Source organism: Aythya marila (genome assembly GCF_965140915.1).
Source record: "Aythya marila genome assembly, chromosome: 13".
NCBI classification, from domain to species: Eukaryota; Metazoa; Chordata; class Aves; order Anseriformes; family Anatidae; genus Aythya; species Aythya marila.
Window position 1 is genome coordinate 17,588,132 of NC_139054.1, and position 288,358 is coordinate 17,876,489.

Sequence of the window (288,358 nt, forward strand, 5' to 3'; positions counted from 1 at the left end):
TAAAGCACATTCTATTCTTTACCTGTCCAAACTGCCAACATTTGCTTGCTCACCTGCTCCTCATTTGTAGCTCTGATTTTAGAACCTGCATACTAACTAGTACTGTTTTTATTGTTACAGGGCAGGAAGGGAAATGACTTATTATTTTGATACTTAATATGCCAGCAGAAGCTTGGACAAGTTTAGGAATGATTGCATGAGATGCTAAGTAAGGTTAGTGCAAGAGTGATTGTTCAGATATTGAAATACTGGGATTTGTTAAATGATTAATCAAAAAAATAAAAATAAAAATAAAAACAAAACAAAACAGTTTCTGGAGCTGAAGAGCTTTCACATATGGTCCAAAGACACTATTAGCTGGTAACAAATTTTTATAATTACCCTATGGTATCTCTCTATCTCTGTTTATAACAGTAATGCCTTTTGAACAGCCAACACTGAAAACACTGTGAAAATTTGTTTTCAGGTCTGACATCCTATAGGTCGCTTTTTATAGCAAAAAAAATCAATACACTTTTTATAAAGGAAAACCTTGTATCTGTGTTTTGGGAGTAAGGATTCAAGCTCCTTCTTTTTTATAAAAGCTGGTAATTTTGTTTTGTTTAAAAAAACATTCAGAAAAATGTACAAAAAAAACCAACCAACAACTGCAGAACAGTAATAACAACAAATCAGTTTAGAAAACTTGTCATCACTGCCAAAACAGACACTTGTAGGGGAAAAAAAAGTTAATTCAAAATATTGAATGTTTTGATAGTTTTTGTAATGTTTAAGACTACGTATTTGGTTTTTTACACTTCAGTATTCATAACTATGGCCAGATTCTCTACTTATATAACAAATAGAACTTTGTGGTGTTCAAAAACACGTATTTTAAAAAACTCTTCTATCTGATAAAAGCAAACTTATTGTATTTAGAGAAACCTTTCGCTTTTAGTAATCAGTAATGACTCCTACAGAATGCAAAGTTCATCTATTCACGCAGGGCTGGTGGTTTTTACTACGCCGAAGCTTTGTCATAGGCTAGCTGGCATTGCCTCTCTTTCTCATGGAATAAGCTTTCGATAAAACTGATTATTACAGAACTTTACTTAAATGAAGTCCGTGCAATCAAATCTTTCTTTGTTCCTCTATTTGCCTTTGTTTCAATGTATACACCTACTCCTTATTCTCTTGCAACCCCTTGTGATTAGAATGAATTATAATGTTGTGATGTTTGATGCTATATGAATGCTGGGTTGTTCCCAAAGCCACTCCACATTTTGTTTGCTTGCACTGCTGGTATGAAACAATCTGTGCAGGCTGTGTCTTTATATGTGATGATACATATAAGGCAACTTAAAAAAGATGCATCTGAGAGAGGACAGAATCGGGAATTACCACGGGGTAAGAGTTATGCACCAAATTTGCACCCTGTAGTTTTAGTGCATGATCATTTACACACAGAGTTTTGCACAAGAAATCGTTGGTGCCCACAAATAACTTCATTGAATTGAGTAATTTGCTGACTATGCGACTGCTAAATGAACATTTCACCTGTTGTATATAGCATTCTGGTTTCAGTTCAAAAGGCTAGAGGCTCATGTTGAAGCTCTGGAGTGTGTGGGGGAAAGGATGGTATTGTGGACCAAGCATAGGTGCAGTAGTCAGGACGCCTTCATTCGAGCTTTGGCATTCCTAGATTTAGTGTCTGGACAGGGGCAGGTCTCTTAGTAACTCTGTGCCTCAATAGGTCTATCCGTCCCTACGGGGATAATACTGCTCTACCTCACTGGGGGTTGTGAGTCCAAATGTTGGTTAACATTTGTCAAGTGCTTTCAGATCCTCTAACAGAAGGTGCTCAACTGTTCTGGGTGCAGATTTGGTTATGGGTGCTAATTTTTGGCTGTTTAATCTGCTAGGTGCTACTGTAGACACCAGTCTTGAGAAATTTGGCTTTTAAAGTACCAGGATATCAAAGGCCAAGGTTATGCCAACAATATTATTCATTAGAGCTTTTGTCTTAACAAAAGCTTTAGTGAGACAAATAATTTAACAAGCTTTTACCCTCGCCTCTGTTCTGCTGATGGAAATCTGAGTCTCTCCCCAGTTTCTGCCCTTCCAGGGACCCTGACTAGTAGTCATGACTCTGCCTGTTAAGAGATGATGGACTTGGACTCCAGTCGGAGGTGTCACTTAGTGACACAGGCTGTTCCCTTCACAGCCAGGGACAGCATGTCCTGCCACCTTCCTGTGAGTCCTCCCTAACCCAGGAGACCAGCCATGAAATTAGATTTAGGTTCTCTTACTACTCAGTATAGGACACTCACCACAGGTCCACCAAGAAAACCTAAATCTTTGATATCCAAAAGCAGACTGAAGTGCTAGAGCTGATGGTGGTATGAAAAGAGTCCAAAATGTGCTTTCATCCAAAATCCATGAGTTCAGTTTGTATACATGTAAGATAAAGCAGGATGCCAAAGGGCGAATGAACCTTTGGATGGAAAGATGGTTGTTGAGAGGTGGTTCCTTTTCTTCCTGCCACAAGTAGCGTTTGGTTATTTAAAGATGCTCTTCCTTGTAGAGCATGCTGAAGAATGTTAGGTCTTCCTGAGCTGTACCTAGTGACATATCTAAAACCTGATCCTGCGAGTGCTGCCTTGGGAGTAGAGTTTTGTTTGCACAAGTATCATCCTGGGGCGGGGCTGAGCCCAGTAATTCCTTCAGGGGACTAGCATGGGAACTTGAAAAGGCCTAAAAGAAGAAGAAGAAAAAAGAATCTTCAGTGGGAGAAATAGCCATTCAAAACAGCAAAAGCCACAAAGAAAACAGGGTATGAGGTCAAACTCCCCAGTTTTAAAAAGCAATTTTCTAGGTAGAAATGCCTGGGCAGTAGAAGTCAGTGAGGATTTCAGCTGTAACATAGAGTTAAGTCTGTATTAATGCCAATATTGCATGAGTTCTTGTACAGAAATGCATGTGGAATGTAGAGTACATTCACCACTAGGTATCTTTGGCTTTGTAGGATCCCTATGATAGATTTGAATACAAAGAGAAACAATGCACAGGCATCATACCTTAGTCATTTAAATATAGGTACAGCCCTGATTCAGGAAAGAAGTTAAAGACATGCTTAAATTTTAGTACATGCTTTACTCCTGTTGATTTTTCACGAGATGTAAGCTTGGGTTTGGTCAGAAGGCTTTCCTGAACTGGAATAAATTAGGAATTAGTTTCAATATATTATAATAATTCCAGACCTTATGAGAGATCCTGGAGCACATGATAGTAATTCCACCGTATACTCCAGAGTTTACTTTTTATATTTTTTTCTACTTTTACAAGCACATAAAACACCACAGGATATGAGGATTTGCCATATTAATTCTGCTATAAAAACCCTGTCTAATTTCCCTCATGAGGCTGCCTTTAGTGTTTTCAGAGATTAATTGAATCACTAAGACTATATTGTTTTAAAACAATACAGTATTTAAAAACAAACTGGAGAGACTCTTAAAGTGGTACGGAGCTTTGTTTCTTTGAAATTTGCCTTTATTTATTCAATATCCAGTATATTCTAACAGATTTGCATACAAAACAGTAAAAATACCTATTTCAGACACATAATGATTAAGAGGGAATTAAAGCAATCCTCCAAGCACTGAGAGACTGATGTATTTCACATTCATACCTTCAGTGATGGTCTTGACTGGAGAACATGAGGACAATGCAGCAAAATTCTTGAACGTTAGGATTTTTGTCACTTGTAAAACATTTATATTTTGAAATTTCTGAGTTGAAGTCCCCTCTGAGTTAATTCAGTTCTACCAGCTAGATAGCCAACCCAGTCTCCATTCCTTGACGTAATTTTGAAAGAGTTTGGTAATGGAATTCTACCTTGGTCCGCTCTGCAGAGGGAGGTGGAAATAGCTTTTGCTTACCATTGTCTGTGTTTCCAGTATCTGCACACAATTTACAGTCTTGTCAGAATGTGGAAACACTTAACTCTGTTATTTTCATAGGCAACAGAAAAATAATTCTACTTAGAAAAGAACTTCCACATCTCCCTTTCTCATTTAGCTAACACAAATATGCATGCGAAGAATCACACACAGTCTAGATGTTATTTCTCTCATTTCCTTGAACAGTGCTTTTGAAAGGAAAAAAGGGAATTAGGACCAAAACTTGTGGCTTGCAGCAAAACAGTGTTACACCCAGGCATTTCTAATAGGAAATACTGGTATAAAAGCATTCATTTCCTGTTATTGAAATGGATACTGATGACATTTTATAGGATGCCTTGTGTTTGCTTTTTCACGTCTTTGAGGTCAGTGCTGGTCTTATTGCAAGTTAAATAAAACCTGGTGAAATTGCTCTGTAACACCATGCAGAGTCCCTAAAGAGACATGGTTCCAGTGACAGCCATCCCTGGAATTGCACCCTCTCTACAGGGGCATGGTATGGACCCTACACCATGAGCCTTCTTCACTGTAGTAAGAGCACGGGTGTATTTTGCCATTGACCTCAGTGGCACCCCACGTCCATTCAGGGCAATTGGAGAGTTGTCTTTGACTATAGTAGAGGCAGAATTGTTTTTAGAGAAAGGAAGAAAAGATAGCCAAGTAAATTAGGTATAAAGTTAGTCCAGAAAGTGTCTCCTCAAGCTAAGACAATCCACAACCAGAGAAAAGCTACAGAGAAGTGCGTTTACCACACACAAGGTGCTGATCATGACCAGGACAGAACGAAATGGTTTCTTTAGTGGTAGTTTCAGCTTGAAGTTATTTTTCTGGTTGCTGATGGAAGAAAGTCAAAATAGTATTTGGGACTGGTAATGTTGTTTGTAGAAATAAATGAATGGCACAGGATGAAGATCTTTTTCTGTTTATATAGACAGTGTGATGTCAGTCCAGGCAACAGGATTAGTGCTTTATACAAGATACCTTAGAAGAGGTCCAGCTGAAAGACCACCTTGGTGTACTGAGACCAAGGAGGTTAAGTCTTTTAAGTGCCTTCCAACATGCTTTGGGCATCAGAAGCAGGACTACACGTGTGCCCAGCAAGGCCTAGGTAAAATGGCCTTGTCAAAAGCGGACAGGACAGACTGCTTGATTCCTGAGCTTCATGAGATGGTTAGCCCATCTCACATTTATGTAACTAGCTCTTGAAGGTGACTGTCTCCAGGATCATGGATTTCTTCTGGCTGATGCCTCTGTCCCATCCATATGAACCTGAGCAGGCCTCTCCATGCTATCTCAGGAAATGTTAAAGCTGAGCCCTGTGTCTCTCTACATCGATGGGGCTGAGCTTGGGTTCTGCTGCATCAGCCATCAATACTGTTATTCAGGTATTCTTCACCAGCCCTCTTTGCAAAAGACTGAGGACAGCATGCCCATAGACCCCTTCGGATTTTGTTGTTTTGTTTTTTCCCCTCTGGACAGAAACAAAAAGAGTAATTTCATGTTTTCAGGTCTGGGCCAAGCTGACAAAAAAAAGAAAAAAAAAAGTAGTGTGTACAGGGAGATGCTCAGAGACTGTAAGTGGATGGATGGAAAGGCTTTTTTCAGCAATGTCATTGCACAGCTGTTCTGACAGAACCCTAGTTGCAGGGTGGGGTAGGGGTTCTCCTTCTGCAGGTGAAGATGCAGAACTCTGGGGTCACAGACCATGATCCATCTGTCAGGACATTCTGTTTAGAGAAGGTTAGAAACACCGACACCAATTTTCATCCACTAGATGAACTTCAGAGCAAATGAGAATCAAACCTAATGACTGCAGCACAGGGATTTCAGAGCCATTGGTCTTTGGCATAACCGTGGGCAGATCAGTTCTCCTTGTGCCATGGTGTCCCAGTGGATAAAGAGCTAACCACAGTCCTTAACCTCTGTCTGTAAGGTGCTGTGAGATCAGCTCGTACAAAGAGCTACAGAAGAGCTAGCACAAGAGTGAAGTCTGAAAATTGTATTAAAGTACATTATGGGGCATTGTCCTTCACAAGTGTCTAGGTCTCTCGAAGCTGTGGTGTAAAAATGCTTCATTATTTTACTCACGGTGAAAGACAGATGCACGTTTCTAGTTCCCCCCAAAGCCATGGAGGAGCCAGCAATGCTCCTGAGAGCAAGGCTACATCCAACAACCAAATTCCCTCACCTGGAGCTGCCACCTCTGGCCTGAATAAAGTCCCCTGATGCTCCTTTTTTTGTTGCATGTACATGTACATAGCAAGGGGCAATGCACGTTACCATCCCAAATGAGGGCCGTGGCTTTGTAAACGATGAACGAGTCTAATGATTTCAGGGCCTTCTACCAAGAAAACAGTGGGCCTGTTGTTGAAAGTTTTCTTATTTAGAAAGTGTTCATCGCCAGATAGCTTCATGGGAAAGAGGTGCCTTTCAGTCTCCATTGCTTGATGCACTTAGTTCAGCTAAGCAGTTCTGGCTCTTGCTCTATAACTCACTGAACTGTAACTCATGGCTCTGAAGCCAGTTTACAGCTTGCCTAGGTCTGACAGTTTGCCACTCTGACAATTGAAGCAGGAGGATTCCCAAAGGGAATTAACAAATCTTTGCAGCAATTAGAGTCTGTCAGCTGAAAAAGGAAAGCTGGCACCACTCGAGAAAGATGCCATGATGGCCAGTGTCATGGTAAACAAAGAAAAAAAAAAGACTTGTTTCCAAGAGGAGTGGTAGGGGGCATTTGTTGGGAGATATTTACTGAGCGATGAAATGAGCTTTAACTTCACAGAAAATCAAATGGAAGGGAGAGCATGAGGCAGAGCACTGGAAACATCAACACCACTGATGAATGGGAATAAAAAAAGATGAGAGCCAAGAAACTTCAGGGAGAAACAAAAAGGGAGGCTGGGGCGAGCTGAGGATCTACAGCTTGGGCCTGGATGGAAAAGCAGCAGGGGTTCCTGGCTGCATGGTGAGGGAATTATTGTCCGTGCAGGTATCTAAGCCAGGATGCAGGCTGTCTGCCACAACACTGGGTGTCCCACTCCCACGGCAGAAATAAGGCCACACTTGGCTGCAGGCAGGAGATCTTGGTTTGAAGTTCCTCCCCTGTCCCTGTTTTTCTCCCCTGCTGGCTTGTGGATGTCTGTGTCATCCCTAAAAGGGTACAGGGGAAAATCCAGCCCTTTGATGAATGACAGCATCATCTGGTGGTTTGGTTTTATTTTTATTCCTCCTTATTAGATCAGAAATAGATATTAATCAGCATGCCCTGGCTCAGAGGAGGACAGGCCTGGCACACTAAGGAATTTTAAGACATGTATGAGAGAATAATGAGGGCATATCTGAACCTCCCGGCCCTTCCCATGGAGCCCAGCAAATTCTGGAAGAAGTGGCAACCCTCTTGCCATCAGGGTGATAAGCCAAGACAGGCTCATGGAGCAGGTTAACGTGAACTGCTGTGCAGGCAGAAGGTCTGATGATGATCTTGTCCATGAAATCCCTAACCACAGATGTGAGAGCTGTTGCGTTCAATAAATCAATAGGAAGGCCGTGCTGAACAAGCAGATTTGTGTTTAACACTGGTTTTCTCATGAGATCTTTCTCCTAAATTCAGCGGAGTTACAGTGCTTGTGAATTTAATCCTAAAAGGCAAAACAGATGATTTCTTTGAATGCATTTTTTGCTGTTTACTCTCAGACTTTTTATTCTTTTTTTTTTTTTTTTTTTTTTTTTTTTCATAATGATTGCAGCTCTTTGCTTCTGTAGATTCTCTGACATTCTCTATACACAAGTGAAACCCAATACACCTAATTCTCTGTTGCTTAAAACTGGCAGAAGCTCCTCTGTAATTAAGGGAGCTGAACCCATTTGGTCCAAGGTTGGTCTCCTATTTCAAAGATTGATTACTGTCAATAATTCTCATGTGATTGATTAGTTAAGTGCAGATTCAGTTTCCTGGCTGCAGACTTCACGAGAAAATCACATTGAACCCAGCTAGAAGATGATCTCTTGCATGAGTCTTTAATAAGAAGTTATATACGGAAGAGATTTTGTATAGTTTTAATGTTAAAGCTGAAATACTTTCATTTGTTGAAATACCATAAAACTTTTAAGATTGGAAATTAAACAAGGAAAGTAGCAAATTATGGTTTCCCCTGCGTTTTCTAGTCCTAAAAAGCATTGTCTTTATCTTGCTTTCTCTTGCTTCAGTCTACTAATAGACACGCCCCAAGCCCAGCAGATTTATGGAACTAGAAATAGCATTTCTATTTCTTCCAGTATTTTTCCACCCTAATCCTAACTAGTGCCAAGCAGAATAGAGATTTATGGTTGGCTTGGTTTTTAGAGAAAAATATCACCAAAAGTCTCTGAACATAAAAAGGAAGGTTCAGTTCCTTTTAAGTGACTTATCTAAACTCAAGGCTGCTTTTGATTCTATCCAGGCTGGTTCTTCCATCTCTGTTTGCAACTAACACATGCCTCAGTTATATATACGAAATCAAGATTAACTTGAGTTGCATTTGAACAGTGGGGGTTGCTGCAGAACACAATGACTCCCCTGGCATGTGCAGTCAGGCTGAAACATGTTGGTGGCTCTTGGTCAGGGTGGACCCAAACTAAGTCCTGGTTCCAAACCCCAATTTTCTGAGAAACGCACGTGCAGAGTCAAACTTAGGAAATGTCTGTAAATGAGCCAAATGGATCCCCAGCTGGGGTCCAGGCCCACTTCTAGAACTGACGATTTTTACCTTTGGAGAATCCCTGTGAAACATTCAGTGTTTCTGTGTTTTCGTTTTTGCTTTGGGAAATTCCAGCGTGGCTGCTTTTCTCCATCTGCTTCCAACCATTGCACAGCAGGTATGGATGGGTCCTTAATTCACTTCCCTTTGCTGGTGGCAGTTGAAATGTGGTGATGCTCCGTCTCCCTGTCATGATGACCACACAGTCACCAATAGGTTGTAGAACAACACACGGCTTTATTTTTATTTTTCTCTCTTTTTTTTATTCCTCTTTACAATGGAAGAGCTTTTTCCAGATTTAGTGTGATGTCTAACAATGTGTCTCCTTAAAAAGAATGTCTAGGGAACTAATTGCACTGTTAATTGGTGTTATAGATAAGGTGAAGCAGAAGTATTGAATGTAAGAACAAGAAAGCCTGTGAGTTATAATTACATGCTGAATTCTGACATAAAATGTTGTTAGTTTGCTTCTTATTTAAATGATGTGTGATCCAAGCAGCTTTACCACCGTGGCAGTACTAGTACAGCTGTGATTATTGATTTAAACACACCCAGGGTCTTTTAGAAAGAGGAAACCTGTGTAGCCAGATCTGTTCTCTGAACTGATAGCAAATTCCCCTCCTTGATAATCTGTATTTCATGACGCTGTCTAAGCTAGAAGCACAGGAAAGGAGTATCAGCTTGCTGACCTTGCTGTTACTAGCCTTTGCCTATTTTCTTAATCACAAATATAATCACAAGCTAGGGTAAGTGGGTCTCATCGCATAAGCCCGAGTTCTTCACGCCACACTTCTCCCAAGAGCATGCCCTGCCTTCACGCACGGCCCCGCGCTCTGCAGCTCTGGGGGAGCCGCCAACCTGCCCAGAAGTTGTGTGGAGGGAGGGAGATAAGCAGCTGAACTGGAACCTGATCGTGGATTACTGTCTTAGGTCATTCATTGAGTTTGTATGAGTTCATCATTAATAACGAAGCTGCAATATAATATAACTGAGAGACCACAATGTATTTTCTATTGTCATTCAGTGGGTGGGGGTTGGAGGGGCAGCTGGGTTTAAAGTTTAGCTGGTATACTTTAAACTCCGTGTACATAACCTTGGAGGACACATGGGTGGTATGGGTTGAGTTGTTATTTTGTTGGATTGGTAAATTTCCTTTTGGTTTTGTTTAAATAGTAAGGTATTTAATTAATGACATTGTACAAAGAGCTATTAATTTAAATGATGCTTTTGTTCTCCTAAAACGGATCTATCTACACTTTCTTTTTGGCAAGCCTGCAGCAGTGCTATACATAGCATTACGTTGACTTTTGTACTTTGGGGGAGTGTGTGGAAGGGGAGGGGAAATGCTTTTCTCTTCAGACAAATAGTGTTGCCCATAGTTAACTTTCTGCTTGGATATATACCTTGATTTCCCTTTACTCTGAAGTTTTATGTGAAATTGACTTAAAGGGACAGAACAAGCAGAGGTTATGCCAAAAGATCTCAACTGTATCATCTTGTAATATATTGCAGCTTTATGCCAATGATTCCTTGCTTACCTGTACACAGTCCATGCATGTTTTGAACTAATTTTGCATTCTCCATTTGTGGTGAGTTACTTAGCATTTTAACCACCTTTTGTGCCATTCAACTTGTACAGAAAACATTTTTATTGACGTTTTAAAGGGAGGGGGAAGAAAATAAAAAACCCTTCTGCTCCCTAGTTGTAGGTAGAACTCGATTACTTAGCAAACAGATGTAGATGAGTGGTTGTAGTGTTAGAAATGTTAGCTTGCTCGTGAACAAGCTTTTGAGAGTAAATGCATGGTCCTGTACCTCTCTTCTCTTAATTAGCTTTTCCTTTCCTCCTGGAAAGATTGTCTCCCCCTCTCTCTCTATTATTCTGTCTTTGTCTCTCTCGTGGTTGTAAAGTACAGATTTGGGCATAAATGAAATTGTATACAATGAGGTTTGAAAAGCAGTTCTCAACAGGTTCTCTTGGGGAACTTATTTCTCACAGCACCCTGCCTTGGCACTTTGATTAGACTCTAACTTTCAAGGTAAAACAGACGGAGAACAGTCACCTGTTGCCTCTGCTTTAACTGGGAAACAAGTTAAATCCTTGGAAGTTTGCGTCACTGGTAAATGATGAGATCTTGCTGATCCATTGCAGCTGAGGCACGTGGCACGTGGTGTATTGGCCGTGGCTTTTGCTCCTGGTTGTTTTAGATGGGACTAGTCCCACGGCCCCTGATTTGCGGAGTTTGCACACACTTTTTGATTTTCCTGGTTACACAGCAGAAGGGGGTGGGGGAAGATATATAGGAATTATCTTGTTATGGGTTCTGCAGGCAGCTCCTTCTTCTACACTCCCAAGCCCTGGGTTGAGTATGCAGGGCTTGTTATTTAATAGCTGTGGTTCTGTTGGCAACGGAGGACAGAAAACAGTCAAAGGCTTGGTAAAGACGTGGTCACTCACAATGATGTAAGAAATGGACTTCAAAAATCCCTCAAAACCCCGCCACAAAACCACAAAATCTACCTAGATCCACACATCTATTCCCCATGCCTCTTCTCCTTTAGCAGAATTTCCTTTTGTTAGAAGATTTGACTTTCTAGAGAAAAAAATCCATTTTTGTGAGGTGTTGTGAACTGTTTTTACTACTTGTAATAACCATCCCAGGTCTGAGTATTCTTGTAACGCAATGCCATGCAGCAGAGAACCTGTCCACTTTATAGCTTTGCTCTCAATATTTGTTACTCATTGTTTTCTCATCTAAATGTACATTTGCAAGATGTGTGTAATGTCATTTTCAAAAAATAAAATTTGGTTTCAATATTTAGGCCGATAAAACCTTTCTGATGCTTTTATTTGGCAAGTGTGTGTTAACTGTGGCTTATGAATTATAGCAGTACTTGTTCATTTTGATATGTCAACTTCCCTAAATCTGTCCCAGTTGTGTTTGCCCAAAAGCAGAAAAAAGACTGGGGAGGAAATTTGACTGTCCTGAATTAACCAAGACCCACATCTGCCTGTCTGGAAAAGCCTGACCTGTAGAGGGCCCATCATTCTGACTAAAGGGACCCACTGCAGGAGATCTGGAGCAGCCAAGGGCAGTCCCTTCCTTGCGTGCAGCACTTCAGTTAAAAAAGGTGAATTCAAACCAGCAAGACAGGGCCCTTAATCTGACCTCTTCCATCGTATCAAGGTCTCAACAGCAAGGCCTGTTCAGCCTCACACTAGCTTCGGGAGGTTTGGTGAGATTTGAGAGAGATGTTGTGTTTGTCCACACAGGCCTGAAAAAGGTCCAAGTTCTTTCACATCTGTCCTGTCAGAACCACAGTGAAGACAATAACATTCTTCCTTGTTAGCCTGAAAAATGATAATAAGACTCAAGCCTCCTCATTTAATTATATGGTACAAGCCACTTTGCTATCTGTTTCTGCTTTGCATCTGCAGAATTTGAAGTGAGTGTGCTGAGCCAGCTCTCACCATCCCTGCTGTAGATCAGGCTGCCATGAAAGAGCTCAAGTTCTTCCAACGTTTCATGCTTAGATGGAGACCTTTATACATTTTTTATTTATTTTTTTTTCCCCTGTGGTCATTGCATTTCAGCCCAAAGAGGGCTGTGCTCTTTGCCCTCTACATCCAGAGGAGACCCTATGCCAACTGGCAAAACAGCATCAGGGCAACCAATACATCGCCCCACTTGGCCAGTTACTGGCACCCCTTTGTCATTATTGTGCCATGCTTGGACGGGCCAGAAGCAGCACACACAGTACACTACTGTTTGCAATGAAAGACCACATTAAAAAAATTGCAGTTCCCAGAATAAAACTGGTAGAAAAAAAAAAAAAAACAAAAAACACCACCCCGAGAGCAGACTTTTTCTGAGTGCGCACAAACTGAAACTGAAGCAAATGTTAACAGAAAGGCAGAAAAAGTACTTGAGAAAATAAATGCTCTGCTTGTGTCTTTATGCACCCCAAGAGCAAACAAAACACGCTGCTGTCTTTTCTTGTGGCTACGTGTTAGATGAGGTCAAGAAAAAACGTAAGAGTTAGTGCTCCTGCCTATGGAATATGTGCTGAAAATGGCAGGTTTAAAACCGTCCTATAGTTGTATGCATCCATTGCAGCTATTCCGGGGTTCTAGATAGTATTAGGCAGAAGTCTGGATGGGCATAGTGTTGTACCAACAACCAGCACTGTCAACCAGTGGAAATGCTGCTGCTGTCTTAGCACAAATCCCACTGACACGTATGGAATTACTCCAGGTTTACAGACATGTAAACAAGAGCAAAATTAAGTCTCCAGTGTCCAGCCTTCCTGCTACAACAGCCCAGATCTATACAGAACTGTTTGTCAGGTATCCATGAGTATAATGTTTCTCCAGAGCAGCAAACCAGTGTTTGCTTCCAAAAGCTCTAGGTTGAAGCACGCTGGCCCCATGCGGTGTCAGTTGTTAGGACAGAAATAGATGCTTTGGCCTGGTTGGGAAACCTTTGGCTGGTCTCTTGACCTAATCTCCATTACTCGATGCTCAGCCATGGCTTGCTATACAATATGGTTCTAATCAAAGGAAACACACTTTTTGCCTGTCAGACTTGCCAGCTGCACATGATCCAAGTTTTCTGTGGTCGCTGGCCTTAAATTCCAGCCCAAAGTATGGCAGCCAGACCAAGGGGAATAGAACATTGGCTGGGCTCTGTCAGCTTAGCTCTGTGAAATGCTGAACACAGCTGTAGCATCAGCTCTATGGCTTTGGGCTTACGTGGTGATGTTTAATCTTCTCTCTTCTGTAAATAAAACACCTTTAAGAGTCAACAAATCGAGATCTTTTACACAGTTTCTCTGGCTGCTTGAGCTCTGTCCTTTGTCTTCCACAGCAGCCATCTGCTCTGCTGCCCCGGCCTTTCTCTCAAGTGCACCTAAACTTCAGAAGTACATTTTTTGTGCAAGTTTCACCTTTATCATAATGCAGGTCCTGCACACCTACAAACAGGTGGAAGAAAGAGTCCACTGGAAAAAAGAGTCCACTGGAAAAAGTGCCTTTTTTTTCCTTTTTTTTTTTTTCTTTTTTTCTTTTCTCTAAAGGCACCAGATCTGTAATATTTAATCTTACAGCCCCCAAAATAAATAAGAGAAGTCCAATGATTTGAAATTCTTAGGCTTTCAGCCCTGTATTTACAATATTGCTAACATAAGTAATACTCTGTGTAAGTAAGACTCACTTACTCAATAAGTAAGTCTCTGAGTGGCGTGTTGAATTACAGATGGTCTCCTTGTGTTAGGTCTTAGAAGATTATCAGCTGTTTATGTGTGAGGGAGCAGGAGTGATGTTTTATGCAGTATGCTTTCAATTACCACATACACATCTTTGACACAAAATAACAACAATCACTCATTATTGATTTGTATTTTTTTTATTCACAAGCAGGTCTACCGAGTTTCAAAATTCCCATCAAAGTTTTACATTAATCTGTTCTCCCTGAGATCCCAGGAACATCCCACTTCCCAGCAACTGTGACTGCTCCTCCCAAACCTGCGCGTAGCACATGTTAAATGATGCAAACACTTTGGTTCAGTTTACGTTGCTCATTGGGGTTATACTGTAGAATAATAAGGCACCAAGTACCTCAAATCCCATTGATCCACCCGAGGGTAAGAAGCATGAAAGATTTTGCAAGACGTGTTTTACCTTTGGATGGAGCAAGCAGCAATGGGGAACAGCTCCAGTGAACCGCTCACAGCCTGAATACAGCAGGACAACTGGAGCCTGCAAAGCCCCCAGGGGAGCACCTCTCACTGTAGGCAACACGGTGCTGGCCCGGTGGGACCATCCCCTCCCGCTGGCCTCCCTCATCCCCACCCCTGCCCAAACTGCAGTTTCTAGGCCACCAGCTACAGCCGGGTTCTGCCAGAGTGGTTTGTCATTGTGGAGAAGCACCTTCTCCCAAGGACATTCTCCTGGTATGTTCGAGCCCAGCTGGGACGCTGATGTGGTGCAAAGCAGCGGTATACACAAGAGACAGCAAAGGATGCTAAATAAGTCAAAATAAATCACTTGTGCTGGAAGCCCATTTATTTTAAGCATAGGTCTTCCCAGTCAGTGTGCCCAAATGAGTGTTGGCAGTTGAACAGCTGTTTGGAAAAGATTTGAGTTGTTTTCTTCTGACAACCGTGCTCCAGCCACGATGCGTATGTCATCTTCTAATTCAAGTGTTCAGAGCGTGCTTTTAGCACCCAAATGCAGTCATGGGAAGTGCCATTAAGGTGGTTAAACTTCTGTTCTTCTAGCCACCGTGACAGAGTGACAGCCAGGAACGCAACTGGAGCTGAAGAGGAAAAGGTTATTTCCGAAGGTCCCTGGCAGCATGTCCATTCAGTGCCACAAGCTGCCACTCACACAGCACTGAGGTTTCACAGCAGTTTCACTGCTTCTAACGCTGTGTGGAGACTGACAGTCAATCAGAGAAGGACTTTAGATCACTGGAAGTGATGCTCAGCATCTGTGTTCAGATCTTGGTCTTCCTGAGCCCAGAACAACAAACTGTGAGTTTGGTCTCTTTTCACTGTATGCCATAAAATTTTGTGATTTTGAAAGTTTCTCTCAGAGGTGGTAACTGCAGGCTGGCTGCTTGCTGATCTTCAGGCAACACATCAGTCATCAGTCAGTGTCTTGTCGACCTTCAAAACCAGAGACATCCAAATGATATGAGCACTCGGTCCTCCTGGGAGCTGCAAAAACACATTAGTGGTCTGAATGCCCTGGCGGCAGCACTTTAATTATATCAGTGCTTTATCAGTCCCATTCAGCTGACCTGCATCTTTAGTTATCTTAAAAGCTTAAGAAAATATGGATGTAGGAGACGTGATTAAGAGCCTGTGTACATCAGACAGTGGGATACAGCGCAGAGAGCTGAGCTGCACAGCCCTGCAGCTCTAGCTTGGGTCCCGAAGGCAGAACGGGTGCATTGCATGGCTGGCTGCTGCAGCACCGCACTGATGTGGCCACGGTGCTCTTGGCATACAAGGATCACTGTAGAACTGCTGAGCCTTTTGTCAGGGAGCACCAGAGCAATCAAAAGACCTTCTTCCCACAGGCAGGGGAACACAGGGGAACACAGTTGCCCTCCCCTGGGAACAGGAGGAGAGACAAAGATGCCCTTCTCTGACATATACGGCCCCAATTCTGCTGCAAAACAAGGCAGCAAAGCCAAGCTGAGCTTGTATTAACACAGTACAGCAGCCTGACTGTAGTAAGTAGAAAAATTCTCAGTGAAGATAGGAATACAGTAACAGTTCACGGCCAAATCTGTAATCAGTCTGTAAGTTATGATTCTTGCAATACTGCTTAGAAAGCTGACCCAACAGGATGCACTAATAGGGTCTTGATTAATAGCTTACCAGCCTGGTCTTTGGAGAACAATGCATTTGTGCACTCAGGAAAGAAAATCTTTGGAAGACGCTGTTCTGCCACAAATTGTTCATGCTTTAATTAAGAAGTCCTCATCAGGGAAGAAGATAACTATGCGATATGTGAAGGGAGCAACACAGCGGATCTGTAATGAAATCAACTCTCAAATGAGGTCGCCCACCCATGTACTACTGTGCGCATACAGCAGGAAGATGAGCCAAATGCGGTGAGATGAGGCCAAGCTTTTGTAGCTCTACAAATGAATAGGTTGTCCTCTGGGTGGGAAGGGGAACTGAAAGAGGAGGCAGTGCAGTTACATGCTGGAGAACTTGACAATGAGGCCCAGTGTGTCCTCCTGTGCCCTTCTCAGAGCTCCTTTTAAAGGACACTTTTCTTATGCTAGCATCTCATACTAAGCACTCCAGGACAGGCTCCCAGGCACACATGGGCAAGCACAGCATCCCCCTCATTGCTTATTCCATTAAAGTATACACTAGAGAACACCCTTCTGTCCCCTTGACACAGATTCAGATAGAGAAAAAACAAGCCTGCCCTTAATATCTTTGATCTTGAAATCTTAATGACTCAAGACACCTGCTGCTGGTCAGAAAATTAGATCCGCTGTGATAAAAAATGCCAGGTCATAGAACAAGGAAAAGAGTAATTAGAGTACCAGGCTGCAACTTGAGAGAACTGGTTTCAACTCCTGACACAGCCACAGGTTTCTGTGGGACATGGGGAGTCACCCATAGCCAGAAGCAACACTTTTGGCAGCTGCCCAAAGTGGGCTTAGAATTTCTTTGGGTTTCAGCTGCTGGTGGGAAGGATAACCACCATCTGAGACTCTGTATAATGAGTTTTACATGTGAAACTAAAGGAGCTGCTGAGAGCTATAAGTACTGGAGATCACGAGCACTATCTGTTGAGGAGCTGGGATCTGAAACTGCATGAAGACAGGCTTGGACCTATTTCCAGTGGACAACTTGGACCGATTTCCGACCTACTTCACTTTAACATAACACCTTGGTAAATAATTTGCATATCATAGTGGCTGACGTGATGTAGGTTGAAACGTATATAAATTTATCCAACAAACGTAAGAGAGCTCCCAAACACAGAAGCTTGGGATCCTTTCAACCCTGGGTTGAACAGTAACGAGAAAGGAAAGATTAGGCACTGTGTTTTACCTCTGTTAAATAAAATAAAGGCATTATATGGTCAAGTCTTCAAGGTAAAACCCTCATGGGCTCCAAAGCAGATGTAAAATGCTATGAGCACTGCTAGCTCAAGTGTCCTAACTGGGGAAACTGCAGCGCCCTGGGCCTCTCTGATCCCTGCACACAACGTGTGGGAGCGCAGAGCTGCGCCATGTGCTCAGGGTGGCTCGGGGAATGTTTCTGCAGCATCATCCTACAGTGAGCGGTGGAGGAAATGTGACGGCAGCCCCTTCCAGCTCCTCCTCATGTTAAATTATTTTGTGATTTAAGCCCATTTTAGAAGGGCTTTGTTCCTAGAGGTCTCAGGTGCTCAGAGAAGGGAAAACAGCTCAGCCCGAGAGCTTTTCTCATGACCCTGAATCAGTAACGGCTTTATCCAAATCCCACTGAGAAACAAGAGTGCTACGGGCAATGTTTTAAATATTTAATGTTTACACAACACTCAGAATACAAATGGCAATTCAAAGAGAAGGAAACTCCCATCTTCTCCAAGCTCCTCAGGGACATTTTTCTCCATGTGTTTTTCAGCGTGACTGACACCTGCCTACCCAGCCCTCACCGGCTGTGTGTCGCGTTTCTCATGTTCCTGTGCTAACACCTGTGTCGCTGCCTTTCCTGCGAGCTGCAGGGCGCTCACTGCCGGCGTGCGAGCCCCACACGCACACAAACACCTTCCTCACCACCCAGGGGTAAAAAACCTGCCTGAGCAGCGGGGCCACAAGAAGGCAAAAAGGCTTCCCCGAAGCCGTGGCAGGAGTGCCAGCCTGAGGCTTCCTCGCCATTCCCCTGCCACCTTCCTCTCCCAGCACAGCTGCTGAGGGCCGACACCGGGTCCCAGCTCCCCCCAGCACCCCGGGCTCCCCTCAGCCACGAAGATGGCGGCGGGAGGCGCCGGAGGCGGGACGAAGCCGCCTCGCCCGCCGGGGAACCGCCGCGACCGCTGGGCGAGGCCGCCACCTAGCGGGCACAGGCGGCCCCGGCCCCGCTCTGCGCTTCGTGCCGAGCCCGGGAGGCTCCCTCCGGGCCGCGGAGCTCTGCCCCAGCCCCCGTTTGGAGCCCCCTCGGCGGAACAGCCGCCATGGCAGGGCTGGGGTCGGGGCTGAGGGGGAGATCCTCAGGCGGCCCCTGTGCCGGGCACAGCCCGGGAGGAGGCAAGGTGGTGAAGCCGCAGCGGTGTGCCTGGCTGATGCACAGCTGCTCGGGGGTTCCAGATTTCCCCGTTTTCCTGGGAAGGTTTCCCCAGCACTGAGCAGGAGGGAGCTGAAGGGGAGCTCCCTCAGCTCCCCCTCCCCAGCCCCGTTTCCAGTCAGGGTGCTCCGCGTGTGCCCTCACGGCGCGGTGGTGGTGTCACAGAGATGGCTCCTGCACCACGTTTCTCGCTCCGTGAGGTGTGTGCCATGGGCTGCGGCTCTCTGCAGGGCCTCAACAAGGGCTGGGGATGTGGCCATGGCTGCAAAGTTGGTTTCCTCACAGTGCCCAGCAGCTGTTTTGTTGTTTGGGCCTCTGATGGGCTCACAGGTAAATCAGGATTATGTCCATTCGGTGAAGCCCTTGCAGCTTTCCCTCAGGCTCTGCCTACTCTGGAGCCATGCTCCTCTGCTCTTCTTCATGAACCTACCCCAAAAAATAGCTGCAAATGCCCACCTCAGATCTGGATCCCCCAGGGAATTTGGGGGATGACAATGTTAACTTGTTTTATCCCTACTTCTCTTAAAATCATCAGCGTTTCTGAATCAAGCCTTATGTTTCTAAAGGTTTAGAAATTCTGTAGTTTATGCAGTTGGGGGATAAATCCTGCCCTATACACCTGCACTGCGGCCCCTCAGTGGGCAAAGGGCTTCTCTGAAAGCTGTACGGGGGGGAAGGCGCAGCCCCTTCTCTGCCCCCTTCACAGGGCCTGTGCTCCCTCTACCCAGCGCTGTGCAGTGAACCATCAGTGTGGGGCTGACCCCTTACCCCGCTGTCATTTATGCTGTGGAGGAAAGTGTGAAGGGACCTGTTATGAAAACCCCACGACGCAAGGGATGAGTGATGCAGATGCAAAGTGCTGGTGTTGAGCAGAATCAGCCCTCAGCTGGATATGCAACTTTGAGAGCTTTTTTTGTGTGTATTGGTTAGTTTTCAAATTCTGCCTCTTGGGTTTCTCTCTGTACAAAACTGCCTAAATTAGAGAGAGTAGAATAAACATGTAGGATTTAAGTAGAATCTCTGCTGGAAACCACCTAATGTTTTATTAACAAATTGCCCCATGCAATTAAGTGAATAATAGATGAACATAGCTCTGGTGGGACAAGAGAACCTTGCAGTGGAGTGTCTGCAAGGTGACGGACAGGCTGCAGGCATCTGTGATAAATGTTCATGAGTGGGGCAAAGCCACTTTGACACCTTGCAGCCGTAGTAGCCCTTCTGACAGGCATTAGGGCAGCTATTAGTGCACAGCAGTCTGGAACTGGAGTGAACTGTGAAGCCAAGAAGGCCTTTGGCATAAAGACAACCTTGCTATCACCTCCTTCTTTGCGAAGAGAGTCCCCAGGAGGAACTACCTCTCCTGGATCAGGGCTGGGTGGGGAAGAGAGAATCGAGCTTGGTTCTCGGTAGCAGTCCCTTGTGGTTATCGGCAGGCATGTCACAGACTGCCCAGATGGAGCAGAGATCTCTGTCCTCCTGCAGCTGTGAGGGGCTCTGGGTCAGGCACAGCTGGCCAGCAAGGCACTGATCCAGCCAGGTGCTGCAGGGGGTGAGGGATGATCACTGCGGCTGGGCTGAAGGTCTGTGGGGTGCTGGAGTTGCTCGTGGGTGTGGAGTAATGCAGGCAGCAAGGTGCGGTAGGGGAGGGCAGGCATTTATGGCAGCATGACTGGATGTTGAGCATGTGCTGAATGTAGGAACGTGTGAGAACCACTGCCTCGTGATGGAGCAAGTTCTCTTGCTTACTTGTGCTGTGCTGTGTCTTTACACAGCCCAGTTCTGCGCCTGCTGAGGGTGCAGGAGTGAGTCAGGTCTGGCAAGCAGCAAGTCTAGAGCAGGGAGAGTGCAGGCACTGCTCTGCAGGGTGGTAGCAGGCTGTGGCAAGCAAGAGACAAGGAATCTGGGGATGCCTAGAGATGCAGCGCGGTTACTGATGTGAACCAGCCCAGAGGAGCGTGTGGTGATTGTGCTCAGCACACCTCTGACCAGGAGGCTAAAGACTGCCGGCAACAACAGCCAAGGATTCCAGGGACTGTGCTGAATGCCAGTTTGAGAGACCTCTTTCCAGACCGTGGCAGTGCCTCTGTGAGTGCTGTGCACAGCCCCACTGAATTACAAGCATTTTCTGCGTGGTTCTGCAGTGAGAGTAGAGCTGTCTGCTTGCCCTTGGTTGCCTGCCTGTGTGGCTCATCTTGCTTCCTTTCTAAAGCAATTTTTGTTTCTAATGAGACTTCCAGGAGAAGCTCCTCCTCAGCCCAGACAAATTACATATAATTCTTGGATTATGGCACCAGATTTAATACACAGAAAAGTTCTCATCATTTTGTTCCACAGTGGATCAAAGGCAGCTACTGTGAGAACACGTCTATATAAGCTGTGAAAATTATCAGCTCACAAAAAAGGAGAATTTCGTTGTACTCAAGTGTGATTTTTCATGTTCTTCCCTCAACTGTGCAAATGAATCACAGCATGCGTGGTATATATAGGAGGACGTCAGTTTTTTATTATGATTTAGACTCTAGTCTGCTTGCTCAATCACAAATTGAAAACACATGGCTTTATTATGTAGAGCTTTTTTTTTGCACATTAAATGCTAGAACTGTAGTGGCAGCTTCCAGGGACTTTCTGTCCAAAATTGAGCATGCCTTCAAAAGGAAGTTGGGTAAGTGTTTTATAAGAAAGCAAACAGTCCTGCAGCGAACCTTACAGGACAGAGATTTATGGTACTACTTAACGCTTTGTCTTCAGAGTGTTTTCTGGATGTAACTCTTCCCCTGAGACCCAAACTCCTTTAGGCAAGTAGAAGATTTTTTTAATAGCAGGGATTGGGAGGAGTAGACCTATTCAAAAACTTAGATTGGCAATGCTAAAATGGGAAGGATTAAATGGAGGAAGCAAATTGGGGAGAATATTTACAACTGATATGAAATTTTGCAATGCATTTTTAAATGGCACTTGTTTAAAAATTGGCCTACATTTACAAAAATATAAATAGAAGCTCCATAAAGGTAAAAGTAAGGATTTTACAGTCATAAATGAGAAAACGTTCATGTCAAGTTAATCTAAATGAACCCAAAATTAAATTAGGGATAAGTGGATTATGCAGAGAAGTTTGTTTCACCAAAACCGCTTTTTAATGGGAATTTATTTTTGACCTTTCTTTTTCATTCTGCCTCAGCACAGGAAAATGTATTATTTTTCCCAAGTTCTAAACGTGAACTGATGTATTTTCCTTTATTAGCAGGCTACAAGGAGCAAGACTGGACAAGTGCTTGAGTGATCATGGGCAGGTTTGTGACGTCTCAGGCATCAGAGAGCACGGCGCAGGAGCAGCTCAGCCTCCCGGATGGCTCAGGACCTCTGGAGTCCATTCTGTGGCTCTCTCAGACCAGACTTTTTCCGCATTCAGGTTGTTTTCTCCTCTGCAAGGGAAATGAGGATAGCAAAATCAGGTGCATTCTTGACTCTGAACAGTCAAGCTGGGATGAAGTACTCGGCAGTGTGCAAGAGCCACTCCTGAAGCTGCTCCGGGCTTGCCACAGTGCTGAGTGGAGGGCACAGAGCCACCTGTTGGGTTTTGCTGCATCTCTTGACCTGCAAACCCCCATCCAACTGCAAGTCCCTCAGAAGCCCTGTGTGATGCTTCCCCGTGGTCTGGACGGGCCGTTACCAGAAGGGACGCACTGAGGCAAAGGCATTGATGCTGGCTTTATGCAAGTGGAATACAGCGTGCAGCCTAATAAGGAATATCATGTTTTTCACAATACGCATTAATCTGCCCTGTTTTCCATAGAAAAAATGCCTGCAACTCTTGCCAAGCGGCCTTGTCTCGTCTCCTCCTTTAAAAATTCATTCCCGGCTACAGCCACAACTGCAGCTAATAGTTTACTGGGAATAAACAAGGCTCTGCATTTTGGGTCAGCTCAGATGGTTTTCCGGTGTCCCTCGTGACTCATCTCTGGAAGGGTCATCCTGAAATACACCCCTCTACTGATGTGATCTTGGTACAGCCCAAAGAGTTTCAGGTTAAGAAGCTGAGGGGCTCTTTTTTTGCAGGAGTGATTCTGGAGTTTGGTGTGCCTCAGAGCAGGACCGACCTCAGCCAGGTAAGTGCCAGAGGTATCGTGTAAACTTGTAGCTACTTGATGTGCACCAGGATGAGCACTTTTGGATTAGTAATTAGCACAGTGAGAAAATGCTTTCGTCTCCTGCAGTAATGTATATTTCTTTCAGAACGTGGCATCTTGATTGTGTGCTAACACCGAGCCAAGCACTCACTGTGATTTATTGCAAACCCGTGGTTGCTCTCATTTCTTCTGGGATAGCCAGTCTAATGCTAACACAAGTATTTTCTCTACAGGCATCATTAGCAGTTATACCAAATAAAGGGGTCAGACTGATAAAGCGTGCTTTAATTTCAGTGCTCATATAATTCCATTTTCCAGACTGTTTCTGATCTTCTGAAAAAAAGTCAGTGCTCACTGCAGACTCTTTCACTGTGAAATTCAAGTGGGTATTTTAGTCATTTGATTTTATTTTTGTGAAGGAGAGACTTTTATATCGTGTCTAAAATAGTAGATAAATGAGGACATAAAATAACGAAGGGGGCTGATAGGGAGTTACCCATTAATTTGCAATCCCAGACCTCTTCTGAACAACCAACTTCTATGACAAGGCAGAATGGAGAGAAATTGGAATGCTAAAGAAAGTTGTTTCCCATGGTTTCAGCACAAAGGCATGGCTGGAACAAATCAGCTGACACTGTTGCGAGCATTTTCTTTACAGCTTGTTATAGATCTCTTGACTTGTATTAATGTAACAATCAGCACCTATCATGTAATTTGGAATTCAGAACTGCAATTGTACCTCTCTGTAGTTAGCTGCAAAGCTGGCTGGTTTTAGGGCTACAGTGGATGCCACTGAAGGTTCTCTGTTTTAAAAGTATGCAGGCACCTGTGCAGTTTGGAAAATCCTGTCTGCCTGCATATTCTTAAAAAATGAGGCCCATAGCCACTTTGCATTGTTGCTTGAAAATCAGTAAAAAGAGATGTGTTTTATTAGCCTAGCTGAAGAATCCAGGCAAAGGTCAGAGCCTGTGCAGTGTGCGCAGGCCCAGCCAGATCTCCTTTCAGGAGGGAAACAAAGTGGCACCAAGATTAAGCAGGTGGCAATTTCTGTCCTGAATCAGAAATGATCACCCTGCGTTTGCTTCAGAGTGCTGTTAAAAAGTAGCACACACTGACAGCGGTAGGGCAGGGCTGTCCAGAAAAGCCTTTCTCCTTGTTATCTGCAAAGCTCTGCCTTCGTTCTCCTGCTGTCACCCCGGCTGCTCTGAGTCAGAGTCCCGTAGAGCCCAGATGTGTGGGGTGTTTTGAATGCTGGCTGAGCTCTAACAAGGGGCTTGGACATCTGCATCGGGACATAGGCAGAACGCCGGTGCCTCGAGGCTGAGATGTGGTCAAAAAACCTTAACTCATGCTGAGCAGGACAGAGCTGCTTGCTGCCTTGAGGATTTCTAGTTGTGGCTGCCAACCAAGGCCCCTTGAGTAGGGGCAAGTGTGCAAGAGACCTTCCAGGAATTTGCTCGTTACTTGTGGGCAGGTCTGGGAGTCACACAAAACTCAGTGGCAAAAAACTCCTGTGTTTTTCTACTTTGGTTGGAGGCAGCGGGGCAGTTACACCCCTTCTGCTTGTGCCAGATGGACTCTTTCCCTCACGGGTGCAGCCACCTGTAACGCAGCCTTCCTTAGCGGTTCTTTGCTCCACCTGTGCAGCCCCAGCACCTCCAGCTCACACCCTCAGCCCCCGTTGCAGCTGTGCTTCTCGCCGGGGGAGGAGTGACTGCAGCTTGCAATCAGCCCGCTCCAGAGGAGCACCGAGTGTTCACGTTGCCTGAGCTGTGACTCCAGCGCTGCCTTCCTGAATGGTAAGAGCGGGGTTTGCCTTTGTCTGACCATGAGCTGACTATGAGAGAGGTAGGAGAGAGGGCAGGGTGATGTTTCAGGAGTGCATTTGTAATTCCTCATTTATTGCTCCTGCAGCTGAGCGATTACCACCAACCTGTGGCTCAGCACCTCCCACGAGTCACTGCTGCCATGTGCCAGCACTCGGTGACTTGGAGCTGAGCTCTGTCCCCTCGCCACCACCACACAGGCATGGTAGCAGTTGGACAGGCAGCTCCATGCAGGGCTCATGTTAGAAGGACGGGGATCGGTGTGCGGATTGCAAACAGGGAAAATAAATGGCAGGATTCCTGGTGGAGCTCCTGTTCAGCTCCTGAGCCTGTTGGAAAGACAGGCTTGGTCTTGAACCTTCACTTACCCTCCTGAGCCGTCCTGCTGGGTGTAGGCTTTGCAGTACGAGCTGCATCGTGGCTCCCAGCTGAAGTGCTGTCTGAGGTCTCCCTGTCCTGCTGAGTCCTGTAGAAAAGCCTAGCTGAGCACTATCGAGCTGCAGTAGAAGAGAAGGAACAAAGCTTTGGTTTGTAGCCAGGTGATTCTGGTGCTCCTTGATGCCATCTGTGAAAGCAAACAAGTTGTTGCCAGCCCTGTTCCTGATGCCTGGTTACTCTCCCCTGAATTTCTTCTTAGAAGTGATGGGGTGTGCACAGATGTTGTCAGCTGAAAACATGTGATGTTTTCTCTCTCGATTCTAATACTAAGTATGGCAAAACAGGGAGCAGAACAATGCTGGCACCTTTCTGTGTACATGAGAAGCAAAATACTCGTGTCTCGTTCCCGCAGTGAATTCCTGAGCTGAGCTGGACAGAGAGACTTTTATACATCTGTTAAAGTACCGAGTTACAGAGAACATAAAATAGTCAAATTAACCTTATTTTTCTTGAAAAATCCAAAAGCTGAATGAGAGAAGGGGGCAGATGTGACGCCATCACCATCCTGCTATCCCAAAGCACCCTACAAAACTTGGTGCTTCATCCAAGCAGGCAGAGTGCTGCTGTGAAACAACTGAGAAGCCCCTGGACCATGGTTGTTAATGGCAGACCTGGGAGCTGTTAAATGTCCTGTGCAGCAAATTTGATGTGAACTGGACGTGCTTTTACTTCTGCAGTTGCATATCAACCCAGTACTGCTTTAACATTGACGGTAAGCTTTTATATAGGCTTATGCAGAAGAACAGAGGATAGACACCCAATCTACAAACCTAAAGCCTGCCAGTGCAGCGTGTGTGTTGGAGTGCTCAAGGAGCACGTTTCTCCAGTAGCTCTGTTTGATGTTATGGGCAGTGATGCTTCTGATGCAGCAGTAGGAAAGCGATGGCCAAGATCACGAAACCGCAGTGTACACAAAGTGGAAGTTTTGCAACTGCTTTAAATTCCCCTGCACTCTTACTACAAATCTGCAAAGTCACTGCTTTGCGAAGTGACTGTTTTGTGCAGAATGAGAAGGAAATAACCTTTTCCAGCTGGAGTCCTGGAAGCGCTTTCAGCTTTATAGAAAACCAGTTCAAAGTCATTTAAAACTTTTGGCTGCAGGGCTGCTTTTTTGGAGACAGTCCCTGATTTGATTGCTCTGAAGCAACCTAGGAGTTTGGAGGAGGAGATGTTTGCAGGAACACTAAACAACTGTGTTTGCAAACAGTTAAGCCCTTGAGTGCCTGTGTTGCTCTCAGCCCAAACAGTGGCTCTGAGGCTGCATGACAAAGCGGGATGGAAAGAAGAGAGTTTGGAGCTGGGAGCTTTTGCACAGTGTCAGGGCAGGCTTACAACCCCAATCTCAAACGGGGAAGCCACGAGCCAGCTGTCGGTTGGTACTGGTAATGGTAATACCACTGTTGGCAGGAACCAAAAGCAAGCTCAGTACCTGCAAAGGAATAAAAATCCTAAAATTATGGCTGTACCCCAGTGTGGTACAGTGTGTGTATCCATGGGGACACCCCTTCGTGGCCACCCCCAGCTCCTGAAGCAGCAGGGATGTGACCCCAAGGCTGGGTTGTGCCCAAGCTCGGGCACTTCCATCTCAGGGGCTGCTTGCTGGAAGGAGCAGCATCTTGTGCTGCTGTGGAGTAGTTACATGGCAGTGAGAAACTTACTTTGCCCTTTTAGCCCTCGCGCTGTGATTCTTTGAATCCTGCAGTCAGAGCAAACAAGCGGCTGCGTGGTGATGCGGAGAGCCGAGCCCCTTGCTAGACGAGGAGCTCCCTGTGGAGCAGAGGGCTCTCTGCAGCTGCTTGGCACCGCTCGCCCTTGGAACCGAAAGCTGAGCTTCTTGTGAAGGCGAAGCCAGCCCCGTGCAGCCCTGCGCCCCTCCTGCAGGGATGGCAGTGGGAGGGATGCTTTCTCCTGCCGGCGAGCCACTGAGGGGTGTGCTTGGCTTAACAGCTTCTCTGCCGCTTCGTACCCTGCTGGGTTGTTGGTTACAGGGGGTAGCAGAAGTGGAGGAGGTGACTTCTTCTGTTGGCTTTCGCGTGCTTGTTGCACGAACATGAGGGCAGCCAGGGTGTAATTTTTGCTCGCCTGCCCGGACAGTTAGCCAGCCCGGTTTGTTGTGGATCTGCTGCGAAGCAGCTGGGGAAGAGACCGCTCAGGACGGGAAAACGTGAGTGTAAAGAGCCCTGTTTGGTAGGGCTCTCCGGGCTGGGAGCAATGCTTGGAGCTCGTCCTCGTACCTCGTGAAGAACTGCGTTTCAAGTGAGTGCCCCTTCCATTTAGGGCTGCTCAGACTGCCAGGAGCTGGTGCTTGCGACCATGTCACACGTGATTTAGCCACAGCTTGCTCGCTCCAACAGGGGAAGCATCTCTGAGTGTCAGCTGGGGGTGAAAAGGCAGTGTTGGGGTGAGGAGGGGAGGCAGGTGGAGCCTTTCTGAAATGGGGACCTGCAGGGACTTCACTTTGCTGTTGTGCTGAAGGCCTTTCTCTGAATTGCACTGGAAAAGGGGGGTAGAGAAAGTCCTCAAAGCTCAGTGGTTGGAAGCCGAGAGATTGGGGACCTCCCGTACTGCTGCTGGGACTGAGGGGCTCCAGAGGGATTTTGGGATCAGCTGTGGGGGCTCAGCTCAGAGACTGAAAAGGATGAAAGAGCAAACCTGGTATTTGTGTGGTCAGGGAAAGAAACAAGCACCAAAAACCTAAGAGTGTCTGACCTGTAGAGCTGTTTCTTTTTTCTTTCTTCTTTGTCTCTTTCCCCTCCCCTCGAGCAGTCCCTTCCTCGTGCCAGAGCTGCAGAGGGTCTTCAAGGCGTGGTGCAGTATTTTAGGACCACGCTTCTCAGCCCTCGTTACTGTGTGCACAGCTCCGTGTCACATGGCAGCGCAGGGAGCCCTGGAAAGAGCGGCTGCCAAGCCCTGCCTCATGTTTTCCTCAAGCACAGCTGCACATTGTGAACGTCAGCACAACTGAAGGTAAAGCTTTGGAGGAGAAGGGCAGGGGGAGGCTCCCGCTGGGACCTTGAGACTGGAGGAGGGAGCGCTGCTGGGAGCTGTGATGGTAACCGAGGGGCAGCACCTGGGGCCAGCTTCAAAGCTGGGCCTCGCAGCAGGAGCCAGGTGCTTGCTGCTCGTCTCAGCGTGGCTGGGTCCTGCTGGGGGAAACCCCAAGGAGAGGAAGGGCTCGGCTTCATCCTCCGCACTTGGACCGCCAGGCTGTTGTAGAAACTGCCTTCGTCTCCTGCACTGTGCGCTTCCCAAGAAGAACAGGGGGAAAAAAAATAAAAAAGAGAGACTTCTATCATGTTTCAAAAGGTTATTTTGGGGTTCCTGCTGCACTGCAGTGGGTTTCTGCTAGCTCAGCAGATAGTGGTGGGATTTGCGTGCAGCTCCGGGTGTCGTGGGTGGGTGGAAAGCAGTTACGGGTCCGGCTGAGCCCCTCATGGCTCAGACATTTGCCTGGGATGGCCCAGGGAGCCCAGAGGCTCGCTTGGCAGCCTCCTCCTCCCATGTTAGCGTTCCCTTGCCAAGTGCTGCCTGGAGCCCAGGGTGAGCAGGCAGCAGCTTGATTTCGTGTGCTGAATTTGGGACCGCAATCAGCGCGCTGTTGCGGGACTGGGCGTGTGGGTGTGAATCCTGGAAGGATTGTGTTGCAGTCAGCAGATAGAGGGGAGACGGGGGGGTGAGCTCACTGACAGCACATCTCGCTGCGTTAGGCAAGGACAGCTGAGAGCCTTATCACCCCTGGGCCATTTTAAAAACAAGCGTATCTCGCAGATAGGCTGGGCTTAGAATCTTAGGTAGCTCCTGGGGGATTTTTAATAAGCAAGAACGCCGGTGATAGGAGATAGTCCAGCTAATTTGGGTAGGATACAGACTAATTTTTGCTTTTGTCCCTGAACTATCTGTGTGTAATTGACAAGTTGACTTCGAAGAACTGGTTGGAGGTCTTTTTTGTGTCTTCCTGGGAGGCTGTCTGCTATGCAAGGTGCCTTGTGATGTTTTGAGGGGTTAAGTAACAAGAAAATCAACTTTAAGGAAATCATTACAAGTGGGATAGTGTCACTGAGCTGTTTTGGTTTTGAGCAGTTCCTTTGCGTACAGTTTTATTTTACTGAAGCTGTGTAACGGTTTCTAAGGGACTCTGTGGCCCAGTTCCAAAAGGGGAAGCCCTGTCCAGGCTGAAGCTACAAGGAGTTGTTCTGTCCATTGCAGCAGTATTGGGATTTGACTCAAAGTCATCTCAGTCTTGATGTGTGCAAACTTTATTTCTGAAACTCCTAATAGAGGACGGAGATTTTACCAGACTGGCATTTGAAGAATATCAGGCACAGGCTGGTTCTTTGTCCTGTCACTTTGCTGTGTAAGTTCTGCTGGTAGGATTCAGGTGGTACTGACCGGCAGATTACTCTGTGTGTGGCTTGGAGGCTTTGGGATGGCTGCAAGAATGGCAACGAGGTGGAAGAGCACTCCTGAATTCTCTCCTTCCTGTGAGTGAAGGCACTGGAGCAGCATTTCTCATCCTTGAAGGGCTAATTAATTCTGGGGCAGGGGAAGGAGTGAGTGGAGGCAGGGCAGGTTTTACAGCTGTCCCTACGTTATTTTGGTCACAGCAACTTTCAATCACGTTAAATTTGACATTTCCAAACATTTCTCAATCTCTGCATTTCCTCTGCTGTACTCAAATGCCTGCTGGGAAAGGCTTGTGCCTAGCTTGGTTCAGTTCCCTGCAAGCTTGTGGAATCTCATCCAATTTGGATTGCGAGTGGCTCGTGGAGCACGGGCTGGGATCCCTGCAGCAGGACACAGTGAGTAGGCTGCTAGGGCAATGTAATACCGTGCTCCACTGCTTGCATGTTGTTTAGTCCTTGTGATCTGCCAGGAGGATAACCTACACTTGTCTTTATTGCTGTAGATACCTGAAGGAAGGGGAATACATCTCTAACCCGTAGCAGGAAGGGACTACAAAAGTAAGTTCAGATATTCTCTCTGCTCTCTTCAAATAGTACCTCAGAAAAACAGAAGCATCCCTCACATTCCCCAGACTTCACACCATTCAAAATGATTTCTGTAGTTGATTTTTGATTTGTAGAATGATCTTAAGCAACTTGTTTGAGCTCTGTGGCTGAGACTGTGAACTTACAGGACTAGATAGGATTCTTGGAAGCAAGGCTTGAAAGCAAATTGTTTTTTCTTTCTTTCCTTGTGGTTATTTTTTAAGATTATTATTGTTATGGACACTAATTGCAAATATTTGCAGCTTCTGGGAATTCGATTCCCTGAAATGTAACATAAAGATCCAAGACAATAATTCCAGGCAAAGTATTGCCACTTAAATTAAGATGGATAACTGCAGATATCTGTTTTCAGTTTTCTGTAGGCATAAGAGTTGGAGTAGATAATTAAAGCTTTAGAGGCTAGTAGGAGAATGTAGCAAGAAAGATGGTCCTGCTCTTCACACACAATATAAACTGAGGAACAAGACCCACTCTTACCTTTACAATCCATTAGACAAAGCAAAATGCTCATTGTCCCTCATCTGGATTCTTCAGTGCCTTTCCTGATGAGTTCTCTTTAGCCAGAAGTGTCATCCTTTTATTTATATGATATTTATTGTTTTGTTTCGTTTAGTCTGCTACATAGCATAATCTAATTTATAATCTGTTTTAAAATCAGAAATCCAGAACTAATTTTGTTTAGAACAAGTTATGTGCTCTGTTGTCAAAGCCTATGGGTGCATTGCTATGTGTTATGCTATGGACTTCAGAGAGACTCGGTGATTTACACAAGCCTATATTCATCTTACCTAGACAGAAAGAGATGTCTTCATCAGTTCAGCTCTTCAGAGATCAGAAGTACCACGAGCTGAAAGGGCAGTGTATCCAGCAGGGACGGCTCTTTGAAGACCCCGAGTTCCCAGCCTCAGATGAGTCCCTTTTCTACCAGAGAGCTCCGCCAAAGAAAGTTGAATGGAAGCGCCCAAAGGTAAAGGGCACCCCCCTTGTGATGAGGTGCTGTTTGTGCTGTATCACTCCCACTGTCTTCTCTGCGCTAAACCAGTTATCTTAGTCTATTCTCCCTCTCTCTTTCCTTTCATTTCTTGTCAATGTGTAGTTCAGACATCAACCTCTCTGTCCCATTGCTGTCCAAAACGGAAGTCGTGCCTTACTGTATAAGGTGAGAAGGAAGCATTCTGCACAGCCTAATTGTGTTTTTTACTGCTGATGGCTCTCTAATAACAAGCAACAATGGGTGGTGACTCCAGCTTCAGCGGCTTTTAATTCATCCCTCTGTTTAATTAAGAATATCTATCAGTAATAGATCAATAAATACAGAAATATATTCTTTCAGAATATTCTTCATTTTTGGGGTCAGTCTATTTACCACTGTAGTTTGATGTGTTGACAGAAGCATTTCAGAAATACATTCATCTCTTAATTGAAGTTTCTCTTTATTACCTGTCCCTCTGAGGGCCTGGTGTGCAGGCACAGTAATGGCAGTACAAAATCTGAGCTTTAGCTGCTAAACTTAGTGCTCCCACCATGTTGTCATTTTTTTTCTCCTTCTTAGGGAAGATATAACCCTTGCAAAAAACATTATAGAAAATGAGATGTTATGAACTGAATACATCCTTCTGCCTGGGATGCCGGAAGGAAATTAGTCATGCAACTCAATCATTTGTTCATCATAATAGCTTTCCACATGTTATCAGAGTAACTTGTATCTTACTAAAATGTATGGGGAAAGGAATCCTCACAGTAGCAAGGGGGAGTTGCTCCAATTCCAGGTAGCTGAATTATTGTTTAGATGTATGAATATATTATTTGTAATTTTTCTTGGAGGAGAGAGTAGGAAAAAGAAGATCTGCAGTCTGCCCAGCAAGGGAGGCTAGCTAATGCAACAAACAGCCAGGAGCAGTCAGTGGAGAGGTCTTCTTACACTAAAAGAAACTTGGGTATTTCCAACTGCCACTGACAGAATGAGTTGAGAGCCCATGTTATCAGCATATACCCACTTTCTGTTCAGAGCAAATGGCTTCATTTTTGTTCCATGGAGAATTAACTTGTGTTTCCAGAATCTGTTGTCTTGCTCTCTGTATAGTGCCAGAAATAAGAGGACACCATGTGTGTGTGGTTTGTTCCCAGGTTACCTTTGTATTAACTATACTGGAACCAAAAAGCTCAACTACGTACGGGTCTTGAGAGGTTTGGGTGAGTCTTGCAGTATGAGGCAGGACACTCCTGAGCTACTCCCAGGGGATACTCAACTACGCGGATGTGTAGCTGATGTAGAGAAGTGAAGACACGTTCCCAAGATGTGTACATAAACTTTCTGTACTGAACTCTACACCCTGTTCTTCTGCTGAGTTTCACAGAGGTTCTAGTGAAAACTCTTCAGCCTGGAGTGAATGCAGAGTTTTCCTTTATTGATTGATAACATCTCTGATCTCTGCATGGCTGTGTTGAACTTACTGCAAATTTTGCCCTTGACTTTTATAAAACCTGGATTACACCCCAGTGATTTCATACTCAGAATGAACAGCTCGTGTCTGCACACAGCCTGTAGTGCTGGTATCTGTTTGCCACTTCACCTAGCATCTTAACAGGAATCAAGTATCATGTCACTCTCTTCTGACTGTGGTTAATGTGCTGCACGTTTCAAGCTGTTAATATTACTTATGTTTGGGGGCTGGTAACTGGTTTGCTCTGAGGTTTCATGCTCCACATAGCTTGTTTTTATAAAGCAGTTCAGAGCCATGAGCCACGTAAAATCATTCTCAACTTTGACCCTGTGGCTTTCCATCAGAGTGTGACCTGTTCTCGTATTCTGCCAACTGTAGTGAAGAGGACACTGGAAGCCTGTAGTGAGATGCACACAGTGTTTTTGCTCTGAAGTAGCGTGTTTTTGTCCTTAATTTTACACGTCCACTGTTGGGATTAGGATTAATGTTCTGGAAGCACCAACTGGCTGGCTTTTCTAGAAGAGCTGATCTGACAATATGACCTACCCCATACACAGCTGGGTCTGTTCCTTGTCCTGTGTGATTGGGTGGCAGGGGAGGCTGACCAAGGCTGGGCTGTATTTGCTGGGATAGCATTAGGTTGTTTTTTTTCCTGCTGATGTTAATTTCTCACAGCAGCTTCAATAGTGAAATTTTAGTGAGCAAAACAAAAGTTTTCCTGCTAAGTGGCAAAACCCTGTTTTGTGTCCTCCCTCCATCTACAGAGGCAGTGGGTAGCCTGCCCAGGTGCTGGTACTCAGGTACCGACAGGAACAAGCACTCTCGTACTTCAGAAAGCTTTCTGTGACACTGTCCGAGCAGCTGGGGAGTGCAGCTTTGTGTGCACAGAGCTGTGGGCTTCCTCTGCTTTTGCTTTCACTGATGCTGGTGTCCCAACAAGAACATTTGCAGTCTGGGAATCTGTGTCTTTCTGAGGTGAAAGCTGGTATTCTAGTTTCAGCTCAGAAATATGCTCACGCTGTTCCGCCCCTGACTGGCTGGTGTTGGCCAGGCAGACCAAATGCACAGAAGGGCTATCTGTACGCTCGGGTTTTATTCTGCCCGAGTGAAGAAAGGAGTATTAGAGGGCGAGAGAAAAGAGGAGGAAGGGCAAAGGGTTTCTTCCCCTTTGTTTTTGTCTTTGGATTTGCACCTGCAACGTTACGTCTGTGCTGTTTGCTCATTCCAGTCACTCGCAGCAATAGGTCATTAACAGTCTGACATTAATTAGTTGTTTTGCACACGTCTCCTTGCAAAAGCGAACAAAGCCAGGGTAGCATTACTTCTGTGGCACCCCTGGATTAAGAACCTGGTAACACAAAGGGCACCGTGTAATTACTGCACGGCCTCCCTAGCACGGGGAGACTTTCCAAGGAGAATTTCCATGCTGGAAAGCTCGTCCAAGAAACGGGAGCGATGCGGGCTGCTCATGGGCACTGCTGGGGCTCAGGTTCCTGGCTGGGGGCGGCTGTCTTCTGCTAGGGGATAGGAGAAGCCTCCTGCCCCCTGCCATCTCTGCTGGCCCTGGGACATCGGCAGCCACCTGTGCTGGTTCACCCCTCACTGAGGGCAAACAAGGCCTCTGCGTGGTGCTCCTGCTCAGCACCGGCGGTAGCAGCAAGCAGCTCTAGTGAAGATACTGGGGAATTGCAGTCTCTCTGCTTCATGTGTCTCGTCTGCCTGATTTTTAACGAGGTTTGTCTCAATTTTGTCACTGACACGATTGACTTTGCAATGGTATTAACTCCCAAGGACATTTTGTGTTAAGCTAATAGTGGTGATCCTCCAGCCAGGGCTGAAAGAGCCGATAAGCTTGCTGCAGAGATAAGTGACGCGTTAGTTAGGCATTCAGAAGGCAACATAATAGTCTCATCTGACAGGATGAGAATATTAGTGTATGCTTTCCTGGATTCTCTGCCTGACCCTCTGGTTTATAAGCCCAGATTACGCTTTCCTTTGCATCTTTTCTTTATGAAAGAGCTACCCTCATGTCCTGGAAAGACAGAGCTAGTTCTCCTTCAGTAAGACAGCCCAGAAAGACACTAGCTGAGATGATGGCTGAGCTGCTTCCCGAGAAAACCCTCTCATGTCCCAGACCACAGAAGAGGTTGCTGTTGTGTTTCATTAAACCCCAATAACCCACTGGTGCCGTATCTGACTGGAAGTGGGGAGCTGCGTGCTCATGGCCCACTGCCTGCCCCATGCTCCTAGAAAGACTGCATGGAGACTAACTGGTGGAAGATAACCAGTTGGCTACGGAGCTAAAACATCTTGTGCTTGCAGTGCTGGAAACCTCCCCCACCTCTGTATCTGCCTTAGAAGTCTTGGCCCAGCTTTGGAAGGGAGGGGAGGCTCAGGGCATGCCTGCCTGGGTGTTTTGGCTGGGTTAGCTTTATGTGTTTTGCACTAACTTTCCTTGTCCCACATATTTTCCCAGGACAGGATTTGGGGTCACAGTAAGCAGTCCTCCTGAAGGTTTATTAGCATCCCAGTCCTCACAAATTTTGCAGAATGAGTGTCACGAAGGGCTCAGGTGGTGGTGCTCAGCACTAGGCTGTCAGGTGTAAGCACAGCTGGGCTCAATGCCCCTCGGAGATAAGGCACGGCTTGCTCATTTGCTTCCTGTCTCCTCTGTAAGCTGCATTGCTTCAGTCTAAATCTGTTTTCCAGTTTGTCCACGAACAAGACCAGAGACATCTGCTTGTTTTTGGCACTGCCTGTCAGCCTTCAGTAATTTATGCAGGAGAGGCACTGGAAAGGGAAGGAGGGTGGCATGCTGTGTCTGCGTTCGGGTGGCTGTCCTGCAGTGCGCTGCGAGCACAGAGCAGAGCCACAGCTCCTCCGTGGTGCTTGGGGGATATCAGCCAGGGTGGTGCCTGGGGTAGCCCAGAGCTGGAGGGAGAGCGGCGATTGAAGGGGGAAGCCACGAACTGCCCTGACAGAGCGGCGTGAGCTCAGAGCAGCTCAGTGTGGCTACATTGCTGCCTTCTGTGTGACAACCAACTCAGCTTGTAACCCCTGCGAACAGTGATGCTTCATTGCTTTGTCAGGTTTCCTCCCCACGCCCACAGCTCTCTTGATGTAATGATCACTTGTGGCTCTGCGTGTCTTTCCTTCTCCCTTCAGCCTCTTCTTTCTGGTTAAGAACATGGGGCAGGGCCAGCGCACTTGCTTGATGAGAGCAGAGGTTCCTCCCACTTCTCATCCTCCCCCTTTGTAGGGTCTGATGTCTGTTCTGTGAAAACAACTTGTCTGCAAAGCCTGCTGACACATCTGGAACCAGCAGAAGCCCTTTGGTTTTCTGTTTCCCTGCCTACACCCGGAGTTGTCCATGTTTCTGTACTGCTGGTGGATATCGACTCTCAAAGCACAGTCAAACACAAATTGTGAAGCCTTGTGTGCTGTGACATCTGCATTTACACCTGAAGCACATGCATGTATGGAACATGCCTGTATCTGGGAGGTGAGGAAAGGTCCTTCAAAATGTGGTTGTAAGCCTCTGCTGATGTTGAAGGGAGCTCAGGAATCCTTTGCTGTGCCTTGAACATATGAACGTTACTGGGAACACAAAGGTGGTTTCAGGTTGTAGGTCACTGTGTGAGCCACGCACCAATGCCTTGCTGCTTGCTTGTTTGTGCTTCTCTGGTACGTGTCTGTAGGAGAAAAGGACTGCGGAAGACTTGGCCTTGCATCAATGTGAAATAAAGCTGCTTTGTCCTTTTGCTTCTCTCGCATCCACAGGTCATAACACCGTGGCTGTTGTCCTTCGCAGACAAACCAAGCCTGGCGTAGCAGCTGTCACCTTCTGTGGGTGACTTTCAGACATGACACTCTGCTGCTAGGGCTCCAGGAGGATTACAGGACTTGCTGGATGAGAGCATTTAGCATCCAAACAGGCATTTTTGTCTGCTGTAATTAGCTGTGATTACACATGCAATTGCATGCAATAACAAGGAGGCTATCTGCCATTATTACCACTAGTTTTATTTGCCATTAAAAGCAGATTTAGCTTGTAGTCTTGACCTCCAGATAGGAATTTCTTGTTCCTAGCTTTTCAAATGATTGGCAGATGTTTGTCTGGTAAGCATACTTGTGTGCCTATATAAAGGGAAGGGTTGGAGTGCATCTTAATTTTTCTAGCTGAGCATAAGCCTGTATGCTGAAGGATTTCCTAGAAGAGCTCTATAAGGTCATAGGCAAAGTGGGCTCCAACCGAAGTGTAAGCCATTCATCTAAAAGAAATAGAAAAGAAACTGAGAGCTAAATTCTGGGAAGATGCCTGCCCTGGAAGGTACCTGGAGAGGTTGATGGGAAGTTGGTGTGCACACGAACTGTGCTTTTTGTTAAAATTGTGGAGACAGAGCGGACAGCATGGTCCTCTCAGAGTGATGCAACCTCCTGTTAGTATGAAGGACGTGGGCAGGGGGACGAGAGGTAACAGGAAATCATCGGAAGACAGTGACTTTTAGATGGTGCTAAATGCTTTTTTCCCTCGTCAGCTGTGCACACACCAAGGCACGTGCTCCGTATCCACCTGCGGATGACGCCCGGCGTTGCTGAGCACTCGGTTTGACAAGGTGCTGCGGTGTCCCCGGCGCCTGGCCGTGTCCCTCTGTCCTTCTGTGCAGCTGCCAGCCTGCAGGGCAGTGGCTGCTGCTGGGGAGGAAGGCGTTAAATCTGCCCCAGCTGCAGGGGCTGGGGCATTGGCGCAGCTCCCGGAGATGTGGCAGCACACAACCACAGAACCACGCTCTGCTCGCGCGTCGCCCAGGCAACTGCACAGTCAAGTGGCAGGGATTTAAATCCAATTGTCTTCAGGTTGTTGGGTTTCATTTGGAGCTGGGGGAAGGGGTGGGGTGACGGGTGGCTGTTACTGATCTGACAATGAACTGCCACATGTCTGAGATCCTGGTGTAAGCAGGACTCCACCGTGCTGTGTCTGTGATGCTGACATTGGTGCTGGCACTTGGCTTCCAAGCCTTGTTGGAGGAGAGACTAACAAATCTACCCCAAGAGCTCTAGGTGTTTAGTGAGGGGGGAAGTTTAGGGGAGTTAGCAGTCCTCCATACGCCTGAGCTGTCCTCGTCCTCACACCCCAGCAGCCTGCAGGCAGGAGCAGTAAGGTTTTTAAAGGCCCCGTGGAACTGGATTCCTAGGAGAGGGTGTCAAAAAGTTGAGGGCGAGATCTTTCAAATCCAGGTCAAACCAAGCTTCATCCGTACAGTACAGCTGCAATCCAGGATCAGTTGGATCCAGAACCTGCTGTTCTGGTGTCTGATCTGGTGAAATCAGCTGTGAGTTGTGGTCAGCAGTGATTTGTGTGTGAGAGAGGGCCACGTGAACCACCTGAGATTCAAGGCATTGTGAAGCACTTAGCAGCATCCTGGCATGGCTCCAGTATATTAGGAATGTTTCCATGCTTTAAAAGCCAAGCAACATTTAATCAAGGGGAAGAACACTTAACCAGGCATTGCTTAAAGTGGCTCATGAAACTGCTTTTATTCACAGTGAGCAAGAAGGCCCTGGCCTTGACTCCAGCTGTACTTCCGAAATGTTTTTCAAGCCAACCGAATGTTCACAAGTCTGGGCAGGGAAGGCCTCTGTGAGGTAGTGAGGGTGATGACCTTGAAAAATAGGCTCTAGAAGTGATCAGACATCGGCAGCTTCAAGTTTACCGTTGTGGTTAGAGAGCATAGAGAAGAACAATGAAGAAATTGATCTCGATATAACTTTATGTTATTATTTTAATGTATTATTTGAAGAACTTATTTAGAAAAATTACCTCAAGGATTGTATAGCTCTAGGGCAACACAGACTGATTCAAGCATGTGAAGAAGAAGTGAGTTGTTACTTTATAATTTGCTTTCTTTTCCTGTTCCTATACTAACCCAACTATATGCGTTACATACTGGTGTACAGAGATCAAAGAAGTAACTGGAATCCACTGAAACTGGAGTTCCTATTCTTGCAACCAGGGATGTAAGTTATGTAAGTTCTTATATAGAGCATTAGAACAGAAAAGCATTGTCGTTATTACTGCTACCATAAGATCATCCTGTAATCACTTAAAAATTAACAGTAGCCCTGGCTGCTTCAAATAATTGGTCATTTCAAGGAGCAAGCGCTTGTCAGAAAAAATGGTGGATTGGTGTGTTTTTGTTGGTGTGGGGAGGGTGGGGATATGTTCAGTGTTGCAACTTCCTCCCAGATACACTAAGTCAAATGAAACATTTCTTGAAATTTTCCTTGGAGGCAAGGAAACATTTTCCAGCTAGAACGGAACTTTCCCTGCTGGTCTCCTAAGGTACTTAGAACGGCATGTTCTGACAGCGGCCGGCCAACTGTTCCTTGAGAACAGTGTGGACTTTGTTATGTTCATTTTCTCCCATTATTATTTTCTCCTAAAGTTTTGATTTTTTTTTTTTCACTGAACATGTTCTGAAAAGAAAATGACTACTTCCTTTTCAAGGGAGCATGCCTTCATGTGTTCCGGCCTTCCCTGTTTGCTCTGTCTTCTCTCTTCCTCCTCATATGAGACACCTTTGCTCAAATTATTTGTAGCAATAAAAGAAGCAAGCTGTCCAGGTGAATTAACCATTAGCTGTTGTTTGCAGTGTCATGCTGATTAACTAGGCTTTCTGAGAAGAGTCATGCTGGGCTTTCAGGCTTTTTCTTCTAGACTCTGTGCTTTATCAGTGTAATGGCCTCGTGCAGATAATAGATCCAATGTGGTGAGGGTACCAAAGTGTGTGTGTGTGCATGTTTGTTTCTAGCTCTTCTGATGGTGATTTGCTTTGAATACAGGGGAAGGGGGTGTCTCTCTAAAGAGAACGGAAATAAAAGACCAAACGACTGTATTTTTTTTGTACTGAAGAGTGCTCCGACTGGATGCCAATGCATCGTTTTGGTGGGTCGTGGAATATGCTGTTGCTTCTATATCTGGGATGTGCCTTGTCCTGTTGCCTCAGAAATCAGACAGATGACAGCCAAAGCGAGTTAAGAACAGAAAGAAGGACCAGAATTAGAGTGATGCCCTTCAGCACCCTGGCAGATGAAGGTGGTGAGCTACATGCAGCTGTTTTGTACCATTGGTTGTCCTTACCCTGCCTAGTAATGGCAAAGGTAGGGTTGTCTTGGGCATGTGCTTGTGTGTTTCCTATCTGGGAAGAAGGCTTCTGTGTGTTTGTTTTCCTTTTCTGGCTCGAAAAGGAACAAACAAAAAAGAGAGGCTTTGATTCCTTCTGGAGGCTGAGGAAGGAATCCGATAAGACTGAGATCAGTTTGGGGTGGAAATGTCTTCCCTAGATTTTCAGTGTTCTGTCTTCCAAATTGGATGACAGGTTCAGTCTTGTTTAGCTTGGATTCGACCAAGATGCCTTTCTTTGGGGCAGTTTAGATTTGTAATTTTTCATGTAATGAACTATTTTACCGTTTGTATCTGTGAAGGATACTTGACAACAGGGGCTGGGCAGCCTGTAGCAGAGCTCCTATGGGGAAGGGCTCCCTCAGCAACTTGAAAATTGTTTCAGGGATTAAGAATTGCTGAATAAACAACCCAACTGCATGGAGATCAAGGTTCAAATTCCAAAGCTCCTGCAGGTATTCATCAGTCTCTCACAACTCCTCATGTGAAAGGTTTATAATCTGCCAGGCATCTGGTTTTGGATGCAGACGTTCTTGGTGCCCAGCTAGGTCTTCTCTGATGTCACTCAGAATTTATAAGGTGCAAAACTGTTGATACTCTGGCAGCTTGGGGAGGATGACAGCCAGGCTTAGAGCCACAAGAAGGTGTTTTTTTTTTTTTTTTTTTTAATGTTTTGGAGACAGTGTTCCTCCTCTATCCTGTCTGAGTAGGTACAGCCAGGCTTGCTGAAAGGGTAACAACACTGACTTCTTACTTTCCTTCTTTGGTACTTCTAAAATGGGGTTGAGGATCTGGGCAAGTTCATGGTCATCCTGATTAGATAATTTGAAAAGCTTTTTCCTTCTTCTCTTTACTCTGTCACCCTTCATGGTTTTCATTTTTTTAATGTTTGGCTACAGAACAGTGCAAACAACGACAGAAAACAGGATTTCTGTTTACCAAGGCAGGTTCAGGCCTCTGTGAGTCTCTTCCCATCTCATTCTGCCAGTAAATTTATGAAGAATTCACACGTGGAGTTGTGACAAGATATTTACAAACCCAGCGGATAAACTTTCACTTTTAGGAGGCATATCACACATAAGCCATGTAAACCGTGGCTGACAGCCCACAGCATCTGAAAGCATCCTGGGGAAAAGGGGACGCTCCAAAGGAACCACTGAAGAGCCTACAATTTAGGCTTGTAATAATGTTTAAAGTTAATTTTATCAATAGTCTGTTCTTGTTAGCTAATCTCTCAGGGAGTCAACCATGCTAGAGACACCAGCCCAGTTCCTCATACAGATGTCAAGCATTTCATGGGTGCCAGAGTCACCAGGTTTTGTGTCTGGTCCAAATAACTTAACAACTGCTAGTGCTTTGTGCTCTGAGGTCCCCACTCCGAGCAGGCAGACGCGGGTGTACGAGGATGGATATTTGACAGGGACTTGGGAAGCCAAATGGTGCTACAGGAGGATGAGTTGCATTACCACACCATGGCAAAGCTGTGGCATTTCGAAGGCAGACAGAGACCCAGAATCTGTGCTGTAGATATTGACAGATGTTAGCTAGCTTTCTCAGGGGGATTTAAAAATAGATGCCTTGCTGAGATGAGTCAGCATTCACATCTGCTAAGGATGGTGGGGAAAATAGTTGTATTCCTGATGGACGGTATAGCCATCTGCTTTTCTAGATGATGTGTCCAAAAAGCACAGAAAGCTATTGGACATAGCAGTGCTCAAATGCAAAGGGCTGCTGCAGATGTGTTGTTAAACGCTTTCTTTCACAACTGTTTTGTTCCTGTAGCAAGGAAGGGAGCAGAGCTGTGTGTGGTGCCCTGAGGACTCCTCTCACATAACCAAACAAACAAGTAGGGATCTCTTAACTCCCTTAATCCATTCTGGCAGTTATTGCTAGCAGTGGCCAGGGTTCAAGTCTTGGAGGGGCACGTATGGCTGTGTGACCCTTGTCTGAGTCCAGTTTTCCTAGAACAGGATCTGCTGTTCAAGTCAAGGCTGAAATTCGTCCCGCAAGTTGCCACGAGGGGAGGTGAACTGGAAAGTTCAGTGCGTTGTGGCTCAGCCGTGCTCTGAATAAGAAACCTTGAAAATTTCATGGTATTTCATCCAGCTGGGATCCATTTCTGTGTTTGAGAAAGTTCATCAGAAACAGGAATGGGAGCTCTGCTCCATCCTAGGCTCTCACGCTTCTCTTAGCCATTCTGCACTGGAGTGGTGCTGCCTGACCCTGGCAGCATGCTGAGCCCTAAAGAGGCCTCAGTAGAGTTCCCGGGAACACTAACGTGAAAACTCTCTGTATAGGAGAGCCTGGTTCTCCAGAGCTGGGGTGGGGGAGAGGAGCTCTCCCTTTTAATTTGAGAAGCACTATAGGAACTGAAGCAGATACAATTTTATTCTCCTGAAGATGCTATTTCAGAAAACATCCTTTTCCAAAGAACAGGAATTTAGGAACTTGGTTTGATTGACTGTCATTCCCATCAGTGATACAAGGTGGTGCAGCAGAACAAGGTACAGCTTGCCAAGCGTGTTTCTGGGGATGAAGCCGTGTCTCCCTTCAAAACCTGTTTTTTTTTTTGCTGTGGACCAGGCTGTCTTCCTGCCTGTCCCCCGGTGGGCTGAGTGTGAGAGGCATTGTGAAAACGTTGTCTGGCATGGTTCCATCTTGTTTTCTGACTGGATAAACCATTCCTCACATCATATTTTGTCTGTAATATTTTCATCTGGGGAAGTGGTGACATGTCTTTTTGGGAATTGCTGAAGTGTTCCCAGAATGGAGCTGTTGCTCAGACTTATTTTATTATTTCTGTAATTTTATTTTTATTTTCCCTGAAACATCTTGTTAAGCCAGAGCGTACCCAGAAGAAGAGATGAACAAGGAATTATAAAGCCTTCAGCTGTTAGCAAATACCCCACATCTGACCTCTGATGACTGAGTGCACCCTGCGTGACGTGAACGTGGTGGCTCAATCCTGTGTCACTGCAGAAGATTGCGTGTTCCTCATTGTGCCCTTCTGTGCTGGTGATGTCTGACAAGAAGCACAAAACACAGTGGCACCTGGCCAGCATTCCTGCCCTTGCTGTGTAGCTCTGTGTTCGGTGGATGTCCTAATACACAGCTCCATCCTTCTTCCCTCTTGTCTTGCAGGTACTGGGCCAGTGTGAGGCACGAGTTTCCTTTTTTTTGTGGCAGTATCTTTAGATATATTCACCCTTCAATGAGTGTTGCATTTATTTACATATGATGGAGAGGCACTGTTCTGGAAGTGGCATCTTTCTCAACAGTATTATTCACCCAAGTCTTCCAGGGATATAATTATGAACAAACATTTGTAAATGACATGCATGCCTGCCAAGCAGACGGCTCTCCAGATGCCAGTGTTTTGTTATCTTCTCTCCTGGCAATTTTTCCAGTTTATACTCCCCTCCTTCAGACTATATGGAGGCTTTCTTACGTTGTTGCTGTTTTTTCCTCTAAAGAAAAAATGCTGAATGACCTCAATGTCACCTCTACAACATAAACACTACGATTCTGAGGTTCAGAACGTTTCTTTAAAGTTTAAAGTGTCAAGTTTTGCTTAGTTGATTCAATTGTCATAAAATGAAAAGTGGCCTCTCAGAAAGCCAGCCTCTATTTGTCCCGAGGCAAAGTGATGACGGAAAGAATGACATGGTAAAATTTATTTTAAGCCTGTAAAACAAAAAGCCTGAGGGTCAAATCCTCGGATGGTGCAAGTCTTCTTACAGTAATTGTTAGTTCATTGATTTAGGCTTTCTAATGAATTAAATGTCTGGCTTCTCTGAAGGAAAAATTATAGCCCAACCATGCCAGTTGCAAAGGAAATGAAGGTACTGTTCTGTCAACACTTCTCTTCATGAGTGGAAAGTATTCACCTCTGAGGCAGAGCATCTTTAAGAATCAATTTGAAAGAATGCATTGTATCAGGAGTTTTATGCTTTTCTCATTTCATTTCCAAATATACCAGGGTTTTTGGATGAGTAAGGTCTTGGAATCTGAGGGTTTTTTAAACCAATTATATTTTAGATTTGCAAAATCAGTTCAAATTTTATGCTCTTACCCTGTGATTTAAATGTATGTTTCCTTCGGGATTAATTCTGTTTAAAAACTAAATAAAGCTATGTAGTTTTCTGTCTAAAAGGAAGCTTTGAAAAATCCTTCACAGCTGAAAGAACTGCCTATGTATACATAATGCATGTACATACATACATATATACATGTCCTTTGAGATGGGAAGGCAGACCCTACTGCTTATTTTCACTCCTCAAATGCAGAATACCTTCAGCCTCCTCAGAGGCTGACAAAATCCTCAAAGACTCACTCCCAAACTTCTGTGTCGATCTTTTCATCAAAGATAACGAAGCATACAGCCTTAAGCAGCTGCTTTTTTAGTTGGCTGCAATTTTTTGGGTGGAAAACTGGCTCTGGAAAAGAACAGAGCTGGCCTAAAGAACTGAACGACTGGGGATGTCTAATAGACTATCTAAAGCACACTAAGGTCTTCTCATTGCCTGGAGCCAGCATCTTCTAGCCTGATACAATGAGTAAATAATTAAGATTTTGTTTGCTTTTTATTTATTTTTTTCTCCCTTGTAACTGCCAAGCCTTTAGTCTTGTGATGGTAAGCAAAAAATTTGATCTCATTTAGCAATGATCCGGCTATGGGCTGACCTTTGGTCTTTCAGTTTAGACTTATTGTTGTTTCAGCTTTACTACAGGTACAAGCATTCGTGGGGCTGATGAAGAACCTGAATGCAGGTTTGTTCTCCCTTTAGCTCTGTAGATAATTGAGTCTTCCGCAGAGAATTTGTGCAGAGCTGATCTTGATGTAGTTTTTTGCATGATCGCTGTTGTCACTTTTCTTCTTCCTTTAGATAAAGGTCATTTAAGACATGTAATTTTCCTCCCGAACTGGAGCTGTGAATCCAGTAACTCTTCCTCTGGCCTCTCCTTTCTCGTTCCCTGACTCTGCTCTCCCCAAAGGAAAGTTAGCAGAAGTGATAATTGAGTCACATTCAGACACATGATCTAACAAGTAAACCAACCAATATCTGAACTGTAAGAAGAATATTTCAAATTTAATCCAAACATATCAAATGTAATCCAGCCATGGCATTTCTCATACTTGTTTTTAAGGGTCTTTCTCTGTTCTTAGAGGCATTGTGAATCCCTCATGAACAAAAACGAAGCAGTGTATCCATTGATGGATAGAGGTGGATTGAGGGGACTTGTACCTCTGCTGGCGTAAAGCAACATCTCTCCAATTGCTTAGCTAAAGTGAGGCTGATTTACAGCTGAGAATCTGGTCTGCTTCTCTGCATCTGAACAGGGTAAAAATTATGGACCCTAAGAGGGATGCTGTGCTTGGAAGAGATAGGTAGGGGCACCGTACTAAGTTACTTCTGCAGACATTCCAAAAACTGCAAAAATTTAAAAATAAGAATCCCCTCTAGTCAACCACAAGTACACAAATTGTAAGGCAAGGAATAAAATAATATTGGCAAAATTCACCGTTATTAAAACCAGGCCTTTTTTCTTGCCTTGCCTTTTGAGAGCTGATATGTTTCTGTAGGTTTTCTACTTAGGTTACTTTGACTTTTGGACCATGATTGAATAAAATAACTGATGTGATTGATAGTGTGAGGGTAGAGTTAAAAGGTGACTCATACTTTTCTCTTGAAAGTAGTCTATGTGCTGAACACCAGCAGAGAGATTACTGGGGACACAAATGTGCCAGAATGACTTCAGTGTCCCTGATGGGGTTCAGAGTTTCAGCTGGCTGAGATGGTTTTCCTGGCACGTCATAAGGAAATTAAACCTGGCAAGAGAGGAGCAATGCTGGGATGTTCTCCAGCATTTAGAGGTGGAGCTCTGCAATCTGAAGTCTGGATGGGTTTGATGTCTAGTCTAGTTTATGTCTGAGTTATCACCACCTCTCAAACCTCTCTTCTTGGGTGACAAGCAGGCTGCTCTCACTGTGGAAGACCTGGAGAGGTTTCTGTCTTCTCAGATGACTAGAGAGGCTTGAAGTTCTAACACTTCCTAAACGTTCATGGAGAATCTCCTTTTTTAATGGAATTCTTATGGTGCCTTGAACACATTTTAATAGGAATTGGAAGTCTGGATCCCTTCTGGTTCACCCAGAATGTAACTTAAATCCATAACGAACAGCTTGTGCTGTCTGGAAAACCATTCCTGGGAGCGACCACTGTGAGTATTCCCAGGGCTAGCTGCAGTCAGCGCTTTAAGATAAGTGGGAGCTGACTTCATATTGGAATTGCCACCATTTCTCTTGTAGTGTTTTACCTAAACTGGTAAATCAGGGGGGTAATTTCTCAGTGATGGCAGACTGTCCCTGTTGGCCATCACTGTCGATTCCTGCTAACCTGCTCATTTACTAAATAGACAGTTCCACAGAGCCTGCTTTTTCTTTTCTTATTTATGTGTGTGATCCTCTCCTTGAAGATAGGAAATCCTATGCAGCCCTAAATGAACAACAATGGGTTGTGATATGCACCCTGATCTTTATACTGACTTTATTTAGACTGATGAAGGTGCAGGTCTGTTAGCAGTCAATCTTGTGACTAAAAAAATTCTAGGTCTCCTGTTTGACATCCTGGCTTTCTCTGTTTTCTGACAGTTGAATAATGTTCTTTGTATTAGTTTGGCATTAAATAGATGTAATATTAGTGTTCAGAAAGGAATTTGTCTGAAAGTAGTAAATTCAAATCAGTGTATCACATTGGGAAAACAAAAGATAAGCATGATAAATGCCGTCAAAGTGCTACATGAAGAAACAGCACGATATAAATAAGAAAGAAAAAAAAAAAAAACAAAAACAAAACCACAACAAAACAGTTTCTTATTACATCTTTCCAAGCAAGAGGTCTCTGAAGCATCTAGACAATTTAAACAGAGATTAACCTGATTGCACTTCAAGCGGGATACAATCCCAACCAAGTAAGCATTCCAAAGACCCTGGCAGGCTGATTCCTCCCAGTGAGCCAGAGGCCTGCGGTGATATGTGTCAGACTGAAGCTGCTCTAGCCTTTGTTTTGTATTGAAACAGAAGGAAATCTTGGGCTGTGAAATACCTTGACAGTGATCGTGAGTTTGGAGTCACTTGCATTTGACATCAAAGTAAGTAGAGCCCTCCCAGAGCGAATGAGGAAGGAAGAAGGTGCATCTCCAGCTGTTACAGCTGGGTGGTGCATCTCCAGCTGTTACAGCTGAGCAGCCGGGTGGTTGTGGTCTTATTTAGGGGATGCTCTGCAACCTGCAAGACAGAAAAGTGTTGATGAACAGTGAGCAGTTAGCAATATTTGCCCTCAGTGTCTCTGTTCCTTTCATCTTTTTTTTTTTTTTTCCCCCATAGAGGAAGTACAATTAGAGTCTTCTTGTCGCCAAGGGGGTATCTGTTTCCCTCTGTCACTGGCAGTGCTTTGCTACTGACCAGGTGCAACTCAGTTTGGTAAATGGGGGTACATGTCCTGGTGAACCTAACCATGCCAAGGAGCAGAATGGGGGCAGGATACCCTGGGGAAAGTCTTATCCTTTATTAGCTGTCAGAGTGCCCACAAGAGAGGAAGATACCAGAAAGCAAGCTTTATAAACAGGTCTGTGAGATATGGAAGTGGTTTTCTTGTTGAGTCCTTCTGAAACACATTGAGTTGATAACAAAAGGTAGGGAGGAAAAAGGAAATGTGAGAACAGAATGAAGGAGGCTGAATGAGAAAGGAAGGTACCTGGCTAAAGAGTGACTTTGAGTGAATTCATGGACATAAGGGCAATACAAGCCAGCGTTTGGCAGCATCAGCTGCGGAAGTGGCAAATCAGTCTCACACTTACGCTGAAGAGGTTTACCCGTTAGCACTGAATATCATTCTTCAAATTTCCAAAACATTCTGAAGTTTTGACAGAATTAGAAAGAAAGGGACTTACCCAAAATTAATTAATTTCAGCCTTCTATCAGCAACCTATCTTAGGCAAAATAGGAGCTAACCTACAGAGAGGGAAAAGCATGTGCTCGATTGGCTGGTAGGAAAGTCACCTCTGACTTTGCTTATGTGTTCTACTCTTTTTACTTTAGAAATCACTGTTAATATGAGTTTTTTTCAGTTTCATCACTCAAGACTGAGAGACTTATGTGCTGCTGTTTATTTTCAAGATGCGTAAATAAAATCCTTTCTGGTAATTTCTGGAAACCAAGAGAGATAATATACATCATTCAGTTTCGCTGAGTCATACAAGATGGTAGTATCCAGAAGTAAAATGAATGCTGCTGTGTCATTTTTGATGCAGCATTTTTGTATCTCGGAATTTCCTCTTGCGGAAGGACTGAGACTCTTTACGATGTGAAGGTTGTACAGATTGTCAGACAAACAGGCATCGTGCATCTGGGGTTCCCTCTCTCCACTGGCCTATTTGTTTTGTTCCTTAGCAACTTTTTCTGTGTTACTCCCCTTGGCTGCAAATCAGCAGCACTGGTGACCTTTCTTACCACTCTGATGGGTGCTGGTGTTTATCCTTGCCTAGGAAAACTTTGCCGCTGTGCTATTTGCTTGCACCTGGCCAGCACCAGATGCTGGTGTCACTCTCCTGGCTGCAGCTCACACCTGGTCTGGGCAATGGATGGAAGGAGCAAGCTCTACCAGAAGGGCCAAGCAATATCCTGGTGGGAAGGCTTTTTTTTCTTGTAGATGAGTGATCTGATAAAGTTCTGGTGGCCTGACAGCACTAACAGTGGCTCTCTGCAAGGAATCAGGCATATCTCTGTATTACTAGAAGACAAATAGTCTGTTTCACGTGATCTTAGGCTGATCTTTGCCATAAAGGATGTCCAGGCTATAATTTAAGAGCCTGATCCATGTCCTGTTAGAACTGAGAGATGCCATTGGCTCTGACTTACATAGGCCCAGAAAGTAGAGTTTTGTTTACCAGTACAAAATTGCTATTTTTTTAAACATTAATTTCAAAATCTAACATTTAATATATTAAAAATAATCTTGTATTTTATGAGGCTTTTGTCTTCTGATCAGGATTTCATATATGCAAGTTGAAAGTTCCTCTTTTTATGTCACAAAGCAAGCATAGTCCAGAATGTGTATCTAGGAGGTTACAAGGGCTAATCCATGCACTGTTATCCCAGACATTACAATTTTTTTCCTTAAAACAAAGCGTAGGAGAACACCTCAAGCTGTTGTCTGGAACAGATGAGGGGTTAGGAACATTGAGACTGGGAGAAAGGGATAAAAGATTTTTATCTTGGAGAAAGTGTCTGAGATAAATGTTGCAATTAGTAGATACTGGCATCTAGGCTGAAACCAAACCCTGCTGGAAAAAGGATGGCGAAGAAGAGGAGCTTGTTGCTAAAGAGATTTATGCTTTTTAACGTGGCTTAGGCTTAAGCTTTTTAGCCTTTAGGGCTTGTGTATTGCCATTGGATGAGGAAGAAATATCTGCCTTGAAGTAGAACAAACCACCTCCGTCTTCATCTGAATTTTCACTTCAGACAGTGTTTCTTAGAGGGTTTGACTTTGTTTTTGCTACATAATGCCTATTCACTGAATAATGACATAAAATGGGTGATTTTGCTGAACTCTACTCTTTTATCAACAGAATATTCCCTGCCTTATAAAAGGCAGTGATCAAGAGTTCAGCCTGCAGCTGTGACCAGCCCCCTGAGACACAGCGTGAGCTCAGGCCGGACAAACCCAGAGAGGTCCTGGCCACTGAGCCATAATGGTGCTTATTATCAGGCACAGAACAAAAATTGTGTACAAAATTTTCCAACCTCCTTTTCTCATTGTTTTCATTTCCCTCTTAGGAAATTAGTTCACGAACTTGATTGAAAAACATGTTTTGAGGAAGCACTAAGAACCCATAGCTAAACTGTGGGTGGCCTGTTAGTCTGCTGAACCAAGACTGAACTTATTGCCCAGGTCTGACCTCAGCCACATTACTTTTGCCTGGAAGGGATGTCGGGCAGTTATTCTAAACTGACTGTCTCCAATCTTGCCCTTCCCTCTCTCACTTGCATTTAATGCAGCGGTATTCCCTAGCTCTGGTAGGTTGCCCTTTGCAGAAATAGAGTTAGGCTGGCTTATACCACCTGATTGTCAAAACTACTGTACGTTAAGTTTTTCTTGAAAATGGCCTCTTCTGCTTTCTATTTCAGTGGAAAAAAAGAAGGCAAATTGGTCTGAGATCCCTGGACTGCTGGCGGCCAATTTGGTAGCAGTTACAATGTGCTGAACAGCGCTCCCAAACAGACAGCTGACAGCACACAGGAGGCTGACTGCACCGCTAATGTGCACTGAGGCTGACCTGTCTGAGGCCCTTCCCGTATGCTGCACATCCCCGTGCTGTCATACACAGTAATCGCTGATACTGATTTGAACTCAGTTATGATCGATCTTATTAAATACAAAGGAATAGACTTGTAATGTCCTTATTTGTGCAGGTGGCCAACTCATCCTAGAAAGCTCCTTTGATGGCTGTGTTCGTAATAGGAAGTGTTGAACATCCTCCAGCCTCGAGTAATATCTACTGCCCTAAGATAACACCTCTTTTTCGTGGAGCATCACTGTCTCAAATCACAGTAGAGAAAGCATTATACAAGAAAATGTTGGCTCAGTGCCCATAAAATGGTGTTTCTGATGCAAAACAATGACATTTTCCAAGACATCAAAATATATGAAGTTTTAATCAATTAATGCGATGCTTTAATTATGTTATTTACCCCAAATTATGTCAAACTTATGTTAGCTTCAGGATGGCAGAGGCTAAAGCACCATAGAAAATGGAGCTGTGGATGAGTGAGACATGGATGAAACAAGGTATTGCAGAACAGACGGCAACATTAACCAACCAAAAATGGTCTCTTACTGACGCCTGCTCAGTGTTGAATCTCCCTGCACCAACAATAACCTTTGGGAGATTTTATCTTAAGATCCACAGTTAATACTTTAAAAAATAAAAAATAAATTCAGAGAAAATAACCTATAAAATCACCATATTCTGGGTTGTGAGCTGTACTACCTGTGTTGCATTTCCTATAACCAGCTGGGCCTGCTTCTTGATGTGTATTAATTACTGTGGCTATTTGATGAGACCCTCATCAAAGACACTAAGGGCAATGTTTTCTGTAGCAAGTGTTTAAAAGGTATGGTCTGTTCTGAACTGTTTACCTTGTTTTATATGGTCAGCAGAGAGAGAAGTCTCTCTCTAGCCTTGTCACACTATGAGGGGTGGTAAGGTAAGGTCTGTAAGCTGTATTTGAAAGACCTTGTGTTTTGGTTAGAGCAGAACCTGGCCAAGAGGACGTGACTGCTTCCTGAAGTGAATCTGGTCCTAAGAATGGCAACTCTGCTGTTCGTGAGGAAAATACAGGTTGTATTGAATTTAGAGAAGGAAATAGGTTGGGAAAACAGCAAGGAAAAAGGCCATTGCCTTGTAAGTTCAGTGAGGAAAATGTGCTATCCTCAAGGCAGCCTTTCTCTAAGAGCAAAGCTTTGTGAATGCGCTGCAGCTCTGTAGCACGTTGACATCAAGCATCACAAGCGAAGGCAGAGCAGCAGGACAGACTTTAACACACTTCCAGGAGGATGCTGGAAGACCAGACAGTCCTCAAGTTATTTCTGCAATGAGGAGCGCTCTCAGACCTTCGGTAAACACGTTGTTTGTTACTGAGGTTCAGGATAAGGTCAGCCCCACGGCAATCCGCTTGTACCCCTTCCAGCGACTGTCAGCATTCTGGATGAGAGCGGCTCCAGCGCTCCAAGGGTCAGGTGAAATCTAGTGGCAGCCAAAATACACACCGCGTTGCCCAACATTTGAGTTGTTTTTTCTTCACAAGGATTGATTCAGATCCTCCCTGAATACACGTGTCCCGTAGACAGGGCAAGGCTGAAACCCATGGCCTTTACTGAGTATTAGTCAGAACTAGCCCCAGACTGAAAATGGAAAAAAAGAATGCTATAAAAATGTTTGTAATGCATTTGGTTTTGTAACAGGATTTATTGGAGAGGGACGATTGGGAAGAAGCATTTCCCAATCCCCAAATAACTGTGTTCTCTTTTACACAAGGCTGGAGCAAACTGGTGTACTCTTGCCCTTGCCTATGTATGGGAGGGTTTCTGTTTTAAGCAGTGCTTGGCATTATCCTGTTCTTAGGGACAGATGTTGCTGGAGAGTGGTCACGAGGTTTACAGAGTAATTATGCAGCCTGGGGTCAGAGCATACAGAGAGAAACCTGAGGGCTAAATCTGCCTGTTGTAGATTGCCATGGGGTAACAGGACAGACGATACCGGCTGCCTCGTGATCTCGGTTAAGGGATGTTTCAGTCAGGGTCGTAGCTGACCCCAGCTCCCTTTTGATGGAAGTTTCTCTGAGAGCTGTCCTCTGCGAGGTTGGAGCTGTACCCCAGCTCGTGGCTGTGACTTAGGAGTTCTCCTTTTCCATTCCCAAGGCAGACTTTTCTCAGACATAATGAGGTTGCAAAAGGCTTTCTGCATACATTGAAGTATGTAGCACAGTTGGACTTGGTTATTTTTCTTTTTAGGGCTAGCTGCAATTGCCTTGGCAAGTAGCCTGATCTAGAGAGGGTTTCTATAAACATGCCAGCACAGCCGGGAGTTGTTATGGGGTAGACAATCTCTTCTACCCCTTAAGCTACACAACCTCAGAAAAAGTGAGGTCTTTGCTACCCCACTTTAGGTGGGGTTGGTTCATAGTTAGCTGTAGCTAGAGCTGAATGTTTTGCCTCCATATTCAGAAAGAATTACTGCTTGCACTGCTTTTCCCTTGCTTCCCTACACCGACTTCACTCTCTACAGGAATTGGCTCAGCATGATCCGAGGACAGGGGAAAAGAAGAAAATGGAAGGGATTCTCATCTCTGGCATAATTCAAACTGCTTTGAAAAAATGAAGGGAATGGTGTACCCAGCTCAAGTAGATCAGTCTGACAGAATCAAGGAAAGTTCCTGTCTCCATAGATCTTATGCTCTAGCAAAATTGGATTATTTTAATTTTTATTATTTTTATGATGTTAGGATTGATTTTTTTTAAAGGGCACTGAAGAAAGTAAGCTCTAAGTGCAACTGAATCCCTTGAAAATCTTAGCTGCAAACATTGCTATTACTTTCTTCTACTTTTCTTTCACCAAATGTCTGTTTTTCTATCTGAGCCAGCTGACAGACCTCAATCCACTAAAAATAATCTTTCCCTTTTCTCAGATATCAAAGATTTCTCATAATGTTTTACAGGGCAGGTTCAGTTAACATCTGTAAAAACATAGCAAATTAATTAACCCTTTGAATGTCCTTCTCCCTGTTTATAACCAATAAGGCATTTTTTTTAGCTCATGGACCTATGCTAAGGGTGACTTTTTCCTTTAGCTAAATTCCTCTAAGATTCAAAGTAGCCACAGCAAACTGAATTTAAAGCATGTAGTTAATCAGTTTTCTCCTGTACTTTCCTGCTGTGCTTCTGGTCTCAAATAAAATCCATCCCTTAATTATAATATATATATTTTTTTTCTTTTGAGGGAGTCACGACAGACAGCAACATAAGAAACATTTCCTGGCTCCAGTGAAATGATGTCTGTTGTCTCCCATGGTTGACATTGTTTTTTGAAATTTCCTAAGGAAAATCTATTGTAGGAAAAAAAAAAAAAAAAAAAAAAAAAAAAAAAGAAACTTTTTCGTCTTTCATATACTACAGTCCAAACATTTTTATAGTTCATTAAAATTCCAGACCTCAATTTATCATTCCCAAGCTGATGACTAAGCCTGTAAGTCTAATGGTATACATTGTATTATTAAAGGGTTTTGTGTGAGATACACTTAATATGTACCAGCTTGATTTCCTTGTAGTGTAGGGTGGGACAGATCTTGTGGCTAAGAAAGAAGGAGCAGATCTGATGTAGTTTAACTTTTGTAGGCCTTTGGCAATCTTTCTCCAAAGTATGACAATTCAGAGTAATTCAAACTTCTGTAATGTGGTTGTACAGTTGATGAAATAAATCACATGGAGCACTCTCAAGCTGGCATTCCAGGAGTGGAGCACGACACAGATTTCACTTAGGCTGGTACTACTCACTATTTTCATTACTGTTTGGATGAGGGAGGAGAAATCCAGGTACTGGGATGCTGTAGGACACAAGCTGGGATGGGATCACAAGTCTGTCAATGGGGCTTAGAGTTCAAACATACCTGGGTGTCTTGGTAAAGCAGTGTGGAAAAAATAGGATGGAATTTCTCATCCTTTCATGAACACAAGTATAGTGCTTTGGTGGTAAACAACTTCATGGCTAAGGTAGGGAGAAAGAATTACTGGGCAGCAATAGGATCCTAGAATAGGATCAGAGGATGGATCACAGTCTGAGTAACAGGTCAAATATGTGAAACTGTGGTGAAATCGACAGGAAAATGGCACCCCATCCTCAGTAAGCAAGAGTCTCGAGCTCTGCTCAGCTCTGTGAGGCCTTGTTTGGAGGATTATTTCTGGGCTTGGCTGCCACGTTTCACCAGTGGTGCAGGCTGTGTAATGCTAGATGTCAGATATTTTGAGCCCATATGGTGCAACAAGGATTGGAAATGACACGAGTGGACTTATGGTATGCAGGTGAAAGTCTGATGTGAAAATTAGAGCATCAGGGTTTTCAGCAGGACCTCAAGCCCCTGTGGCCTCTTACCTCCCTTTTTAGCCTCTGTACCTCCTACCTGTAGTTCTCCAGACGGTGTTTACTTCAGTATGCACATGCATAAGAGGAGAGCTGGGGAGAGCTCTGTGTCTTGGATGGTGGAATGCTCCCTGTGTGCGTAAATAATGCAGCAGCTGCATCTATTAGTGTGGTTGTGTCATAAACAGCATGGCTATTAACTGTTAATAATGTACAGTAGGATCCAGTAAGCTCTTCTAAACCTCTCCTTGGAAGTGTGAAGATGTTTGTCTGTTTTACAGCACAGATAACGTGGCTGACCCTGAGTAAAGGGATTAGGGTGAAGCTGCCGTGTTTATAAGGAAAGTACTTCTGGTGCAACTCAGAACCCAAGTGCTTAGGTTGAGAGGTAGAGCAGGCAGCAGTCTCCTGAAAATGCTTGGGGCACATGGTCATCTCCTTTCTGTGTCTTTTTCTTATAACTCCTGTCCTGTAAGTTGGTTTGTTCCTCAACTATCCTAAGTTATCACCACTGGGACCATTACTGGAAAAGTGATATATTTTTTTTTTACACGCTTGGAATGAACAAAAGTGCTTAAAGATCCTCACAAGGACATCAGTATAATATATTAGCATATTTCCAACTGTGTTGGGGGAATTGTGGCTTAGATGGCTAATTACATCTCGAAAGTACTCCTCAATGTGTGATGTTGCCTTGCTGTTGTCTAGGTGGTGCAAGCATAGTGCTGACAGTGGCTGTAACCTGCACCTGGGTATTCCTGGGCATATCACCTAGGCTGCACAGTGACATTGTCACAGAAGCTGTTCTAATGTCTGTAATTAATGCCAAGAGAAACAGAAGTAAATGTCATTTCTTTCGCTGTTCATCTCAGAAGTCAGAGTCTCCCCAGCAGTTTCATAACAGTGGATTTACCCAGCAGGATCCCGAAGCATGCAGGGGCCGCGGTGGAACTGGTGAGGTGCTGTCTCTGCACTCTGCTGCTCCGTGTTTACTCTGGACCCCAATGGTCAGCAAATGCTAATCTCATCCATATGTCTGGCATTCAGCAAATGCTGCTCTCTGTTTTTAATCTGAGGATTGTGTGAGATATGAGACACACTTCAATTAAAAAAAAAAAAAAAAAAGGTTTAATGTGGTTGTTTTTGGCAAAGACAACCAAATAAGATAAGATATTTGTAATACATGGTAGGGCTTGCTTTCTTTCAAAGCCAATGAAAGTTTTGGCTTCCTATAGTGACAGAAAAGTTTGAACAATTTTAATCCTGGAGGATCAATTTATCTCTTGTTTATTATGCAAGTAAAATAACATTTTGAAAGGAAAAACAAACTAGAAATTATTACTACCAGACATACATGGAAATGGGGTATGAAACTTGAGTTTACCAAAGCTGGGTTTGGAATTTTTGCTCCCAAGTATCCAAAATGGGATCCAAGTACAGGCTGAGTGGTACTGATCTGAACTGATACCAACCTCTGCAACAGGCAGCTGCATTGGTTTGTGTTAGCTGAAGTGCTGGTCTGAAGTTCCTGGTACTGTTCCGTGTCAGAGCACCCAAGACAGGTGAATGAATCCATCTTTTCTGCAGAAGAATGTATTGTACATGGCCAGGTTTCCTCTTGCTGACCATTTTGTTACTCAAAATTTTTGTTAAGGTTAGTTAATAAGCTTTGAAATTTTCTCTAACTGAAGCCACATGTAAGAACTATGAACAGAACAATGTCATGTAATGATCAGTCATTTGTTGCCCAACAGGCATTTAAAATTCCTACCAGTTGTTATTTCATAAGAAAAGTCTCATGCCAAATGTTGTATTCTTAAAGAAAGCAGCAGCAGATCCTTGTGTTATATATGCAGACATGCATTACGTACTGACACACACTGAGCCACCCTAGGCTGCCATCTGCTAAACCAGCCCAGGAAAACAGGCTTTCAGCTCAGAACTGAGGTTCTTTTTTCCTCTGAAAATAAGTTCAGCTGGCACTGGTTTGTAACAGGACCATCAAAGGGAAGACTGAGAGGTTTTGACATGCCTGTGGTGTTTAGCCAGGCTTGGGTTGTATTTGGGGATCGTCATCTAGAATTAGCAAAGGACTGTGAGAACCCACGAGGTGAGTAGCACAGCTCCTCATTCTGCTGCTAACGAACTGGAAAGTCTGTGGTAAATTTGGAGACTCCTGCCATGTTGACGTGAGGTGGAGCTGGTTATTCTGCATTTCCAATGCCTGGATATAAGGTCATTTCCTTCCAGCAGTGGTGAAATCTAGGGTTATTCTTATACTGTGAAACAGCAGAATTTCTTACCAATGTCTGCTCTCCCGTCCTCTTAACCAGTCAGCAAAGCAATGATTCAGATGAAGCATCATGAGCAATCCCAGTGTTGAAAGCAGTGAGCTGCACCTCAACGATGGGACTTCCAGATTGCCTTTTTCCCAAAGTATCGCTTGGCCCTCTCTGACACTGCGAGGCCACGTACATAGCAGTTCAGAAAAACCTTTCTGCCAAGGGTAACAAACACACTATTGCTGTAAAATATATCCCTGTGTGCCATGATAGCTAGAGGTGCTCCTTTTAGTGCCTTGACCTGCAGCCTGTCGTTGTACCCCTTGGGACAGACACAGCAAGGGGGCAAGCTGGGGAGGAGCAGGGAGATACCACAGCTATGCTTGGGTGAGAATCTGCCTGTACATAGGATGGAGACAGGAAAGCCATGGGAGAGGAGGAGCCAGATCAAAGAGAGGAATGAGCCCCGCAGACTGGGAGGCGTGTTTCAGACATGTGCATGTTTTCTGCCTTCTTCAGCGCTGAGTGGCAGTGGTCACTGCAGCAACTCACACTGCTTGTGGAGGAGGGTTTCCAGTCTGGCAGCCAAGGGAGTGGCAGTGACAGAAGAGCTTAGGGTTCTGGCCTCAGTAGCATCATTTCCTACTAATTTTCTACTTTTCTTGATATTTTTCCACCATCAAGGTCTTTCCCTGTAATGTTTCCTTCTTCTCCTTTTACTTACTTTCAGCTCCTCATCAGCTAATGTCAAATAAGTCTTCCAAATACTGAAGTCCTCAACGATCGCTTGCAGCTGAGAGCAGAACTAGGAACTCCAGCAAAAAATGGCTGAATTCTGATGATCAGAAAAGGCAACACAGTCTACATATAAGAATTTAAATACTTCTGTGTATTCTGACTTGTAATTATATTCAGTGCCAGAGCACTTTTGAATTTCCTGGTACAGAAACTCTGTGTTTTGACTGGGAGAACAGCAAATGTCAATATGATGTGGAACGCGTGAGGAGGGATAGCTGGCAGAAGCATGCTGTGATCTTTTGCAGTAACCTCGGATTTTCTTTGCTAGGATCTCTGCGAAGACCCCCACCTGTTTGTGAATGGAATCAGCTCCCATGACTTGCACCAAGGCAGCCTGGGGAACTGCTGGTTTGTGGCTGCATGCTCCTGCTTGGCTCTGAGGGAGTCCCTCTGGCAGCAGGTAGGTGATCAATGTGTTGGTGCATGAAATAAGGCCAGTAAACCCTGGATGTTTCCCTCACTATCAGCCAGTAATTTTCCACCTAGGGATAATGCACCTCTGGCGACTGGTGAATTTTGGTGGCTTCCAATCTTCCCTTTCTTTAGAAGTTCATTTTCCCTGTTACAAGACCACAGTCACAGTTTCCCACAAGTCCCCACCACACAGTTTCATTGAGCACCAAGGAAGCGATACAGCAAAGCCAGAGGGTGCAATGGTCATTCTCTGCAGATCTATTCAACTACTACTTCCTAGGTGTCTTTGAAATGGGGCTATATTGGACTTTGTACCAAATTCACCATTTTTTTCACCGCTTCATCTGTTTAAGGTCCACTGCTTTTGAAGCTGAATAGCACACAGTGCACACTCAAGGACACTCTGCCCTCTGAATGAAACTTAACATAGTGCATTTAATGACCTTTCCCTTTTGCATATTTTCTCAGGTGATTCCAGACTTTGAAGAACAAGAATGGGACTCTAAAAAGCCAGAGAAATACGCTGGGATTTTCCGTTTCCGTTTCTGGTGCTTTGGCAAATGGACAGAGGTGGTTGTTGATGATCTGCTGCCAACAATAGACGGGAAGTTGATCTACTGCCATTCCAATGTGAAAAATGAATTCTGGAGCGCATTATTGGAGAAAGCTTATGCAAAGTATGATTTAATTTATTGCCCTTTTAGACCTCAGTGCAGTCCCTTCTACCCATCTGCTTGTTTCATCTCTCAACCCAATCATACTTTCCAAGGGTTTTGGGTTTGCTTCTAGTAGAGAAATTTAAAAAATGAAAACTCTTTTTTTTTTTTTTTTTTTTTTATCTGCATGGAGGAGTGCAACACACTGTACTTAGCAGCCCAAAGCCTTAAGGATCTTTCCACTCCTTTCCTAGCAAGTGTTTATCTGCAATCTGCAGTTTTGCTTTGTTTTGTTTTCCCTGGTGAGCCACAAATATATTACCTACATTCAAACCAAATTAGAGTACTTCTAACAGCCACTTGGTGAATAAGAATGTTCTGTGTTACCTCTAGGCTGGCTGGATCTTATGAAGCCTTGGATGGAGGCAGCGCTGCAGATGCAATTGTGGATTTCACTGGAGCAGTGGCAGAATCTATTGACTTGGTACAGGGCAAATACAGTGAGATTATTTCCGAGCAGATGAAACTGTTTGAAGACTTGCTGAAAGTGCATAAAAGAGGCGGGCTGATCAGCTGTTTCATCACGGTAAGTATGGAGAGCTGGGTATTACAAGTTTATTTCAATGAACTTTCTTATCTGGAAAAAACAGTATTAGTAGCATAAGTATATTGAGTGCGCCCTTTATCTGTATGCTTTGGAAAAGCTTTGTATGGAGAAAACTAGCAAGTTGACAGTGTTCTCAGCCAAGTGCAACTCCAGAGCCACCAAATACAATCATAAAACCACAAAGCCACTTGTGCTTTTGGCCACACTACTGTGGATCTGGAATGCCGTTCTTTCTGAATGGTCACAGTTGTGTATTGACCCGAGGTTAATCCACCTAGAATGCCCTAATTTACAGGCCAGATGGCAGCATTCAGTTTCTTTATTTCCCAAGGAAATTCATTTACAGAAAACACTTCTCCTGGCACTAAGCTGCTGGGACTTGCTGACTCTGCTTGTGAGGATGCAGTCAGTGGAACACCAGAGCAGGGCTGAAAGGCTGAGCTAGCTTGGCCACTTAAGCACTCTATATCACAGATGGGGAATTTAAAGCAAAGATCTTATTGCTGTCATGCTTAACTATTTCCTACCTTGCAATCTGTAGTGTTATTGCTAAATCCATATTAAATTGATGGACCCCTGGCATTGGTTCATTCAGAAAGTCTTGTGAGTATTACATTCATTGTGCAGTTACCTACAACAACAGGAAATCAGCCGAGTTTGGAGGTGCCTGAGAACATCATCTGTCTAGCTAGGCCTGGCCATGCACTGCCTTGTGCCTGTACCATGGTACCAAAGAGGAACACCTGGTACTTTGTGGGAGATCAACTTGAAACAGAGAACTCTGCTGGGATAGAAGAGGAGTCCTGAACTGTTCCTCCCAGCAGAACAGGCAACAGCTCAGAAACAAATTCTTCTAGGTCTTTGGTGTTTGTACCTTTGTCATGAGGTCTGAATTTGTATTTTAAAATAATTCGTTCCATCTGGTTTGTTTGGACCAGGCCATACTTACTGGTGTGATGGTTATTAACAGTGTTTATGGGATGATAGGTTGCTCCCAAATGCTGAGGCAGTTCAGTTTCCTAACACAGGTCTGGTGAGGGATAGACAAAATCTAGGGAGTTGTAATTTAAAAAGCAATTAATTAGGTAGTTGTAATGCCTTCACTTCTTCCTGGCATTATATTTCTGCCTGTAAAATTAAACATAGTTACTTCTAAGCTTGATTACACAAGGGCTGTTCATATTGGTTTGGCTTGACTCACCTGCATTTATCACTTTTTGATAGCAGCATTATACTTTCCATCTAGCAAGCTTCATTGTATGTATTTAATACTCAAGTGGCTTCATTGTTGACTTACAAACATGTCATCATTTTCCTTGGATTGCAAAATAGCCCTGAGCTTCACCATTTGGAAATTTGAACAGACAGCGGATATTTAAATATCTCATTAAAATAAATATATAAATGGTTTCAGAATGAAGTGGGAAAGGCAACCCAGCAGTATAGGAAAAGCCTGGGGGATAATAAAGGCAGCAGGAGAGGTTACAGACTTTTGTGCTGTGAAGGACTCTTTTAGTTGTGAAAAATGTAAGCGAAAGTGTTACATTGGAGAAAGCCCAAACCCATTGGAAATGTCAGCCAGTCTTGATGTAACACATGAGCTGATTCTTTAGGAGCCGCTGTCAGTGAAAGGCAGAGAGGTCTGGGAGAGAGTCTCACACTTGCAAGGGCATGTCTTGTCTGATTTGATAGAAATTTCTCTTTTGACTTTTTTTTCTGATTTCTTATCTTTGTGGATGAAACAGTTTTGTATCAGCGCAATGCCTCCCTGAGGAGAAGGACCCTGTCTGTTTAGACCAGAGAAATTTTGAAATGGATAAAAATATTGGGGATAGTACTAGGTGCTGTTCATAATTCTAATAAGTCCTTCTCTCTGCACCAGAGCAAAGGCTTGCTTGGTCATTGGACTCTTAATTAGATTATTACAAGTTATACATGGGGATCTGCACTGAGTCGAATCTGCTGTTCTTGCTGTCCAAGAGTTCAGTGTCTTAAGGCATGCAGGTTATGGCCCCACACAGGCGAGAGAGATTCTGCAAAGCTGCCCATGCTGGCTTCAGATAGGATGTGATGAATCCAGAGACATGCCCATTGGGATTGTTTCTGCCTAGGAAGCAGCGTTATAGCACTGGCACAGCTTTAATTTTGCCACTGTCCTGCCTGGTATGTGTTGCTCAGAAACACTGCTGCACTAGCTTTGTAAAGGGCCCATCATTCTGAGCAGCTCCAGCATCTGCGTCTGATACTGCTTTTCTGGTTTTAGAGGTACTTGGGAATTTTATTTAACACATCCAGATGAAAATCTTCCAGGAAAGCCTGCAGATCTGCCTGTTGCTGCATGAGAGGTCTGAAAGATCAGGAGTGATGTGAAGGACACGTCTGATAAATGGCTACAAAGCTTTCTTGCTTGTGCCTCGTGTTTCTATCCTTGCAGATAGTGCAGTGACTTCCTGGGTATCAAATCCACCCCAACACAGAGATGGGCACTGGACTCACGGGTAAGTCCTTAGGCCCTACAAAGTGCCCAGGTGAGGGCACAAACAGGCAGTGCTACATCCAAACATAGCCATCGGTATCCAGAGGGCCATTCTGTGAAGATGACAACACTTTAGAAGGGCTGACAAAGCCTGTCCACCAGCCAGTCTTTAGCTCTCTGAGGCCAGGAAGAGACAATGTCCATAGCAGGCAGTGTTCTAGGCTCTGGGCTTGTCTCCTGGGACTTGCCTGGCACTACCACAGCTAGGAGAAGACTAGTGAGCTGCTAGTTTGAGCCCCAGGGCTGTTGGTTCCCTGCGTAATCAAAGCACTTGGCAAGAGAAAGCATAGTTGTGTGGAAAAAAAAAAAGAAATCTTCCCCATCCTACCACTTGAGTGTGTAGATGGCAGATGCCCTCAATGACCTGACTTCTCTCTCTCTTTTTTTTTTTTTTTTGATTGTAATTTTTGGTGCCGCAGGATTCCTCTGGCAGTGCCAATGAGGTGGAGACAGCGATGGGTCTCATCATCGGTCATGCCTACTCAGTGACTGCAATTCGGAAGCTGCACCTTGGAGAAAGGCTCACATTCTCTTTTAAGGCAGAGAAGCTCTTCATGATCAGGCTGAGGAATCCCTGGGGCAAGAGAGAGTGGAATGGCGCCTGGAGTGACAAGTAAGTGCTGCAAATCCAGTGTCAATGGAACAAAATTGTGGTTAGGGCCACCAGAAGTTAAATGCATGATTAAACGCTGAGACACAATGTCAGCCTGCAGTACTCAGAGATGTCTGAAATGTTTTGCTGCCTCTTCCCAAGCATAGCATTCTGTGAGCAGATGAACGCATCTGGGAGCAGCCATAGAGATTATGACTTTCTGGACCTTGGTATACATCATTCTTCTGGCCCACTGTATGATGAGTAGAAAAATAGCCTACAATTAAGGTGATGAGTCAAGAATATGAGGTTTGTTCCCAGCTTCACCACTGGGTTTGTCTGTGACTCAGTTTCTCATCTGTTTTTGGTAGCTACTAGGGAGGGTATGAGTCTTTCATTCTTAGCTAATTGAACTGACTGGTGAAAAATGCTGTAAAATGTCATATGTAAAATGCCATAATGGCATATGGCATAATGTAAAATGCCATATTTGAAACTTCTTGAATTATCTTATGTTGAGTTTTAATGTGGGCCACGAGCTTAGCAGGCAGCCCTACAGAGTTGGAAATGATTGCTGAAGGGGTTGTATTCCATTGCTGACAATTAACTCACAAAAAAACATTTAATTAGGATGTTAGAGTTCAACAGTGTGCTTACCAGCTGCTTTTAGTATTTAATAATGCAATGCTCTTAACAGCATATTATGTTCCTATCTTCCATACTTCAGCTAGCAAAAATCTATTACATTCAAAAGGATTTTGATTCAGATGAAATACTGAGCTGACAAAATGCCAAGAAGAGTTGCTGTGTTTTGTTTAACTTAAGCTCTAGCTCTTGTCTTGCACAGCTGCCACTCATTCCAGTGGAAGCACTGAGGACTCTGATGCTGGACTATGATTTTTGGCCTAACAGAATAAAATTGAGAATTTCTAAATTGTTAAAGAAAATGTCTGTTATGGCAGGCAACCTCACTTGCCTCCTGCCAAACACCTTCACCTTTATCCTCCAAGTACTTACAGAAAAGGAATGAGGACTTGTGGCTCCATTTTTCTTTCCTGTAATACATAAGATAAAAAGCTCATGTTGTATTCTAACACGTTGCCTGATCTAAGCATCAGAACACCTACATTTAGGATCCTCTGCTCCCTGCAGTCTGGGGAGAGAGGCATGTCCCTTTGGGGAACAATGTAGAGCACGTGAATACATGCTAATACAGGCAACGAAGTGTCTGTGCACTGTACTGTTACTCTGGAAACTGGACACTAGGCATGTACTGCAACAATTTCTTCTCAAAGGCTCTCTGGGGAAATCTAGGAAGCCCTCATGCCTCTTTTTCTTGAAGAGATTGAAAGACAAAGATGATAATCTGGTTTAAGTGAAGCGTTCAATACGTTCCTGAGGAGGGAATCCAGGTTTCTTTTAAGGGCCTTTAGGAAATGGAGTCAATCTCATATACCTTCCAAACCTGTTGCTTAATGGTCCTAAAGGAGAGTGTGACAAAAGAAATCAATAAAGTTCTGCTCTAGTTGTGCCCATTGCCATTCACCTCCTTTTTTAAAGTAGCTTTCAAATCAATTAATGTTTTTAAACTCCTTCTGTAAGCCACACACCTTTTTTTTTTCTTTTTTTTTTTTTTTTTCTCCTGAATATCATCTATCCTTTTAATATTCCAACATTACCTTTATAAAAAAAGAGGCCATGAGAGAATTTTACTTGAGATTATTCTTTCAGATGAGAGTATTTACTTTCATTCACTACATCTTTTTTGTTGTTGTTTGTTTTGGTTTTGCCTTCTAGCTCTGAAGAGTGGAAGAAAGTCAGCAATGCAGAACGTAAGAGCTTGGGACTCACTATTGAGAATGATGGGGAGTTCTGGTGAGTGGGAGTTATATGGAGAATTTGCAGATAATAGCTACAATGAGAAATTGTCATTACATCCATGATTTATCAGCTTCAAAAACAACTTTTCCAAATGGATAATGCATTATCCAGTCCCGGCACGAGGTCTGTTTCTTTTAAGCTCTCAAATGATGACAGAAGAACAGGAAAAAAATGGATTAAAAACCAGATGAATAAAATGAATTGTTCTTAGTAAATGTGAGTTTCAAACACCTTCAAAATCTGTTATATATATTTATGACAGTCCCTCATAATCCAAAGCAACACGTGCTGATTTACAGACAGAACGCCAAATATTATCAATTCTGTTTACTGACTGCTGTGTAGGATTTCTAGGGCAACCATGACTGAGGTATCTGTGAATACAATTGCAGCAATTGGTGTTTGTCAGTGCTTTCCAGCATGTGGAAAAGGTGTGTTCATTTTTTACAGAAATTCTAGAACTCTGTTTCCACCCTGCTTGGATCCAACAAGGCATTCCATCAATGTCTTCAGCAGACCTGCTAGTCAGGCGCAGTGTGGAAAGTCTTTAGTTTCCTTGGCTTTGTCAGAACCAGCAACCAGAAGCCACCTGTAGGGTTTAGTCCTGGGCCATTAATAAGCCAGGAAACTATAGGAGACCACAGATACCAAGCTGTTCTCTTTTACAAAGAGGGAGCAGTTTTTTTTTACTTGTAGCCTGGTCTGTTACCATGGCAGGCACAGGTTTTAGCACTGAGATGGTGCTAAATAACAACTATGTTCAGAGTACTCACATTTGAGTCATGTTCAGAGACAGGTGTAACAAGAAGGACCATAATAATGTTCTTGAGGAGTGGATAGCGCTTTGGTTGCAGATGATCTCTTCTGCCATTGCAAGTTGTAAGCTATCAAATCCGGACTGCTAGATACAACCTTTCCTTTAGGTTTAGGTCCTGCAGCTGAACAAATCCAGAGCTGACCAGACACCCTGAGGTGACAGTTTCGTTAATTCAGTTCTAAAGTAGTGTGATTGTGGCTTCACAAGTATTTCCACATGGAGAGGTTTCTAGTGAATCAGTTTGCCCACTGGAAAGCCGAGCAATGCCTACTTTTAAATTACCATAGGATTTCATGTGTTATTTTTGCTCTTGGGGTGAATAGTGTTGACTATTTAAAAAACAAACAAACAAACAAACCTAAACCAAAACAAAACATGATTTTCTTGGTGTCCTGTGGAATAGGATGACGTTTGAGGACTGGTGTAAGAATTTCACTGATGTGGACATCTGCCGAATTGTGAACACTTCCTACTTCAGTATCCACAAGACCTGGGAGAAGAAAATGATGCACGGGGCTTGGGCAAAGAGCTCAGAGCCCCTGCTAAATCGCTGCGGTGGATGCTTTGATAACAAGACCTTCCTTCAGAATCCCCAGGTGGGAGTCTCTTCAATCTCATCCTAGCTCTAACTATTAAGCTATTCAGGTTTTCTCTTCACCCATTCTTATGTAATTTCTCACTTTCCTTCCCCTCTCAGTGGGGGTATATTTTCAACTCAGTGCATGAAAATTCAGACACAAAACCCTGGCTACTGCCAGAGAGATCTGGCACCTACTTTAGTTACTGTTTTAGTTACTGCTTTAGTTACTGTTTTGAAAACTGACCTTTCCGTTCTCTCGTAACTCACTACATATCTTAGATTCATTAAAGATGTTCCTTTGTCTGCTTCTCTGCACTTATGGGAAGTTTCTGTCAGCACCCCTGAATTTTCATAGCAGGATATTGGAGAACTGCAGCCTTTGCTGTTTGGACTGGGAGCAATGTCAGACTCCAAACTCATCCTGTCATTTTTGCGTAGATGGAGAAGCAGTTATTTACTCCTCTGTCTTATGTCAGTGCCTCCTTTCCAGAAGGTGATTTTGTTCAGATATTCCCACGTATGATTCTGGACGTATTTCAAATGCTTGTCTGGGTCTCATTTGTAAGTGTTTAGCTGCCACAGAGAACAAAATATGCATGTTATGGCTGAGTACAGCACCTGATGCAATGGAAGCTTTTATTCCAGTTGTCTTCAGGATGGTTGATTAAAAGGCTCTTAATAGCAGTGCTGGAACACACTTGTGTTACCTTGGGGCCATTACAAGTAACTATGGCACGTGTAAGGCACCCTAAGGTTCAGCTTAGTGTTACAGTTAGGGTTATGCTTAGTGGTGTTTGGAGAGAAGGTGCAGAGTCCTGTTGTGTGTGGGGTTGCGTAAAGGCTCCCAGAGGGAGTTCAGGTGTACCCAAAGGCTTCCCTTGGGAGCATTTTTTGATGGTCTCACATCTATCTGCTCTACCTCTCCCTGACTGACATTGAAGCCTCCTTGAAGTTCATCTGTACCGAGAGAAACTGTGACACTTCAATTCCTATTAAAATAAGAGAATTTAAGCCAAGTATAAATGTATTCCTACAGCCACCTGTTGATTTTCAAGTTGCTACCCCTTAGGACAGCTGAAATGTCATCAGATGAAAGATAATCACAGTTGCACACCTCTCATCAGACCAAGAGAGCTCTCTTGCACTCTCACATTTCCATTTCCACACCTCCGTTTGCTCTGGGACTTCCTGGGCTGTCTGACAAGGTAACACTGCATACAGTTCAACAAGGGACAAGAATAAAAATGTGCTGCATGTTTTTATCTGAATTTTTAGATTCCCACTGCAGAGTCTCTTTACAGCCCCTAGGACTCCCTCTTACAGGGTCCTGTGCTTTCTCTGCCTCAGTGTTAATACAGCACACAGAGAAGTGTACAGGCACTGAGTTTGCACCATGTAACAGCCAGCTCACAGTAGCAGGCAGTAGGTGCGTAAGAGGCTGATCTGTACTGTACATCCTAGGAACAATTAATGAAGTCCAGAGGCTCAGGAAGGTATTGATTTTCTTTCCAAAATGGCTGTGCTTCAGCCAGCGCTGGCAGAGGTCAGTGCCTCTGTGTGTGTGTGTGTGAAACTGCCTGAGATGGTGAGGGCTAGTGGTGAGAAATGGGAAGGATGGTGCCTTATTCTGCAGAGCTCTAACCACAGAGGGATGTGAAGTCATTACAGGGGATGATTCCACAACAGTAACCAAGGCAGTCTCAGTACCTGTCTCAGAGCAGAGCGGATTTCATCATCTCTTGGAGGAGCAGGGAGTTTAACCACTGCTGAGATTTCTCTCCATGCTAGTCAGAGAATTTCAGCTTAAATCAGGGTGTGTGGTGTACGTAGTACCCAGCTGTGCACCACTGCAGTTTTATGCTTTTACTTATTTGCTTCACATTCAAAAGTATTTGAGAATGGAAATTCAGTTAGATTGACCAGCATCTGCCTATACTTAGCATAAATACCACCCTCTTCCTTTCCACTGCTTCTAACAACTTTGATTTGCCCCCTGTATGCAAGAAAAAAGTAAAATCCAAATGAGTCTCTAAGAGTGAATGAATTTACATGTTTAATTCTTAGATAGAGTAGATTCAGTGAAAAAAAAACAACTAGTATTTGGAAGACTCCTTCGTTTGCAGGTCACTTATAAAGACGATATTTGAAAGTCACTGGCCCTGGTTAGATATTCAAGTTGAAAGAAGAATCCAGAATGATCAAAGACCCTATCCGGAGTCTGTTGGTTTATTTTTTTATCTTACTTCTGATTTATGTATATCTAAATAAAAGATAGTCTTTTGCTTTCACAGCAGTTGTTCTCTTCTACTGCCTCAACAGTTATTTTGTAATTTGTCTCATGTTGTTCTGTTAGGCGACTTACCTGTGTTTTTTTTTTTCTTTTATTATTATTAATAATTTTCAGCTGTGAATTGCTGAAAATATCTGATATGCAGAACTTTCCTCCTACCCACAAATGCATTTTCAGTTTCTTCCTTTGTATGTATATATTTCCTTGGTGATGGTTTCATTTTCAGTCTCCTAAGGAATTAACAGCTTGCCTTCTCTCTGGTACTAGTACATCTTTGATGTTAAGAAGACGGAGGACAAAGTGTTGGTCTCATTACAACAGGAGGATCGGCGCAGGTACAAGAAAGAAGGGAAAGGAGAAAACATCATAATTGGCTTTGAAATATTCAAGGTAGGCAGCCATCTGCAGTACTGGTTCAGAGTTTGCTCAGCAATCTGGCTTCATTCTGGCAAATGAGGTATTTGGCAGATAGAGGCATGGTTATCACGGAAGGGTCTGGCTCTCCTCTCCACATGGGTTTTGCATGTATACTGCGTTGTCACCAGAGCTGACAGTAGACAGACTATCTGAACGATATTAAATTTAGTTCAATTCAAACTGTATTTGAACTAAAGGAACATAAATCATTATTCCCTATTGCAAAAGAATTTTAAGTGCTTTTCCTTATTCCAAGCTTTGAGGAGACAGACTGTATTTTCATAAAAAAGAATATTAACTCTTGATACATGGGGATACATTCTCCTCTCACTGGAGGCTCCTGCCTGAATTTCATCAGCAAATACAGCCAAGTGAATGAGTTTTAAAAGTCTGCAGTTTTTCTTTTCTGACCCAGAAAGGCCAAAAGAATCAAGAGTGATTTCAGAAGCTGGAGTGGTGAGTAGGAAATGAGCATATATGAAAGGGAGCCAAAGGGATCCCAAACAGTAATTTAATTGCACTCACAGTGCAAACTGTGTAAAATGAAAACACAAGAACCAAAAGAAGCAGGAAAGCAAGAGAAACTGCTATGTGTCTGCTTTTTCATTGTGGAGCGGGATTATTTTGTAACCTCTTTAACTAGTGGGGTTGCACTGAGACTATGGCCCTACATCAGAAAACAGTCAATTTTTAAGTCAGTTGGAGCTGTTGACACTCATATGTTTGACAATCACCTGTTAAGCAAATAATATTGATAAGTGATGATACAGAAAGTAGATTAATCTACCTGTGCCTTTGTCATGTCTATCCTTATATCTAATTACTAGGAAGGCTTGAAAAAGAAATTGCATCTTTGGAAAAGTGTCAGTACTCTATCTTTTATTTCTGTTCAATAATTTGCTATTTCAGAAAAGTTCTAAACCACCAGACTCATTAGCATGGCTGAGGGTCTTTGTAAGGCCGTGGCCTAAATAATCAGAAGACAAAATACTGCAAAAGAACATAGAGTGGCCATTGCTTACAGGAGAATAGGTTAATGTTTTAACTGTGCTGTGGCAAACAGTAGTTGCCTGAAGAGCATGTTAATAGAGGGTGAAAATATGGCTGTGTGCATCAGTTCAAATGCCCTAGATTAAGAGCCTGCTATGTAGGGCTGGAATGCTCTGTCTCACATGTGGAGTACTACATGCTGGAGAAAGCAGGCGGATGAATCTCATCGTCCTCTAAGACGGCAGCGTAGCTTAGCAGATGGAGTCTGGAGTGTGTGTGCATCTCTGCAAATATTCAAAACTCTGCAGTAGCATTACGTCTCTGCTAGTGGGTGCATGTCTTTGCCTGTCCCAGACTGTCACCTCAACTTAAGGATATACACGTATACACCAATACAGTGAAGTGCAGAAAAGCACTGCTTGGGAGCCTGTGTGGGCTAGCAGTTGGAGCACTCGGTTGTCCATCAGGACCATGTCCATGTCATAATTTCAGTGGTTAAATGATTTGCCTTTATGGTACGTTGTCTTTTCTACCCATAAAAGGCTGTGTGCTATGCAAGGAAAAGTCCTGCCTGCTGTCTCTTGATAATCCCTCCTTCAATCAATCCCTTTACTGCTCTGTGGCTGTAGGTAGAGGATAACAGAAGCTATCGACTACACAAGCTGACCGTGCAGGAGAGAGTGGCCACATCTCCATATATCAACACACGCACCGTGTTCTTGAAAAGGATCCTTAAGCAAGGCCGCTACGTCCTTATCCCAACTACATATCTTCCTGGCATCACCACCAAGTTTATCCTGAGACTCTTCACAGATGTGCCGTCAAAACTCAGGTACTTTGCGCTCACAGCTGTGTGAGATCTTCCTTTGCCTGTATTGGCTGCACCTCCTCAGAAATGGCTGCCTGGTTGCCCTCAAGTGTCCTTGACTCACTAGCAGGTATTGCTGCGCAACTCCAGAATTAGGCCTTTGAGATGGTCAGGGTCACCTCCAAGAATCTCCAGATGGCTCACTGGGATTTGTGTGTGCTCAGGACATTTTTGCTTAGAGACCCAAGGACAACTGAGTCTGGGACTTTTGACCTTTTAGTCGGGTTTCTGTAGTTGCCTCAAGTTTTAGATCAGAACCCTGAGCACTGGTTGTTGCTGTTACAGTTGATACAATTTGTCTTTACCCAATCTCATTTGAAACTAGGGGTTATTTGTGAAGGCAGAACTACTGCTTGCTGAAATCAGACCCACTGAATATCTGTCTTGCTTTGAAATTTTTTTCCATGTTTCAGATTTTTTTTTCCGGCTACGTTTGTGTAACTGTTAAACAAGGGATGCTATACATTTGGTTTGCTTTGATTTTATTTTTGTAAGTGTTACTTCTGTATAACAAACTCGAACAAATCTCAAGTTCTGAAAAGGCCAAAATTATGCAACTATTGATAGTTTGCTTGACATTCATTGCTTCAATTGCTTTGCTTTGATTTTTCAGAGAGCTGACAGACGATAAACCTAAAATGACATGTTGGAGTCTTCTTTGTGGCTATCCACGGAGAATCACCCAAATCAAAATTCACTCTGCAGAAGGTTTACAGAAGCAAGATAGATCAGGTGGTAAGTGTAAAGCGAGTCTAGAAGAGTGGAAAGAGCTTCATCAGTCCTCCAAAGCTGACTTAAATAGGCATGGAAGCACTTAGAAGTTATCCAAACAAACTGAAGGTTTGTGGGAATTTTTTGCAACTCATTGTAAAATCTTCTCAAAAGGAGAGCTTGGATTAATAAGATGATGTAAAACAGCAAGAGTCATGTGTCATCTATGCTGGTCAAGAGCGATAATAGTAGCGAGACTCTTGTGAGAAGCTTTTTGTAGGGGTTGGTAAGAAATTGGCCTTTCAGGGACATCTGTTTTCTAAGTTTAAAACATGCAGGAAGACAGCTGAATAGCACAGACTCTTGTGGTGTATTTCAAGACCTTCAGAGCACTTTGCTCTTCATTACCATAGGCATAATAGCACTTCAGGGAGGAAATTATGGTATTCAAATAACCCTTTCCAGTTAGGTAAACTAAGAGAGGGAGAGGTTAAATGACAAGTGCTGGACTGTCTGTCTACATGTCAAAGGAAATGTCCTGAAATAGAAACACTAAAATGTCTTTATGGCACTTGATGTTGACAGTTAATTTGGAAACTTGTCCAGTTGTTATTTGCTTCCTCATTTTCTACTCCCACTCTCCGTATGTCAGCCTTCACTTTCCATGGCCGGTGGAATAGAAAAAGTCAGACACATCCAGCAGTAAGTGATTGATAGGAGGGAAAGCAAAGGGGCAGAGATACTATAGGAATCTTGGAAGAGGAAACTGAAGAGTCTGCTGAAACATTGGCTGTGTTTGCTCCAGATAACTATTCATCTCTCTTTACTTTAAGATGTGGAACTCAGTTTCGTTAACTCCTTGTGGTAGAGAAGTCATTAGACTTAGAGTTGTAGTACAGTTCGTCTTCAGCCTCGTGAAGCAGCTGTAAAATTTCTCCTACCAGATGGCTGCGATTTGGTTGCAGTTTCCTTTTCATAGTTGTTCTTGGTACCAACCAACCAGTGAGTGAATCCACTTTTCACCGTGCAAGACCCTTTAACTCTGTTAAGAGTTAACATTCCTGTCCCTCTAAGGGGGACAAGAATGTTAGAGGGAAGAGACATAGAAATTGCTTTAGTTCATTTTTCTTGTTACTTCTCTTGAAAAACACGAGATACAAACACCTCAATTAAATAAGCACTGTAATTCCACAGTCTCAGAAAGGCAGGATGGGTGGACGAGACTGGAGGGGCTATCTGTGAAGGAAATAGCAGAGCAGTGCTTTGAAAAGAGGCAGTGTGTCCTTGTTCTTGCCCTAAGAAGGACATTTTAATTTTTAAGGATTTTTTTTTCTCTGTTTAAAATTCCTTGAAGATTTTTCTCTAACCTTCCCTGCAATCAAGCAATTAAAGCCAATTCTCCTCCCTTAGCATTTCACAATCCTTAGCACAATTACAATCTCGACAAGGTCATTAAAAACAATTGCCTACAGCTGCCAAAGAGCAAGCTTCATCCTGGAGAACATTGTTGGATTGTGTGCACTGTGACACAGAGCTCAGGAATATACAAATGAAACTTAAAAACAACATGTGAGAGATACTCTAAAGAACAGCACACCCCAAAATACCTTTAGGACTCAGTGCTACCACACATATTCAGGTTGAGCAGAAGCATCTTCAGCACCCAGTGCTGGACTTAGGATTACCCTGACAAAACTGAAGAGGTAACCTGTTGTGGGAAGAACTGTACATAGGAAATGGACTCATGGATTTTCTCTTTAAACATAAGCAAAATTTGAGCACAAAACCTAAGTGTATCTTATTGTTTGTCTTTGAGTAAATCTTCACCAACAAAGTTAAAATATTTTCCTTTTGTGTCGAGGGAAAGCTTTTAGTAAAAGCTTTTGTTTTTATTTCTTTTCTTTCTGTGGTACCAAATCCCATCTCTTCATAGGGCACTGAAGGAAAGCTGAGATGATTTACTCCAGCAGCTTCCCTATTGTCTTGAGTTCTTCTGAATGTTTCTTATCAGCATTGTTTTTTCTATAAGTATCTCCATCTCACAGGGTACATTGATAGATTGTTTTACAGAATGGCACTTCTTATAGCAGCTTTAGACAAATGGAGTTGGTAGAGTGCATAAATAAGAAAATCATGAAGCCAAATGTGCACATTTGTGCTGCACAATAAAAGCAAGCTGTGCAGTGACAAGGCTAACACCCATAACTGGCACTCTGCCTTCTAAGGGCGCCTTGCTGGGAAGCTTGGCAAAGTTCCTGATTGATACTAGTGCCCATTTTTGGTAATGTGAAAAGCTGGATATAGCACATATTTCTCTTCTTTGGTGTTTTCTGGTGTTGTTGTTTGTTTGTTTGTATTTTAGATTAAAAACATTGTATATAGAAATTCACCAGAGCACACTGTATGGCTGGGTTGTAAATACACAGTAGGAAGTGATGTGTCAATGTGTGACATTAAATATCCCATATTCTGCGATTGTGTCCTAACACTGCCACAAAATAATTCATTATCATCTCTCATCTCCTTGGCTTCTTTCTCTCTGAGCTTAGGGATATGGTTTAGTGGGGATTGTTAGCGTTAGGTAGAGGTTGGACTCGATGATCTTGAGGTCTCTTCTAACCTAGAAATTCTGTGATTCTGTGATTCTGTGACTTTTCCGAATCCACGTCTGGATGCTTTCCCATGCTTATCTCAAGGAGAAATAGCAGCCAGGTATTCAAAAAAGACTTATTTACATTGGGATCCCAAATCAGATATCTCACAAGTGAGTTTAGACCTCAGTCACGTGGATAGTTACCAAATTGCAGCTTTACCTGCCACCAGGACCATTTCCTGATGTGAACTAGACTTAAATCAGCAGCAGCCTCCCGTCTAGTAGGTACTGTGAGATGAGGGAAAAGGCCACATGGCAACTCCCATTGGGAGCGACAAGGAGAGGTTTCCCTTCAGGTTAGGCACAGTCAATGTTTATTCAAGTAGAAAATGGGGAGATTAAGTGGTAGTCTTTGCTGCTAAGAGGGCCTCACACACAGGTTTCTCATTTTCTGACTGCAAAGGTTGATAGCAACTTGTTTCCATGTGAGCTGCTGTGTCAGATTATCCCCACTGTGCTTTTCACAAGGGTTTCTTGATTTCTCGATCTACTGATCTGCAGCATCTCAGCTCTCAAGCTGCTGCTTTTCTTCTGCTCAATCTGTCATCAGTCAGCTGTATTCCCCCTTGTCCAGCTCCCTGCTTGATTTGTGTGAAGCATCGCTATCATCCCTCAGCACAACAAGAAGACAGAACTTGATGATAACGAAGGAAGGTGTATTTCTTTCTAGAGCCTGTGAGAATTCAGACATCTCATTACATTTCTGTGACAAACTGTCCTGAAAACACCAGAATATCTTTATACTCTGACACTGGTGTATGTGGCTGGGTAAAGTAAGAGGAACCCGAACACCTTTTGTTGATGTATCTTGGATAGAGGGAGCTTAGACTTAAATGAACTGTTCATCACATAAGCCCGTCGCTGTCATCTGAGAGTTGCACACAACTTTCTGAGCAACTCCTGGAGGAGAATGAAGATTGCACAGCAAGTACACACCCAGCCCGGCTCATAAACTGGTTGTCATCAGAACCCTGCTCCCTGCCAGAGAAAGGTTGTTTAATCTCTATTTTAAATGTTTATTTGAAAGCTCTTCCTTGCTGCTGTCTGTGATCCATTGTCCCGTCTGGAAAAAGTAACGGATGGTTTGCTGTTGACAAGAGTAACAGATGACTCTAGCTGCCTAGAATCAGTGCATATGGGCTGCTTCTCTTAGAAGTACCTCTCTCTGAGTTAGCTTGTGCTGAAGTTGATCCAGCTATCTGCGAGCCAAGTACGGTGGCAGGTTTGCAAGAAGATGGGGAAGTGCTGTGCACTTCTTCTCTCTCACATTCCCAAGTCTGTTTTAAAAATTGCTCTTGCTACTGTCTGTCACACTCTATTCCTAACAGTTTATCTTCCGGAACAAATCGTCTTTTGCATTAAGTTTTTCCACTGGAATTCCAGGCTGAATTCACACGTTTAATTGCATTTCGCTATTTCTTTTCTAAGCTAGGTATTGTGATCCCTGGTACATGACATTCCTGGTAAGGGGAGTATCTGGTGCCTTTAATGGCGGTTGCCCTGGGAGCAGTCTGAGAAAATAGAAGGAAGGAGAGGGCAAAAAGCAGCTGGTAAATATTCAGCAAAAGCACAAGAAAGGAAAGGGAGAGAAAATGGAGGAGGCAGGGAGGGAGGGAATTTGCCGATACCGGAAGAAATATTCCCATTTATTATCAGTACTGCAGGAGAAGCTAAAAGGCATCACCTGAAAAAAGACTCAACTGCAGAAGGCAGAACAACTTGTAATTTTCAAGGCAGCCCTCATGTCTCAGCACTGTCTGCTGTGTTTGGCCCACGTCTTTTTCTAGTGACTGGGTTTGTCATCGTGCTTGGTATACCCGTAGGAGCAGTCTGTCTGGAGAAGAGCAGGAACGTCTATGAGAACTTTTTCTCCAGAAAGCCTTTTGTGTTATGTACAGTGCTGAATGATGTGGATGTTAGAGCTTTAGTACAAATCTTCCCCTTCCCTCCCTGCCAAAAAATATGTTAGCCTTAGATAACTGTGAATAGATCTCTTTAAGTCTTAGAAATGTTAGGACAACTGTCATTACTGCTCATGTGTTTCTGGTCTTCACAGATTGCAGCTTTTTCTTGTGCTGTTCTTCCCTACAACTTCTCAATACAGCATTGTGGCCGTAGGAGCGAGATGGAACAGCTGCTTATGCAGGTGCTCTTCATGCACCTTGTGGTGCTCACGGCGCAGCTTGAATCACGTGTAACTGAGAACTGAACCGAGTCCTCCTTTCTCTGCCAGAACAGTTGCCAGAGTAGCAGCTCCAGTTGTTTCGCTGCTCAGCTTATGGTGAATGCTAGGATATTGCTTTTCCACATTAGTAGCCCTTTCTGCGCTGTCATCATCCTGTACATAAACCAGGCATGGAGCTGCAAAGAACTGGACCAACTGTGGCTGAGAACACCTCTTGTTCCATCCCACATGTGCAGCTCTCCCATTTCTGACTTCTTCTTCTGGGCTTGAAGCCAGCCCTCCTAATACAACTATACTCCTAATACAGCAATGTGATCGTGAGGGCGTGCTGTGCAGGTACCATTCGTGTCCCTCTTCTACCTCCCTCATTTTTTCCATCTCGTTCCTGAGAATGTAAATGTTTCTTTTAAACATCTTTCCTTTTCCTTTATAAGTCTTTTCATTAATAGTTTCTCAGTCCAGCAAATTTACCTGTTAACTCTTAAAGCCCAACAATTTCCCCACCACTTCTTATCCTCTGTGTCTCTTTATTACTGTTAATAACGAGATGTTGCTTTGCTCTTAGCCTGTGGCTGTCTCAGGCAAGACCCCTTTTTATTCAGATCTCTTTTCCAAATCTCTTTGCAGAGGGTGGAGCTCTTCCATCACTGATTACACAGCGTGGTGCTGCCTCGTGCCCCAGAGCTAAATCCACACGTTCAGTGACACAGAAAGTAATTGCCTACCAGAAAAGCCAATGCATCGCTACCTGCTGTAGGAAGTGTGATATGTTGTCAGGGTAACAGGCCTGCCACGTGTCTGGCCAGGTGTAATCACAGCGCAACATACGGAAAAATCTTTTTCCTTCTCATCAGTGGAAGGAGCTCCTTCTGTTTTGGATGTAGCTGTTATGTGGTTTCTTGTGTGAGTTGTTAGTATCTGTTCCTGTAAGCGAGTGCTGCATTTGAGGAAAATCATACGGAGAATAAATTGTTTAAAAATGAAAGCTGCCTTAAAATCGTGCTGCCGTATGGCTGTCATTCCAGTGGTGGCATTTTCAAGTAGATGGGGGATAGAACGTGTGTAAGAAACGATCACGAGTCTGACTTGCACTTACGCACGCTCAGTTACTTTATTTAAAATCTGTATCACAAAAGTAGAAAGGGGTGGGAAAAATAGATATGCTGTTGTTAACACTAGGAATAGATAGAAATACAAAAAAAAAAAAAAAAAAAAAAAAAAAAAAGTAGTGCCTGTGTTTAATTCGAGTTAATTATAAAGTGGAGTGGTCTGTTCCATTCCAGGGTATGGGCAAGTTTTTTTCCAGATCAGTTCTTGCTCCCCATTAGAATTGAAAGAAAACATAATTTATAATAAAATGGAAATGTTCAAGGTAAAAACAACAAAGCATTTCTAGAAAATGTTGACTTTTCTCAGTGGGTTACATATGATTAAAGTGTAATTTAAAATATTAACTGGGACCTATGATAGATACAAATATATTATAGTAATTTAAACTCTAAAATAACATAGACCCAAATGACAGAACCAAAGAAATTTTATCAGGTTCATGGGAATTAAATGAGAAACTGTGGAGGACTTGCTTTGACAGTTTCCTACAGAAAATGTTGTTGCAACCAGTGCACTCCTATGGGTTTTGACAATATTTTATTTTTTGGAAGAGCACCTGCTTCATGAAAATTACCTCCTAACATTAATGCTCATATCAGGATGCAGTAGACAGCATTTTCAAGCTAGGCACTCTAAAGCTAGGCACTGAGATGTGCACTCAGTGATCTAAAAGCAGTTCTGTGCAGTTCCTGTCCTTGTCCTCCTTAGGAATTGTGGATGATGAAAAGTTTTGACCTTCTGTTTTGACCCAGGAGCCCGAACTACAAATCAGATTACATACGTGCAGATGCATTTTGGCTCTTATGTCTTGAGCAGCATCAGGGAGTTCACTTGGAAGATTTTGTTAGATGAGCCAGGAGGATGGACAGCAAGCGGATATGGGAAGATTGCAATCCCAACCAAAGAGTGAGCTGGTTTCTTGGCAAATGGTGCTCAGTTTCCAGCTCCGAGCATCTGGTTGTTACTGACATAAATGAGGTATTTCACCTCAGCCAGTTAGGAAACCAGCCGTGTGGATGTGATGTGCTCTGCTGTCCTGTTCCCATGCTTATTAGCAGTGGTGATGCCAGGCCCAGGAGGACATTGCTCCTGCTGGGTTTCTGGGTCTCAGCTGCCATTCTGTGTCCTAATGGCCATGCTGCTGTGTTCTAGGAGCAGATCCCTACGTGCTTGTCAAGTGTGAGAACCAGAAAGTGCGCTCCCCTGTACAGCACGATACTACCAGTGCCGTCTTCAACACACAAGTGATTTTCTACAGGAAGAACATCGACAGTCCCGTCATTGTCCAGGTGAGACAAACCACATGGGGCGGGCTGCCAGAGACAGGCAGGGGAGCACAACGCTGTCACTGGTCTGAATGGCGTGATGGGTGTGGATTCCTCCTTCACATGACTGATAACCAGGATAAAAGTGTGAGAACCGCTGCCCCCCTTACTGTCCTGATGCTGTTTAGCTGCTCAACTGATTCTCTAGCCCCGGTCTTTTCCATAGAACAGCGACTGATGACACTTAAGGAGCACTCTGGCAGAGTGAACCTAGCTCTAACACAGAGGAAAAGTGCTGTAGACACCACAGAGGTGAGCACAAGCAGGCAGAGTGGCACAGACAGGCAGACTGGGTAGATTTTTTGCTGCTGATGAGTTCAAACCAGTAATTTTTACTCCTCTTCTAGGCACGCTGTGACCTAGAAAGCAATAAGCTGCATTTAGCTCCTTATTTGCATAGCATATGTAAATGAGCATGCAAATCCAGAATTTCCCACATGCTCACTAGACAATTAGCTAAATTTAGATTTACGCCCCCTCCTCACTGCTCTTCCAAGGGGTTAATGAGAGTGACCTTCCTCCAGCACAGCCATTTTGAGTAAAGTGTGAAAGAGGAGCAGTGCTTCAGCTGGGGTTATTTCTGTCCTCTTGTCTCTAGGTCTGGAACAGCAACATCTTGTGTGACCAGTTCCTTGGACAGGCGCTGCTGGCAGCTTCACCCAGTGACCCCAAAGAGCAGACTCTGCAGCTCCGAGGGAGAGGCAGCCAAGAAGCCGACGAGGTGCCAGGTCACATCACCGTCAAGGTTTTTTCCAGCGATGACCTCGTAGAGCTATGAATACCAAAGCCCTGCAGAACCAGACAGAGCTGTCACCTCGAAGCAGGGGGGCTTGTCTGTGCTTTCTGTGTGAATGACTTGGAAGCAAAGGTTGCACATAATCACAGTCGCTTTAAAAAGAAATAGTCCTCTAAAACTCTCCATTATCACAGGTAATGGGGGGAGAGGCTTTTAAAGGGAGAAAAATATATTTATGCATATACATATATATGTTCATGGTACAGCAAGCACAATAAAAGAGAGGCCAAACTAACTGTCAGCAGATGAGCTCATTAAGACATGAGCTTACGACCATCTTCCCCAGCAGCATCCTTCAGGAGCTTGTGACACATAAGCTGGAAGCACACGTGACAGTCCCCACAGGTTCCCAGCACGTCACTATCTGCTCTCAGCAGTGGGACTGCAGGCAGGATGGCTGCATCTCCGGGGCCACGTGCCAGCAGGTTGGTGAGCTCTGAGCACAAGTGCCAGCAGGTTGGTGAGCTCTGAGCACAAGGTTGACTCGCATGGCGCAGTCCTTGTTCACTGCCAGACTTTTTTTTTTTTTTGAGCTTTGATTGGAAATTTTTCCCCTTTGCAGAGATTTTTTTTGATGAATTTCACTGTTATTGCTACAGATCAGATATTTCTGTTCCTTGGCTAAAATGTCGTTACTCAAGGAGTTCTGGCATTAGGTCTTAAGACCAGGCATGCCATGGCAACATTAAAATAGAGGGGCATGTCTTGCAGTGACATGTTTGCCTGTACAGAGGCTCTCTTAATATTCCTCTATTCTCTACCCCAAGCTGGTGACTCACAAATTGATATATTTAATCAAGGGAAGGACATTTCACAATTCAGCTGTGGCTTTGCCCGGAGGCCAAATTCAGTAATGGGAGCCCCCTTGCTAAGGAGGCTGTGTTTAATCCACACAATGCTAAAATGGAATAACACTCCTTTTGCCTCATTAGATGTGATGAGTAGCACCAGATACAAAGAGGGCAAAATTAGCTCATGGCAAGGATGGGTGTGTCAAACAAAGATACCATGCTGTGGCAGGTATTAGTTTTTCTCTCTTAAAATTTTGCATAGGTTTATTCCTGATAGAGGTGGCATCTTTGATAAAACTTAACTTGCATATGGTGGAGGACAGGTATTGTTCAGATTTTCTTCAAAGCAGGGTTTGGGTACAAACTTCCTTTTAACTTTTGCACATAGCCTGGCAGTAGGGTTTCTTCAGGGCAGCCGCTTCTGTGCTGTCAGGCTGTGCAGTGATTGTGGAAGTATAAAGAGGCTCACTGTGTCAGACCTCTCAGAAATGGATTTTATATGGTTGCAAATTTTGGTCTTGAAAGTGAAGCTGACTATTCTGCCTTTTGTACAGCCAGGGAACTTGGATTTCTCTGTACCTCATAACCACTTCAGTCATTTTGTGCCATTTTTATAATTTATAAAATGCCACCCAGTAGAGTTAATGTTTTCACAAAAGGTTTTGAAGTCTCCTCAGGGCTCCAAAAGGATCATTGCTGTGGGAGGAAAATGATTTGTCTGACATGTTTGGGCTGGAATGTAAGGCTATGAATGATATAATACCACCATCAGCTTAGTTGCATGTACCAAGTACCTAATTCCAGCTCTCTTTTTAAATAGCTTGGGCTCAAGCCATTTTGCACTCAGAGCATTTGTCAGCTGGGAACTACACGTGGTTGGCAGCCCCACAGGCAAGTGTAATTCTCTGTAAACTCCTGGCTTTAGAGTTGCTTACTCTCAGATACCATTGTAAAGTGCATTTCTTTAAAAAAAAAAAAAAAAAGCATGAAGTTTCTCACACAGACCAGGCCTCGAGCAAGACACACAGGGAGCTGCAACTCAGTCTGGGCTGTCCTACCACCGCATTACGACCTGTTTACCTCATGTTTCCTCACACGCTATTTTTTTCTGTGGTAACTCTGCCTCTGGATGGCATGGTGTGAGGGGTGACTGCAGCACATCAGGCACACCTTGCCCCAGGACAGCAGAGCTGTTGCAGGCCTCACCTTGCTGTGGCGTTCAGAAGGGTTCAAGCCCCATGCAGTGAATCACAGGGCAGCAGGGTGAGCAGGGGAGCATGCTAAGGCAAAGCAGAATCGGTCACGTTGTATAGCCCCCTTTTCAGACAGACGTTTTTCCAGGGGCAGTTCCTTATGAGATGGGTGCAGTAAGGAGGGATTGGCTTGACAAGCTGATTGATTTGGGTCAGTGTTCAGCCTGAAGAAGGTTCCTGTCAGAGCCAGCACCCAGCATGGCCAGGCTGCTTACCCCTCTGTGAAACGACTCAGCCTGCACTCAGCCAGAGGCTTATGCCTCCCTGCTGCAGTACTTGTCTGAGAGAGACTGCTTGCCTGAGCTCATCGAGAGCACAAAGCCATCTCACCTCCTAGCTCAAGGGGGATCGCTTGGCTGTTTGCTGCAAGCCCCATAGCCCTGGTCTCCAGCTCCCAGCACCATCACCCTGTGCCAGCATCTGTGTGAGAGCTGTCCCCAGCATCAGTGAGACAGAGGGAGCCTGACCAGCAATTCTTTGTTGTATATGGCTGACTGACAAGGCAGGGAGTCAGGTGGAGTGAGTAGATGTGGACATTTTTAGACTTTGATAATTATGGCAGCTCAAGACACCCCTGTGTAGCACAGGGGCAGAGGACCTTAGAACACCACTGCTGCTCAGGCTGGAAAAAGAGCTCTGTTAACTTGGCTTTGCCTGAAGGTAGCCCAGACCCAGACTTGTAGCTGTGAACCACCTGAGCAATGCTGATACCAAGGAGCTTTTCTGTACTTCTACAGTTATTGATGTTTGGAAGTAGTTGGAGCAGGCAGGATTTGCCCACCAGCAGGAGCTGATTCACCTCAGGCACTGGCATTGCTGATTTCCAGAGGCATCTACTGCTCCCTCTGCCCCAGCATGTGGGAGATGGCAGCGATCCCAAGGGAGGCCAGGCCAGGAGCAGGTTGAAAGGGGACCCGCTGCTGGGCAAGGGCCAGCACCCACTGCTCAAGGGGCTCCTCCTGTTGTACGTCTTGCCACACACTGTGTCTTACATGGAGGGTGAGCCAGGTATGTGTGAGATAACAGAATTGCTTTTTCAGACAGATACAGGAATATAATATCACACATTACTGGAGCTGGGCAGTATTTTTCAGTGGGAAAACGAAGGTGTTTGCTTTTGTGCTGGCTGCATTTTTATGCACTCGGGCCACCTTCAGCAGTGGGTTTTGCCTCCCCCTCAATTAAAACAGAGGGAAATAGTTGGAAAATGTTTCATTTCAACCTTTATTTTTCAATACGAAGAGATTTAAATAAAAGGTTAACAAAACAAAAACGCATCAATGTCTGAAACGAAACATTTGCTTTCAGAGAAAAAGACCCCCCCACACATACACACACGTCGTTTATGGCATGCCGGGGAAGGGAAATGCGCACCCCTGTGGCCCCTCGGCCCGTTCCCCCGCGCCCTTCGCCTCACAGCCGGGCCCGGGAGGGGAGCGAGGTGACGGCCATGGGGCCCCGCGGCAGCCGTGCTGGGGGTGGACGAGGCGCCCCCCACACGGCCCCTCCCCTGGCTGCGGCATGGAGCGGGGAGCGCCACCTGCTCCCTGCGGCCGCCCCAGGTCGGTGCTGGAGCCTCGCCCGCTCCACGGCACCCGCGGGGCCCGGCGGGGCGAGGAGCCCCGGGCCCATCCCGGCAGCGGGGGACCGCGCTCGGCTTGGGGCTCGCGGCTGGAGCCCGCCCCGCCAGCGGCCGCAGGGGGGCGCCCGCGCCTCGCGCCTGGGCCGCCGCCATTACGCGACGGCCCCGCAGGCGGCGCTGCGGCCGCCATCTTGCGGCCCCGGAGGCGCCGCGGGCGGCTCCCCGTGAGGCGGGGCGGGGGCGGCAGGGACGGGCGGGCCCCGCGGGGCTGCCGCTGTTGGGGGGCTGTGCGGGAACAGGGGGGTGACAACGAAACGTTCCCCGCACGTCCACACAGTTCTTAAATGTCTGTTTCTACAGAGAAAGAACCCACAGGTACACACAGGTGGGGGAGGGAGGGAGAGGGAGAGAGACCCCCCTCCGGCTGCAGCTGTGCCACACTCTAGCCATTGACGGGCATAGTTTTTAGATACAATGCACAGGCCCTTATTTATATATCCGTCCCTATGCATATTACGCTTTGTGTTTGTATTAAGTATTATGCAATCAACATCTAGAGAGTTCTGTAAGGGTCACTCTGTGCATATGTGTGCATACATATATATATAATATGGCAATAGCAAGACTTACACAGCTATTTAAGGGTCTCTGTGTATGTGAATATGTGTGTGTGTACGTGTATATATACATGTATATATGTTTATATACACAGGTATACATACACACACCCTATACATACATACATAAATGGATGGAGATCCAGAGACCCTTCTGTAACTAGGTAGCATGTCCCCTTCTCTCCAGCTATTGTGTTACAAAATATACATTTGTATTTATGTGTATACACACACACATGCATTACACTAAAGATGTAAAACATAAATGTATACTATATGGATAGAAAGTTACATCGTTAGTTAAGGCTCTGTGTATCTATTAAGGTAGATAGTGTTATGTGGTTATATATCTATATAAAAGTTTTTAAATACGTGTATACATGTATATATACACACCCGTATTTGAAAAAAATAGGATGGCTTGTGAGAGTATTAGTTATAGAACACTCTTGCTGTTTTTCTGCCCCCCCCCCAATATAAAATGCTCTGCATGTCTGTATACATAGACACATATATATAAAATATACATTAGCACTCCATATAGCTGACTAGAGAGAAACAGAGTCTATATGTGCGCATGTGTATATACATATGTATGCACCCATAGATACAAATATACATATTATATCCTATAGAATGCACATGGAGTGTGTTATATATTTATAGAAGTGTCTACATATGTATACATAAAATAAGTAGTATATGATATATAGATGGCTAGAGAAAGTGCATGTGTCTAAGTGCATACATAAGGTGCATATTTATATACTAAAATACTGTATAATCTGTTATATATGTAGATAGCATGTATGTTAGATACATCTCTCTTACATATATAATACAGATGGAGAGTGAAATACAGTGTTGTCCAGTTACCTAAGGTAGGTGAGAGCGCTCTCATCCTACATATATATGTATGTCTTACATATATATAAAAAGAATACATGGATGAATTGAAAATATTATATATGTGTATATATAGATGTATGTATAGTTATGTGTATGTATATAGCTATACCCATACATATAATCTGGTGTTATGTATTTAAGGGGCTCTATCTGTGTATATCTATATATACATATTAAATATACACATGCATATTTCAACAGATAAATATATATACATATATGTAGATGGCTCAAGAGAATTATAGAAGGGTCTCTCTCTCTCTCTCTCTGTTTCTCCCCCCCCCCCCCCCCCCCCCCCCCCCCGTGTAGGTGTAAGCAGAGAGGCACTCTTGTGTGTATACAGGCACACTCATATATAAATAAATATATGATATTTAGATTATAGTATATGTTATATTCTTTAAATATGTATATATATAGACAGTGTGGTATAGGATGATAGGTACTATATTATATACAGATGGTTAGAGAGAGGGAACATTTTATGGGGTGTATGTGCATATACATGTACATACATATGGCTGGAGTTACATAAGAGTAGAAGTGTGTGCACATGTATAAAATATATAATCTATCTTCTACAAATATTGAGAGAGAGAGACAAAGAGCGTTAAACTTGTTATATAAAGGTCTAGGGTGTTTGCGTGTGTGTATGAACTATATATTATCTACCAGGCTAGTGAATGCTACAGTGTTACATGATTATAGAACGGTCTCTGTCTGTCTCATAACATTTATGTATATGACAATAAATGGTGTGTGTGTGTGTGTGTGGAGGGATGACACGGATGGACACTGTGTCCCCACCCCCTTTTTTTTTGTGTCTGGCCATACACACACTGACCCCCCCCTTCTTAATCTGTCCTGACGTGTGTGTATATACATGAGATACTATATATGATACATGTACATATATAATTCTGTAACATATTCTAATTAGCTATAAATATTATATAGTATCTTGTGTACATATAGCGATGAACATTTTATAATTTGTGTATATATATACATATGCACAAATGCTTTTTTTTTTTAATTCCTTTTTAGCAAACTATATGCATGTTCTATCTATAATATATACAGTTATGTAGTTATATGTCAGTGTATATACAAAATATGTAATATATATCGATGGGGACAGTATAACATTTATATAATGGTTTCTGTATATGTAAGTATTTTATATATAAAGTACACTGTATAATATATACACACAGCATTTATATAGCTCATGTATCGTATATTTTAGTATGTATGTAGGTACAGATCGTAATATAGGTATATATAAGCCACCTAGAGAGACTCTTCTATTAAGGAAGAATCTCTCCCTCTCTCTATATATGTGTGTGTGTTTATTTTATGTATATGTAGATAGCTAAAGCACTCTATGATTCTATATAGATATGTGAAGAGCTAGAGAGCGTTATATAGTTACATAAGGTGTGCTCTGCCTTGGTGTAACTATAAGTGTATGTATTTAATGTGTGTATATTGTCCATATGGGGCCAGAGAAAGAGTTACATATGAGTAGTGCTCTCATTCTGTGAGAGCCTCTTTTTAACTATATGCTACATAGCATGTATATTTATGTGTAGCGCTCTAAGTACATACAGTGTACCCTTCTGTGTTTCTATCAATCGCTTGCTAGCTACTTCTATTGTATATACCCATACACACTATAGAGACCCTTATATAACAATCTAAAACACTCTTGCCATCTATAGGTATATTACATAATATTAAATATGTATGTGTGCACATTTTTATATATATTTATAAAATACGTGTATACTACATAGTATATGTAACTAACTGGAGAGACAACTGTTATTTGTCGTGCTCTCTATGCGTACATGTCTTATAGAGCGAGAGCTACTGAGTGATGTGTTCCATAGCTAGCTAAGGTGTTCCTTTTTATGTATATCTACAGCCTGCATGTGTACATATATGTAAAATACATGTAAATTGCTAGAGACTCCCCCCCATAAGGGTCTGTGGGAGAGGGCTACCTATTTTTTTTTATGTACACACACACAAAATGCTAGCTCTGTTCGTGTTAGAAAGTTTTATAAGGGGCTCATGTCTGTGTGCACCCGTGCAGGCACTGGCATGCATGCTCACAGCCATGTGGTGTTACGAGACCAACACGCAGCCCTTCGCTAGCCATGCTGCATGCACTGTTGGGAGGTTCCCCGTGTGCCTGGCTGGTGAGCCGCTGGCATTCAGTGGGTGCCGCCACTGCAGTGTTTGTCCCCTATTTACCCAGGTGACCCACAGCAGCAGCAGTAGGGGAGCCGCTGGATGCACAGCATGGGAGCAGGAGGTGCTGGAGCTGCAGGACTGTGGCTGAGTGAGGCAGGCAGCCAGCACAATGCCCTGTGAGAGTGAGAGCCACAGCAGGTCTGGAGAAGGCCTTTGAGGTGGGCCTAGAGGTAGGTGCAGCCTTGGCGTCAACATCCAGGTGTGAGTTGAGCACGAAGTGGAGAGATGGGACTTAGCACAGAGGCCAGGCTGAGGTCTGACAGAGAGGGCCAGCTAACATGCCCCTACAGCGCACAGCTGGGGCCTCTGCTTCTCCCCCTTCCTCCACCATTAGCAAATACCAGGGAAGCCTTCTAAGACAGAGCAGTTACGGGATGCAGGGCAGCCATGCAGCAGTACAAGGGACTCCCAGTACACACAGGAGGGGAGCTGAGGTTGCTCATACACCTTTAAATCTGGCATTGCTTTAAATCTGACCAGGTGAGTTTGTCGCTGCTTTCTCTGAGCAGCCATACAAGAACTGAAGTGAATGGTGTTCAGTAAGCAGTTTTTAAGATTTATGAGATGCTGGTAGAGGCAGGTAAGGTGGCTAATGTGTAACTCTCCATATTCATGAGGAAGGGGTGTTATTTTTGTAAACATGGGGCAACAGAGACAGAGCACATTGAAAAGTCACAGCACTCAGTGACTTTTTGCAAATGAGAGCAGTAAAAAGACTGTCTGTCTGCTGTCATGGACAAAGGAAGCTCCAGCAGCAGAGGGTAAATACAGGCTTGTAGAAGGTAAGTCCTGTTCCATAACATCATACTCTGGTGGCACAGGTGAAAGCTAAAAGCACAAACAGCCAAACAGATGAAGTCTTTCTGACTGCAGATGATTGAGGCTGTTGTATCTTCAGCCAGCCCTGAGCCTGTTTCGTTAGGAAAAGCTGCAGTCACAGTCCACTGGTATTTATAACTTTTATTTGCAATACTTTAGGTCCAAGTTTCAAACTGCAATATTTTTACACTCAAGACACAGTCATGCACAATCCATATTTCAATTTTCTATTGCTTCAACCACAATTTAAAATAACTTAATATTGGAAACAAAACCCAAAATCTTTAAAAAAAAAAAAGAAAAGATGCTGAGGTCAGTAAGATGGATCCATGCCATCAGCACATTTACAAAGTAAATAACTTAGTTCTCTTTTTAAAAAGATCATAATTACCTCTTAATCCAAAGTTACAGAAGATTTTTCACTACACATTTGTTTTTTTTTTATCTTTTATCTTTTTCTTTTTTTTCTGTTTTTTCTTTTCTTTCTTTTTTTTTTTTTTTTTAAACAGATAACATGTCCTAAAAAAGGAATGTACAGCAAAATGAGATACATTTCTGTTAAACAATGAAAATGTAGGCTCCTTCCTCTGTTTACTTTTGTCTGGATACCCTGAAGAAAAAAAAAAATCTAGCAGACACCAGTGTAGATGTAAACTGGTTGCTTCAGACTAAACTGGAGTTTAGAGTAGGTTACATCCTGATCCAGTCAAGAGTTGCAGAATTCTTTTGCAGATCTTCCTAAAATGTACGTCTGTGTATGCACGGCATCTGCAGTGCAGATGCAGCACCAGTGCACCAGAGTAACTCCCAGAGTGAATTCGGGCTGTACCCAAGAAGGGGTTGTTCTCTTCACTGGAGGCTACACAGTGTTTGCTACTGGTTCCCACCTAGAGCAGCTCCCCTTCTACTTGTTCACCTGCTACAGAAGATAGCAGCAGCTTATGAGTGTTGCACCTGAAGAGCTGAGAGGCTTTTTTTTTTTTCTTGTTGCTGTTCTACAGACTGGTTTAGCAGCATTATTTAACACTAATATAAATAGTGTGACAAAAAGCAATTGCCTCTGTGCAGCTTCTCCTCAAAGGTCAAAAGTCGCAGCTGACATGGATGTAAGAGAATTGCATGCTTCAGATTTGCTACACTGACCCACTTCTGACATGAAAAGCTTTGCATGATGGCGAAAAAGAACGATGAGCAGCTCCCTTCTACCCACCTGCTCACTTGGCTGTGGGACACCACTGCCCCCCCGTACCGAGAGCTTTATCAGCACCTAGTTATTAAGCAACAGGTTCTGCTGTCGTGGAAGCCAACAACCAAATTGTCACCAACTTCAGTGGGAGTAGAAGCCGTGCCTGTACCTGATCTCTAAGTCTATGGCTGGGCTGGACAAATGAAATACAGAATGTTCAGCAGCAAAAGGACCTGGCTTTAAAAACAACCACTTGCTGCTATTTTTCTCATGTTTGCAATAGTGGTATGCCAGCCTGTGGCATCTGGGAGCCCTCAATACAAGCATGTACTTGAGCTGGCTTGCCACATGCTCTTGGAGGTTATGCACAAGGTGTAGGGTAACACTGCATCCCTACCAGGCTTAGAGTTAAAATGCTGCTGTAAACAGGCAGCTCAAAGGGCAGAAAAATGAGGATTTCCAGCACTCTCTCTGAGCCAGTAACACAGTCGTGGTAAGCAGTCACTGAGCACAGGAAGAACAGAGGGCACAGAAAGAGGAACAACGTACAGTCAAGCATAGAGACTAGGAAGAGCAAGACCTGTGAAAGACCTTTTCAGTTTCTCACCTTAGGAAAACTTAGCTGTTTCAAGCCCCTGAAAGGAGCCAAGGCCAAAGCAGCGGTGACACACAAATGCTCATGTTCTTAGGTCATATGCTACCTCCCTCAGAGCACTGTGGTTTGAATGCATGCGCATGTGGCTCTTCTGACCTGCATTCACAACAGCTCCCAGCTCAGACCACTGCATCCAGCTGTGGCCTTGGGGATTTGAGTCCCTCTGGCACGTTAGCTGTGCGAGGCAAAGATTAGGGAGCCTCGTGGAAACCCAGGCAGCTGTGAATGCAGTGCCACTCAATGAGAGCACGAGACACCACGCACACTCATGCCGAAGCCTATGTGCAATCTGCTGGAAACTGTCCAACGCAATGCTATTGTACTCAGAGGTTATTAAAACAATGAGCACCTTTCCATATTATCAGCTCTAACAAGTTAGACTGCTCCCTAGTTTCCTCACTCAGTGTCAGATGCTAGCAGAACATGAATACTTGCTTGGAAGAATAGTTAAGCAGTGAGAACAAAGTTTGCAGGCTCCCGCCTTCATGGCAGACCAAAAGGAACCCACAAAGAGCACGTAAGCATCCCTCATTGTCTTTCCCGTATCATTTTTTTTCTTTTGAGATGACTTGTCACCAAAGATGCATGCATCCATTTGTAGGCTCAGGAAAGTAAACGTTTATATACATGACACATACCCAGGATTATGGCAGTCAGCTCTAAATCACACGTATAAGCAAGATGCTGCAAGTTTCAGCCAGAAAAAGAAATCACCCTGTCAGCTCAAGGACAGACGCAAGCAAAGAAAAGTTTTAAAGACCCCTGAATTGCAGACTGCACCCAAGGAAACCTTGGATGGTAGTTTCCTGCCTGTTTACTGAAAACTGGGGGCTAAAAGTAGAGTTATTTACCCACTCAGTTGAAAAACAAAAGCTGAACGTTTATATTTATGAACCTTCATCAGCTTACCCCATCTTTAAGTTCTGCACAGATAGGAACAACAGTCCACCACAAAGGCCTGTGGACTGCAATCTTGATAATGCTTAGCAAGGCTAAGCTGGCGTCAGTGTGCGTGCCCTGGCTGTCAAGCAAGAACAACTGGCTCCTGCCTTTAATGGTAGGTGCTAGCAGAGCTCTCTCCGTCTCTTAATCCAGTTAGAGCAGATCCATTAAGCGAAGAAATGCACATACGTACAGCTCAGCGTGAGGGATACTCTGTGGCCAAGCCACTGAGCATATACTGGAACCACAGATCATAGGGTACGGTGACACTACACTTAGAGGACAGAGATAAGTACTTACTTTCCTTCTTGTGGTGACCGGAATGTGCTTCATTTTTGGTGGCAGGACACGGGGGGAGGCTGACTGAAAGACCTGCTGAGGTACAGCCACTGGCCTCAAAGAAATCCAACATAAACAGCTAAAAAGAATACTTCATTTGTATGTAGCGTGAGGTGGCCAAGCAGTATCCAAAGATGGCAAGGCGATGCGTACTTAGAGAAGTGCTGGACACAAGAAGTAGGAACACAACCCTGGCCTGAGTTTGTGAACAGACCCCGAGAGCACTGAGTTCCACCCCCCTGTGCAGGCTCCCAGGAGTGTGTGCAGGAGCTGTATGGAATTCTGTATGATTATCGGTTTTGGTTTTCTTTTTTTTCCCTTTTTCTTTTTTTGTTAAATAAATAATCTTTTCTGTGCTTCTCAAGCTTCCCTGACTTTACTGCTGTCATGCTTCTGTCCCAGAACTCATTAAAACCACAGCAAGCTAACAGGTCATTTTCACACACTGCAGGGATGGGAATCATAGTCAAACTCTGGATTTTTTTTTGTTTTGTTTTCACTTTCTTTAACCATTTAATGAAGTTCAAAATAAACACAAATAACCATTCTTTTAAAATCTTGGAATGAAAATGTTTGAAACGTATTTAACATTTACCTATGCATTTAAAAACAGAAACATCCTATTTCTAATACTTTCAAAAATATATGTAAACTAATTGCTTAATCTGAAGATAGCAGTCCAAAAAAAACCCAAGATAATTCCAGAGATTTTATAATATTAGCCTCTTCTTTCTGGAAGGTCAACACTATTGTCAATCCTAACTTACTACTTGCGCCTGTAAATAATGTACAAGACTTACGCATCTCAGGACAGATTTATTATTACTTTTTTTTTTTTTTTTTTTACTATTAATATGCCACATTTCCTATCAGAGTTGGGAAATGATAAAAACAGCTGCCACCCTTCAGTATCTAGTGACTCAGAATCTAGTGCCTGAGACTGTCTCAAGCACAAAGCCTGGTGCCTCCAGATGCTGGAGGTGAGCCTCCCTGTACGTAAAACATTCCCAGCTGGGCAATTACAGTTCATGTGGAAAAGAATCACTGGCAGAGATGATTTCAGTTGAATCCTTTCTGCCTCACAGAATTTTTTTAGCAGAAAAATCTCTGGATTTTCTGATGCAAAGAAAAATAAATATAGTATATAATAAAATAAAAACTAAGGCCTCTTATTAAAGCAGTTGTATTAAAAAGCCAGTGCCAACAATATTCTGTATTCTGGAGCATACAATGGTCAGAAAAATAATACTAATATCCAATTTCCTATTTTCATTTGTTATCCTTCTGAAGTTTTTTCTGGAAATTAGAGATGCCGAGAAACTTACTGTTAAAGAAAATAAATAGGAAAAAAAAAAAGCAATCACGTAGCGTAGTCTGTCAATGTAAGTATCTCGTATGTCCAGCAAACGTGTACCATAAAAAAGTGCTTTCCTTTCAAAGGACGGCTGTCTGTTCCTTTGTGGGTAGGATAAACTAAAAGCATTACTGGTAAGAAAAACTGTCACTTGTTTCTTCACTTCTGACATGGAATACAAACATGTTTCATTCAGATTAACGCTTTACAAATAGAGGGCAGCCCTTCACAAGTCCCAGTCGCTCTTTTTTTCTCAGGGAAGCTTATCTCCCAGGTAGATAGCTTGAGCTGACAGAGAAAAATGCGGCCTCACAAAAGCAGCAGCATCTTTTTGTATTTGTGTATCTGAAAATCAAACCTGTTGTACTCCCCAGGATGCCAGAAGCTAATTTGTACCTAGCTGTGGTAACCTAACGAGCATCGCCTCTCCCATCGTCTCAGCAAAGACACTGGGATGGACAGAGGAGTGAGGGTGGGTTAGGCGGCAGCATTAACGACATTTGCAACACAAAGACTGTGACTAAATAAGAAGCCAAAACCAAACAAGCTAATAGCCTAATTCAAGAGTAGCCCAAACATCCTTCATTCGTACCGGCAAAACGGGAAGGTTTTTAGTACCTTAAAGCCTGCTTAGCCCCTTGCAGGACCAGGCCTAAACATGACAGACTACAGCAGAAAGCTGTTTTACACATTTTTTTGCTCATTAGGTAAGTGTTGATTTAAATGTTGTTTTGGAGGTCTTTGATTAGTTGTACCAATAAAGTACAGCAACAAATAACCCATACAAAATGCTTTTTCTGAGTGAAGCCGCACTCCATCTTTCTTTCAGAAAAGAATAAATAAAACACAAACGGCATACTAGAACTACTCTGCTCCCTTACAGATCAGCTGACCAGGCGAGCGCAATCCTCAGTCACATCCAGGATTTGCTCTCCCTCAGCAACTCAGAACTGCATTCAGCAGCGCCTGCTGTATGCAGGAGAGCAGAGAGCAGGCGGGTTTTATGGCTCGAAATGTTTCTGCAATCTACTCTGCACTTCGTACCTTTGCTCTTGCTCAGGGCAAGGCTTCAGGTTTAAATGCACTTTCGTCCCAAGTTGTCTGGGGCACTGGCTCAGGCAGAACCGAACCCTGGAAGCCGTCACTCCTTTGCACCAGCGTCGCAGTTCCCGTGACAGCACTCGTGCGCCCAAAGGACACTCACCTGCACGGAGCCCGCAGAGCGGTCTGGCTGCCTTCGCACAGGTGCTACCGACCTTTCCCAGGAGCTACGAGAAGACGGGAGCAGGCGTCCTCACAAGTGGCAGCACCGCCCAGCTTGGTTTTTCCCTCCTTTGCTCCCGCACAAACCCAAGAGGGCTAATCCCACCGGGGGCGATCAGTCCGGTCCCGGGAGAAGGGGGGCACCCAGCACCAGGCTGCTGCTGCTCGCGCCTCCTTCCAGCCCAGGGCTGCAGACGCTGCTCCGTGCTCTGCCAAGGGATCCGCTGAGGCTCGGCGCTGAGCAAGGCTGGGCCTGCTCTCACGTCACATCTCTCTTACAGCTTTGCATCACACAAGCCCTTTCTGAGCACACCGATCTTTCTGCTTTCTCGTTTCAGTAAGACTCTCACCCATATTACAACTAGTTATACAAATCAAACTGCCAAGAACAGAAACACGATATATTCACAGTTGAAAGCCTGTATCTCAACAGGATATTTTGTCTGCTCCACTCCTGATTCATTTTTGGTTGGAAACGCAATTTCACTTTCTTCCTCATCTAGAAGTATAATGATTGGGCAAATACCAGCGAGTGGACTGTATTCAAAAGGCAGTGCAGTCTGGAGTTATGAATGAAGAAGACCCTTCTCCAATTCCAAACCATATAAAAAAAAATAACATAAAAGGGACTTTGCATCTTTAAGAAACAATTGACAATTTAAAAGTGAATGTACAGCTTATTCACAGGGAGAGAAGGAAGGGAATCTTCCAACTGCATTTGCTTTACCTTAGAAATGGCTGAAGCAGCAAAGCATTTTCTGTCATTACCTCTCTGTCTTAAGCCCTGTTTCATTTAAAAAATAAATTAAGGAGCCAGAAAGCAGGAAGAAGACACGTGATAAGTTTTTACTCATTGAGGGACTGGAGAACAGTTGTTCTCCCCTCCTACCACCATGACTGCGACTGTTGGTCTGTCCATCCATCCATCCATCCTGCAGCAGAAGCGTTGAGGTTTTATAGAGTTTTTTTTTTTTTTCTCAGTCCTGCTCTGGAGGGAGCTGGCATGGGAGAAAGCCAGCCTGAAGCACTAGCGGCTGCTGTTCTTAATTGCTTCCTTTGCTGCAATGATCAGAGGAGTCAGGCTGGAAAGAGGCTTGGCTAATTTTAAAAATGGATGCTGCCCAAAGGAAAGAAAGAAACCAACCATTACTTTCCAAACTCAGTTACAGACTCAAACATTATTCCTCTGGTACCAGGAATACACAGAAATAGGACTGACGGTACCATCTGTGTCTTCATGTCCAGTACCCTTGCTATCATGGGCAAACACAGCACATCATCTTATTAATCCATTTATCAAAGTGTCTTCAGCTTGCTGGGATTTTTGCCCTGCCAGCCCCCTGGGAATGTTTCTTGCTGCTCCAGAGCCTTGATTCTTTTAGGAAACTTCAAATACTTACTTAGATTCCTGTCTTCTAAAGTCACAGGCTGTTTTAGTTGTCAAAAAAAAAGGACTAGAGGCTTGAGCTATTCCCAAGGGAACTCCAATACCTCTAGAAATGGTTATCCCAAATGGTATTTAGGCCTGTGTGGAGCTTTGAAGGCCACTGAGGTCCAGGCTTTTAGGCTTTATTTATTTATTTTAAGGCTTTAGGACTTGAGCAGGGAGACAAGGGACAGAGCACTGATGGACCTGGCTTTGGGTTGCAGTGGGAGCTGTTTGCTCCATCCCCTACCCCTCCTTGTGCTGACTGGCACTTTCACAGCAGGGACAGCCGAGGAGCACATGCTACAAAGCTCTGTATCTACCACAGTTTACACCCACCACGAAACCTGGCAGTAAACCAGTAGCAGCTCTCATTACTCAGCTATGCCAGGCAGCAAATGGTGCTGTGACAAGTCTCATTCAGCCGTCCCTACTTCAGTGGCAGAAACCTTCAATGGGGGCAGGACAGGTAAACTGGGGCAGTCCCTCTGCTGACCCCTCTGATGCTCACAGGGAGCACCCCAAAGCCCTTCCCTTCCCACAGCCAAATCTCTGACCACTCGGCTGTGGCTGATTTCCTTGGGTTCCTGTGTGCACAAGTTAGCAACACCATTTCTGCCTCTGAAGCTGGGGCCACTCCAGTTCAGTCGTTTTGTTACTGCGCAGAACTGAATATAGATGAAAATACTACTTTTGTTTAAGAAGCATCAAGTCTGGAGACTAATATGGGGGGATTAGTCTGACGCCTTCACATTTAGCTGATGAGCACATCGTTATATATTGCAGCCATTTCACTTGCAGCCATTTCCCACCCTACCTGCAGAAGCTCCTTGGCAGACCCTCTCCTGTCCACATCCATCTCCAGGCAGCAGTTCAGAAAGTCGCGAAACACGGCAGAGAGTCGCTCAGGGTTCTGCAGCTCCGGTGTCCCATTTGTAGCTATCAGATACAGCGCCTGGAAGAAAGGGAAACACGAGACTCCACCTGTTTCTTTCAGCTCCTTAGCTGCTCACACGAACCCGATTTTTAAGGTCCCGTCTCCACCAGCAGTTTCCTCCCTGGCAGAGGATTAGAGACAATTTTGCTATCCCAACAAAAACAGCAACCCTGATGCAGACACAGCTATTCCAACATCAGTATGATTTTGCCTTGACAGCTGATTTCATTGGCTGACCTAGTTAATATGAACTACACCAGCAGAAGCATATTTTGCTTCTGTAAGTATTGACACTAGCTGTACAAGCTATTTTAAGAGTGAACTGGGTCTAACTGTATTATTTCAAAGGATTATTACATAAAACATATTTCTGCTGTGCTCACTGGTCCCTAAAGCACAGCTTCCACAAAACCAAAGTAGCCAATTTTTTAGTTCTGTTCTTGATATATATGGTAACTGGATGAAAAAAGGAACAAAAATATTTGGAACATCATTTTCAACACAGTGTAAGTTGCATGAACAGTTATATTAAGAAGAAAATGCATAACTGGGCAGACAGGAGCCACCTGCAATTACATCTCAAAACACTCTCAACGCCATTGTATCGCCAGTGTAACAACGCCAAGAGCAATTCCAGCCTTATGCAAACCTTATGCAAATTGTGATACTCAAGTAAATGGACTAATGATGACCCATTCCAGAAATTGCCAGGGAAGAAATGGGAGGTTTTGGCAGATGGGTTATTGAAATCTCATGCTTGGTGACACAGAGAAATTGGCTTCAGTTAAGAAATAAGTAAGTTCACCAAGCCCTTCAGCAAAAAAAAAAAGACGAGAAGCAGAATAGGCTATATTCATTTAAACTATAATCTTCATGTTTCAGGCAAGCATCCCATTGAGAAGAATGGAGATGGGATTTTAGAAAAGCTTTTTTTTTTTAGTAAAGAGAACATTAAATTTCTTACACTTGTTTCACGTTTCATCACCACACACAGAAGAGGTAGAAACAACTCAGAAAACAGTGTTTAACCTGAGAACTGTGAGTGTTTGTGTTAAGGTTTGAGTCCTCTGTGAGTTCTCTTCCACGTGTACAAATGCCCATCTGAATGCGCAGTCACTGCACTGGCCCCTCCAAACACTTGAAAATCCCAGGCCTTCTCCTCAGTAGCATCTAGCGTAAGCTAGGCTCAACTTTCTCAGGCAGATTAAAGGACACTTCACAGCTAACAGTATTCATGCAGCTCAGCAAGTCTTCCTGGTACTCTTTTTCCAATCTTCAGGCCAAGGAATTATAATTAATTTTGCAAAACATATGGTAAACATAATGGAATACAGTTCACTTTTAACATGCTCAGAAGATAAGAGTTGAGTTAATTCTGCTATTGGAAGATGTTACTTAGAAACATAAGATATTCTGAACTGCTCAGACTTGGACATGCAGAGTATGTCCAAAAATGTACAGCAATAATAAGAACAGGCCTAGGCCTCTCACGAACAGCTCTGCCATGCTAACAACAGCTCCACGCTGCTGGCATTCGAACAGACCGTGACCAAATTGACTTTGTTCTCCTCTTATGTACTGAGGAAAAAATTCCAGGCCTAGAAAGGCAAATGAACCATCCTAGAGTAAAAACAATATAAGTATGTTTCTTTACTTTCCCCACAACAGAAGTATCACAAAATCAGTCCTATCCTGCTTGTCTGCAGCCGACCTCAGCCACATGGCACAGTGGGGAGCTGGAGTGCCTGTCCTCACTGCGTTTAGCTGTGCTACCCAAGGGATTTAATTCTCCAGCAGTGAAGGAATACAGCACTGACGTCAAACCTGAAATTTTTGTTCCAGCTACATTCAGCTGACTGTGAAACGTGAGTGTCAGGATGAACGAAGCTCTTCTGTTTGCTCATTTCTTCACAATGTATGAGTCATGAGAAAGTCATCTTTAGCTATTATTTTACCTTTTAAATATTTCGAGTATTGCACATTTTAATTATTTCTACAAGAACAGAAAAGGTCTATGGGGATCTGCAGTACCTTCTAATTATGTACCTTTTGGTTTCCTGTGATGCAGCCAGTAAAGAAAAACAAGTACAGTCAAGGGAAATCAATGTTTGCAGTAGCTGCAAAGGAGCAGTAAGCTCATAAATTTGTTAGCTTACCAAAAAATAAGAGTCAGCACGCAATTTTAGCTGCAGTCTCTGAAAATAGTACCTCAGAGTTATCAGAAATACGCTGCAGGAACAATATACAGAGAACTTGGAAGCCTGAAACTAGAAGATCCACAGCATTTGGAACACACACTGCAGCTTTTAGGGAAAGTTAAGTACTGCAGTTAATAAATGAGAAAGCAAACAGAAATGTTTTGTTGTTGTTTTTTTTTTTTTTTCTTCCTTTTTTAATTAAAGCTGGGGAGGTCCAATGTGCATTTTGAAGGATATTTACTGCATTGTCCCTCAGGGCCTAGGAATACTCCTGATGGCAGGAAATCACAGTGAGAGAAAAGAAATACCATCACAGGAATATCCAGGACTGTCATGGCTGGAAAATGGTTCCTGCCTGTGAGTGCTGCAAAGGCTGGAAGGGACCCGAGCAATGTTTGCTCTATGTCTGGAAAACAACAAATGTGACTACACTAAAACTGCTATTAAATCTATGATTAATGATCCTTTAGTGCCCTTATAATTTATTGATGAATTTAAATTAGTGCCAGTATCTGAAGCACCTGCATGCCTTACGTTATTAAAACAATCATTCATAAAAATAAAAGAGCAGCCTTTTGCTTCCAGGCTTTTCAGAATTCCCTGAATGTGGTCACAGTGAGATTACTAACTTCAACAACTACTGTGTGTCATCCGCTAAAAACTTAGCTCTAAAAACAGGTCTTGCCTATAACCTTCCTGCTTGGATGCAACCTCTGGAGTCTTAGACTCCACATACAACAGCAGGTCAGATCCTGTCCCGTTTGGGATGGATTTACCTTAACAGAACTAGCTGGTAACTGGGGAACTGCACTCACTCCATCAATAGTTGTTCACTGCTCCTTGCTCAGGGGCAACAACCTCTGCAAAGAAGCCAGGAAAGCTGATGCAGATGGTACCAACTTCAGGTGCCCGATTTTAATCTGCCAGTTTTACTCAGACACCTGAAGATACCTTGGACCTGTAAGCATCCACACTGATCTCAACTCCTGCAAGAGATGAGGTGTGTATGGAGAAAAACACCATCTCCAATTTAGTCTGGGCAATACCAAGAATAACTGAATGTGATGGGAAATCCAGTTGCCTTTTTAACAGCTGACCTGACGTGTCCTGAGGAGCCCTAATTAACAGCTAAGTTTAAGGAAGCAAGGAGTTTTCAGTATCCAAACCAGTAACAATGCTCGTTATCTTTATATTTATATTTTTGCTGCCATATACAATGTATGGTTTTTTTTTGTTTTGTTTTGTTTTTTGCAAGGGTCCCCCCTAGATGCACGTGGAATGTGGGGCCTTCTCTTTGCAGGAAACTGAAGAAGAACTGGTGATGTGCAAAAGCCTTTCTAGGTAAAACTGGTCTGCAGTGACAGGCCTGCTGTCTACCAGCTAAGGTGCTTGTTTGACATCAGTCTGAACCCAAACCCATTTCTTACACCCTTTCACATGGTGGCACAGCACATACACGAGTGCACTGGAGCCCAAAACCCCAGGGCACCTGCAAAACCAAAACAGGTCTTCTATAAAGACACAGAAAACCTTTTCATAAAAAGTAGAAGACAAAAGATTGTGTATTTGTCATGTTCCTTTCTTAAACAGCATGGCCCGGTTGTGCTGTTTGTTCAGTCTGCAGCACACAGCCTGGGCTGCCAGAGGAATTGCAGCCTCACCACTATGAGAAAAGCTAAAGGTCATGCTGTGTTTTAGTTCTAGCCTTACCAAAAATTACATATGTATGTACACAGGTACAAAATTAAATTCCTCATAGATTCCTGCCTCCCACCAGGAATTAACTCTGTAGCATTTAACCGTTTCAGCTATCAGCCATAAGTTTTTTCCTTGGTGTAACTTCCTCCTCTATTGCACACTTGAATAAGAATTGGCTGTTTCATTTTAAGAGTTTGGATAAACGAAAACTTCAAAATAACAATGCATTAGTTTCTGTGCATTTTAGAAATTAACAATTTAGAAATCAATAATTACGGTATTACTCTGACCAATGACACCTCCTGAAAGGATCAGGTAACTGATCTACACTGATCTGAGTTTGAAAATACTTCTGCCTGCAGGTGCAGTTGAAGCTTGTTTCAGAAAAAATCATCAGCTGGAGAAACTTGCCACTGAAAAATCCCTGGCGTCAGAGGTACAGCTAAAACACATTTCAAACAATGCCTGAGAAATTTTAAGGATCACTGAAGACAAAAATGACAAACTTCTGAACTGGCTCCATCCTACTTGTCTTTTGAGGTTCTCCCATTTACGTCCCCAAAGCCAGAGTCTGTGCTGATACACTCCACTGACATTTTTAGAAGCAGCCTTTGCTGGAATTAGTCCAAGCTGACGTGACTGGGATTTTATGTCTAAACATAGGACAGCTTAAAAAGACAGTGGTGTCTGATTCTATTGGCATCTTACCCTGAGAGGATTTTCATTAAGGTAAGGCGGTTCTCCTTCCACCATTTCTATTGCCATGATCCCGAGTGACCAGATGTCTACTTTGGGACCGTATGCTTTTCGTGTCACCACTTCTGGTGCCATCCAGTAAGGAGTCCCGACCATTGTGCTCCTTTTACTCTGTTCAGGGGTGATCTGAGCACAGAAGCCAAAATCAGCTGAGGAGAAAAAAAAAAAAAAAAGTATTGTTAAAGCCATTTAAAATTATGAAACCAAGTTAAAATCCCTGGTTTATAGCTAAGAACGTGATGTTGAATCTAGCTAGGAAAGCAGCAGTGTCTGTTTGCTCTGCAGTGACTACTGTGCACTTGGGGCTTTAGACCGTAACTCTGGTCTCTGGAAGGGGCATGCACAAATAACAGGCAGTGTTTTTTCTTGCATCTTTCTTCTTCCTGTACTTCTCTGTGTGTTAGAATAAGTAATGGAAAAGCCCTTAGCGTTAAGCAGCGGTCAGAACACCATCATAGGCACCCCCTCTGGGTAACTGGCAGGCAGTCAGAAGCAGCCCCACACCCCAATCCTGGGAGAGCTGTGCCTGACGAAGAATACCTACTCAATTTGACAGATCCATCCATTCCGAGAAGAATATTGTCACTTTTGATGTCTCTGTGAATCACTTGGTTTGAATGAAGGAAATCCAGTGCTTGCAGGCACTGATAGATTAAAAAAAAAAAAAAAAAAAAAAAGAAAAAGAAAAGAACATAAGGGTAAAAATTAATGACTCGATTTCATCACACAATAACAGAAATAGTTCTAAAAGATTTAATTTCTAGATGAGTTGAGAGTAATGGCAGAACACTCTGTTTTCAAGAGGTATAGCTTGCCGCTTCAACACTACTAGAATAATAACTTTCTAAAGGAAGGCACATGAGCTTTTGAAAAAGAAATGTCAATTATTGTTACAGACTATCCCCTGAAAGCACAGACTGAATGACTGCTGTTAAAATGAATGTGCCATGTCCATCCATATGACAAACTATTATTTGCCAAAAGAAAAGTCACTTTCTTCAGTATGAAGTGGATCCCTTTTAGGTGGAAGGTTGCATGACAAAGATTTTATTGTTAGGTTCTAAAGCAGATTTGGAAATAACATGCTAGTCATTTTTCAGAAGCAAACACCACTTTGGGTGGAATGCTACCCTTTTAAGCTCAGGACAGTGATAAATGAGCCTCTATTTTTCTTTGCTATTATTTTAAAATTCTGCCACCAACATGTTTGCTTTTACAGGCAAGGAATGCAGTATGGACATGCTCCAGGCAAATGTTTAAAGAGGCAAAGTTGAGAACAGTAAAACACAAAACAAGAGAGAATACACTAACAGTGCAGTAACAGAGTCTACTAAGTGTAGTGATTCTGGCAGGCAGTTCATTTAAGATGCTCTTTCTTCTCCCATATTAAAAAAGCAATACAGAAGCAAAGATCTGGACACGAAACCACTCAGGTTCTTTGCACCTGCTTCAAAGTACCACTCTGTCCAAGTAATCAGAAGTGCAGACAGGATCCCTTACCTCCCTACACACAGCTGCTATCTGTCCTTCATCCATACACGTCTCTGTAACAACATCAGTTAAAGAGCCTCCAGCCAAGTATTCCATAACCACCCAGAGCTCGTCGCCTACTAGGTAGCTGAAACAAGAAAACAATGGCGTTGAGATAAATGTGCGTTGCTAAATTGTCTTATGAAAATTACAACAGTTGGCTTTGATTCCTGTTCATTTTTAAATGAAGACAGGATGAAATGAATGGACATTCCTTCTAGGCTATAGAGTATGTGGGAACTGTGCAGCCCGAATGAGAAATGCACCTAAGTGAAAAATCAGACGTCTTAGATGGCAAGCAAGTGAAAAATGTGATTCAGTAAAGGCAAAGATGAATGTTGAACCGGAACATATCAGATCATCTGGTTCATCATCTTAATGTATACATAAACACCTTGATTAACTCCAGGAACAAGATGACAACTTTCATAGTTGTCTGTGGCAGCGGGAGAGTGTGTGCCACAGACAGAAATTGGTCAACAGCTTAGAAAACCTTATACAAATACATTCAGAAACAGGGAAAACAGTTTAAAACCTGACAAATTATGTGTGTCTGGAAACAAGAACCTACTCTTCCAGGAATCCACAGCAATGGAAACTGGTTGGAACAGCCAAAGAGAAATAATTTATAGACTGGCATATCTGCATTTATGATAATATGCAGAAAACATGACCAACTTAAAAACAGGGTGGACGTGGAGATACAGGCAGTTTTAGTAAGATGTGGTTGATCGAGGTCTTTGAAAAGACGCTCTGAACTCCATACTCTGTCTAAACATCAGGAAGCACCTCTTTACTCTATGGATGACTGGCAGAGGTTGCCCAGAGGGGCTGTGGAGTCTCCCCCTTGGAGAACTTCAAAAGCTTCTGAGCACCCTGCTCAGGATGGCCCTGCTGGAGCAGGGGGTGGACCAGATGGGCCCAGAGGTCCCTGCCTACTGCAACCGTTCTGTGATGCTCTGATACACCAGAAAAGATTAATGCACATAAAGACCAGTCTCCTCCCATATATTTTTATGCATATATACACATAAATATATAAATACACATAATTATACGTGGATAAAGAGTTGTTTTCTGTGAGTAACCAAAGGCTTTTCTTCATCTTTCAGTTTCAATATGGAAATGAACATTCACGTGACAACACCAGAAGTTCTTACCTGTCTAAATAGTTAACAATATTGGGATTCTTATTTTCCCTCATGACCAGGATTTCATTAATAATTAGTTCCTTTTTGGGCTGCTGTTGGAGATTCATTTGCTTTATGGCCACCTAAAACGACAGTGAAAACAATGCATTAACGTGAATAGTCTGTTGCACAAGATCAGAGTGAACACAATGTGTTTTTGGAACGATCTATCAGAGTTGTGCCAAACTGTCTTGTTATTAGACATTAGAGCTCGGTTAACTTACATTACAACACCCTATTTCTTTACTTGCTTGCGTGCTAGTTACACGTGGTCATATATATCTTGCCTTATAAAATCTGTAAAAACAGTCTTTAAATGATCAACCAAAAATCTCTAATAGCACTCTCTGGACCTACATTCTTTTAAGATAGACTTATTTTATTACCACCATTATTATTTATGCATGTTTTGCAAGCAGCAAGTGATTCTGTTACTATGAAAATATATAAAAAACAGCTGGTAATTCTTATCTTTTAACAGAGTTTAGATTTGCAATAATCTGGCTTTAAAGAAAAGAATCCATTCTGTGGTATTTTATGGACACACTCAGGGTTATGAGCAGGGCTCAGGGCTTTTAGATTTTCAGTTATAAAGTGTCCTCCTGTACAGAGCATCACTGGAGGCGGGTGGAATCACTGGAATCTCACGCTGACAAGCGAAAATGATACATCAGAAATCTTAGACTGTACCCCTAAAGAGCAAAGGGCCTAAGACACCAAAATCTGCTCTAAACCATTGTACCTACCCTGCCTCTGCCTCAACCTGAAAAAGGAAACGATTGGTAAGATGCCACATAAATCAGCCCCTACTGGGACTGTGAGAATAAACAGTGCTTTTCTTCCAGATTTGTTTCTCAACCCCTTGGCTCCCACTTCCCTGCAACCAGTTCTTGCCAGGGTGAGCCTAACATTGCCTTGTAGCATCGTGGGCTGTCACCAACACCAGCTAAACATGAGCATAGCTTTTAGGAAATCTTTGCCCTGGATACGAATCTTCCCATTTTGGTGAGTGCCAGCCAGCTTCAGAACAACTAAAACACCAAACTGCATCCTGAACACGATCTCTCCTTAATTAGTTCTTGTATTATCCTTTGAAGATAAGACACGTGATGGAAAAAATGCTAAACAGTATTGCTGTCTGAATTAGTGATTAAGATAAATTGGGACTGGGTGGTGGCAGTGACCGTCAGCTGCTTGCATTCATGTCTTTGGCAATTCAGACCGAGCGCGTCCTTCTTTGAAGGATGGCACTGCCCCTCCTTCCCTTGCTTCTGGTAGTTCTTAGTAAGGACGAGGGCTGTCCAAAAGCAAGCAGTGTAACAAAGCTATTTATTCCTCACAGCAATAGGGGAAGCTGTGAACACCCCGAGGGTTCCCCAAGGCCTGTGGTTACAGATCTTTAGGTTTTACAACCGGGGCCAGGCCCCCAGACAGCTTTTATGCTGGAAACACTTGGAGTTAAATTACACTCAGACCAATATTCTCTGTAGTAGCACAACTGCATCCACACTTGGGAGCAGGGATAAGATTTTCTAAAGCAATACATTTACACTAGCAATAAAAAACACTTTTTCTTTTTTTTTTTAAATCAGTCTTGCTGGCATTTCTTTATAGATTTCTCTCCATTGAAATGCCCATTCAGGGATGACAGCCGTAACATGGTACCAGGATGGACCAACAGTACTGTGGAGAGCAAAGATGTGTTCAGAAGATGGAGTATAACAAAACACATCTCGTACAACTGGCCCTAAAAGCTAAGGGTGCAGCATCAGTCCAAGCACAGAGAGCACCGAGGCTCTTACTGATTTCAGGGGGACCAGGACCCCCCTGCCCAGGAGTTCACGGGCACCTTTTCAGGCATTAATCACCACCTCAGTGCAACAGCTGCTGGAAAATGGATGGCCCAGGAAGTGTTTAGTTACGGAGGCACAGACCCACGGTGGCCTTAAAGAACCAAGGAGCTGAAGATGGCAGGCGATGCGTTTTGCAGGCTGACACCAGTCCATGCTCAGGAGGAACAGCCTCTGCACCACCCATCTGCTGGCAAGCTGAAAACCCCATCCACAATTCCTGCCGGAGGGGAAAGCACTGGATACCTGCAGAGTCAGCTGGGGCTGCCGGCACTTACCTCTTGTCCTGTGGCGATATCTATTGCTGTGTAAACAGTTCCTGATGCCCTAGAAACAAAACAGCGGCCAACAAATGAAAAGCGTTTTAGTGCCCTCGAGTGAAAACAAGCCCAGCTAGGCCATCTCTGCTGCTGGCAGTGTTTGCAAACCGCCCGCGCTCACTCCTGGCAGCACGGCACAGCCACCTGCCGGCCCTCTGGATCCAAGATAACCTGCTCATGGCCAACGTGAAGAGAAAGGGCTGGTGTGAATCCGAAATGTACGCCCTACATTATTTTAGTTCAAAAGTTATGGACTGAGTTGTTTCTACATATTCCCCCCCCGCCCCCCCGAAAACTCTGGAAAATATTCTCCTGTTTTGCATTCTTGGTTTTGAGAATGACTCCAAACAGAAGAACCCAAAACAGCTTCTTTTTGTCAAGAGCCATTCAGCAGACACAGGTGCTAGTGTAGGGCTACCAAAACACGAGTGAGGGGTTTTGCCTGCCATCCGCCTCTCTTTAAAAGCCATTCTTCCCCTGCAAGGCTGTGAAGGGCCAAAAGGGCCATGAGCAGAGGAAATCCCTTTGGGTTTAAAAGCAACTGTGGGCTTATAAACCCTGCTGGGGTTTCCTTCTGTGCTAAGCCACAGGCTTACACTGCCATCGTTTATGAAGCCTGTGTGTGCATGGACAGTGAGCCACAGGAGAGCCAGGGTGGGGATTCTGAGATGTGGGAACGTGCATCTGGCAAACTCCCCATGGATTGAAAACACAAAATCCTTTTGCTCATTTTTGCATGATCACCCAGTTTGTTTCTGTTTACCTGCAGGCAGAAACATTTCTGAGAAATTTTATTTCAACAGGCATCAGAGATCACATACCAGTGTTGAGAACAATGTTATCATTGGGCATGCTATGTATTCTTTTAATATAAATGCAAATGTGTTTGCCTATGACTAATTGTTGAGATTAATCCAATTTGTTTTCATAAAAAGCCAACACCATTTATTCAGATTTGCTAACACTGTGCTACACCTCCTGAGTAAAGTCCTGTCAGGGTTTATTTTAAAACAGCCACTTAAATGAGGGCACATTTTGCTATGCCTCAGGCCATCTGTGAAGAGTTTAGATAAAGGTGAGTAATTTAAGTAAAGCTGTGAATTAATTGCAAGGGCTCTGTGATTCTGTATTAGGGACTTTTACTTCTAAGCAGCTATAATTTCTGATCTGTATCTAACTCTCAAACTCTTCTGTACCATCTCCGTTTTAATGCAGTTAGGCAAGTACCAGGACTAACAATTAGATCTGTGTCACTATGATGCAGTGCAACACAAGTTTAAAAAAAAAACAAGAAAGAAAAAATAGAAGCCCTGAACCCATGCTGCTCATGGCTCCACACTGCTTTGTCTTTAGCAAGAGCTAAGCACAGCTTGAGCAAACGCAGCCTCTTTGCCAAGCCCTAGTTAACGAAGTTTCCTCCAATGTCAGCAACGTTTTCAGTCCTAAACCAGAGACAAATTACAAACCACAGACTCAGCTCTGAAGCTGGCCCATGCTTCAGCACAGGTCTGCTAATTACTGTTCACTGCAAAGTGGCTGTGAAAGCATCCCACTGTTTATTAACTTACCAACTGTATGGAGCCACGAGGTGCTACTGCCTGGTCGATTCACTCCTCCTTACGTAAAAAGTTGCTACCTGCATTTCGCTGAGCAGCCCCGGCTCCTGCCCTCCACTCATTAGCTGCACTGAAAATACTCCTCACGTCTCCCCAGTGTCATACTGAGAGCCTAAGCACCTCCTTTACATACTGCAGGATGAAATAATCTGAAGTGCATTACTGAGCGCACTCACTGTTTTAGTATTTGAGAAGAATTACTCTAATTTACATGATAAAAGCTACAGCAAGTCTTCAACAAGTGGCTTTGCATGTAGCTGGAGTCCAAAAAACAGGTGTCAAAACAGTCTCACGTTCAGCTGTTCTCTGCAATAGCAATGCAGATCTGCAAGACATCCAATGCAGGGTTTAGCTATAATGACTTTTTTTCCTTAGGGTGTTTCCCCAGCTGTCTAAATCAAGCTGCAGCATTAAAGCCATGAGGTGGTTACAGCAACACACCCCTCTGTGAGAAGGGCATGCAACCTTCTGGCTGCAGGACATCTGCTTAGGTACCCTTTTAGGGCAGGTCTTAGCCACTTGTTTTCCACCAGTTGTTGCGGTACCTTTGTACAACCTCACTTCCAGCAGTGTCAAAATAAAAGAGTGAGGATGACGGTCGTTTTCTGACAGTGACAGCAAGAATCTGTTCACACATGTTTAATCTGAATCTCACGCCTTCAGCTGACACTTATCTTTTGAGAGACTGGCACAGCTCTGAGTGCCCACTGACATACAGTGACAGTGAGAACCAAAGCTGCAGGTAGAAAGCAAGCTGGAATCTCAGAAAGGGTTGCGTACAACAAATGGAGAAGAAACCCCTCCCCACCAGCGTCTTATCAAGTAAGATATATCTACTATAAAGCCTGCCGGAGAAAGAGCATGAGAGCGTCTGGTTTTCTTCAGTATTTATCAGTTCTCGGTCAGCAACGTGCTACCCTGGGTTCAAACCTCACAGAGGGTTAGGGCAGAAAACCATCTCCTGATGTCAGTACACAGCTTTCTGCCGTACGCAAGCAGCAGCACGGCCCTGGTCTTACACACATGGCATTAGCCCTCCCGGAATTACAACATAGGAAACTTGGACTGAGCAGGCAGTCTGTCTATTTAAAATGCACATCCGATACCTCATTTTGGTGTAATTTCTCTTGTTCTTGTCTCCTCACATAGGAATTATTTCAGATCACTCCTATTTAGGATAAGTGAAGTAAGGGTTTCAAAAGGGAATAGCTTGGTAGATTATTTTCAGTAAATAAAACCTGCAGGATCCCAGAGTGGTCTGTCAGCAGGCAGGTGGTGCGTTTCCTCATTAAGTGTTTTGCACATCTGCACTGCCTTTATTACCGATTTATTCCTTTATTTTGTTTTGCATGGGTTTAAGTTTCTAAACTCTTTTTTTTTTTTTTTATTCCTGATCACTGACATCTTTAGCAAAATGTTTGAAAGAAATGCTATTGAGAGCTTTTATTTATATGACAACTATCATTTGGCAAGTTGCTCTTTGAGACAGAATATTTTTTTCTTCTTTCTTTAGTGTGGCTACATTATTTTGAGACACATAAAAATGTTTTCTTCTAAGAAAATAAATGCTGCACACTAGAGGGACAGCAGATTGTCCAGGATCTGTTCCTTGCTGCAGATAAGACATTGCCAGCAGCAAGGTGTCTTTAATGATTCCCTCTGGCCACAGCTAAAATACTGATGAGAAGTGAGAGACGGGAGAATCTAAATGCAGCGTCTGAGTGTGTCTGGAGCTTGCCCAGACTCACACTTGATATTTTACCAGCAAAAACACCCAGCCCGTGTTTTTGTATAGATAACTATGATTGGACTTACCCTTGGCCAATTTTTTCAAATCGGGTGTATTTCTTCTTAGGGTCTCCCACACTCACTATGCTCCCTGAAAGAAACAGAATTAAAGATGCTCACTTCAAAATGGAGATACCACCATCTGAGAGGTCAGACATGCTGTATGGGGCTGTGAGTTGCACGCAGTCAGGTGGATAATAATAATCATCAACAACAATTCAGGCAGCTCTACAGCACAGCTGGACTCCATAAAAAACTGTTTGTTTTTTTTAAACAGTCCTTTGGAGATTGCCTGTGTCTCTGCACCTTGACAAGGAACTGGCAACATGTAAATATATTGATAGGACACGGATATCAGAAATAAACAAACATCCATGCAAGTGCTTGTCTGTTGTCTACAAACATTAATGAGAGCTGGAATAACAGAGCCTTTTTTTCCTTTATTCAGAATAAATACTCTGTATGATTCTACACAAGTTTTAATACTTTCAAAGATGAGATGCACCTTGGGTTCTCAAATCAATTTTAATGAACAGATGCCATTTCAGAACTGGAAGACCTTAGCAAAGTGTTTACAAGAAGGGATCTTCTCAATCTTCCAGTAGTTTGCCAAAGTAATGTTTTCATCCTTTTAAAGGAGAACATCTCATGTTACAATAAATAATTATGGTTTTTTAAAAACTATGACCCTCACAACTGATTACCTCACAATGATTTACAAAGGAGACGGTGCTTGTGCCATTTTAAGCACTGCCTTGCTGGCCTTCACCCTGACCTGGACCAGGAACAAGCATTTGACTCTCAGCAGGGAGATCCTCACAATTACCAACCTCATACAAAACAACAGCAGCAGCATTGCTCCAGAACCAGCACTGCTAGCGGCAAGGAGAGCTGCAGGAGGAGGTGCTGGTAGCTCCGTGATGCACGAAGCAGGCTGGACGGGCTGCTGCCACCTCCCGGCTGCTGCTGCCGGCAGCAGAGCAGGGCCAGCCCGTTTGGCCCAGGCATGGGACAGCCAGGTCCCAGGCAATTTTGGAGCACTGCCAGTGAAAGCTAGAATTAGAGCACGCACAGCTTGATGGTTTCTTGCCCACTCAGAGATGTAGGCAGTCTGAATGGGAAGGAAAGAAAGCAGCAATCAGTATACTAAGCTTATATCGAGTGAAAGAGCCAAAATCTGCTAATTAAAACAAATCCAAAGGAGTTACTCAAAAACAACATTTTTTTTTTCTGGTCCAGCAGTTGCCTACATAAAACACAAACAACAGTGTCTAAGTTGATGGTTAAATGGCAATCCAAATGACTTTGAAAAATTTAAGTGTGAATGTGCGTCACTGAAATGCTTGGAGGAGATTAGCTCAGGAGGAAAGATTGCCCACATTTTGTGGAATACTTTGACTGATCTGACAATATTCCTGCATCACCAGTACAAATACGTACTTATTCACCTCCGTGTCCAAAGCCAAACGAGGTGGCACGCCATTCACTGTAAGCAGTGAAGTAGCAAACACCTCTCCCCCGCCAGTTCTCCAGGGCAGAGGGCTTTAAAAGCTGGATGCCCAGCCAGGGATCCTGCCTGCCAGCACAGCAAGGAGACAGGGCATCGACACCATCTGCCACGCTCCTTGCTTAAACCATTTTCCTGGTCCTGGCAAGATCACTAACAGGAGCTGCAGGGGAAAGGTTTCCTTTGTGCTGCAGCACTCGCTCCCCTCTCACGGCACTCCAGGCGTGCCAGCCAGTGCCCACTGCCGGTGGCACCGCGAGCACTCGCTGCCTGAGGATGCTGACATAGCCCCAGGTAGCCTGGAGTGATCCTGCCCTGCTGTCGCTGCTGAGAGACACTGCAATTGTCTTGCCTGGAGTCAAAGCCAAGGACATGGCACTTAAGTGACCCCAGTTAACTTTTGTATTTTCCTCTGGTCGGAATGCCAAACGCTGCCCAGCTCCACGCAAAGCAGAGGACACACACACACCGTTTTCAGCTACACTTCAAAATCCATAGCTAAAATTGGATGCCCTGAGGACGGCTGTTGCTGAACTCCTGCAGTGGGATCCTGGAGCAGAACAAGGACAAGCTTCCCAGCCAAAGTGGGAACTCGCTGAAAAATGAACCTGAGATGAAGCTTATATTCTGCTTCACTAGAATGGGTCTTTGCTGTAAAACAACTCTTCAGCCAAGGGGATTATGACCAGAGGACTCCAGAACTCCCTTTTTAATGGGCTGAAAGAAGGGACCCAACCAAAAGAACACGCTCCCTCCTGCTTGTCCAGGAAGAAGCTTGCACTGCTGACCTTGACCACCCCCAGACCAGGATCCCCGTGAATCTCTGCAGTACCAAACCAAGCACTGCCGTAACCTTGTGCTGGGCTGGGTAACAGGAAAAATACTGTGTTGGTGGCATCCAGCTTGGTGCTGTTGTCAGCTAGTAAATAGAAATGCGTATCTACCGGGACAGACACCAGAAGTTCACAAACGTTCATGTTAGAAAGGAGCACAGAAAAAGAGAGACTGGAGAACAAATACTTTGAATAAAATTTTCCCAATTTGCTACTGACTCAGATTTCATAGCCCCTCCTAATATCTTGAGGAGGTGCTTTTGCAAGTTACTTGTTTATGTCTGGTATCCTGTAATTAAGCCACTGCTTTTCAAATATGATAGCACTGAAATCAACAAAGGGGCTGGTGTGCATCTCCAGCTCAGAGGAGCACTCCCTATTCTGGACCAGAGATAAACACACCAGCTATTTTGGTGTTTTTAAGCACTTTCCTTTATCAAGTCCTAAATTAAGTGGATAAGAAAGCAGAATTGGGCCACTTCTGTTTCATAATTACAGTGGAACATATTCATGATTTCATTACAGACAGAGTTTTGTTTGATCTTATCTCAGTATTACAGGCTTTACTCCCTAGTAAAACGTGTAATGAATGTGTCTCTAAAAAAACCCAAGTTATTTCAAGCAGAGAAGAGATATGAAAGCAATTTAAGATAAAAGAGGGCAAGGGACATCTTCGTAAGAGTAGAATAAAACCAACTGCAGAGACAGTAGGCAAGGTGAAGAAGTCATATGAGTTTGAAAACAAACAAACAAACAAAAAGCACCCAAACCCACATGCTTAAATCTAATTAGACCATGACTACAACAGAAGAGCATCACCCCCATTTTCAGATGGCTTCACGAAAGTACAGAAAGATTTTCATTGTTCATATCCCAATTTGCCAAGGCAGATCTTCAGACCTTGCACTGGATATCAAATTCTTAAGAAAGTAAATACATGAAAGCATGAAACATTTCAGAGGTATAACCCTCAATAACTCATGGGCTCAGTCCTAATCTAGGTTACACGAGCTTCAGTAAATGATACACATACTTAATGTTCAAGTATGCAGGGTACCTGCAGATCTCATGGCAGATGCCTGCCTCAAACATGTAGCCTCAGATGACGGAGTTATAATTTCTCCCTTTATAACCTGACCTACCTGCAGATAAACTTCCTGGAATAAACACATTATTTCATTATCTCCTCAGCTAAAGCCAGGGAATTTATCCCTTCAGTACCCCCTAACGGCACTGAGATGCAGTTCTGTATGGTCCTGTCAACCTGCCAAGGGTGCAGAAAACGATACAAACAGCAAAAAAATGCTTCAGCTTCTGCAGTCACAGCCACCATCGGTGGCAGGGACATAATGACAAAGGTTGGTTCAGCACAAGAACGAGCCACTGACAAACCACCGTGAAGAAGCCACATACGGACTGTGCTCTTTCCAAGTGGTTACCTCCATTAAAGGCACAGTATTATTGGCCTTGAGATCAAACAATGAGGCGTAGATCAATTCACTTATTGTCCTAACAGTTAACAGGAGACAGAGTGAACTGGGGTACCTTATCAACTCAAGGGTTTGTTATCTGATAACACAGCACTGAAAGCTAGAACATGCAAGAAGCTGATTATTGTGTTGTAAAACCACAAAGGGCTTAATGTGCTTGCCTAGTGTATGATCCATGCAGGGCTTTGGGGCCAACAGTCAGGATTCTGATGGCATTAACTGGTTGGGAATCAGCTATGTCAAGGTGTCATTTATCTGAGGAGCGTGCAGTGAATGTGCTGGAGGCTAGCTCCTGAGAAACGCTTGCAGTGCAGTTTTATCTGATCAGGTCACATAGCTGTGTCTCACTGATGCCTCTTTATAAGTATAAAGCTAAGAAATAAAATAAGGATTGCTATAAAAGTATTTTTTAATTTATTTTGAGGCACACTGAAAACCTGTTCTCTATCCATGGTCTCAACTCATGTCCTTTCAAAGGAGTCCTTTGTCAAAATGGAAAATTCTTATTAAAACAAGCTCTGATATACTAGTGGTAGCGGTAAGAACACTAGAAAATCCTGTTGGAGGAGACCCCCTTCATGCTGAAGGAATAGGCTTAGTTCTGTAGCTGTCTACAGGTTCAAAGAGAGAGATTTCTGTATTTGGCCTCCGATGACTGGTGAGAAGTCAGAAATCTAAAGAGAATTTAGGAAGCCAAACATTCAGCTAAATCCGGGCATCAGCACACTGGAGTTCACGAGGTCATTCACTAGGCCACAGACTTCTGCTCAAGCAGAAATAATCTCTTTTTTTTTTTGATTTTAGCACATGCAGAAACTCAGGCAAATCCTGAGCTGCCCTCAGAGGCAGAAGGAATATCCAGAGTGTTCCTTCACTCCCTCTAAGCACAGTTTGTGTGAGGAGTAATTGACCCTTTGTCACTAAACTAAGGTTGATCGTTTGGTACATAAAATCTTGAGACACGCATACAAGACACTGCTTTATCAGACACGAAATACAGAATACGTACTCAGTTTCTCTAGGATCTCCTCGTCTGTCATCTTGGACTTTTTTCGCTGCCGGTCTGTGTTTCTGTACAAAGTATTTGTGTTCGAGTTTTCAGGCTGGGGAGTTGTGGCTTCTTTAGCCGGTGCTGGTGCAGCGACGGGTTCAATTACAGAGCGAGTGTAGATCTGTGACAGTAAATTAGTGTGTGTCAAAAAGGTGGATCGCAGAGGTGCCCCGAGACTGTGACACAAACACTTAGGAAGATGCTGACTGCCACAGACAGGACTCTTAAAACGTTTTTTCACTTTCCACTTCTCAAATAAAGATAAATGAAGGCTACTTTTACACAAGTTCACGGCCAGTTTCATTTTCTATTTTATTTTCTGAAAGATGACTGAAACAATGAATTTACTGTGCTGCCAGAATAGAGAAATAGCTGTGTCCAGGGCCTTGTTCCTTGTTGCTCATCTGTTTATATGGGTAACAAAATGACTCGCAGTTGGAAATTTGCTAACAGTTCCAAAGATGGCACCAATAAAGTGCTGAAGGCAACAGTTTTGCAACAAAAATAATGAGTATTAGGACACTAGTTTTATCAGTTAAGATAGGTATCTGAATAGAAGCAGCGAGCATTTCCCTTTTCTGGTCATAACTGCTGAACTGCCTTCTCGACAGCGTTTCAAGCGTTAAGGATCGGCCATTAGGACTTGCATCACAATCTTTCAGACTCTGGACAAAGTTGTTCACTTTTGTACTAGCAGCATTAAAAGAAACAATGCTACCTCTTAGCTGATACTAAAATAAAATTAATTGTTCCAATCAGCATTGCAGGAAACTCTTAACTTAATAAATAATTAAGTTCCATCAGATTTTCCTGGTGTCAGTAGCTTGGGTGAAGCAATACCCTGTGACAGGGCTCCAGCCCTCAGACCCTTCGCCAACATGCCCCAAGTGCTGTCTGATCAGAAACATTCAATACACCACGAGCAGTGCTGACTGAAGCTGGGACCTACTGATTTTGTATGTTCAGGCCGTGGTGCAATAACAGGCGGAGGTTCATTGTCATCTTCCTCTTCCTCATCTTCTTCATCCTCTTCTTCAGAAACAGAAGGCGCTAACGGGGGTTCTGATGCTGTTTTTGTGCTCTGTGGACAGACAGTAGCATGACTGACAGTCACCATGTTGGCACTTAAGAGGTTTGATAATTACATACAACTCCGCTTAGCCATCAGAAACCCATCTATACATGCCTACAGTGAGTCCTAGACACCTCACTTACACACCCTACAATTTAAAGGTTACAAATTACAATGTTTTGTTAATTCATCTCGGTGTTTTTCATTTTTGCTTTTTAGTTTTTACAATGAACTATTACATATGCTATTGAACTGTCTCACGTGTACATTACTGGAGTAATGAATTAAACAAAAACAATGGAATAATTCCTATGTTTTGTCGAAGTCTGATTTCACGTAAGTAATGCTTGAATCTATCACTAGAAATTACATCTAGTTGCTAGTTCATTGCTTTGGCATTGCGTTTGCAGAAATGGTACCAGTTAATTAAGTTAACAGGTGTCTGCTGGCTAGGTTAATTAGCACACTTCAAAGTGCAAAGTCTCCTGCATTGTCTTGCAGGGAATTTTGCTTTGTAGAGAAAGGCTGTTTGTTTCTTTATTATTTTACCCCTGGGGTAGTCACATTACATGTTTCCACAGTGCTGAATTTCCCTGTTCAGCTCCTTTTTCACTACCATCTTCCTCTTTATCTAATCATAAAGCGACACATTGATCTCTCCACTATTTCTCTCTTATTGCGACAGTGACCCAGCGTGAATGCAGCCTCTCAGCGGCACGGTGCATCCTGCTGACCTCGTGGTGGCTGCCAGGCAGACGTCCCAACTGCTTACCCAGGCTCCCATTACAGCAGCGGAGAAAAAAGCTACTGCCAGGGTGCAGTCGACCTTCAGGCAGAAGTACAAACACAGGGCAGGCGAGGGAAGTCTGGCTGATCAGTTGAGACACAGATAAATGTCTACATGTAAACAGAAGCTTAGAGTGCAGATATTTAAAGTTAAGTGAGTTGAAACCCACTTATCTTTAAAACGGTATCAATTTAGTACAGTGCAAAGAGCAGTAACGGAAAGCCCAGAGGAAATGGGGGGAACTAATTCATCTCCACACCGGTGCTGTGCTGCATAGCTGCACGGCTGCATTCAGTCACCTGCATGTGCACACTGGCATACATGCCAGGAACACACACACGAGAATCCTATTTTCTGTGAGAGGCAGCCCCATCACCCAGCTTCCTAAGGTAAATGGCTATTAATAGGCTATTAACATGGCCAAAAGTAGGGGGAATGACACAGGAGATATCCTCAACGCTAGTTTAAGGGGCAGTGCTATCAAGGGTGACCTAATGGGAAGGTGTAGGTTACTCTGTCATGTATTAAATCAGTGTATAGCATTCTAGATACATCACTAGCATTTTGCTTACATGCGGAGAGAAGATATTAAGGCAAAAATAATGAAGGGAATAATCACATTTCTGTTCTATTAAATTCTTATAACTTTTTTTTTTTTTCCCACTGGGCTCCATGTTTGGTCTGACAGCACTAAATTGTGTAGCTAGAACATAAAGTCAGATTATTTAATGCTAGACTCCCATTAAGGAGTGAAATGAAATTTGAAAGAACTCCAATGGCTCCAACTTCAATGTTTTCTCTATAACATTCAACCAGCGTCCTATGAGCAGGTAACTTTCAAAAGCTGACATCTTGATGTCTCACTGCTGGCTGTTTACTAGAACAAAATAGCACAACATCTGCCAGTGTGTCCATACCCACCAGAAAAGCTCTCTGGAAGGCTTTACTATGCTCCCATGAAACCCGAACTTCCTTTTAAAAGTTTCATGTTTTATCAAAGATAATGAAAGTGGTATCAAATGAAAATTTATTGAAAAAGAAGTGTGAATATTTGAAGATGACTTTCATTTCATTATAAACAGTCTCTGCTGTGTAATCACAAACCGAAAACGATGTTGCTTAACGCTTGAAAATAAAGGCCAAATCCCCACTCAATCATTTGCTATTTAATGCACTAACATTAACACTAATAAATCTGGTCAATATTAATGTGAATGTCACGAGAACATCTTTGGGATTGCTACAGCAATTCAGTATTAATTAGAGTGAATCATTACTTAAAACTTTCTTTCTACGGTTCCAGTGAGTTACATATCAATTATAGCCTTATTTATATTCAGCTACATATCCAGCTGCACTAAGGATAAATCATAAAATTTAATAGAAATGGTTTCCAAGTTGTTAGAACTATATGAAAATGGGCTAATTAGACAGTACTGCATATTGTTGTGAATTATATATTCCACCATGGCTAACAACAGTACGCAATCTTCTGTCTGCAAAGCCAGACTATAAAATCTGTAGAGAAGTTCTTAAAGGGAATTAGAAAATAGCCAGTAATCCCTGTGGTGCTGCTGCAAAGACACTACCATGTACTTCCTTTCAGCCTATAAGGCTGGCACTCTATCACGGAAGTCAAAGCTCACAGTTTGCTGTGCAATCACATGCTTTGAAACCAAAAGGTTACTCTCACACTCACCGAAGGATGGGCTTCTATGTATCCATGGGCGCTTTTATCTGCAATGTGCAAGGGAAAATTAACACCGTTATAAAACAGCATCCGTTGTGGGGAATCCCACAGAACGAGTAAATCCAAATTGAAATCATTTTTCTTTCACAACGTCCCTCCAGTAACGGGAGTTATTTTACACAGAAAGAGAGAAGCAGGACAATATACCAGGGTATTGTTTTTCTACAAATACAAATTTTTCTTCAATATCCAATGCTTCCACTGCCCAAAAGAGCTAAAGCAGTTATTGTTTTTTGTTTGTTTGTTTTTAAAATAAATTGCATGCATTGATTCTCTCTAGCTTGCTGCACACGTGTCCCCATAAAAGCTTCAGAATCCCCCTTAGCTAGGTTGGTTCTGTTCTGACACAGCCCAGTAACAGCTGATTAAGATGTTAGATCCTTCTTTTAATGCTGGACAGGAATACATCCATCCTTCTAACTTTCGGTAGTACTGAGCTCAGGAGCATACACTAACTGTTTAGAATTTTGCATTTCATCACAGAAGTACTTGCTATTTTAGCAGACATTTAATGATGCTTTCCTTTAAAGAAGGAGACAAATGTTAATATTTTCTGGATATAACTGCACGGTTTTTAGAAGATCCTCTGAGAAGCTGCCCCAGACTGCATTTTGGGAGTTGTATTGGTTGAACCAGCAAACTGAGGAAATTACAGACTCCAGCACCACAGACTATCATGTGTAGGAACTGAACCACTGCAGGCTAAGTCACGAATGCTTTCCACACCCTGTTGGACAGACACCCCCTCATCAGCTGAAGCTGTTGACACAAGCTTTACCAAAACAAATACATCTTACTGGCATTTCTGTTTTAAATGCATCTCAGTTATTAAGAAATAGCAGAACACATCAATACAAAAGCCAGATGTGCTGCATCTAGAAACACCTCTGCTTTCTTGCTAGACCTGTCATGAGCCAGAGCTTGATTAGTGAAATGAGAAAAAAAATGGGCCAAAGAAAAAAAAAAAAAAAAAAAAAAGGCAAACTACAGCGCAGACTTGCTTTCTCATTTCTGCAACTCTAGACTACAATTTTGCAGACTGTACACAACCATGGGAAAAATGACACCACTGTCACGTTTGCAGGCTTTGGCATGGTAATGCCTAAATCACGAGGATCTTCCTGTAATGCCACAGAAATGGCTCTGGACATTACTGCTCTGGGACTTCTCTACAGCTCATACAGAAAATCCTTGAAAATTCTTCTCTTAATAAAATACCACAAAAAATTCTTCATAGTCCATAATCTATTGCTCCTAGGATCCAACAGTAATTCATAAGATGAACTAAACGGGTGTGCCCTGTAGCCCAGAATATTGTGAAATAACAATAAAATAGAAGTAAACATGATCTCTCGCTGCTGATGCTTTGGATTAAAAATGACAGTGACTGTCTAGCATCTTTAGTTCCGAAAACAAGACAAATAAAAGTTAGAGTTTCAATGACATTCATGGACAAAAGAGGAAATTAACTCATTTCAGGAGTAACCCAGTAAAAGTAATTTTCTAAGGTTGCTTCTTGAGCATTCTTGAGCTTCAGTTTGACTCACTTAGGGGCCTGACATCCCTTTTTTTTTGCAGTGAGATGGTAACTTACCTCCTGACGTAAAGCTCATATATTTCTGGTTGTTAACTGTTTCTTTGGAATCATAAAATTTGAGGACATCTAGAACTGCTTGTGGGTTCTTCTTCTGCTCTAGTTTTGTTATGTTGGAGGTCTGTAGTAGCCTGGCCCACTGCTCTGGAATGCCCTGTAGATGCCAAGTGGAAAGAATGTTAATTTAGAGTATTTAAGAGCTGCAGCTGTACAGATCTTTACCAAGATCCCATGCTACCTGTAAGATTACTTTCAGAAATTTTGATTGATACCTTACATTAAAATTAGAAGCTTAAACAGTAGATGCAATCATTCTCTTCTCTAACAAAATACAGAGATAAAACCAGGATCCAACTTTAAAAAGAAAAGAAAGTTATGATCGTGACAGGAAAAAAAGTGCATGAAACTCATCTTTAAATCAATTCTGCTCTTCCATGGAATAATGATTTAAGGCTTAGCTCGTTTTCCTGGTGATTCAGTGCAGACATGACAAGACTATTCTATATTTGTGGACAACACAGTGTATTTTAGGAGCTTTACACTGGATTTTTAATGCTTAATAATGCAAACACATTGCTGAAATGATCACTGCTGTCTGATTAAAAGGTAAACCCCACCCTGATAAGACAATTTTCACCATTATCAGGGAACACGGAAGGGTTAAGCATCTGTGTTTAAATTCTCAATATTGTAACACTGAGTTGTACCACAGCTACTGCTGCTAAGGACGTCTCTTTTCTGAGCTCCTGCAGCTCTGTAAGTTCTCGACTGTAAAACTGCAGAAATTCAGGACTCAGAAAACAGGCTGAGAGTGCCAATGCCTTGTATGAATTCTCAAACATCTAACGAGGAAGGGTGGCATTTGAGAATTGATCCAATCACTGAAAGCCACTGAAATCACTGCATTGGAATTGTATTAACAAACATTGCTTTAAATATCCAGTATAATTTCCTAAATTTGAGAGCCTATAATTTTCCCCATTTACTGCACAGCCAACATCTACCAGCGAATTTGTAGGGCTTACTGAATGACAAACTACACCTGAAGTGCATTTACGCTTACCCTTGGTGCCACCCCAACCTAGACACACATTTTAACATGGCTTCTTCCTAAGAAGTTCTCTGTAAAACAATGTGTGACATGGGCCTCCAGAGTTTGGGATTAATGAAAAAAAAGTGGGATAAGCCAAGCAACAAATCTACTGCACACACATCAACCTGCTGCTGCAGTGCTATGACATCTCAAAGAAGCACTTTGATGCAAGCTTCTTTTGGGCCTGTGACGCACCTCTGGGAGCTTCCCTGTGCACATCTGTGAGCCATAGAGATCTGGCTGTAATGGACGTAAATAAAGAAAGAAAAGAAAGTTAAAACAGAATGTGGGACAACTTAGAAGGTGGTAGGAGGTGAAACCAATGGGCCAAAATGGGGAAAGTCCCATCTAAAATGGGAGCTCTGAGGTAGGTACCAAATAGGTGGTGGACAGGCTACAGGAAGGCAGGCTTAGGAAAACAGAAAACTCACGACCGTTCCAAAGTTTGGAAGCATCATTCCCCCTTCTCACTTTTTTAAAGCCAGTTTTAATCTCCCTTCTAAAAACGTATTACTGAGGATTTACGGCAAGTGACTAGAAAAATTACTCATGGTTTCTTTTTTTTTTTTTTTTTAATTAAAAAATAAATATAAAAGAGAAATATCTGGGCTTTTACTGTTTGTCTAGTTTTTAAAGCCAGGTCAGCAATTTTGAATGGCTCTACACGAGATATTCCAATGGTTCCCCAGTCCCACGATCACAACTGGCCACTGCATGAGTCAACAACGTGCAATGGAGAAAGCAGCTGGTCAAACTCAGATTTCACACTGGGAGGTTGTGTGTGGTCATAATCCGAATAACCTACACGTGCCAGACTGAAAATTGGGGCAATTCAGAAGGCTTTATTGAATTAATGATGTGTGAGCTTTGGAGCTTTAGCCACACCTTTCTCCCGCTTGCAAATCCTGTAATCTTGAAACTTTAAAAGTTTGGTTGGTGACCGTGTCTTATTCTAGACTGGGGATCAGGAAACTGCTCCAAAAATGCATGCCTCACAAGATGCACTCAAAGCCCTGCAAACCACACTTCTTCCTCCATTCAGAAAATGCAACTGTTTCTTCAAAATCAATCGATATGAAGCTCTGGAAGCATGCTCCCACCCGACAGTTTGAGCCAGTTTTATTTTGGGCTTTATATCCTAATTCTTAGCAAGTGGGGTTGCTCCAAGCATGGTGAAATGGAGATATAAAATACATTCATGAGCAACAACGCAGCTTGGTACTCAAGGCTGAAAGCCAAAACTCAGGAGCCCATGCAGGTGTCCCCAACTTTGCTTTGAGATGCAACTAAGGGCAGTCAGGTGATGCAGCCAGGGGGTGACTGTTAGGTGTTAAGACGTGGTTCGATGCATCGCACATAACCGGTAGAGCAAACACTAATGGCATGACAACTGGAATAATCTGAAACTTAACAACAAACAAAAACAAACCATGAAACCATATTTGCACATGGATTGCACATTCCCATGGCACTTCCAAACTTTTGAAGGAGACAGACAGTGTTGTCACTAGACAGTGGGAATATTTGTACGGGGTATGGCTACTGGCAGCCCCTGCAGCAGGACTGCCCGGCTGATACACCAACTGGACCCAGGCTGGGACAAATCAAACATGTCAGACGTGACGCGAAATGCAATGCTTGCATCTGGAGACTCACTGGGGGCTGGCAGGTAGCTCTTCGCAGCGCGACTCCCTTGCTGACTGACATTTTGCTCCACTAAGGATGGCAGAGTTCAGCCTTGCGCTGGCAAGCTGCATGGGAGGAGTCACCTTTCCCTTTGGTTCGTTTTAAATCGGTTGGAGCCTTCCCAATGTGCAGCACTGCACTTGCACAATTTAGGAACAAGAATTGCTGTAGAAACGTTGTGAGAAGCAGTAGCCGTCTCATGTCTGCTATTTTCAAAGGGCATTAAAAAGAAGTAGTGCTACAGCATTAACAGTGAATATTTAGCCACGTTTTGTCCTGTGAAGGGCTAGGACCCGTGCTGGTAGCATCTCGTGAAAATCAACAAACTCCAAAGCTACAGACTGTTTTGACGGAGTGGATAATAGCAATAATATTCACACTGATTCAAACCCTCATCTCTGAAGTAGGTAGGGAACTTAGAACTCAAGTGCGTTAACCTCTGCTGCCCTCCTTTTTGCTGCAGCTGGCAGGGATGCACAGCTAACTGGGATCCTTGCCACCAGCCAGCCTAGGAGAGAACAGGTAGTGAGTGACCCGTTGTGTTTGCATACAGCCAGAAGGAAAAAGTCTGAAGCACAGGGCAGAAACACAGGCAGTAGGCTGAAAGGAAGAATAGAGGAAAGGAAGAATAGCTCAACATTCAGTGGGGAGAACAGCGAAACAAGGGAGGAAGGAAGAAGTAAGAAACTCCAACACAAAAATGGAGAAAACAAAAGCAGAACGTATAACGTGGTAACAAGATAGAGAATGGTGCTGAAGAGAAACCCGAGCAATAAAGCGGCTACAGAGAGGGGCAGAGAGGAAAAAGAGAAAAAGCAGGGTAGCAGGGAAAACACTATTTTAAACTTTTATGCTAAGTTTCTGAACGCAAATGGCCACATTGGCGTATTTTAAATGAGTATTTAATCAAGCACTAGGGTTCAGCACAAAAATAAATTTTGAAAGATTTTATCTTTTTTTAAACTAAAGCAAATTAACTAGTCTACACATTTTAAATGTAGCTGTGTTTCCTAGTTACTAAGAATTTTCCAGTTTCACTGCTTCTTTGAAGACACTTTTTTTTCATTATGTGCGTCCTTTTCCTTTCACTGTTGCTAGTACCATTACTGCTGCTGCTGAAGCGTACAGAAAGTTTCCAGCCTCCTGAAATGCTTTTGAGAAGCAAAAATAGCAACAAAAGTAAAAAAGTGATGAAGAAGCAACATTTAGGGCTCAAATTCCAGAAACCAAGCAGACTTTGTCCAAGCGAGTGATTTGTCCCATCCTGCGTGGTGTATGCAGCACACGCCGCAGCCTGACGTACGGTGAGAACACCGTCTGACCACTTAGCTCCCAGGGTCCTACCGATGGGACGGAGAGTTGCTGATGTCTCCTCTCACCTCCGCAGTTCAACCAAGTGTAAGCTTACTGCCACCTCAGCTTCGCTGAGTGCTGGTTTCAGCCCCTAGCCAGCAGTCTGAGAGAAAATGCTTTGAAGTCCCCTACAGACTTCAAGTAGCTTCTATCAGACTCGTTTTTCCCAATGCTTCATGTACTTTGTGATATAAGGAAAAAAAGCTGACTGCTACTTTATTAACACATAAAGGCTAGATACTCATCTAATCACCTAGCCTAATGGGCACAGTTTGAAGATTACTGAATTAAAATGAACGGGCTTCCACAGTGCCGCTGCTTTCTGAGCATCTCCAAGAGCTGTCTGCAGAGCAGCTGGACTTTGCACTTTGGGGCTGAGTGTCTACAGCAAGACAGATGCTATGCACATGTGTGGGGTTTTTCGGTGCTTTCCCAAAGACTGAACAACCAGCCTGCGGGACTGGTAAAAGCAGACACCTATGTTTTTCTTAAGTTTTCATTTTCCACAGACACTCTGCTGATAATCCTTGGAGAAAAAAAAGCAGCCTGAATCAGAAGTAAAGCACCCCAAACCCTAAGACCCAAAAATAAAGGTCTCTTTCTTCACAGCCTGGCTGTTGTCATCTGACGTTTCTGGCAACAGGCAGCTATTTTACCATCAAGAAAATGGAAGTTTTAGTAAACATGCAACATAGCAGTCACTTACTGTGAATTCTCCAGTGACGGCATCAAACCCCACATGAATCGTGTGTTCAAAGTCTGAAGGAAGAGAGATCTCCGGACGTTCTTTCTCTTTCTTCTTGTTGGCTAGGGGCAAAACGTTAACATGCACTTATTTTCTGTACAGCTTTTCATTCAAAAAAATATCACAATCATGTGCACTCAAAACAGGGTTTTAAAACTGGGTAACAGTTCAAAGGTTACTTGACAATCAATACAACACCAGCCTGAACGTCAGCCCCCGCTTTGAGAAGGTCTAGAAGGTGATATTGGATTTTGGTTTTCTTCCAATCGGTGTCACAGCTGCCAAAGCAAGGGAATTCAAGTTCACGAAGTAGTCTCCTTATGCCACCTCTACCCAGTACGACTTCTACTGTCAGTTCTTTTCTCCACCAAGTTTTCTTATCTAGCCACTGAATTCCTGTTTGACTTTGCTCTCTGGGCTCCTGCAGAAGTCTCCAGGATGTGCACGTGGGAGCCTGTCTGCACGCGTGTCTGCCCCACCATGCTCTGAACCTGACGAAGTCAGCCAGCTCAGAGGGGAGAGGTTTTAAAGATAACCAGGTTCCTAAAAGTCCTGTGAAAACAGGCAGGGTGTTTGGCAAACTCCCAAACACAGCTGAAGGTAGCATAAACCTGTGTTCAGATCCCCATTCTGCTGACGAGTACTTGAATTATTTGGCTTCCCTGGAGCACCCACACGCTCCGGGAGAGACCACCATGTGGCTGAACAACCCTGTGCACAGCATCTGTGGGATCCTCCTTAGTGCCAGGGGTGTAACAGCTGAGGGGGAAGCTGCTGTTCTACCAAACACGTTTGTCATCTCAGTGACAAAATTACATCCTAGTGATGGGAACGGAGCAAATATTACAGTGTCCACTTGTAGGATGGGAAAGTTAGAAATGCAAACTCAGGAAATAAGACACATGCAAAACTCTCATGATGCATGCATGCAAAAAATAATTAAAAAACGGCATCATCTTATGTCTATAAATTGAGCACCCTGCACCTCAGGGTCCTGCCTTTCCTCTGCCATCCTTCTATTCATCTCATGTATCCCTGTTGTAGGTATCCTCATTACAGCCCTGAGCAGCTTGTTCTGTAGGTCTGGTGAAATAGGACTTCATGCTAACAACTGAGCAACCCAGAGCTGTACAAGATGTTTATACTGTGCTTATCTCGATGGACCCTCCATCAGGATCTCTAAATGCCACTGCTTGACCATTTATTATTAACGGTAATAGGAAAATGACGACGTGTGCCACAGTTACACATCAGCAGGAGGGAAAGGAGCAATTGCTCAGTTCCCATCTTTACCTTCGATATTCCCTCCGTGCAGTGCCAGCGCCATCCCTGCTCTGCACATTGAAAGAGCTGGAGGAAGACAATGCTGCAAGCTCCATCACAAGCTTCCCCTTTACACCGCTGTCAGCCATGACAGAGCTTTGCAAAATCTATCTTCTGTCACATCAGCCTTCGCTGCTCACGGACTCGTAATCAGCCCGTGTTTTAGCATTACATCTGCCCACTCCATGAGCTCCCCCAGGCGCCTCACCCAAGGGCTGAGCTCCCAGGGCAGCAGCACCCCTCCCGTCCTGCCTCTGCCTCTGCTCCCAGACAGCACGGCTCCCCGCAGCAAGCCACTCCGAGTCGTGTTTTATCTTATAAAGGAAAGCTTCTCCTGCCTCATTTTTCTTCTTCTACCTTGCAGCCTCGTTTAGCTGGAAGATGCTCTGCTCCTCCTAATTAAAATCCAGAGTACTTGGGATATTTCTAACTCTTTCCCTGCGCTGTTGCATTCATCCTCATTAAATAATTAACTGCCACCTTTCGGCTGTACTGCAGCCCCCTACACAATGTTCACTGATGAATTATTTTCACTTGGCATTCAATAAGGATAGCAGCAATGTATCACATATGAATGCAGAGGCTTTTTGCCTTCTTTTATCTCTAAGGTGGCATTGCTTTAATTTTCAGGATAAATGTTGCCAGTTAGAAGATGCCATCTTTGTTCAGCACACCTAACTTTTTGGTGTAGATAACGCTGCCTTCTCCTTACCTCATCATTTGCAAGCAAATGCGGTGAAAACTAGATCTAAAGGGTCAACAAATTCAGTTTAAAGCAATAGTCAAATCTGTGTGTGAAACAAGGTATTAGAGAAAACGTTCCAGCAGCAGCAGCACTCGGCCTTTCCAGGCCCCTCCTGTGGGGACAAGCATCCCAGGCCCGTCCTCACCGTTTGGCTCCTCTGTTTCACAGGGCTCCCCTATGCAGATGTGGTGTAAACTACACACAGAATTAAATGTCTCCTCGCAGCCCCCCCAGCAGCCTGATCCTCTTCTTTCTCCTCCACTGATCTGAAACTCCTGGAGCTTCACTCCTTTCCGCTGTCCTTTCTCTGGACAGGAGGCACCCAGACGACTTCAGGTCAGACTCCCCTTCCACCCAGCACCTTCTCTGGGAGCGATGTTACTCCCAGTGATCCTTACACAGACGTACCTCTGGAGGTGAAAGGAGGATCTGAGCCGTGCCGGGCCTGCCCCCTCTGACTGCCTTAGGTTCAGTGCTCTGCAGGGTTCAGACTTGACATTAATTTATTGCACAGCAATCGCAGGGGGTTTGGAAGAGCAAGGCTGGATGCAAACTGCTGGGAGAGCACGAGCCATTGCCTTCTGTTCTCAGGTCTCCTGAGGCAACAGCACTTTGCTGAAAGGAAACACCGTGGTCCCACCACCATCACTACCTCCAAAGAAAACGTCCCACGTCACAGCGTCGGCACGGGACATGGGGAATGGGTTCGATTCCTTGCTCCACACACAGATCCCAGGTGACACCGGGAATGTATTTCAGTATTCCTGCCCCAGGGAACGGGGTGCCTTCCCCAGCGAGGGGGCGAGAGGAGCTGTACCAAGGGATGGGAGGAGATCAGGTGTGACTTCAGTAGCTTGCTTTGACTGGAGAAACACAGGTGGGCCCTGCACAGTCATCAGTGGCTTACCAAAGCAAGGTTTTATACGCAGAAGTGCTCAGACCCTACCTGAAAACCAAGGTATTACACTCCGGGAGCACGAACAGTGGGGGCCCCTGAGCGCAGCAGTGCCAGCACAAACCCCTGCCTGGGAAGGAGCACAGCACCACCTCCATCCTCGCATCCCTGCTGTCTGGGGAGCAACACAGCTCCTGCAGCTTTGGGCACGAACACACTGCCACGGTGTTTTCATGTTCTGTGCGCTCACACCAGCAGCAGGCTATCCCTATAAATCTGCAAGGCTGCAAAGCGTTGCACCCAGGGCGAGCAGCCGTCTTCATCACCTTCTGTGTTTATAAGCAGGACTCTCAAAAGTGTGTCTGTGAGTCTGCAAAGCTTGCATTCGCCAGCTGATGCCCTGACCCAGAAGCCGACCATGCGATGAAACCACCTCAAGGAGCTTGACCAGCCCAGTTAAATTTCCTCCATTTATTATTTCACCCAACAAAATTAAGCTATAACTCTTAGCTTTCTTTCCCTCCCAGCCACATTTAAAACCATGACTCTTCCATGCTTCCTAAGACTGCTCTGTCTGATAGTTAATTACGTCTATTTTTAATGTCACTGCCCATTTCCAGGAGGGGACGTTTCTGGATCTCCCTGTTTCTGCAAACATTTCGCACTGCACCTCCTGCTTTAGAGCCATGCCCTCAGAGAGGCACAAACCACCCTGCCAGCGGCCAGGGGAAGAAGTGACCCGAGCCGTTCTGGGAATCAAACCAGCAGGGATGGATTTTAAATCTGGCCTTTAAAAAGCATCCATTGAAAATTCATTTTGTTCCCAGAAGGAAACATTTGGGGAAGTGCTCTGCAGGGTGAACCTGACAGATCTGCCTGAGGCGTGGTCCAGCAGGTCACCGATGGCCGGGGTCTGTGAGGACACCTGGATTTACCCAGCCCCACGGCCTGCTCAGAGCTGGCCACCTGGAGCAGCTGCCCAGGACTGCGTCCAGCTGAACACCCCCGAGGATGGAGATTTCACAGCCTCTCTGGGCAACTTGTTTCAGTGTTCAACCATAACCACAGTTAAACAACAAAAACAACAAAAATGTTTAGCTTAAATTGTAAATTTCAACCCCAAATTCCCTGTATTTCAGTTTGTTCATGCTGCCTCCTGTACTGCGCTGGGCACAACAGACGAGGTCCCCGTGTCTTTTTCCTCTGAAGTGCTTTCCAGCTGGGTGACCCCAGTGCGTACTGGTGCACGGGGCTGTTCCTGCCCAGATGCAGCCCTCTGCGTCTCCCTTCCTTGACTTTCACAAGGTTCCTGTCCGTCCATTTCTCCAGACCATTGAGGTTTCTGCACCACACCATCTGCTGTGTCAATCACTCCTCCCAGTTTTCCATCACCCGCACACCGGCTGAGAAAGCTGCAGCCTGTCCCATCACCCCGCTCATCACTGAAGCGGTCAGACGCTGCTGGCCCCAGTGTTCAGCTCCTGGGCTACTCTGCGAATGACTGGCCTCCAGCGGGATTTCACGGCGCTGATCCTAACGCTTTGCGACCAGCATTTCAACCAGTTTGCAGTTCACCTCACTGTCCACTCACCTACATTGTGCTTCAGCAGATTTTCTCCGAGGACGTACCAAGGGAGGCTGTGTTAGCACCTCACTCGAGAAAATACCCACTGCTCTCCCTGCACCACCAAGCCTATCATCCCGAGGTAGAAGGCTGTCGGGATGGTTAACCATGACTTCCCCTTTGTAAATCCATGCTGACTACTTCTGGCCACAGAAGTAGTGTCCTTTATTGGTTTGGAAATGGTTTCCGGGAAGATTTGCTCCGCTAACTTCCCAGGCACCAAGGTGAGGCTGACTGGCACGTGCTTCCCTGGATCCTCCTTCTGGAGGACAGAAGGGCCCATCACTTTTTTTCCAGTTGTCAGGCAACTCATCCAATCACCATGACCTTTCAAAAATAATCGAGTGCCTTGCAATGCCATCAGTCAGCTCCCTCAGCACTCACGGGTGCTGCCCATCAGGTCCCATGACATTAAAAAAGAGGATTAAGTTTCCTTGATTCTGCAAATACATTAACTCAAGACTTACCCCATTCCGCCAATGCATTTTAAAGAATGCAACTGAAATGCTGTTTAAAAGATTCTCTCCATGACCACAACCATCAGGTTTTAAAACAAAGCCATTCTGCATCATCTATCACTGCAGAAGTGACAAGCACGAAAAGCCTTGCTCCTGTTCATGGAATGCAAGTGTATTAAAAAAAAAAAGTGTCAGGCATATTGCCTTCGCACTTCTGCAAATGTGTTTTGCAAAGCACGCAACTTCAGCTGTTTTTACTGCAAACCCAAAGCGAAACCCAAAGAAAAGGATTCCCCAACTTAACTGTAGAGGTATTTTTAAAAGGCAAGTCGCACAACGTGCGTGCATGTTTTACTGGCTTCCCAAAGACAAGAAGTAACTGACTGAACACCTCCTCCTCTTTTGAAACATGTTACTAGAGTAATTGGAACAGAAGGCTTTGGAAGGACTTTTAATTACCATGTTCTGCAACTGAAACAGAAAGAAAACAGAGGCAGAAAGTAAACACAGCAACGGACAGAAAGCAAGACAAAGGTGGAGCCACCCGTTCGCACTGCTGATACTTTACTTTTATCCCCTCCTCCTGGGAAGATGGAGCGCAGCCTGGCTTTCTTGTTCTTCTCCTCAGGGGCCATGGGGAGCGGTTTTGAACTGTGGTTTAGTGCTGAAGAATCGCGATTGTTGCTGTTCATTCTCAACGGTGGGGCTGGAGGTTTCTCTTCAATATCCAGACTATCGGACATCTTCAGCAGCCCTCACAGCCTCCTGCAAAAGCAGAACAGAAAGCATGCCTGTCAAGGGAGGATGCCAAGGCCGGTGTCCTAGGGAGGAGTGGAAAGAAAAAAGCCTTCTGCTGGAATAAGGAAGCCTGTCTGCTAGAGGGTTGCTCTGAATAAGGTTACTGTGTTTGCTATAAATACATGCAGTGACTAATTCCTAAAAATCATTGTACCACTTCAAAAATAAAGTTTTTTTTATCCTTCATAAAGTCTTTTTTTTTTTTTTTTTTTTTTTAATATTTACAACTTTTTTTTTTTTATGCAATTGCTTACAAACCAAACTTTCCTCTAGAACCAGACCTCCAAAGCCACGTTCACATGACTTACTAAAACTGTCTTGTACTAGCGGACCACTTGTCTGATATAAGAAAGAGGGTGGATGCTGAGCTGGTATAGATAGCAAGCATTAAGATCTGTTCCCTCCCCACTTTGTGTTTGCAGAGGGTTTACTCTTGAGAGTGGGGCGTTTCAAAAGGAACCATCTTGCCAAAGGAAATTTATTCAGAAGCACCGATTAAAAATATTTTTGCACATAAAAATGAGCAAAGCATTGGCTTTAAAATCAGTCAAAACCTAAGCAGGAAAATGATCACACCCTGAAAACATTCAAGTCTTCCTCTTTCTGTCCTGTTCCCACATGGGTACTGCAGGGTTGTTTGTGGCACAGCTTTGAGCACAGCACCATACAGTCCTGAGCATGGTACACCAGAAGGAAGGGATATGCACAGCCTTCTGTTGACCCCCTGAGAACAGGGTTACTGATCTAAGGAAAAAAAAAAAAAAAAAAACACCCAGAAATTGTTATACAAGATTTGCAAGGTGGGGAAACACAATGCAGGTACTGCTTTTGAAATTCCTGATCTTTCCAGTGTATCCTAAATATTAAAATTCAAGCCTGGATTAGCCAGCTGGTTTAACAAACAACCAGCGCTTGGTAAAATGAACTCCGACTGTTTTAAGACCTGAAAATAGAGTATGATTTCAAACAGATCAGATGTGATGTGGGCTCTAGTGCATATTTTTAAAGGTTACAATTCTCCAAGCACCTTGCCTTCCAACCCCTCCAAAATGAATGTAGCTCCATTTAAGGAAGGCACATGTAGGCCACTGTGCTTGTCGGATGGATCCTCCCGTGTGCTGATTCACAGATAACACGTTAGTGCAGTCAGCAGCTCCTCTCTTCAATCTGAGATGAGGCAACTCATGTTTTTAGCTGCAGAAGTCATAGCTTTCTTCAGGAGCATCAGCCAAAGACAGTGACTGTCACACAACAGGGTCCTGCATCTCGATGGGTAGCAGCACCGCTGTGCTCACATCAGTCAGGTAAAGCTGCCTCATTTTTTTTTTTTTTAATTTTTTTTTTTAATTTTTTTCCACGACTGAGGTTAAAGCTCTCTAGAATAGCATTTACTTTGATACAGCTGAAATTTTGCCAGGATTTCCGTCGGATATATTAATAGGGGATAATCAAACCCACGTTGCCTTACTTGAGAATTCCTTCCGTATAAACACTAAATGACCAACTGAAAAATGGTTTTACTCTAGCCTGTTTTTCACGATGACGTGGGCATTTTAGTCTTTGTTACCATTTTCAAATTACTGCACATAAACCAATCATTTTATTTTTTATTTTTTTTGAACTACTTTATTTATGTTTTTAATTTCATCTAGACAAGATCCCATAATGACAGATCTGGGATTAAAAGCATCTGCCTAATGATAAGAACAATACAGGAAACATGCTCCTCACATCTCCGTCTTGCACTAGTCCCTGGGTCTACAAAGCTGGGCTTCTGAACGTCTTGATCCCCAAGGGATCCCAGGCTCTGTCCCCAAGGTCACACAATTGATAACCCCACCACAAGCTGGTCCAGCCCTCTCCCCAGCACGCACAGCACAAAGCAGGGATCCCGAGGTCTCGATTCACCAACACATACCTAAAGACATCACCAACGCCCATCTGCTCACCGCCCTTGGGGGAGCAGTTTGTATGAGCACTCTTCCCAGCTGACTTCATCAACTGGTTTGTGTTCAATTAGTGATCTGAGTTAACTGGGCAGGCCTTGCCTTCAGAGAGTTCGGGAGACCTCAAAGAATTGCTCCACTGGCAGATCAACAAAGTGTTCACCAGCCAGAGGGGATGTCTACCACTGGTCTCAAGGCCGCTGTGGACTGCTAGCCCTTACCTCCAGCTGAGTTTTCACCTCCACTAGAGGTGAGGCTGAACCTCAGGCACCCACCGACCAGCTGGTGGTCCCCAGAGCCTCGCCTTCGTGCCTGGAAGCGTGGAAGAGATCACGCACCCTAAGCTAACCAAGTTGTGTGCTGGAGGCAGCTGGCAGACAGAAAGATGCTTTTGTCGCTTGGAACACATCACTGGGAAAGCACAGAAGCAACGGGCACAGAAAATCCTGGTCCACTGGCATGTGTCGGGTCCCCACAAGAGGGCTCTGCTGACACAGCCCAGCCACCCAGGTAGAGACCTACTGGGAGACTGGCTGTGATGGCAGAGGAATAGGGCTCAGCTGCCTATGGCAGCACGTATGTGGGCAACAACGTGCTTTGTACCATCAGGGAGTAGCAAGAGTTATGCCTAGGCGAGGGTTTGTGCTGATCTGGTTTTCAAGTACAGACTAGCCTACTTATCTGGAGAACTAAACGCTTCTGTAGATTTAGGTCAAACAGTTAACGCTAATGATCTTTGTGATTTTATCCTGAAATGCATGAGAGTTTCCAGTAACGAGGAAAAAAGAGCCAGCATTGAAAAGGACTGAAGGGTAGGGAGGACTGCCCAGCAGAGCCATGGTGCTCCAGAAAGCCCTTTGCCAGCAAGGCTCTGCATCTGCAGCATCTTCCAGCCTGCACCATCGCCGTGCTCTGAGCAGGCAGACATCCTGCAGCCATGCCACTGGGATGCTTTTCTTTTCTCTCCCAACACCAAGCAATCCCCACAGGCTTTTATTTGCTCTTTAACCCACCTACAGATACTTCTCCGGTGCCAAAGACAGCCTTCGCTCCCCAAGATCATCAGCGTGAGGGCAACCACAGAAGCAGCAAAGCACGCCTTCAGCTTGTTATCAAAAGCAAGACATTTATTCTGTGAAGTCTATTATCTGGCACAAAGCTTCAGCTGCCCTCAGAATGGGACAACTGTATCCGTCACTGTATCTGTTTGTAAACAATGCCAGTCTGCTGAAATAGGTCCTCCCATGGGATTTCGTTCCACAAAGAATACCATTAACGGTTTCTGGCCCAATTTGCCTATGATGTAATTATTTCCAAGATCTTGAAAGGAACACTATATTTTGTTCAGAGCTGTTTCAGGCTCAGTTTCAAGAACTGTACAAAGCTCTTTTATTCACATCTAAACCAGAAGAAAGAAGAGGGGGGAAGATAGCCTGAAAGGTTTAACGGTTGATATTAACTTCCTAAAGCTGGTCTAAAGGAAAACTAAAGCAAACCACAAAGCAATACACACTGAGAGACTTACAATTTATGGTTTTCCTGATCAGAGCCCATCTGCTCTTCCATTCATTCTAATTTTGAGAATTTCCATACACCAGTGCATCATGGCACAATAAGATACACTGTCATATTTAGTGTTTTGTACCGATTTGCTCCAACTTTGAGAAAACCTGCAAAGAATGGAGGGCCAAGGAGCACAGAAGCAGCACATAATCCACTGAAGACCTTCTCCTAAGAAGCTATTGAAAGCAAGCTTCTAGGCAAGACAAAGAAAGAAAGAGAAAACTCAACCTCCCACCTGTATCAGAATTGCAAATTCTAGGAGAACAATACTGAATTTGTAGAGTAAGGTACTCCACACCCAAAAGATTGCAAAACCCACAAGACTGACTGAAGGGAAAGGAGCCCAGGGTCTCTGAGCTAATATTCCACAACTCTTGCAAATCCAGGGAGCCATCACAGTGTTGGTTTTCACTCGTGTCACATTTTTTAGAATCCTCCTGCAGCCCTAGGGAGGAAATTTAAAATAAAAACAGCACTGAGACTGCAGAACAGTTCTGTGGAGGAGTCTGCGAGGGCCTGGCAAAACCTCCCAGCAGACCTGTGAAACACTGCACTCTGCTTCTGAGGGCTGTGACAGCACACCTCCCTGAGCACTTTGCCATCCTGTGCCAGAGCTGCAGCAGCCACCCTGGTTGTCCTCAGGGACAGCTTTTGGAAGGGCCCAGCTCATGCTTGCCACAAGGGTAGAGTGCACAATCATCAGGATTTTCTCACCTCGTTCTTCTAAGACCCCATCAGAGCAGCCAAGGTGGTGCTGGTAACCCTTTTAAAATAAACTGGTAAGACAGTAACATGCAAAGGCAGATGCCCAACACCTATGTCCAGAGAAGGCTCCTTACAACAGCCAAAGGCTTTAAGGGAGTACTTACGGAAGCAGACTATTCTACTGAAAACACAGCAACAAAAACAAATTCAAGTACGTTAGCTAGGGCTTCATGGCCAAGTGGCAAAACTGAAATTAAATTCGCAACCAGGTTGGTGACTTCAACACAACTATTACAGGGTCAGGGAACAAATTCAATGTCCCTTTCATTCCACCCCACCCCTTCCTACCGTCAGTTTTGTAAGGGTAAAGACAAACACGGACTTTAAATACAGGGCATTCAGCTTCTCCATGACTCAATTCCCCCTCTGCAAAAACCTGTCTTAGAATATTTTTTGCATCCAGTTCTTGCCAAGTTATGGAAAGGAGATGAAGATACTTAATGCACCCAAATGCCTTCAGAACACCACACACACACACACAAAATTGGTTCAATTCAGTTCAAGTTCAGAGCAAAATCTCGTGCTGGGCCTTTATCCCAGTCAGCTCTTCACCCGTGTGTATCTGGGGAATACTGTTTGCAGATAGGTCTTGAATAGCTTTCTTAGGTTAGTCACGTTATTTCCAAGTCTGCAGCATTCAGACATGACTGGTTCCAATTAAAACTCACAAAGAGCATCCTGTTTGCAGAGACACTGGGGTTCATTTTCAAAGCCTCAGAGATACTATTGCAGCTTGTGATGCAGCAAAACTGTTTCTAAGATCCCTCGACTGGAAGGAGCCATGCCAATATTCAGGCAGTAGCTTTGCAAATGTAACTTGAAGACGCAATGCTCTTTTTTTCCCCAGAGCTCTTTGTTTATAAATATACTTCCTGCAAAAAGCGATTTTATTACTTAGCTGTATGGGCCAAAGTCTGCTCCCAGCAATAGGCATCCGTTTCCCAGAAATCAATGGTGTTGTAACCGAGAAGGATTCTTTCTAGGTACTGAGTACCAAGATACTCTGTTAAATATTAGCTGAAGGTATTTACACAGTACTTTCCAGTGCAGTTGCTGGAGGCCTGTATCTGTTTTTCTCCATCCACGTGTTCATTTGCAGCCCTTTTAAAGCTCATTTGGAAGCGCAGCTGGTGAGCTGCACAGAGCAGATGCAGTCAGAGTTTCACTACTGCCATGTGAGAGGCTTGCTGCCTTCTCCCCAAAATGTGGGTAGGGTGAAGTATGGCCCTGAGGTGTTTCTGACAAGGGCCACCATGCTCGGCATCAGCCAAGGCAGGGCTGTTGGCCAGGGCCTACCACGCACAGGTGCCATGGGACAGCAGTTCCTCGCCTCTGCTAACTGCCCTGAAAAACGGCAGTGTTCACACAAACTATGGGGGGAATTACAGCCCTAGAAACCCTAAAAGAAATGCCTCACTGCCATACTGCCTTTCACAGGACTGTCTCAAAGCACAATACACACATTTGCCAACTAGGCCTCCGCGCTCCCCTCACAGGCAGGTAAACAAGCGCTGGGCTGAGAAAATTATTCAAACGCAGTGATTTCTTTGATGAATGTACTCCCTGTTTCTGTTTGCAAACACCCTGTATGCAGCTTATGATTTCCTCCAGTATATTCAGAAGTTACTCTCTGAAACTTGTGACAAGTGACTCCTGGCCTCTGAACAGGCCTGCATAAGCAGCTCGCTGTATGCAGGCGGTATTCTGAATTCGGGTTGTATCCAGGCAAAACTACCCTGGTCACAGGGACTTGTGGCTGTTTCCTTTCTGAGATGGGATAAACACAAGGCTGAGAATCAAGTTTCTGTTATGAATTGCAGCATTAAGAGTTTTACTAAGTGACTCACTAATACTGGTTTAAAAGTCCCTCTTGACAGTTCATTTGCAGGAATAATGTCAAATAAATGAACAAAAGGATGGGAATGCAGTAGCAGTCAGTTTAATGGTCTTATTTTACTAAACATTTCTTCAGATTTAAATTATTCTGTCCTTTGTCTGGACCCCAAGAGTCCCCCCAGTTAAGTTGCTAAATGCTGGGAGCAGACTGAAGCAGTGGAGTCTGTCGAAACTCATGAAAATAACCTGCAAACGCTTTGCTTTCTGCTTAATTCTCATTTCGCAGAATTTTTCAATAGACAGCCTTCCAGGATCTCTTCCCTCCAAACCCTTAGCCTACCTAACTGCACTTCTTTCAACAATTTTGTTGGCCCTTTCTTTACAAACTGCCAACGCAACAAGATGCAGCACTTGGCAAAATGCACCTTGCTTGTCTCATGATGTCCCTTCACCCGACCCGCTCCAGGCACCGCTTCCCTCGTGGCAGAAGCTTGCTGCTGCTCTGCAGACTCCTAGCACCCAGTCCCACTAAAAAAGCCGCGTGCAAAAAGCAAAGTATGGGCTTTTTTCCATCATGAAAGCCAGGGATGTTCAAAGCTCGGCATAAGTTTACGGGCTGTGCTTATGCAGCACTTGAGTGCACAAGGTAATATCAACAAGGGCACCGAGGCTTCGATGTAGCAGCGAAAAAACAGGGAGAGCAAACTCTGCAGCCTGCCGGGATGGGGCTGAGGCCCGACCTTTTTGCTTTGTGGGTGTTTTAATCACGTCAAAACAAAAGAGATCCGCTTAACCCACACTCACACTGGGGTCCTGGCTACTCACTAAACCGCATGAGCTTTGGGATGGTTCCGTGACCTGTGAGGGGAAGGAGTGAGGGCACAGAAGCCGCCTTCCACACTGAAACCGGATCTGGGCGTTCGCTAATTAAGCCTCACAGCAGCCCAGGGAGTGAGGCAGTACACTCCAGTGGGTGAAGCGAGTGCAGCAGGGCACAAGAAGATGGCCAGAAAAATGGCCGCAGGGCCACCGACAGCACAAACCCACTGTGTATGGCTTTTGAAATGTTAAGAAACGCACTTTGAGGTAACTCCCAGGATCAGAGAAGGAACTTAGCTTCCCCTGACAAAGGGAAGGGCTGCGGGTGGTGCATGCCAGCAGGCCAGGGCTCTGGGACTCCTCTGCCACCCAGCAAGAGCCAGCGGGGAGCTCCCAGCCTGCAGGCTGCCTCCTTTAAAAGTATTGGTAAACATTTCCCTGAGGCTGATGAGAAGCAAGGAATTAATACCCAGAAAAGGCATTCAGATGTGAGGAAAACCCAAAATTCTTACCGCTCCACCCCTTTTGCTTTCTATTTACACAGCTGAAGGGCTCCGCAAAGCAGAAGAGGATGTCTCCGAGCCAGTCGTGCCTATCAGATATCTCCCGCTCCACCAGCTCGCATCCCTCGTCCTTGCCTACACACGAAAGCTTCTGTGCAAAAATGAAGTGCAGATTTAAGTTGTTGTAAATGCACTGAAGTAATTGTCCGTATGGACTTCATTATTCTTACTTCAGAGCTCACGTCTCAGATTCACTTCTGCTCACTAAGAGGAGTCAAAATTAAGCCAAGAAAGGCTACTTACTGGGGACGGCTACGTCACAGCAGCAGTAAAAACCGCATCACTTGGATTAAAATAGCCACGACAACAATTTGAGTTTGCAACTTCAAGTCTGTCCTGAAGCACTGCCCAGGACCACAGCCACCAGAAGCCATCCCCTCCGTAAGCCACGCAGGGAGAGATGCTCACAAGCAGTCCGCTTGCCATGAATTCAGCACGTGAGCGTGGCAATGATCCTGCCCAGGCCCCTTCCTTCTCACATCCCCAAAGTGCTTCCAGCTCACACTTTCTTACCAACGTCTGGAAAAACTGGGAGGCTTTGGAGCAGCGTCTCTGCAGTGGCTTAACCAAAGGGCTGTGACGATGCTGGGGAAAGGCAAAGGCTCACAGCAATCCTCAGAACCCAGAGCCGGGCTTCTTCCCTGCACCAAATCAGAGCAAGCTTGCAAGCATCCTTCCCATACTCTCCTCCCTTTTATCCTCTCTTCCTCATTTCTTGTGCCTCTCTAGTGTGCATGCAACTGGGGCTTGTGTCCCACTCACAGGCACAGCACCACGTAGCACCTGTGGGGAAGGCTGACAGCACCATGAGCCACAAGCAAGGGGCCTTGAACTGGGCCACTCTCCAGCACAGCTTTGAAACCCCTGCTACACTTGGGCTAAAAGAAAAGTCATCGATCTGGGCAGAGAAGACATCACGAACCGTGTTTTGGCAAGTTTAAGCTTGCTCCCACTGCTGTTCTCTCTCTCGCCATTATAACTACACCCATGGGAGCTTCTCCTTGCTGGGACTTCCATAATAAAGTTCAATGTATATATAAAGCCCCTGACTTTGTACTTTCTGGGCACCCTAAATTCCTGCTGAACTCCAGCCAGTGCATTAGGACAGCCTTTAATAAGCCAGTTGGCATCTTGCCTGTGATGGTTTTCATTTTGTTTATATATATAAAAAAAGAAAAAGCATCAAACAAGGTTTGGAAGAAGAAAGAGAGGGGGAAAAAGGAGAAAAAAGGACCAATTTCCCCATTCCTCATATTCTCTGCGGGGCTGGTGCTTTCTCTGCCCTTCCACAGTTTTCTCTGTGCTTGCCACTCTCCCAGAAGATGTGCCACGACAAACACGAGCAGGACAGACGTGGTGTTGAAGCACTGCCCATGCCCCACTGAACACCCACAAACCAAAGCAGCAGCCACTGTGCGACCGTGGGAGAGCCGAGGGAGCAGGAATATAATGCCAGTAAGAGTAGGTGAGAGCCATTTGCCCTTTTCCAGCACCTGCCAGGCACCTTTCAGCTCATTTCGCCTCTGCAATCCCTGGTTTGTGAGCTGAGGATCGTAGTAAACAATGTTATTTAAACCCATGTGACAGAGGAGGAGAAGGATGAAGCAGACATCTAAAAGACTCACCCGAGGCCCAGGACTGCCAGCCAGAGCTGGGAGGGGAACCCCACTCGGAGAAGGAACAATACAGGACAGGGAGCGCATCGCCAGCTCCGCTCCTGGGGCTGGAGACAAAGTCCCCTAATCAGGGGAGCATGGGGCCAACTTCCAGGTGTCCGAATGCCAGAAGCGGAGACTGGCACTGCCACACAGCCTGTCCCAAGACTGCAGCGTGTCACGTTTGGAAGGACACAGCTCCTGCCTGCAGGTAAGGAGTGACTGAAGCCCGGCTGTCACAAGCCTTTCGCCCAGGAGGTGGATGCGCTCCAGATTCTGCATCATCTCTTTAGGGCACTAGGGCAGGAAGGCGTTCACATCCCCGTTCGCCTCCCCAGGGACAACGTTTTGCCTTTTATTCTTGGCCAGGCCTTTTATTTACAGCTGACTAGCTTCATATATCTAATATTCGCCTGCTACGTTAGTGATCTTATCGCGCGTAATGGCCTGACTGCCTCGGGGGCACCGCGGGGCCGAGGCAGGCGGAGGGGAGCACAGCGGCTGCTGTGCGCTCGGTTCCAGGTGCCTGCTAGACCCCGGCTTCAGAGCACAAGGCTGGGAAGACCACGAGAGGAAACTCAAATGCTGTTCTTAAATAGGTCAGGGGAGAAATGAAACCCACACGCAGAAAGCAAAACAAGAGCCCCACGCTGAAGCTGCTGTTTTCTCGGCTACAGACCAGTATTTTTATCTTGTCATAGGGCTCAGCAATTAGCGTTGCTCCAAACACAAAGCAAACCCTCTGTCCCAGAGCAGTGCCCTGTTCCCACTTCTTGTCTGACTCCGCATCACAACAGGCAGGCAGTTCTCTGTCCTCTGGCCACCTACACGGAAATAAAGGGGTTCAGGCACCACTCACACCTCCTCTGTGCTTGTCTGGAGCCTCCTGCCTACAGCCAGCACCCCGTGGCCAAGAACACGGGGCCTGCACAGGATGAAATGACCTCCCCCAAAGGTGGTGGGATCCAGGCGTGAGGGCATCCCAGCCTCAGTCACCAGATGGGAGAGCTCCTGAGCCAGCAGGGACCATTGGAGTTCTGGAAACGTGTCCGTGCTACAAACGGCAGCTGGAGCAGCCAGCAGGTATTACACACGTCTGTGTTTCATTCTTGTTCCCTGCACCTTTCCAACAGCACAAACCACGCAGCCACTCTGTGCAGGCCAAGAAGCTTCGTCTGAAGAACCTGGGAGCGCCCTTACAAGTCGCTGATGCCAAAGGACACGGGCATCTTCTGATGGGAGCAGACAAGCGCCAAGCTACGTCTGTTCACAACACATCGGCGTGCCCCTGTCTCTGCGCAGAGGGTGCAGAAGCAGCAGTACCTGCTCCTTTGGAAGGGAAGCACCTCCACTGCTCAGTACGTGATTCTCCAGCAGCCGGAGGTCCTCACGCAAAACCCTGCAGAAGTCCGAACTCCCAGAGCAGCAGCTGACACTGATGCAATCCTCCGTCGGGTCACAGAAAGCAGCATAAATAAGAAACCATCAAAAAGCATAGAAACAAGTAAACAAACAAAAAAAAGCGAGGGAAGAAGAGGAAAGAGGACAACAGGACCCAAAATAGATTCCATTTAGAACAATTTCAGGCCTTAAAAGTAAATTGGAGTAAATTAATGCAGGATTTTACACGGTATGAAATGAATATAGAATAAACGTGTGGTTTATAGCTGCTCGGAGGGCTGTAGCCAGCTCACAGGGTTCCTGGTGCCAGGCCACCAGGCTCACCCACCCCAGGTGCCGTCCCAACAGCCACACGGCAGCCACTGCTAACGTAGGTGGGAGATGGTGCCTGTGTCTCCACATCTATCAGAGACCTTCAAAGAACCTAATCAAGAGTCAGTTTCGTTTCAGAAACATGACAGCCCTCACGCTGTTGGCTGGCACATACTACATGCAACAGGGTCAACAACCTGGATGGCACGTGAGGAAGAGAAAGAGACCAAGTCCACAAAATATCACCAAGGTACAGAGAAAATAGGAAGCGCAGAGGCAAGGGGGAGCATTAAACTGCTGGAGGTGCTGGACTGATGAGGAGAAAAAGGTCAACAGAAGCACAAATGGAGCCTGTACACTGATCTGTCCTTGAGGAGGAAAAGAAAAGGAAAATGGAGGTGAAAGTGGCAGAAAACTATGAGAAACGAGCAAGACGCTGTTGCCAGGGACAGTGTCTAAAAAAAACCACTACAAACCCAAGAACAGCTGATGTATTGTTTGATCTCAGACAAAATGGACCTGTCTGAAGGCACTACTGTCTGGGCAAAATCACGAAGCAGAGAAAAGAGTCAATGCTTCGGTTACAGAGCTGTGCACCACAGGGTCCAGCTGTGACCCTAGAGGTACTCCAGGTCCCCTGGAGAAACACCCACCAGCCTCAGACCCCCAGGCCTTACCATGAGGGGCTGTGAGGCTCCAGCCCCAGGGAAATGCCTCCAAACATCACAGCCACCGAAGCAGCCGCTCAGCATGGAGGAGAGGATAGCATTTGGAGGGAGAGCGTGGTCAGAGGAACCCGGGGAGCACGGAGACAGATCGCCTGGAGATGCAGCTCCCCAGGACGTAAATATCGAGGTGACTGAGGATGCTCCTGTGCACAGCAGGGTCCCTGCAGCACGGCCTGGGCAGACAAGCAGGCTGGCGATGGGCAGGGCCCGCAGGAGGAGCTGCCAGCCGTCCGACAGCCACGTGCGCCGCGGTGCCACCACACCAAAGAGCACCCTGATTGCGGCTGGATTGCAGGGCCAGCTGCGGTGCTAGGAGGCGATCGCAGAGTAGAGAAATGCCACCACACGTTGGAAATGCAGAATTAAAATTGCTCTGAGGTCAGTGGGCAAACAGGAGCTGTTGGTTAAAAAAAAACAAACTCACGAAACCTGAGGTGTTCTCACTTCATGCTGACAGGGGCTGACACACAGAGCCACGCGCTGCTTGGCAGCAGGGCCGTGCAAATATGAAGCCATGAACGTACTTGACGACAAAATATTATCACTGCCATCAAAATTTACACCCCTTTGAGGCCGTAGAAGACAAAGGGCTTTGATTGCAAAACTGGAACAGCCAAAAGGAGACCAGGGAACACACTACCAGTGGAAGCACACTAGCTCACAGGTCGCACAGGCTGGCTGCGATCCACGAATCGCCACCGACTGAGCCTGTCCCCAGTGAGGTTACACCCTGGCCCTGTGTCCACCCCGAGGCTGGTTAAAGAAATCTGTAGAGCAAAGGAGCCGGCGAGGCCCTACAGCCTCCATGCCAGCCCTCCAAGGTACGGGAACACCCAAGGCAGTGCTGGGGGACCCAGAACTGCCACCCAAGGGTCCTCGGCAGCATGGGGTCACCCCGTGGGTCCCACCCCGCAGGAAAGGCTGCCCAGCAGCATTTTGTCAGCTCCTCCCCAACCCTCAGCCTTCAGCAGATGCCTGCTTTTCCCTGAGGTACCCAAGTCCTACAGGGAAGCCAGGAGCCACACCGAGACGTAACCCTAAGGGCAGCAGCTACCGGGAGCTGGGACCCAGCCCAGTGAGCAGCCGGTGCCTACCAGGTCACAAGGGACACTCACCTGCTCAGACAGAAGAGGAGCCACCAGCGCCGCTCCCTGCAGTGGGACATTTCCATCCCCACCTTGCCTCGGGTGGCACGGGAGGCTCCAGGCGATTTCAGAGTGCCGCAGGCTGTAATACAACTCCACGCCAGGCCAGAGGACAAGAAGGAACCACTGCCTTCCCTCTGCAAGGCTCCATGTCACGACAGCCCAGCGATGTCCTCAGAGCTTACGCTGACAGCATGCACCTCCGCCAGCCCTTCTCGTCAGTGTGCCACGGCCCCAGGCCACACAAGTCACAGCAACCAACAAGATTTGTTGACGTCCCGATCTGTGCTCGCCCAGCTCGGCAGGTCAGAGACCTGCCTCACCCCAGGGCAGCACACAGACCTGGGCTAGGAGAAATGACATGGAAAACTAGCCAAAGGTGTACTGCAGCGAGTGTTCAGCGGGTTTTTTCTCCCCCATTGTGGTGGATTTCAGAGGGAAGTCTAAGAGCAGCCTCTGTGAAAAAGCCATCCCGTTTGTTTAGTCTCCACACCTGGAAGAAAGCATCCTCCCACTTTTAAGACTTGACGGTTCTTCTGCAAAATTAATCATTCCTTGCATCTCAAACAGCTCTTGTTTGCCATCAGAAACAAAATAAGGTAATAAAACCTTGGTGTACCAGAAAAAAGCAAATATTTACCTTGCATTAAACAAAATTCTCCCAAGGTACAGGCACAACTGTAAACAGAAGGCAATCCTAGGAAGAAAAGAGATGGTAGAAGCTGTTTGCAACTACACACCTCAAAGCCAGAAGGGATGTGAAACTGGATCTCCTCTCTTCATGAGTAAAGAAAATTGTCACAAAGAACCACAAATTATTTATTAAAGGGAGTATGACACCATGGGAAAACAAAATAAAACCTAAAACAACCTAGATGCAGACACTTCTATCAGGAGAAACCAGATAACAGCACGGGGAAGACAGCTCTTTCCTCTATTATCATTTAATTCAATTCTGCTTATCAGCGTTACGGCTACAAGTGCAAGGACCTCAACACATTCAGAGCCTTACTCAATCCCCAGCGAAGTCAGGGAACAGACTCCAGCAATGCAGCATCAGGTTTCCCCGGGCCCTTCCAGCCCGAGGAGCCGGACACTCCTTTAACAACCACCTCAATCCCACTTCCCTGCCTTTGCGAGCAAAACATCCCCGCTGCCCGCCCCCTCTGACTCAGTCCGGCTCTTACAAGGAACCAAATTGTCCTCCTGCTCCACGTGAAGCCAAGCCCCAAGGCTCAGCACGCCGAGAGCGGGCTGCCTGCCACGCTGGGGCCAAACACCGAGGTGCCAGCAGTGAGAGCCTCGTGCCCAAGGATGTGTGAAGGCAAAGCCCGGGCCCCCTGCGGGCAGCAGGGACGTCCTGCCGTGCCCTCGTTAGACAAATCACGCGTTGGTCTGCAGAGCCAGGACCGTGATCCTGGGCTTTCAGCTGCCAAAAGCCGAGCCTCGGCCTCTCGGCCTAGAGGAGAGAAAGGCCAGCAGGCCGCAGAGCGCCACGCAGCCTGTGCTCTGCAACCAGGCACCGCTCGGCCGCGGCCAGGGAAGCTGAGCAGAGCTCACCTGAGCTGGCCAGAAGGCAGGCACCACTCTGCAAGGAGCTTGTAAATGAGGAAATCAGTGCACAGATTAAGTTACTAGTCCAAATCATCCTAATAAATTTATGGAGGCAATACCAAGATAAACAAACGCCTGCCACCACCTGTCCCTGACGTCCAGCCCAGGAGCCCAGCTCCTCTTGCTGTCCAGCACTCACCACCAGCAGCTGTGAGCTCCCCAGCCCAGAAACACAACCCCAGCTCCCAGGCTCTGTCCCTGTACACGCAGAGCCTGATATTGCACATCTACCATCTGGATTCCATCCACAGAGCGTCTCCTGCACTCCAGAGAGGAGCAATCGCTGCCAGCTGCAGGCAGTGCCAGCACAAGCTTTTGCCCTGGTGTTCCTGCACTCGTTAGCTGCCCACCAACCACAGCGGCCCAGGGCAGATAAAGATCTACGGAGAATGAGCGTTATCACCCCTCTTTCCCTTGTGTAAAACCACAACATCCCTGAACAATCAAGTCTGTCTGCAGCACTGCGTCCTACCTGCCAGACGTTACAAAGGTGAGCACTCTCAGCTGTGTTTACCTCAGTATTTCGGCGTTCAAGCACCCTGCCCGTCTGCACAGGCAGCTCTACCTGCACACCAAACCTGCCTTTGCTACAGGCACTGCCCCTCTGTCCTTGCAGCCTCCCCAGCAGCTGTGTTGATACTTTCACAAAACTGATCCGTCCTGCTGCTGGTGTCCCCATCGTTTCTGTTCCTCTCCAGGGGAGCTGAGGGCCTTTAAAAACGTGCCTTTCAGCATCCACATGGGATCCGAAATGAAAAGGGCTCTCCCCACCCTGCCTCCCTGCGGAGAAGTGCCAGACACCTGATGTTCCCTGCTCTGTGACCGACTCACCGCGGGGACGCTGTCCAGCCGCACAATTACGACGTGCCTCAGCTCCCTCCCTGCTCAGCCGCTGCAATGCCGCTGTAACGAAGCCTCTTCAGGGCTCTGCCTCCCTGCGGACACACGGCAATGCAGGGGACACAGGCCACGCTCCTGGGACAGCCCAGGTCTCTGGTTGGACCTGGCCATGAATTTTTCAGCGAGTTACATGTCAGCAGCTTGCACGAGAGTCTTGTCCCAGGAGCGTGCCACTGTTCAGGAAGGCTCCATCAGAAGGTGCTGCCTCTGGACGAAATGGAGGAACTGGCGTTTCCCATCCCTTAGGCAGCAGCTGGCCCCCTCCCAGGGACCCCGTGCAGGTTATTAATTAGCTAATGGCTGGGGAGGGCTCGGAAGAGGTAGAAGGTGAGCTGTGGCCGTTATTTTCCATTATTATCATGGCTCTCTGACAAATGTGCCCCAGGCAGTTTGGATCTGCCCTTCCCGTGAATCTGTGATGCTGGACCGAACACCAACCAGTGCGTCCAAGCACAGCATGCGAGCTGTAGCAAGCGAGCAACCATCCTGGCCTAGGAGCTCCTCAGAGGGCTCTGGGGAAGGAGGGCGCCGGGCCCCATGCTCTTACCGTGCACGCAGCCGCGGGATGCTCTGCAAAAGCCCTTCTGCCAAATGCAGGACCAGGGGACCCTGGCAGGAGGGAAGACGTGCCTGTCCTACACCTCCTGCATCTGGTCACTTGGCCCCAAGTGCCACTGAAGGGATCCGGGCACACGTTCGTGCAGCTTGGCCTCACGGTAGCTCCCACCAGTGAGGAGGAGACACCAGGACTGGGAGCTACTCCCCCGCCTGCCTTCCTGCCTCCTCATCCAGACTGAGGCCGCTGAAGACACTGGCCAGACTCTCCTTAGGAAACATTTTATTATGATTTAAGCTTTGATGCCAACGCATTTAAAGCAGGCCCAGCTCTTCCAGCAGCCAGCGGTACTTAATTTGACAACCCAGCTGCACAAAATGGACTGGAGCAAAGTCTGGAATTTGCTCGAGCACCCTGACACCCAGTCGTCCACACCACTGGAGCAGGTGATTTACAACTGCATCAGTTAAGCCACCGCCACTTTTCTGACAAGCCCAGAACTTCCTCCTCCCAGGCTGACAGGATGAATTGCCTTCATTTCGTTGCAACTCAAAGGACCGAAGCCTATTCTGCAGCCAAAGCTGTGCCTGCAGTTCTTAAAGACAAACCCGAGCTGGCTCCTCCGGGCAGCTGGCACGGGATGCGCCCCCCTCCCTGGCTCCCTCTCCTCCTGCTGCAGCGACAGCTCCGTCCCCAGGAGAGAGAAGTGCAGTTGTTCTGGTGCCCCGGGATTTCCACACCTCGACTCTTCACCTACCAGTGCCCGGGGAAAAAATCCCCTTTGGAAACTTATTGGCAACAGCTGCCCCCAATCCAATTTGTGGGCGTGTGAGCATTGTGTGTGTACACAGCAGAAATGCCTGTGTATTATCCAGCTATCTCCCTAATCCCCTTCCTACCAAATTCTGTGGCTATAGTGTAACGGGGTATTAAAGCGACTTGGCTGGATCATCAGCGCGGGCGGCGTGCAACACCTCCCTTTCTAGGGGTGCAATCGCCTGCCATTTCTGATAATGCACCAGGCTCTGCAGAACATCAAGGGACAGAGAGGCAATAAATTATCCTCTCCATCCTTCCTTCCAAGAGATAAATGACTTGGCAAGTTGAGTGATAAAGAACCACTATAATATGTCATTAAGCCGCAACTAATACTGGTGGAGAACGGATAAGGGCCTGCTGATTAGAAATACTATCAAGTAGGAATGCTATCAAGGAAAATCTAAGATGTGGCATTAAAGCATGCATTGAAAACGGAATTTGTGCTTCTTAGGGAAATCCCTAGCTCTATTTCCAGTCACCATCTCTTCATGTTTTACCTGGCACTTGCACTTTCTACCGTAAAAATTCCTTTCTCTGTCAAGGATTTCACGTAACAACCAACCACCACCTGACAATGGAACAGAGAGCCTCCGAGTTCTCTTTGGCAAAGCAAAGCTCATCCCAGTCTTCCTTCCGAAAGAAATGCCCACCTGACCTGAGAACACCACCACACCTCGCTCCTCACATGAGGCCCCCAGCTGAAGCCACACCATTCCTGCGTTTACACCTCCAACACCCTTCAGACAAATTCCCGGTGCTCAACATCTTACCCCGAAGCTTCTCACCGACCACGGCCGTAACTCGATTCATTTGCTTTCCAAGAATACGATGGGATTCAGTAACACAGCAGAAAATTATTGCCTGCTCCAGGAGCATACAGAAGGCAGCGCTCGGCTCCGAGAACCCAGCTTGGGTCGCACACGCCTTGACATCCGAACTCAGCTGCCCAACAGGAGTTACTCACACTTATCCAGCACACGCTCCTGCATGTTACCTTCTGGGCCTGGTCAAAGCTAACATCTGCAATACCAAGAGCCCACCTCTATGAGTGAAACAGGTGCAGGAGCTTTTACAGCCCATTCGAGTCCTGGCCTCTCCCCAGAGATGCCCACAGCGGGGGTTGAACGCTGGTTCTGGTATTTGCGATGGAAAAATCCAGTTGTTGAAGGAGCTGGGCCTGCCATCCCTGAAGCAGGAAACAGGATTCGTATCGTGCAGCACTCATCTCTGACGACTTGTGAGCTGGAGAGGGAAGTTTCTCTGCCCCTTCACCTTTTACTAGTTCCACCAGTTTCTGCAGAAGAGAAGTATGAGGAAGACGAGCAGCAGCCCAGCTCCAACCTCTCCTGTCTTCTGATCCCACGCGGTGCCTGCCTGTGTCGGTACACGACGGGCCAACCAGGCAGACACCGTGCCAGCTTTCTGGGCTCGTGCTGTTCCCAGCACAGCAAAATCTCACCCCCGTTGACAGCTGGGGCCTTTATCAGAGGAGTTTGTGTGTCACTGATGGATCTCAGCTGTGCTTACCCAGGTAGATCATTCACTCTTTTAGGATCTACATCAGCACTAACGTGCCTTTGGCTGCTACGGGCTGTAAGAGTGCCTCGATCCGATTCAGATTCGGGGCATTATATTGAAGTGCGATATAGGATCCTAGTCTGTACATTGTACATACGGAGATGAATCACTTACACATCCTAAGCCACTGCAGAAGGTTTGGTTTGCCCTCCAAGAGCCGAGTTTCCATTCTTCTAAAGGCCGCTGGGATGGCAGGACTGGGCATTCTCCTCCTGGCCTACAAGGAAACACCTCCAGGGCAGGAGCCCTTTCCCTGATGACCGGCCAACGCCCGCAGCCAGCTGCAAAATGCCTACTTCAGGAGCTCTGCATGGAAAGGAAAGATTGTGAGAGGGAGAGCAGCTCCAAAGGGAGCTACAGAAAGGACGGATGTGTGCTGGGAAGCATCAGAAGGCTCGAGACCACGTTCCTGTGGCAAATGCTATTTTGAAGGTGTCACATCGAGATGGGAATTGATGCAGGTATTAAACACAGCTATTTTATAAACCTCAATCCTGTAAATTAAATGAAAACTTGAGGCCAGAACACAGAACTGGAGGCAGGATTGGGCCAAAGGACATTCTTTTTCATAAGGACTGCCCTCTGAGAAGGCAGCTGTGTCACGAAGCCCCCCGTGAGACAGCTAACGCAGACCAAGAGCAGCAGTGACAGGTTATTTTTTGCTGGAAGTAATCTCATCACCGAGCTCTGACACGGGTTTGAAAATCCATTCAGATCCCAGAAGCTCCACTGCAAAACAATTCGACCTGCGGGAAGAAACTCATCCCCTGTATGTAGAGCTCACCTGGGACGCTGTGCAGAGCTTGCTCTGGTTTGTTGTGCTGAAAGGGTGCAGGGGGAGATGCCAAGTTTCAAGCACTGCCCAAACCGAAGCAAGGGCATCATTTCTTGCTGACTGCTTCGCAGTTAAACGGCTTTAACCGGGTGAGTCCCTCGAGTTGAGGGCTATCGACTTCCTGCAGCAACACCACAGGAGCCCAACGTGAGCATGATTCAGGCTCTCCTTTTGCCTGAGCGTGAGGCACGGACATTACAGCAGAAATGCAGCTCAGCAGGCTGCAGGATGCTGGGTACCAGAAACTCCGCTCGCTGCAGTCTCAGGCAAAGCATGGGAAGGGAGAGCGCAGAGGGACAGCCTCTAAGATGCGGTTGCAGCACCCACAGCTGGCCTAAATTTCACTCCCCACCAGCAAACAGCTCCTTTCTCACAGCTGCCTGCTGCTAGCAAGTGCTTCCACCCGCCCCAGAGCAGCAAAGGGGCATGCAATATTAATAGCATCCATGAGAAAATTATGAGCCCACATCAAAGCGCTGGAAGTTGTTTTTATGACGTTCGGTTTTAAATCTAAGTGCAAAGGGAAAGGTATTGCACTCGGCTGTGCGTGTTTAGAGGACTTCTTTTACGCTGTGATTCTGCAGTTTGCAAACACAGGCGGGTCCAGGACGACCCTTTAAGGACCGGGGAAAGCTGCTTTCAGCTGGAACTCAGCAAATCACAAGTTGCACTAAGAAACCAAAATCAGTGCTGCTCTGAAACGCAGCCTGTTAGCAACACCCAAGCTATCATAGCTGATGGCTGGGAAGTTGTGCTGGGAACGGGTTTTACCTACAGCACGGTCAGTCCTTGCAAGCCGGGCCCAACAATTCTGCCAGAATTAAGCAGAAACCAGCCAAGAATTAAGCAGGAAGCAGCACGAGCTCACTCGCTGGGGTCTTTCTAATAACAGGCAGTGACAGAAGAACGCAGTGAATTAATCTCGTTTGGAAATTTCCCCTCCTCCATTAAAACGTTCAGACTCTGGGCAAAACTCTACAGAGCCTGGCTCACCAACAGAGGCAGCGCAGCTGAAACGTGGACAAAGCTGGTGTCAGCGATGCACTCTGTGGGAAGACTCGTGGATTTTGGGACACAATAAGCTGGGGATGACTGTAAGGCACAAAATGTTACTGGAAGGATACGGCTGCTGCTACTGGTGTCTCCAGTGCCTGGAGCAGGGACTGCTCGGGCACTGCTGAGTCTCCGCGTAGGGCACGGCCCCATCCAGGCTCTTCTGCCTGCTCTACAAACCAGACACACGTTTGTTTTGATGGCCGTAAAGGCACGTGAGTGCAGAACCATGCCCACAGAAACACGCCCTGCACGGTGTCTGCCATAGTCCTGTCCTGCTGACAGCTACAGGAGCCCCCCTCCAGCTTTAGGACACATGCTCTACCACGGCAATGCTCCGAGCTGCCAAAAAGTATTGCACTGCAGCAACCACCCATCAAGGCTTCACGATTCCAGATGCGTTCCTGTGACAGCTCCCTCGCTGTAGCATCCACCCATGGTGAGGGCCTGGCATCTTTTTATGCAGTTTGCGGAGCCCCTATAACCTGATCGCTCAACTTCCTTGTTCGTCCTTATCTTCAAGAGACCTCGGAGCTGCACAGCAACTCAGGGGCTATTTCCTTGGAGCAGGTGAAAGATGTTACCAGCCACTACGACGTCTGCTCTGCCTTCTCTGCTCAGGCACCCGCTTTCCTTCTGACCCGAGCCCTGTCCTCTACCTGCTGGCCGGGCAGGCAGACGGGAGCAGGGCCAGTCCCGCCTCACGCACGCGCAGCCTCCCCGCCTTGGCTGGCGCTCAGGGCAGACAGTTTGAAATTACATCACTGGCATCTCGATGGGGTTGAGGTGGCAGCACCTCGGGTTACACGGCCCCACAGGGCTGGGACGGACCCGCCGGGTGGCCGAGCACAGCCCCTGCCGCCCAGGCAGCCGCGCCACCTCACCCTAAATGAAGCGAAGAGTTAGGAAGCAGAGCTCCTCGGGCACACCTCGGGCTGGCCACAGATGCTACCCTGTGGTGTAAACTGACCCCGGAAAAAGCACACGGACACGTCCACGACAAATTAGAAGCTGCAGGAAGCAGGGAGGCACCTCAGTCCCACGGGTCGGGCAGCAGGGCCGGGGCCTGCCGCCAGCTCCCTGCTGCCCCGTCCCAGCCCCAGCGGCACGGCTCCACCTCGCAGCTCCCTCTGGGCTGACACCGGGATAATGACACGGTCCTTCCTTTGCAGATGGCTTTTAGCTCGACAGACAAAAAGAAGGATGCAAAAACTTACTATTTTTATCCACTCAATCTCCTCGGCAGGTTTTTAAAGCCCGTTTAGAAGCCCTCCTTTGCAATTCAGCCGGCGGATAATTTGCTACCTGCATCTCTGTAAAGTTTAACCTGTCAGAGCCTGGCAGAGGTGTAATTTCATCCCCAGGCTCTTCTGACTTGAGACTCGGGAGCTTCGCTTTGTGGATAAAGTATCAAAGCAATAGCTCTGCGAGACAACAGCCCTTCGCATCTCACAACCCATGCATTATTCTCTCTAAACATAGTTTAACAGGCCAGAATCGGAACTTGTGCTCTCCCCTCATTTCTCCTCCCCCCATGCACACTTGAAGAGAGAACAAACACAGATAAGAGTAGGAGATGGAGACACAGACAGAGAGGATGGTTTATCCCACAGGCAGAGGATTACTGCATCATGATGCAATGACCTTGTTCAGGAAAGAAAAAGGTTACCTACATGTAGAAATACCGGCTCCATTCCAGAGCAGGGCCAAACAATGTCCACTTAAAGGTATGCTGAAGAAAACAGAAAACACTTGGCCAGCGAACTGGAGAGAAAAAGCCAACTTCAGCCCAGCTGGTCTGGATATAACCTCTGTCCAGCTACACGCAGAGCGCTGACCCAAACACGCAGCAGTGCTGCTGTGCAGGTGAGCAGGCAGGGGAAGGAGATGCCCTTCTGCTTTCTGCAGGTTTCCATCTCTAAACACCCAGGAGCTCCCCTCTGCTCCCTACAAAGGTGCAGGCAAAACCAGACATTTTTGTGTTTCATTTCTGGTGCAAAATGCTGCGGAGACAACCTGAGAGTTTGCCCCAGGACTTTCCATCTGCACGCTCTGGGAATGTTTTCTTCCCCCATAGACGGGCTGGGGGGAGGAAGGCCACATGCTGCCCACACGAGGCAATCTCATGGAAGAATACCTTGAGGCCAGGCTTGTTTTTCCTCTGTTTGGACAGCATTTAGCACAGCAAAGCCCCGGCCATGAATAAAACGCCAAGGCTGACTAGTCACATGTATGACTACAGGATCCCCAAAGTAACTTTTTTATAATGTATTTTCAAATGCTACATGAAAATAATACGTGTGGTCTTTACAAAGCATTGTGCAGAACACCAATGTCTCACTGCTGGGCATTTATCCCTCACTGTTGTTCTCCTGCTAAGGTGAAGCGTATGTTATTAAAGTCAATATTTACCAACAGATACCGGAGTCGTGTAAGTAATACAGTCCTTCCATGTAAAGCTATGCTTCCAACAGGAAATAAAAGGCATTTGGCAAGTCTTAGACTGCCAAGGGCAACTGCTACATGTCCTGTTTCCAGGACAAGAAAGCCCTCCAGTTACCCCAGATCTTTCCAGCGGTGAATGCTGAGCTTGTCTGGTAAGTTTTCCGAGCCCACTGGAAATCCTACAGCAGACACAGAAAGCTCTGAGCCTGAATTGGCACCAGATGCTTTAGAAAACAAGTGAATTTCGTTTTGCTACAGAAGTAGGAGAAGGCCAAAATGCTTTATTTGTCAGGACAGGAACAGTCACTCCTCTGAGAACACGAATGTTCTGCTGAAGTTATTACAAAACGAGCCTCTTCCATGGAAATCCTGTGCCGAGCGCCAGCTTAGAGTGCCCTCTATGCCTGTATGCAACAAGAAATGTATTTTCTACAGCTGATAACAGCAATGACAGCCTTAAGACTCGAGCACGAGCACAATCTGCAGCAAATCCCAGCCTTTCAGGGAGAAGCCTACAATGGCTCCCCAGTAGCTCAAAGGCTCCGTACAAAGGCCAACTCCGTATCAAGCAGCTACTGCAGTGTTTCCCCTCAATCAACCCAGGAAAAGTGCATTAGCCATAGATCAAAACTGCATTGCAGCTAAAGCTGCCAATTACTTATGGCAAAACGGGAGGCTGATTCATTTGACTGTATGTGGGCCTTGGCTGGAGTTTTCCCAAAATGCTACAAGAGAAGAGACAAACCTCAGTGAGCCTCCCCCTCATTCCCACCCCTTCCGCCCCCCCAAATCACAGCCACTGTGCTCGCACACATCGACATTTCCTGGAGGCTTCTCTCTCCAAACTACTCCTCTTCTAAATACAGACCAAACGCGCAGCGACTCAAAACACATTTGCATATGAGATGTATGCACGCAGGGACACCTCTCCCAGACACGTACAAGGGAAAGACCAAATTTCTGCTGCTCACAAGCACGAGCACCTCCCAGTCCCTTGCGTTTAACGCCGGGCAGGTGCCGAGGAGCAGTGCCGCAGGCCTCTCCTTCAGGCACAACCTCAGGGCGGCGGGCTCCGCTGGCGCTGCGAGATGGAAATGCCAGGGCTCTGCGTTGGAAAAGGCCAGGAACTCCACCCCAAGCTGTCTGCGTGCAGTGGTGTGGACCCACAGTTATTTCAGCGCCCACAGGCCTCGGTCTGCAAGCTCCGCGTCGTGCCAACGCGCTGTTCCCCTCAGTTGGGTCAGGACACAAAACCCGAGTCACCCGAGTCACTTCTGCTGCTCACCGGTACCTTTATTTGCTCTGCCAGCTCCCTGCTGACGGCTGTGGCCATCTGACTTCACCCCTGGTGTTGCAGCCACCGTGGGGAGCCGTGGACCACCAGCGGCAGGGCCTGTCCTCAGCAGCACACCTGAGGCAGCCCCGTGAGCAGCCAGCCCCTGCCGAGCACACCGGTGCTGTTATCCCAGAGCTGAATAGCCCTTCAATGGAAACCTTTAAAACATCTTTTACTAAAAACTTGCTTTGGGATCCTCTCTCTGCAAGCGCAGGGAAAGCCTGAGGCACGCACCCGCTGCGCGCTGCCCTCTGGCACCACCGCTTGGAGCACAGCGAGTGCACGGGGAGGGAGCGTGGCCAGCTCCGACCACCCCTTCTGCAGCAAAGGAACCAGCACTCGGGGCATGGGCAGCTCCACAGAGCTCCCCGTAGGGTCTCCCCAGCCCTGCAGGGCAGATCTGAGCATACGTGCAAGGAGTTTCCTGCCTGATGAACCCACCAACCGAAGCCATGAGTCTAATGCGAGCTTATATGCCAAAGGCTACCAGAATATGCAAGGACATCATTTTTCCCTCTCCTTGCCCCAAATTAAGTCTTACTGCGTGTTGACTTTGGGATTACGTTCACTAGATACTTCTGCCCAGGACACGCAGGTGGCTGTAACTCACTAAGTCCTGCCCTGGCTCACAAGGACGTTCAGAAGCGCTCCAACAGCCGCGTTCCTCACGGGGAGAGCGCCCCGCACGCTGACTGAAAACAACACCAACAGCATGAAACAACAAAAACACTCGAGGAACAGGTAACTAACCTCTAGCATCACTATGGGACTAAAGAGAGAAATACCACACCGAAACTTGGAACGGGAAACCACCTCAGCCCCCAGCTCCTACTGCTCCCCCTCACCATGGGAAGGAGCCCGGCACCGACCCCGGCCACCCGCAGCGCTCTGCGCACCGGAGGAGAGGATGGGGCACGCTGCGAGGAGCGAGCTGCTCAAAAGCTGCTGCCAGCATTATGGATCGTGGTTGCAGGAAGGAAGTGATCCCTAATGAGACGCTTTGGAGACATTTGTCATTGGTGTCACAGATGAGGGAGACCCTGCGTTCCCGTAGTGCAGGCAGGAGGGAGACTGACAGAGCACGGAAGAGCACAGGGCGGTGTGGGGCAGAAACAAAAGGAGACTCTTCCCTCAGGTTGCTACTCCAGAGACTTTCAAATTGTAGCCCACCTCATTTTTTCACACACGCTACAAAATGCAAGCCAGGTGCCTTCTTAGCAATAAGCTAAACAGGAAGCAAATTGTGGCTGCTGTAGTCTTTTTTTCTTGCTAGAAATCTCACCTCTTCCCAACTTGAGTTCCCAGACCCTCTGCAACGAAAAGGGGAGAGCAACAGCACAGCATGGCTAACAGAGACCATATCTGGAGGAAATAAATAACCGGGATGCCAACCTGAGCTGGCTAGGCTGACTAAAAAGATCAAACGAGGGTGTAAGCAGCTCTTTTCTGGAGCAGGCAGGCATCGTTTCAGTTGTTGAAATATTCATGCCCCAACAGGAGCTGTGGTATCGGTGTCTGTCCCTGATACAAACAAACCTGAGCTCAAAGCATGACAATCTGTGTTGAGCAGAGCGGAATCACAATTAAAGGCACTTTCCAAGCCTCCATTTCTGCAAGCACACATTTGACAGCTTTTCTGGTGACACTACAAGTGCATCCCAAATCCAAGTCCGTAATCTCTTGCCCGTGATGGTAGGAGACATCAAAACCAACGTTAGCAAGTGCCCAGGATTTCAGCTGTGCGACTTCCATTGCTCCCTCCCAGGCTCACCACACACCAGCAGCCCCACGTGGCATCTGGGGAGGGGCTGGGCGCACCTGATAAACACGAGCTGGCATCTGGGCACTGCAGGACGAAGCAAAATCCTCTGCAGGGAAGCGCTGGGAAATGGCTCATCTAGAGGATTTTCTCCCTCACAGGAGGGAATAGAGGAGGCGGAGGCAGAGCAAGGAAAACACGAGGCCTTTCACACCCCTCGAGAGAAGTACTTTGCAGTGCCCTTCCCAACTAAAGCGTAGGCACCAATTTCTGTGGTGTTGAAATGGTGGATTCATCACAGGGCATCCATGGCAGCACAGAAGGGATGCTGAGATGCAGTGCCTCACAGGAGGGCAAACCGCACGTGCAGCGAGCTGATCAATGCACGCCTATCACCAGCACACGCACGTGGTATCCCTTGCTGAAGTCGAGGGCTTTGCTTCCCTGTCTCTGAGAAAGCACATTTTTGCTCTTGGGATTACAAAGAAGCTCTTCAACTTCCTCCCCAAAACGTCCTGAACACAGTGGGGAAGATATCACGGGATCCAAATTGTCTTCATTTGCTTCTGCTGGCGAGGAAAACGCACACAAGACCGGGGCAGAGGAGGTGTATCCAACCTCAGCTTTGCCATTTCCCCTCATCCCAAACCTCTGGCAGGGCTACAGGGCAGTGTCCTGCACCAGCTCTGCCACGCGGAGAACTCCGGGGCAGAGCAGCACTTCGCTCTGGATCCGGCAAGAATCAGTTGTGTCTGTCAACACGTCACTAGGTAGACAACTGACGATAAAAAACATCAGGAAATGAGATAATTGAACATATAACAATGCCATCTGACCCTTGCAGGCACAGCTCTGCTAGCTGGGGACGTGAGAGCTCCCCACCGAGACCCCGGCTGGTGGGACTGACCACACGGACACTTTGCAGCCCCCCCATGGCACGGGGAACCACCTGGCACGTCCCACGCTGCCACCTTGCAGCCCGTTCCCCGCCTCAGGACAACCCCAAGGCCAGGGGTTGTGCCAGAGCGAACTTTCCCTGCCCGAGGCACCGTGCCACCTGGGGGTGCCTTTGCTGCCCCCAGCAGAGCACACCCCACTGTGCTGTCAGCTGCACGCAGCCGCAGCTGCTGACGTTCACCCTGCCATTGATCGCACCTGGAAAAGATCTCCAAAACCCAAAGCACTGAGACAAAGCACTAACGAGCCACAGACACATCCATCCTTATGTTGCTCGTATTTTTTCCAACACACAATTAGCCCCAGGAGCAGGAGGCACACCAATGACAGCGGGTCTGAGACAAGCATCTCCACCTGCCCAGGCCCGAGGATGCCCGCTGTGTAGCACAGCAAGGAGCAGAAATTAGTGCTCAAAGCAGGTAGGCACAGACCGAAAGCCTTGTTAACGTCCCAAAGTCACAGGGAGCCCACTCAGAGCAGGACTGGAAGGCAAATCTGGCAACACGTCCCCCACAGGGAGCTCTGTGCAGCTGTAGCTGAAACAAAGGAGCCGAAGGCAGCTCTGAGAGGCCTCCAGCTTCCAGGAGGAGTTTGACCCCAGCTCACCATCAGCTCCAGGAACACTTGGATCCAGGGTCACCACTGAACCACTGAAGGAAAAAGAGGAAGCTTCTAGGCAGAGGAAACAGCACCTGCAACGGGACCACCACCAAGCAGGCAGGCCAGGAACCAGCTGGGGTGGGCAGCACCCTACAGGGCCGAACCGCTCTCACCTGTGCCTCGCCAAGAAATACTGGGGGTAGAGGAAGATGACCTCACGCCAAGTTTTTTCTAGGCTGTGCAAGATGAAGTCCTCCACTACAGCCAACAGCAGAACACTCACCAGCCTCAGCGGGACCGGGATTTCACCCAGCCTCACGGGGCTTGCTGGTGCCGAGGGCACGAAGCCCGTGCCAGCCACACCACGAGGCCGTGCTGCGGCCCCGAGGGGAGCGCGGTGCCCGGGACAGCCGGAGCAGCTCGCCCCGGGCAATGCCTCCCACAGCTGCGTCCTGGGCTGTTGCTGCGAGCGGTGGCCTACGAGCCGGGAAACTTAATCCTGTAACGGGAGCTCAGGGCTCGCAGCAGCTCCTCAGACTCACTTGGAGTTATCCGGAGCCACTTGGGGAAGAGGCGCCGTGCGCACGGGTCGGGGTGCAGAGCCACAGCCGTGCAGCCAGCACCCACCGCACCTCCTCTGCCTGGTCCTGTGCCCGGGGAGGCCGCGAGCATCCCATCCCATCCCATCCCATCCCATGGCCTTGTGGCAGGCTCCGTGCACAGCCCATGTCCCGGCTCGCTGGGCTCCAGCAGCCGTAACCCCATCCCGCAGCCACCCCAAATTCCTGCTCGTGGCTCCCCACCGGGCACCCGCTGCCCAAACCCCCTGGAGGCTCCCCCACCGCCAGGCTGGGGCCGAGCTGCTGGGAGGCCTCCGCTGCCCGCTGCACTCCTTCGCGGCCCCTGAGGGGCTGCCCCCGGCCCCCTCGGCCCCGGGAGAAGGTGGGGGGTGGGCACGGGGGTGGGGGAGGAGGAGGAGGAGCAGGGGGGGCTCTGGCCCCGTCCTGCCGGGCCGCAGCCTGTCCCCGGGCCGGGCGGGGAGCCCCCAGCCCCAGCCCAGCCCCAGCCGGGGGGGGGCACAGCCGGGAGGCCTCCAGCGGAGGCAGCTGGGGGCCGCGATCGCTCCGCAGCCTCCTCCCAGGGCGAGCGCAGCGGATAAAAAAAAATAAATAAAAATCATCATCATCATAATAAAAAAGGGGAAAATAATAATAATAATAATAATAATAAATCAATGATTTCAGCACAGCCCCCGCCCCAGCACAGGTGTCACCGGCCCGGCCCGCCCCGCGGGGTGCCGCCGTTACCTGCTGCCACCGCCGTCATGCTGCTGGCGCTGCTGGCACTGCTGGTACTGGCGATACTGGTGATACTGGTGGTACTGGTGGCACTGGTGCTGGTGCCGCTGCCCCCGCTCCTCCCGGCCCGGCCCGGCCCCGCCGCCCCCTCCCCTCCCCTCCCGCCGCAGCCCATCTGCCGCGCGCCCGGCCCGGCCCCGCGCGCCGCCGCCGCCCGCCGGCCGCCAATCGCCGCCCCCCCAGCCCCTGGCGTCACCCGCCGCCCGCCGCGCCCATTGGCTGCCCCCGCGCGGCTGCGGCGGGCCCGCGGCGGCGCGGGGGGCGCGAGCTGGCGGGGCGGGGCGGGGCGGGGAGCGGCCGGGGGGGGGCACTGGGGGCGCCCCGGCCCCGGAGCGCTGCGCCCCGCGGGCACAGGGAGCGAGCGGCAGCGCTGCGGGGAGCGGGGCGAGCACCCAGCGGGGCCGCCTGCGAGTGAGAGAGCAGGGGAGGCATCGAGCAGCCGGCACCCACCGCGGGACAGCCGCACCGCGGTGCTGAGCGGGGCTCAGCGCGGGGCCCGGGGGCCTCCCGCACGCAGCAGCAGCCCCGGAGCTGGTCCTGCAGCAGGGCCGAGCCCAGCTCCCAGCTCCCAGCTCCCAGCTCCCGGCTCTGCAGCCGAGGCTCCCGAGTATCCCGCAGCGGGGCCGGGGAGGGCGGCTGGCAGCCCACCCTTAAATTTGGGGGCCTGCTGTGCCCGTGCTGGCTTCCCAGCCGCTGGCTGCGGGTGAGCAGCTGCAGGGAGCCGGGGCTGGTTCCTCGCCTGAGGTTCAGACCTCTCCCAGCGGCTCCGAAGGCGCCCGGTTGTCGTGACAACCTGGCTGGTGGCAGCTCCTGCTAACAGCTCCTGATAGCCACCTAACGAGGCTGTCACGGAAAGGAGCCCCTCCGCCGGAGGGCTGCAGGGAGCGTGAAGGCTTCCGAGGGAGCAGGAGAGGTGAGGGGACCAGAGGGGACCGTCTGGCGATGCCAGAACAGCCCCGCTTGGCAAGGAGCTGGGCGAGTCGGGAACCACCGGGCGGCACGGAGCGATGGCAGCAGGCCCGGCCGCCTCCAGCACCCAGGGGTCCCCAGCTGCTCGGCCGCGGGGCCTGGTGCCTGCCAGAGCCCGGCAGGGATGGAGCAGCGGCACCACAGCGGGCCCCGAGCAGTGAAGGTGCCTGGGGTGGCGACGCAGCCTGGGGCAGGGGGCACGGGGTCCAGCCACGCGCCATCTCCTCGCCCCAGGGAACTTGTTGTCCTCGTTAAATATCCTTCCCCTTGTCCTGCTTGTGGTTTTCACCCCATTCCCAGTGAACTCACAGGGCACCTACCACCGGCTGCAGTCGCCGTGCGCTGGGGCTGCCCGAAACCTTCGTGGATGGTGGCCGCAGCGCGGGGAAGCTCGGCTGCCAGACTGCAGACCCAGCGACCAACCCCCAGAGGCCAATGCCCGCTCTCACTTTGAGGAATCACTTGTGAAAAAGGCTTTCCTGTAAAAGGATGAAGAGGAGATGGGAAATACCTCTGTGGATAACTATTAATCGTACCGCCGTTATCTGTAGATAACTATCAGTCTTACAGCAAACAATTGACAGAATGTTTCCTTTATGTCATCTTCGTCTGTTTTAAAAATATGTACTGTAAACATTTGCTGAAGTCAGGGTAAGAGTTTATTAATAAAGCCTTCATATTAAGAGCAGCTGTGCTTTTAGTTTATATTTTTACCTCAAATCATATTTTTCCTACTCAAAATTAATGCTTCAGCTGTGGATTTCACTGAGATGCAATAAGAATATTAATATATGCCAATTAGATACCAATCAACAACTAAGGACTGCGTTTAATAGATACATTTCATAATGCCACGGCTACACCTCATTAAAACGTAGCTGAATTTCCACAACTTATAAACAATCTAGCGGGATCCAACCCACCTCCAGGAACCTAAAACTGCACGTGCTGCTCTCCTTCTGTGGGGCCGTGTGAGATAAAACTCAAAGCTACGACAGAGACAGAGCTGATCGCAGGCAACAAAAACCTCTCGGGACAACGTTAGGTGCCGGGCTCACAAATCAGGCTTCTCGGAAAGGGATGGGAATGACTGCGAGGAGATCCCGGTGCTGGGTCAGGGTTTCGCAACAGGGAAACAATAAGCGCCGATACCGCTCACGGCTGTACTCCGAAACACTGCCCGAGCTGTAATTAGCGACGCTTCTGACGAGAGGCCGGGCAGCCCAGCAGCGCTGCTCCTCCAGTTTGGGGAAGCCGAGGCAGGGAGCACTGCAGCGCTGCCTGTGCACTAACCGAGCAGTGCTGCCTCCCACAGATCCCCGCTGTCACTCCCAGCTGTTGTGCTGGTTTGTTTTTTTTTTTTTGGAAACTGCAATTTAAATCACCCTCTGACAGGCGCAGCAGGACGAACAGCCCTACCTGAAGGCGGCTTGTGGCAGGACCCGCTGCAGCTCCCTGCAGAACCAGGGGCAGGGGTCAGGGGGATAAGCTGTGGAGCCCAGCCCCGCCTGGTTTGCAGTCAAACACCCGCCACATCACAACATTCCTCTTAACACAAGCAGAGATGACCCGTGTACCCGAGTACAAAGCCCACCAGAGGCTGATTCATGATCTGTGAGTAACCATGGCATCGCAGCATCCCAGACCAACACACGTGGAGGTGACTTCCTAGAGGCAGGTGTGACACTGCTCGCATTTCTGAGAACCGGGATTTTGGCCTCGCTCCTCAGGGTATCACGGCCTTGGCACGGAGACCCCACAAAGCTTTGGGCACACAACAAGGGCCTGGTCCAAAGGCCAGCGACATCAACAAACGCCCTAATGGTTAAGGATACTGTAAATCCCCATCTCCCTACATTTTCCCAAGAATTTCAGTCAGGCACAAAAAGAAGTTGCCCACCTCCAGATGTGCAGCAGCCCGCGGGGCCCCGTCCTTCCCAGTGACGCAGCCCCACAGCATGGCGCCTGCCTGGGACACGCACCAGCACCACTGGCTCTGGTCAGCCTCATTGTGCAAAATCCCACAGAGAAAATGATCTCAGGGCAAGATCAGCAGAACCACTTTGAAACAGAGAAGCTTCCCAAGTCCCCCATGAGACCCCAGAGGCTCTTTAAGATGAGGACACCGCCACGTGGTGGTGACAGCCACCAATGCTACAGCCACCCAGAGCACCAGCTGCGGGGCCTCGGGTCTGGGGAGCATCCCCGTGAGCCCCAAATTTCCCTGGAGCCACAAGCTTGTATCCAAGCAAATATAATCCAAGCAAAAAAATTGTTCGTATATGCAAACCATTCTTGCAGCTCAGGCATCATCCCATGGTAATCCAGCCACAGTCTCCAAGCCTGTGCTGACTTACCTCTGGCTGGCCTGTAGCCAGACTAATTTGCACCCCGAAGATATCCCAGACCCTCAGCTACAGTGCCACAGCGTCTCCACGTGGGAGGGTCTGAATGATTCCTTCAAAGCAGGTGGGACCGCTGAGGCTGCTTTCATTTTGCTGGTTCCTTCTCCTGTCCCCGGAAATCAGGATCTGGTTTCTCTTCTGTGTGGTTTCTCCTGCTCATTCAGCTCTCTCTCGAAGATCCACTTTCCCCACAACTGTTGTGAATCTGAGAATTAATCTCATACGAGATCAGTTCCTGCTGAGGAACAAGATTAATCTTCCTAGGAGCACAATACAGAGTTATTGCTGGTGATGTGGTTACAGTGGTTCCATATATAGATTATTCTGCACTTATCAATCTTCCTTAGCTCCAAATAAGACATCCCTATTTGCTCAGACCTCCAGTCGAGGAGCACAGACAGGCCTGGTTCTGGGTGTATTCACCCATGTTTTGCTCTCATACCATCAGTGGAGTTATTGCTGATTAACTCTGAGGACAATCAGGGCCAAGGCCAACAACTCTGTTTCTCTTTTGATTTTTTTGTCCCGTAACTGTACCACAGAACGGGAACAGGAGTGGCACATACCTAATAATCTCAGGGAGCTCTTGTTTCACAGCTGTGACAAGCCCACTGATGTCAGTGGAGCTCCACCACGGGTGGATTTGAGCAAAGTCACTACGGATGGCGAGCACAGGGCGCTGTGTGGCAGCCTGTGAGTACTGGACATGCCAGGTTACTGACACGGTGCAGTGCAAAGGTACCACAGGCATCCAGATAGCATCAGTCCAAAAGGGCTAGAGACGAGCAAGGTCTTTATGTGGTTCCCACTCCACAAACAAAGACTGGATTGCCTGGAGAACACCCCATGACAGCTACATGTCACAGCCATGCCTGCTCAGGGCAGCGTCCTTCCAGCAGCTGGAAGACTGGAGACAAGGGCTGTCTGTGGTCTTAAAGCACTTCCACAGCAGGACGTTAGGCTGAAGCCTCAAAATGAGATTAAGCATGCTGGAGAATGTGTGTCTTGACTTCGAAAATACCTTTCCTGAGCCTGCTGGGGTTGTGACCTGCAATGTTAACAGGTGGGAACCTCTCCAACTGCTGACCAGGCCAAGTACTTGCCATTGAGCTAAAGAACCGACGGCTCCAGGCTATAGCAGACAGACAGACATCAACTCCACTATCTAAGGAGCATCTCTTATCTTTGGTGTACCTAACACTGGCTAGAGCAGCAGGACTGACACCACCTGGGTGATACAAACAATTTGTCAGGAACCAGAAAAAGGACTTTGAGCTTTATGAGATCACCACATCACGATAGTAAACACAAAACATGCCAGACACAAACCGACGTGTACAGAGAGGAATTACCAGAGCCTGAATCAGCCTTGCCTCCAACACGCCCTCAGCGTGGTTACTTTTTTAGGGGAGAGAACCCTTTCACCCTTCTCATCGCTGTCTGTGAGCCCTTCCAGCACCCTCCTTGCTTTTTTCCCCTGCAACACGGCACAGCCTGCGGCTCACCACAGGCACAGACAGTAAGATGTGAGTGCTGAGAGATCTGTTCACACCAAGAGGTACTGTGCTACAGTTTGTCCCCAAACCTAGGGTTGTGCTTGGCCATAAGGAGAACTCCATAACCCAAAGGCTGGCAGCCCAGCCAAGCACCCGTGCAGGTACAGACACCACGGAGAAGTTTATTCCATAGATTTATCTTTCAAGGCACCAAACAAGTCAAGGTCTGCTTTGATATGGCATAGCAGGACCAAGCATTGGCTTGAAGACACAAGGCCACCAGCCCAGAGGAAATTTCTTATGGTAAGTTCGAAGAGGAGCATGAGTTTTCTAGCAAAATAAAGTCGGGCTTTTCTCCTAGAAATAATGCCTTGCCAACTACAAAACATCCCAGGGTTGACAAGTCTTATCTCAAGAGTGGAAAAATTGTGAAGCCCCAGATTAACAAGCGGTACGTTCAGCGAAAGGTGTGCTCATGAGAGCCTAGAGCCAAGATAAAGCACAGGGAGGGGGTGAGACCTGCCTTGGATTTGAGAGCCTTCAGGGACCATCTTCGTTAGTCTCAAGCACACGTAACTTTAGCTTGAACCTACAGGATGAGAGAACATGTAAGTTAGGGCAAATTTAGCAGTTTTGTTCTCCACCCAGTTCAGACTGACACCAAATATAAAAAGCAATGATGTTTCCAGAATCGTGAACAAGACCTTTTGACCAGCATCACTCAGGTTCACAGAGCCCGGCAGTGCAGGAAGCCCACACCTCAGCCCCCGTCTCTGGCTGGGGAAGCGGGATGCTCAGGGAACACAGCCAGGCTTATTAATCTGCTGCTTAAAGGTGTCACCTAAGCAGAAGCTGGGATCAGGAAGAAATCCCCAGCTGACATTAAAATGTTAAACTCGATGGCATGAATCCAATTATTATTTTTATTGGAATTGCTAATAGGCAGCATGGCACTGGAGGGTCAGACTTCCAAGATAAGTGGGGGACATCGCTGCCCCTGGGGACAGGGACCGGGCGAGGCTTTCGAGCCGTGCTGTGCTGGCCCAGGGTCCCCTTTCAACCCCCAGCTGGTGACACCCCAGTGGTCGAGATGCTCCAGGAGGGTCAGGGAATGCCAGCAGGGTGACAGAGGCTGGGTGCTCTCACAGAGCTCACGGCTACAAACCTGCACGGGCTCCCTGACCTCGCATCCTCCGTGAGGTATTTCTGCCTTCTGCTGCACAAGAAACCCCGAGGGATCTGTGGTGTGTGGCGACCCCAGCACAAACGGAGAAGCCATCTTCTGTCAGCAAGTGGATTGCTCCCTGAAGAAGTCTCGCAGCAGGCATCCACCCCTGCAGGCTGTGCGTGCAGCCCCTGTACCAGGACTGCCTCCCCTGTCAGGGAAGCGCCCGAGCAGGTAGCTGAGAAGCTCCCCTGCCAGGCTCTGCACGGATATGTCATAAACCTCCCTCCCCAAAAACCCTTCACTGCATGAGAGAAAAATGACTGGGGTGTGTTGACAGCCTTCAGCTAACTGAACATCACTTTGTGAAGAGTTACAGGGACCCGATCCAGCCAAGAACAATCACCCCTAAAATAGAAATTACAATTAAATGCCTGCACTGTGTTGTTGCACGAACCAGAAAGCAGCACGCTTCACTGGAGCACCCGCTCTGCCTCTGCGCCACCTTCCCTGACAGCCTCGCCTAACTGAACAACGGGGGCCCGGCAGGATGGGGTCACCACACTCGGGACCCATCTCCCTGCTCTCAGCAGCAGGTGAGCTCCGTACCAACAAGCCTTACAGCGAGAGGCACTGTCCCGTAGCAAGGCTGCCGGCACAGAGGGACAGAGCCAGCGGCCAGTACCGGGTTTGGCAGCACCCCAGCTGCTCTCCTGATGCCGTGTCCACTCGGGACTCCAGCTGACAGCAGGCAGAGGAATGCAGTAGGTGATTCTGTGACATTCCTCCTGTTTACATTGGTGTAAAGCTCCTGCCCTCCATGCTGCCCACGTTGCTTACTGTGCACCCACCAGCCTGCATGCCAGCCCAGCCTGCCTCTGGCTTACTGCGGGACCCAGGCTCTCATGCTTCAGCGCATCCTTGCAGTCAAAACAAGATGTTTGTTCACATGTATTTTTAATCTTGTTGCTACCCTGGCTTCTTCCCATTAGCTGTCTCGCACAGCCGCCGGTTCACACCAGGGAAATGGGCCAATTACCCTGCACAGCCCCAGGGAGAGCTCCCGCTCAGGGAGGCGATGGGTGCTCGCCCCAGCAGGAACAGCTGCTGTCCCACGGCGAGGGCAGCAAATGCCTGAAGTTTAAAGTCTCAGCAAAGCAGGCAAGAAAATGCCAGATCCAGCCCTCCTCATCGGGGGAGATAAGCACCTGGCAAGCGCTGCCTGGGCCACACTGCAGGTGGCAGGTGAGGAGCCGCTGCTGGAGGGAGCTCCTGGGGCAGAGCTTGGGGCCGAGCGGTGCTGGGCAGCCCCAGGGCACTCTCACTCCTTACAGCAGGGCGTGAGGCAGCTCGCAGCTGGTAGGTGGAGACCTGCACTGCCAAGCAGGACCGTTTGGTGGGTAAGCACCCAGCACCACCGTTTCAGCTGACGTTAACTTGGGCTGAAGGTCCCGAGGGAGGACCTTCACCGAGCCCAGCCACCCTGACCTGGAGGTCACGCAGGCAGCCCCCTGCCCCGGCGCCAGGCAGGCACACCAAGCCCGGGCTGCAGCCGGAGGCACGGAAGGTGGTAAGTGATGGGTGGCATGGCTTCAAACTAAGCTAAAAGCTCTCTGCTTTTCTGCACAGGCAGACCTGGTCTCTGCTCCTCTGAACTTGTCACCATGCGGGACGTGGGCTCTACCCCCCAGAGAGAACCGATCTGCCAGCATCTGCAGCAAAGGAAGAGGGAAGAGGAGGCCAATCTCCCCCTTTGGAGGTCTGGTCCCTTCACCACCTGCCTCCTCTAAGCCCTGCACCTGCAAAATGCATTTTCACACCCAATGCCCCGCGCAGCCTCTGTGCTGTCCTTGGTGTTGTGCGGCAGCCGCGCTCCTTCCGAACAACGCGTGGCCCAGGACAGCCGGACGGCACGCACGGCGAGTTACAGCTGGGAGCAAAGTGTCTGGACAACTGCTGTGGCAAAAGGGACTGGCATCGCTTCCCGCTACGGCTGCCAGTCACCTTCTGGTAGCACAGCGAATCCCTGATCACCTGCTCTCACCAGAGCCAGGCAGGAGCTTTGCAGCCTTTGCTTTTGCCTCACCAATCATTCCTGGGCTGACAAGCCCCGCAGACTGGGAACAGATTGCTCTCGTGGCTCAGAAATAGAGCCCATACCTTGCCTTCACTGCTGCAGACGTGCCCTCAGATGGCCCGTGATGCCATTTTTGTCTCCTAGTGGAAGCTGAATGTCACTGCTCTCCCCGACTGCTGGCACAACGAGGCCCGGCCCCAGCCGCTCGCAGCACCACAGGAAAAAGCACCTCGGGGTTGAGAGCTTTAGAGCTCTTTTGGTTGGGGTTCAGAAAGGCAACCCCCAAAGCGACAGAGCCCTCGTGTAACGTAGGAATTTTCCTCCCTCTATTGCCTCCAAAGCCGTGAAACCAAGATGCACCCAGGTGGGCTGCGGCCCTGCAGGGGCACAGCTCGGGTGCCATCCACACCCAGCCTCTCCCCACACCTCCCCTGGGGGTGCTGGCCCACAGGCAGCTCCTGGCAGCTCCCCACGAGCTGCCCGAGCTTTGCACAAGTAAGGCGAGGAGAACAAACAAGGCGAGGAGATCGCTGGCCCGAAGGCCGGCTGCTTGCTGCACCTCTGGCTACCTGCTGGCAGCCACGAGCACGGATTCAGTACGCGAGTGCACTTTCTGCTGCACATGCCCAAACGAAGTGATGGAGGCCCTGCAAAACCCAGAGACAGTGCTGTGTATTCAGGAGTGCCATCTGCTGGCACCTTCTCCTTAATTAACCTTTACAAAGCCACCTGGGGGGGCACGGAGCTCTCCAGCCACCGCGCACGCAGGCACCACTGGCTCCTGCCAGAGGCCAACAGGGAAAGGAGAGCTCCGATTTTCCACGATGCTTCTGTGACCTGGATAAGCAGAGTTAAATGCATAAATATATATACATGCCTCCAGCATATACACTGGTTTCTTCCTCAGAAGTCCATCTGAGCCCCTGAAACCTCACTTTCTATAGTCTGCAGCTGCAAAGAAGATTTCAGGACTCAGATGCCCAGATAACCTTGCAGGCGGTGCTGACAGCCAGGAGGGGCTGTGCCATGACTGATCGCACACCTATCACCACGGCTGCACGATAGCCATCGGGAGGACAGCCATCGGTATTTATAATTTAGCCAGTTATCCTGGGAGAAAGAAGCAAAGGGATCCCAGATCTGCACAGCTTGCACCACAGACTATTTCCTTAAACAAGCAGAAGTCAAAAACCATTTGCAGGCCTCATTGCTTATTCTGCTCCCCTCAAATGGGGAGGAGACCAGCAGAGCCCATGAGCCTAATGAGCTCAGCCCACCGAAGGAGAGCCCTGTAGCACCTGTCCTTGTCAGGGCAATAATTGCACTCGTGGGGGCTTTGTGAAAGAAGCCTGGCAAAATGAGAGAAGCTGGCAGCAGTGGGAACATGCCAATCTCACTGACAAGGCTGACAGACGAAGGCTGCTGGGAGATGAGGAGCACAGGACTGGAGCACAGAGGATGAAACACATCCAAAAGCGCACCAAAAACATGCTCAGATGGAGAAGGTCTCCTTGACACAGGCGCTGGAAAGAGCAGAGCCACTTTATCGCTGAGCCACATGGGCTTAGGATTTGTGTTCTCTTTCCACGACTGTCCTTGACAGGGTGCCAAACTCATCCTTCTACGCTTGCAATTAACACCCTGTAGGGCAAGCTCTTCTTATTTTCTTGTACAGACACAGGCATTAACCTTCCTTGAGATCACAGCACCCGGCGCACCTCTGCTTTCCCTTCTGTCCTCTCCCCATTTGGTAGCCTCCTCCTGTTTGTTTTCTCACCTTCAGCAACCTTTTATTTGGAGCCAGAAACCGATACTCATCCTGCAGAGAGCCACCTAAAGCAGGAGGCCTAGATCCTAAACTCTCCCAGGTAGGCATCTGCACGCTCCTGATGATAAAAATGACCAAATGTCACTACCAGGCTGCAGTGCTGCTGGGGTGCTCGCTCTTGAAGAAGGGCGAGGTCCAACTGCACAGAGATAGCAAAGAGATAACAGAAGAGAATTCAAAGTCTGGATAACTCATAGTGCAGAGAGCACTCAGGAAGCCTCAGTGCCTGAGGTTTGGTACTGGGAAGGTGAAGATGCATCTCAAACACTGTATGTACCTGTGCAGCAAAAAATCCTGAAATAAGTGGGCGTTTGAGTCTTTCATTATTATTTGTTTTAAACAAAAGCAGGGGGAGCAACACAACAACGGCTGGAAAGAAGAACTACACCACTACTGCGATAACTTCCTACGGGAAGCACTGGGTTCTCTCTGGGTAACAGCCTGTGGTCTGTGTGACAAGAGAGGTCAGACTGCTGGGTTGGAACTGGCCCGTCCTTTTGGGAACAGGGCTGCCACAGGGGAGCTGGAGGCTGAGAAGTGGCAGCCAAAGCACCAGCAGGACACAGCAGGGCCAGCTTCCCATCGCCTGGGATCGCGGCACCACTGAGTGAGCGCTTTAGGAGGCAGAATATTGACATTGCCTACCCAGGGTTTCTCCAACAGCAACAAAAACTAAGAAGATATACAGTATGACTCATACAGACTGCATGCAGTAAACAGATCATGAAAATAAACCATGGCAATACACAGTTTGGGAACTCCTGTGCCATGTGTGCTGTTACTTATTCATTGTATCCCGACAGCAAGACGCTTCTGCAGCACCCTGTAGCCTAAAGCCCCACGCTTCCAAACGGTTAATTAGGGCTCCCAGTAAAGGCTGAGAAGCAAGGGAAGCATTTTCGTCTCTCTCCTACAAACTAAAGCCCTACAAGTAAAACCCAAAGGGACCTGCAGAAGGTCAGCAGCGAACCAATGGCACTGCGAGACACAGAGCACAGAACTCCCGGCTCCCACGTTCCTTCCAGAGAGAGGAAGGTCGGTAACAAATCCCCAGAGAAATGGGAATGAGCAAGAAAATCGCAGTGTGCAGCCTGGCTGTATTCACAGGTGTGTTAATTAAATTGTGGTCTAATTAAAATACAGCCTTTGCAGCCCGCTTTTCCTCCTGGATGATGTGGGCAATGGGTGTAGGTTGCCCATCAGTTTACACCATGAGCTAGGAGATGGCTTCCACCTACAGAGAGAGGGGAACAGCCCCACGATGGGGCACGAAACCCAAAATGCTCATGGAAATCACCACTGGACATGGCTGCCTGCAACAGCAGAGGGAGAGAAAGGAAGACCCAAGACTCTTCCCAGTGCTCCTTTCCACAAAACGAAGCAGCAACCACACTCCCTCTTCTGCATCACAGGGAAGCTGGGGAAAGGAAAGCATGACTTGTGTTACGGGGGGACACAAACTGGTGCAGGCCGTGAAAACGAAATGTTAACCAAAGAGTTGGTTCCACACCCAGAACCTACCAGCTGGGAAAGCTCTGCCACAATAAAACAGGTTTTTGTCTACAGATTGCTTGCAGAGGGTGATGGTCTGCTCAGGGAAAAAGCTGAGTTTAGCTTGCTTAGCCTTCAGCAAATGGTAAGTGTTTGATCAAGAACTCACCCCCCAAACCCGCTGCTGCCACTGCCCAGGCAGAGCTGCCGGGAGCAGGCACTAGGACATCACCTCTGCAGAAGGGAGGTTTCCAGCTACCAAAGGAAGAGTCCAACCCAGCTTCTTCCTGAATGCTGCAGCCCACAAGAGGAGGAACAGCTACAGAATGAAATACCACAGTCTCCCATGACACAATCAGTTCCTGAGTGACCAGAGGAGAGCTAAGGGAGAGCTAAAACTGACCCAGGGCAGAGCACAGAGGGACTGAGCCGCAGAGCCAGAGCGCCCAGGAGGTGCCCACAGCAGCTTCACCCAGGCTGCATGCCCGAGGAAATCCCTGCCAAGACAGACACCCTGCAGCCGCAGACAGTGCTGAGATACCTGGTGTTTGGCAGATGAAAAGGGGAAAAATGTCTGTAAAATCTGAAGGTAAAAGACATCACTCTCCCCCTTACCAACTCGGATGTATTTTTCCCTGCCTTTCCTGCCAACCATTTCAAACCAACGTCACGTTTCCTACCAAACTGTGATGCTCACACAAGGAAAGTCGAGTGAGCTGGGGCCTGAGAGACTGCCTACTGCTTTGAAAGTGAAGTTTCCAAAGGCATTGGGATAATGGAAAAGAAGGGATCGAAAGCAGTGAGGAACAAACGGAGAAACATGGTTTATATGTTCACCAGAGCTCTAAGCTTTGAAATCACATGAAAATCCCATCTTTCCTAGACTGAGTAGGAAACAGCCCAAAGGCTCCGAGGCAATTCATCCTCAATGTGACAACGCCGTCTGCAGCCAGAGCATCACATGCAGTCAGGCTGCACGTTACGAAATAAAGATCACAGAGCAAGAGGGAACGGCTCCAGCCAGGCACGTGCGAGTCTGCAGCTGCACTGCTCCCTGTCTCACCTCGCTGACGGCAGGGAGCCAGCTCAGGCTGCACCCACACACAGCAGCAACCCCGAGCTTGGAGCTGCCCCCTTGCCCTGCCTGCCAGACGGGGCTCCGGGCACCTGCTGAGCCCCCCTGGCCTTCAGCGGGCAGGCAGCACTGCAGGAGTGCTCCGGCACGAGGGCCAGATGAGCCCTGACCCCGGAAAGGTCTGGTGGAAACAAAGTTCACATCCTTGGGGGCTTTTAGCAGCTTCCAGTCCGATTTCTCTTGGTTTTGCTGTCACCAATCATGAGAATTGGTGCTGGCCCCTGGCACACTTGAAGGGAAAGCCCAGCCGAAGATACACCTGGAGACATATTCCTGAAAATACAATTTTCAGGAATGAAATGATGCCTACCGAGCTCACCAGGAAACACTGCAAAGGGATCAGAGACAAAGAAGGCTTGTGACTGGGACAATGCAATACAGGCACGTCAGTAGTTCATGTTAAACAGCAGGAAAAAACTGATTCACAGCCCCACCCTGCCCATGGCACTGAGAACAGCAGCACCGTGACACCCAGCTGTGGCACAGCCTCCTTACAACACCCAGCCAGGGGCCCCACCAAGTTGCCTGCTCGTGATCCATCACTGCATCACCTTCCACAGTCATTTTGGTCCCGATCACCTCCTCTTCCCAACCATCAGCTCCCCGGTTCTCCGCAGCCACGAGCTGCTCGTGTATTCCCATGCCTTGAGAAGTTTGGATGAGGACAAAGAAAAATAAATCCGTGCTGGATGCTTTTTAGGTCATCAGAAATACCGGGTAGCACTGTAGCACGGACACAGGGCTTTCTGCCACTGTGCGAGCATTTCAGGAGGATTCCTGGTTTTCTTCTCTCTCCCTGCTGCTTCCTTACAAACCTGCCCCTCTCCCGGCTCCTCCCGTGATGTCTCGCTGCAGCTGCCGGGGCAGGCAGCCCATCTCCCCTGCGTGGCTGCCTCTGCATTTCAGGCTTATTTGTATGAGACGCTGCCACCCCGCAGGATTTGCATACGTACCAAAATGCGAGACCTGCACAAAACGAAGCAGGAAAAGCATTCGTCTCTCCCCTCGGAGAAGGTTAATGACGTGGCTACTTTGCAAATGTTTACTATGAAGTGTTTCCTAAGCCTCTGAGCTATAGAATTTGTACATAAAAGGAGGTTCGCCCTCTTCCCCTTGTCCCACAATCCTATTTGCTTCAGATTAACACGAGTGACCTCCACTTCACTTGAGCTTCATTCATCTCCCACGGAGCAGGGCCTGCTTTCGCTGAATTATTTCCCTGCCATCCTGAGATGCTATTCAGCTGCATCGGAGGGGACAAGGCTGCAGACGCAGGTGTTCGCTTTCTGTTCCATTAACCATTCAACACCCAGACGAGACTCTGATTTCAACCTTACTCAAATTAGGAGCATTGCAGAAAACCACAGTTTAAGATACCTGGAGGTGACACACCAGAGCACAAACGTGCAGTAAGGAGAGCAGGGGGAAACCCCACACTGGTGACTGCATGCAGTCACACAGATTGGGGACAGCACAGCCCTGGCACAAAGCCCTGCATCCCAACACCCTCCCTCTCTGCCCCAACTGTGTCCCTCTCTGTCCCCAGCTGTGTCGGTCACCCCCCAGTCACTGTCTTCAGAGTGCATCAGAGGTCTGGGCTGGGTGCTCTTTGAAATGGGTTAATTGAAGTTGACGTATGAAGTGTCACCTCCAAATTACGCCAGGCGGAAGAAAAACCCTTCAGGACCTTCCTGTCCCTTCTCTTCTCCCTTTCCCATCGTCTCCCTCAGCTTTACAAAGGGCTTACGTGTCCCTCACCTCTCTGCCCGTCCCTGGGAACAGCTCCTCCCTGAGCGCTGTCTCCAGTCGCAGAATGGGCAGGGAGTCTCTGCCCTCATGTCCCCGGTCCTCCCGGGATAACAGCCCAGACTGAAGTCCTTCCACAAGTCACATCTCCTGCGTCAGACACAAACCCAAATTATTCTGGCACGTAAACACAGATCCGTGCTGCAAGAATGGCCGTCGGGCAATTAACAGAACGAGCATTAAATCTGTCCCACTCCTTTGTTCTGCAGGCAGGCTGGAAGATTGACTGAAGCCTTTTACTCAGAAAACAAATATTGGGCCTGATCTTCTGCTGGCAGAAGGCCACGCAGGGCCATCAATTTCCCTGTTACGCTGACGAAAATTTTGTCCTGTGTTTTCCAGCTGCGGCAAGGCACTTCCTTTCTCCTCACCTTCAAACGGCGCAGCAACTTCACCCACCTTTGCTGCACATACAGCCAGGTTTTCCCAGATTTTTCCCAGCAGCATTTTTCAGTGTTCTGCTTTCTCTGCCAGCTTGCTACCCCTTCCAGGCTGGCCCTTCTGCCTCCTCACCCCGTTCTCCTGTGCTCACACGGGCTCTGAGCAGTAAGGAAGAAGCCAGGTGCCACGCGGCACCCAGGCAGTCCCAAGGCACCTTGCACCCTTTGGCTCCCCAGGGAATCACATCCCAGTCCTAGCCCTGCACAGAGCAGGAAATGCCTCTGCAGTCAGCGCGTGCTTGTTGGGTTTTGTTTAAAACCAAAGCCACGGAGGCAATAAACTCACACGTTGCTCCCAAGCCAGGCAAAGCTGTTTGAAACAGCCCAGAAACAGGGGGAAGCGAGCAGAGCATGGTGGGCGCTGTGTGGGCCCCTCCTGGCCACGCTCACTGACCTCGGAGGCCAGAGGCTGCCAGGACAACCAGGATAAGGGAGATTCCTCCGCGAGGAGACCAGTGCAGCTGGCTTTTTTTAGCTTAAGCAGAGGCTGAGAGGGGTCATCGGTGCAATCCAGAAATACCTCCAAGGCAAACACCAAGGAAGACAACAGCCAGTCAAGATCAGGGACTAGAAATAAACACAGAAGAAAAAGGCCGTAAGGAAACTTGGATCGGAAATTTTCACGTTCCTATTACTAGGAGGACGAGGCAGAAACTTCTTTCTGATCGAAATAATGGGGAAAAGCGACCATTGACCACCTCAGAGTTTACCAAGACGACCCTGGGATGCAGCACCCGCAGCCCCCAGCTTCCTCCTGAGCTGGTGTTCAGCTCAAACCCAACGAGGAGGGGGGAGAAAATGTCAGCGTTTGCCACCGCTGTCAGAAACGTCTCCTGAAAACTAGGCCACAAGCGCAGCAGGCTCTGCGAGGAGGGATGCCCAGGGGAGAAAAGTGGCAGCTCCAAGAATCCAGGCTCCCTGATCCGTCGTGCTGTGCCTCGGCACCCCACGCAGACACCTGCCCCGCTGCTCTCCGGGAGGAATTGCCGTGTGGGAACCTCCTGCAGCGAGGCATCAGGAAACCATCGGGAAAAGCACGCCTAAAGAACTCCATCGATGTGAAACAAACAGTTAAGAGGAAATTTGCTCAAGCTTTCTGGACTCCTTTGTGGTCTCTGTCAGTACAACTTGCAGGAATCAGAGAGCAGGAGGAAAGCTTCCATCCCTACTTGCAACTTTTCAAAGGAAGGGGGCTTGTTTTCATCCCCCCAACAAACACTTGCCATCAATATTTGCAATTAGTTGCCCAAGAACGCAGAAAGCAGGCAAACACGTCAAAGAAAGCAGAATGTCAGCTTCTTAAAATCCCAGCTAACATTTTACAATGTACAGAGCAGCAAAAGAGAAAGTCAGCTGGGTTGAAACAGGCGAAGCTATTTTTAAGGGTTTCCTTTCTAAGCTGATAGAGCTCTAGCACTGCATGGATTTTATTTTATTTTTGAAAGAAAAGAACTCAGTACCTCACTCAACACCTTCACCAAGGATTCAGTGTCTGGGTTTGATGTGGCAGGATTACACAGGCTGCTTTCTGCAGATGTGCTCAGTCAGGAAATGGCGATTCCCTGCTCCTCCAACTGCCTGGCAGTGCCACCGAACGATGAGTTATCATGATCAAAACATTAAGGAGCTCGTTCCTGCCTCCTTGTGTGCGTGGAGCTTGTGGTGACACCTTTAATGTGCCTCATGATGTAAGAATTTAAAAGGAAAATGAAAGGAGAGGGGGAAATCAAGTAAATGGGTAAATAATATGGGGGGAGAGAGCCAGCAGAAAGAAACAAATACCTCCTTCCTGCTTATCAAAGCACTTAAAAAGTGATAGAAGCCTTTCTGTCAGACATACAGTGAGAGAAATACTGACAAGGTTAGGTTCATGCTCCCTTCGAGTGGCATTTCTGTCTTGCACATCTCCTTGTCTTTGCTTTCACTCTGTCCGGGACAGTTTTGGAAGGCTCTACCAGATCCTCTGCTCTTTGTTGTGTGCCTAGAAGAGACCAAGGCTTATTGTAGTTATTATTTATAAGGACCAAGGTCCTACGGTTACATTTTACAGTCAGAGTGCTCTTTCCAACAGCTTTATCCATCTGAAATTCCCAAGAGCAGGGAAGCACAGCCTGTGGGGTTTTAGGATGTTCTGTATTTTGTTGGTTTTTTTTGAGGTCAGCTTCATTGCTACTTTAAAAGTGCACTGGCTGAGCCTATCTGCGAAAACACAGTTATCAGCCCTCCACAGGCTTGCAGAAGGTCAGGGAAGGCAGGAGCTAGAAAAAAAGCGAAAACCAAAATTCAAGAAAGATTCAAGAAAGACTGTGTGTTGGCTCCTCAGAGTGCCGTGGGTACTTCAGCACTTATTTAAGGTTAGGCATGTGAGCACTCCCACTGAAGTCACAGGAGCTATTTGCGGGCTCCGGGGTTGGACACGCATTAAGCACCCTCCTGACTTGTGACTTGAGCTGATAAGGTCTCCGAAGCAGAGCCTGCCTTGTCCAGCCCTTTACACAATGACCCCATCTGCTTTGGATCTAAGAGCTGCTGTGTAAACAAAGCAATTATTTCATTTAAATGACATCACTTGAGAACAGATTAGCCTTAACTTTGACTTTTCCATAAAAAAAAAACACAGAAAACTTCACTGGATGTGTATTACCTCTCCTGATGTCAGTAGGAATTTTGCTACCGATTTCACTCCAACGTTTAATGCTGAGTCTCAGTAAGTAAAAGTAGGGCTGTCCCAGATTTCCCTGCAGTTGCTAAGCAGAAGAGGGTTATCACATCAGCTCTACAGACAAAAGCAGACCTGTAAACACTGCGACTGGCAGAGGTGATAACTGGCGGAAAAGGAAAGGACGAGTATTTCTCTGCAAGACTGGATGTTCCTAGCAAATGCTAAAAATGGCAGCAGTGCTCACTGACAGCTACAGCCCATTGTTCCGAAGCAGCTTTCTCTTAATCACAACGTTCTCCCTCTTCAGCCTCTGTTTCTCCAAAGGTTTTCCAGATTTATTTATTTTTTTTTTTTATTTAGCCTTTCTTAGCCAAGCCTGCTGCCTGGCTTGGCTAATAAAGGCAAATATTTGGTGCTTCTTTTTGGTACAAACACTCCTCTTCTGTTGGAGGGAGTGAAGAAGTTCATCTGTACTCACAGACACCGGCCGGGCTGTGCAGCTATCCCCACTGCCATATCACGGGACCAGACCGCAGGCAGGGCAGGAGAGGGTCGGTAAGTCACGGGGATTTAGGCAACCTGTCCAAAGAGGAGTCTCAGGAGAACGTTCAACGTGGATAGCCTCCTCAGCCCTCCTGCAGCTCTGTTTATGATCGATTAGATGTAAGAAATGGTAATAGCTTGATTGATGTAAGCATGCAGGAGGTCATGTTTAGAGCATCATTACTTGCATTATGAAGTTTTGAAACTCACGTCACCAGAATTATAACAAAGGTTTCATCTCACATTACCTAGCACTGGGAAGAGCGTAGTGGGGGGTACTTGGGTTTAATTCCTAATCTAATTAAAACCCTACTTGGTTCCAGGAGCCAAAGCCAGCTTCCTTTTTAAAAGCACACCAGTGCCGAGCTGCAGCTGGGAATGCAGCCGATGCATTAAGTGTGCCTGCTGCACAGAAGAATCTCCTGCACCTTGGATGTCCTCATGGAAAACCAGGAATCACACAGCTCTAATGTAGGACTTGCTGATCCTTACAGCCCAGCACTGATATAAAGTAAAAGATCACAAAGGCGGAGAGCTCACAGCTTTGCAGGGCAAAGGCACAGCCGTGTTTCGTACCTCACAGAACTCCTCCTGCGCAGCACGCATCTGAGAGCAAATCTGGGGGGTGGGGTGAGGAGGGGATGCTCAAATCCCTTCACACTTGCCTAGCTCGGTTACAAAGTTATTAGCTGCATTGTGAGAGTTACAAGGCAAAATACCACGGCCTGAATAATTCAGGAAGTCAGACTGAAGGACTCCTGCAAAGCCTTCTCGCTTCAAATTCTGCATCTCCCCCCTTCCCCACGCCAATCTCCTGTGACTAACCATAAAGCAGCAGGCAATAAAAGATCCAGCCCTTACTGCAGGCGGCTGCATAAAGCCCGGCTCCCTCCCCTCGCCCCCATCCAGCCATCAGAGGTGACTCTGCATCCATCCTCCTCCTCCTTCTGCTGCCTTGTGAATGAGCAAGGGGAACCAGCAAGGGGAGCCCAAGGTGATGTGCTCCCCAAGCCCCAAGGCACAGAGCATCCCCAGGCTCCAAGGGAAGAAACCCCTGGTAGGGTGGTGCCTTCCTCTACCTGGCGAGGCTTCGCACAGCTCAGAAAATTGCAAGGTGCCCGGGATCCCAGTGACAGGGCGAGGTTGGAAGTCTGACTGGGGTTTATAAATCCCCGTTCAACACATGCGCAGCACGATTTATGGACACAGCACACTAACGGCTGGGCCCGGCGTCACTAAATCAGTCCCTCCTGTTACCAGCCTGAAGTAAAGATGGATAAATCAGAGCACTCTGTTTAGGGTGATCTTCATTGCAGATAAATCAATGGGGTGGTTTGTTAATGCGCTGCAGGATCTTCTAATCTCCTTCTGGCTTGCCATCAATCAAAACTTTTGGAAATGACATCATTAAATCCCAGACTTGAGGGGCAGGGCCGTAACGCAGGGCTCAGGGCAAAACCGAGCGGGCTCATGGTGCAGGGTGGTGGCTTGGTAACAAGGACGCTGGGTTCAGGTCCCTGCAGTGCCACAGACTCCTTACATAATGTGGAGGCCAAACTTCACCCAGATCTGCTCTCCTGCCTTGTTCCACACCTCCTCACTTCTGTGGTCCCACGTGTTACACGCAGAGCAGCACACTGGCAAGGCAGTCATGGGTCCTGGGCACCTCAGAGAGGATCCCAAGAAGCAGCTGGGATCTCCCTCCAGGTGCCAGAGCGATCACACATCATGGGGACAGGTGTATGTGGAAGAACCTGGACTCGGGCATTTCTCTGAGGAACTACAGCTGGGCTGTGCAATGATATGAGCATCATTTTCACCACGAGGAAGGTGATCTGCAGAAAAACAAACTGCCTGCCCCCAGGCCAGAGTTTCCTGACAGAGCTCCGTAACCAGCCTGCTTTATCGCCTTCCTAACAGCAAAACAGTCCTGAAGAGATGGTAGGAGAAGAGCTGCTAGTAAGAGAACTCAAGAACCATTCACCTTCTGATGTAGTGCTATGATCCTGGGGGCTGCACAGAGCCAGCAGGCCAGTACGAGCCGCAGCGACTTCTCCAACAGCCTTACTGGGCCTCTTCCATAGCCCCAAAACAGGGACAGCTCTCCTCATGTGTCTCAGTACAGAGGAGCTCTGGTCCTGGCTCCAGCCTGCTCCATCAGTTCCCCTTGTTGTTCTCAGTACTGGTTTCCTCAGCTGTGAAGGAGAAATGAGGAAAGCAGACTCATTAATAAAGCCCTCAGAGATGTGCTGATGACAAGTGCTCCAGGAGTGATTTGTTCTTCAGGCATGACTTCTGTTCTCAGCGGTTGCTCACAGGCTTTCAGCACATCCAGATAGATTAAGATGCAGAACTGAAGCACTTAGGCTGTGTCTCTGTATTACATCTCCCAGACTTCATAAAGTTCCCATTTCCTCTTCCAAGAAACCACCAAGGGTAGCGCAAAAATGGCCGGGTTACAGGAGCTGGGCTGCAGAGCCGCTAGCTCCTCCAGCACAGAGGCATCCCAAGCTGGTCAGCAGCCCAAACACAGGAGCTAGGTGCATCTGTTCCATCTACCAGAAGTCCTTTTCTCAGCTGTGTTTAGCCTCAGTGGTTACTGTTCCCCACATGCGAAGGCACCACCCTCTTTGACAAACCTTCTGCTTCAGCTTTCCCGTTGCAGCGCGGCGCTGAGCGGGCAATCCTGGAGCAGCATGCGGTTCAGCACAGCCCACGTCATTTGTGTCCCATTTCCTCAGAAGCATTCACCCCCTGAACTGGAAAAAAGAGCTTTACCTTCGATTTTCACCCCTCGCTGGTCCAGCTGTGCCAGTATGGACAGCACTGCCCTGACAAGCCGGTGCTTCCGAGGGCACAGCTCTCCTCCCCATGCTTGCTCTCCTCCCCACCCAGAACAGCCAGAGGGCAGGGCGTGTTGCTCATGCCCCAGTGGTTGAGGTCCCCACCGTAACACATCCTACAGGCGTATTTAAGCAAAAGAACTGAAGAACAAAAGCCTTGGCCTCTATAGTTTGGAACATCCCTGTTAGTCCCATCATTATTCCAACAACTTGGCTGGATTTTACCACTTGGAGAATGATTTCATGCTCCAGAGATGTTTGCTGAAGGTAAAGCAGAGCACCACGTTTTTAAATACTACCAGATGAGGTGACTGCACAGCACACAGAGGCACACGTTAGCAGCACATAGAGAAGAACGCTGCCCAGCTGTGGTGAGCCGCACGCCCCGCACAGCAGCAGTCTCCTGCCCAGCCCCGGCGTGTTTGGGCTTCTGGACACGGGGCACACAAACCCCAGCGGGAGCCCCGCCGCTGCGTTGTGTAGGCTCTCCCACGCCGCTGGGTTGAGATCTACCCTTAAAATATTTACACACACGCTTCACACGCCAGGCTAGACACCGCTGAAGCAAGGCTGTGGGCATGCATAATGCACCTTTTTCCCCTGTGATATTGTTACGAAGTGGGAGGTGAGATTATTCACATATCAGGCCTTCAGTCTCCAGGGAACTGTCTGTGGTTTCTATATTTATACTTCCAGGGTTGTCACTGAAAACACTAAGAGATGATTTAAATCTTGAAAACTGATGCAAAATAAAAAAAAATAAAATACAGCTAATCATCTGTGGTGTTCCCACCTTATCCTCAAGCTGGGGGAAATGAGCAGAGGCTCTCGGACTTTTGCTCTCCTTTTACTTAACCCCCAAAGCAGCAGGAGGACGTCACGCGAGTGGCAATCATAAAATTGATCGGGCTATCACACAGCTGTCACCAAGGAGCGGGCAGCAGATTGAGGAGCAGTCGCTATCGACCGGCCGAGCAGCCTGGCCAGCAGCAGCTCTCCTGGGATGCCGCCAGCAGCAGGACTGGCACCCCTTCCAGAGGGGACGGGGCCTTCCTCGTGCCACCGGCCAGCACAGCTCCAGGGTTTTGCTCTACGCCACGTGGGGAAGACAAAACAGGTGTTAGGTACAGCAACGAAGACGTGGTGAGAAAAGGAAGGGGTTCAGGTGGCCACTGGAAATCAGAGGATGGGACCAACGCGGCTGCCAGCAGCTTCAGACCAGGGGCAGGCAGGAAGCAGGGAAGGGACGACGAGCAGCTCGCATCTGATGGGAGAGAACAAAGGGCACTGGAGAAGAGGAAACGCAGCCATCAGTCTGCAGGAGCAACCTCTGGCAGAAGCAAAGTGAGATTTGACAGCGTGCTCGGAGAGGGATGATGCACGGAGCTGAGACAGAAGACGGAGAGGACCTGGATGGAAGAAGCTTATTTATACCTGTTTTTTAAAAAAACTAAAAAGCATCTTCTCTCCATATGCTCTCGATCCACTTGACAAAACCATCAAACTGAACAAAACACACCTGGAGATGACCCAAGCCGAGATCATAATTCAGCCTAGGCCGACATCAATGATGCAGGTAACTGCAGAGCCCCACAGTCACAGACAAAACACAGTCAGCAAAGAAAATTAAAGCCATTCGCTCTGAGGTCAATGGGATCAGAATGTGAGACGAAATTGAGCTCTGATACCTCATTTGAATCCCTTATATTTTCCTAAACAAATAAATAGTCATGCCACAAAGCACTTTATTTTTTATAACAGGGACAGACACCATCCCTAGTGCCCTTTTATCAGTGCTGTCCTCCCCCTTGACAGCTTCCTTACCAGCAGCGCGTTCCTCTAAACTGAGTGAAAGTAGGGATAAAAACATCACTACCAAAAAAGAGACAAAAAAATAATCCCCACTCTCGCAATTGTTTGCACTGCCAGCATCCCCCTGACAGTCTGTCAGAAGGAATCACTCCCCGAAGGGAAGCTGTGCTGGGATGCTGATGGATCGCCGTGTTGTGAAGTCCCGGCTGGGACCAATTTGAAAATAACATTTCACCACAGCTACAAGGCCTGCCCCAGGATAACCTTTAGCCCAAATTATCACTTGTGGTCCCAAGGGCTTTTACACACGCGGGTAATCACTTCCCCCTCTCACTACCCTTCTGCTTCTAGCTTCGCATTTCCACTGGGAAATGAATAAACTCACCCCCCACGGGTCATTTTATTTATTAGTGAGCCAAATTCTCTCAGTTCCTTCCATGCTTCTCCACATAGCTACCAGACAGTGTTCAGAGGCCCTTGTGCTTGTGTTATCAGCATACTCCTAAATTTCATTCAATTATGAGTGGAAGCCAACACGACAAACTCCACCTGATCATCTGCCACTTATCTGCGAGGTCCCTTTCTCATTTCCTTCAAGATTCCCGACTGCCTCCTGGGCTGCTTTGTTTCTCTAAGGGAAGGTAAAAGCCAAAAGCTGTAATTTGTCTTTTTAGTCATGCCAAAGATTTTTGGATGCAGGTAGAGATACTGTATCTCAATACTTCATTTATTTCCTAAGCAGTTGAACATTTGCTTTTTATAGTGTTGAATTAGCCAAGTGAATGGTTAATTTTCAGCATCGCGAAGGACATTAGTCTTGCTGAGGGCTTTTAACAGAGAAAGATGCATGCAAAAAAAAAAAAAATCACCGTGCATTGCACAAAATATAAATAACTAAAATGAACCTATATAGCTACATTGCATTTTAATGGGATTTTATAATTATATTGCATTTTAATGGGATTTGGACAATTAACTCCCTTTAGCTCTTTGCAAATCTGTGCCTTAGGCAATAACCTTGTGCCAACGGCCAGCCCAAACCAACGTGTAAAACAAACTCTGGGATGACTTACATGTACATCTCCGCTGAAGTAGTCACCTCTGCACAGAAGACTTCACCCCTTACGGCAGTTAGGGCACGAAGCCAGAGCGCTCTGCTCAGCCATACGCCACCAGGGGATCCCACCACACGAGACGTGATGCCAGGAGCCCAGGATGAGCAGCCCCAGCCCATCCTTTTTCTTCTGCTACACCGTGCAGCAAGGTTGACTGTGAGGGAAGAGCATCAGCCACTGACACCACATCTAAAATCAAGGCGGAGGGGGTTGCTGCCTTGGGAATCCCCCCACCAAGCGCTAACCTACACCAACCTGTGTGCTCTTCATGAGCTGGCGAGGCTGGACAAGTTCAGAAACAAACTCATAGGTCAGGAAACCTAAACTCTCCCTGGGAACTACATTTCTAAATAGAAACCATCCTTTTAGCGCAGTGCTATTTTTAAGGGCTGCAAGTTCATACTGCTTGTTCCCTATTTAGTTGAGCCTTTCTCTAATATTCATTATCTCACTCTTGACTTCTTGCTGTCTGCAGATCTGTTGTCACCTCTCATTTAGGAGTGACTCATTCTTAAAAGGATTTAGTCAGCTGTGAACAGCCAAACTAAGTGCTGTGCACGGCATACCCAGGGAAAGGGAAACTCTAGAAATGTCTGGACAGATCTATTTAGATAAGCCACGCTGCAGAGAGCATGCAGGCAGCCCAAATAACCCACCTTGGCTCGTTGGGGATTTTACTCCCAGAATTTAGGGTCATGTTATTGCTGCTGCCATGTCGCAGTTAGATGGGGTAAAGGCGCAGGAGCCCGCTCCTCTGCTCCACTGCCACCCCTCCAGAGCAGCAGCCATTTATTTATTTGTCTGCCTTTCCCCTCAGCACACCGGAGAAAGTAGGGCAATTCACCATCTGTCAGGCAGTAGTGTCCAAGAGCAGAAGTTTGATCTGCCACCCTATTCCTCCACATGCCATTTTATGGCACGCAGGACCTCCCCCGAGGACATCCCCATCTTTTGCCCCCTATTGGAGACACAGAGGCTCGCTCCTGGCTGAGCAGGGCTGCCTTCTAGCAGCACTCATCTGAAAACACGGCTCTGTTAGGCCTCGCCTCATCTCCTCACTCTGTGGCCTGCTCCTGAGGTGACCTGGCTGGTGAGCGGCTCACAGGCCCATCCAGGAAGGCAGAAGGCCTCTGCCACAGCTTCTGTGCTTCCTCTCTTGAGGAAGGAAAAGCAAGCCTGACAATAAATGAGAATTTACTTTAAGGTTTAAGAGCATGGCTGAGGGTCACAGTAGCATCCAAAATCATGCGCTAGCAAAATTCACCTGGCTTCCTCTTGCAGTGAGTCTAACAAACAGGGAAAACCCTGCCCGGCTGAATAAACTGCACGTTAGCGAGGTGCACGTGCGCTCCCCCGACAAGGCTGCCCCCAGGACGCAGGGACACGCAGCACAGCCACAGCACGGCGAGTCGCCACCACACCACCTCACGGTGGCACGAGCAGTGTCTCTGTTTTGTCTGCTCCCACGTTTTGCCTTTTCTGCCATCAGGATGAAAAAAATGCAGCTCCTTCCTCGCCCACAGCCCATAAGCCCACCTGGACACGCACCCAAATCAGCTCAGTGGTCACAGCACAGCTTTGTAGCCACGGACACCCCAAAGGCAGATCTCCTGGGACTGAACAACCAAGCCTGCCTTGTGGATTTCAGTCTGCAAGACAGAGCCATCCCACAAAAAGCAACCAAAGAGGGATAAAGGATGGGAAGGAACAAAAGACTCATCGTATTCTTCTACCTCTCAAACCAGAAAAGGACAGAAGAAGGAACTGGTTTTGATCAAGGCCCCATTCTAGCTGCAAGCTGAACACTTGAGGGGCTGTGAAGGCAGGCAAGTAAATGGTTCTCATTTGGCATATCCTGCTTACAGATGTACCATGTAGTAAATCATCCCGAACCAAAGCAGACACCAGCATAACTGGTATCACAAGAGCAATGCTGAACCCAGACCCTGGGTTCAGTACCTATGCCAGACAGAAACACTGCATGCAGATGTCCACCCCAAGGGGAAGGCTTCACGTGCCCTCCCCTTGCTTGCATCTCCTGCCATAAGGTATTCCCTAGGAGGGAAAAAATAATAAAATAAACGCCTGTGTAAACTAAACAGCTAGAATGTTGGCTGAAATCAGATTGTAAGAGTATTGGAAAGTTGCATCTGCAAAGATGAGCATTTCCCTGCCGAACAGGTTCCAGGAGCCGTTTGCATCCAATTCCCAAGGCGAAACCGAAACAAGCTGCTGCTAGGCCGGAGCAATTTGCTTAGCCAATCTCCTGGGATGCTGCTTCCACAGCCTTCGTTATGAGAAGCTGGCACCATGAGCTCCTTTCCCTGAAATCTGTAGGGTCAGACACGAAATAGCCTCTCAAGGATCAACACTGCACGTGACGTTAGCCAACCTACAGCCGGGCAGCCAACCTGGCCATGGAACTGAACCTGCTCTAAAAAAATCCAAGTGGGTTTTGTTGAATGCAATGCAGTTCAGATCTGGAGTCCTTGTGGATTTGTCACTAGGTATAGCTCCACCATATTTCCAAACAGAACTGAGGCAAATCCCTTGTCCTACAGAAATGGGGAAAACAAACGAGGAGGAGAATGGAGAACTTGCTTCTGAAATAAGAGCTCCCCAAGAGTTGCTCAGCTTGCTCCAGCCACTGCAGCAAATCTTGCGGATAAGAGCTGGGACAGAACCTAGATCAACATATTTCTTCTCCACCTGACTTGGGCTGATCTTACTTTTCCCAACGTAAGCAAACCCAATTAAAAAGCACAGGGCAGGTAGATCAGCAGATCTCACCTAACAAAGCAAGCCCTTGCAGGAGGCGTGCTACCAGACCACGGAAGGGCACTCGTGTCACCACAGGATCAACAAACCAAAATCTGCTGTGAAGCTGAGCATTTAGATCACCTCTTTGGCACCAAACAACCCGGTTGCATCTTGAACTCTGCCCACACCTTGCCTCAGTGAGCAAAGAGCCCTGAGCAGCAGGGACTTTCCTGCTCACAGAAACGCTTCTCCCAACTCTTATACCCCTCCACCCGGGAACGATTCAGAAAGAGTTTGAAAAATATTCCTTGTGATTAGCAATCCGGTCAAATTAGATTCACATTGTTTCTCCTTTAGCTCAACTACACCTGCAAGCCTGGCTTTAGCCCTGGCTAACCGCAGTTTGGCAGTCCGGGCCAGGATCCCAAGGAAACCCAAACGGCGCGGCCCCAGCCCGGGCACCAGCCACCTCCCAGCTGTGCCCCCAAAGCTCCCTGAGGGCAAAAAGCACACCGGGGAGCCAGGAGAGAGATGGGAGTGGGAACAAAAAAATTTATCAATTTCACAGCTTCTCTTTTCTACTCCTAAATGCAAAAATAGGAGTAAGGAGGTGACCTTTCTTCCTCTTTACTGCTCCCCTCCTATTTTCTGCCTTTTCTAACCCTCTCCAACTTTGACAAAGTTATGGAGTGACAAAATTTCATTATTTTATTTTTCTCCTTCATCTTGGTTTGGAAATTTTACAGAAACGTGTTTGTTTTTTTCTTCCCTCCTCTCCAAGACCAGGGGGAGAGCAATGTAAAAGAGCAAACCCCAGGCTTTATTCATGCAACCGCATTAGGAGCTTTAAAATGGAGGGGGGAGAGAAGGAAGTATTCAGGAAAACCCCAAATAAGAGAAGAAAACCACAGAAGGATTTATTTCTGAAATAAAACCGGAGTTTTAATTCCTCCCCGCCTCTCCATCAAAGCCTAGGAAAGTATTCTCTTCCATTTCTGTATCATTTCCTACCAAAACCCTTTGGTGGGGTTTGATCAGAAATAACTCGAGCTGCTCCTTACGAGCCCAGCCGTCTGGCAGGAGGGCACCGTGAGGGGTGCCGGGTGTGCAGCTCCTCTCCCGACAGCAGATCTGTTTTTTCTCTATCTTGTGAAAACCAAGGGGCTAATACAAAAACTCCTACTGAGGAGTTTTTGCACTGGAGGTGCAAACCCAGTTTGATCACCCGCATCAAGTGAAAATATTGCACGTGCACTGATGGTCGCCCCCCAAGGCCCTGAATTACGGCTGCTAACAGTAAGCTCTGGGCACCCCAGCACCCCAAGAAGGAACACAACCAAGACCTTTGTCCCATGAGGCATCCAACAGGGACAGATGGGAACAGCAAACACAAAGCAAGCTTCCAACGAGCATTTGATTGTAACACAGCAAGCCCAAAGCAACCCTCATTGCTCCCTGTTCATGCATCTCATCCCACCCCGTCCCTCTGCTCCCACAGGGGAGCGATGGGTGAAGCCCCCTCTGCTTTCCCTGCCCCTGCTGTGGGCAGTCGCCTTCAGGAAGGCAGCATGGGGCAAGCAGACAGGAACATGTTTTAATTTGCCCCAGCACCAGCTGCCAGCCTCTCCAGGAGCCCCACACCCCACCCAGGGTGACCCAAAGCACCAGGTGCCTCAGCCAGAGCCCCTTTGGCTCTGTCCCCAAGGAGTCTCGGGCTGAAGGTCTGATCCAAGTGATTTTGCCACAGGCAGATCCAGATCCTGGCCCAAAATACTGTGCTGGCACGGCTGCCATCGAGGTGCTGGAAGGGCAGCTCGGCCCGGAGAGGTCGGGTCTGCGAGCTTCCCGACCCAGCTCTAAGCAGAGCAGGTCTGCAGGAGGAAAACAAGGCCCTGGACAATGGGAAATGGAAACCAAATGGGAGGACAACACAGGAAGATAAGAGAGCCACAACGCACAACTGAGATTTTAGTGTCTCCACCCCAGTTTGCCAACCTCCAAAGTCCAAAATATGGCAACAAAGCATTTACGGGGCCACTCCAGAACTACCAAGAGCAGTAGGAATCAGCTCCCTGGGTTTGCTGGGACCAGGCTCCCCAAGGCAGAGCCCGTACGGGCTTCCCTAAGGCCACGGGCACATTTTTTGTCAGATCTTGGAGCAGCTGAGTCTCCTGAACAGCACAGATTGCCCCTGGGGAGGGCTGGCAGCAGACCTGGCCCCCAGGAGCCACACCACAAGGCTCTCCCAAGAACGGAAGATCCTAGGTGGGTGCCCAGGAGCACAGACCACTCTTCTGGTCATAAAAAGTGTATTTTTGACAGAGACATCCCTGGCGTTTGCCTGAAGTCCCTGCATGGCTCAGAGCAGTCACCTCTCACAGTGATGTCTATTTAATTTGTTGGAGGACACTTTGTGGTGCCGTTACAATATCTGTTCAGGGAACATGCTGTTACACAGCATGGAAACTTCATTAAACAACACATCGGATTTCTTCTGATGAGCTAGTGCTGCACAGAGGAAGACTTCAGTGCAACTTCCCAGCAGCTCTGGGGTAGATGGACAACCCCTTGCTGCCCTCTTACTCTACCTGTTTGGGTTTTTTTGGTCACACAGAAGAATTCAGCACAAGGGGAGATCCTTGAGAGAGAGTAGATGCTGCAGCCTAAAGCCTCGCAAGGGACTGCCCTCCTCGCTGGCACTGGTAAGATTTCACCACCTCTTCAAATCCTGCTGCGTGGTTTGCCTCCAAGACTCCTCTTGACAATTCCAGCCCAGTCCATTTGCTGCACTTCTCTGAGGCACTGAATGCCAATTGCCATTCTCTCCTAATTTACATTTTTCCTAACACCATTCATCCACACAAAGGGTTAATCTGAGTCGTGGTTGAATCCACTCCCAATTATATTGCTGAAATGAGCAAAAAAAGGGGGTGGGGGGATCAATGCTTTTGCTTCCATGCAACAAATGATCCCACACCTCAGTTTGCTAATTTATCATTGTTCATTTGAAAAATAAGCTTTATTGCAATACCTTTGGTTTCCCTGGAAATGCTGGGTTTGCCTCGCCTCTCTTCTCCTATGCAATAAGACAGGAAAGACAGCAAATCTACCCAAAGTGATCTGACAGCTTGGAGTGCTGCTAATAATACTTCAGTACGAGCATGTTCCTGATCCTATCACCAAAAGGAGCAACTGATAAAGGACACCAAGAGGCAATATCCCCTGCGGAGATTGGAAGTATCAGGTAGATTCCTTCATTGTGTCCTCAAGTGCCTTGGCTATCAGCAAGGCTAGAGCAGCGTTACCTTGTCAGAGAAGGACTCAGACCCGTGGGGCCAAGAGAGCAGGGAATCAGAGCTCTGCTTGGTAATTCAGCAGAAGCCTGCTTGGTTACATGGCATTAGGCACACAGAGGTCTCCCTCTCACTCCTGAAGGGCACATCTTTCAGATCTCCCACCGGCAGCCTCCTCTTCCCCTCGCAGCACAGACACAACCCCCAAGCCGTATTTTGTAGCCACGTACCTGATGAGAGGTGGGCCACGGGAAAGTTTACAAGTCCTGAAGGCCACATCTTCATCCTGCAACCACGCCAGAATCCTCCCTCAGCTTCACACGCCGCCGGGGTTCCGCTTACAACACGGGGCATCGGCTCGGCACGCACCGTGCCCACCGGGAGCCGGAGCAGCCCGCGTCCATCCAGCGCAGAGACCGGCCTCAGCCTCGTGGCATCCCTCCAGCTGCCCTCCTCCTCTCCCCCTGCGGGAGGCTGGCGGAGGCAGGAGATCTTCCCCGATCTTCCCTTAACAAGCCCCCTGTCACAAAGCCGTACTCCAAGGGCCGGGGGGAGCGCTGTAATTAAAGGAGCAAATACGCCCTGGTTTTGAATATGCAAGGGGCTGGGTGACACAGCCGGGATTGCAAACCAGCTGGCTTATTGTGGGGCAGACAGCTGCTGCATTTGTCAGGCTTCACTGCCTGCTCAGCCCAGCACCCTGCTACAAATACGCTGAGAGAGAGACTTCCAGCACCGCGTGTGAGACTCCAACTTCCCCTCCATCAAGCAGCCACATAAGCCATCCGTTAAATGGGGTCAGTGTTAATTAACCCACTTTAAACCCCTTTATACAGTAAAAAGACTGCTTTTCCCTTTCTGTGGACACACAGCTTCATCTGCCAGCGCACCATTACGCTGTACAAAACCGAGCTCTGATCTGCAGGGAGGGGACTGTGCAGCTCCACACGCAGCACATCCCCAGCAGCCAAAGGCCTCCTCTAGCAGGACCCGTGGGTGGAAACTGTGGAAAGAAAGGAGCTCATTGAGAGTACTCTGTTAGGAAGGTGCACTGCTCACAGAGGGGCTTCAGGTTTGGGTGTATATTTACTGAAAAAACAAGCGGATGGAATATATCTCATGCACCCCTGTTAAGGGCTCTCCTTTCTCTGCTGCTATTCACAACCAACTTCCTACCGTCTTCACTCAACCACATCAAATCGTCTTCTCTCCCCATCAAAAGATCTGCAAAGCCCGGAGGATCTGCTGGAGAACACTTTTTTTTTTTTTATAGGCTCTTTTAAATACAAAAGATATCTCAAAGTAAAGACTGAACGTATGACTTATGAATTCGTTGCCAGTAACACAAACACAGGTTCACACGCTTCATGCCAGACCTACCTGTAACAACAACAAGAAAACCAACCAAATATATCAAGTCCCAACATTTTACATCAGGCACTTTCTGCCATTTTATTTGTGTTACAAAATTGTAGGTTATTTTAAAACCACAAAACATTTAAAGCTTTGACTACTCCTATTATTTCTGGTGATTTACTAGCCTTGAACCTAAACTTTCAAAAACAAACCTGCCTTGCTGCAAAAGGACCGAGGAGTGCATTTACTAGGAATCTTACCCTCAGTTTGAAGCCTAGCAGAGATGCAGCACTGCAGTTCTGACCTTGAGATAACTAAATCTGCTGGGATACAGCCAGGTTCAATTACCTTGGGGTAAAAGCTGGAATATCACTGATCCCCACACCTGAAAAATCAGGAGTCAGGCCTCAAAATAAATACATACAACAACCAATCTCAGGATTGGGGACAGGGAAAGGTTCCTCCTCTAACACGCAGCTGGCTCAGACTTCCACTCATTTTTCCATGAATGGGGAACACCAGAAGTGATTTCCTTAAGGGATGCTGAGAGTCTGCCCTGAATTCAAGAGCCAAGGCCCTAAGGAAAACCTCAGAACACCCAAGTGTCTAAGAAAATAACACTAAGATAGGCTTTGTCTCCGTGAGGACTTTCCACTGACATCCTCACCCCTCCCTTCCCCGCCCTTCTTTCAAATGAAGCAAAAATCCCCAGATCACTTAGTTTCAGATATGCCTTAGAGAAAGAGCCTTTCTGGCTTACCTTTGCTATCATGTGTTTTTCCCTCTACTTCCCCCTCCCTTTAACCTAATTTGCTCTTCAGATGTAAATCTCAGCTATGTGGATTTCCTAACTAGTTCATAGCACTTCTTACATCAATATTTTACATTATAAAAGACCAACAAGACTGTATGAAGAAGCCTCTGCTGTTATTTTTTGTTACTGCCTCAGAGAAGAAAACGCTGCTAACGTAATCCATGTTCACCAGGACACGCTGCAGGTACAGCAAAGCTCCGTGTGCGCTATGGTATCTGCATTTCTTTTTTTCACCTCCCCCCCCCATACCACGTATGTCTGGCTACTGGACCCCAGGCGTGATTTTAATGGGTGATTTTTATAGGTGTGACAGCTGGAGTAAAGCACTTAGCACTTGTGAAAAATAAGGTCTCATCTCCAAAGTCAACCTGGGCATTCAAAAACCATTAGTTGGATCCTAAAAAATAATGAGATTGGCTTAGAAAACAAGATCTTTTTAGAAATTGTATGCTTTATTCACCTTATAGTGTTTCTGCCTCTTGTGGCTATGCTCAAGTCTTCCCTTTTCCCCTTCCCAGTAAGGAGAGCTAGAAATGTCCTCCAAATGAAAACAGTGAATCCTCCCCTGAAGCACCTGACTCCTGAAACTGGGGTTTCAGAAAAAAATCCCAGTTTCATTAGATTTGTGCTAATAGAAGCGGGTAAGGGTGCATATCCCCACCAGAAGCAGGTTTTGTTGTGCAGGTCTCTTGCAGGTGACAGAGGTATGGCTGCATTCCCTGCTCGTGGATGTTGCTGGACAGATTTCACGCCAGCTGCTCTCTCCCAGTAGTCAGAATGGGGACACGCACGTTCAGAAGTCAGACTTTTGCTTGGACTTTCAGATTTATACTGAACATAATTCAGAGGAAAACTCCCACAGTGTTGGAATGGTTGCATCCATTTCCCACAGCCTCAGACGCTGCAGGAGACCTCCTTCCCTCTGGCTCTAGGAGAGACATCAAGGCCCTGCCAACCCCACCAACGCCTCCCCACATTCACATAGGATAAGGGAGTAACCTGAAGCCCGGCTTTTTGGGAGGCCTTCACCCAAGCATTTCAAAGCTCTGGGGGAGGCTCAAGACAAGACTGAGCTTTGTATCTGACTCCTTTTGAGGGTGGGAGATGCGGGGAGCAAAGTACTCAATGTACCATCACAGCAGCGTGTCCAACCCAGCCTCACCCCCCAGCACCCCCACACAGCACAGCACACTGGCAGCGATCTGTCCAAGCCCTGAGCTGGTGGAAGCCAAGCAGCACATGCTAGCTGGCCTCCCGAGAAAGTCTCGCTGCCACCTCCTCCCTTACCAACTCAACAGCAACGCCTCCCTTTGAGGGGAAAGCCACGTCCTTGCGCTTTGCTGGCACACTGTGAGGCAGTGTGAGTGAGGCACCGCTCAGCAGCCTGACCCAACACAGATCTGGCACTGCAAAAGCACCCTGGAACACAAGAAAAGTCAGACACTCAAGCTACCAGCCTGAAAGCTTTCAGGAGCTGCCACAGGTGTTTCCCAGTTCTTCCAAGCCCTAAGCCCACCTCCTCTGCCCAGCAGTTTTCTTCAAAGCAGGGCACCATTGCCATAAGGGCACGGCGGGCCGCAGGGCAGGGAGCAGAACTTGGCAGCTCTCGAGTCCCATCTTCCACTGCTTCCAGAAGCAGTTTTGGCTGGAGAGGGTGTAACCAAGGACTGATGTTCCTACAGAAGTTACCAGGAGCTACCCTTCCTACCAATTCCACCTGTGACAACATCAGGGCACTGAGCCGTCAGGGCATGGAGTTATAGTGACGTGCAGAGCGGGATGTACGGACACTGAGAAAGAAAACTGAATGCAAGAGCAAAGACTTTCACAGCCTGTCCTGCTCAAGGTAATTTGAGAGGCTTATCTTTATACAACACGGTTTGGGAAGTGATATGAATACTTACTGCCTTTCTTTGCTCCCTGCAAACTCCCCATGCTGCTCTAGTAAGAGGCCGTGGTAAAACAAACTACACACACATCGCTTCTCAAAGGAGGCACCGATGCCCTAAAGTAAATAAGCTTTTAAACCCCTGTGCATTGAAGCACTTGCTGGGCCTTAGGCAGGGGGAAAACAAGACAAACTACAGCTGTGAAATATGAAATAAGACAGGAATGAAAAAACATTCCTTTCTCCTCAGGAAGCATATGCAGAGCTGCAAGCATTTTGATCCACTCGTTTAAATTAGGCCTTGCAAATCAGCTGCCACGCTCACAGAGCTGAGAAACTGCTCTCGCTGAGTGCATGCAGCAGGGGTCTGTAGGTGGAAGGTGTCCCAGCAACACCTGGAGGTGAACAGACCCAGCGGGAGGAGGGAGCAGTCCTGCTCTGCCCACCTCTTCTGCTGCTGTGGCTGTGCTCAGCTTCCTTCCCCCACCCCAACCCTGGCATCTGCTGGAGCTTTTTCTGCTTTTAGATGTAGCACGACTGTGCAAGGAAGGATGCAAAGCGCACCACGAGATGTTTTGTGAGGTTTCATCTTTTAATCTGCAGGTACAAAGTCAGCAGTCACAGGAGCTCAGGGAACAGAGCATCTGGTGACTAGGAGCGTGCACTGCAGCTCGCCTCCCAGCCAGCAGCCACCCCAGCATCCCGCTCCCATTAAGACCAGTTCTGCTGAGCCTTCTCCTGGCTGCACGTGACAGAGGGTGAGGTTCCCCCCTGCTCTCAACATGCCTTGCTCCTGGAGCCCACCCACCACACCTCGCTGTAGGGAAAGCCTAATTCCTGCTGCCTGGTCCCTGGCTAGCAATGAGCTTGGATCCCCAGCTGGGCTGGTGCACTGAGCAGCAAATGTCACCCCATGCAGGGGGAAGGTCAGAAGGGCTGTTTTCCAAAGCACTGGTGTAACACCAGGATCTCAGCATCTTCAAATACCTGCCCAGGAACCAAGCACCTGGCTCAGTTTAGACCACGTCAGAGACATGAAGATAATCAAGATGAAAGCTGAGCCACTGACAGCATCCAGCATTTCTGGGAGGCCATCCTTGTCCCCTGGCCTTCCCGTAACACTATTTTTCCTATCCAGTCTACACGGAAAAATATAAGGACCAAGAGTGACGTGCGCAGCCACCAGCTCTGAATTTGTCAATACCTGGTTCTGGCCACTTGGGACTTGCCTCGCTCATCAGGTCCCAGTTGTTGCTGTCAGTGGTCTTCCAAAGGAGCAACACATCTTATTTCAAGGGAAGGAAACCTTGTACCGGGTTGACTGAGCACTTTTGAAATACCTGGCAAGAGAAGACGTGAGGAATACCAGAACTTAGCTTGAATGTTTTCCTGCTTCACACCATGAGCGCTGTTATCACCTACGCATACAGGCAGCAGCAATGTGCAGGCAGAGCAGATTTTTTGGTCAAGCCCTGAAAAAGTCATGAATGGCAGATAAGAACAGGCATTTCTCTAAGTCCTCTCTGCCGTACACTGGTAGAAGCACCCCTGCAGGTACTCTTCAGTCCCAGCTGTGTGAGCTGAAGGTACTGCCTCCAAGGCTTGATGATCCTCAGGGGTCCCTTCCAGCCCGGGCTATTTTCCAGTTCTGTCAATCCAAGATCTGGTAAGACAACAACAATTTTACTTCAGGGCACTTTGAGGTTTCAGTGCCTTCTACAGGGAGACAAAAATCTATTTCAGCCTTTTAACATAGCAGAACCGTTCTGAAGCATCATCCACATTTAAACGTTTTTCCAATCAGGATGTGCAAACCTGGCCATTCTCAGACCCAGCTGAGACGTGATGGGTTCACCTATCAGTCCCTGATGTGAGGTGAAGCAGCCCTGACAGATGAGTGACCTTCAACCTGTAATAACTGGTTCATTGCCTGCGTTTTCTCTGCAGATGCACCTGTATGACCACATTCACCAGCAGGTGCACCCACACACCGAGCAACTCCAGCTCAGCTGCTGGCAGCAACCCCTGCGAGCCGGCTGACAACACAGCCCCAGTCAGGAGGTGCCCTGCTTTACAACAAGCTGAGCCTTCTCGGTCACTGAGAAACTTGTGTAACATAAGCTTGTACCGGGATTTGGATATAGAAGACAAGTTCAACACCTCAGTTTAGAAGAGCCAAAGAAAACCTTGCCTGCAACCAGGTGATCAGGTCCAGTCAGCATGGGTTTATGAAAGGCAGGTCCTGCTTGACCTGATCTTCTTCTGTGACAAAGTGACGCGCTGGGTGGATGAGGGAAAGGCTGTGGACGTGGTCTACCTTGACTTCAGCAAGGCTTTTGACACCGTCTCCCACAGCATTCTCCTCAAGAAACTGGCTGCTCTTGGCTTGGACTGGCGCACGCTTCGTTGGGTTAGAAACTGGCTGGGTAGCTGGGCCCAAAGAGTTGTGGTGAATGGAGCCAAGTCCAGTTGGAGGCCAGTCACTAGTGGCGTCCCCCAGGGCTCGGTGCTGGGGCCGGTCCTCTTTAATATCTTCATCGATGATCTGGACGAGGGCATTGAGTGCACCCTCAGTAAGTTTGCAGATGACACCAAGCTAGGTGCGTGTGTCGATCTGCTCGAGGGTAGGAAGGCTCTGCAGGAGGATCTGGATAGGCTGCACCGATGGGCTGAGGTCAACTGCATGAAGTTCAACAAGGCCAAGTGCCGGGTCCTGCACCTGGGGCACAACAACCCCAAGCAGAGCTACAGGAGCTTATGAGAAGCAGCTGAGGGAGCTGGGCTTGTTCAGCCTGGAGAAGAGGAGGCTCAGGGGTGACCTTATCGCTCTCTGCAGGTACCTTAAAGGAGGCTGTAGCGAGGTGGGGGTTGGCCTGTTCTCCCACGTGCCTGGTGACAGGACGAGGGGGAATGGGCTAAAGTTGCGCCAGGGGAGTTTTAGGTTAGATGTTAGGAAGAACTTCTTTACCGAAAGGGTTGTGAGGCACTGGAACAGGCTGCCCAGAGAAGTGGTGGAGTCACCATCCCTGGAGGTCTTTAGAAGACGTTTAGATGTAGAGCTCAGTGATATGGTTTAGTGGAGGACTGGTTAGTGTTAGGTCAGAGGTTGGACTCAATGATCTTACAGGTCTCTTCCAACCTAGACGATTCTGTGCTTCCCCCTCCTTAGTTTGTCTTCCCCCGACTTACACTAGCACTGCACTGACAGGGGGCTGCTTGAACAAGGACTCTTTCCCACATGTAAGTAACACCAACAGGTAAGGAAGAGGAATCAAAGGGCAAGTATTACCTACAGTCATCTCTAAAACAACCTTTCATATCCTGCTGTTCAGCTTAGGCCTCCAGATACAAGTATTTTCTCCCCTATGCATGTCTCAGGGACTTCCTTCTGATTTGTACAGCACAGAGACCAAACCACAACCAGCTATTTTTTAGATATATTTTTTAAGTACAGATTCATCCAGAACTTTGATGAGAGCATACATATTTTTCTCTTTGCCAAAACGTACATGTAATGTTAGCTCCAACTCCATGGGATGTTACCTGGCATTGGCACAACCTGCCTGAACGCTGGGCCCGGAGAGGAGAAGCCTCTCTCCTCTTTGCCTGCACTGAAGGAGAAGAGGGCTGGCTCCATACCTCCAGTGCTCCAAGAATAAGCACAGGGCACTACCAAATGCCTGCACTAACTCTGCTGTACTCTGAAGTATTTGAGACAGGGATGGGAAAGAACAACAGCATTGTGCAACAAGCCCCTTCCACAGCGCGATTAACTCTCATTTCCCTTGGCCCTGGAGTCCTCGGCTCCTTCACTCGGCACTGAAAGAAGAAACTGAAAACTCTGGGGGCAAGGGAGGGGATAAAGGCAGCTACTGGAAGTTGTTCTCCCTGACGGCTGTACATTGCTTATTTAGGCAGGAATAGGAGATGGTTGGTTTGTTGGTCATTTTTTCCATCAGAGGTCACCATAAATAAACTCCACACACACATCATGTCGAAATGGAGAGGTCAGGAGACTCAGGCTCACAAACCCCAAACTATGCTCCCACCGGGTCACCCAACAGCCTCCAGCAATCTGCTCCTTTCCCATTCTGCCATAAGACGCTCTTTCAGCGGGACCCCATGAAATGCTCATCATCAGCGCCTGTCACACTGCAGTGCCACTGCCCTGCTGTCTCCTCACGCCCCTACAGTGCCTTCCTTCCCCTCTCACTCCCCCCATGAGCAGTTTGGGGCCGGGCTGAGCACAGCCCTGCTGCCTTCAGGCCCAGGGATCCCAGCACGGGGCCAGCCTCACCTCACTTCACCACCTGTGAGCTGGGAGCCAGGAGGAGACTTTCTGCTGGAGCCTGGCCGTCAGCTCAGGACCCGTCCCACAGCACTGACAAGGGTGAAGCAGGCTCACGCAGCTTCCCGTGCCCTGCTGCTCCTGTGGCACGCCCAAGGCAGCAGGTCGGGCAGATCTAGCTCACTGGCTGCCCATCAAACCATCCTGGCTGCTCTCTCACAGGTACTTATAATGAGCAATCTACGTACTCAGGTGCTGGAACAGAAGGAATTGCTTTCTAATTAGAGCCACAGACACCAGGAGAACTATATAGCTAATAAGCACAAACAGAATCATCATTAGAGGAGACTTTATTAAGATGCAATTGAGACTGCAGACATTTGTTCTGCCAATAAGCTTAGGTAAAACTGATGCTTTGTATCCTTTAAACCTCAACTGGTTTAATCAGACTAGCTGAGGATATTTGATACCTCATCCCCTTGGCTTTTCTAAAAATGATCGCATCGTATGTCCTATTTATTAATTGTGATTTATATCAAGATATTCCTCTATTTCTCTAGGGGGTATTTACAGAAGTTAAAATGCAGAGCCAGCCAATAAATCCATCCTGCATGTAACAAAATGACCTTCCTAGGAAGCAAAACCCATCTCCCTGAAAAGCCGGAGAGGCCTTTGTTGGGTTTGCCGAAGCTAACTGCAGCTTGAAAGATGGCATCTTTGTCTAAGAGGCTGGAAAAATTGGTAGCTATCACGTTTGAGTGTATTATTAAAAGTGACAATTATCTCTGTATGCTTACAATTGCAACTTCTGATTTCATAGACCCTAACAAATGCACCGCGGCTGTTCTGGATGGCCTAGCATTAATAAAGCAAACCAATTTTGAATGCCCAAGGCCGGGACTTCAGGGACAGCAGATGGTGCCCAGGATACCCATTCTCACATTAGCATGAGAATAGCATGGAGTGGGTCACAGATTGCCTTTAAGCAAGCTTTCAGTTGTCCACACAATCTCTGCTTCCTACCAAATGAGACAACAGCATTGCTTCGGTTTGTAATGTAGGTAATCAGTGCCTCGTTATATAAAATGCATTTCACGAGCAAGTCAGGCAATAAAGAAGTGCACCTTCTTTGTAACAAGCTGTGCTCTGTAAGCACCTGATTCAAACTTTGGACACAACAAAAGGAAGCGAGCAGTACTTGATCCAATGCATGAAAACACTTCTGGACAAATGACTTAGAGTTCTTGAAATTAGATTTTTTTTTTCTTTCCTTAAATTGCCTCTAATTTTATGTGCAATCAATTGCAGCTGTAATTGCTTGCAAGCACAAATGGCAGCATTTGGAGATCCAAGGTGACTAAAATTGAGGATGAGAACACACTCCAAATACAAATTTGGAAGCTCTGCCTCAGATTCTTTAAAAAGCACATTAAATCTGTGTGCTTACCTGGATTAAAAACAAACAAACAAACAACAACAACAAAAACGGAGACTCTCCTTATCACACAAGAGGCTTCACCCCAGTCGTAATTTATGCCTCAGAGTTAAGTTAAAAGCAGCAAAGGCTTGGACTTTCCAGACAGAATCTCAAACTGATATTTAGGATATCATATGCACCCTCCCGTGAGATATTTCGCCTTTCGAGTAAACATAGTTAGGTTCCACTCTGAACAACATGCACCACTGACTGTGTGCTTGGTATCTCCCTATTAATAATGAAAAGAGCGTTGTGTGTTTAGATGTCTTCTTGGCTGAGTTCATTCAGATTTCTGAATGAATTAATTAATAATTGATTTCTGATTTCTGAAGATACGATTCTGCAGTCCTTTGCAGTTTGCACTTGTCCCTTGGACAGGGATGCTACACGAGTTTCCTTTCCTGGCTGGTTATTAACCATCAAGAGGATGTTTCAGCTCCACTCGTCACACACATCAGACAAATCTAATCCAGAAAAAAACACAAGAAGAAGTAAGTTTATCAAAAAAGGGAAGTGCATTAATTGAGAGATTGCCTACTACCTCATGAGCGCTCTACAAGAAAAGGCACAGAAGGGCAGAGCTCGCTTCTTCTTTCTCCGTCCAAGAAACGAGAAGAAAAAAAGGGGAAGGGTGCTATTTCCACTCAGAAAACCAAGGGATTAAGAAGAGGAGCTGAACCAATCCATACTGGAGGCCAGGTTGCCCAGGGCCTCGTCCATCCTGGCCTTGAGCACCTCCAGGGCTGGGGCCCCCCCAGCTGTGCTCACCACTGCACTGACTCAAAAACTGCAGCCTTGGCTTCCCTTGCTTGGGTCACCCTTGAGAACCCCTCAGTGGGAAGTTCAGAAGTGAAGACTGGGATAAAAACTACGTTGGGTTTCAAAGAGATGGTTGATTTCATTCCTAGTTAAAAGAGCAAAAATCTAGGATCACAGTGCCGTGGAGTCACTAGAATGGATGCCGGCAGGCTCAACAAGCCCTTCATTTCCCAGGCTGTTCTCTGAAACAAGCCTGTCCCTGACAAGGAGCTAGCAAAGACAAGTCACTCCACACCACAGGCACACCCCGGATTCCAGACATGGGTGATGGTGAGGCAGCTGAGAATTACAGATTTACACACAACACAAACTGGCAGCAGGAACAGACGAAAATCCTTTGTTGATGTTGCTGTTCTTGTTTCTCATGTAACACAGTTTTCATTCCCTAAAGCCAATGCACTAATTGCCAACTGAAAATAAGTCATCTCATCATCTTACTTGAATAAATACCAATAGTTCTTGAGCGTGACTGGAAAATTCATGAAGCCCTATCTGGGCAGTGAAAACACATAACTATTTCTGTATCTTGCTCAGCAGAATACTTGCTAAATGAACTGCTTGAAAATAATAGTTCTCTAGTAACATTTTGGGCTTGGGTAAAGCATCTGCATAAACTGGGGGTTGCTTTGGGTCACGAGATCACTGGACTCCACTGAATTCTGAGTGTCCTTCCTTGGAAGAGGACTGACAAAAGCTGGGGACTTCGTGGTTGACAGATGAAATATGAAAAAACACTGGGGACAGGGACTGAAACCTGGATCCCTATGTAATCTCAAGCAAATCTGCATAGGGCTTACTTTTCAGGATTGTTGAGCTTCAAGGATTTCAGTTTTCACTCAAATTCTTTCTAGTTGGATATTTATGGAGATGACAGTTCTAAAAAACAATATCAAATGAGAGCTTGCAACCCTGCCAGTGGCACATAACCTGCTGGAAAGAAGTCAATATTCAGCATTGCTTAATGGAGAGAAAACTTGAATCTAGCAGCATTTCTTGACACTACCTTTGGGGAAAGAGCTCCCCACCACTGCAGGTGTCTCCTCATGAGCGGTTCCCAAAGGCGAGCAGATGCAGGGGCAGTAACACCTCCTGGAGGGGCAGCTTCAACCCCTCCTGGCACTGCTAAGACCCCACACTCACTGCGGAGTGAGACTGAGAGAAAGGAAGAAGACAAGCCCAAATATTCCAGTAGAACACTGTATTTAAAGATGTTATGCTGCATTTGTGCTGGATATTTATAGCTGCAGAGCTGGGATGATGTCCATAGAAGAATTATTTTTATATGATCTCTAATATCTCATTTACTCCTCTCAGATTCTGCTAAGTAGCCAAGCTGGGGTGGTCTAACGAAAAAAAAGATAATACTCTGTAGCTAAAGCACTGCAGGCAAGTGTTGAATGTTCTGTAAAAACATAAACAGCTTCTTGCCTGCAAATCTCCTCTCCCTCAGATTTCTCATCTTTCACCCCTCAGTTCCCAAGATACTAGAATTTCCTCCATTCTGTGGTTACCTGGAGTTTTCTCATGGAAACAAGCACCAAACAGATTATGAAGAAAACAAACAATAGGCAAAAATCCCCTAAAAACAGCCCTTCGGCTTATTCCTCCCTATTCTTCCTGTGCAGGCTCAGAGCCAAAGATCCTCCAGTGACAGCTGAGGAGATCGGTGGTAAATGCAGTTAGCTGTTAGCAGAGGAAAAATCTTAAACAGCTTTTGATAAAATTTAAAGGTAAAAATTAAAAAAGGGCATAAACAAGTGACTTCTTTATTAGTTAACAATACAAACAATGTCCTGACAATTAAGATGGGCAGTTTCTCTGACCCCATGGGAAAACCCTAGAATACAAAGCTTCTGTCCCATGGCTGCCGTGACTTGGGGGTGGGATGGCAGGAAGGAAACCCCACACCGTGACGAAACCTCAAGTCATCTGTCACGGGCACATGCTCTCCCCTTGCCTGGAAGCACCTGGCCGAAGCTGAACGAGGAGGATATTCCACCTCGGTCCAGCTGTGAGGAAGGGCTTCCAGTGAGTGGCAGCTACACACCTGCCAGGCCCAAACGGGCTGCACTTACCGAGCTTTTATGTCATTTGCCTCTGGCCATCCTTGCGAAGAGCGAGGATGAGTTTGCATGGTTTTCACAAAGACCTCCAAGAGATAAATACAAACAAGTTTCTAGCTGGAAGAGGCAAAGAGCAGCGAGGCTAATTGAGCAATCCAGCCTCTCACCGCAAGGTCACGGGAGAGGCAGGGACAGCAGCAGCTGGTTGCAGTCCCGTGGTCTCATAACGAAAGGTATCTACCAGTGATCTCCTGGACAGGTTTGCCTTGCCCAGGGGCATTCAACGAGGGACCAAACTCTTCTACGTGCCCCTGCTACAGGAGCTGCATGGATGTGCACAGAAGGTTGTTTCGGTGACAGCCTTCGGGGCTGCTTGCAGAGCTCCTCTGTCTTACCGCCTTGTTTGGTTTTAGGCTCTTCCCAACTTTTAGTTTAAGCTGAAGGCTCCGGATCATTGTTTCTCAGCAATAAACTGGTTGCCTTAAGAAGACTAATCAAAGTTTGATGAGGCCCTTGTGCAATGGAAAGACTGATGAGATATATTAAAGGGTAGGTGTGGGGCAAAAGTGAAGATAAGAGCAAAAACTCCCACCGAGTTCAATGGAACTATGATTGTTGTTTTTAGGCATATCTTTTCCCAGGGCTCTAGCTCACATTTTAGTGTATTTGTGTAACTACCTCAGTATCCTGGCAGACATTCATGGTAACCTCTCCTATGCTTTGTTTAACTTCTCTGTGTTTGCCAATAACACCACGAAACGTTTTTCTGGCTGCAGCATGCCCTCATATCCGTGCTCCACCAGGCTATGAAACCATAGCTTCCACTAAGAAATGGGCAGATTGAAGTAAATAAGACATTTTCTTTGTACACCACAGATAACTAAAACCTAGAACTCATCAGCCAGGCAGTCATCCAGACCAAGAACTTAACAAGATCAAGGAAAAGGGTTAGAAATGCCGATAAATACAGCCTCCAAAGGAGCCTAGAGAGCTGTTGCCCAGGACATCCCCATGCTCACTGTCCTGCACCAGTGCTGCTCAGCTCAATTTAACCCCACAGAAGGGTGCTGTGCCCAGCCTCAGCTCTGCCAGCCCAGCCCCGCATCGTACGTCCATCCACACGTGGGATGAAAGCGATGGTTTTGGTGGCAAGAGCTGGGAGAAGGGCAGGGGAGAGTGGCAGGCAGGCAGGAGTCACCATGTGAGAACAGAAAGCTCTCCGTGATATCCTGCTTTCTTACTCTTGAAATTCTTCAGCAGTGGAGATGCCGCAGCCCCCCGAGGCAGCCAGTTCTAGGATTCAATGTCAGCGCTGCTGGGAAGCTTTCTTCACTTTCTAATGGTAAACTTTTGGCAAACATATTACATGTCATGCTGGTCTCTGAAGGCAAAAACGAGCCGTAACGTGAGGAAGTGGACTGACCCACACATTCCTGCAGCAGGGTTTTTGTGCTGTCCCCTGGGCCACCCAGGACCGCTGCTATCAGGCTCAACAGCCCAGCAGGTGACCTTCAGACCCGCTCTAACAGGGCAGTTCGTAGGCTGCCACTAAAATAAAGCAGTTTGCACCAGTTGCCAGACAGCGGGGCAGCTTTTCCAGCTGATCCTCTGCCTTATTACGTAAGATTTACTGTTTGCTTATTGCCCTCTGCTACCCTCTGCATGAATTAGCCATTACGGACTAGAACAGAAATTATTACTGAAAATTCAATCAGAGCTAACTGGTTTTTAATCCATCATCATGTTCAGGTCAAAGTGCGTTAACCTGCTTGGGCTGTTGGAAGGGATTTCATTGACAAACTCTGTGCAACCCACCAGCATCACGGACAGGGAGCAGCGGCCAGAAGGTGAGAGGCATGGGGAAAACTGAGTCTGGACATCTCCATTTCAGGTTTCACAAATGCTACAGTTAGGAGAAGACATTAAGCATTGCTTCACCTACAAAGGAGGGTTTATATCCTACATGGCTTCATCTCTGTTCTGCTTTGGCTGACACAAGTCCCAGAGCTGTGGGTGCTGGTGATGTGAGGGCAGAGGTGACCCACACCATTCCCCTCCTGCAGAAACCTGTCACCTCTGGCACGCTTGATGCTCCTGGGCACAAGCCAGCCTGCAAGAAACGCCGCCAGCAGACAGTGCCCGAGGTTCGAAGCCTGTGAGCAGTGCTTGGGGCACTTTCGGGCAGAGTGGTGTCGGTGAAGGAACTGCCTTATGGCATACAAATACTAAGGGATGGACACACTGCAAAAACGAGTTCTTTACAGCAAGACCTGCCAACAAATGGGTTTCAAGCACTTGAAACTGCAAGAGCCTCCCAAAAAAACCAAACAACAACAACAAAAAACAACAGGTGGAAGGAGACACATTCAATCAGCACTTATTCCAGTCCTGTCGCACAGTCCGCAGTCTGCCCCACACTGATGGGTCTGAAGGCAGAGCTTAGGAGGCTCTGTGACACCACCAGACAGGTTCGCCACAAGGCTAGAGCTGTGCCCATCCCAAATTCCCATCAACACTGGGAAACATCCCAAAACACTGGGACCCAACATCCCAAACACTGGGACCTCACTGCACCACACACACTCTTGTGCTGCAAATGCTGCCTCCAAAATCCAGTCTCAACAAGCAGAAGAAAAAAAAAAAAAACAAGTTGGAATACATAAATCTGTAAGGCTGCCTGCAACCAGCAGCTGCTATAAAAAGATCCCTTTCACATCTCTTCTAGCCTCGCTCTATCAATCTGTATATACCTGGATCTAACAGGAAGGTATTAGAAAAGTGGGACTCTTGGCAAAGGTGCACAGGCAAAGGTAATAGCCAACAGACATGCTGAAACATGGGAAATTCTGATTAAATACTGGATTTTTCATGAGGATGGTCAAAAACGGGATCAAAGAGGTTATGAGATCTCCGTTCTTGGAAATATTCTTAATTCAACTGAACAAAGTCCTGAGTAACCTGCCACAAACTGGCCCTGTTTGGAGCAGGAGGCTGGACTAGCTGACCTCCAGAGGTCCCTTCCATCCTAAAATACCCTACAGTTTTTCCTAGGTATATTTGGGGCCACACCAAAGGACCTTAGTAAATATTAATACACATTTATAATGCTCAGATGTGCCCTGATGAAGAATGGAAGCAGAATGCTGGTGCTTGGCTAGGATAAACGACAGCGCTCCCCACCAAACACCCACCAAGGTCAGCACCTGCACCCGAGAGCTTTACGCTCAGAAACCTTCCCCAGGGCACTCTGTGAACACTTCGGGCCCCATGGCCCCAGCACGCTCAGGGGAGTGCCGCACACCCCCTGCTCTGCTCCGTGTCTGGGCTGCGTGGCTGGGCACAGCCGGGTCCTTGAATCCCCATCACAGTGACATCTTCTGGAGCAGGATGTGCTGGAAGAAAGACTACTGGGGAGAACAACTGGAAGTAAAAATCCTACAGGTGCTCAAAATGCAGTTCATTCTGCCTGAAGGGCTGAGGGCAATTTTTAGGGCACTTTCCTAACCTTAGAGAGCACTGTGAGAGACCGCAGTACTTACGTGTACTAGAATAGCTATGATTTGATGATTTAAAGTGATACCTATTGATGCCCAAAGGTATTTTCAGGCTCCTGCTTTCTTTGCTGAGTGTCTGTTTTCATGGGGTTGTTTTGCCAACTGCTGACAATCTGTTGAGAAATATCAGGGAACGTGAAATCTGGAGGTGTATCAGTGTGCGAGCGTCCACCTCCGTGAAAATAACCCTCAGGAATGGCAATCAGCCAGAGATGCAGTTTGAAGCCAGCTAAGATACAAATAAATATTCATGTCAGTGGAGGATTTGAGATTTAATGCCATTCTGCTAATGCAGATAAATATTCCGATTCCCTTGGCTTCTGTAGATTAAGCCCAGTTTAAAAGAAAAATCTATACAATGCCATTCAAATCGCACCGCTGCTGCTGGGGGCTTGGGGAGCTGGGGCAGGGTTGTGATCCTAACCCCTAGAGAGCCAGATGAGATCCCCGTGATTCCAGCATCCCCAGTGGGAGGCAGATTCGGCCACACTTCCCGATGGACTCCGGACCACTGGAGTCCCTCCGCGACACCTGGTTCACAGAGGAGCTGCAGGTAGTGAGCTAGAGCTAACCTGCTGCCACCGCTGCCACCAGGTGAGAGCAGCAGCCCCACATCACCACCTACCTGGCTCCAAGCTGGCATTCCTCTCCACCGACCGAGAAGCAACAGTCGCGCCTTGCCTCCACCACAAACTGTAGGGGCATCACGAGCAGAAGGGACCTCAGAAGTTATGCAAAGGGAAGCCGAGTGAAAGAAACTGATTCCCCTTTCTCTGCAGATCCACCAGCAAAAGGATAACCGTACCCTACGGGCTGCTCCCAAAACTTGTAGCCAAGCACAGCGTCAGAGCACACAGCGGCCGGGCGCTAGCAGGTAAGTCACTGAGCTCGCCCCCGTTGCGAGTCAGCAGCCCGATTCACGTGCTCCACAACAGGAGCTTTAAACTGTTCGCAACACACCGGCAGGCTTCATGGAAGGAAATGAGCAAGACAGCAGATGGACTAATTGTTTTGTTTTTCTTTTTTTTTTTTTTTTTTTTTTTTTTTTTTTAATTCTCAGCCTGCTTTACCTCCCTGCTTCTTATTTCTTCCATCCCGCTGTCAGAACAGAGCATGCTGTGCCGTATTTTCATTTCTGTACGTTTCTGCAGACTCGACAGCTTGCACTTTCTCTTCCCTCTTGTGGCTGGTTCTGAAAAGGCCCTTAAGAAAGGAAGGTGAGTGGTCCTGAAACTGCCCCTGCTCTGACTTCTGGGGCTGGCTGGACAGGGCCAAAGAGAAGGGCACGGGAAGAGCTCGTGCAGCCCCATGGCCGTGACAGCCCAGGGTCTTTTCCACAACCTTGCAGTACACTTAGCAAATCCCTTCCCTTGCACATTAAATCTAAGGAATAGTGAATTGAGCAGGCTTCTGGCAAGACTTCCAAAGTAGAAGGCTCGGCTACCAGGATATAGATTTGAGGCATCAAAGTGCTCTGTAATTCAAGGTGCTCGGCACTCTTAGACATCAAACAAATTTTAAAACGTAAATGAAGACAAATATAAACAGAGCCAGCACACTTAGGATTCCCAGTTAATAAGCTAAAACTTACAGGAATGGCCACACCTGTTCAGCTCGTCGGCCTCTCTATGCTGTAAAACATACACTGGAGCTCACGGCTGTCAATGCATTTACTCCTGTGGTTAAAGACACAGTTATCCTAAGCTGAGCTTTCGAAAAATCCTGACAATTCCCACTCAAATGAGAATCCCTTAAAGACATGCAGACCACAAGTTTAGTCTTTGTGAGGAAAACTATTCACAAGTGAGAGTACAACGGTTTGTTAGTGCAGGTACTTCTTAAAAAAGGGGGGAAAAGATGGCACATGCTCCAGCAGCCAGTGAGCCATCCCTCCTGTGAGCTCGGGAAGTTACTGACTGCTGCAGCAAAGTTTTTGCATGGTCTCAGTGCTCCTCTCTCTGCTGGACAGCCTGCCCAGCAGCTGGCAGGAGAGAAAGCCCAAATGCTGCACCAAAGTGGCAGCAGCAAGGATAAAGAGAAGCTCTGCCCCTATCCCAAGGGGTCTCATTTAACTCTAGCAGAAATGTGCAGTGCCCATCTCAGTTTGGGGTATTCTGCTCACCCTTACCAATCTCAAATCACTCGGCCAGTGTGGGGTGTTCCCTCAGGCTAGGGCACGGTTATCAGACCCAACCCAAGAGGGGTGGACGTGCAGATGGACTATGGCAGGGCAACACGGGGAGCTTCAGGTTGTGACTGGCTTTGAAGGCTGCCCCATCCCACTTCTTCTCCTCCCGTGAGTCTGGAGGTGGCTCACGCTCAGACAGACAAGACCATCCGGGCAAGCCTTCAGCTTGCAGGAGAGCCAGAAGCTGGAAAATGCTTGATCTGTGGAAGGCAACTCCTCTGCAAGCCTCGGCCGGGGAAGCTGCTGCAGGCACCTCTGGCAGGGGGCCCCCAGGAGCCTGCAGCCCCCTCAGCCCCGCTCCCCGCTGCTCCCCACTCCCCGCACCTGCCGGGCACACCCGTGGGGCATTTTCCAGGCCCACGACGCTCCCAGGAGCTTCATGCTGAGCCCCACGGCAAGGGAGGCTCGGGCGCTTGGAAGGCAGGGGTTTGGCAGCTCGCTGGGAGGCCTGAGGAGCGGCTTGGGGGCTCTGCCCCATCCCTCCCGGCCTGCAGCCCCGTGCCGGTGCCCTGCCTGGCCTTAGTGGCTGCGGGGGGTAACAAAGCAAAGGACAGACCTTCTCGCCGGCCTCTTCCACGCTGGGGAGGCCGCGCTCGTCCTCCCGGCTGCGGCTGCCGGCGGGATGCTCGCAGCGCCTCAGCGGCTCCGCATCGCGCCGCTCGCCCGCGGCCCCTTTCGGTTCCTCTCCCCCTCCTCCCTCAGCTCAGGGGGGGCCAGAAAGGGGCTGGGGAGGGGGAGACCTTTCTGTTGGTATTATTCTAATATATTCTGGGGGCTTGTGGTTCCTGCAAGCAGGCGGAAGTGAAACCCGTCCTCGCCCCCCTCCTCCTTCCGCGATGCTCCGGGGCTGGACGCGGCCCGGCGGCGGCGTGGGGATGCCTGGATGCGGCCCCCCAGGGCTGCCCCTGCCCCTGCTCCTGGGGATGTGGAACCGGGGAATTGGGGCTCAGTCACGGGCTGCCCCCACCGCCCCGAGGCCCTAACCCCGCAGCCCCCCGCGGAGCTGGGAGCAGAGAGGCACCGAAAACGCAACCGGCTGCCTGAGGGCAGCGGTAACCTCCCAGCTGGGAGCCTCTCCTCGGGTGGAAGCGGCCTTGCAGGACGCTTCATCCAGACGAGCTGAGCAGATCCCAGCTTGCAGGGGTGCCACGAGTGGTGAGGATCTGGTGGCCTCAACCTCAAAGTGTCTCCACAGCCCCAGGAGGCTTGGTGGACCCGTGCCGCCGTGTTTGATGCCACTCAGATCAGAAAATGAAGGCGAGCCTGGGCAGCCCTGTGCATGCAGCAACTGACCCCTTGTTTAGGGCCGTACGGGTGCGTGGGTAGGTGGCACAGGCGCTGCTGGACTGCACGGCAGGAGTGACTCCCAACAGACGATGCAGACTTACACAGGAGATGACTGGGGCTCCCTTCTCTGAGGTCTCTGGTGTCTCTGCAGCAGCCTCCTGCTGACAGCACGGTGCTGGAACTCATCCCCTGTACAATTCTGGCCTTCCCCCTGCTTCCACATGGGGAAAATGAAGCGCTCAGTGATGCTGACATCTACTTTGCCAGCTGCACGTTGAGGACCTGCTCTTCCGAATTTTACAGCTTCAGCACCGTGTTGAGCTTTGTGCAGCGTGTTTCCTTCACATCCCACCAGCAGCGGGCTGCATCTGTCCCCAAGCCCCAGGGGGTCTGCAGCCTCCCCACCACATCTGGATGCCCACCCAGCCATCGGCAGCAATGCCCTCTCACAGGTGGGACTGGCCAGGAGATTGCAGGAGAGAAGGAGTGCAGCCTGGACACACTGATGCATCCATTTGTGTCTTCCAGCTTAATTACTGCAACTCCCTATGCTTTGAAATAAACCACAGCTGCTGTAAAACACAGCAGATGTCTGCTTAGCAATGGAGATCAGCCTGGTGCTTTGCTCACCCTGCTTTCTTACTAAGTACGGGCTTGGTTTTCTGTTCGGATGTTCAAAGCCTTTCATAATCTTCTTCCATAGCTGGCTCCCGCTGGAACATGGCAGCCCCTGACAAAGGGGGTAAGACAAGACGGAGTTTAATCTTTCCCAGGCAGTATTCCTGAACTAGTTTTGCCTCACGGAGGTAGAAATAACCCAGATCCCATGGCATTCAGAAGTAAAGGCAAAATTTCCCTCCTCAGCTTCATTTCTTCGCACAGAAACATGCAGAGAATGCCAGTACACAGTCCAGCAAATCCAAGCCCTATAAACTAATCAAGCTATTCCTCTTACAGGCTAGATCGAAAGCAAGTCAGAGAAGAAAACAGCTTTTTTCTATTTTAAAATACTTGGGAGGCACACAAGTCCCACAGAGATGGGAGCCATCTAAATATATATAAAGACATAGCTAGATAAATGAATCCATCTGTTGTAATCTAGCAGTTTCATAAAACCAATGAAAAAAATCGACAGTTTCATGAAACCACTAAAGTGCTATTGATACTTTCAAGTGTTTAAAATTCTTCTCAAATGTAGGAAATCAACCAGCCCCTATAGGATTCCTGAAATGAATGGAAAAGGAACAAGACCGTGCATGAAGCTGGTGCAAACAAACACACGGCGTAATTAAAGCAAATTGCCATTAACAATCTAACAAAGACTATTACAAATCCCTCCTCGCTCCCCAAAATACATTTCTGACTCCCATGATGTGGCAGCACACACACACACACACCGCCACCCTTCTTCTGTCCCCGGGATCCCAAAGCACCTCGCAGATGGTGCTTGAGTGGTGCCGCCCCACACCTCCACGCTACTTCTCCGCGGGGAAACCGAGAGGCGAAGCGATTTGCTTGTCGCATGACAGAAGCATTAAAACGGCCGGAAGGATGTAGGTGTCCTGTCTGCACATATGCCGTGCTCTCACTGCCATATAGCACTTCCAGGATGAGTCTGCTTGCAATTAGAGAAAGTTGTTCTTTTACAGACTGCGCTGAGCAATCCACTGACAGCTTTACAGGCAGAGAAGGGCAAAGAAATAGTGTTTTGCTTCAACCCAACGAGCGATGCTTTTTCTCAGCTCTGTGCCTGAAGAGCGGCGTGGCAGCTAGCTCTGGAGCAGTGCTCAGTAAGACCCCATGAACTCACACCAGCTTCCATTTGTTTCAGGCGTTCCTGTTTTGGTGCAGCCAGGCGACAGGTATGGAAAGCCATCGAGCTGGACGAGGCCAGTGGAAAACCCTCGCAAGTGTTTCCCAGGAAATGTACCTGCAGGCTCTGCTTCTACACACCTCACTCCTTTCCCCTCGCCTCCTCGGGGCATTCACGCTCCCCATCTCAGCCATTTGTGGGCCAGTCCTGCTCCGAAGGGAACCAGAGGGCAAGAGACTGAGGGACGGGTGGTGAAGGAGATTTGACAGGCTACATCCTGAAACACTTCCTCGATGAAAGCACAGAGGTACCCCCAGGCCTCGGGGAGCTACCCAAATACACACGTCCAACACTGGTGTTCATTAAAAAGGCGCCAGCTGTCCCACTCCCTGTGCGGAGTTACTCTCGTCTGCAGGGAGACGTGAAACTATACAGCAGTCAGTCCTCGGGTCCATAACACAGCCCAGACCAGGTGTTACTGCACACGCAGAGCATTGCAGACCGAGTCCAGGGCTACCTTGTGGCTCCAGGCATCAACATTGCAACAACAGCTGGAGCTGCAATGGTAGGTCACTTCTGGAGGTTGTGTCTTGGTTACCATTTTAAGTACTCTTCTATTTCCTTTTTTTCTTCTTCTTCCAGAAGTTGGTAAGTGATGTCTCACTTTTATTATCGGTATTTTATTAGTAAAATACTGTCAGTATGGATAAAAATTACAGATTTCCCCCCATAAATGTTGCAATACGAAAAAACAATCTGCTGTTAATAAAACAGAGACAAATTCCCAAAGGAAATGAATGCTCTTAAAAACCACAAACTCGAAGTAAAAAGCCACTCCGCTATATTTGAGGCAATTACAAAAGAAAAATGAAGAAGACTGTTTCTCCTCAAAACTTGGCAATTTTTATATCACGCTACTGATATTCTTAATGAAAAATGGTGCTTTTATTCACTGCCACTTCTTTTACTTTGGCCAGTGCTGTAGCCAAACATCTGCTTGTTGAGTTAGCGGAGTAAATTGATGGTTAGCAATGCACGAGTTTCCATAGGAGATCTCCACAGACGTTGCCAAAGAAAGTCCTGATCTAAAGCTTTGTAAGGATGCACCAAGGCAGGGAGGAGACTACAAAGAAAGAGAAAGGTCCAGACAAAGTGTCCGTGTAAATGTTCAGACAGGTTGAACTCTTCTCCTGAAAAGCCTCCATGGAGGATTTGGGATGGGTTTTCAGCTGAAGGCCTCCCAGGGCTCTTAGTGCAAGATTTACACTGACCACAAACAGACCCACTGTGACTGCAGAAAGGTGCGAGCACAGAAGTGAGGCTGAAAGTAATGGTGAGATGGCAGACAGCGTGCTGCTGGAAGGGTCTGCTCCTTTCTCTTCTCTCCTCTGACAGTGGTAGAGCAAAATTAATCATGATTATTACAGTTACACCTTCTAAGCCTCTTCTGCTAATATGACATGCGTGCTGGCCCTTCTCTACAGCAGAAAAAATCTTAGGAGGCAACACATCTACACCAAATATGTCCCGTTACACTGAATATCCAGGAGTTAAGACACAAACCCCCAGAGGCCTGCTGTCCAAGCAGACACAATCCAGACAACCAGTAGCAAGTCTTCCAGGCTTACACTATCTGTACAGGATGGGCCAGGATAATTCAGAAGTGTCAGACTTCAGGACCTTCCAGACGCAGGTACAGAGAAGGTATCAGTGCGTAGCCAGACCTGAGCAGCATTCCCACCAAAATCCCTTCCCTTGCTATTTGAAGGCAATCAATTGTCACACACCAGGGCTGAGACAGAAAATACAACCATTGACAGAAAATAGCGTATTGGCAGAATAATGATTTCAAGGAGATCTACAAGAAGCCACACAAATCCATGTGAAAATAGTCTGAGCATCCTCTAACGCAGGGCAGTTAGATCCAGCAGAAAACAACTCCTCATTTTTTAAGTGATAAAGAGTTTCTTGCAGGCAAACTGTGCAGCCCTGAAGCCTGAATCTTCAGACTATCCACAGCCCAGGGCAGCACAGAGAAAAAGAAGCAAGCTTCTCCAAAGTGGAGCCTGAGACCCAGAAGGGCCTCCTGCCAAAGCAGCGAGGAAGCTTGGCTCCCAGGATGTTAGGAAGAACAGAGCGTTTTGTCTGCTCGTGCATACCTGCAGGAACACACCCCAGCCAGTTTTCAGCTCCAAAGGAAACTGAAGGTTAATTATTTTCTGCCAGTATGGGGGACAGACTGGGAGTGTAACAGCACCGACACAGAAGCACGGAATGCAGCGGGGTACAAAAGATGTCAGCAGCAAGTTCAGTACCTCTTGGCATGTCCTGAAAATAAACCACCTCTGACTGCTGCTGGCTCGGCTTCTCAAACTCCTTTGGTTGGTGTTCAACAACAGGACATAACTCTGGGCCTTGCACACTCTGTGCTATTAATTGCTAGCAAAAAAGATCCATCACAATGCACACAACACGAATGAATAATTGTGCAACCATTTCCTGAGCAGTACTTCCTTCCTACCACTGAGGGACAGTGTTTCCTACCTATAGACTGCTAAGAACAGCATATCTGCAAGTTCAGTTCTAATTAGCAATGGTTAATGCCTCCCTTTACTGCCTGAAGAGTTTCTTTTTCCATGTTATGTGTGTTTAACAAGTTACTGTTTCAGCACAGTGAATTACAGCTCTGTCCTCATCTGTGCAGGTAATTCACACAGCGGTGACCCGGCACGCTGATGCTCCTTGGTAGGTACTGACTCTGTCTCCGTTTATACCAGGGACACTTCTGTCATCAGCCTCACTCAGAGTGAAGATTATGTCTGCTCTTTTCAGAGACAAATCTTTGCTATTGGTCCTGCTTCTTCAGGGATATCTTGTGTTCTGGAAAATAATTTAATCAACCTGATAGACTCCACTATGTAACCTTCTCTGAATTTGGGTTTCGGAAAATACCCACCCTCACCAGAAGGCAACGCTAACTAACCCTTCCTAACAGGCTGTGGCTTACTTACAGAAAGTGAAAGTTTTATAGGAGGGTAGAGCAGAGATGCCTGGTTTTCCTTACTTTCACACTCATGCGACTGAGAAATGTCCCTGAAGTAGTTGTGACAGTGACAATCGGCTAGAAGATCTGTAGCTGTACATCAAGCTGGCTTTGTGGCTGCACAACCAAAACACCGCCTCCCTGGGGTCTCTTCAGTGAGAGAAAGCACAAGGCACACCATATCCAGTTAATTATGAGCAACTTGAAATAAATAAATAAATAAAAGCCACCAGTCCCATGAACAGAAGGATGTCCAGATTCAGTATTTCACTGAACAGTACACCTAGCCTTATCTACACAGCCAGTCCCGTGCAATTAGCCCCCGCTGCTGCTAGCAAGAGACATTGGTAAAGCCAAGTTCCAGATATTTTTACTACCTACCGTCTAACCCTGCCCTGTAATTAAGTGCAGAGCCCCGCAGATTTCTGCCTGATTAGCTGTTTCAACTAATGAGCGGCTCCAGCCTCAGCCAACACCAAGGGTGAATTACCTGCCACTCTCTGGCTCTCTTTGTGGCCGCACGCAGCACACCACAGGTGCAGAGCCGCGCTGCAGGGAGAGCACAAAGAGGAGAAGGGGCCCGCGGACAGACCACGCACGGCTCCCCGCACTTCAGCCCCACACACCGAATGGTTTGGATGGCTACACACATGGGAGCAAAACCGGATAGTTCCTGTATGGCCATTACCCGAGATATAAAATGTTTGACTTTTTAATTAAGATCTGCAATATCGATGTCACAAAATGAGTCTGAAATTACAAGAGCGGGATCTGATCTGATTGTAAAAAGCTCAGCTATTCAATTGAAGGCCAAGGCTCGGTCATAACCAGAGAAAAGTTAAGGTCAGGAGTCCAAGTTCAGGAGTGGAGAAAATAAGAAGCTGAAGGAAACCTTATATCCTCCAATAATCCTTGCAGGAGATATGATTTCAGCATGAAAGGATGCAGCCCTGCTTTAAAGTTTCCAAGCAAAAATCGTTCTACTATAACTCCACTCCGAGATAAAAGCAGACGTGAGCCAGTAATACTGGCCTCTTTGCCTGGTGTTTTTATTGGTGCTGCCCTCCGTATTAAAGAAAACAAACACTCTGCTTCTAATATTAAAGATAACTCCAACAGGTCTCCCTTAGAGAACCTTGCTGCTAATCCATGCCTTGTAACACAGTTACCCTTGTGTACATTTGGAAGGTGGCCTGTAGAAGGAAAAGCAAACAGAGGATTGGCTCTTTTAAAACTTTTTCCCAGTTTGGGGAGGGGGGAGTGTTGTTTTCTTGTTGTTGTGTGTTTTTTAATATCAGCTCCTGCTCCCTTCTCTTTTAAGGGCTCGTGGTAGAAGAATAAGTAACACTGTGACCTCACGTGTGTGACCTCACCATTTTGTACCTGAGGGAGATCTGTATCCTCCTGGGACCTGAAATACCTGAAGGAATGCCTAAGTACAAGAAAGAGCATATTTACTGAGCAGAAATATCCCTCGGTAGCACACCACGCTGAACTCAGGAGACAGGAGCTGCTGTAACTCTCCTCTCAGCCCGACGGTAACTGCTCCCGCAGCATTTCCTCTTACTGTGTCTCAGTTTCTCCATTTCTAAAAAAAAGATAACATGAAATGTCCATGAGTTTTCCAGTTCCTGGAGGTAAGACAGTGCGGTGTAAGAGCGGTTATCACTGCCAGCCACAAATCCAGTGGACAAGCAAGGGGCTGATGCCCCAGTTAGCAGATGGGGCACGCACATTTTGGCAGTGCCTTCAACTTCTTCGTAATGCGGCTGGATCCAAATGGGAAGCATTTTTAAGGGTGCTGCACCAGCAAACAATCATTTTGTGTTCACTATACTGCCAGACAATAATTTTCTTACCCTTAAATCACGAATCAGATCCTTGTAAGTATTCCTTTAGCCAGTTCTGTCAGCTTGTCAAAGCGGTGGCGCTGAAGGACCAAAAAGCAATCGATTGCCAGCATTGATGAATTTGAGTCAAGAGGAGTGAAAAATTTCCTACTCATTTACCCTAGCCACAGAGCTGGAGTGCAAAACCTCTTGTGACAAAGAGGAATGGTATTTGTGTTTCTGAATGCACAGAAGAGGGCAGAGCTCTGTGGTGACACAGTCAGCAGGTCGCTCTTCCTCTGCAAGCCAAGACGAGCACACTGACAAACCCTGTCTGCTATCGGCACAATTCGGCTAACGGCTTCAGCTACTGGATGTCATAGAATAACAGAGAAAGAAGAAACCTGGAGAACTGGTGCCAGGGTCAACAAAAAGCAAGGTGCATGTGCTGGACCAGAAGCTGCAAACACTCCTCTGGCTGCTGCATGTTCTGCTCGTTGCAACAGAAATCACTGCTTGTATCAGTTCCCACTGATAAATATTTGGATGAGCCGGAGTGCGAGACAAGCTGCTGTTGACCTAACCGTGCCTGTGACCAGAAAAGGTCACACATAACTTGGCACCGTCTGTAACACCAGGCCTCCAGTTTCACACAATGGATTCCTCGTATTCAGCCTGAGGACAGTTTGACGCCGTGTATCTGCCCATCCTGACAGAAATGCGGGGGAAAGACAGAAAACCAAAAAAAGAAAACGTCCAGGAAACCACCTGCTCTTTGGTTCAGAGTACCACTGCTGCTGCCCCAAACCATTTCCTCCCGCAGAAGGGAGACGTTGGCCTTGGGAATTAGCCAGACATCAAAACCTTCCCAGGGAATTCCTCCTCCTGAGAGGCACCCGCAGATCAGAGGAGGAAAGGCTGTCTAAACACACCGAGCCTCCGCTGCCTTGCTGGGTTATTTGCTTTGTCCCTAGGGGAGCTCTGGCCAGGGGAAGCTCCAGCTTTAGCAGAGGGTGGCTTGGTTTCCTCCCTGTTTTTACAGCACGAGCAAGCTACAAAGGCACCCTTTCGACAGCGTCAGCTCTTCAGAGTCAAGTTCTCTGCAGTACTGGAGCATTTTCAACTTCACTTCTGCCTTCGCTGCAGTTTGACTTGGCTCCTGTCTTTCTAGCACAGCTGGCACACCAGTACCCCAATGCAAAATGCACTGAAGGCAAATAGTGAGACATTGCATGACCCTCAGCCTGTGCTCATTGCAAGGGAGCGCTGACATCCCATACAGAATACTGCCTGAGTTCAGCAGGTCAGGGAGGCACCAGCAGTGCTCACTAGAGACCCAGACTGGGCTTTCCAGTGCCCAGAGGGACAGGGAGCCAAAGGAGTAAAGGTTTCACCTCCTGCGAGCTGGGCTCCAGACAGCTGGATGCTGAACTGTCCGCTGCAGTTCAGATGCCATGCCTGAAGGTACTTACAGGGAAATTGTGTGTATCAGCATTAAAGACATCAGAATTGGATTATACTTGGACACATGCTGGCGAAGTATTTGCAGTAGATTTAGAAGAGCTGGGAATTGGCCGCAATCACATAATTTTCCTAAAGTTGGATAAAATTTAACAGCAGTAAATTAGGAAACTTTGCCAACTTCAAAGCACTACCCCAAACTTGGGCCAAAACGATGCACTGGCACTCAAATGCTCTGGAAGGATTTTTTCCTCCTGCCAAATGCTGTTGATCAGATAAGAAGAGCTGGGCTGTGGACCACAGGAATAGGGATGCTGTTGCTGGAGGAGGCTGGGCTCTGGAAAAGAGCCTTTGTGGCGAAAACTAAGGAAGCTGCGATCAAAAACTGAAATACTTGCAGAGTCCTGTGGAAGAGGCAAAGAAGCAGGGCTGCTGCAAGGCTCAGCTGCAGAGGCTCTGGGCAGTGGATGTTGCTCAGGACCCGCTTCTGAGCTCTCCTTACCACCACGCTGTATTCCCCACTGACAAATCTGCAGAGGAGAATGGGAAACTGAGCTGTTATGTACATAAGAAATGTTCCTTACAGAGAGGTATCTGGAGCACCATGGGAGGGGAGAAGGAGGAGAGAGAAAAAATAAACAGCTGTAAAGGGAAGACACAAGCTGATGGCGCCTGTGTCTTTTGTCAGCTCTCAGCCCTAATGCCCGTTGAGCTAAGCAGTGAAATTCATTTTATCTCCCAGACCTCAGTGAGACTGCTTGTGCACGACAGTGCTCCCCCAAACAACGACACGTTGCCCTGTCTGGCCTGCTGCAAGGAGGGGAGCGACCCCACAAACCCAAAGGCTTGCAGGCAAGCAGCACGGAGCAGGAGCGCAGCCCTGCAGGAACCCTTCCCTCTGCTTCGGGATGATTCAACGCGATACTTAAAAGCTTCTCCCCATCTCCTGGACGCGAAGGGGGGGAGGATCTGTCTGATTGTATCTGTGACCCTGGCAACTCTTCACAAGCAGAGACAGCTGAGTCACTAATATTTAGAAAAATAACATAATTGACTGTATTCAGCCCTGCGGAGGACCCCTGCTGGGTATTCACAGTTGAACATTAGCAACTCGGTCATTTCTGGCAGCCTTTGTGAAGGGTTGCCAGGGCTGTAGATTCAATTAGATGACCTCCGACAAACCGATTTCCCCCGCAAATATCTTTTAAAAAATACATTAAATCCCCAATAAATACAGTGAAATTGGAGGAGACAGCCCTTCCTACCTCATTGAATGGCCCCCGTCACCCTACAGCCCCAGCTAGATGCCTTGCCTGACTGTCATGCATGCACGGGCTCTATTATCACCAGTGCCTAATGTGATTTAGCCCTGTCTGTGGATTGCACTCTTTACATCTGAGAATGTGACACTGTCGCAGTTGGATGCAGATTAGGATATAAAATGATGTTGAAAAGCTAAAAACGTTTGCATGCATCCTGCTTTTCTTTTTTTGGGTAGGAGTAACTATTTTTTTACCACTGCTTTTTTATCCTCTGACAGCTTTTTTCCATTACTAGTCCCTGAATTATTTTGATGTAGGAAGCATTAAGATGAATTGCTAGATCCGATGTTTTGTATTATCCGTTATAATACACTGCAGCAGAGCATTGCATCGAGCTGGGATATTTACTTTCTTGCCATAAAATCTATACTAAAAGTGATTAACGTACGACTGAGGCAACTAGAAATGGGATTTTAAAATTCTGCTTTGTGCATAGGGTTTTATGATAAGCCCTACAGTAAAACACCTTATGTGGACACTATTTGTTAACACTATCATAATGAAATCAGCTAACACCTTAATTACACCTTGTAACTGCTTCTTACAGCATGTAAGACATTTCTAATTCAGCTTTTAAATACCTCAGTTGTAAAAGCTCTTGTCTGTCCCCTCAGAGTGCCAGATTTCATTTCAGCCAGCATATTGTGCCCTAGTAAATTGGTTCTTAGCTGCTCAACTTCTTTGTTTGGTTCGTTTTATATCCTAAATAATTCTACCAAACCCTCACTTTTCTTGCACACATCAGTGTTAGAGGAAAAATAAAGAAGCAGAGCAGTGCTGGATTCTCCGCACGTCCCTCCGGAGAGAAGCTCAACAAAACAGTGTTTTAAAATAATACATCCTGTTGTGTGGGTTAGAATAAGATAGGAATTTAACATCAAAAAATTATAACTGGATAAGAGCTATTATGAAATGATTATCTAGAGAGCCAGGAAATAACATTTTCTCAAATGGCATTGTCATTATTCTTTGTATGCAGCGCAAAAAAAAATGTACTGAGGGTAGTTAGAGAGGGGAAACTTTTCTTTACGTATAGTGTAAATTGGGATATGGAACAGAGACGCTGCATGGAGTTTAGTCCTGATTTTTTTTTCTTGAACGTTCCCTGCTGAGCAGTGCCACAATTAATCAAGCTTTCTAGGTTTTAGTTAATTGCTGGACCCCAATAAATTGGTTTGTACTGGCATCAGTCCAGGTCTGATAATTTCACAGCCTTGGAAACTGCTGCATGTTCACACAAGAACCTTGCAAGCAGGGAGCCGGGATAAAAAGAAAAAAAGAAACTCTTGTTCTGTGAGGTTCTATTAATACTTTAAAAGCCAGCCCACTAGCAACAGTGTCTTCGCTGTTTGTTTATTTTCTCCATGTGTTTTATACTGCTTTTTTTAATGATTAAAGGAAATCCCCCTTTTCCTTCTTTTAAACTCCTTCTGTAGATAATTGTTCTCAAAGAGACATTTCCAACTTCAGCTGTATCCTCTTGGAAATTTCCACTCTACCCATCCTTTGCTGAACACTCATTGTGGCTTTTTGTGAAAGCTCGGCTATTTTTTCCCCCTTTCTGCAACTCTGTTCATATGAAAGAATCACCATCCTCCGGCGAAGACAGGTTCAAGACCAGCTTTATGCCCTGGACAAGAGAGACGAGGGCTCCCACAGCTCCCACTGGCCCAAATCCCTGCTGGTGAGTACCCCTTGTGGTCAGACGGCTGCTACAAGAGGACACCATGGCTCTTCCCAAGCGGGCAGTTAGAAGCAAGCAGACTGGTGTTGCAGTTTAGTGCAAGTCCGATGCATTAGGGGCTGTTACGAGCGAACACACAATGCTGTTATCGGCGTGGGAGACAGGTTCACAGCTATTAGTTCATTTTACAGCTGGGCTCAGTTACAGGAAGGACTTTGCATCCTCAAGTCTCACTGGTAGCGATGGGATTTGCGAGCGCTGAGCCCCTGGCAGGCTCTGGCTCCATGCTGGCACACATTTGACTTTGTTCTCCCCAGAGAAGGCTCATTTGGCAAAATCAGTTTTACTAATGGGTTTCAAAAGCACTCCCATACCAGCAAGTTTCAGAGGAAAAGAATTACATAATACCCGAGGTGTTCGGTAACCTCCTTGTTATTGTCTTTGGCTCACCAAGGCCAGATTAGCAGCACTAATCACAGTTGTATAAAAGTGTATTTGAATTGCAAATGGAGCCTCGTTCAGTCTGCCTCGACTCCCTCTGTCACGCCTTGGAAAACTGGACCGAAGAGGGCTTTTCTGGTGGATCTCAGCTGTAAAGCAATGCATCAGCAAGTAAAGTTTTATTGTGGTATGATCAGTCTGTACGATTCGTTACTGCTTCTCCTACAGACCTCATAGATCCTCAGTGAGTGCAGATCACCAGGATTCTTTGAAATGCCTGCACATTTGTACCAAGTGGGATTCTGGTCAATAATCCCAATGGCATCTGTTGTTTTATGTGAGCTGTACTGCTTTTGGCTGTTTTCAAGACTGAGGTACTGAAAAAACAATCAAGGTGAAGCTCCTCCCGGAACCTCGGAACAATCACTCCCAAGGATTGCTTTATGCTGCTTTTCACTTACTGAAACAGTTGCCGAGACACTACGGCATGCGGTTCAGCATTACACTCTGGGAGAAGCAGGAACGGTCCGCTGTGCAGGCTTCATCCCTGAAATGCTGTCCTTACAAGAGTTATAGCTGGGCGTTTGGGATGAAGAGTTGGACTTGATGTCCAAATCAAGCACAAAGGGGTGTTTCAGCAAACACCCCTTCTAGTTTGCTGAAATACGTGGGATCAGCTAGGGATTTAGAGCTCTGCTTTCAACTGCTTTATCAATGCTATGCCTTCAACATCCATTACAAGATTAAATAATGCAAAAGAAATCCATTACTGTTGTTAATACTAGAAAGTGAGAGAAAGCTGAGTCTGACACAACTACCAATTTTCTTAAATAAACAACAAATAAACAAACAAGTAAATTAGATGGATAAGCACACAAAAGAGATGAATCAGAAATCAGTGGTTTCTGTCAAGAGGTTACAATGCACCCCTGACAGAAAGATGTATCTGGTCAAGAATTTCCCAACTTGAATTGGGAAATCTCAAGACAGGACAGACACGAAGACATTCTGGGAATGTCACGAAGATCAGCACTTTCACAATTTAATTGTAGTTCATGTCGATTCCTTGGGCTCATTTGAAAGTTTGAGTAATAATTGCTTCTACATATCTTGGTGATGACACTGAAATTTTTCATTACTATTTCACTCTCAGTAAACCACTGAGTACTGATGCTTTGACGCACTGTGGTGAAGGATATTTTATATGCAGCTCATGAATCTACAAAAAACACGGATTGCAACCAGTTGTCTTGCTGGTTTTCTTTGAAAGGTAAAGGTAGAAGAGAATTACAGGATTATTGTTACAGCTGTGCACACTGCTGTGGTTATAGAAATAGAAATATAGAAATATCTAGGTTGGATTGGATTGGATTGGATTAGAAACAGCTGCAGGTGAACACTTTGAGACCAATGCAAAATTCAGGTGAGCCTCCTCACCTCTGAGCACACGTCTGTCTGTTCGGTACCCGTACAGTGCTGTTCTCAACACCACACCTAGCAAAGCATCATCTGCTCTAGGACAGGATGAAAAACTGGTGGTTCTCTTCTTCTGCATTTTCCTATTGGTTACTGGCAACTGGTGACTCTCTGTGCACCTCTGTATCTGGAAGTGAGATTTAGAAATGCGTATTTTATTTGCATTTTTTGACAGAACATTGAAAGACTTCCACCTACTCTTCAGTCTCAGAGGAACATGTCTGCATCAAGGTAAGGAGGATTGGACAGCAATTTGATGTCTTATGTAATGTTGCTGTTGTTTTTAGCAAACTGCATTCAAGGATCTCAGATTTACTAACTCCATCTGTCTCTGCTAAATAAGTAAATTAATTTCTAGTGTTAGAGGACTGAAACCCCACCACAGATGAAGTCAGTGCAACAGAATGAACAGGAGGGTGGAGAATGCTCATGACCATCCTATGCCATAATCACAAAATCATGCACATCTGAAGTCCTTTTTGTTTAACAGCGTATGTGGAGACTGCTTGATGAACATCCAGATTGTATTCCCAGTATGATAGTTGTAGGGCTGATCCAAACCACAGAAAGTAATTTAGAGATTATTATAAAATCCTGGGAATAATATTTAGCATTTTAAGATACATTTTCCAAAGGGCTCAAAAGAATTTATAGGAATGTAAAAACTAAGACATTCATTAGTTTAAGAACTTCTTTTCACACATATTCAGAATTGAAAAATTGACCGTAGATAATTATTTTTTTCTTGAAAGGAAAGAAAAAAGAGACAGGGAGGTAAATGGAAGTTGTATCACATCTACTGTCTCTCAAAACTCCATATCTAATCCAGTTAAGAGAGCTTTGCATGGTGTATAAACATGTTAGCATTGGCATGAATCTTTTATCTTGCTTTTTTCCCTCACAAGAACTGAGAACTAACAGTAGGATACCCGTGTGCTGTTAAGTCACTGCAAGGCACAGCACGAGGAAATGGACTTCTACTGTCAGGGTCACACTTCATTAGCTGTCCAAGTTCTATTACCTCTAATGAGAATTACATGGCTAAATTGATGTGCTCTTAAAAACGTAGGGCATCCTTGAATCCCTAATGCCCACTGCTGGGAGCAATTCTTCCCTCTCCAATCACGAGGACACTGAGCACATTCAAACAGTGAGCTCTGCCCGACAGCATGAAGGGTAACAGCTATGTACTTGCTGCTCCTCTGGAGCTCTCCGTGTCCCACGTGTGCAGCAGCCCTCACCTTCAGAAACTTCAGTCCCAGCCCACTGCTGAGCAAGAGCACAGGGCAAGGTGTTTCCTCAGTCGTGGCAGCGCTGTGCTCTGCAGGGAATAAGACAGGCTCCCTGACTCGGGGCTGCATTGGCTGCAACACCCAGCAAAGCAGAGTGGGCAAGACACAAAGGGTACCAAATGTAACCGTACTCACTCAGTGATACTTTGATGGAGCTGGGAAATGAGGAAGGGCGCAGGCATGGGTGCAGCTTTACCCACATCCAGTGGCATCAGCAAGCTCAGCAAGCTCAGCAAGGGTTACTCACCAAGAGGCCACCTGCGATCACTTCATTCCTGCACAACACCCAGCGTGTGTCACACTGCCCTCTGCACTGACAACCGTGGAGATGCATGGCAAGAAGCAGAGGCAGGCTCTGTACCTGCCTGGACCAGGTCAGCACTCAGCTGCCTGCAGGGACGCCCCAGGCACGCTGCCCAGCTCCCCGAGGAGCAGGACCAGGACTAGCGGTGAGCCTGGGCCGCACGGCCATGGGTGGGTTTCCACCGTCTTGCCCACCCACAGAGTCCCCAGTCCCAGGGAAAGGCTCTTTCAGCCAATTCTCTCCAATCTAGGTTTGCCAAAGAGTGGGAGGAGGTCTCCTTTTTGCATAGTTCAGTGTTCAGCAAAGGTCTTACACCTGAATTAGTATCTCCAGAAGCCACCAGATACCGTCACCTCTGAACCAGCTTCGCAGGATGCAGTGTAAAGTGCTGGCATCTGCAGTGACCTTCACAAGGCACTCTTCAGGCCAAATAAGCAATTTCTCTTCAAAGAACCTCTCTGCAAAAGAGTTCGGGTCCCAGACTATAGAAAATATTTGATTTCTCATTACTATTATGCTGACTATGCATAAAGAGTACTACAAGGACTACTGCTGTCCTTATCCATGCACACCAGACTTTGTACCAGCACGGAGGAGGCCGTGCGGGGGAGGGATGTGGTCTAGGGGAGGCTGAGAGGGGTCGGCAGTGTGGCAGGTAAGTGGGTCTGGAGGATGCCCAGGTAGCAAACCCGAGCTCTGCCAAGCACCAGGCTGTGCCTACCAGTCACACAGATGCCATAAAACCAAACTCTGGAGCCTCTGTACAAGGACCTGTGGATTCCTGCCCACAAAGATCTGCAACCTCTTTTCCTTCCTAGACAGAATTGCAAACTGTGTGTTTGGTCTTAAGTAACACTGAGGACAACAGATACTCACACCCCCCAGGAAGCTTAATGCCTTTTGAAAAGCTCACCATATGAACACTCACTTTGCCTGCTGCCAGCCATAAAGAGAATACGGCTTCTGAGCAGCAACATCGGCAACAGAGCAACAGCCCAGCACAGAGACCCCAGCCCTCACCCGCAGCAGTGGCACGGGATTTCAGAAAATCAAAACATCCTACCCGAATTGTGAGAGCCCACGCAATGCCCCTTTTCTATAAAGTAACATCATTTTAATGATGTTACCGAGGGCATTTCAGTGTCTCGTTAACTCCTCTGAAATCTGACGTCTATCAGTTTAGCTCTCTCTACCTAATGCTGGAGGGACTGGATTCTTTTTTGGTTTGGATGGAGAACTACCAGGTGTGGAGTCTCCAGCACAACTTCAGCCTCCTGTGAGGAGTGGGGTAAAAGAGCAGAGCTTCAGTTGTAAATGCTGCACTAGATCCAAGAAACAGCTCTGGCGATGCAATCTGGTCTCGATCCAGAGCTGTGAAGGGGTGTTCAGAGCCTACCACATCCTGCTGGCCCACCCCAGGAACAAACTCCTTCCCGTTCACAGCAAGAGCTTTATCTCATTTGACTTCGCTGCCCTTCGGCGTTACACCCTTCACTTTGCCACCTCTTGGTGGGGTGTGAGCCCAGTTTCTGAGACATGATCGGTCTTAAAGGGGTCCTGGATCAGGATTTACCCCGGGGGAGATTTGCTATTACCCCACACCCAGCACCTGGCAGCCAAGGGCAGCTCCTAGGCAAGTCCCCGCACCCAGGGTCAGTGCCAGCAGGAGGACTCGGGCAGGCTCTGGCTCTTTGCAGCGTGTGACGGGACTGGCGCCGTCGCAGCTCCCGGTGCACACGCTATCTGCACGCAGTGTACCTCGCCAGCTGAGCCCACGCAGCCCAGCCCGGTGCAGCAGCTCAGTAGCAGCGCTGCTGCAGCCCCACCACGCCGAAGGGGGGTGCGTACACTTCTCTCCAGGAGCGTGCTCGTACCTTGGCAGGGCCAGGACTTGCACAGCCCAGACTCTGCTTTCAAGCGCAAATTACAAGAATATTTCTGATTCACAATAACCACTTTTTTTTTTTTTTTTCCATTTGCCCATTCTTATGTCACCAGGGGCTCCTCCAAAACTATCAGCCTGTGGCAGCAGCTTAACTCCAGAATGCAGCTTCTTTTTATTTCCCTTTTTAACATTAAGAGGTATAATATTGCTTTTTGCTAACACACAGCTCTGATTGCTCGTGAAGTCACACCAGATCGCCCTTAGAAAGCCACCTCCTCTCCTCGTGCCAGCACAAGGTTTCACCACGTGCTGTACTTTCACTGTTTCATTAAAATGGAAGAAATGACAAGTTCTGCTCAGTTTTCAACCGTCTGACCTCCCAGCAGTGCTCCCCAAACACCCCACTCCCAAACTGGGGGAAACAGGTTGGCGTTTCTTTCTCCGCACGGTGTCTTTTCATCCCTCGCCCTTTTTCTCAGACCATTTGTCGAGGGTTGACCGCTCGCTTCTTATGAGTTACACGGGCTAAAACCAGAGGGAGCAGGGCCGTTTGACCGAGCACGAAACGTCACGAGCCAGGGGGTTCATTCAGCCCCTCCGGGTGACCCCGAAACCTCCCGAGGGAACACCCGACAAGGAGGGGAGGGGGGGGCTCGCCTCTGCGGGCGGCGGGGCTGCACCCGACCAGCCGGGGGGGGGCTCGCAGGTGGCGGCCGCGACCCCTCGGCCCCCCGGGCGCCCCCCGGCTCCCCCCCGGAGGAGCAAACTCCACCCCGGGCCGCGGCCCCGGGGCCGGGCGGCGGCAGAGGAGGGGGCCGGGGCGGGAGGCGGATCGCCGGGCCGCTGCCTCCCAGCGCCGCTCCTCCCGCTGCTCCCAGTGCCGCCGCGGCTGCAGCGGGCTGCCGGGGCACGGCCGAGCATCCTCGGGCCGCCGGCAGCGGCAGGAGGCGGCAGGTGGCCCGGGGCTCGGCGTGGTGCGGCCCCAGCTCCTCGTCCCCAGCTCCTGGGGGTCGGGGACCGGCTGCGGGACCCCCACGTCCTCCCTCCCCGTCCCGTCCCTTTCCCCGGCAGCCCCGAAAGGGCGGGCGGAGATGCCGGCAACGTGAGCGGGGAGCGGAGCCCCCCGGCCCCAGCCCGGCCCCAGGTGGGTGAGTTCTTGCTTTGCTTCGCTTCGCTTTGCTCTGCTTCGCTTCGCTTTGCTTTGCTTCGCTTCGCTTCTCTTCCCTCGCCGAGCCCCGGAGCCTCGGAGCCGGGGCTGACCCCGCTGCCGGCCCCATCCCCGCCGCGGATGCGCCCCGAAGCACGGCCGGGTGCCCCCAGCCCCGGGGCTCGGGCAGCGAGGTGCCCCCGGCCGGCTCCTCGCAGGGCGAGGCGTGAAAAAGAGGAGCCGGGAGCCTGGGCTCGGCGAGGAGCCGCGTCCCTGCGGGTCCCCGCGGTGCCCGCGCTGCGCGGAGAGCACGCCGATGGTGAACAGGTTAATAGAGCGGGGCTGCGCTGAGCCGGGGGGAGTTTTCGGGACGTTGCCCTTTGGGGATGTAAAGGGAGTGTGCTAATAGGGAAAAGTATGCGCTTATATTTGGAGTAACAACAAGACCGAAATTAAAGAGAATTAAGGAAGACATCAAAAGTCCCCGTCCCGTTGCTGCTGTTAACTCCTCCATTTCACTGCCGGGAAGCGCTCCTGAGCGTACGCAACCCCAATTTCCAAACGTTCCTCCTTTGGAAGACGTGACGTGTAAAATGGATGGGTTTCTAAGCTCCATCTATTCGAGCTAGCCGAGCTAGCCGACAGGTAAAGTGCTGCACAAAGGATTATTGTGCTCCGTTTATAAATATTGTTTGCTTAAGCAACCCCCAAGAAGGCCGAAGTATTTGACCGTTCGTATTTCTGCCAGTCCCGCTGATGTGCTACTGTTGTTCTCAGCGATGTCCTGAGACTAAACTGCAAGGTTTTCCTTTTAAACAAGTTGTTAGAAGTTTGTTTGGCTTGAAAGTCTCCTGTGTGATTTGAACATGTTGAAAGGAAAAAGTGACTTAAACCTTTCTTCTGAAATGGGAATATTATTTTCAGCTTCCAAAATAAATGGAAAGTTATATTTTGTTACTGCCATAGGGAGTGTGCTTTGAAAACAGCATTATGTTTTTGAATGCTTTCAGATGCAGTCTGCATTATTTTGAATGACCCCACTGAACACAGAGCTCGATGAAGACAGACGTGTTAGTTAGGGCACATATCCATTTTGTTGTGGTTGGGGAATATGTAGAGAACCTCCCGACAGTAAAGGTAATAAAAACACTCTGATAAAGGATCCCCTACTCTTTGTTAGGGTATCCTAGAGCACAATAGTTTTAATAGGAAGATTTTTTTAAGTGGCTGTTAACTTACAGTGCCTTCTCCATTCTTCTTACAACGGTTGATTTCTCTAAGCTCTCCACCACTTAATCTCGAATACACATACCTGAATTATTCTTTCTGCTTTGCTTATCTGTCAGCTGAAACACACTCATGTACAGTTCTAGTATTTACATGAAATCTGAAGAGGTCAAATTAGTTTATGAAGCTGATTGTTTATTTTTCCAATAGTGAATCTTTTTTTTTTGAACTTTTATAAAACTGTGAATCCACTTCAAGACTCTTAAAACCAAATCTTTTCTACATTGTAAATTGTGGACAAATGTATGCTGTGAAGATAATGCTTTTGCAGTGAATGTCTGATAAGCAGTAAAGCATCTTCAGATTTCCTAAATTAGAATTTTACATTAGCTATCATCAATAAGTTTTACCTTAGTTATTTACATTTCTCCCTGTTTTATTCATTATAAAATAATTCATCTTTTAAAAGCCAGAAGAAGATAGAGAATGGTGCTTGCAGCAAATACGATCCCATCTCAGCACCTCTCAGAGAATACATTAGGCTTTGCTCCACGTGCAAGACTTTGACACTGAGGATCTACAAGGTGGAAGGGGGCACGTTTCTTCCCCTATTGTACTTACAGATTTCAAGGCAATGAACGGGTTAACACTAGAAAAATTAATTATACCCAATCCCAGAACAATAGTAGTTGGGAGATGGGAGGAGGGGTGAGTTGAATAGTGGTGGGAGCCTGTTAGATTCAGTGAGGAAAACTCCCCTCGCCCAGAGCCTGGCCAGCATTTCACCCAAAGCAGGGATTTCCACGGTGCAGGGCCAATATACCAGGTAAACGCAAGGGTAATTTTACAATGAGACAAACATGTTATCACTGACACCTGTATTTCCTAAGTTACACCCAAAAGAGCTGTTCTACAAGAAAATCTCCCAACCTATTTTTCTTGTGTAAGAATTTAGATTGCTTACATGCCAGATTTCTCCCCTTTGGAATCAAACAGGACTTGATGGCCACTAGATGTCCACTTTTCAGCTTTCATGAATGAGAGTGTGGTCCCTTTTCCAAAAACGGGATGATTTGAGGCCAAAGATGTTTCCATGCAATGCAGATCTATGATATTGACAGATTTTTTGCTTCCTGCAGTTTAGGATTGCTGGGTGCTGGCCGAAGGCATGTCAGAGAATTTAAGTTATCTTTCAGGATTCTAGTTTAATTCATTTCATGTTTTCTTCCCGACAGCTGAACATTCTCTACCTTGGAGGCTTTTTCTCTCCCTTTTGTTGATAAAGATGAGAAAAAAGTGGAGATTGGAGGATTTTCATTTTATCTTTTTTGGTGTGGTCTGTCTCCTTTTCGTAGATGGAGGTAAACTAGAACAAGTAAAACGTAAGTAGACTTCTAAACAAAGCCTTCACATTCACTCAAACCTGACATTTTCCTGCTATTTGACAAATGTGGATCAGAAAAGATTTTCAAACAAGAATGTCCTAAACTGCAGGACTGCATTCAAAACCTTCTACCATTCTTCCTCCTCCTAATCCCGCGTTTAGTGGAATCAGGTCACACCCATGTTTGGGGCACATTTTCCTAAAGCTGTACAGGTTTCACTGCTTCATAAAGAACATAACACATCAGTTGGAGAATCTGTTTTATTTCAAATACCCTGAATCAAGAGAGTGCTTAATTCTATTTTAGTGACCTCTGTAAACATCTGACAGATTATCTGGATTTTGTCCCATGTGTAAGACTATTGTGCTGAGGTTTTCAGCTAGTGTAAAGCTCGTCCAAGACTGTTCCGTTCTGTTCCAAAAACAACCTCATATGAACTGGATTAGATACATCCTTTGAGAAAATTAAGAGTCTAAGCACTGTCAAAAACTTGATGAGAAGCATTGAAAAGAATACAAACAAAACACAGGGAATGCTTCTACAAAGCCTGTAGGAGTTACTGCCTGCTACAGCCGTGCCGCTCGCTATCTGGAATGCTCTCCCAACCTGTTCAGGCTGCATTTTGGCCATTTTCTTACAAAGCACATCGCTTGCCCTTAAGAAATTGTTAAAATTTTCAGCCTCACTGTCAGCAGCTTGTGCTTCTACAGATAGAGGAAAAGAGGAGAGGAAAAGAAGAAAGGAGAGGAGAGATTTCAATCCCTTCCTCTTGCTACTTTCTCGTAGCCCCGTAAATGTTAAGAATGTCCTTGCTGAGATTATCTCTTGGAAGGCAGGTATTTTGTTTGATACCCTGAAGCACCAGCTATACAGAGAGTGATGAATCAAATGGAATTCGGACATCATAAAGGTATGGCAAGGATTCCTCTCATGGCAACACAGAGAACCACATCCTTTTACTGAGGAGATTTGAGTTTTCTCTATGAAACTGGAATGTGACAGGGAGAGATGGGGCAGTGATGTCTGTAGGTAGACGGAAATCTGCAAAACTGTACCTGCAAAATTACAAGTATTTAATGAACATAAAGATCTTAATTTGGAAGCTGATGCATGTATAAATCAGCACAAATTGCTCTGAAATACTAGGACAAGCTTCTTTTTTATCAGGTTCTTACAACGTGGAGATACTCCATGTGCAGTGTAAATGCAACGCATGGATCTTCCTTCTGTAGTCCCCTTGTTCAAAATCTCTGCTGTACAGCTTGAGATTTTCCTGAGTGCAGCCAGTTGCTTTGGTTTTGTAATGAAAAGGTTTAGTATATAAACCTGTCTGAGCAATCAAGCACTTCCATTTTGTTACCTAAATGGGATCTGAGCCTACGCTTTTGAAGCTCAAAGAATAAACACACCCTGTATGAAAGGCATTTTGTCAGCTATTTTCCAAGTATGGAATGGGATTGTTCATTCATAACTCTTTCAATTCTTCTCTGGTTTACAGATTCAGATACATACTGTGTGTTTCAAGACAAGAAGTACCGTGTAGGAGAAAGATGGCATCCTTACCTAGAACCCTATGGACTTGTTTACTGCGTTAATTGTCTCTGCTCAGAGGTAGGACTATCGAGCTATTCTCCCTACGACTTCTATTTGCTTAACTGGCCAGAATCCTCTGCATTATATCTACAATTTGACAAAGCCCAAACCAGTTTTCACTGGTGGGTCCTGATCATGCTGCAGGAAATAGAGGCGATGAAGGGAAAATGTCCTTGTGAAGGGAAAACATTAACAAAGAAGGCTAACAGTGGCAAAAATGCTTGTACAGTGTAGCCAAAAAAGCTCCTCAACTAGCCAGAAGCTCGGTCAGTGCTGAGCATTACCCCTTGAATAATTAGACCCCACTACTTAAACACAATCCTTGTACTGCTGTCAGTACGGAGGATTATGTTGAACCCAAATTTCATTGTGTTCTGATGTACATACACTGCCCACGTCTTCTTAAAGGCATTTCCATAGTCAAAGCACCTGCTGCCTTAAAGTGTTGAAAAAACAGTGGATAATAACAATAAATGGATAATAACATTTGTAAGACTCTAGGAAGGAACAATGAGATGACAAAAAATGAGGAGTGGGCACAGAGGGCAGAGAGAATTGGCCAGGCTAGGAAAGGACAGGCCCTGGGCTGCCATCAGTTGATGCTTGATACCCAGACACAGCAGTCACAGACTCTCTAAGTATGTTGTACAGAGCTGGGAGGACAGGAGAATGAGAGCAGAATATGTCCCTTGGAGTACTTTATAATGACTAACACATGAGACACTCCAGATGCTGAGTTTTGTCTGCTGTATTTAATGTAGAATACATTTTTCTTGGCTATTTCCTTCCCCTGCAAGTGTAAAATACTGGGCCCCTGTGCAGCATTTGCTCTGGGGGATCTGCTACTACAGCTCTGTGCAGAGATGCACAAACAGTAGTCCTGCAAGGTTGGCTGCCTCTCCCGTCTGTGCATCTGTGAGAGCAAAAGCATTGTGCTACAAAGAAAAAAGTCCCTGTGTAAAACAAAAAGGAGTTGCTGCTCACTTCTGCTGATCTATATGCAAAGTTGTAAACTCCCTCAGAGTCAGTATGTGATAAAACACTCATTACATTGCTGGAAAGCTGTGTCTTGGGTGGGGATGAAGTTCGCTAGAAACCCTGGAGATCTGGATACAAGTCATTGCTTAATGATTTTTAGGAAGATGTGACAGTGGAGGGATGGGAAAAACAGCAACCTACTCCTGCACACTTCAGAGGAAAGTAAAAACAAGCCCAGGGGTCTACATAACCGGTGTGACCAAAATTTCTTTTGTGGCCTCAAACGTCATGATCCATACGATCTCCACACAAAACAAGTGACACCAGCCAGGCAACAGAGAGAGATTTCTACACAGACATACACTTGAATGTTGAAGACAAAGTTAAGACACATTAACCAGCTAAACAGAGGCCAAATTATTCAGCCTGAGATTAAAAAAAAAAAAAAAAAAAAAAAAAAAGCATTCCTGGTTTTGTGTATGTAGTATTGTATTTTTACGAGTTATAATTTACATACTTAAACCAGAATAAACGTAAACAGAATTCAGTGTTCTTGCCCCATTCCTCCTTTCCTGCACACACACTGCCAACCGCCCCCTCCCTGGCCAGAGTCAGATCTGCAGACTTCAGGGGTTAAACCCAACGCTGTCCCCAGGCAGCACCACGCCGCAGCTCAGGAAGAGAGCTGCCTTGTTACCCGTCGTGTCGGGCGCAGGAACGCTTTCCATGGCCCTGACTCACGGAGCTTATGTCCCACGTTAGTCAGGAGGGCTTAGATTCCCAACTATCTCTGAAAATCTAGGCGTAAGATCAGTTAAATAGGTTTGCAGAAGCACCAAAAGTACATGTTCACCCAGGAGGTTCTGCAGGACGAGTAAATAAAAAGGGAGAGAGGCCACGGGACAGGCCAAGGAAGCGGCACGGAGCCAGCCTTTCTTCGGCAGCAGTGCTTCACGGGCTCTTGGACCCTGGTCTGCTGGGCAAGGAGCTGTGCAGGCCAACAACAGTCCTCATCCTGCAAAAGCCTGCAGCCTAGGACTTTCTCCCCTTTTATACAATCAGTACATTTAATCTCAATCACCATTGGAAACAGATGGCTATCATTTTAGTGTCTCTTTCTGGAGAAGATGCATAAATGTTCGTGGGTAGTAATGGCCTTACAGCATGGCTCCAGCCTGCGGTCTACAGGTATGGAGGAGTCAGGGGATTGCTTCGAAGGCGACGGCTAGAAAATCCTATACAACGGAAATCTAAGGGAGCCGGCACCTCTGCTGGAAACATTTCAGTGCTCCAGAAGACATATGAAAATGCAGTGGGTTTATTCCCGACACCACCTGAACCGACATAGTCACAGCACAGTCACAGCATAGTATCAATGCTCATGCTGAAAGATCTTTCTTGCTATAAACATGAGCAACTCAGAGCTAAATTAGGAGGATGAATTATAGATGGGAAATGGGAATCTGAAATGGATAGTCTTTTCTGGTTACAGACACTGGAGAAGGAAAATTCCCTGTGTTTTAATTATAAATCAAACTTAGATGTGGTCAAATAGAATATTATGTTAATGACATGAGTAATGAGCACTATTCCCAAGACTTGCTCATATTTCTTAGAAAAATGGCTACTTACCAACTGGTGTTCTTTGTCTACTGGGGAACCCATAAAATGAAAACAAAAGACTCTCCACAGTTTTCAGGAAAAATTACAGACACTATTGTCTCTTGTGGTCTTGAACTAACCCTCAGTAGGGGATATCTCAGAGACCTACCATTCATTATCTGTGTCTTAGTTTTGGAAATGCAATTTCCAAGCACAATCTGCTCAAAAGAAAACACAAATGAAGATTGTTGCAATCCATTTTTAGGCAATTGCTCTGATTTTAAGATTTGCATGGGTTTCTGTTACAATCTGACCCCCAGCTTAAATTCAGAGGCAGTGAAAGTAGTCTGGGCGTACGCTGGTGTGACAGGAACCAGAATGTTGTAAAATGGCATTTGTTTTTAAAATATCCAAACATAGAATAGATAACACAGACACTTGTAAGGTAGCCCGTTTCATTACATGTAAAGTATCGTATTATTTTCTGCCTGCAGAATGGAAATGTACTGTGCAGCAGAATAAGATGCCCGAGCCTACACTGTCCTTCCCCTGTGCATGTACCACAGCTGTGCTGCCCACGATGCCCAGGTAATTTATATTAATGACATTAATTCATATTAATGGCATTTTCCTTTCTGAAACAGCTATTTGATATGCTGAGTAACAGCAAAATGCAATGTCTGTGCTGGAAAACTTCTGTGAAGTAGACATCCTTCCATATCTATTTAGGTCATGAGAAGCTTGTCCTACAGTAATTTAGAGTATTTTCTGTGGTGATTGCTTTTTAGGAAATCAAAAGTATGTATCTGGGGAGGAATCAGGTACACCACCAAGCCCAGTCCCCTGCAGTCCTGGCAGAAGGTAGCAGAAGTTTCACAGATGGGGTCCATGGGCTATCTGCTCCCCACTCCTTCCCTTATCTCTAAACTCCATCACAATAAAACCCTATCCCACAAATTTCCTAGGTTTATGCTTTTGGCCCTTTTCATAAGAGCAGGCTAAAATACACGGCTATTCGCAATGGCTCTCTGTTAATGAGCAATTACAAATTGCTGTGGCAAACGTGCATTTGTATAGTATCACTGTACAACCAGTCTGGTAAATTTTGCCTTCTACATCTCATATCCAGGCATAGCTTCATTAGTAGGGACTGTTGTAAATCATAGAAGCAGTGCTGTGGAAGTTTATGACTATATAAATCCAATTGGATACTGTATAGTAAATTCCTCCAGACTGTACATTTATTATATGCTCATTATTAAGAGCTACTGTATGAAAGAGACTGGGCAGGATCTTTCATGAGGCTGTTACAGCATTCCCGACATGGCCTAATGGCTGGTAGATTTGACTGCAGCTTTTCCCTAAATGTCTGTCTTAGTGGCACCCCTCATTTCTTATAAAAGAGTATTCATGCAGCATCACAGAAAGGGGTTTTATTTGACTTTCTCCAGAGAGAGTTTCATTGTCTGAGGAAAGCAGCTGTTCCCTGACCAAAACCTGGGAGCAGGGGGCAGTTTGCAGTGGTGGACATGAGCACGAGTCAGTTTGCTGTTCAGCAGGGACTGGAGTGTGCTGGTCACACTTACTGGAGAGTAAATGGCACCCACTGGTAAATTTTTGGTAGGATTCATCTGTCCTGACAATTATACCCATCTGTCTATCAGCTGCCTACATCAATATCTGAGCTAAGTATCTAGAATCCTTTTTTAATCAGAGGGGAGGAGGAGCCTGTGCATAGCTCATCTGATGCCATGACAGAGATCTGAAGCATTTGAGTTGTATCCTGGAACTGCTGCTGTATTTCTGTGAGCTACAGCCAGAATTACAACACTGCTTTGGATACGGACAGCTACACTGTCACCGTATACAACTGAGGGAGATGAGCTCCGTCCTTCCTGAGGTCTGTTCCTGCCTTTGTCCCAGGGTACGAGGAGTCCAGGTACTGTAAGGTACTAACAGCGGTCAGTCCACAAGGCTGGGTTTCACACACACTGCAGCAGCACAGAATCATTAAGGCTGGAAAAGACCTCCAAGGTATCTGGTCCAACCATCCCCCTGCCACCACTATCACCCACTAACCATGTCCCTAAGGACACGTGCCTTTAAATACCAGTCATCATTCAAGAGGTGCAGAAGCTTCCCAAACACGATACATTCCTGCTCATCAGTGCAGCACTGTTTTCTCCAAGACATTTCCTAGTGTTCAGTCTTTTTTATAGTTATACCCCAAGCACTGTGTCTTCCCATATACCTCTGTATAGTCAAAGAAAGCAACCTGATCCCATTTACAGAGGAAACAATTGGATGTATACCATAATTACAGTCAGCATGCCTTAATGGCTTTCTGCTCACAGGGGCAGTCTCCCAACAGTTCTCAGAACAGTTTTCTCCACAGTAGCCTTCTATTGCCATGATGTACCCCAGCAACGAGCCTGAAACCTCAAGTTTGTTTCTCCTGTCATTAGTGGTTTTATTGTTGGCAGCCAAGTCTCAGGAGCAGTCTGCAGGTCCCCAAAAGATTTGAATTAACTTAGGCTGCAGCTAGACTTCACCTTCTTGTCTAGCTCTGACTTACTGGGATACTGGTTGCACTTGGATGTGTTATGGTCAGTTTGACTGTGACTTTGGCATGCTGTCAGCCACCTCTGGCTCAGGATGTTATATTCTCACTTTCAGTTGAGATAACTATTGGACATTCTTTGGGTATTTTCACTCTTCTTGCGTTGTGGGACAAGATTCATCCCATGCATCTTTAGGTCTAGTATTTCGGCATCTAATTGATGGTAGGGTTTTAGATACGATGGTCTAATACACAGGGAGGAAAGACTGTAAGGGAGTATCTTTTATTTGACCAACTAGTACTGTTAGATAAAATAGTAAGATGCTAGGAACATGAACATCACTTCAGTTTTCAGATCAAAAGAAAGAGTGGTGTGCCCAAAAGCTCGTCTGTTTTTCCAACTAATCTAAACTCCATTTGGCAAGGGAATCATCTAGATACCCTTTACAGCTGTTGGAAACACACCGTCCCCAGAGGGTGATTCATCCTGTTATCCAGAATGAAAAGAATTTTTCCCTGGAGATGCCTGTCTCTCTCTGCACTGATTACTGAGGGAGCACAGGCAACTAGCGTATGCTAGATGCTTACTTTTTTGACAGCTAAAGTTAAATCAGAGAAATTCCACTCTCGGTATGTAATTAACAATTGGGGGCAGGACCAGTTGTTTTTTTATGCGTCTCTGTACAGTATTTAATATAGAAACACAAATGCTTCTGGATTGATTGTTTCTGCTTCAAGTGCTCTTTGGCAGCAAACTCAGTGTTTTTTGTTTGTGTTTTTTTTTTTTTTCTTTTTTTCTGTTCATGGGGATGTAAACGTGATACCAGTCAAGATTTTAAAACATTCCTCATTAACCTAGGAAGAGTAAGGAGCTCTGTAAACTCTCCAATCCTATCAAATTAAATTTTTGCCATTTGATGACACGGTCATCAGCTAGATTTTCGTACTGTGTGTTTAAACCAATAAATTCAGAAAATTATCAGAATAAGCCTTTCCTGAATTGTGATCCTTTATCTGCTCTCCACTCCTAGGATCTAAGTATAGTCTACGTGCTATGTATATGATGGGCTGTTGAGCTGCTAGCTGGTGGAAGCTCATTAAAAACAGGATTGCTACTAAGCTTCATTTTTTCCCCTAATTGAATCTGTAATTCACATAGATCTGCACCAATGTTAGGCAAAACAGCACAAGGGATTTCTTGTGATTTCAGGGGTTATTTGCTTTCTGCTTTCTGCAGTGAGTATGCGTATCATAGTCAGATGCTCTGTTGTCAGTGGTAAATGTTCATGCCTGATCTGAATAGGAATTTCAAGCATTCCTATACGTCTTATGCCAGCTTTCAATTTCTGTGTGTCCAGCAAACAATGTCTTGTGTGCAGCATCCCATGCTATGGAGGAATGTCATTTCTCTGGTTCCCCCGATAATTTTTTGATGGAAGGTGTCTGAGCTGTGGCCCTCTAGCCATTCATCTAACTGCTTTCGTAAATACTCATGAAGTTCTGTCACTTATGTTTCTCCTCCGATTTTCAAGCTACATTTCAGAAAAGAGTACTGCTAGTCACAGTGACTTTGGGCTCTTCCTCCTGGCTTTTCTACAGGCCTTGTAGAGCGTAACTGCCCAAATAACTGCCTCCTTATTTAACGAAGCAGAGGTAATGCCAGGAGTCAGCGACTTTTGTTGGAAACTGAACTTCATAACCACCTAAGTGGAGGAGCTGTTGAAGGGATTCCTTTGAGAAAAGTTGGCACTGCTCTCCCTTTGGAATTAATGTCTCCCGCATCCATAGTGACACTGGCCTTGCTGACACAAAGAGATGCAGTGTTTGTATCCTGTCTCCCTGGCACCAGCTACCAAGAATCTTAAGTAGTTGTCAGACATATGTTATGAAGCATCTTCTACTTTTCACCAGCGGTTCATCCCACCAGCTTCTGCCACAGAGTCATTGCTAGCTTTTTCGCATCTTTTCAAAACTTATCCTTCAACTATTTTGTTTTACTATCTGAATTAGATTCTTATCTTCACACACACAGCATCAAAACAAAAAGCTAGCTTCGCGTTCCTTGGGACCCTTTTTACACAGATTAGTGAGATCCAAAAGGACATCACATGCTCTGGGACTCCTTCTAGCAACCTCCGGTCAGATTGCTAAACTGGGCTAAAGAGTTATCGGCTCAGCTGGATCCATAATCATACATCTGATCACAGCAGCAGAGCTTGAATTCTTTCCTTCCACCTCAGGATGCTGCAAGCATCATCAGAGGAGAGGTGCTTTGGGGAGAGAATTTGCCACCATTCTTAGGGCAGGATCAGCTCTAGAGCAGATGAGACCTGCTACCTCCTTTCGTGAAAATAAACTTCACGTACAAGCTCTCAACATTTAGTTGCAGCTGTCTTCTGTGGCACTCCTGTGCACTACCACGGACTACTTCCTTTACAAATGGAACATTTATTCTAAGTTGTTTCATTTCTACATGGAATAATTGCGACTCATAGCATGTAGCGTCTAGTTTTAGGTCAGAAGTTTTTGAGTACACTCTGAAATACGTAAATGGAGGATGCTGATGTCAGAAGTAAAAATGCACACTGCAGGATTGAGAAAGGGTTTCCATATTCCATTTGCTGGTTCGATTTCTCAGCAGATAAGGCTGCATACTGAGGTATGAATCAGCCCATCTGGCTCCAGTATTTTTAAGCTTGCTGCCCCGACTAAACACACTGGCTTCCAGGAACGTTCATGATTAGTAACACATTTGAGTTTAAGCTCTTTTGGTACTATGACTTTTCTGTATCAAATTCAAAGCGCTTTTCTGATGTACTTCTCGTTGTTCTTTAGATATTGAAATAACAAAATGCCAGGTGGTACCTATACAAACAGTTGGACTAAATACATAGACGGACCAAATCAGGTGTCTCACAATAGTGATCTGACAACATCACCTAAAATATGTGAGGCTATGATTGCGTGGTAGGCTGCAGCATGACCTAGTAATACCCATACCTTTGAACTAGCTGCTTCAGACCCTGGAAGCAACCTAGGTAGGACAGTGCAGAACTCACTGCAGTGCAACGCTCTCTCGAGAAGCAGGAAAAATCAGCCTGCGAGGAGCTCAGCACTACCTGCACTTGGTTCCTTCCAGCAGCCGAGCCAGTCCAGGGAACACGCTGCATTTGGTAGTGCTGATGGTTGTACAGACTCAGTCTTGCACCATGCTGAGTACATACAACACCTCTAGACCTGATATAGATCATATATGTAAACAGAGAACTATGTGGATAGTACAGTGCATCTTGCACTGAATTACAACCAAAATCTTCAACCTGGGCAGCTGGAAGGCTCTGGTGGAATGGTTTTCCTCTGCAGGATGCACATACAGCAAAGCATTTGGAGAATACGTTCTGATTTCTATCCAGCTCACACACAAGGGCTCCCAGGCTCTCAGTTGCAGTTTTCCCACTCCTCTGTTCAGAAAAAAACAATCTACTTCATGAATGTTTGGGGACGGGGGGAGGAAGGCACAGAGCTTTCACATACATGTAGCTCAACTATTGCATCACACCGGCCATTAGGATTGGAGGAGTTCCAACATCAGACCGAAGTGTCACCTACAAAGTCCAATCTGCCAGTGATGGAGTAGTGCACCACAGGTACAGCTGAAAGCTGAAGTGGCTCCATACAAAACACAGTGCTAAAAAAGTGAGGAAAAAGAAAACTCAGTATGCAGAAAGAGATTTGTGTAGAATTACTGTTGGAATACAAGAGTGGGGAAACATACGGAATAATTGACATCATTGAATCAGCTGCAATACCTGAAAGTCCTGCAGGTTTTATTCTTTCCTCATACAACATTGTCCACAGGTAGGAAGCAGCTGAATTCTCTGACAGACAACAAAAAAGTTAGACTCCTGAAAATCTTGAACATTTGAAATCCACAGAATATTTATACATTCTGTAAGTGATGTCTGGTATGTGATGGATTCATAGCCACCTTAGCAGTGAGTCCTACTAGGAGTGTTTTGCTGGCACCAAGGAATAGACAACTGGCACTTCAGGAACAGTCAATTGACAGAAATATGATTTGGGCACTACAGGCACACCTCAGATTTTAGAGCTGGCCATGTTCTCAGCATCCTGTCTACTTCTAAGCATCATGTCACATGTCTGACATGAGCTTCAGTTCAGGGGAGAAACACTCCATACTCAGCTCCCCTTCAGTGTTCACCTCTGCCATCCCTTGTTACTTTGCCTCAGAATCCAAATATCTTAAGATCTTTAACCCACACTTTTACAGTGCCTGCAGGCCCTGTAGCTCCACCACTGCCTTCACTGCCACCTCTTTTACGGACGATGAAAAAGAAATCAGAAATAACCTGTGACCCAACCACTCGGTAGCCACACTGCAGAAGGCTGCAGAATCTCTATGCCAACATACACAGCAGCTGAGAGCAATAACTGGAGAAATCCATACTATTATCTAGCAATAAGAGCAATTCTCAAGTTTCTCCAGCCTGCATTTGGTTCCTGTGGAGGTACCGGGATATTGCAGAGCCATGCTCGTGGATGGTTCTTTCACATACACCAACCAGTTGGATGTTCACATCTGGAATTTGAAGGACTCACAGAATGCTGCATAGTGCTGGAGATTAGTGAGATGATCTGGTTTTTGCATGGTCCCACCAGTGGGTAACTGCCAGATAGTTCACATAAACTGCTTATTTGATTTGGAAATATAACGATATAGGCATTCTTGGGAGACGCCTAATTTCTTCCTATTGACACAGGCTCACGTAACATAGTTTGGTTTGTAGTTTCCCTTTGTTAGTAGCTTCATATGGAATGCTTGCTCTAACAGCCAGGTTGAGGTTAGCACTTGTTCCCGTTCTGTTTCTTTGAACATTAAAAATTCAAACAATCTATCTGTAAATCAGCATCAAAAATGCACTGAAAAAAATATGTGTCAGTACACACGGATGACGGGACTAGAACTTCCATTCTTTGGACTGACATGATAGCATAGAGTAGGCTGCTCAAAAGTTTTCCAAGACAACTTCCAAGAGCTTCAAAGATACTTCAGAAAGGATTCTAAGTGCAGCAAAGCTTAATTCCATTTGTTTCCTTGGCTGGGAAAGGGACAGATAGATTCAGATAAGTTCAGCCTTAAACCAGGAATTAAAATGGAGCAACTTAGAAAGTGTTTTATGACTCCTTCAGAGTTTTGCTGGGCATTTTTTTATGCCACTATAAAAGAAAACACAGGAAATTGAGCTGCAGAAAATATATTAAAATAATGTGAAGAGCTTGACTTTAGCCCTAGAAAGCTCAAAAACAACCAACAGCCTTTTGGGGGTTTCAACTCAAACTGCATCTTTGCCTTGAATCTGTACGAAAGTTCATGGTGTCTAGATAAGGTGCTACTAGTTCCTTCAAGCAACGAGTTTCATACACTTTCTCCCATCTGATCATATTAAAGACTAGCTGTTGTGATTAACTCTGAATTACCTCGGAGTTTTTAAAGCTTAACACAGTCCTTGAAGCTATTTTAATGTAAAGCATTTTGCGGCACAATATCTTTGTCACCTGCACCTCCGAGAGGCACATATGGATTTTGTTTAGAACTTGTGTTTGCAGTTTTTGGATAGTGAACAACTTTTCAATCCGAATTTATTGTCAGCCTCAGCCACTGCTTTAAAAACATCATCGCTGCTCTGTTTTTGTTGTTTTTTAGAGGGACCTTCACACATCATCTATGTCTCTTTAAATCACAGATTTATAAGAAGTTCCACTGTAACGCATGAGCGAGGGACCAGGCTAAATGCAGATGGACCGCAGGCTGATCCACAGCTCACTGCAGTCAATCAACACTTTTCCATTAGATTTGATAGTTTTTGGACTAAGCCTTCTATGAAAACAGATGCAGTTATTGACTGTGATACAGTCCCCTCTCTAGAAATGCTAAGGAGCATGCTAGAAATATGAGACAGAAGATGAAAGAGGAAACTGCCTTTACACTGCGCCACACGGAGTAGGTGTTTGGGCCAGGTTCCAAATCTCTTTAGTTCAATGCACTTCAGATCAGACCTTGAGGTGACACATTCATGGAGAGCGGAAACAAAGGTACAGGGAAGAAATTAAGCAAAGGAATTTTTGATAAGAAAGAAATCAATTTGCTCTCTTCTGCTCTGCTGTAATCCCCTAAGAACCTCTGGCCAGAAAAGATATTTTGTATAGCTAGGTGATAGATGATAGCCCTGCAGTTTTCTCTCCCTGAGGTTCCTGAATTCTCATCAGATGATGGGTCAGGATTCAGTTCTGGCGATAAAATAGCTTTACAGTGTTTGTGTTCTTTACCTCTCTTGACATGACAGTGGTACAAACATTTGCTGTGTCAGCAGCTGGTGGTTTTGACCTTGCAGTAGCAGTTTGTCCCACCGCACACTGATGGCACTTGGGGCTCAGGTTAGTTGTCCAGGCCTGAAGCTGCATGAGCAGCAGGTCAGGTAGCTGTAGTGCTGACAGGTTTTGTGCTTTCTGAGGCAAATATATGCAAGAGGCCTCCACAGATGCTGAGGGAAGTTTGGCAAATTTCTGGGGGGAAAAAAGAGCATGCATTATCCCAGGTCACCATGACACTTGTGTTCCACAGCATCCCATGCTGCCCATAATAACAGAATCAGAATCGCAGACTCATCTAGGTTGGAAGAGAGCTCCAAGATCACCGAGTCCAACCTCTGACCTAACACTGACCAGTCCTCCACTAAACCATATCCCTAAGCTCTACATCTAAACGTCTTTTAAAGACCTCCAGGGATGGGGACTCCACCACTTCCCTGGGCAGCCTGTTCCAATGCCTCACAACCCTTTCAGTAAAGAAGTTCTTCCTAACATCCAGCCTAAAACTCCCCTGGCGCAACTTAAGCCCATTCCCCCTCGTCCTGTCACCAGGCACGTGGGAGAACAGGCCAACCCCCACCTCGCTACAGCCTCCCTTGAGGTACCCATAGAGAGCGATAAGGTCGCCCCTGAGCCTCCTCTTCTCCAGGCTGAACAAGCCCAGCTCCCTCAGCCGCTCCTCGTAGGACTTGTTCTCCAGGCCCCTCACCAGCTTCGTCGCCCTTCTCTGGACTCTCTCGAGCACCTCCATGTCCTTCTTGTAGCGAGGGGCCCAAAACTGAACACAGTACTCGAGGTGCGGCCTCACCAGAGCCGAGTACAGGGGGACGATCACCTCCCTAGCCCTGCTGGTCACACTGTTCCTGATACAAGCCAGGATGCTGTTGGCCTTCTTGGCCACCTGAGCACACTGCTGGCTCATATTCAGCCGACTATCCACCATCACTCCCAGGTCCTTCTCTGCCTGGCAGCTCTCCAACCATTCCTCTCCCAGCCCGTAGCTCTGCTTGGGGTTATTGCGCCCCAGGTGCAGGACCCGGCACTTGGCCTTGTTGAACAGAGATTCCCGTCTTCTCTGGTTTCTTTCTCCACTCTGCAATTGGCTCTCTCTCACCAAGAAGCCACAGTACACGCATGCTAAGGTGGCCAGGATATGACCAGGGAATGTCTCTTGCACTAAAAGCTTTTTTGGGGAAATGAACCACACTGGCAGAATGAGGACATCCACATTTCCAGCTGTATCTTTCTTTGCACAGGCCTTCCTGGCACAAATGGCTCAGAAGATAAACATTAAGTGGATCTCTGGGTACAGAGGAAACCTACTGTACCTTAGTTTCACTGGGGCTACAGGAAAATAGACAAGTGCTCTGTGCTATATAAAAGCACTGCTATTTGTGAATGAAATGCACTGCATAAACACAGAGGAATATTATTTATGTGATCTTTTCCCCATATAAACATTAGGATCTTTTTGAAGAGAATATCTTAAAAAATACAGTTTAAAACACACAGCATCAGGGTTAGTCCTATCAACAGAGTTGTTCCAGATTTATTCAACATAACTGTGACTAAAATCTGCCTGTCATTCTAGCAAGCTCTATAATCTCTTTCTGCAGGATGCCTCCCTCACCTCTTCAAGTCTTAGGCTCTGTTCTGAATTTGTAAGGATCAGATTATCAACGCATATTCATTCCTCCAGTCCAAGCATGTGTCTCATACTGAATAGCTGTCTTAAATATAATAACCATATTCCATTGGCTTGTGTGTAGTAGAGGGAAGGGCCTAGCACAGAGGATTTCTGCCTGGAGGCAGGTTTCTTTATCTTCTACTTGGAATGTCACTAGCACTTAGCATCCTTCCAAGCCTGGCAAGAGCTTTGGCTGAACCCCTTGAAACAGACACCAAGGCAGCAGGAGTCGAAGTACTCATTACCACTTTTTCAGAGCTCTGATTCCTCAGGTGACACGATGCTGGTTCAGATACTGTGAATCAGAGCAGCTGCAGGGTTGCTGACAGCTATACATGCCTATCCAGCTGTCAGGAAGGCTGTTCAGCCATGAGAAGAGGCACGCATCATTTTAAAGCTGGAGCGAGGAGCTTAGCACAGGTCCCCTCGCAAAGCGACCTTCCAAGTGATTGGATTTTCTCGCTTTGTGTTTCTTTTCCCTACATCAGGATGGCAGAGGATTGAAACATGCAGCCATGTACGTGTCCTTGGTGCCATGGAAAGAGAAACCATGTCAGTCAGTGCACAGCAAGCATGCCCAACTACAAAGAGGGTCAAAACCCACTGCCATCCAGTCTGATCCTAATGTATCACTCACTATTGCTTCCCCGTGTATGAATGCCACAGGGCGTTACCGGTACACCGTCCAGAATGAACTGTACCACCTCACCTTTCAGAACCTTCCTCTTAGCTCAGTTTCTCCTGCACGAGGTGAAACCATTACCTGCCAAAGGGAAATGTTTTGAACCAAAGCACGGCTCATGTGCTTTGAATTAGTTTTCAATATTGCAGCCCCTAAATAGAAATTAAAACGTGACACCTTGTTTGCGTAGAGTCCCCCTCTCCAGAGTTATTCACTGAAGAGAATTCATTGGAGAGGTCACTCCTTGGCTTCACTGGGACCCGTTGGAAAGAAACGGGCTAACCCAGGCTGGGGTGGAAAAGGGGCTGTTCACCATGTGCGAGGTGGCACCTTAGGCATGTTAGCACCCTTAAAGCTTTAACACTGCACCAGAAACTCCAAAACAAGATACAAGAACTGTTTTTCCTGCTGCCAGTCCCAGCTCTGCTTTCAGATAAAAGCTGGAAGTCGGCGTGGGGGGCACACCTCCTGCTCTGCGGGTGTCTGGCCCACGACAGAGCTATAGCCACGAGGGACAGTACGCAGGCGAGCTACTTTGGGGAAGTATAAAACCAGAGGGCGAAATCCATCCTGAGACAGATGAACAGCCTCTGTGGGTGACAGCCCATGTTAAAAACACATTTCAGTGGTATAGGAAAACACTGCATTTTTTGTACTGTGCGAGGCCTCTGGCTATTGTAACCCATATTCTGGGAGCAGTGGAAGAGAGCTGGAGAGGTAACAAGGTGTGTAGCGTAAAGAAGGCTTCCAATGGCTTATCTGCAACGCTGTCCTCCTTGCACTGATGCTTGTACCTCCTAGCACGAATTGCAGTCAGTGCTAATTGGCTTCTTGTTCCATATCGCTGCCTGGATTTTTTTCAGCACACTTTGTAAGTTGCAACTTCACCTGCAGGACTTGATCCAGAAATGCACTTTTCAGCATGTGAATAATTTATCCCATTACTGTTATTCCAAGCTACTTCAGCGAGTATTTTGGGGCCTCCTAGGATTTGTCCTTCACAGTGGCACCTGGAGACCACTGTGTTAGCCCTTAAAATTGCTATAAAAACCACCAATAAAAAGACTCAATAAACAACAATCATCCTTACATCTCTCTTTCTACTGCCATTTGTGTAAGTTACCCTACAGAACGATTCTGCTTGTAGGGAAATGGCCTGGACTCCATGGAGGTGGAGAATTAACAATAAATTTTTATCAAAGAAGCCTAGGGGTACGTGCAACTCCTACACAAGCAAGCAGTGTTACAAAAACAGATCTAAGGTCATCTAAGTGCCATCCACTCTGTTGGGCAGGGTGTCCAACCTAAGCTGATTCACATTTCATGTATTTTTTAATAAGCAAAACAGGGAGAAGTGCTCTCTCATGCTAGTCCCGCTCCCCTTTGGCATTAGATATGTTTGTGCCTGGCACACTTCCAAGAATTGTTTCATTTTGACTAAGGACCTTCATAATTGTTCTTTGAGTGTTGCTTCTGAATAGTTGTCCTGCAATTATTACGCCAATTCTAAATGTCAAGGCAAGTAATATGTTGCAATTTGGGGTGACTGGTTTCTGTACAGAAGCACCACGTGAGATGACCACATAGCTGGTGTCCAAAGACAGTTTCCTGCACCAACGTCCATCCTAGAGAGCTGTGAAATACCCTTTTTATCAACTAAACTGACTCTTCCAGTTGAGTTCACTGGGAATGCAAGTGATTATGCAGGAGAGATGTCAATGCAAACAGTTGCTCCTGAATTACAACAGGATAAAATTGCTTGACTAGTGAATAGGGCTCCAGAAAAAGTCCACATTCTCTTGGTCTGTACGTACTTGTGCTCCGTGCTGATTCAGAAAGCATGTTTTATAAAATCCACTCTGGATTGAAATTCATAATCTATCATCTGCCTAGTTATAGAGGAGCGGAGAGACTATCTGCAGAACAGTTCCCAGTATGGTAAGTTTCTTAAGGCTTTAAACCTCATGATTAATTTCAGATTGTTTAGCACTTGGTTGTTTTTATAAGGGTGGTTAATAAAACAGACAAACTGCGAAAACCAAGCCAGGCTGAGCGCCTAGCATTTCTGCTTGATGTTAAAAGCCCATCTTTTTCTGTAAATGACACTAGGTGACTCTGAACGTTGCAGTTTAAAAATAGTTTCTAAGTCAGCAAGCCAAGAGCCTGTAGGATTTTTTAAAAATGATCCTTGCCAGATGTTCTGATACTAAAATAAGCAATAGTGAGAGTGTTAAGGAAAGTACTAACAAGAACAGGCAGAATATTGTACAAGAAAGAATCTCATAGAGATGCAATAAAAACCCAGAGACCCTTCCTGGGGTGCTGTGCAGGGTCCTACCGTGCAGAGGCCTTAGTTTTGCCTACACACCTTCCTTGCCTAATTTGTACATCCTCCACTCTGGGAACACACTCAGTTACCACTTTGATCTGTTACTGGTTGCAGATCAGTAAAACTCAGCACAATTTGAAGAAAGCAAAGATTCTTGGTCTCATTGTCCACAATGGCAAAGGCCATCCAAAAAGCAACTGGCTTTTCTGTCTTGAAGGTAGAAATAGCAGAAATAGTTTACTGATTATCATGCCATGACTATGCGGTGGTTTTGCCAGTTTGTTAGCTGGTTTGTTTGCCAGCACATGTACCCTTATGTACAGAAGGATCCACGTTGCACACTTCACTGACTGTAGTAAGGCCTGGATCCTGAAACCTCAAGGAAGTGACCCTACAGGAACATTGCCCAAAAGGCCAGTTTGCCCATCTCCAGTTAGTGTTTCTCACTGTCTACACAGAAATACTTTCAGCGAAGTTGCCACTGATTCAAATAGCAGGAACTCTCCGTGGAATTTGTCTAAGCTATTCAAGGGATTAGCTGCAGATAACTGATGCTCTTCTGCTTCATATCCAAGTAAGGGTAAAGCATCTCAGGAACAAGCTTTTGTAACAATCCAGGAAGAAAAACAGTTGCAAACAGAGGAAGCTAAAGGATGTTGTTTCCAAAACTGACTGTGATCCACGTGACACCGTTCTGTCGCTCCCAGGAGACTGGAGGCTCCGGCAGCCACGAAGCCCCCAGAGTTCTTGGCCAGGGTCTGTGCACGTCGTATGGCTGCCCTCAAAGCTTGTTTCCAGGAAACCCCAAGCCATGGGCAGACACTGTGAACGCACGCAGGTTTCCATGAAAAATCTGTGACGAGTAGATTCCGTAGAGTCAGAAGATTTCGGTAAAACACTTGTGGTTTATCAAATTCATATCTAGCTGTTGTGTCAGAGACTGTCAGAAAAGCATTAACACTGCACTTCATGGCAAACTTCAAGCATCCCTTCATGGAAAACTTCTTGCCATACTGTTTCTTCACGCTCCTATCAAATGGACACTAGGTTAGAGGACAAGTGAACTATAGCAACATGCAGTTCCAGTTCTGAGTGAACTTCTGTATCAGGCTGTACCATAGATCTGGACTGATAGAAAACCATGGTTTTGTAGATCCACAGTTCCTCCCAGTACAGGCTGCCATCTCCCCAAACATAACCTTAAAAAGCAGAGTTACAGCAAGCACCTAGGCTGGATCCTGAGGAAAATCTTTCTGTTAGCTTCACTGAGGCCAGAATTTACTGTGTGTGTATGGCACACCAGTGAAAAACAGCCTAGGTGGACAACACAAGCTGGAGAGAGCCCCCCGTTTGGAAAAGAGGCGTGCTGGGATATAAGAACTCAAGCATAGTCACTGCAACCTCCAATTGCTTTTTTTAAAAACTTGAATTTTTGAAGCTAATCAATTTTTGATGCAGTTGTATTGTGTTGTCTGCTTGCAAAACCTGAAACCTTCACCCAGATCCAGCCTTTAAAGATACTTACAGGGTAAATTCAAACCCACAGCAAGTCACGTGCTAAGCCTCGGTTGCACATCATAGCTCCCTGCCATTGCCTAATGCTAAAATTGTGATATGTCAGCACTACCCATGTTACTAACTCATGGTCTTATCTCGGTCCCACTAAAATCCTTGTCAGATGCAAGCAGGGCCTGTCAATTTCTGTATTGATGTCAGAGCCCTTAGCAAATAAATAGCAACCCCAGAAACAAAGATACTTCCTTTTCCATTGATGCTATAACACCTTTACCCTGCATGTTTTATATTGCTTCCACTGACACGCTATGAATGCCAGAAAGAAAAGCTCAGATCGAACCCAGTTAATTAGAAGGATTCACACAGATGGTTTGCCTGGTACTTTACAGAGGTGGCTAATTAAAGCAATGTTAGTCAGCACCATTAAAATGCCAGATAAAGCTTTAGGAACAATGCTGATTAGAAAACAAGGTTTACAAATAGGGCTTTGAGCAATGCAGGATGTTTGCAGTTAATTAATCCAGTTCTAACATATCTTTACCGAGGCACAGCGTAATGCATGCTGGTATCAACATTAATGTCAAGATTTTTCCTAGTTCAAACGTGGCAGTTATTAAAGCAATATGAAGTGACTGTAATTTCACATTCTGCAAGAGAAGATGAGGGAGTTTGAGCTCCTCTAATTAGCCGTGATTTAAAGAGCACTGGAAAAGAAACCAAGGCAAGTCCTAGTTGTAGAAAGTTACTCACATGCTGCCTCCTCTCTCCAGCAGTAGATGTAGGCATGCAATAGAAACAAAGCTTCCTTCCAGTTTCTGACAGATGCTGCATTTGGAGGGGATCAGCTGCACTCTTCAATGTGCTGTCTCCAATATATGATTGTCTGTATTTTTTTGCAGTAAGAGTCATCTGATCTTGATCTGAAAACTTCTTCCAAACTTGTTTTATGCAACCAAATAGCCCCAGTCACTGAACGTGCTAGCAGATAATCCCATACACAGGTTTGTGCAGCAGCATCAGGGACCTAAAACATGGTCTTATTCCCTGTAACTGAAACTGACTTTTCTTATAATTATTACATCAAAATAGCAATAGAATTGCATCCCACATTCCACAGACAGGCAGGCATACATGTGTTTTGGGCTGTCCAGTATGACTCAGTTGTTATAGGCCTAAGTTCCATGATCAACCTTGAAAGAAATACAGATGAACAAAACTACTTACTGCCACCACCTACTACTGTTGGCCAAGCAAGGCTATCGGTAGATCCATTTAAAAGAAAAGCTGTTCTTTACTAGCATCTGCATCACAGTTGAGAAAGGCACAGTCCCTTGATGTCTTGTTACTGGAAGATCTTCCTGGAACAAATAGTTTCATTCCCAGCTAAAGTGAACAATTGCACTGTGTCCCCCCTGGTGCCCTGCTGATCTCAGGTGGCCAGCCCGCCTCATTTTCAGGTACATTTCTAAGAGTCTCTGTTTCCTACCCCGTCTATGTCATACATGCAAGGGCCTCAGAGAGAGAATTACAGTTATTAGGTAATTAGTAATATAGTAATAGTAATTAGTAATATTAGTAATAGTAATTAGAATTACAGATATTATTACATCTACATTCTCTGTAGACCCTAATATTAAGCAAAAAATGCAGCAGCACACCTTGAGCTGCTAGCCCATGCTGGTCCAGAGCAAGCCATCTTATTGCCAGCTGTCTTCTTCCTCCTTGAATAATGCAGTGGTCTAAAGGACCTTCTTCCTAATCTGGTTAGGAGATTTCTTGTGATCATTTAACCTGGCAGTGTTGGAAACCAAGGCAGAAGTCAGAATCAGAGTGAGCGTTGGCTATATAAGAAAATTGTTTTTTTCCCTCTGCTGCTCACCTTCCTTTCCAGTTAGAACGGCAGCAATGGTTGTCTCACCCAGCATTGTGTCTCTGCAGTCACATGCCAGGGCTGATCTGCTGCTACCCTGTAATCCTATAGGAACCCTACAACAGTTCATCAGTCTCATGGATAAGGAGGTAAATTTAATTATTTAAATAAAAGTTTCCCCATTCTCCTTCCCTTATTGGAAAGCTTTTATTAAAGGCTTTTGGAGATTTCATAGTGATCTGAGCAATGTGGCATATACAAGGTAAAACCTCAGTAAAATTTGCTGTCTTTCTCCAATATGCTGAAGAGTCTGGATGAGTCATTGAAGCCTGAGCCTTTGCAAGCAACAGACCACAAGAACACTGTCTTCGGACAGCCATCCTACCTGGGCACAGCAATGCCCTGCAGAAGCTGCATGAACAGGCCCTCATATCCAGACAAGAACCATCTGCATTCTCCTTTCATTTTCTTTCCAGTTCTACTGCTCTTCCAGTTGCCCCAGGTGCAGGGGCATAACTAAGGGTTTGGTAATCCCTTTTTCTGCTTTCCAGGAGGTCACTCTTGGAAAGGCCAAGAACTGATGGTGACATAACTCGGGGCAGGTGGCACAGTGCTGAAAAGTGCCTCTTTATTTGTGCTTTCCAATATTTAGGCCTGATGGGACAGTAGCTGAATTGGTCACTTGAATCTTTTGCTGATGACTTTTCAAGGCTGTGCCTCAATTGGAACATATACGTTGCTATTCCAGAATGTGCATTACTAGCAAACCACATAGAAAGTGCAGAGTGCACTTCAAAAGAGGAAGTGCAAACACCACGTCTGTCTCATGAAAAGAAATTAAATACCAAGCATGGGACCCTAAATGGGCGCTAAAAGGCTAATTCCTGCCATTCTCTGGCAGAAGGTTCTTTGCTGACCCACTAGATTTTCAAATACTGAAGTATTTGAAACATACCATATGTGTATGTTCCACAGTCAGATTTGATATTTACAGTTCAAAAGGTCGTTAAGATTTGATGAAGCCAACATAACAAAGTACATGCTTTTATAGAAAACTCTAAATGTCACTGTTTAATGCCAGTGCATATCACCAGAAAACTGCTCTTTCACTCGAGCTACCTGCCGAGAACAACTGTGTTCTGTGGTCTCATGGTCTCATAAAAAAAATCTGATTGATAATGAAGGGGCCTACAGCAAAATCTGAATTTTTGGGTCAGGTTTCTTTTACATGAAAGCCCAAACCCACTGCTTGAAATTTCAGCTGCATTCCTAGAAATCTGCAGTGATTCTGGCTCCAGAGAACAAACACTCCACTGTTACTTCCTTAGAGCTCTTGTTCAAAATGCCTCTTCCCATGCTGGGATGCTAAACTCATGTAAACATAAATGCATTTAGTGCCAGATTTGCTGCCCAATAGGTATCGAGTGACTTAGACTTCATAGGTAAAGCATAATCCCTTTGCACAGTTTGTGTTCAGGAGTTAAACAGTCTAGGGAATATCCTAACATAAGATGTGTTTAACTGTAAGTCTAAGAAGAAAGTTTGAGTGACTTGGTGCAGAATGCCATATGATCTGGAGCGGGAACAGGAGGTTTCAGGGTTGAACTGGCACTGCCAGCTTGTACACTGCATTGTATAAACTCAGTTGTGCAAACAAAACGCACTGATTTGCATATCTGCCATTATAATGCATACAAGAGAAACATCAGCATTTGGGTGCCTTTCGAGGTCTGCCTTTGAAAAGCTTTGCCCATTCCGAATACAACAACAGCAGCAAGGTGCAAGGGCCGCTGGGCACAAACATGCACGTAGTGCCATTATTCTGGGGCTTTTTTGCTCTTGACGGAGTGCCATCAGTGGTGTCACTCCTCCCGTAGGCCAGAAGGGCTGTGCCTGTGCACGGCACGGAAGCAGCATTATGCACGTCCTGTGGTACTCTCTGTACTCTCTGCTAACCTGTAACTAAGATTTCTCTCTGCTACAACACTACAAATCAGTAATAAAACAATGCCAGTCCTAAGAAGGGAGAAATCATCCTGGAAAGGTGCTAATGCCTTCTATAGTAAAGCATGAAAAAGCCATGCAAATGTAACAAGTAGGCACATAACTGCACCTACCCATCCTAACAGCAAGTGCTATAGCACACACGGCAAGAAAAAAAGCAGCAGCACGAGGTATGGCCATCAATGTTGGCACTGATGATCAAATCAAAATCCAAAGATTAACCAGGACAGTCAGCTTGAAGTGTGAATTACAAAAGTTCAGCAAAATAGCAGCATGAGAACATCACAAATATTTTGCAGCATGACAAAGCTCGTCCTTAATAAGGAGAACTGGGAGAGAAGGGAAGCTTTTCCACCCCTGTATTTGTGATATTGCTCGTTGTCGATAACATCTGCATGAAGTGTTCCTTTCCCATTGCTTCCAGAGGACTCCCTTTTCTCAGTAAGCAGCAAAGTAACTGGGAAATCCTGCGAATACAATGGCACCACCTACCATCATGGAGAAATGTTTGTGGCAGAGGGGCTTTTCCAAAACAGGCAAGCAAACCAGTGTGCCCAGTGCAGCTGCTCAGTAAGTACCGTAATTTGTCAGAGCCTTGCTCTGTCTGTGCTTCATTTTGCCTTTCTAGCAGACGTGACACTGAAATGTATGCAACATGCAGCACACAGCAGAGGCTGGGAATTGGGAATTGATGCTGAAACTCACAAAAGCACTCTGAGCCAGCCCGTGGCACATGGGGAATGCCAGGCTACCTCTTACTCAAACACAGTGGACAAAGCTTACCCTGTCAAGCATCTGCTGTAAGTAAGCTTACAGCAGGCAGGCAGCAGGTAAAATATTGCTACTTGGCAGGTGAAAATATTTCACCTCAACCTGACTGGAAAATAGAGCACTAAATCAGGGACTGAACCTGGATTGATTTGGACTGAGCTGCTAAGAGCCTCACAGGCTGGGACTGGGCAGCAATGTAGCCTGAGCCTGGGCCACAGAGCTGTTCTAGGTGTCACCAGCTCAGATCCAGCATATTTGAGCAGTCCCCGTCTGAAGTACAACATCCCTCTTGATCCAACCAGCTCTTTAGTATCATGACCTTCTCTGATCAAATTATCATCATATTCAACATTAATTACAAATTGAACAGGCGCCAACTACTGAACAAACTTTGTGACTGCATGTTTGAGTCACTGCTCAGTTCTTCCTCCACCTCAGTGGTAAGACACAACAAAGGGAAAGCAGCAGGAAGAATTTTATGCCAGGTGGCTTTAGTAGCAAGGTCAGATAGATTTTAAGCCTACAATCATGGCAGTTCTTTCTCTCCCCACAATTGCTTTTTTTCCTCATTTTTTAAAAGAAAGAAACCTTCCTCTACGTGACAATAAATTTAAGAAATGCTATTCAGACTCTTCATTGGTCTCATATTCTGCGTTTGGCTACTACAGTGGCATTTATGTAAACACCTACACTGGATTTAAATATGACCATAAAAATGTATATACAGTACCATATGAATTGATGCCTCCTTCTAAATGCTCCTTGTTTTACCGGCAGGAAGGAAATGTGTACTGTGGGCTGAAGACTTGTCCCAAATTAACTTGCTCTTTCCCAGTCTCTGTTCCGGAGTCCTGCTGCCCAGTCTGCAGAGGTAAGTGTTACTCCGCCCACAGGACACGCGTCGGAAAGCACTCCTTCCCCTGTCCGAGCCCTGTCTGTGCACCAGCACTGGGTTCAGGACACCGCAAGTTTCCCATTTACTCACAACCCAAGGCATGTTGGGAAGCGAAACCTCACATTCCAGCAGGGCAGCACTGCTGGCTTTGTTTTCCTGAACTGAAACAGGGAGAGAATGCACTGATGATAAAGCTGCATGCTCATAATGAGGTAAATCAAGGCTTCAAGTGATGAACTGAAATAGCTGCCATTACTTTGGGTAGAAAAGCTTTGAAATAAAAGATGAGCTTCTACCTGACAAGTTACCAGACCTGCTCGAGTTATACAAGACACAAGAATTTCAACTCAGAGGGTAAGACCAATTACTCCAGCTTAAATTAGATGTCGATCTATATTCAGCTAACGTTGGTATTTTACTAGTGATTGCATTTTGGAACATGCACACAGAGAACTTGATTACAAGGAAGCATGCTGCCAGCCTTCCCAGCCTTCCCAAACGTCTAAACCGAAATGTCTGTCTAAAAGCCTGTCTAAATATCTGTGTATGTATTTCATCTCACTACTGGCATTTGAATCAGCACTTTTAGGGTATCTAAGCACCTCTGGCCAGCTCTCAGAGATGCGGACAAGCACCTAAGGGTGCCTGAAGTTTTCTGAAGGGCCACTCTATTGTTAGCAGCGATGCCAGGCTGCTTTGAAAACCTTTCCTGCTTGCATCTCTGTCCTTCTGGAATTCTCTTTGTTTGTACTCGGGACTATTGCATGGTGAAAATAAGGAGCGTTGTATTGTGAGTTGCATAGTTTTGCCTATGGTTGTTGAGAAACACAGACTAACAGTCCCCCAGTCCACACAGTCTGCAGCACAGACACTACGGTAGGCCTTGAAGGAGCAAGTTCTCAAGCAGAAGCTGTGTAGTCATGTCAGAGCAGCAAGCTGTCTAAACTAGTTAACCTACAAAGTTGCAGTGGTAATTAGCTTAAGTGTGGCACCATGCAGGAACTGACATAATCTCCCGGCAGGGCAATGCTGTGAGCTGCATAAAGACATCCTCTCAGTCAGAGCAAGGGCGAGGATTTCTGTGCAGTACTCCTTTGCCTGAAAATTATTGCTCATTCTCTGCTGCTTTGCTGCGTTACTGCGAGGCACCTTTACAAATCCTGAAATAGTTTGCTGGATAAACTGCTTATGAAGCTTTCTGACCTCAGGAAGGCAAGGTCATGGTCCTAATTTCTCAGGGTGAAATCTAGTGATATATTAGTTTACATTTATTACACTGACAGTTCAATTAAAGCAAGTCCTTGCCATTCGTATGATTCCTGGTGTCTGTTCCCTGGTAATTATTGGATCTGGATTTGAAACCAACCTCTGCCAGCTGCAAAAAAACAAACTGCCTTTCAAAGTACAAAGTATCGGACCTAGGTATGCTCCAGCCTTATGCTGCAGAATCAGTCACTGCAGCCCGAGAGTCACTATTAAGGCAAAAGCTCTTTAGAATTTCCATATAAGAGGTGAGATTAAATTGGATTATGCAGTAAAGGAGACTCAGTGTCTCCATTTATGCAGAGTTTTTTGTGTATTCCACTGCCTTTGATTCTTATTAAAATGTTAAAATTGCCATTTCTCTCATAATCAACCTTGTCCTTTGCAATATTGGCTAAGCTGTTTTATCTCCCCCCTGTGACTCTCACAAAACGCAAACCTAAACAAAATGTTTGCATCGAGATCTCAGCACAGCTCATGAGGAGGAAACCAAATCAATTTCTGTTCCCTGCCTGGCCAAAAATACTAACATAGTATATTCAAAGTTGCTGATTTTCCTGGTTGTTGCTCTCCTACTGACTAGAGAAGGCTTCAATCACTGTGGTTCAGATGCTGATTTATGTCAGGATTCAACTTCCTCCTAAGTTGAAGTTCTCAAAACGCACAGAGGATAAAATGATAACATGCAGTGCGCCAGAAGGTAGTGGGTCCGTGGTGGATCTGACCAAGTGAAACCCAGCTAAGCCCAGAACTGGAAACACACCTGCATCGGCACCGTGGCTCTCCCAAGGTGGTATCACACACTTCTCTGCTGCAGCAGCCGTCCTGGGGCAAGGACCCAAGGCTGTGTCTGTGCCTGGCCCTGCCGTGAGCCACCCGTGTAGAGCAGCAGGCTCGTGCTGTGGTGGTACTGCACTGCGCTCTGGTCTAATTGCTTGGCACATCCAGAGCTAGGCTTGGAGCCACTAGCAAAACAATTTTATCTGGACCTATATCTGAATTCCAAGGCTGGGATAAATTCCAAGGTCAGCTCCACACTAAATGATTTCTCCTGTTCTTGTACAAGTTTTCCAAGAATCAGATATCAGTTCAAGTTCCATGGCTTGTCCTACCAAGGATCACCTCTAACTATGTCTTTAACAACTTCTTAAAGCCACATTCTCCCCCTAGCCTGAACTGATGTTTCCCTGCTGCAAATTTCACTGTGGCTCACGCTCAGCTATGTATATATTTATGAAGCTTGTCTTTACCCAGAAAACAGCTGGACGCTACTCCTAAATAGAAACTGAGAGTTTCTCCTTTCCAACTTTCCTTTCCATGAATCACGTTTGGCTGTGAGGAGCCAGAGCCTGGCTTTGCGAGCCCCTCACACTGATTCGCAAAAGCATTTGTTACTTCTGCCTTAAATCTACAAATTGCAAGTGCTCTAGCAAAACCCTTTCTGTTCTAAAAGACAAGTCAGAATGCCCTTGCTTTGTTACAAGTGTCATTGGTGTTAGGAGCCTTATCCTGTACTACTTTTATTGGCCCGATTCAAAAATAACAGTGCTGAATATCTCACACTCTGCCGTAACTTATTGCAGTGTTATTCACAGGCTTCCACATGAATTAACAAATTTTATGAAGTGAAGCATAAATAAGAAGGAAAAAAAAAAAAAAAAAAGACATGGGGTATGGGGTAGAAAATTTGCAGGACAAAGTCTGGCATATATTTTCCTGATATATATAATAAAATGTTAAAATGTTAATTAATGAATACACTTTAGAGGGGACTACAAAAATGTAATTCAGGCTTCGATTCTCAGGTAAGTTACTGTCAACTGAGCAACAGTAGCTGTGCTTATGCACACAGCAGATAGAGGTCACACCATTTAGCCTTTCAGAGAGCTAAGCTATGTCTCCTTGTCTTGAGTACCCACACTGGTGGGTACTGGAAATCATCTAGCCCATAGCATCTCACTAAGCCACATAAATCTGGTAGTAAATCTTCATCCTGAGCTTGCTAGATATTTGGGAAGTCATCTTCCTTTTGCTCTCTGCAGAATCTAGTGACAAGAAGGTCAGACTACAGACTGACACTTCTACACACCAATGCAACCTCCACCTTAAACGTAGCATTAAAGCTGGGTGAGACTTTTCCCCTAGGTACATCCCCAAGCATTGCACAGTTACTCCCCTAACTGATACTACTCTGCTTCGTGTCCAGGAGATGGGGAGTTATCCTGGGAACATGCCGACGGAGACATCTTCCGGCAGCCGGCCAACAGGGAAGCTGTAAGTGTGACCTACAATTTAAAGACACGTTTTCCTGCCGTACATGCCAATGTATCAAGGAAAAATAAGAAAAGGATATTAAGAGATCTGGCAAGGTATAGGAATATCTGCTGCAGCAAACTCCTTAATAAACTCAACCTGAATGCATGAGTAACCCTGAATTACAAACTGCCATGAGATCCTGAGGGCTCTGGATTTGGTCTTCATTGTATATGCTCTACAAGAATAAAATTCCGAAGTGTTTTGTTTGCTATGCAAGCAACACTTTAAAATCATGATGACAAACTCTTTCCCAGTTGACATACATACGTATGTATATTTACGTTAGGGGCTTCACTGCCTCTGGGATTAAGAGTAACCACTAACAACTTGCTCCTCAAGAGAAGCTTTTTACAACAGCACTTGGAGAGAACATTAAGAGCTTTTAAGCATTAGGCACACTACCCAAATACATGAACCAACAGGTCTTTGGATTAGTGAGACGAATCATGCCTCATAAAATAACTGCTGTAACACACACTATTCCTTCATGCCCATGGGTATTTTGGAAAATCATTATCTGAAAACAACCACCATTTTTGCTCTAGAAAACATACTGCACAGACTGCTTCCCTCTGCAAATCCAATGAGATTTCCCGGTCTGTGAGACAGATTCCAGCAAGGTTCTGCTCAGTCTGTGTGAAGTCGGCCAGCCCTGGCCCTGCAGGAGAGTTCAGAGCAGCTGCAAGCAAACAAGGCTCTGGACGGTCATTGTGCATGTGTGCTCTGCTGCTGCAGCCCGAGGAGAAAGCAGTTCTGATGAGGAAGACTAGACAGGCTCACTTATCCTTATCTAATCTCGAAACAGACATAAGTAACGAATATGTCTAGCCCTGAACTCCATCTCTAATAAACAGTGAAATAGGCTCTTCTGCAATGTGATTCATCTCCTCATGATGTAGAGATCCACAACAGGTCAGATGAATCATGTTCTAAAAGTGCTTCCCAGTGCACTGACTAGATCAGGGACTTGAGATGCCCAACGTAGATACAGACACCTAGACCGAATGCAGAGCGCGGTGAGCTGAGTTCCAGCTGTGTACGTGCAGGTGACTTCATTGCCATGTTAACTAGCTGCAAAACCTGTATGGCCTTTATTTGTATGGTGCCACTCAGTACTTTTGAGGCCTGTTTGATGGTGGTGGTGGCAACAACCACTGCCTGCATTAAGATTGTGGTACAGCTTCTTTCACCACTCTCATTGGCGCAAGACATTTACTTGCCTGCCCCTTTGTGTCTCCCAACAGAGACACTCATACCACCGCTCCCACTACGACCTGTCGCCCAGCTCCGCCAGGCAGGTGGTCAATGTGCCTCGGTTTCCCAGTGCCAGGAGTAACCGCGGAGTCCTGCCAGATCCCCAGCAAGCATCTGGAACAATCGTACAAATTGTCATCAACAACAAGCACAAGCACGGACGAGGTAAAGATGAGTACTTCTTATGGTATTACCCTGGGTCAGGCACCTCCCTACAGCTCAGAAAGAATCCTCCAAATACACGGCAGAACCTTGGAAATTCGCACTGGTATCAAGAGACTCAATGCAAATCAGAAAGGCAAAAGCAACAAACTATTAAGGATATGAAATCAGCTCTTGACTAAGGTCAGTTGTGCCTGCACATACTGCAGTGCATTTCACTCTGCACAGGCACCACGCTGTTGTGCTGCTCTCTGAATCACTTTGTGGGATGGTGCTGCATAGCACTGAGCACACGTGCTGCTGTGAGCAGCCAAGCGAGCACTTAGAGCCAGAAAGGACACTATGATGCCCTTAGATTTGCTGGGTGGTTCACATGGTGACTTGTCCAGTGGGGAATAGACAGTGGTTATTTTCTTTACATTCTCCTATCTTGTAATTTTACTAGCTGTAAAAAGCACATGTTTTAACTACCCCAGAAATCTCAGACCATAAACCTTTGCCATAGTATCAGGGAATTTTCTGCCTCCAAGGCTTATTAAATTATTCTCAAGAAAGAAAATGTCATGACTCCCCCCACCATAAGGCAGTTGTCTGAGATGCAGGGGGCACTTCTCCCCCGTGTCTAACAGAAGAGGCAAAGTAAGCAATTAGCCTAGACTGGATACTGTAACCAGGCAAAGTCAACCAGAGTGAGTCCCTTAGTGCCTTCTGATAATATGAGACACACCACATCATGGGAACAGCAGGACTGCCCATCTGCCAAACTTTATACAAACAGGATGAATTCCTGCTGCATTACAGAACAGACAAAAATAGAGGGAAAATATCAATTCTCCCGTTTGTGGGACAGCAGGTGCTGTGCAGTACAAAGGGTAGGATGCTCATTTCCTGGGGGCGAGGGGTACCTAAGTCACTAGAGGTCTGCAGGGACAGGCCTAAGAAGCCATAAAAGAAATAGCTGGAAATGTACATGTTCAGAAAAGCAGCTATCCACAAATACCAGTCAGTACGCACTCAGAAACTACCCACAAAGAGTTAAAAGCCCTTGTATTAGGGCCAACTAATCTTTTAAGGTATTAACTAACAGAAGGAATGTTGGCCATAGGATCTTTATTATCCACCTGAACAACCATGAAAAAACATTCAGATCATGCCAGTGTTTTATGCTGAATCTAGGAGCAGGAATCTCCACACAGTGCAATATCTTTGACATGTAATTCACACATGAAGACATCATCAAAGAGATTTCTAACCGATTTGTTTCAGCAAATAAAAAGCGTACAGACAAGTAGCATATTTCTGGATGCAGTAGAGTAACTGCCACAGCTTCAGACATTTGCTGCCTAGAGAGTGTCTGAGTGACCCCCATGATGGAAACCGGAATGCTGACCATGTATTTTCTTTTGTTCTTATGTAATTAACAAGTATTTTATTAATTAATGCATATGCCCCTTGAGACATATTTCAGCAAGCTAAAAAATAAACACGTAGCAATTACCCTGAAATGAAAATAATGTGAAATAGCATGGGTACAGGTTTATAATTCTGAACATGAAGAGTACTGAAAGCAGGGCACCTGGGAGCTAGAAGTTATGTGCCGTATTTGGGCTTCCACTGGAGGCTTCATCTACTACCTCAGAGTACTCATTTAACTGTTCTGTGCTAAATAAATCCTTGAAACAGAGAGAATGTATCTACATTCTATCAAGTAGTATCTCTTCCCCTGTCAGGAAATATTTATGTCCATAAAGGATCTGGAGAACTCTTGCTGGGGAAGCAATCTATGTACGCATAGATACAATGAATAATACAGTATTTAAGCATGTAAGGAGCCTGCTGAGTACTTACTAGTTTTATCTCATTTACAGGTTTTTCTCTCATGTTCTCAGTATACAGACAATAGATTATTTGCTTTTATGTGAGAATAAAAACTGTTTTCCACCTCTAAAACAAAACCATGTCTTAAGAAAGAGTTAAAAAGTAGCAAATTATAAACCAAATGATAGCATAACCCCATGAAAGACAATACATTACAAAGAACACTCACCATAAATCTCAGTAACTCAGTAAAAGTATAAGCCAGTTGGTCACATCTGTTACCAGTTAGATGTAAATTTCAGATTACAGATAAAAATTAAATTGCTTTTGAAAGTTACAGGCAAAATAGGAACATATTTTACAAATAAAAGCATTAATAAAAATGATGGCATATTAGAAGAATTGGAAATATTTACAACATAGCCCAGCTTCACTTTAGTTACTTTTAGAAATCTGGCAGTGCCCTTTCTTTCACCTTGTTAGGATTAGTTTGCATTTTTCTTTGTGTTTATAAAATACTTAAAAAGAAAGAAGTAAGGTTTATAGGACAAATGTAGACATGGTGTAAAGTGATATAATTCCCATTAACTGCAGGGTGACCCAAACCGGCTTCTACCAGGTATGGATTTTTCCACTCTCCTTTTGCAAGCTGTATTTCTCTGTCTTCCAGAGGCACTGATGAAAAATATTCTGAGATGCTTAGACGCTATTTGAATGAAATTTCAGTCCCATGTGCATCCTTTCAAGTTAATGTTTTCTTGTGAATCCCAAAGCCAAACGTCCCTATATACCCACAGACACACACATCTCCACATTGGACTTCAAACTTCATTTTGCAACATTCCCTTGGTCTTGCTCTGTGTTCTGTAGCAGGAAGTCCCACATGAAAGTGAAATAAGGTCCAGGTGGCACTAATCCACCCTGTTGATATCATGGCTCTCCCTGCAAAAGCCACGTTCAGCTAACGCTAAGAGAAGTTGTGCAGATGACTCAGTAGCAAATGTCATGATTTTGCCAGCTGTAGATTCAATTCTAGAAACCAGAGCCAATTTAGCAGGCTGTGTCCTGTGTGTGGACTAAGAGCAGGAGGGGGAAGAACGAATTAGTTTTTTAAGCTGCTTAATGATGCACAACTGAAATGTGTGCAGTGGAGAGGAGCTAGTCAAATAGTTGACCTTCAATGTTCTCCTCCTCAAAAGAGCGATGGACACTGGCATCAGCAGATTTGGAACCAAGGCAAATCTGCTTAGAAATGAGTGATCACAGGCTCAGACTCATTTGAAGTGGCAAAACTCCGACTGAAGTTAACAAGCGGTGAAGTGAGCCAGAGACACTAACAAATGATAGAGGGAGACACTGCTTTAAACAAATGTGCATGAATTAAATGAACATTTGTGGAGGAGTAGCCAGTGAACATACCTTTTCCAGTTGTACTTCTTTTTCCTTTTCTCTTCTTTTGTAGTTTGTGTTTCAAATGGCAAAACATACTCCCATGGTGAATCTTGGCACCCTAACCTCCGGGCCTTTGGAATCGTGGAGTGTGTGTTGTGCACCTGCAACATCACCAAACAAGAATGTAAGAAAATTCATTGTCCAGAACAATATCCCTGCAAATACCCTCAGAAAGTAGAAGGAAAATGCTGTAAAGTCTGTCCAGGTAAAACAAAGAGTTGATCACAGACCACCTTTTTTCTGTGCATGTTAAGGGTCTTGGCTGAAGCCTTCTGGTCACAAGATCTGATGAAAACTGCAATAGCAGTACCCACTGTTCTAACCTGTGTGCAGATATCACAGTGGGACAGGCAGAGCTGCCTGACCAGCCCTCCTGTTAGCTGCTGTTCCTCAAATGGGGGGGCTTGCTGTGTGGGGCACATACATTCTCATCAGTCACTGCCTTTTTCTCTACTGTTAGTATGACTTCCTGACACTCATTTCCAAAGAGAAAATTATAGAAGCATACACAGACAGTTCGTTACTGTCGAAAGACTCTCCCATCCTTCCCCCACTGCAGTATTCTCAGAACATTCGAAGCATTTTCTAGCTTGTGAAATCTGCATGGACCTAATACTGTTTCTCCTTTTCAAAATGTACCAGAAGGACTCAAAAATTCTGACTACAAAATGATTGGTGTCAATTATATAATTTAATCCTTAAAATAAATACTAACGTATCATAAATTTAGCATTAAGTCTCTGTACTGCAGTAATGATTAAACTTCCGTTGACGTGCCTACAACTAGTGAAAAATCTGTTAATAGGATGAATCTGTTGGTGGTCTGCCAAATGATCAGGTGTGTTGCATATGATAAAAAGAGTAAAGGAGCATCCAATTCCCTCCTGTGCCTTTGAACTTCTTTTCTAATCTGTATGGCCCATTTCTGTGCTTAGCTGGTGATGCATTGGGTGGAAGTGCTCTAAGGAAATGAGTTGTTCAGTTGCATATGGAAATCCTTCATAGAACACACACTGCACTTCTCTTGCTAGCCCTGCTAGCTGGGAAAAAGCTCAATGCAGTGGCAGTAGGTTGGAAGGAGATGTGTGTTTAGGCTCTTTTGGGTACTTGTGGATCTGAGACACACAGCATTTAACTCATCTGAGATGAGAATAGTCAGCAAAACTAGCTAACAGGCTTCAATGGAAAATGTAAGAGCAAACTGAAAGTTACCGTCTTTAGGAGATTCTATGCACCAATTGTTCAGAAAGCTGAATGTCTTCTGATCTGTCCTCTGAGTTGCATCGTCTCTCTCGCATTCCTGTCCAACTTCCAATTGCATCAGAATAATGACAATTTCCACTTATATGCCCTATGACTTTCCCAGGTGGTCATGAGATAACGTGTGCTGTGTCTAGCCAGGCATGCACTGATCTCCTGGCTGGCCGCATCCCTGTGTGCTGACCAGCCAGCTGGCTGCTGCTGAGCAAAATGAGTAGGTTCTCCCTGCCCTTTTCCTCAACAAAGCAATATTTTGGGTCTCTTCATTCTCTCTAACCACTGATTTTCGCTGTTATTTAATTATCTCTGAGACTTCTACTGTTATTGAAAAATGGACAACAAGTTCAAAGATCATGAGGAGTCTCACAAACCCGTACAACATATTTTGTTACAAAACTGGATTATAAATACAAATACTGTCTCGCCACCACAGACAGGCAATCAGAACCTAGCAGAACAGAACATTATTGAATGTCTGGGGCTTAGCTGGAGATGGATTTGAAAGACCATACAAGTGAACATATGAGCTGGACCCAGTAATCCTTGTGGGTCTCTTCCAACTTGGGATATTCTATGGTTCTATGAAAATTCTAATTTTAAACTAAACCTGCTTGGCTGTTGGTGCCAAGTAAGTTCTGGAAGACTTGATTACAGCTGTAGAATGTGTTTTGGGCTTTTTTTAAACAGAAGAAGTGCCAAGTCAAAGCTTTGACAACAAAGATTACTTCTGTGGGAAAGAGACATTTCCCGTCTATGAATCCGTTTTCACAGAGGAAGGAGAAACCGTCAGAAAAATTGCAGTAGAGACTGAAAAGCCACCCCAAATAGAAATACATGTGTGGACAATTAGAAAAGGTGAGTTGAGTGGGTGAGTGGGTTCTTTCTTTAAAACATGTATCGTCTTCCATTAAAATCCCAGAACGATATAAAATCCAAGCATCTTGCAGCTGCTGTTCTTCTAGCTATTTAGGGTATCACTACCATGTCAAACATACACTTTGCTGAACAAACACCATTAATAACACCCAAAGCTCTACTTCTGCAAACTCCTGGACACAAAACCTAATCAGCTGTCAGTAATGTCCCTGGTAATTTATTGCAAAGGAATGGACAGTAGGGTTTGAAGCAAGTGTTTGGAGGTTCTTGTTTGGATGGACCCACATGCTTGCCACTGAAATCACTGTCTGCCCTATCAGCCTCAGCAATATGTACCTACATCCATGATGCTCTAGAATATTGGCAAGAAATGTATTAAGGGTGGAAGCAGTATCTTTTAGTAGATCAATTTGTAAAGCTAGAAGGAAATTGAAAAGTTTTCAGAAGCCCATGCATTTCTGCATATCCTGAACAGCTAGTGTGGTTAAATTATTACCTCCAGCTCCCTCAAAATCCTGTCTACTTTATCCAATTTAAGCAAAAAGCACGTGATCCTCATAGGAAACCCTCATGTAGTGCAGCCCTTACCATGGAGATGATACATATCCAGAATGCACTTCAAAGCACAAAGCCAAACCCCAGCTGTGAGCAGCAAAGAAGTCCCAGGGGGGCTGACGGTTAATAATTACTCTGTGTGTTCAGGAAGCCACAAAGCCTTGTGATGACTTGACAGTGATGTTGTCTGCTAACTCATGACAGGCAAAATGGTATCTGACAACAAAATGATACTGTTTTTATCCAAGACACTGGGATTTTGGCTTCTGTTGCAATCTTACATTTACTCACACTAAGGAAGGTTTCAGCTATGTTGGAAAAGAATCAGCTAATTCTCACACCCCTCAGAAACTCTCTGCAATCATAAATCCACAGAAGATAAACACTGGGGTAGCAAACAGAGTCAAAAAGAATAGGCTGAAAATCCACATTATCGGTAAGGATTATTTCACAATGTGGCTCGACACAGCAGTCATTCCACATAAAGGCCGGGCAGCAACCCAGGCTTAGAACAACAGGCGCGCTTCCAGTAACACGCACTTCTCCTTTCTTTGCTGAAGGGATTCTGCGCCACTTCTACATTGAGAAAGTGACCAAGAGGGAATTTGAAGAACTTCCCTACTTCAAGCAGATAACAAGGACAACCCCTAGTAAGTAAAATTCTGACCTCGTCAGATTTCTATTGTCCATATAATTACAGCCTTGAAAAACATACCATGTTACTCAACACAGCCAAGCAGATGTACTCATTTTCCTCCAATACATGGCATCAATATGTGTAAAATTAAATAATCAAAATACGGCAATTTAAAATACAAATGCATGTAACAAAAACTCATGTCCAGGCTGTGTTAGTCTCCTAACATTCTGAGAAAATACAAGATTGTTTTCTGCTTGTGCTGCTATAAGTCTGAAATATGGCTGATGTCAGTAAAACAGCACAACTGGACTTTAATTAAGACAATATATATATACATATATATACACATAAATATATACACATATATATTTATGTTATATTTGAAAGAAGCCTTTCCTACGTTCTTAGTTACATATTTACTATTAAAATCTGTCTTTTGAAAAGTTATGCAATTTATTTATCACTCTTGATTCAATTTCTTTTTTGTATTTCACCCAGATTGGGATATGACACTTAATGTGACAGTTTAGTTGAGGTATAGACATTTACAGTTCCCAGTTCTTTTGCACTAAAAGTTGACATTTTTTCTGAGGTCCAATTATGCAAGGAAGTATTTTATCCAGGAATACTTGGTTCTTGGTAATACAGTCTTAGTTAGAAGTAAGCACCTTTTCATCTAGAAGGTTTCCTAATTTTTTCCTTTCAGCCTTCTCTACACATGTTGTTATCTGTACTATCATATTCTAGTTACCAAGACATCAGGCATTCCTATTAAAATTATCAAAACCGTACAGAAATACTAATATCCAACAAATACAGTTTGTATTATACACAGAGAGACAGAGTTCATATTGCATGAAAAACTTCGACTTGTTTCCTGACTTTTAAATACTTAGTTTCACCATCAGATTTCAAGTCTCAAATTACTCTGTCATAAAGCAGAGGATCTGTTTTCATAACTGGATGAAATAAACAGGGTCAATTTATAGTACTAGTTGGTTAAAGAAAGCGATAATATTCAGGTTCTTGTTTATTATTTGTAACAAAGTTATTTTGCATGGAATATGTTACATGATTGTAAGATACTTCAAATATTTTCCGTGGGAGGATTGGACATCCTCTCTTTGACCACTATGAATCAGTTTGTCTGAAGAGTGCTTGTGACTCCAAAGTTCCCTATGCCCTTTCTAAGTCAGTATCTTTCTCCTTTGTATTTTTGTTTTCAGGCCAGTGGAAAATATTTAGCGAGGGAGAAGCTCAGATCAGCCAAATGTGTGAAAGCAGAGTGTGCAGGACTGAGCTCGAGGATTTGGTAAAGGTTTTGTACCTTGAGAAGTCTGAAAAGGGTCACTGTTAAGGGAGACAGCACTGGAGGGAGAAACACAAGAAAACTTATGAAAACTTGGATCTGCAGCTGGACTGCAGGCTTATTTTGCTTAAGTCAACAGTTGCCTTAAAAACCAAAACTATAATGCAGTAATTATTCACATCATGCACAGCAAATCTGCTGCTTTATGTGTAGTGGTCTGTGTCAACCAATTCAAATATCTCCTCCAGAAGACTATGAGTCTCTGTATTACTGGTGGAAGAAGGAGAAAGAGAGACTGTACTTTCCCCGAGTTGCAGTTCTTTACTAGTTAAAAAAAAGAAAACAGAACATTTTTATTATTATTATTTGGCAAGTTATTCAAACTAACGAAAAGAAGGACACCTAATAAATGTGCAGGAGCTATGGAGAGCATTATTTCCTGTGCCGAGTTTATACCATTTCTGGTGTTGAAATGACTCACGGATCTTTTTTAGTTGTGGAAGAAAAATACAAGTGATAAAATACTTGTGTTGGAGACATATAAAACAGATTTAAACTAACAAACTCCTAAGCAGCCTGCCTTTGGGATGATGTCTTGTAGTTGAGCAAACTGAGTCCATAAACTGAACAGCAGGTGTTAGTGACAATCACTGTATTTTTGTAGCAACTTGAGCAAACGTTCGCTTTTAAGTGGTTTTCACTGTGTCCACCACCCACTTCTCTCAAAAATGTAAGTATTAGCTCCCTATCACAGCCCTAATAACTTCATTCTTCTGGGCCCTATTAATGCACAGCCTTGGCTGATAAACTGCCTTCTGCAGTGATGTGAAAGAAGGTGGTGAAGTACTTGCAGCACTTTCAAAACTCCTGGAGGGTTAAACCTCCCAATTAATAACTCCTTAGAGTTGCCACAGTGCTTAACTTATTTATTCTCATTTGTTACAAAACTAATCTGCATTTTTCTGATGGTGGCCTCTCAGTTCTCAGGCTTCAAGGACAGACCTCTCCCGTGACAAATATCAAACAGCTACAGCAAGCCTCTAGAACACAGCAGATCTGTGAAAAGTGTTATATTGGTGAAAAAGAAATTTGAGATACTCTTAAATTTAGTGTAGCATGTCTACAGTGTGTTTAAGAAATGTGGCTCCCATCTCCAGAAAGAAAAGAAGTATAAGGTCATTACTTTAAAAACGGTTTTCTCTGAACGTGAGTCACCGAAATGCTGCACTGCCTCATGGCTGCAGTGTTGGATTAATTCCCACAAAGCAAGTGACTCTGCCTGCTTTTGTCCCCTTTTTCTATTCCACAAGAAGGAAGGAATACTGCTGTTCATACACACACTAGGAAACAAAGCTTTATGGAAATGGTTTGAGCCAGGGGCTGTGTCTTCATAGGGATTGAAGTCAATACTGACAGCAAGGATTTTGAGGTTTGTCATCCTGCCAGTGACAGCACTGCAGGGGTGTACCCATTTCTAAAGGGATGGAGGTGTGAGAGAGCTGAGTGCTGAATGCCAGAAGCCAAAGCCTGTTTCAGGCAAAGCTTCGCCACCCTGAGGGGATGCTGGCAGCCTCCCTCTCAGCGCAGGCCTCTCGGGCAGGCTGCTTCATGGCGCCCAGCCTGCCTCTGCCGCGGGCAGCATCGGTAGGAGCACAGCGCAGGGCTTCTCAGCAAAGGGGAGCAAGTGAGAGGGACAGACAGAAAGTGACAGAAAAGCTGAAGGGAACTAAGAAAATAACACATAGGGTGATCCAGGACATTGTGGCTCTTCAGTCCTCAGCAACCTTGCCTCTATATAACCACCGCATTGTCCCTAGACCTGGTCAGAGCACAGATAACGCATAGGAACATTTCTTTCCCTGCCAAGCATTCAACTCAGCCCACTGTGTAACAGGAAAACATGCTAAAAAGGGAGCATTCAGGTAGATTTGCAGTAATAAAACATTCTTGCCTGCTATCAGTAAGAGCCAAACCTCCTTGAGCCACAGTGTGGAGACCTGCTCCAGCACGGGCTCCCCTTAGCCCACAGGGAGCTCCGGGCCTGGAGCCTGTCCTGCCCTGCCCTTGGGGCCGTTCCTCACACCACCCCCCTCGCTGCCGGCAGCATTTTGCCCTCTCTGAAATCCACTTTCCCCGAGGTGTTCCCAGGGTCACTGCTGGGCCCAGCTGGGGCCCTGTGGTGGGGCAGCTGGAACCAGCCAGCCCTTACTGTGACAGGCCTGGGGCAGCCCTGGCCTCTCCTCACAACGCCCTGCAGGCCACTGGGCATGGACACCAACATCACTGGTTAATGGGCACCTGGCCATTAGAAGGCCCATACCACTGTTCATAACAGGAGAGCTAAGTGAATCATCCCATCAAGTTTCTGTAGGATCCCAGCCTCTGCCTCCATAAATGCTGTGTTGGTGTTTGGGAGGGGTGTAGAGCCTCCTAACCGAGGCCCCGAGACCTCATGCAACGTAATTAACTGTAGAAGCAGCAGCTTGGAATCAGCAACACCCACAGCATGCGGCATCTATTGGGTTGGAATGTGCTGTAGAAGTGCTAAATTTCACTAGAAATCTTCTAACAAGTCATGAATTAATCCTTTGGTGAAGACACTGTAAGGAAGACTTTCTGAGGAACTGTCGCGATCAGGTGGGAAGACCAGCAGTTGTCTTCTCACCTCATGGGCGTAGTCTGCTTGTAGCAGTAGCTGGTGAACAAAGACTAAGTGGAAAGTGTACAGTATTGTGTTTTTTTTTAAGAAGAAGAATAAGAAGGCAACCAGCTTTTTGTATTTCTGACAGGACCAGTGGAGTCCAGATTGTGTATTTATTTTATAATAAACATGTTTAAGAAAAGCAAAAAAAAAAAAAATCATAAGTATCATTTAGTAAAATGCAGTGTTGCATTTTTACAGTTCTGGTCACTTAAGATAATAAAATACAGTGTCATCATGCTTTCAATTCTCTTCGTGGGATGTATGTCTGTTACGGTACTTATTTATGTACTTGTATCACTTTGACCTGGTTTTATAAATTAATAAACTTTAAAGTTGTTAATAAAGCAAGACATTTTGTGCCTGATGTTGCTGGGTCACTGGGTTTCAGTGCTCCTGCCTGCAGCCCTGCTGCTGTCACCTCACAGCAGGCTGGAGCCTCACATGCTTGCAGCGCTGGGTGATGTGCATGGCTGCATGACATGGGATCAGACATTAAGTTACAAAAAACTTAGATTCAAAACTTTGACTGCCAGACAGAGTGCAAAGGAAGGCTTCAGCACTTACCCAGGTCCTTAATACTTCAAGCATGAGCTTAAACCACAGGGACCAGGTGCACCAGCAGTGCACCTAAGACCCCAGGTTATCAAAAACCTTAGAGAAATTTGGAGGTTAAGAGAGGTTGTGACTTACAGCCCCTTACAAGCCAGGCCTGACAAGCTCTGGGGAGCGCATTCATGGGAGGCCTTCTGAGCTCAGCAAGAGTGCATAGTCCACCACAGACAAGTTAGCTACAATTAATTCATGGCTGCAATATGCTGCAGTGTTTAATCCATAGGAGTGGTAATCTTGCTCCTATTTAAATCTGTTTCAGACCAAGGCAGTAAAAGCTTACTCTTTCAACTAATTCAGTATCAATAGGATCAACATTGAGCCCTGACTGTTCAGTATGTCTGAAAACCAGACAAAGCTTGCAGCAGGACATCTGTGTCCCCAGCACTTCACTAGTTCATTCATCCAGGTCTTCTCTCAGGAATGTCTTCTGCTGACTTTTGCAAATCAACTTACACTAGCACTCATCTCATCTAAGCTGAAAATCAAGAGAAATAGCACAACCTGGGTAGTGCAAAGAGACAAATGAGAAGGATCAGCCCAATGCTCAAACTATCAGTTTGTTTAAATTGGTTAATCTCAGGAGACATGATTGTTTGCTTTCAGGACTTGTCTGTAAAGCAACAACAGTATGCTGGGGAGAGAGCATAGAACCTTCAACACAGAAATTTTCTGCTCAGAGATATGTTTGACTTTTGGGAAATACGACATTTAGTTTAGCTTTCACCTACCCTCCATGATTAATCTTGAAAATCAAAGCATTGACAACCATACACGCATTCCAACTAAAGAATTCATCAAGCAGTGACAACTGAGAGAACAGTCCAGGGCATATTGCTTTCTGTGCAATATATATTCTGAAGCTCAGAATAATTGATGGAATCGATCTGTGCTAAATACTAAAGAGATGGTCTTAATGAACCTAAGAAAGAAGTGTAAAACATGAACTTACACATGGCTAGTAGTTTAACTAAAACAGAGATAGCAGCCTTGGGAAAGGTGATTGTTCAAAGTGGTTCCACAGTAAATCCCTGTGAATCAGTAAGTACATAAAATCTGAAATTCAAGATGCCTCTGGAAATTCCTCATGAAATTGATTTCTGTGTGTTTTTTTTTTTCATAACCTGCAAATTAATCTTAGCCACCATTTAACTTTAACAAGGCATCTGTTGCAAGGATCCTTTCCATGAGAACGCATTCCAGGCATGCATACCCGCTCTGCTCCAAGCTCCTCTTGTACCAGCTCCCTTCTCCAGGGCTGAGAGGTGTGAGCTGTGGACTGAGAGTCACTACCAGTCAGGATTGCACAGCTGCATTCCTACTGGATGTATTCTCTTGATTTCATAACATCCAAGTGATTTTTAGCACTGCACTAAACAATCATATGTCTCACTTCACTCCTATTTGCCTGTCATGCACTGCAGATCATCTCTGACTCCACAGGACTCTACAGAGCAATGAGGAGTGGCAGGGTACCAAGAGGAGAGCCCTCGTTGGTGCTGTGCTCTTCTGAAATGACTTTTAAACATACCTACACAAGCACAGGAGAAAGAATGTGACAGCCTAAGACTCACATCTTCATACACTCTCCATTAGGAAAAAAAGGTCAAACCATTTCACAATTCAGATGATGAATACTTCCAAAATAATTGATAGCACATGAAGTATTTGCGTAATATTGGTGTGCTCTGGTGCCTATTGTGTTATCCATCTAAGATAAAAGCCAAGATTTTGGAGATTTATTGTGGGAGGGGTGAAAATTGACACAGTTAATCCTTATTTCCATTTATTGCTTTTGTTTGGGGTTTGAGAAATGTCTTCATCTTCTCCACTGAGGTTTTGGACCATTTTACTTCTTGGGTAAAGTACGTCTGCAACCACAGGAGTATATGAACATGAACCCACAACCCTGCCCTTCTCACATAACACCAACCCAACTGTGAGCAGGAATGCAAAGCATCCAAAGCAAAAGCAAGTAATTGAGTTCAACACGAGAAAGCAGATTTTCATGTAGACGCACCGGACGCTAGGTCAGTAAATCCAAAAAAGGCAAGAAGCCTGATTTCACTACAACTCTAAGGAAAAACTCACACTCTGTCCTCAGCTGACCTCAGCTCAAGAGATACATCACCCTAAGCTGTGAGTGCTGCTAACTGCTTCACAAACAGCACCAGTAATTAGTTAATCTCTCCACCAAGATCAATTTGATCTCCTACAGAATTATTTCTCCTGTTTCTTTCTCTTCCTGTTTGTTTCAGAATCGCAACACGAAGAAATCAGGTGTGCTCAGGCCAACATAAATTAAAACTGAGTTCTATTGCCACTGAAGTAAATAGTAAAATTCCCAATCCCTATACGAAAGAGTCCCTGAAGAACCTACACTGACACACTATAATGGCATCAACCACATTTTAGTGTGCTGTAGTGTTTCATGTGTACCAAAGGCACATTTTACACTTTTCACCAACAGATTCCCAGCCGCAGTGGTCCTTAGCCAGCACTGTACCTTAATCTGTTCTTCCCCAGCTCCCTTCTCCCCTCTGCCAACAGCTAGGATGGGCAATCAATCAACTTGATTTGGGGCCTCAGCTTAGAGGTTTAAATAGGAGTCAAGTGATGCTTAAAGTTTATGTACTGGTCTATCTTTTTGCTCCACATCTCTAAATGGGAAGATTCAGACTTTCCTGTTAAAACCTCTAGATTGAAATCGATATGGTATTTATTTTCATTTCCTCTATTAAAATGTTGTGCAGCATGGCCAAGCTGTACAATGTTAAAGATGCAGTTCAAGTACAAACTTTTTGTAGTGGTCTCAGGATGGAATGGGAAATGACGCAGCAGCATCAAACAAGAGAAGTGAGACCTGGGGACATTTCTTTTTGTTCACAAGTGAAATTATCTGTAGAATTTATAGTCGTGGTTACATAAACATCTCATAAACTAAGAGACAGTAGTCATCAATTAATCAGTCGTCACAAAGTTCTTCCTAGAAAAAGGAAGATTTGGTTGTAAATATACTTAAGAAAAAAAATACATATATTATGTACAGCTTCAAGTGAAAATATATTCCAGAAAGCTGTATTTTTGTATCTGAGATCACGTTTTCAATTCTGTGCTATTAGAAAATATTTCCTTTCTGTGAATGCCATATTACCTATTCACATAAGCGAAGTCTCACAAAACCTTTGTGTTTTTTTTTAGATCTAGCCAGACAGTGGCATCCTTTAATAAATGGCCAAATGACAGCATTAAAAAACATTGGGGAATGTTTACAATCAGGAAGGATTATCCACTAAATTTAACTTTGCCATTCATTTTAATACAAAACAGTTGTAAAATCATGCAACCAAATCCAACCAGTAGCCTTTCTCACTCACTTCACACCATGTAAGTGACTATAACCAAGTATAAATTAAAAAAAAAAAAAAAAAAAAAGTTATTTTGAGCATCAGCAAATGTGCTAAATTTCTGGAAATAAAAACCCTGCTGCTATTTTGTTTGAAAGACTGAGTTTATAAATTATGGATTGTTTTAACAAGCGAGAGGAAAAAATGCAGATTACTTATGAATTCAAAGGAAATTCAGCCTAGAGCCTCTTTTATTTTGCAGTCATAACTAACTGAAAGATTCAATTGACAACACGGGCCAAAGCCTTGCTTTTTATCCAGAGACTTACAAACTTAAAAGAGCTTCTCCCACTCTGTGTTTTCTTCCCAGCCTAAAGTCAGACACTTTTTAAAGCCCTTTGCACTGATGAGTCTCAGCTGAAGAGAGTGGGCTCTTCCCATGACATCAGTTTGCAACGAGCTCCCAGTTTCTTTCTCGTCAGTACGTGTTGGGAATTATTTACTCCATCTGAATGATGCCCATGATGAGATCACTCTTATTAAGAGACAGCTATTATAACTACTGCGCTCATGTTGACCATAGCTGGTATTAATACATGGACTGCCTAACAAAACGTAGCCACCAATAATTCATTTTTCAAGCAGGAAGTTAAGCAAGCCCTAGAGAAACTGAGGAGCAGAGAAACTCCTGACAACTCCGTAACTGCACTTGACTAATCATTGCTCAAAACTGGAGCTCTGCTGTCTGGCCTCTCCATCAAGCAGTGTGTTTCTTAAGAGATGCTCTATCTTTTTGTTAATGATTACAGTGTTGAAAGGTGCATTTGCTAGAACAGTACTTCTCAAATGAAGCTCCAGCAAAACTGGTCTGATGGAAGATTCTTAAAGCCAGGAATCCAGTAGCAGGCAAATGGGGTTTGCCAGATCTCTGATTGCACAGCTCAAATGTACCAGAACCTCATTACCTACTACTGCTCCCTTAAAATATATTCTCCATAAATCCACATCAAAGTCATGATAAACTCTGAAGGTTTTTGTGAAACTTGGTAGAAAAGATACCTCAAGTAGGATTTCAAAGTAAGCTATCAGGTCACACTGCAGAAATCAATCTGTTAGCACAGTAGGGGAACATCTGACCAGACAGAGGAATAAACACTCCTATCTGGACAGAAGGCACAATTAAAAAGAAAAATAAATAAATAAATAAAATAAAGAATAAAGAAATGTGACATTGTCTGTTTTGAATGTAAGGAGAGCGATGTTTCTCATCTTCACAGTTTCTTCTTAAATTGCAGTTTTCAGGGCCATTGCAAATCATTCATTGCCAGTCCTGCTGAACAACCTGTGAAATCGTGACACGTTTCCAAGCAGAGGCTTCCAGGGGGCTGCTTAGCCCAGAGGATTAAATCTGAAGAGAATACAGAGTAGTCGCCACTCAGTTCTATTTTGGTGCAATGGGATAAACACAGCATTTAAGGTCCAGTCTAGCTTTTATTTCCATCACAAATAACATATCCAAGGACCCTGTTTGTAAATAAAAATCTCTCTGGTCTAATACATGTCAGGCAGTCAAAATAAATCCCAGGATCTCTTCAGGGGTTGCCTCCATAGGCAGCATATCTTAAAGCCACTGCTTTACTGGTCAGTAAAATGTTACTTAACATATATTAACAACGACAACAAAATCCGTCAAAACCAATAGAGACTTCTTCCTTGTATAAAAATGACACAATTTCTATCAAGTGCCTCCTCCCTACCAACTTTCTTCCAGTCCTAGACCTAAGGACACCTTCTTGTACCTATTCTCCTCTCTGAGATTTCCAGTAAAACAAGACTTTGTGAACCAAACCAAAAACAAAACAAAACAAATAAAACACAGGAGAACCAAGCATTGGAGATGCCAAAAATCAGGGAGGAAATGAGAAAATTGGATATAATCCCTGCAGAATGAACTTTTAAGTACAGTAAAATTGATAGATGCGCTTTTCTCGACATCTTGAATTTCACCCTATAGACTAAATACTTTGGTTATAGCTCTTTCCTCCATTATAAGATCTCATTAACTCCTCACTGGAAGCACACCCTCCACTATCTGTCTTGTATTAAACTCATTTTTCAAAAATAATAACAAATAAACTCAGGTGAGAAGAAGTTTAACGCAGTGATTGGACTCTTTTATGAAGTAAATAGGTGCTCCCTGTGCCAATACAATCTGTTTAATCACAGTCTAACATTTTAATTATGTATAGCTAAGGGGACTTGCTTGCATTGGCTTAATTATTCTGCATGATAATATGAACAAAGGGCCTCTGTTAAAGTAATCAACAAAAATTTTAGCTGGCTGAGTTTCCTCAAATGTTCCAAGACCAATGAAAGATCTGATCATTAAGCATTTACTGCCTCTGAGAGCTATTTTAAACCTGTTCCCTTCATATCACAGCTGTCCCTTTGAGTAGCCTCGAATTCTTTTTATCTGAAAGCCTTAGTAAGGCGGAACAAAAGAATGTCTCTCGTTTGGAGTGAGCTGTCTGTGTCATCTGTGTGATGTTCACTAGCAGGAGATGTCTATGTTAATGAGCTTTTGGCCAGAAACAGCGCTGCCACTTTCTAACTTTTGTCCAGTTCACAGGACTCCTGATGCAGGGTGCAGTGGATGTGTTAGAATTGTAAATGAGCCCCAGCAATTGCATGTTTCATAAGGATCCCACAATAACAATTAAGCAATGGTCTCTGCTGTTGTGGGCCTCTCCTGCCAGCTAATTGACCACGACGGGAGCTATGCAGAGAAGCACACTGAAGGCGAGGACACACAACAGAAGTGAAGGTTCATTATCTTGCAATGAAAGGGAAGCTAGCACCAATGGGAATTGGGGTTTAAAGGATTGAAGGTTTTAAAGCTTTCAATTTTTGGAGGCATTTATCATTAATTTCTCCTCTACCCAACAGAAGCCAAGTGTTTTGAAATACACTCCATTTTACTGGGCCCTGGGAATCAGATCAGTGGAGGCGATGTACACGCTCCAAACATACCCAAGTACACAGTAGAAGAGCTTTCAGGAATGTCAGAGAGTTGTGCAGACTGAGTTTCTTTACTAAAAAGCTAAGCTTTCTGTCCCTGTAAAAACTTTCCATGTAAAATTTGGAAGCTAGTGAAGAAAACGGACAGCCAACGTACCACAGCTGGGGAGTATCTCCGTGACATCCTGCGAGAGCCGAAGCCTGAGCACTCTGCGCTCCCACTTTCGCTGTCCTCACCGGCTCCCACGGCCCCACAGGCACGATATGCTCTCACTGCGACGAAGCACTGCACGGGGACCTGTCCATGGCTCAAGAGACAGCTCACCTGCCCACCGAGGAGAATGGGGTGGGGAAAGAGAGCTATGCCAATGTTCTGTGCTGTTCCCCTAGCCCCGTACAATATTTACTCCTGGAGCTGCCCCCTTGTTTTGCACTCAGCCTTCTGCTCCTCGCTCTGCCCAGATAGCTCAGCCCTGGTCCATTCACCCCAATCCTCTTCCCTGCTCACCAGCCTTCGCATTTCCCTTATGTTTGGCAACCCGCCTCGCCTTCTAGTTCCTCTGCCACTCAGACAGCAAAGCACGTTGCTTTTCAAACATCTTATTCATGCAGTTGATCATATCAGTGAAAGAAAGTGGTGATAGATGATCATTTTGAATAAGCTTGTGCCAAAAAGAGAGCATAGCTGAAGGTGCAGCAGGACCACGTTGAAGCACTAGTCCCATTAGCCCGTTCTGCTACTTGGGAAACTGCCTCTAGGTGACAGCTAAATTGTTAACATGCTACACCATAAAACGATAATAAATATGTATTTTTCCACTCACACTCATTAATGGAGTCAAAGCCATGCTAGAGTTGACTATTCCCAGGATCTCATATCCCTCATCTACATTCTCGTCCAGTCCCTGAAGCTTCTCCCTTACCTCATCTGCATATTTCCTCATTATTTTCTTTTGCTACAAATTCAACTAGCTTTGGCAAACAACTCAAAAGCACTAAAGGCTACTGAAGAACAAAGCGGGTCTTCTGCCATCTTATTGGCAAGGGCTGCTACAAAGTAAGCCTGAAGAACATGACAAAGCAAACCAATGACCGAAGCTCCCACAAAGCACTCGTAGTTTTCAGAGAGCTGGATGTTTGTCAGGGGTTGTTCTGCTTTCCTCAGTGCAAGGACAGAGACATGGAGAGCTTCGCTCCTGACAGGAGGTGGTAAGAAGGAAGAAAGCAAAGGGGGAGGAAAAAGAGAACTTTTACACTTGAGCAGATGGCAAAAGTGGGAAGGATATAGAATGGAAAAGAAAGGGTGAAGAAACCCCTACACAAGCGACTCTTGTCTTGTCCCTTGCTGAACAGCTCTGGTCAACTGGCTTTGCAAATTCTTAAGCAGCCTCCTGTGCAGTGCTTTACCGTTGGTGTGCGTGCCAGCCTTGCTGCTGTGGTCTTGGCTCCCATTTGTGGCATACTTCTTCGGCAGGGTGAACCTTATTTCCAGACATCCCTCCTCCAGCACAGCCAGTAGAGTGGACTATGAAACATTCACAGCCGCACACCTGGGCACGGCATTAGAACGACTGCCAGAATTCGCTCACAAACAGCCTGCATGGCACAGCAGTGCCACGACCCCTGGGGAAGGGGGCAGGGGGCAGACATCCACCAGTCCGAGCTTTCAGCTCTCACAGCTCAAGTTTCCCTGCCGTCAAGCAGACGATCCCCAGTACACGTTGAAACCAATGCACAGGACATCTCAACCTTCGCTGTGGCCTCACTCCAAAGAATGCAAATCCCAGAATTTATCTGAATCATCGGATTGCTTTTATTTTTGGTCTGAAAATATCTACAAAGCTCTGAAAACATCAGAACCTCACCAGAAACCAACTGAAGAAATGTTGTTTCATACTGCAAATTCCAAAATCCGTGGCTAACTTTGAAGCTTTCTGACTGAAATTATTTTTATGCGATTCACATTCATTTATTAATCTTGCCATCCAAAAATATAGCTCTGTCTTAGATCCTTTCCAATCTCCGTTTGGAACCATTTACAGAGTTAGTAACCTTTGATTCGTGGGAGAAACGATTCCAGTTCTCTGTAGCACGGGTTTGCCTCAGTACACAGAAGTCAGCAAGAGGTTCCTGGGGAGAACAGGTCTGGATGTGATGTAACCCTGCTACTTGGTCAGGATCAAAAAGTTACCACCAGGAACCAGCTACACCCCAAGATCTTAACTAATCCTTGCTGTTCTCTTTCTTTGATCTACTGAATAGCAGCAAATTCAAAACTGATTAAAAAATCTCTTCTGCCAGCACGGAGTCTTTGAAAATACTACCGCAAAAGACCACTGATGTCCAGAATGTTAAATATAGATTAGAAACTGATGTGAATGAGAGAATCAATAATTAAACCCCTAATCATCTCACTTTTATAATGGGAGAGCAAGAAAGAGAGAAATCAGCAGTGACTCCTGGCAGCACTCACTGTTAGCATTCTGGCATCGTTTTCCATACACACAGATCTACCAAAATAGAAACGACCACTAAAACAGTTTTTAAAAAAAGAGACTCGCTTTCACTAATGATAATAACACTTCTCCCCACCCTGAAAAAATATCTCTGTATTTGTCAAGTCAGGAAAAGAGGTCATGACAGTTTTCAGAAAATTTGGAAACTTTTCAGCCAGCTCTAACACCAATGACAAATGGCAGCTGAGAGACTTGCAGCCAGTGCATGAGGGAAAGGGAGCTCTGCACTCGGAGGCATTCTTGCTTTCCTGTATTTCATTTCTGTATTATTTCTATTTTACGAGTTTAGAAAAGAATTTACACACATGGATGTCCAGGCCTGAAGTTATGCTTGTCTTCAGGCAGCTTATGCCTCTGTCTCTCCTGTCTGCCCTTCCACTTCTTTATTATTAATTCCAGTCTGAGTTAGTTTGTGAAAAAGCTCCAGCTATAGTCTCTGATGAGGGCAAAAAAATGTATTTGTATGTGAAAAATACAATATTCATCTTGCTTTTCCCCACTTGGTTTCCTTTTCCAATCATCTCTATTTATTTTACATGAAGAAAAACCAAAGAATGGGTGTGAAAGCACAAAAGGGGAAGAAGCAGGTCAGGCTGTCTCCAGTCTCCTACTGGAAATGCTTCTCAGCCCTTTCCTGCTCAAACAAGCATCTTACGATTAAAGGTGCAGCTCACAGAATTACCATCACTTATTTGCCAGATTTTCTTAAGTCTCTGCTAGATTATTATTATTTTTTTTTTTTTGGCATCATCCACCTTAGAAAAGTGTGAATTTTCAAGAAGTTTTATGTTATCAAGACAAAAGACTGTAAAGCTGAGAGCCAAAAATTACTCATCCTTTGATCAGGGTGGTTTACTAAGTGTTAGACAGAGTCAATAAAGGCTTTCTTCCTAAAAAAATGTGAGTCTTTTTTTAGAATGGAAACCCAACAAAGAAAATTATATTAAGGTCAAAATATCTTGCCCTGGTTTTGGTTCTTGTCATGTGTATTCCAAAATTGTCAAGTCTGCTGCAGTTGCCTCAGCCCTAGGGATGCCATCTCCCAGTACCCTGGCACATCTATCCTGCACAAACGTGTACGTAATGGGTAGATATGGTACGCAGGCACTGTATGCTGTTTATCACCCTTATTTCATCACAGGCATTCTCAGCAGCACTTTGAGTTCCCAGCAAAGAGTCGGAGTGGGTTGGTCGGGGCAGTGCTCGTGGCTGGCTCTGTGCCATTGGACGAGGTGAGCTCAGGGTGACTTGAGCCACTCCTTCATACCGTGCGAGCTGCTGGTGGGAAGCTGGGCACCATTGACCTGCAGGAGCTCATTGTTAAGGAAGCCAACCACATTCAGCTGATTCGGGCACATTTCCTAGTGCAAAATCTACCTTTTTCTGAGGCAATATGTTGTGAAACAGAAGCCAGGCATTGCCTGCCATGTAGGTACTCCAAGCAGCATCCTCTCTAGCAGAGCGGGTACCCAGGGCTGTACGATGTCCCTGGGGCAGCTACACACTGCCTAGTTCTTCACGGGCTGTTGGAGTAGGTGCTCCCCATAGCAGTGACATTCTACCAACTCTGCTCTCCTAATGGGTAGAAGATGTTCATCAAAGGTGGTTAGACTCCAACGTTAACAAAGCACAAGAGAAGAGCAAACCAGGACACATTGACAGGGTTTGGGGCCCGCATTTCCAAACCGGGGGCTGAGCTTGTGCAGATTCAGTCACCTGGCAGAAACCTCAGAGCACCGATTCTCTAAAAATGACTCTTTCCCTGGTATCTCAATTAGACACCCAGGGAATAAATAAATCTTCAGCACTAATATTCAACTTCCTATTTTCACTAGTAGCAGCTTTTGCAGGGATAATTTAATTCTTCTGTTTCATCTAGCATTGAGGCTTGTAAACTCCTTTGAGGATCCCTACCAGGAATTCATCAACATGAAGGATATATACTGGGAAGATCATAATCAAGTCAATCAAGGGGAGAAATTCAAAAGCTTTGCCACTAAAGGAATCAAACATAAAAGCCTCCCTGGGGGGAAGAGGTTTATGTACCATGCCTGGCCTATGTTAAGAAAATTAAAACTCGTTTCACAACATAAAAGAGCCAAAGTGTCAAGTCACTAAAACCAGTTTCCAGTGCAGATGCCCTTTTCCAGACTCGTTTATGAGGGAAATACAGATTTATAATACATTTTAAAAAACACAACTGACAAAAACATAACTAAGGGATATATACATGGAAGACAGCACAGAACATAAATTAAACAATGACAATTTAACCATAATTTAGCAGCCGTCCGTGTTGCTGTAACTAAGGATACTTCTGTTTATATACACGGCAAACTTCTTGCTTTTTTCAAAGGAAATGTTTGCAGAACAGATACCTAAGGAAGCTGACCTAACATAAAGAGTTGAGGTTTGATCATATTATTTCCCAGAGTCTATTCAGATGGAAGGATGAAAGTGAATCCAGACTATTGCCAGGGTATGTGTGTCAGGGAATAGAAAATGTACTTGAGTTTGCTGCTTTGTTGTTCCGCTGGAATAGGCAACTCTTCCCTTCCTTCCACACCCCCTGGTTCAGTAATTTTGTTTTGAAAGCCAGCATTTGTAAAATGAAATACGTTTTAAATAAGTCATTCAGAGCAGGATGGAAGGAAATCAGTTTTCTGAAGAAAGCTGTCACTGTAACATCCAGAACAGGATATAAATGAATTGTTACAGGGTATATGTCAAACACCAAGGTATGATTTTTCTTGCATGCCAAAATGATGATCTACTAGCTCCTTTCCAAAACTGTCTTTCCTTTTTGAAACTGGCTTATAAAGAGGACACAATCGTAATGAATTACAAATTTAGCTGAATGGCGAAATGGTGCTCTTTACACTTGAGGAAGTAAGATGATCTCTAACTTTACGCTAGCAGTGTTTAGGGAAATGCAACTCCATAAGTGGGTAAACATTTTGTTGCCTCCAAGAAGAGCCATAAAGAATCTGGTGGAGATTTTGCAAAGCTGCCTCAGGGGATGGATGTCTAATCCCCATTAAAATTAACAGAAATTGGCTCCTCAAACCCAGTCAATGGCTTTGAAGAATCAACTCTGTGGGGGTAATATGTAGTATCAAAGGGTAGGGATGAGTTGTGTGGTTAGCTGTATCACATGGGACTTGCTTGTTTCTTTGCTTGTTTCTTTGAATAAAAAGGAATAAAGGGGGAGGTGGGGGCGGGGAGACAGCAACAGCAACAGTAACAGAGAATTATGACACTAATAATACTAAAGATTGAACTAAATACCCAGACAGATTTTTTCCAGGGGACTCTGAGGAAGGTTTTACAATGGTAACTGGAATTCCCTGATAGAACTCAACACTCAGATCTTTCTGACATGATGATACAATTTAGCAAGTCATTATTGGCTGGATCAAAGTTACTTATTTCTAAGTTTGCCAATTTTCTCATTTTGTTTTCTTAAGGTTAAAGAGAGGGTTTTAGATACTCAGTAAGAAAGAGTAAATGAATTAAAATGTCATCGATGTGAGTTGTGAGAACTTTCAACTTGCCAAATAACAGGCTTCTTAAGGCTGAAATTTCTGGGGAACATTAATAATGCTGAATATGTTGAAACAAATTCCACTTGCTAGACTTAACAAGCATTTTTACTCAAAGGCTTGCCCTCTCCTTAAATTATTACAAATGTTCATGAACTGCTATCCTTATTAAGTATTGGTATTATCCAATAAAACTTAGAGGCAGCAAATTGATAAAAATCAATACAAGGAAATTATTTAATGCCAAACAAGAATCTCTAGAACTCACAGACACAGGAGATAGTTGAGGAAGAGCTTAACTGGCTTCTCTGAAATATTAAAGGATTTACAATTAAAAATACCCATGATTCCTAAAGACTGGTTCAACAGTACATCTGTAGGAATTTGTCATCGTCTCTTTAGGTGGGATTCCCAGGAATACATCCAGTATGGGCAAGACTTCCACTTCCTCAGTCCTACCTAAGAGAAGCCACTTTTCCCGTATCTGCCTGTAACAGAGGTGCTTTCAGCCTCCTGATGATGATGGCCCTCGGTCCCACTGTGCAGGCAGGGGAACAGAGACTCTGGGAGCTATGGGGCCTGCTCCACAGCCCCCAGAAGGCACATGTGCATCCGAACCACTGCCCTGTGCCCTGCTGCCCAGGCACAGCCATCCGCAGAAAGGTGCTTCAGTAGTGCGGGCACACCCTCAGCCCTGCTGCCTTGCCTTACCCTTCTAAAACCACGTTCTCTTCTGCCTTTTACAGGGAAAAGCCTCTTCCCTGGAAAAGGCTCGTACAATGAAAGGCAAACGGGACTGTTTTGGGAATCAGTGAGATTGGTTAGGCACCAGGAATTTTCCCTTTACCCTCTTTCAGCATTTGGAGGTGTTGCTTGTTGCAGCGCAGAACAACGCAGGCAAGTTGAAGTGAGAGCTCTGTCGGTTTTAAGTTTCCCTTTCATTTACACAGCCCCTGCCTGCTCAGGCAGCCCACACGTAGAAGCATTTCCCTCAGCCTTTCTCCTGACCTCTGGCTTCAGGGTTTTATTTGTACAAAGCAAACTGAGAGTGAGTCCGTACTTAGGTGCCAAATTGGGGGAGAAGTCACCACAAAAACATGAAAAATGCTCGACATTACCAGAAGTAAATTAAGTCCAACTAAACAAGCCGTGCAAACAGGGTAAACTCACACTGTAAGGTGGACTTTCACACAGAAGGCAGCTATAAACTGAGTGTGGCCTGCAAATCAATCAGCCCCCTGCCTCTGCCTAATGAGACCCTTTTCTTTATTGCATTTTTATTGACTTATAAACCCGGCATAGGATGGATTATATGGGCTGCCTGTCTGCCCTGCCCATCTGTCGCCGTGCCGCTGGTGCTCACGCCAGTGGGCCGGGACTGTCCGTGGCAGGGGCTGGAGCTTGGGGAGTACAGAGCTGATTCTGAGACTTTTAAAAAATTAACAGAACAACCCCATGCATATGACCTCCTCCTCACCAAAACACCGAATTCCAGCACCACTGCTTTGTAAAAGGGCCTGTAAAGTCAAAGTGAGTCAATAGGAAAACTTGTCCACAAATGCAGCACAAAACTTGAACAGCCTTTGTGTCGGTACTCATGTGAATGTCAGTCCTAATTTATGTTAAAAAGCCAGGCAATTTCTCAGAACTCTAAATGGAACATAATTAGTTAAAAAAACAAGTTATGTCTATTTGGGTAGGATTATTTCAAAGTTCTAGGATAATGACTTCACTTAACATGCATTAAACAAAAGACATTTTTGGAGCTATTCCCGTACAATCAAAGCTTTCCTGTTCACGTAACTCATTTTTGTGATTCTTTATTTTGTCAGTGTTGCTGTAAACAATGTGCTGCCCATGGCAGGGCGGGGAGACAAGAGATTGTTTAAGGAAAAATAGTCATCCCTCCACAGAATTTGGTTGTTACATTTACCAGCTGCATAAGCATTCTGATAAACTGCCAAAAAGGGTCACCATAAAGAACACTCCTTTAAAGTTTTAATCCCAATTAAAGAAAATTATCTGGACTCTCTCCAGAAACATTTTTTTTGGGGGGGAGAAAGGGGCAAAAGCTTCCGCAGAAGATCAAATGTTGTTGATTATAAATTCATTACCAGCATAGCTGCTAACTTCAGTAAATTAACAAGGAACTTTTATTACATCCAATCAAGCTCTTGTTAAAGATAACAAGTTCTTTTCATTCCTTGTATTTGTATAACAGTCACTTTTCTGGAACTCATCAAAGCTTGTTGTGAATCCATGCCAAAGTACCACTCTCTCTTTTAACAGCTTTAAAAAAAATAATGAAACCTTATGATCACAGTGAAAAAGCACTGATTATGTTAAAATATTCCAAGATAAAAGATTTGGAATTACAGAGAAAGCTGCTGTAGCATCAGCAAAGAGAGTGATATTCCACAGCAGAAATATCCTAAACTGATGAGTTTTTCACGCCTGTTTTTTATTGCTTTGTTTGTACAGAATAAGCTTAGCTAAACATCCTCTTTATGAAATCTGATAATGTAACAAAGATCCATTATGGTTTCACTTTGGAGCAGGCTTTCACTCAAATATTAATTGCTAAAAGCTATTTTACATAATCTGTTTAACCATATGATTATGTTAAGAGTCTTTCTTTATCAAATAATCACAAGTGGGAGGGAAGAATGCTTTGCTTTGAAGCTCTTCACTAATAATATATTTTATAGCAAGTTACATATTTTCTGAAAAATACATCAAAAGCATGTATCTTGGGATAGGTTACTGAACTGAGATCACTTTCTTACATGCCATGATCCAAATGCATTTTTTTCATCTGTTTCATTTGTCTGCTGTCCAAGTTTAGTAGCAATGAAAGAAACCTTTCTAGAAAACATTGAAGAAAGTTCCAATACCCACTGAAATCAATGTCTAGATTTGATTAGTCTAATATGTGATGTTTTGGTAGAAAACTTAATATTATCCCTATAAGAAAGTATGATAAAAGCACACACAAATGACAAGATTCATTGCTTTAAAAAAGGCAATGCAGAACAGTTTTTCTCAGGCCCACCTAAAAGATAATAAGAAACCTAATGGAGAATATATTCCTTTTAGGCCTTTAGGTCAAATAAAAAAAATATCTTTCTATATACTGTAAGATTCTTCCATTTTATTTATTTATTTATTTATTTATTTATTTACTGGTACAATCGGTAGCTTATTGCTTATTCCTGAGATTCATTGAAGCACTTTCTTCTAACAAGCTATTTAAGTAGGAGTTTTTACTCAAAGTGCACTCACTTCTTTTGTTTATTTCTTTTCTATGTCTATTGGCCAGAATGAAATACTCATGCACGGAGAGCTGAACATGAGGATGGCCATTTCTTCTCCTCCCAGTAGGATACGAGTTGTATCTGGGCAGCCTTCCATTGTCTGTTGTCCCGGCATAGAAGTGCTTGAAAATCCTCTGCAGAGGCACAGTCCAAAAGTCAAGAGGTGAAGCTGAGAGAGCAGCCACCTGCAGCCTTTTTATATCTGCATAATATCAAGTACATTCAACTTAAAATGTTCTTGGACAGCTCTAGCATCCTGTAATTATCGTGTAATGCATCCCTCCTCCCTGAAGCAGTCTAAGGTTCATTGGCTCCGCTTAGATAAAAACGGTCATTGTTAATAAGACTAACATTATGTAACGTGCTGATAGGAGGCCTACGGAGCAGCACTGTGCTTCGGAGCATAGGCACCGATGTGGCTCAGGAGACCCACGGCTGAAAAGGAAAGACAAAGGAGCTAGAAAGAAGTTGCCCATAAAAGATGAGGGACCGATGACGGAAGAGGAATCATAGAAGACAAGTGGATTGCGTACACCGAAAGTTCCTCTTAAAGGATGACAAATTCATCCTGTGTACCAGAAATAAGCACAAATTAGCTATGACTCTTCTTTAATTTATGTTTAAACAAATCTGCTATCACCTAAGTTTGAGGTTACATGGCTTACAACACCAAAAACATCACTGTCAGCTTTCCCTTTAAAAGCGAAGACTCTTGCTATAGCAGCAGTAAAGGCTGATGGGCGTGCTCCTTCAGTTGAAGCCTGTTGCATTCGTTAAAACAAGCAAAATGTCAGAGAAGTAATACTGCCACAGTTTGCACGTAAATAGTACATTGAAGGTTTTTCTCACAGCAGCAGGCAGAAGGAACCACTAGCAAAAACTATGCAAGTCCCCGAACTAAATACAATATGAAGATTTGCTTTTTGTTTTAAATACTGTAACATGTAACATTTAAATACTGTAAATGTAACAGACAATGAACAGACAATACGAATTATTTAGTTATGTGATGAGATAGGTAACAACACCCATACATATTCTTTCACCTCCAAACCACGGAGTTTTGGCTTACACAAGACACATAAGCATCCTAAACCTTGTACAAGTCAGAAGCAACAATCTCTGCTACTGGTATTTATCATATTCAAATTTTGACTGAATTTTGAACTTCTAAATCTGAAAAATGACCTTATTAGTTATGGGGAAAAGTTTCACTCTGGTACTTTCAGCAATTCCACATTATTAAATGTAAGCTAAAGCCCCCATGTTGTTTTTCTTCTCCTTTATTGTTTGCTTTGTTTTTATACTTGCCTTTCATCCCATTAAATTCATTGGTCAAATTAGTTACTCTTATCTGTTTTAAGAATCATTTCATAATTAACCAAATGGAAAAAAAAAATCAGGTTGTTTCCAATTCCCTAAAACCCAAATCTTATCCACCCACTCCAACATCTGCAGATGGTAAGCACCGTGTGTCTCCTCATTAATATCAATAAAGCTAGCTGTTAATATCTACATACAATAATCTTTTGATCTATACTAAAACTATTTGTATGGCCTAGTTCTGTACTCATTGCTGAGGCCAAACTTACTTTCAAATCAAAGAGAGCTTTGCTCAGTTGAAGCCTACATGGAAAGAGCTCTTCTATTGCTCTTGGCAGTAAGCGCACTGGAGGAATCCCAGTAAGAAGCAGCACTGTGTTATGCGGATATATCCCTTTGTATTCAGCAGCTGCAATAGGTGTCCCAGCTCTCTGAGTCAGCCCTGTTTCAGTAAAGCAACTACTGGTGGCAATAGATGAAGATGTTTTTTGTGGAGCCAACGAAAATACATTTTGGTAGGAACTGGTTACATTCTGTTAGAGTTTGAGTCTCTCCTGCCATTTCAGAAGGGATGTAATTAAGCAGTTGTAAAGTGTGAGAGATACTAAGGACTGTCAGTCTCAAGCATTTAAAAAATAAATCAACTTCTCCTTCGTAAAGAATGAGCCAAATCAAAATACAACCCTTTCTAATCAACCTTGACCTTTTTTTTTTATCAGGTTTTAAGTCTATGAGGTTTGTGATTCTGAGGTTTTCTTAAAACAAGAGGCTCAAGAACAGATTTTGAAAATTCAGATGCTTACAGAATCAAACTACTCTAGCAACTGAAGCTTTAAGAAAAAATACAAAAAAAAAAAAAAACATAATAAAATTATTAGCATTAACCATTACAATTCCATATGTTCTAGATTCTACAGATTTAGAGTTACCTTCCATGCCAGTTGAAGGGCAAAGGAAGGGACATAAAAGGTAAGAAAGAAAATCTGTTTTCTGAAAATGGAAGATCTTTTTGTAACATTTATCGCACAGTTGTGTGCATTTGATACATCTGAAGGTTTCATTTTGTACTCACAAAGCCCTGACTACAAGGCCACACACATTAATCCTGCTTTGCCTGAATGATTTTCCTGATAAATAGGCATGGGAAGGTGATTGCTGTTGGTTTAGCTGCCTTAGAGACCTAGCTCCCCCCAGGAATGTTCTTTTGAGGAATGTTGCTAAAACCACTCCAGACAAAAGAGACACAAGAAAATTTGGTTTTCTATGACAAAAGAGTGGTGACTGCATTCATACAGTGAAGGCCGAGCACACTATATTTCATAAGTTGACAGTTATTCCCAGAACATGCAATGAAAATGCAGCTGTTCACTAGGAAAAAAATAACTTTTCTTGCATAAGTAAGGTGTGCCATGATCAAATGACAGTGTGGTTTTGGGACAAAACCCAGTCTGTGACTAAATACTGGACAAGAGATTTCCTATACAATTTGATAATCTGCAACCAAGAGGCAAGATTTGAAGCAAAAACAACAATAAGCTTTTGAAAATGGATAACACAATTTGGAGAAAGTTATCAAAATGACTTTCAATAGTCAAAAAAATCAACACCAGCAACTCTTAGATTGAATTTAGTTCATTAAGCATCAGAAATTTCTACGAACTTTTCTTCAAAAACAAATACCAACCCCAAAAGATAATGCAGTGTCAAGAGCAACTATTTATTCAATATTAAGAATTTCAAAAGGAAGAGTTCAGGGACAGATTCCACCTTTTACACAGACTTTTATTGCTGCAGCAGGTCGCAAGTCTCCAAAGCCACTAGTTATACTTGCTCCTAGTTTCAACTCATTTTTAGTTATCACAATATGAGAATATGCAAATCCAGAGTGTCTATACTGTGTGAGTGCTGAGCTGGTTGTTAAGTAAAATAGAAAAAAATGGAACTGCTTGCTGCTATATTTTTTAGTAATCTTCTTATTCATTCACTTACTCACTTATTCCTCCAAGGTAACATTTGGACCCGGGGGAGAGGCAGCTCTGTGTTTTCAGCCTGATATTTGCAAACTCTCAATGGCTGCAATCCAGTGGAAATTTCCCAAAACCTGCTGGTCATGCAGGATTCCCTGTCCATTAGACAGAAATTATTGCTCTAAGGCCTGTGGATTTCTCCACAAGCAAGCCCTTTCCAGTCTGGGATCCTTCACTGAGGTGGCGGATGTGTGTTTGGGGATCTTCCTCAAAATCTGTTTTTGCTCTGTAACTGAAATACGCATCTCTTAAAAATTTTGGATTGGAGTTGCATTCTACTTAGAGGAAAGGAAGATTGTTTTCCCTTTTTCAGTTTCACAAGGAACAACAGCTGGAAGTGTACTTACTGAACAGACTAAGACTCACAAATAAAATTACAAGAGGTATGTTCTAGTTACCACAGTAAAATGGGACATAACTTGGCCATTAGGAGAAAGGGCCTGCTTGTTCATTTAAAGTAGAGAAAGGCCTTATCCAAAGATTGTACCAAAGGAATTAAAGCAATGTGATCCCTCAAGTGTGGTTTTAATTGCATAGCCACCAATGGAATAAAGGTGATTCCTACCTCTGGGGAATAATCTCCCTTTACTCCAGTGGCTGCGTCTAAGGTGTGACTAAGCATTACTCTGTAATTTTAATAAAAAATAATGCAGACCAATCTATCCATACCTCTAATATATTATGTGCATTCATGCTTTCAGTTCATTCCCTGCCAAGCATCAATACCTAGAACAACCACTTACGTTTTTATTATATATAAACCATGCTTATTCAGACATTATCTCCTCAGAACCTAGCTTGCCAGGATATCTGAAATGTATAAATACAGTTTTTTTTTCCTAAGTTAGAGGCAACATTATGAGTTATTAAAGCTAATAGAAAAAACTACATTTGATTATTAGTTTTTTCATTATTATACTCTAATGTGCATCGTATTTACCACCAGACCCAGG

General features: G+C 45.8%; 3 protein-coding genes across 12 annotated transcripts; 2 read left to right on the plus strand and 1 right to left on the minus strand.

Moving 5' to 3' along the window:
• The first annotated feature begins 22,443 nt into the window (after nucleotides 1–22,443).
• On the plus strand, nucleotides 22,444–84,018 carry CAPN6 (calpain 6). 8 transcript variants are annotated; one of them, XM_082770855.1, is made up of 16 exons: nucleotides 26,622–27,128; nucleotides 27,639–27,839; nucleotides 29,565–29,671; nucleotides 29,779–29,833; nucleotides 30,674–30,848; nucleotides 57,554–57,685; nucleotides 58,168–58,376; nucleotides 58,749–58,941; nucleotides 61,918–62,111; nucleotides 63,888–63,965; nucleotides 65,192–65,384; nucleotides 67,926–68,048; nucleotides 69,695–69,897; nucleotides 70,547–70,668; nucleotides 77,745–77,881; nucleotides 78,516–84,018. In XM_082770855.1, the coding sequence occupies exons 5-16, from the start codon at nucleotides 30,684–30,686 to the stop codon at nucleotides 78,693–78,695; spliced, it is 1,929 nt and encodes a 642-aa protein (XP_082626981.1). In that variant the 5' UTR covers nucleotides 26,622–27,128; nucleotides 27,639–27,839; nucleotides 29,565–29,671; nucleotides 29,779–29,833; nucleotides 30,674–30,683; the 3' UTR covers nucleotides 78,696–84,018. The 8 variants fall into 8 exon arrangements, with proteins under 8 accessions (XP_082626986.1, XP_082626987.1, XP_082626985.1 ...); XM_082770858.1 differs by lacking the exon at nucleotides 29,565–29,671; XM_082770856.1 differs by lacking the exons at nucleotides 26,622–27,128; nucleotides 27,639–27,839 and adding an exon at nucleotides 28,581–29,353.
• A 9,487-nt stretch (nucleotides 84,019–93,505) lies between these two features.
• Nucleotides 93,506–181,449, minus strand: PAK3 (p21 (RAC1) activated kinase 3). Of its 2 annotated transcripts, none has more exons than XM_082770992.1 (15): nucleotides 181,087–181,449; nucleotides 128,569–128,765; nucleotides 122,917–123,017; nucleotides 118,079–118,232; nucleotides 116,434–116,471; nucleotides 113,825–113,956; nucleotides 112,834–112,996; nucleotides 108,022–108,085; nucleotides 104,549–104,597; nucleotides 102,391–102,503; nucleotides 101,201–101,318; nucleotides 100,245–100,344; nucleotides 99,653–99,849; nucleotides 94,929–95,066; nucleotides 93,506–93,802 (listed from the first exon to the last, which is right to left on the minus strand). In XM_082770992.1, the coding sequence occupies exons 2-15, from the start codon at nucleotides 128,741–128,743 to the stop codon at nucleotides 93,713–93,715; spliced, it is 1,632 nt and encodes a 543-aa protein (XP_082627118.1). In that variant the 5' UTR covers nucleotides 128,744–128,765; nucleotides 181,087–181,449; the 3' UTR covers nucleotides 93,506–93,712. The 2 variants fall into 2 exon arrangements, with proteins under 2 accessions (XP_082627118.1, XP_082627117.1); XM_082770991.1 differs by lacking the exon at nucleotides 181,087–181,449 and adding an exon at nucleotides 157,291–157,413.
• A 43,057-nt stretch (nucleotides 181,450–224,506) lies between these two features.
• CHRDL1 (chordin like 1) lies at nucleotides 224,507–268,034 on the plus strand. Of its 2 annotated transcripts, none has more exons than XM_082770993.1 (12): nucleotides 224,507–224,609; nucleotides 227,075–227,221; nucleotides 228,723–228,835; nucleotides 231,892–231,985; nucleotides 250,859–251,004; nucleotides 251,983–252,076; nucleotides 255,570–255,637; nucleotides 256,924–257,098; nucleotides 260,376–260,570; nucleotides 262,313–262,480; nucleotides 263,617–263,706; nucleotides 264,923–268,034. In XM_082770993.1, the coding sequence occupies exons 2-12, from the start codon at nucleotides 227,125–227,127 to the stop codon at nucleotides 265,051–265,053; spliced, it is 1,371 nt and encodes a 456-aa protein (XP_082627119.1). In that variant the 5' UTR covers nucleotides 224,507–224,609; nucleotides 227,075–227,124; the 3' UTR covers nucleotides 265,054–268,034. The 2 variants fall into 2 exon arrangements, with proteins under 2 accessions (XP_082627119.1, XP_082627120.1); XM_082770994.1 differs by having other exon boundaries at nucleotides 262,316–262,480.
• The last annotated feature ends 20,324 nt before the right edge of the window (nucleotides 268,035–288,358 follow it).

Excerpts from the sequence above, each read along its gene's own strand:
- CAPN6 (XM_082770860.1), top strand. The coding sequence starts at position 30,684 with ATGTCTTCATCAGTTCAGCTCTTCAGAGATCAGAAGTACCACGAGCTG. Across the intron at positions 57,686-58,167 it reads GGGAGTCCCTCTGGCAGCAG|GTGATTCCAGACTTTGAAGA; the intron begins GTAGGTGATCAA and ends ATATTTTCTCAG. Across the intron at positions 69,898-70,546 it reads GATGTGCCGTCAAAACTCAG|AGAGCTGACAGACGATAAAC; the intron begins GTACTTTGCGCT and ends TTGATTTTTCAG.
- PAK3 (XM_082770992.1), bottom strand. The coding sequence starts at position 128,743 with ATGTCCGATAGTCTGGATATTGAAGAGAAACCTCCAGCCCCACCGTTG. Across the intron at positions 102,504-104,548 it reads ATATCGCCACAGGACAAGAG|GTGGCCATAAAGCAAATGAA; the intron begins GTAAGTGCCGGC and ends CTGTCGTTTTAG. Across the intron at positions 99,850-100,244 it reads GGATGGATCTGTCAAATTGA|CTGATTTTGGCTTCTGTGCT; the intron begins GTAGGTATTCTT and ends TTTTCTCCTCAG.
- CHRDL1 (XM_082770993.1), top strand. The coding sequence starts at position 227,125 with ATGAGAAAAAAGTGGAGATTGGAGGATTTTCATTTTATCTTTTTTGGT. Across the intron at positions 260,571-262,312 it reads ATGCTGTAAAGTCTGTCCAG|AAGAAGTGCCAAGTCAAAGC; the intron begins GTAAAACAAAGA and ends TTTTTTAAACAG. Across the intron at positions 263,707-264,922 it reads GATAACAAGGACAACCCCTA|GCCAGTGGAAAATATTTAGC; the intron begins GTAAGTAAAATT and ends TTTTGTTTTCAG.